This window comes from Manis javanica, chromosome 2 (genome assembly GCF_040802235.1).
Source record: "Manis javanica isolate MJ-LG chromosome 2, MJ_LKY, whole genome shotgun sequence".
Taxonomy (NCBI): domain Eukaryota; kingdom Metazoa; phylum Chordata; class Mammalia; order Pholidota; family Manidae; genus Manis; species Manis javanica.
In genome coordinates, this window is record NC_133157.1 from 40,186,192 (window position 1) to 40,464,030 (window position 277,839).

At 36.7% G+C, this 277,839-nt stretch overlaps 1 protein-coding gene across 1 annotated transcript; it reads left to right on the forward strand.

Moving 5' to 3' along the window:
• The first annotated feature begins 98,043 nt into the window (after positions 1 to 98,043).
• LOC108394007 (14-3-3 protein zeta/delta) lies at positions 98,044 to 205,897 on the forward strand. The gene is given in 8 exon segments (XM_073219811.1): positions 98,044 to 98,116; positions 205,285 to 205,370; positions 205,373 to 205,543; positions 205,546 to 205,576; positions 205,579 to 205,674; positions 205,677 to 205,732; positions 205,734 to 205,857; positions 205,860 to 205,897. Coding segments are annotated over 8 exon segments (675 nt in total).
• The last annotated feature ends 71,942 nt before the right edge of the window (positions 205,898 to 277,839 follow it).

Sequence of the window (277,839 nt, forward strand, 5' to 3'; positions counted from 1 at the left end):
TATGGAGTTTTTCATCTACAATACTTCAACTTCACTGCTTTCCTTAACTTTCTCATATGGTACATAGACTCTGCAGAATATACTTTCTTCTTTTCAAATTTTTGTGTCTCCTTTGCATGTCATGCCTTCAGAGAGAGAAAGAATGGAAAATTTTCATTCATTGGACAAACTCTAGATGTCAGGTGGTATACACAGCATCTCATTTACATATTATTTAAACTATTCAAAGCCTAGTTTTCCTATTATAAACTGTAGACAATAAACTTGATTTAATTTGTGATATTATTGTGATGATCATCTGAGATAACATGTATAAAGTGATTAAATCAGTGTCTGGTTCCTTATACCTTAACTATATGAATTTTTAATGAAAAGGCATTTAATATTATTCATTGTAGGGCACATTTTGGAAACTAGTTGCCCAGGTTCAAATCCCTGCTCTGTCACTATTCTGGGTGATCTTGGGCACATTACAAAATCTCTGTGACTCAGTCATCTCAAAGAAAGTAGAAATAAAATTAGCGTAGACTTCATAAGACTATAGAGACTATTTTTTGAGTGGTTATATGTAGAGCACTTATACCAATGTTTGTCACATATTAAGTGCCAAATAAGTGTCAACTCTTATTATTAGAGTACTGTGAAAGAAGTAATGGTGATTGTAGACAGAAGCAATAATTCTTAATTTTTTACATGTTACAGAACCTTCTGCTACATTGATGAATTTTAGGAATTCTTGCCCAGGAAAAAGAAAAATAATAGAAATTATATTTGTAAACACATGCATACAAAACTCTTGCATAACTTAAGCATTCATGCACATTTGAGGCCCACCTGTGGATTGCAGGTTATGAACGCCAAGTTTGAATATTTTGCAAAAACTACTTAATAAATGATAGGATAAAAAGGAAAAACACATGTTTTCTTTATACTATATATTATGGAATATTGTGGAAAATATTTCACTTGCTTATTAAGATTTATTTTATGGGAAAAATAAATAAGTAGCATAATCTAGAAAGGTTCACAATTGGTGTCATTTACAAAAAATATCTCTCAAAAGATTTCAGTTGCTAAATTCCTGGAACTTAATTTTACTGAGGAAAAGAACAGCATGGGTCAGCATGACAAAAATAATACACAAACTCTACTCCTCAAAACATCCAACATCTGCCAAAGTAAGCAACATGAATATTGGGATTTTGCCGGCATTTAAATTATTTATAATAGTTCATAAGTCACTATAAGAGTTCCCAAATATTTAAGTAGAAACTTAACATCAATATTACATTGAAGAATATTCTTCATCTCCTTTTTCTAAGAGATGAGAATTAAATTTATTTTCAATATTGTTATGATATGAGCAAGTAATAGCTATTTATTCCATTATTTAAAACCTCAAGATATTATGACTTGGTTAGAATTCAAAATACACATTACAATTTGCACCTTGAATTGAACTGTGTTTTTGAAAATTGTGTGACCTCTGGAGAGGACAGTGAAATTTTTAATTAATTTTAATGTTAACACTTCCTTATGTTACTTACATAGTAAACAGAAAAACTAGTTTTCCTTTGATAAATGAGTAACCAAAATATGTTCCCTCAGAGAAATACTTCATAGCACCTGACAGAATGATCTATGAAATCAAGGCAGAAGCTGACTTTGGATTTGTTGAAGTCCACATCTTAGACACACTAGGACTTGAATTTAATTTTCTAATTAAAATTAAACTGTTGGGGCAGTTGAAATGCCCCTCAACTCATGAAGCAATTAAAGTTTATTTTCTCCTGTTACTCATCTCTCATTTCTGCTTCCCTCATCCCCCATTTGGAAGTCCCCCTGTATCAGAGACAGAATTCGGTTCCCTGCTCATAGCAGCACTGCTCCCCAGGCTTGCCTTGGACAGCCAGTTACCCACATCCCAAATCATTCCTTAATTGGCAAAATACCATTCTTCAATACTCAGTAAAATTAATTCTCATCACTAGTAGATGACAGCAGTTTTAATTACCTCTCCCAAAAGTTTGCTAAAAAGAAATAATAATGCTATATAGTAACATACAGTAAGAAAGTACTAAACTATCTCCTGGGTTTTGTTGCAAATGATTTACTATACTTAGAACACTTAAAACAGTGCCTGGCATGGAGGAGATGCTCAATAAGGTTTAGCATTATTATTATTGTATATAATAGACACTGTAGAAGAAGATAATGGAGGCCATAGTTTAAAAACTCATAGCAATTTAAGCATAACTTTAGTTATATTTCAAACTGATGATTGCTCTTGATATGCCCTTTATTGATCTTTATTATATTCTACATATAACCTTGTATATATCTGACCATAAGAAATGAAATATAACCAAGTCCTAATAATCTAATATATATACTCTTTGGGAAAGGCATATTTAAGATAAAAAATTTTGATCTAAAAACAATGACATTTTAACAATTGGTGCTATCCGAAAGTGAAATGGGCTCTTATGATGCAAAGGAACTCTCATCTGTAAAAGTCAGCAAGCAGAAGCTAGGTAACAGATCATGAAAGATACTTTATGGAGAAATAACAATATCTGATGACCTCTAATGTACTTCTAAACTATGTAAATACCAAGTATTTATATCTGAAAACGTACATCATCAATCAGATCAATAAATACTTATTGGAGGCCTCCTGTGTGCCAGACACGGGGCAGGGCAATGGGGGCAAAACAAAGAACCAAATGACCAAGCCCCTATCTTGTGTGGCACTATGTTATAAATAAACTTTTCATGTGGTTGTATAAATTTATTAAAGTATTATAAGACTGTAACACACTAAACCAACTTTTGAGGATGATATTCCAGAGAAAGCAGTCTATACAGTGGAAGGCATTAGCCTTTTCAAGAGGAAAAAATGTGGTTTTGGAAACAGTCTTCAGACACAGGAAAGTACCTGTGTAAAGCCTTAGAGTAAAACTAAACCATAGGTTTTAAGAACTGAGGGGATGGGGGAGGTTCCAGCAAAGCTGGAAAGGCAAAGGTTGGGGAGAGTAATCTGAAAATAGGCTGAAGAGGCAGGCAGTATGGTCTCATCACAGAGAACTGTAGGCCACGTTACCAATGTTAGATTTTGTTCTAGAATGAAGCCCTGAAGAATATCACAAGAGACTGATGTGATAAGATGTCCCTTTATGAAATATTCTTTATATGGGAATATTTTATGGATTTAAAGGGTATATATTATTCATTAATATTATTAATGTATAGGAAATATTTATGATTCATATCAACCAGCAGTACATTAAAAGTGGGAATAACTTTAATTAAAAGATCACTTAGCAAAAGGATTCAAGCTTTTCTGATTGGAGAGTGCTCCTTAGTTTTAGAATAGGTCTCTTAGCTAATAAAATATTAAAATATTCTATCAGGCCAACTCAGATGCACAAAAACCCCAAACTGTAGTATCACAAATTAGGAGGCAAGAAAACATTTGGAGGGGTAGAAAAGAAGGTGAATTCACAGAGGAAGGATGCACTATGTTAATGGAAAAACAGTTCAAAAATAAAAATGGTGATGGAGATGTCTCATGTAAGTCTCCAATAAATTTTTCTGACATCAAAAAAGCCACACCTACTTCCCATTGTGAGCCTTATCCCTGTACACTTTCTCTTTCTCTTACACACATACACACACCACACGCACAGCCAACATTTTGATAAACTTATCCCAAGGAACTAAAATCAAAGCCTGCAAGAGTCAAAATCTTAAGATGGCTTCTTACACATGATTGGCTATGAGGAAAACCCACAGAATGACAGGGAGGTAGCTCTACAGCAGCTGATGTACATAACTGAATTCCCAAATCTGTGTTGATGGCACATGATATTTTCATGTAGGAAATGAATTGAAGATAAGACTGATGTTTTCAGGAGTGACCTTTTTCTTCTTTGAAGCTTGTTCTGTTTGTCCCTAACCACACATAGATGGAAAATGTGGCCAAGCATTCTCAAACTGACTTCTAGTTTCTATCTACTGATTATTGGTTTCTGTAGTAATGCTCAATAAATTTTAAATAAAAATAGTCTAATTACAGTTTTATACATTTTGTAACATTAGTACCTTTTAATATGATTTCAAAGGACCTTTAAAAGAGTAAGCTTCAAATCAATGCAGTATTTGTACCACACACTTTCACAGGTGGTTAAGCCACGTCTCTGAGAATTAAACAATTTTTAGAAGGAGTCTATAATTGACAAAAGTAGAATATAAAAACCCTGAGGTGTATTTGTACTAACTCCTGGATATCTCACACTCTGACAAGTGGCTCTACAAGACAAAAAGAATTTGCTTTTCTTCTACTCCTTTATGAATAACTTAAGGTCTTTATTATGTTATGCTTGAGAGAGAACTTGGGGAATAAGGTTAATATCTCATCTAATGACCATAAAGTAAATGCAATAGAACAACCACTCTACAAATGAATATTAAAATCATACATGCTCAGTGACAACTGAAAATATTACAGAAAAATGACAATGCTTTATTGACCTTTTTGGTTCTAGTAGGGAGAAAATTATATTGGCTTCCCACAGCACTATAAAACTGGTAAAAATAGTAGTGTTTGATTTGTCAAGTAATGTCTAAAGATTAATGCAGGAAGGGCAATTTCATAGAATTGTATACTTTCATATATGGTGTGTTTTTTCATCTACAACAACAGTATACACAACATCGCACAATTGCTTTGGGTTCCCGGACCTGATTCCAACGCATGTGTATGTGGGGTAGGGGGGGGAATCTTCTCGCGCACAGCACCAAGCAGTTCTTCAACACCAGGAGGGTGTCTGAGAACTCAATTCCTATTCTGACACTGTGCCTGGAGACAGCACAGATTCCCCAGGTTAAGGGCTCCGTCCCACAAGACTGCCCTCTACCGCGATTCCAGACTCTGGTCTCAAGCTCCAGGCAGTTGCCTGTGCTTCTGACCCACTGGCTACAGACTGGAGGTTCCCATGGCCTCCAACTTAGGTTCACTGAATTTGCTAGAGCGGCTCACGGAACTCAGGAAAACACATGAAACACGTTTACCAGTTTAATAAAGGATACAAGTTAACACCCCAAAAAAGGAGCTTCTAGCCTCATGGAGCTTGTGGCCTGGCTTGGTGGCATGTGGAAGTTCTCTGGTTCCCTGAGTATGGAAGATCTCCCAGCAGAAAGGCAGAGTCCAAGAGACTGATGTGCCCTTCTCAGGGGTTTTTGTGAGGGCTTCATTGCATAGTCATGATTGAGTAAATCATTGGCCATTGGCTGATTGAATCTCTAGGTCTGCCCTTGGGTGGGGTCCAAAAGTCTCTCATTAACATGACAGGACACCCATTTCACCTTTAAGGTTCTGCAGTGTTTTCAGGAACTGTGGATGAAGACCAAATATGCCTGGGAAATATATATTTGATCATCTGAATGACTGAATATGTGTTTCTTATGACTCATTATAGTGCATATGGATATGTGGGATAATTTATATGTTCCTGATAGGACTATAAATTGGTACAGCTCTTGAGAAAAAGTTTTCAAGATATTTCATAAAATACTAGATTTTCCCAAATTTTGAGCCAGCATTTCTTTATCAAGAAATGTATCTGAAATAAATAATATGGGTTTATATAAGGAAAAGTCTGAAGGAATTTTATTGCACTCTATTTGCTATAGTAAAACTAGGAACTTAATTAAATGTCCAACAATGTTTTCTTTAGAAGTTGTAGTGTTTCCATACATTTCCCTTTTATATAAATATTTTAAATGATGTTGTAGAACAATCATATGATAAAACACTCACAATGTAGTATTTTTAAAGCATTTTACAAAATGATATTTATTACATGCATGAAGAGAAATATATATATATATAGAGAGAGAGATACTAGGATATTAACAGCAGTTATCCCTATGTGTGAAAATTAATCTTACTTTTTATATCTTTTGTAATTTATTTATTTTCCCAATTTTCTACAATGCCCTTGTGTTACTTTTAAAAATAAGCCATGTTTTTTATTTTTCTTTTATAGTGTTTTTCAGAATTGAAGTACATTCTCAAGAAACCCACGATTTTGTTCTTTTTTTTTCATATTTCAACTTTAAAAAATTATTATGGATTTATAGGAAGTTACAAATAAGTATACAGGAAGGTCCCCTCACTCATTCTCCCAGCCTTTCCTAATGTTAACGTCTTTCAGAATTATAGTATGATATCAAAAGCAGAAAAGTGGCATTGGTACAAGAGACAGAGGTTACTTAGATTTCACCAGCTATATATATGCACTCATGTGTGTGTGTATATGTGTGTGTGTGTGTCTGTAGCTCTATGCAATTTTGTCACATTTAGCTTTGCAGAACTACAACCACTATCAAAATACATGATTGTACCATTCACTATAATTCTACTTATGCTACCTTTTGTGACCATGCAACTTTCCAACCCCCATCACTTGGAAATAACTAATTATTATCCATCTCTATACTTATGTTATTTCACAAGTGTTATACAAATGGAACAATACAGTATATATTTTTTTGACATCAGCATTTTTCTCTCAACAAAACTTCCTTGATGTTCACCCAAGTTGTTTCATTTACCGATTGTTCATTCTCTTTTCTTGCTGAGTAGTATTGCATGGCTTGGACACACCACAATTTGTTGAAGTACTCACCACTTAAGGACCAGTAAGTAGCTTCCAGTTTAAGGCTGTCACAAATAAAACTGTTTTGAACATTTATGTATAAGTTTATGACAGTAAGTCTCACTTCTCTCGAATAAATGTCTAAGGGTGCAGTTGCTAGATCTTATACCAGACTCTTTGCTCTAGTGATTATGTCAACTAACCTACCTGCAAAGTGTGGCTGATATAGTTTCTCCAACTTAAAAAAAAATAGAGTTGAAAGACTTACAAGATCTGATTTCAAAACCTGCTATAAAGAGACAGTGATTAAGACAATATGGTAGTAGCATAAGAATAAGCATATAAATAATTGAAAGACAATTGAGACTTCAGAACTTAACCCTTAAATTTTTGGTCAATTAATGTTCAACAAAGATGCCAAGACATGCAATAGGTGATGGGTCATACTTTCAATAAATAGCTCTGAGACAACTGAACAGTCAAATCAAAAAAAAAGAAAAAAGAAAAAAAAACTCACCCTCTTTTCTCATACTATATACAAAAATTAACACAAAATAGATCTTAGACATAAAGGTAAGAATTAAAACTATAAAACTTTTGAACAAACATATAGGTGAAAATCTTCATGACCTTGAGTTAGGCAAAGAGTTCTCAGAACTCCTAAAGCAGTAGTCCTTTTAAAAATGAAAACTTGGACCTCCTTAGAATTATAAACCTTTTATTTTGAAATAAACCACTTAAAATGAAAAAGCAGTCCATGGGCTGGGGGAATATATCCACAGTATATTTTTTGTGCCCCAAATATTTAAAGAACACTTAGAACACAATAATAACTTAAAGAATGTACAAAAGACTTGAATAGATAGTTCACCAAAGACTAGGTATAAATAGCTGACAAGCACATAAAAAGGTGCTGTATATTATTTGTCAGTAGGGAGATGCAGATTAAGCCACAGTGAGATAATACCAAACAATGTTTGTAATCAAAAGACAGTCAATGCCAACTACTGGCAAGAATGTGAAGAAATTGGAGTCTTCATACCCTGCAAATGTAAAATTACACATTTACTTTGAAAAACATTTTGTCAGTTTCTTAAAACTTTAAACATAAAGCTACCATATGATGACCCAGCAATTCCATTCCCAGGATACTGTCCAAGAGAAGTGAAAACATCTGTCCAAAACTTGTATGTAAATATCCTTAGCAGCATCATTCATGATAACCCAAATATGGAAATAATCCAAAAGTGTCTACCAGCTGGTGAATGCATTAACAAAATGTTGTATAATATACAAGATACTCTTCAACAATAAAAAGGTTGAAAGACTGAGTAATACATGCTGTTAAATTTGTGAACATCAAAAACATTATGCTAGATGCAAAATATATACTATATGACTTCCCTTACAAGAAATGTCCAGAAAAGGCAGATTATTTATACTGTATTATTTATAAAGACTAGAAAGCAGTTCAGGGTTGCCTGGGGCTAGGGTAGTATTAGCAAACAATTATAGATGTACTCAAAACATGTTTTAGACTGATGGAAATATTCAGAAACTGGATTATGGTGATGATAGCACAACTTTACTGAAATTATCTAATTGGACAGTTACATTGAATGAATTTTATGGTATGTAAATTATACCTCACTAAAGATGGCTTTTTTTAATTTAAAAAAGTATGTTATATGCCATTTCATGGCAAGAATTATGACCCAGAAATTCCATTCCCAGGATTCTGTTCAAAAGAAGTGAAAACATGTGCCCACATCATAGGGAGGAAGTGAACACTGAAGTGGTTGGAGATGAGCTGGAGAAGCAGGCAAGAGACAGATCTACAATATCAAGGTGACTTTTATTTTTTTAATTCTGAATGCTATAGGAAATACATGAAAGTTAAAGGGTAGTGAATAGCACAATCAGTTTGTGTTGGAGAAAGCTCTTTCAGTGATAGGGAAGATGGATGAGGCCTGGTCTGTGAAACTCAGTGAGGAAATTATTGCAGGATCAAAATTACAGATGGTAAGAGTCTGACGTAAGAGGAGAATGTGGATACATTCAAGAGAAAGAAGCAACAACTGTCCTGGATGAGAAATTCAGTGCTAAAGGATGGAGGGTACCACCTAGGAAAATCACCGTGCACTCAGGAGACTCAGTGGGCAGTCCCAATATTAGGCAGCATGGAGGATAAAGTTACTACTCCGATGGGGATGTTTAAAGAAAATGGAGGGACCTGCATAGCCTTTTAATGGAAAAGTTCTCTAAGTAGTTGGATATATGCATGAGTCCAGAGTTTACCACACAGTTGACGACAAGAGATTAAGGTATCAGTTTATATATGGGAGCCAAGTTTCTCTAAGGAGACCCAAGAAAAAAAGTCAGAATAAGACGAACTGAGGGCCAAGAACAGAACCCTGGGCTAAAGAGAAATTTGAAAAGAAATGGCTAGAGAGGAAATGAGTGATATCGAACCAATGGCCTTCAGTACCACCAGATCTTGAGAAATTTATCAGAGAAGGATCTTCTGGATACAGGAGAATGTCAAGTAGTCATTTCCAAAGCAGTTTGCTATGAAACAATTTATCAGATCTGCAAAGGGGTTTATTGCTAATCTGGCATCTTGTCTCTAAAATAAAATGAAATCTGAGACCAGGAGATTTTACAGGCACCCAGAAGAATTTGTTTTGAAGCTATTTGGCTGAGATCTCTCTCTGCTTCAAATTGTTTCCTCAGAAAAATCAAGTGTTTCCCCTCTTTTAAAGGAAACACCATTTATTTGTACTTGCACAAGTAATATGAATATACTCTGGGCAATAAGAATAGAAACAAGAAAAATGTACAGATGAAACAAAAGATTCTCTTGACATGTCTTATTCTCTTTGCCTGGGGCTAAACACTACTGGAACACTCTTGTGTACTTTATATGCTTTTAAGCATATGGTAGAAAGATATGGATTACTTATGAGTTTTTTTTATGTATAGATGATACCATAAATTATCTAACACTCCACCACTGGCTTTTATGGGCTAAAGTGTATGCATTAAAAATTTTCCATGTCCATCCATTTAGAACTTCCCATTTTTTTCCCTGCTGCATAGATAGAATTCACAGTTAACTTACTATTTTTCAATACTGTGATTAAATATTGTATACATAGCTTAACTTTATTAGCTTTGTACTTTGCAACACTTGCTTCATTTGTTTTGACAAGTAAGACCTGTTTACTGCTGAGTCCACTTATATATCTCTTCTAGATCCTGTTTTCCTCACATAGGCACCCACTCTCCAAATTTGCTACTACAGTGTCAATGCATGCTTTTGTTCTATTTTATGTGTAGGTATTTAAAATAAATATGTATCTATTTAAATAGTAGGCTTATTTAGAGAGTTTTTACTGTTGTTAAATATTTCTCCTTGGAATTTATTCATGTTGATGCTGATGCTCTTGTATCTTCTATTCAATGCTAATAAAACATTTCATTGTATGGTGATGGCATCGCTTATTTTTCTATTGGCATATATTTATTTTGATTTCAATTTTCCACAACAAAAATACTGTTAGGAATCCTCTGGTAACATTCTGCTTAAGCATGTGTGTGAATTTTATATAATATAAAAAAGTGCTATTGCTGAAATAAAGAGTGAATTATGTAGTATTTGTTAAGTTAACAAACCACAATAATTGGGTTATTTGTTTTCTTGTTGTTGAGTTTTAAGAGTTCATTTTATATTTTGGATGTAAGTGATACATAGGATGTTTTACAATATTTTCTCCCTGTCTAGAGCTTGTTTTTATTCTTTTACCAGTGTCTATTGCAGAGACAACTTTCTGATTTTAATGAAGTTTAATTTTAATGAAGAAATAAGGCTTAATTTTAATTTTTTTCTTTCTTGGATTGTACTTTTGTTGATGTATCTAAAGAGTCACTAACAAACCCAAGGTCACTGAGATTTTCCCCTAAGCTATCTTCTGAAAGTTTGATAATTTTGCATTCTACTTTTGACTCTACAATCTATTTTAATATTTTGAGAAGTGAAAGTTCTGTGTCTGGTTTTGCTTATAAACATGTGGAGATCCAATTGTTTCTGCACCATCTGTGGAAAGACTATCTTTTTCCTCATAAGCCTTTGCTCCTTTGCAAAAATCAGTTGATTATGTGTTGGTCTGTTTCTGGGCTCTCTATTCTGTTCCACTGATTTGGTATTGCACCAATACTGTCTTGATTTAGCATAGTTTTATAGTACATCTCAAAGTCAGGTAGTGTTAGTCCTTCAACTTTGTTTTTCTCCTTCAATAGTGTATTCACTATTATGGGTCATTTGTTTTTCTTTATAAACATTAGAATTAGTTTTCTGATGTCCAAAAAAATTTGACTTAAACTGCATTCAATCTATAGAACAAATTGGGAAAAACTGGCATCTCCACAAAATTGAATCTTCCTATTCATGAACATGAACATGGGATATTTCCTAATTTATTTAGCTCATCTTTGCTCTGCTGCCCCTGCCACACAGTTTTTGTAGTATTCTTCATATAAATACTGTGCATGCTTTGTTAGATTTATACTGAAGCACTTTTTTTTTCTATCTTTGATGCTAATAGGAACTACAGGCCAATATTTATAATAGATGCAAAATCCTCAACAAAATATTGATAAAGGTAACAATGTACAAAAACGTCTATATACCACTACTAAGTGCAATCTATCCCATGTGGTTCAATGTTCAAAAACCAATAGATAAAATCCATGACATCAGTAAGCTGAAGAAGTAAAATGATATCAATAGATTCACAAAAAGTATTTGAAAAAATTTAATACCCATTAAGGTTAAAAAGTCTCATGACAGGCGGAGCCAGGATGGTGGTGTGAGTAGAGCAGTGGAAATCTCCTCCCAAAAACACATAGAGCTATGAAAATATAACAAAGAAAAATCTTCCTAAAATAGAGACCACAGGACACAGGACAACATCCAGACCACATCCACACCTGCAAGAACCCAGCGCCTTGCGAAGGGGGTAAAATACAAGCCCCGGAATGGCGGGACCCGAGCGCCCCTCCCCCCGGCTCCCAGCGGGTGGAGAGAAACCGGAGCGGTTTTTTTTTTTTTTTGGCGAGCGCTTTTTGGAAGCCTTAGAGGGACGGACCCCCGTTGCTGGGGAGGCAGGGTGGCGGGACCAGTGAGCAGGTGCCTGGGAACGGCGCCGGAGGACAAAGAATATGCTGCATTTCTCTCTGCGGGACCGGCGGGCGGGTGCCTGAGACCGGTGCCTGAGGACGGAGGAGGTTGTGCGTTTCCCCCCCTTTTTTTTTTCTCTTTTTGGCGAGCGCTTTTTGGAAGCCTTGAAGGGACGGGGACCCCAGTGCTAGGGAGGCAGGGTGGCGAGACTGGTGAGCGGGTGCCTGGGACCGGCGCCTGAGGACAAAAAATATCCTGCGTTTTTCCCTGTGGGACCGGTGGGTAGGTGCCTGAGACCGGCACCTGAGGATGGAAGAAATCACGCATTTTTCCCCTTTTTTTCTCTCTTTTTGGCAAGTGCTTTTTGGAAGCCTTGAAGGGACAGGGACCCCGGTGCTAGGGAGGCAGGGCGGCAGGACTGGTGAGCGGGTGCTGGGACCAGTGCCTGAGGACAAAGAATATCGAGCCTTCCTTCCCTGCGGGACCGGTGGGTGGGTGCTTTTTGGAAGCCTTGAAAGGACAGGGACCCTGGTGCTAGGGAGACAGGGCAGCAGGACCAGTGAGCGGGTGCCTGGGAACGGCACCAGAGGACAAAAAAAAACAAAAAAAAACGCTTGTTTTTTCCTTTTTTTTTTTTTTTCTTTCTTTGTTCCCTCTCTCATTGTTGCTGTTGTTGTTTTGGTTTGGAGAGTGCTTTTTGGAAGTCTTAAAGGGGCAGGACAGGTCACTTAGACCAGAGGCAGGGAATCTGGGGATCTCTGGGCACTCTAACCCCCTGGGCAGCAGGGAGCACAGAGGCCCCTTACGGAGATAAATAGCCTCCTGGCCGCTCCCCCTCCAAACGGGGCTCCACCATTTTGGAGGAACAGCACCAGCCAGGCCAAGCCCACAGCAACAGCGAAGATAAACCCCAAAGCAACTGGGCAGGAAGCAGAAGCCCTGTCTACACACAGCTGCCCAGCAAAAGCAACTAGAGGTCGCTATTCTCCCAGGAAAAGGCTACAAACCAACAAGAAGGGAAGCTCTTCCAGCGGTCACCTGTACCAGCTCTGCAAACTATCTCTATCACCATGAAAAGGCAAAACTACAGGCAGACAAAGATCACAGAGACAACACCTGAGAAGGAGACAGACCTAACTAGTCCTCCTGAAAAAGAATTCAAAATAAAAATCATGAACATGCTGACAGAGATGCAGAGAAAAATGCAAGAGCAATGGGATGAGGTGCAGAGAAAAATGCAAGAGCAGTGGGATGAGATGCAGAGAAAAATGCAAGAGCAGTGGGATGAAGTCTGGAAGGAGATCACAGATGTCAGGAAAGAGATCACAGAAGTGAAACAATCCCTGGAAGGATTTATAAGCAGAATGGATAAGATGCAAGAGGCCATTGAAGGAATAGAAGCCAGAGAACAGTAATGTATAGAAGCTGACATAGAGAGAGATAAAAGGATCTCCAGGAAAGAAACAACACTAAGAGAAATATGTGACCAATACAAAAGGAATAACATTCGTATTATAGGGATACCAGAAGAGGAAGAAAGAGGAAAAGGGATAGAAAGTCTCTTTGAAGAAATAATTGCTGAAAACTTCCCCAAACTGGGGGAGGAAATAATCGAACAGACCATGGAATTACACAGAACCCCCAACAGAAAGGATCCAAGGAGGACAACACCAAGACACATAGTAATTAAAATGGCAAGGATCAAGGACAAGGAAAGAGTTTTAAAGGCAGCTAGAGAGAAAAAGATCACCTATAAAGGAAAACCAATCAGGCTAACATCAGACTTCTCAACAGAAACCCTACAGGCCAGAAGAGAATGGCATGATATACTTAATGCAATGAAACAGAAGGGCCTTGAACCAAGGATACTATATCCAGCACGACTATCATTTAAATATGATGGTGGGATTAAACAATTCCCAGACAAGCAATAGCTGAGGGAATTTGCTTCCCACAAACCACCTCTACAGGGCATCCTACAGGGACTGCTCTAGATGGGAGCACCCCTAAAAAGAGCACAGAACAAAACACACAACATATGAAGAATGGAGGAGGAGGAATAAGAAGGGAGAGAAGAAAAGAATCTCCAGACAGTGTATATAACAGCTCAATAAGCGAGCTAAGTTAGGCAGTAAGATACTAAAGAAGCTAGCCTTGAACCTTTGGTAACCACGAATCTAAAGCCTGAAATGGCAATAAGTACATATCTCTCAATAGTCACCCTAAATGTAAATGGACTTAATGCACCAATCAAAAGACACAGAGTAATAGAATGGATAAAAAAGCAAGACCCATCTATATGCTGCTTACAAGAAACTCACCTTAAACCCAAAGATAAGCATAGACTAAAAGTCAAGGGATGGAAAAACATATTTCAGGCAAGCAACAGTGAGAAGAAAGCAGGGGTTGCAGTACTAATATCAGACAAAATAGACTTCAAAACAAAGAAAGTAACAAGAGATAAAGAAGGCCACTACATAATGATAAAGGGCTCAGTCCAACAAGAGGATATAACCATTCTAAATATAAATGCACCCAATACAGGAGCACCAGCATATGTGAAGCAAATACTAACAGAACTAAAGAGGGAAATAGACTGCAATGCATTCATTGTAGGAGACTTCAACACACCACTCACCCCAAAGGATAGATCCACCGGGCAGAAAATAAGTAAAGACACACAGGCACTGAACAACACACTAGAACAGATGGACCTAATAGACATCTATAGAACTCTACATCCAAAAGCAACAGGATATACATTCTTCTCAAGTGCACATGGAACATTCTCCAGAATAGACCACATACTAGCTCACAAAAAGAGCCTCAGTAAATTCCAAAATATTGAAATTCTACCAACCAATTTTTCAGACCACAAAGGTATGAAAGTAGAAATAAATTCTACAAAGAAAACAAAAAGGCTCACAAACACATGGAGGCTTAACAACATGCTTCTAAATAATCAATGGATCAATGAACAAATCAAAATAGAGATCAAGGAATATATAGAAACAAATGACAACAACAACACTAAGCCCCAACTTCTGTGGGATGCAGCGAAAGCAGTCTTAAGAGGAAAGTATATTGCAATCCAGGCACACTTGAGGAAGGAAGAACAATCCCAAATGAATAGTCAAACATCACAATTATTAAAACTGGAAAAAGAAGAACAAATGAGGCCTAAAGTCAGCAGAAGGAGGGACATAATAAAGATCAGAGAAGAAATAAACAAAATTGAGAAGAATAAAACAATAGCAAAAATCAACAAAACCAAGAGCTGGTTCTTTGAGAAAATAAACAAAATAGATAAGCCTCTAGCCCAACTTATTAAGAGAAAAAGAGAGTCAACACAAATCAACATAATCAGAAATGAGAATGGAAAAATCACGACAGACTCCACAGAAATACAAACAATTATTAAAGACTACTATGAAAACCTATATGCCAACAAGCTGGAAAACCTAGAAGAAATGGACAACTTCCTAGAAAAATACAACCTCCCAAGACTGACCAAGGAAGAAACACAAAAGTTAAACAAACCAATTACAAGCAAAGAAATTGAAACAGTAATCAAAAAACTACCCAAGAACAAAACCCCGGGGCCGGACGGATTTACCTCGGAATTTTATCAGACATACAGAGAAGACATAATACCCATTCTCCTTAAAGTGTTCCACAAAATAGAAGAAGAGGGAATACTCCCAAACTCATTCTATGAAACCAACATCACCCTAATACCAAAACCAGGAAAAGATCCCACCAAAAAAGAAAATTACAGACCAATCTCCCTGATGAATGTAGATGCAAAAATACTCAATAAAATATTAGCAAACAGAATTCAACAGTATATCAAAAGGATCATACACCATGACCAAGTGGGGTTCATCCCAGGGATGCAAGGATGGTACAACATTCGAAAATCCATCAACATCATCCACCACATCAACAAAAAGAAAGACAAAAACCACATGATCATCTCCATAGATGCTGAAAAAGCATTTGACAAAATTCAACATCCATTCATGATAAAAACTCTCAGCAAAATGGGAATAGAGGGCAAGTACCTCAACATAATAAAGGCCATATATGATAAACCCGCAGCCAGCATTATACTGAACAGCGAGAAGCTGAAAGCATTTCCACTGAGATCGGGAACCAGACAGGGATGCCCACTCTCCCCACTGTTATTTAACATAGTACTGGAGGTCCTAGCCACGGCAATCAGACAAAACAAAGAAATACAAGGAATCCAGATTGGTAAAGAAGAAATTAAACTGTCACTACTTGCAGATGATATGACACTGTACATAAAAAACCCTAAAGACTCCACTCCAAAACTACTAGAACTGATATCGGAATACAGCAAAGTTGCAGGATACAAAATTAACACACAGAAATCTGTAGCTTTCCTATACACTAACAACGAATCAATAGAAAGAGAAATCAGGAAAACAATTCCATTCACCATTGCATCAAAAAGAATAAAATACTTAGGAATAAACCTACCCAAAGAAGTGAAAGACTTATACTCTGAAAACTACAAGTCACTCTTAAGAGAAATTAAAGGGGACACTAATAAATGGAAACTCATCCCATGCTCATGACTAGGAAGAATTAATATCGTCAAAATGGCCATCCTGCCCAAAGCAATATACAGATTTGATGCAATCCCTATCAAATTACCAGCAACATTCTTCAATGAATTGGAACAAATAATTCAAAAATTCATATGGAAACACCAAAGACCCCGAATAGCTAAAGCAATCCTGAAAAAGAAGAATAAAGTAGGGGGGATCTCACTCCCCAACTTCAAGCTCTACTATAAAGCCATAGTAATCAAGACAATTTGGTACTGGCACAAGAACAGAGCCACAGACCAGTGGAACAGATTAGAGACCCCAGAAATTAACCCAAACATATATGGTCAATTAATATTTGATAAAGGAGCCATGGACATACAATGGCAAAATGACAGTCTCTTCAACAGATGGTGCTGGCAAAACTGGACAGCTACATGTAGGAGAATGAAACTGGACCTTTGTCTAACCCCATATACAAAGGTAAACTCAAAATGGATCAAAGACCTGAATGTAAGTCATGAAACCATTAAACTCTTGGAAAAAATCATAGGGAAAAACCTCTTAGACATAAACATGAGTGATCTCTTCTTGAACATATCTCCCCGGGCAAGGAAAACAACAGCAAAAATGAGCAAGTGGGACTACATTAAGCTGAAAAGCTTCTGTACAGCGAAAGACACCATCAATAGAACAAAAAGGAACCCTACAGTATGGGAGAATATATTTGAAAATGACAGATCCGATAAAGGCTTGACGTCCAGAATATATAAAGAGCTCACACGCCTCAACAAACAAAAAACAAATAACTCAATTAAAAAATGGGCAGAGGAACTGAACAGACAGTTCTCCTAAAAAGAAATACAGATGGCCAAGAGACACATGAAAAGATGCTCCACATCGCTAATTATCAGAGAAATGCAAATTAAAACTACAATGAGGTATCACCTCACACCAGTAAGGATAGCTGCCATCCAAAAGACAAACAAGAACAAATGTTGGCGAGGCTGTGGAGAAAGGGGAACCCTCCTACACTGCTGGTGGGAATGTAAATTAGTTCAACCATTGTGGAAAGCAGTATGGAGGTGCATCAAAATGCTCAAAACAGACCTACCATTTGACCCAGGAATTCCACTCCTAGGAATTTACCCTAAGAACGCAGCAATCAAGTTTGAGAAAGACAGATGCACCCCTATGTTTATCGCAGCACTATTTACAATAGCCAAGAATTGGAAGCAACCTAAATGTCCATCGGTAGATGAATGGATAAAGAAGATGTGGTACATATACACAATGGAATACTACTCAGCCATAAGAAGTGGAAAAATCCAACCATTTGCAGCAACATGGATGGAGCTGGAGAGTATTATGCTCAGTGAAATAAGCCAAGCGGAGAAGGAGAAATACCAAATGATTTCACTCATCTGAGGAGTATAGGAACAAAGGAAAAACTGAAGGAACAAAACAGCAGCAGAATTACAGAACCCAAAAATGGACTAACAGGTACCAAAGGGAAAGGAACTGGGGAGGATGGGTGGGCAGGGAGGGATAAGGGGGGGGAAGAAGAAGGGGGGTAGTAAGATTAGCATGCATGGGGGGGAGGGAGCAAGAGGAGTGTGGGCTGCACAACACAGAGAGGACAAGTAGTGACTCTACAACATTTTGCTAAGCTGATGGACAGTAACCGTAATGTGGTTGTTAGGGGGCACCTAATATAGGGGAGAGCATAGTAAACATAGTATTCTTCATGTAAGTGTAGATTAAAAATTTAAAAAAAGAAAGAAAGAAAGAAAGAAAGAAAAGGGGGATTACTTCTTAACAGGATAAAACTATTGGTAAATCAAAGATCAACGCATGCTTTAAATATCCTTAATGTTGATCACTTAAAGGGTGTCAGATGATCAGCTATGGAGGTACTCTTTTCTGATAATATTCCTTTCTCTTAATTAAAAAAAAAAAAAGCAGTTACTGTGTGCTGACCTCCAATGAGTTCTGCACAGTGGTATAGAGGGCATGTCAAAGTGTGGGCAAAGGGTCTGTTTGTTTCTATGCAGAAGATCAAGGCCTAGTTTGGATACCCAGAAAATGAACTAAGATACAATATGAGGAGGAGCTTCCGGCATCAGCACTCTCTGGAGGACTTGTGCCGGGGGATGATCAAAAAGCCTCCACAGGGATCCAGACGATGCTGCGGTTGTGGCTGCATCCAGCCCACCATCTCCTGGACTTGCCATATGAAGGAGGAGGGAGATGTCTAGGCTGGCATGTGCATACAGTGAGACAATGAATTTGACCGGATCTGTACTGTTGGAACCCAACCAGGAGTTGGGAGGGGTGCAAGTTGTAGCACTCCAAAATCTCATGACTATAGACTATCTATGGTTAAAAGAACATATGGGATGTGAACAGATCCCAGAAATGGGCTGCTTTAATTTGTCTGATGGTTCAAGTACAGTTGGACAATATCCATCATATCATAGATAAATTTTCACAAATGCCTAGGGTGCCTAAATGGTTTTCTTGGCTTCACTGGAGATGGATGGTAATTATAGATTTGCTTTGTTTATGTCACCGTATTCCTATTATGTTAATATGTGTGTGCAAATTAGTTAGTAGTTTAAAACCTATACATACTTAAGGTACTATACAAGAAGATATGTCAAAGAAATAATCAATCCTCCCATGTTTCCTTCATATGCTACATCTATAGCTTTTCTTCTTCCTTCCTAATTACAACCCTTAAATAGAATTCGTGCCTCAGATCGAATTTACCGAGTATCATAATTCCTCCAGGTGGTAAAGATACCTCGAGAAAAGTGCTGGGCATAGAAGCCACAGGGCATAAATCTGCAAAGAAGTAAAAAGCTAACCTTTGCAAACAATATGGCTTCTCTCTCACTTACCAACTTTACATTTCCCTGTATGGCCCCGGAAGATGACTGGTTAGCCAGAGACGGGTAAGATTCCTCAAGGGAGGAACAACCTAAGACAGGCACAGTCGCAGGGGGGCCATCAGGTGAGAATTTGGGGATCAACAGAGGTGAGGCTCAGAACCTCACCCCTCCTGCTTTGAGAGAAATCTTCTGCATCCGTGGATGTCTTGCTGCCCTTGTCTAGCCTGGATTAATACTTAGTCCATAGGCACACACCTGATCATCTGATCATCTACATTTGCCTTCTTAACAGCACTAAACTATGTTTTCTACCTTTATCTTGCATCTACCTACCACTTCAGCATTTTATTAAAAATAATAATAATAATAATAATAATAATAATAGGAGAAATGTGGGATCAACATATAAATCAAGTACAAAAATCAAACGAATATTCATATTTGACCTGATTGTTTATAGGTCATATTGCATGATCAAAACCGAAAGTTTCTGTGATGACTGCCCTTGTACTGTTCACCATGTAAGAATTTATTCACTATGTAAGAATTCGTTCACCATGTAAGAACTTGTTCGTTATGCTTCAGAAGATTGGAGACTGACGAGAATTAGGCTTGAGATGGATTAATGATTGTACATTGAGCGTTGACCCCCCTATACTGAATTTTATTGTTGTTAACAACCATTTGATCAATAAATATGAGAGATGCCCTCTCAAAAAAAAAAAAAAATTAAGCCTAAAAAAAAAATAATAATAATAATAATAATAATAATACAGTATAAGGAATATAGTAAAAAATATTATAATAACTTTGTATACTGAGAGAAGGTAACTATGCTTACAATGGCGAGCATTTAATAGGGTAATTGTTGAATCACTATGTTGTACACCTGAAACTATTACAATATTGTATGTCAACTATGTAAACTACACTTCAATAAAAAATTTTTAAATTAAAAAAAAAAAGTCTCATGAACTTAGAATAGAGAGGAACTTTCTCAACATAATAATTGTTGGATTTGATTTGTGAATATTTTATTGAAGATTGTACATTCACCTGTAGTTTTCTTTCTTGTAGGGTCTTTGTCTGGTTTTGGTATTAGCAGAATGTTGACCTCATAGAATGAATGAAATATTCTCTTTTTTTATTTTCTGGAAGAGATTATGAAGCATTTGCATCACATCTTCCTTAAATAATTGGTATAATTCATTAGTAATGCCATTATGGTTTGTTGCTTTGTTTTTCGGAAGATGATTATTGATTAAATTTCCTTAGTAGATATAGGCCTATTCTGGTTAACTGTGTCTCCTTATGTGAGATTGGGCAGATTGTATCTTTCAAGAAATTGGTCTAGTTCATCTAAGTTATCAAATTTATGGACATAGAGTTTGTATAATATTCATTATTGTTTAATGTTCATAGGAGCAGTAGTGATAGGCCCATTTCTGACTTAAGTACTTTATTCTTTTTTTTTTCTGGTTGATTTTAAAAAACAATCTATTTAATATTGTGCACTTATTTCTAAGTCCCATTTAGCTTTATTTGCAAATTTTCAATATAGAACATCAGTTCTAAATATATTTTGCAGATTTTAATTCTCAGCTGTATTTTGTTTTCCATTTTTTAAATTGTGGAGCAGAAAATATTACATAAGAATATACAAAACATAAGTGGAGCTGAAGTAATTATCACAACATGGAAATATTACACCACAAAATATATAATTAATAATTCATAATCTATAATTTATTTATAGTTGAAATACTTTGGTTTCAGGTTTGGACTACTGGGAATAATGCTGTTCTAAGCATTATTTAAAATTAATTAATTAATTAATTTTTAAATTTTGTTATTATTAATCTACAATTACATGAAGAACATTATGTATACTAGGCTCTCCCCTACCCCAAGCTCCCCGACAAACCCCATTACAGTCACTGTTCATCAGCATAGTAAGATGTTGTAGAATCACTACTTGTCTTCTCTTTGTTGCAAAGCCCTCCCCTTTCCCACACCCCCCACATTATACATGCTAATCATTATACCCTCTTTTTTTTCCCCGCCCTTATCCCTCCCTACCCTACCATTCTCCCCAGTCTCTTTCCCTTTGGTAACTGTTAGTCCATTCTTGGGTTCCGTGATTCTGCTGCTGTTTTGTTCCTTAAGTTTTTCTTTTGTTCTTATACTCCACAGATGAGTGAAATCATTCGATATTTGTCTTTCTCCACTTGGCTTATTTCACTGAGCATAGTACCCTCTAGCTCCATCCATGTTGTGGCAAATTGTAGGATTTCTTTTCTTCTTATGGCTGAATAATATTCCATTGTGTATATGTACCACATCTTCTTTATCCATTCATCTACTGATGGACACTTAGGTTGCTTCCATTTCTTGGCTACTGTAAATAGTGCTGCAATAAACATAGGGGTGCATCTGTCTTTTCCCAACTGGAGTGCTGCGTTCTTAGGGTAAATTCCTAGAAGTGGAATTCCTGGGTCAAATGGTATGTCTATTTTGAGCATTTTGAGGAACCTACATACTGCTTTCTACAATGGTTGAACTAATTTACATTCCTACCAGCAATGTAGGAGGGTTCCCCTTTCTCCGCAACCTTGCCAACATTTGTTGTTGTTTGTCTTTTGGATGGTAGCCATCCTTACTGGTGTGAGGTGATATCTCATTGTGGTTTTAATTTGCATTCCTCTGATAACTAGCGATGTGGAGCATCTTTTCATTTGTCTGTTGGGTATCTGAATTTCTTCTTTGGAGAACTGTCTGTTCAGCTCCTCCGCCCATATTTTAATTGGATTATTTGCTTTTTGTTTGTTGACGTGCTTCAGCTCTTTATATATTTTGGATGTCAAGCCTTTATCAGATCTGTCATTTATGAAAATATTCTCCGATACTGTAGGGTACCTTTTTGTTCTGTTGATGGTGTCCTTTGCTGTACAGAAGCTTTTCAGCTTGATATAGTCCCACTTGTTCATTTTTATTTTTGTTTTCCTTGCCTGGGGAGATATATTCATGAAGAAGTCACTAATGTTCACATCCAAGAGATTTTTGCCTATGCTTTTTTCTAAGAGTTTTATGGTTTCATGACTTACTTTCAGGTCTTTGATCCATTTTGAATTTACTTTTGTGTATGGGGTTAGACAGTGATCCAGTTTCATTCTCTTACATGTAGCTGTCCAGTTCTGACACCACCATCTGTTGAAGAGACTGTCTTTTCCCCATTGTATATCCATGGCTCCTTTATCAAATATTAATTGACCATATATGTTTGGGTTAATGTCTGGAGTCTCTAATCTGTTCCACTGGTCTGTGGCTCTGTTCTTGTGCCAGTACCAAATTGTCTTGATTACTATGGCTTTATAGTAGAGCTTGAAGTTGGGGAATGAGATCCCCCCTACTTTATTCTTCTTTCTAAAGGTTTCTTTGGCTATTCGGGCTCTTTGGTGTTTCCATATGAATTTTTGAACTATTTGTTCCAGTTCGTTGAAGAATGTTGTTGGTAATTTGATAGGGATTGCATCAAATCTGTATATTGCTTTGGGCAGAATGGTCATTTTGATGATATTAATTCTTCCTATCCAAGAGCATGGGATGAGTTTCCATTTGTTAGTGTCCTCTTTTATTTCTCTTAAGAGTGTCTTACAGTTTTCAGGGTATAGGTCTTTCACTTGTTTGGTTAGGTTTATTCCTAGGTATTTTATTCTTTTTGATGCAATTGTGAATGGAATTGTTTTCCTGGTTTCTCTTTCTATTGGTTCATTGTTAGTGTATAGGAAAGCCACCAATTTCTGCGTGTTAATTTTGTATCCTACAAATTTGCTGTATTCCAATATCAATTCTAGTAGTGTTGGAGTGGAGTCTTTAGGGTTTTTATGTACAATATCATGTTATCTGCAAATAGTGACAGTTTAACTTCTTCTTCACCAATCTGGATTCTTTGTATTTCTTTGTTTTGTCTGATTGCCATGCCTAGGACCTCCAGTACTATGTTAAATAACAGTGGGGAGAGAGGGCATCCCTGTCTATTTCTCGATCTCAGAGGAAAAGCTTTCAGCTTCTCGCTGTTCAGTATGATGTTGGCTGTGGGTTTATCGTATATGGCCTTTAGTATGTTGAGGTACTTGCCCTCTATACCCATTTTGCTGAGAGTTTTTATCATGAATGGATGTTGAATTTTGTCGAATTGTTTTTCAGCATCTATGGAGATGATCATGTGTTTTTTGTCTTTCTTTTTGTTGATGTGGTGGACGATGTTGATGGATTTTCAAATGTTGTACCATCCTTGCATCCCTGGGAGGAATCCCACTTTGTCGTGGTGTATGATCCTTTTGATATATTTTTGAATTCGGTTTGCTAATATTTTGTTTTGTATTTTTGCATCTACATTCATAAGGGATATTGGTCTGTAATTTTCTTTTTTGGTGGGGTCTTTGCCTGGTTTTGGTATTAAGGTGATGTTGGCTTCATAGAATGAGTTTGGGAGTATTCCCTGCTCTTCTATTTTTTGGAAAACTTTAAGGAGAATGGGTATTATGTCTTCTCTGTATGTCTGATAAAATTCTGAGGTAAATTCATCTGGCCCAGGGGTTTTTTTCTTGGGTAGTTTTTTGATTACCACTTCAATTTCTTTGCTGGTAATTGGTTTGTTTAGATTTTGTGTTTCTTTCTTGATCAGTCTTGGAAGGTTGTATTTTTCTAGGAAGTTGTCCATTTCTTCTAGGTTTTCCAGCTTCTTAACATATAGGTTTTCAAAGTAGTCTCTAATAATTCTTTGTATTTCTGTTGGGTCCGTCATGATATTTTCTTTCTCATTTCTGATTCTGGTGATGTGTGTTGATTCTCTTTTCTCTTAATAAGTCTGGCTAGAGGCTTATCTATTTTGTTTATTTTCTCAAAGAACCAGCTCTTGGTTTCATTGATTTTTTCTATTGTTTTATTCTTCTCAATTTTGTTTATTTCTTCTCTGATCTTTATTATATCCCTCCTTCTGCTTACTTTAGGCCTTATTTGTTTTACTTTTTCCAATTTTGATAATTGTGAAGTTAGACTATTCATTTGGGTTTGTTCTTCCTTCTTTAAATATGCCTGGATTGCTATATACTTTCCTCTTAAGACTGCTTTTGCTGCATCCCACAGAAGTTGGGGCTTTGTGTTGTTGCTGTCATTTATTTCCGTATATTGCTGGATCTCCATTTTAATTTGGTCGTTGATCCATTGACTATTTAGAAGCATGTTATTAAACCTCCATGTGTTTGTGAGCCTTTTTGCTTTCTTTGTACATTTTATTTCTAGTTTTATACCTTTGTGGTCTGAAAAGTTGGTTGGTAGGATTTCAATCGTTTGGAATTTACTGAGGCTCTTTTTGTGGCCTAGTATGTGGTCTATTCTGGAGAATGTTCCATGTGCACTTGAGAAGAATGTGTATCCTGTTGCTTTTGGGTGTAGACTTCTATAGATGTCTATTAGGTCCATCTGTTCTAGTGTGTTGTTCAGTGCCTCTGTGTCCTTACTTATTTTCTGTCTGGTGGATTTGTCCTTTGGAGTGAATGGTGTGTTGAAGTCTACTAAAATGAATGCATTCCAGTCAATTTCCTCCTTTAGTTCTGTTAGTATTTGTTTCACATATGCTGGTGCTCCTGTGTTGGGTGCATATATATTTAGATTGGTTATATCCTCTTGTTGTATTGAGCCCTGTATCATTATGTAATGTCCTTCTTTATCTTTTGTTACTTTCTTTGTTTTGAAGTCTATTTTGTTTGATACTAGTACTGCAACACCTGCTTTTTTTTCTCCCTATTGTTCGCATGAAATATCTTTTTCCATCCCTTGACTTTTAGTCTGTGCATGTCTTTGGGTTTGAGGTGAGTCTCTTGTAAGCAGCATATAGATGGGTATTGTTTTTTTATCCATTCAGTGACTCTATGTCTTTTGATTGGTGCATTCAGTCCATTTACATTTAGGGTGATTATCGATAGGTATGTACTTATTGCCATTTCAGGCTTTAGATTTATGGTTACCAAAGGTTCCAGGTTACTTTCCTTACTATGTAAGTGTCTAACTTAACTCACTTAGTATGCTGTTGCAAACACAATCTAAAGGTTCTTTTCTATTTCTCCTCCTTTTTCTTCCTTCTTCATTCTGTATATATTAGGTATCAAATTCTATAATTTTTCTCTATCCCTTGATTGACTTTTGGGATAGTCAATTTAATATTGCATTTGCCTCACAATCAGCTGCTCCACCCTCCCTACCGTGATTTTACTACTTCTGGTGACAGCTATTCAACCCTAGGAAGACTTCCATCTATAGCAGTCCCTCCAAAATAGACTGCAGAGATGGTTTGTGGGAGGTAAACTCTCTCAGCTTTTGCTTATCTGGAAATTGTTTAATCCCTCCTTCAAATTTAAATGATAATCTCGCTGGATAAGGTAATCTTGGTTCCTGGACTTTCTGCTTCATTGCATTAAATACATCATGCCACTCCCTTCTGGCCTGTAAGGTTTCTGCTGAGAAGTCTGTTGTTAGTCTGATGGGCTTTCCTTTGTATGTGATCTTATTTCTGCCTCTGGCTGCTTTTAACAGTCTGTCCTTATCCTTGATCTTTCCCATTTTAATTACTGTGTGTCTTGGTGTTGTCTTCCTTGGGGCCCTTGCGTAGGGGGATCTGTGTATCTCCATGGCCTGAGAGACTATCTCCTTCCCCAGATTGGGGAAGTTTTCAGCAACTACTTCCTCAAGACACTTTCTATCCCTTTCTCTCTCTCTTCTTTTTCTGGTATCCCTATAATGCAAATATTGCTCCACTTGGATTGGTCACACAGTTCTCTCAATATTCTTTCATTTTTAGAGATCCTTTTTTCTCTCTGTGCCTCAGCTTCTTTGTATTCCTCTTCTCTAGTTTCTATTTCATTAATTGTCTCCTCCACTATATCCAACCTGCTTTTAATACCCTCCATCATGTCCTTTAACAATTGGATCTCTGACCTGAATTCATTCCTGAGTTCTTGGATGTCTTTCCATACCTCCATTAGGATGTTGATGATTTTTATTTTGAACTCCCTTTCAGGAAGAGTCATGAGGTCCATATCATTTAAATCTTTCTCGGGAGTTGCATTAACAATTTTACTCTGGACAAGGTTCTTTTGGCATTTCATGTTTGTATATGTCACCCTCTGGTGTCCAGAAGCTCTATTCTGGAGCTGCTGAGCCCCTGAAGCAATGTCAGGGGTTGCAGGGGAGCGGTACTGGTGCCTGGAGGTAGGAAAGAGCCGTTCTCTGCCTCCTGGCTCCTATGCCTGTCTCCAATGCCTGAGCCAGTGGGCCGGTCACACAGGTATATTTTTGTCCCTGAGCAGCCAGATATGGATCCCTGCTTTCCACAAGCAGCCAGAATCCCAGTCTCCCCAGGAACTCTGCCTGTATTGACTTTCCAACCCAGTAGTCTTGCGAGTCTCAAGAAAGCACCATGAAATGTAGGTTTGAGCTCCCAGAGCAGATATCCAGAGCTAGGTATTCTGCAGTCCCAAGCCTTCCACTCCCTCCCTGCTCCTTTTGTCTTCCTCCCACCAGTGAGCTGGGATGGTGGAGGGGCTCAGGTCCCATGGAGCCACTGCTCTGGTACGTTACCCCGTTCGCTGAGGTCTGCTCCCTTCTCCAGGTGTGTGCAATCTGATGCCATCCTCTTTCCTGTTGCTCTCTCAGGATTAGTTGTGCCAATTAAATTTTCTAATTGTATCCAGTTTTAGGAGGAAGCCTCTGTCTCTCCTCTCATGCCACCATCTTTTCAAGAGATTCCTAAGCATTCTTATACATGTCTCTTGATGCACATGTAGACCTATTTCTGTTTTATATACAATTAGGAGACAAATATAGATTTTTATGTAATGTGGGAGTCAAATTTCTACTATTAATATATAGACATCCAACTAGCCCAGTATCAAACTGAAAACATTATTGTTCCACTTTCTGAAGTAACACCTTTGTCACAATCTAAAGGAGGTATACGACACATTTTCCAGTCTATTATTTCCTTTGTTCTCTTTATCATTATATCAATACCATATTTTCCTAATTACTGCACCTGTAAAACACAGTGTTTTTGATAGTGTAGATATTTCCATCCTGTTATCTTCTAATGTTGTCTTATATATTCTCATCCCTCCGAATTTCCATATAAAATGTGAGATTAGCTTTTCAAATTCCACCAAAAACAAAACTTAGTATTCTTATTGAAATTACTTTGAGTCTCTAAATCAATTTGGGCCAAACAGACCTTATCAAAGTACCATACATTAGAACCCAGGAATATGGTTTATCCCTTCATTTTATTTAAGTCATTTTTAACCTCCTCCAATGGTGTTTTATATTGCACAGGTTTCTTGGGCTGTTTTTTTTAGATTTGTTCGTATTTTTAATATCTTTGAGGCTATTTTAAACTGTATTTTTAAAAAAGAGATTAAAACTTTGGCTGGTATTTAAAAATATAGCCAATTTTGTCTATTTACTCCAAATTTTAATTTATTGGCACTTTATATAATATTCTCTTGTGATTTTTAGTAGCTTCACATTATGTATGATAGTATTTTTTTTCTTTTTAAAAACTTGCACAGATGCTTATTAATTTTATGAGTCTTTTCAAAGCATAGTTTCTACACTGGTAATTTTCTATGTTGCATATTTCCTCTATTTTATTAACTTCTTTACTTGGGTGTTTATGATTTCATTTCTTCTACTTTCCTGAATTTTTTCTTTTTTTAAAAACTTCTTGAGCTAAATGTCTATTTTATTGATTATCAGGTCATTCTTTACTCATACACAGATGTACCTTTCCCCCTAAGCACAAATTTAGCTTTAATCCATGTGGCATTTTAGCTGTAATTCAGTCCAAAATATTCTTTAATTTACAATGTGATTGCTTACTGACTCATGAGTTATTGAAAATTATGCTTTCCAACTTTTACACATATAGGGACATTCTACTTATTGAAATGTAGTTACAGCTTCATTGAACTGTGGTCACAGGATATACTACTGGCATTCTATCCTCTGAAACTTCTTCAGATTTGCTTTATATCCAGGATATGGTTCATTTTTAGAAATGTTCTGGATACACTTAAAAATGTGAAAATACGTCCATGGATTTAAGTACAGTGTTGTATATGTCAAAAAGCTAAATTTAGGTACCATAATATTCCTTTTTTAAAAATATTTTAGACAAAAATAAAGCAAAATAAAACACTGTGACTCTCTACCTATATTTAACCTCTTGCTTTTCCCACCTCCTAAAATGCCTTTTACCCCACATTTTGTCAAATTCTCCTAGTCTCTTCAGGCTTACCTCTAGAAGGCTTTTTTCTTTCTCCAGGTGAAAGGACTTCATTGTCTAAAATCTGTAGTGCTTAATTACTATCTTTATCTAATATTGCATACATTTATATATATATTTTATTCTTCTATTAGGTTATAGCTTCCTGGAGGTCTGGAGTAAAAGGAATTCATGTTTAATTCCCAGAAATCTGTGCCTTGAGTTTGCCTCAAAAAGCTTTTTATGGTTGAGTGAATGAATAAAATAACAACGAATTGAGGTCTCAAATGGAGATCAATAATTCTAACAAGTTTTCATCCATTTTTTAAATCTGCTCTTTTCCTTCACATTTATCTTGAATAATTACTGTCTTTATCATTTAGAAACTGGACATATTCTTTGCATTTCTCTCTTGCCATAATAAAATCATAGTTGGTGTATAAATCAAACCCTGAAGCTACCAGATTCTTTCAAAACCACTGTATTTGAGTTGTGTGATAAAGAATTGCCTGCAAAATGAACTACAGAATATTGAAAAGGTCACACAGCTTTAGCACATAAACATCATGTATAAAAGCTCTCAATGCTCTAGTATTTTGTTAATGAATTTAAAGGCCTAATGAGAAAAGAAAATGAAAGAAATGAATGTATTACCATGATGAAGTTTATGAATGCAATAAGAATTCAGAGCAGAGAAAGAGAGCTTTAATACCTAATTATAGAAGTTCATACCTGAGTTTTTTAATCTAAGTTATATTTTAGATTGAAAAGCCTCACTAACTACAATTAAAGCCTATGCTTGAAAATAGGATAATTAGTAAAAATGCTAGCATTCAAATCTGCCCTTTTCAAATCTTGAATCATTAGGATATACTAAATGAAAATTGTTCTGCATGCAAGAGAAGTGCACAATACCCGAGTAATTCATTTCATAATTAACTTACTGAAATAGTTAGGAATGTTCAAAATCTTATTTTATTCCATTATTCTTTCACATCTCCTAGCACTTATATAGGTATAGCGAAATTTTGAATTCACACAACTTTTTGGCTAGATGTGTTATATGGGGTGTTTAGGATCCCAGTTATGCTATGGATTCTTTATAGTACTCCATGCTACATATTCTGTCAGTAATTCAGTGGTAAAAAGTACAACCCAGTGTGCTTTTTATCTGTAAAAAGTGTACAAGAACAGACAAAACTGTAGTCAACCCATATTTAAACTCACTTCACCAAAGCTCAACTCTGCTGGAGTTGAACAGAGGAAAACTTCAATCAGGTTTGAACTGTTAAAATTTCAGCATCCCAAGCCTGATAATCCAAATGAGAAAACTCGCAAAGTGAAGTCGATCAAAAAGCCTAACAATGAGAAATGAATAGCTTAAGAAAGAATAGCACTGTGTGTGGACAGACTGCTGCTCTGGAAACACTCGCTGAGTGCATACAAATAGGCACTGCCACTTCAGAAGGATCCGAACTAACCAGCAGAAAAGAGGGAAATGTCATAGAATTTGATGGACAGTACCAGCTGTTGAAAGGAGTAAATATAAAACCCAATGTTAGTGTGTGTGCATCTTGTGACCACGTGTATAAGATCACACTCTTAATATATGCAAATCAGAATTGAACTGTTTTCCCAGTCTAGCTTGTAAATTTTTTCATGTTCACAAAGTGTAAAATAAGAACACTAGATACCATGAGTAGTGACCAATGTGAAGTAAACGTTTGATTAATTTATTCAGCCAGGACATGAGAAAATACTTACTACATACCTGATACAGTCTTTGTTACTATAACAAAAGTTTAAAATACAGCCTGTCTTTCAGTGATACAAAGAAAGATATCTTAACAGAGAACTATAACACTCTACTGTGTACATTTTAAATTCTATGTTTTTTTAAAGAAAAATTGATCCTGTTTTTTCATACTTATCTATGTTTACATTTTTTTGTTGTTAAATTGCACACTAATGTCATGTTTTGGGGTTATTAAATACAGAATCAATGAGAAAGAATTATACAAAAATAACCATTATACTTTCTTGTGAAATATTTGCTTCTAATTATTGACATTCTCCTATCACTATCTGTATAACCAATACCACATGAGAAATCTATTTTATAATCAAGTGCTAGATAATTTCTTAATGATTGTATTCCCCTCTTTGCTTTATCTGAGGGTCAACTCTGAGCTTAATCAGAAACTTAACCATACAAATTACCTTTATGCTGGACTTTTCACCTTATCAGTGTTTTTTTTTCTTCCTTTAGTGATTTTCAACTTTTCTTTCTCTTCTTTGAATCTGTTAAAATTCACACCAATTATTTTTATGAAACAAGATAGGCAATTATTCAGAATATAAGAAGATAATGGAAATACTATGTAAATGCTATATATGAGATGTGAAGGGGGTACTATGAGATCTGGGGGAAATAGTGATGCCCTTTTGTCTCTGTGATCCAGAGGATCTGAGGATGCTGTGATGCATTTAGGTAAATGGAAAATTGGGCAAAAATTTGAGAAAGTAAGGGTAGAAGTGGGAAAGCTTCTCAGAATGAATGTTATGAATGCTAAGAAAATTATGTAAAAGCAATGGCCTGCTTTCAGATAAAAGGTAAAAGATGACTTGGTAAGAATTAATGCACAAGAGAGGACATTTCAAATGTAACAGTGCAGAATGTACTCTAGTTTCAGGACCAGATCCAAAAATGAAATAATGAATAATAAAAAATACTAAATATGCTTCATTTTAATAAACTGAGAATGTATTTTATTTATAAAAATGTTTACTTATAATGTTATAACATCATTAGTAATAATGAAGTTTTAACAATTTGTATTTCACCCCATACAAAAGAAGTCTTCCATCTATATTTGTATTCCCAGTTATGCCATTATGGAAACCTTATTTATCTAAGACAACCAAAGTTTGTGATAGTTATTGACTAATTAAAATGATGCAATGTAGCTAATCAACCAAGTAGAAATTGCATGCTTTAATGATGGTTAAATGCTATCTGCCTTGAATCAGAACCCAGCCAAAATCTGTTTGCCACAAATTTGAATTGGATGCAGTATTTACTATTCTTTCTTCCATATATGAGTTTGTACTATGTAATAAATAATGTGAATAAAGGCTCTTATCATTCAAAATCCATATGTCAGAAAACTCAAACCCTTTAAAATATTGGCATATATTGTGGACAGTGGTAGATCCATAAGACAATGTTAAAACCATATTTTAAAACCAATTTCTTGGAAAGTTTCTATTCTAATCTAAAGATGGACATATACTGACACACACCCAAAGTGATGACCAATGTTCAGATCAATAGACTTGATCTCCAAGATCCTCTGAATCATCGCAGCAGATTAGAATTATTTAGGATGCTGTAGTGAGAAGAATGAACATGAGCCTTCAGCTCAGAGTTTGAGTCAAGGCTGCATACCCGCCTATATATCCTGGAACAATTGCTTATCCTCATGAATCTCACTTTTTGATTTATAAAACCAGAACAACAAATTGAAGACAATTAATATGAAATATCTGGCACAGAACATTCTGTTATTATTTTTACTTCTATTGAATATTGTATATTCATTTTAATGGCTAAACCAAATATAGTGAAAACATATTAAAATATCCTAAAATATGTTCAAATATATTCTAAACATACTATTTAATTTAAGGTAGCGAATAGAACAGATAAACTTCCAAATCTCATGGCTTAACAAAATAGTTTATTTCTTGTTCAGGTATTTAGGTAAATGGATAATTGGGTAAAAACTTAAGTAAGGGTAGAAGTGGGAAAGGTTCTCAGAATGAATGTTATGAGGGCCTAAATTAAGTGGCAGACAGTAGAAGTAAAGTGAAACAGAGGATTCGAAATAACAGTATAGAGTTAAAAATCAACAGATTTAGTGATTTGAGGAAAGGATATTTAGAAAATTTCTCAGACATAACTTTCAGTTGACCAGACTAATTAACTTATCAAAAAAGCATGTTCCTGAACTAGTATGGACAAGGGAAAGGTTACTATTCATGTATTTAAATTTATATTTTTATGTTATTAACTCTTAATTTGATTATGAAATTTATAGGCTTCTTATAAACTGTTCATTAAATCTTAGATTTATAGTTAATGTAATTGTTTCCCTGAAAACATAAAGACAATTCTTTGTAAATATTTCATTTTTTTTGCCAAAAGTAAATTTTTCTGATAAATCAAACACTGAAATAAATCTGCCTTTTGAATCAAAATGTAAAGTTAATGAAATACTTTCTTAATAAATATTAGTTTCCTTGTAGGATTTTAAGTATTCATGTGTTTTATATCACTTCCCTACTAGCTAGCTGAATTTGCTATCTGACATGACATGAATAAATATATAGTTTCATTTTAAGGTTTCAGTCTGAAATTGCATTTTCTTTTTTGAATTTTTCTTGTTATGCTGATGAATATTTTATTTCCTTTCTTTTTGTAACAGTAAATCAGAGGCTAAGGAACAGTTAAATGCTGAGGACTTGGTTTCAAATAAGACTTCACCTGTACACAGTCAGTGTTTTAATTTATCTAAGATTCTAATGGCCTAACTCTGTAGCAGTTGAGCAAAAACTTAATAGATTGACCTGAAAGATAAAGAATACTTAAAAATCCAGAATACTGAATTACCCCAATCCACCATCACGTCATCATGTCCCCTATCTAAAGCGTGCCTCAGTCCTCAGGTGACTGCTGGCAGTTTTTTCCAAGTGGCTCCTGCTTAAAATGATTGAAAAATGCTAGCTATTATGATCACTTTATATTGGCAATACAGCCCATCTATCAGAACCTCTAAGGAGTCATTTAGCTTTATTTTACCCTCAAATTTCTAAACATAAATGGCCACACCACTTGTTTTAACCCACAACACATTAATCACTCTTTGGGAAACACTGACGTAGCTGCAAGTGTTTAGTTTATATGAGGAACTTGTTCTGATTCTTCTTTTCTCCTCTTGAACTCTACTCTGTGACATTTCAGTAGAAGAAAACTACTTCAAAATGTCTGAATTCACTACAACTCTTTCTTTTTCTCTCCTTCTCCCTTCTTTTCCCAACATGCATTGATTTAATAGTTTATAGTTAGGGCCTAAAGAGGAGATTGTCTTTTTCACTGCCCTCTGCTCTAAGTTTTCTACATTTATACATTGGTTAGTCGGAAAATGGGAAAGGAGAAGGAAAAAATGAAGACATGGAAGAGATAGAAGGAGAGAGGGAAAGGAAGAGAAGGGGAGGAGGAGAACCTCTAGTAACAAAATACTAGCAATTCAAATGCAGAAATATATAAAGGAATTATATAACATAACAAAACAGGATTTATTCCAGAAATACAAGGTTAGTTTAACAGCCAAAAATCAGTAAATGTAATACACCATGGTAAGAAAATAAAGGACAACCATGTAATTATTATCTCAATATAGCAAGACATTTGATGTAATTCAACACATCTTTTTGATTTAAAAAACAAAACACCAATAAACTAGGAATAGCAGGGAACTTCCTCAACCTCATATAGGACATTTGTGAAAACCCACATCTAATATTATCCTTAGTAGTGAAAGACTAAATATTTTTTCCTTAAAATTAAAAACAGGGCAAGTATGTCTGCTATTGCTACTTCTATACAACTTTTTACTGGAGGTTCTAGTCAAAGTGGTTGGCAAGAAAATTTAAAGGCATCTAGTTTTGAAATAAAGGAGTAAAACTCTTTCTATTGGTAAATTACATGATCTTGCCTATAGAAAAATCCTAAGGAATGCACACGCAAAAATTGGAACAGTTTCACCAAATGGTTTTACTAGACATCCTTGTATCTGGAATATATAAAGGGTTTTTCAAAACTCAACAGTAGAAAAACAATCCAATTAGAAAAAGGGCAAAGGTGTGAAAAGACAGTTCACTGAAAAGTGTATGTAGGTGACAAAAAGGGCTCATGGAAAGATAATCAAAACCAAATTGAGATACCACTTTACACTACTTAGTTACAGTAAAAAAGACAGATAATAACAAATTTTGGAGAGGATGTGGAGAAACTGGAACCCTCATGGCTGCCGGGAGTGTAGAGTGATGTAGCTGCTTTGGAAAATAGTCTGGCGGTTCCTTAAAATGTTAAACATAAGTTACCATATGATCCAGCAATTCCACTCATGTATGTGCCCAAGATAAATGAAAACATATATCCACACAGAATGTTCATAGCAGCAATATTCATAATAGCCAAAAGTGGAAACAACTCCAATGCCCATTGATGACCAAAGGATGAACAAAATGTGGTCTAGCCACACAATAGAACGTTATTTGTCCAGCCATACCTAAAAGTCATGAAGTACTGATATATGCAGCGCATAGCTGAACCATGAGAAGAAAGTGGAAGAAGACAGGCAGAGAAGAATGTATATTATGATTTCTCTTGTATGAAATAGCCACAATAGGAAAACCGAGAATCATAAAGCAAATTTGTAGGTGCCTAGAGCTGGGGTCCTGGGGGTTGGTTGTGAGGACATGGTGAATGCCCCCTGACAAGTATGGAGTTTCTTTTAGGGATGATGAAAATGTTCTGGAATTAGAGAATAATGATGGTGGAAACTTTTGACTATATTGAACACTCTTGTACACTGTAAATGCATGAATTCTATGGCACATGTTATATCACAATATAAAGCTGTTAAAACAAAGAAAATACAAATTCCAGTTGATTAAAGCAGGCTGTGATATGTATGACAAGAGAAGATGTGGAGAAAGCTTCTACCTGAAGGCATCAACCCCTGTTGTATTCCACTGAACATTAACCTGCCCATTTTTCTTTTCTGCAAATTCCACACATTCACACCAAGTGGTCATGGCCGTAGTCATGAGTAATTTGCTAGGGCAAACAGTCCACACCATGCTCCCTGTGAATTTGTCATACTGGCCTTGAAACTCTGCCAACTTCTGGTATAGAGGTTCTTGCAAACTTTAATTTTAAAACGTCTTTAGCAATGACCCACCTTTTCCCAAGTTTAATGTATTTTGGCCTTAATGAAACTACAGACCTGAAGTACAGCTTTTTTTCTTGTTTCTTCCTGATTTTCAATTGTCTACTTAGTGTCTACTCAGAATGCAGTAGTACATTCAGGGTTTTATTTTGCTGAATAATTCATTTGTTTTACCTCCATTTGAAACACTCCTAGTAACTTATATGTTGAACAAGTGTCTATAGGCCAATTGTCTTTTTCAGCTTACTCCTATGATGCCCTTGGGATTGTGTGCCCACAGGAAATCTTTCATAGACTCCTAGCTCAGACTAAAATTGGTGTTCACTAGAATGCCAGGCCTGTTTCTCATGGGCCAAGGCATTCTCTGGAGGGGTAGATTCCTGCCAGGCTTCTCAATATGCCAAAATGCACTAAGAATCTTCAAGAGGAGGGTGAAGAATGTGGCACAATGTTCAAGTACATAGGATTTAGAGTCAAAAAAAGGCCTGTGTTCAAATTCTAGCTCCAGTTAAAAACAGAACTACTATTATATGATGCAACAATTCCACTTTAGGGTATATCCCTGAAGGAAATGAAATCGTTATGTCATGAGGTATCTGCACCCCCATGTTCACTGGAGTATTATTTGCAATAGCCAAGACAGGGAAACAACATAAGTATCTGTTGACAGATGAATAGGTAAAGAAAATGAGATTATCTATCTATCTAACAATGGAATGCTATCCAGCCATAAAAAGAAGGAAATCTTGCCATGTATGACGACATGGATGAATCTTAAAGGCACCATGATAAGTGAAATAAATAAAAGAGAGATACTGTATATGATCTCACCTATATCTGGAATCTAAAAAAACCCCTAAAATCTTAGGAAAAAAGATCAGATTTGTGGTGATCAGAGGAGAGGGATTAGGGGGTGGGGGAATTGGATGAAGGAGGTCAAAAAGTACAAACTTCCAGTTTTAAGATACTTAGATACTGGGAATGTAACATAGCATGATAACTCTAGTTAACACTGCTTTATATTTGCAAGTTACCAAGAGAGTAAATCCTAAAAGTTCTCATCACAAGGAAAAAAATTACCAACATATAAGTAAATGAATGAATAAATGATCATTGCTATATAGGAGATGGTCTTTCTTTCTTCATCAATAGAGCCAAGTACCAATTACCTTGGTGACAATACACATTAAATAAGATCAAGAATCTGGAGTCAGCCAGACCTGGGTTACAAACTTAGCTCCAACATTATTTGGGTAAGATAAACACACTGAGCTTCAGATTCTTCATCTATCATAATGGAAATAATGATTACCCCTTGTTCATAGGGTTATCGAAGGGACTAATAAATTACATAAAGTGCTAAGAAAAATGCCTGACAAACAGCTCTCAATGTTCATAGCCATTTTTGTCACAGATACAGCTATGGCGAATTCATACACAGAGACCTTATAGACCCACATCTAGGTTTATGACAATGAAACCATGTCTGTTCCAAATTGGAGAATATGAAGAATTTGGTACTAGGTAGGGCATATATCTAACTCAATCAGGAACATCAGTGCATTCTTTTTTTTTTAATGAGAAGTACAAAACACACCCTAGCTTTTTGTTATCTGATGACCACTTTTCCTGAATCTGACTCAAACTGATTTTAGCATGCCAATTAAGTGACACACCGTTTGCCTATGAGAGTTTACAACCTATTCTGATCAAAAAGCTACTATGGAAGTCTCGTTCTCCTGGAGGCCAGGGTTGTAACTCCTCTCATACTAAAAGGTACTTTCCACAGCTTCTCATAGCAGAAAGCAGTGATGGCTAGGACTGATATGGCCATTTTGGGGAGCATATTTCTCTTCTTGTCTTCCAGATAGTGTACTATCTGTTGGAATACATGTGGTTTTCACATGCCTTTTTTTTTTTTTTACCCAGTGCTAAAAGCTTTTACCTCTCTCTACCAAATATAAGCCAGTCGGGAAGCCTAATAAATGAATCGACTCTATTTAGATCTCTCTGCCAACTACATACATCAACAGGATTGTATCAAATCAAGTGTACCATCAAAAATACTATTTCTTTTTCTGATTCAACTATACCCTAGATGTTCCTAATGATCACCTCTAGGCTTAGTCCTGCCCAGCTATGGAGTGGATGATATTCAGTAGCATTCAGTAGTTTTTTCATCTGTAACTGCCCATTGTAAGTTTCTAATACATAATTTTAGATACATCAAGCCTAGGCATTATGCTTTTTTTGAACTTCAATAAAAATCTTTCAGATAAGGCCATAGCCAATGTCTCAGTCTTGATGGAGATCCTAGCTTTGCTAGTAGTCCCTGGCCTTAATACCCATCCACAACCACCTGTCCCTCCAGGAAGGAAGGCACTTGTAGCCCTAGCTCTAACCAGAGTCTGTTTGTCCTTGATCATTGGAAATATTTCAGATTTAAGATATGTGTTTTAGAATAAGACTTCTATTTCTGCTTGGTTGTTCTACAGATTTATTTTTATCAGTGACATCAATTCTCCCTCCCATCCCCTAGAATGCTTCACTATTAGTTTCATATTGAGTCAAATTAAATTCCTTTAAGTACTTAACAAATTTTGTCCATATTAGATTCAGAATTTTTCCTCCTATTAGTCTTTTTTTCTTGACATGCTGGAACTGTTCTGAATACCATTCAATAGCTCAGATAGAACTAAAAACAGCAGTTTCAGTAAGAACTTTTAACTATGGGGCTTGTTAATATTCAGAGACATGATGTTTCTTTTTCTTTGATTTCTGGGATATTTTAAAGAGTGTTAATTCTTTATAAGGGAATTATTACATTTTTTTCAAATTATAAGACCACTAAGATTCTCAGCATCTTAGAAAGATACTACAATCTGGGAATAAATAGGAGTTTAAAAAGAAGAATGCTTATTAATTACACTGTCATGTAACCACTGTGTAGTCATTAAACATTAGTTGATGCTCAAAAAATTAAGTGGAATGTAATTACTTTCTGCATAAGGAGACTGCAAAATAGAACTTTGGCTATGCTTGAAACTAAAACAGGAGATTTCAAAAATAAAAAATAAGGGCCTTCCTCATAAAATTTAAATTTGTACTGTGGCTGTCATAAAATACTACAAAGTATAATTATGATTGTGACACAATATCAAAATATTTCATATAGAAGCTAAGTATTTTGACAAATACAGGGCTTATTCAAAATTGGAAAACTTAAAAAAAATATATTCTGATTACTTTTATTTCATAATAATTACTTGGGTAGTATTCATGCCCTCATTTTCCCTTGGAAACATGGTAACTACCACAATACATATGAAGGACAATGAAATATACACTGTTGGTATTTATATAACTATCAGTCTAATATAATGTATACATACAGAGCACAGGAAACATTTTTGACATGTTATTCCCATTACTGAAAGGAAGACCTGGAAATGACTTTAAATATTACCTGTAATCTTTTCCTTTAGAAGAGGCTGCAACTCTGATCATAATATAAGTTGGTCACAGGGATGGTAGTACAGCATGGAGAATGTAGCCAATGATTCTGTAACATCTTTCTGTGTTGACAGATAGGAACTGCGCTAGTTAGGGTGAGGATTTCACAGTGTGGGTAACTGTTGAACCACTGTGTTGCATACTTGAAACTAATATACGATTGTGTATCAACTATATTTCAATAAAAAAAAAAGAAAAGGCTGCAGCTCTGGAAATGTTCTTTGTGATAAATGGGTATTTTCCCACTGCTTGGGTACAAGTTCTATATGTGCTCTTACATCACACTTGTTAAATGTGTTGTTCAAACATTTTATATCTTTCCTTATTTTAGTGTGTGTTCAGAGGAGATAGTGCTGTTGGTGGTACTCTGGACATTTATTTTCTTCATTGATCTATTATAAGTTTCTTCCCAGTTTCCAAGCTTTATTGTCCAGATATCCTCCCAGTTCTCTCTGTTGCTTGCAACTGAGATAATTTCTTTTGATTTCAAATGAGAACCTACCTGATTCAGCCTTTGCAACCAAGAATACATTGTAGACAGAAACTTGGAGTCAAATGGAAGAAATATGAGCTTGATTATCTGCTTTTACTGCTAGAGGCAATGAAAATACCATTATCATTAATGGATGGACAGCTGGTTGCCCATGACACCCAGTTATGCAAGAGCAAATTAATTATTCCCTATTATAACCATGATTAAAGGACTGATTGAAAACAATTTTGGGGAACCCTTGCTCTTCCTGTGATAGAATTGTGTGACAGGCAAAAGTAATTCAAGAAGTACCACATAGGGGGACTGTTTCTATAGAAATTAAATAATTTAAAAGAAAAGAAGGGCAAGGTCAAATGCATAAAATTTTTGTTTAGATAAACTGAAACAAGAGACCCTATATAACTTTAAAAATCTTTTATTTTTAGCTGCACCAGCAATAAGGTAGCTAATAATTAACTCGATATTATCCTGTAGGTTGCCAAATTGCAAAGACAATTGAATTCACTGACTCTCTAGATCCTTATGTGAGTCAGTACATTGATTCTAAATGTGTAGGCTCTATAAAGTGAAGTTCACTTACATGGGAAATTTAAAACTTTTGTCTCTCTCCAAACCTCAGCATTTATTTACTGAGCCTCCTCTGCCAACTTAAGCAGCTTCTTCCTTACCTGTCTCCTAAAAAATTTTTCTCCCTCTCTTTGATGCTCCATAGAACACTTAAATGAGGCATTTAACTTTCAAAGTAAAGCCAATTCTTATAGACCCAACTCTCCTCAGTAATGGAATTATAATAAGAGGAACCACAGATAAATTATAAAGTAAAGCTGGAAAGACTTAAATACAAAAAAAAAAAAGCACAACTTTGAAAGTCAGATCAACATCATAAGCATAAATACATGGAAGATATAAGGAAATGAGTCTTCAAAGTGATTTTCTGAAGAAGGGAAACAGAATTTTAGATCAGGCTGAATATGCCAATAGTCAACACATTAATGCATACCCACATATTTTGGATATAATTTGCCACCTTGAACAGCTAGGGTCAGTTCTAATGTTTTACTTGTATAGTTTATTTAAAAAAATAAACCACTAGATTTACCAGTAGGTCTTCTCTTTGCAATTGAAATGTCAAAATTCTCACACAAATACTTTAAATATTTCAAGAGATGGAAATTCAGACATGGCTGTAAGGACCACAGACCACTGATACTTGCCTTCCACCAAGTCTTTGAGACATACAGAGATGAGAGACGCATCAGCATCTCTGAAACGTGCTCCTAGGCCTGTTTACTTTAGGGTAAGCATGTTAACGTGAGATACTGTGGATGAAATCAGTGTTTATTAGGTGTATATTAGGTGGCCCCAAACAAGTGACATTTCTTAAATCACAGAAATACGAACAAGGCAGGCTTAGATAACATATCAGGTTATAGGGACAATACCTTATGCAAAATGATTCTATCCATGAGCAATAACCTCTGTATTGGACATTATTTGATCCTGGCTACCCAGGATAAATACAAATGCATCCCTTGATATTGTACCCCACTTTTCCCAAACACAAATGAATTCTTAGTTCCATAGCTCCTTGAACAAAGCAGAAATTGGGTGTACTTAAGGAAAAACACTACAGCATCCATATATTCTGTGTATTTTTATCCTAGTATTTACCAAAGATACTGACAGCCGTTTATATTATTTATTTAGATTATTGGATGTTTGCCAAGGTTAATTCTATAACCTGGAGACCTACATTCTCTATTATTTACCAGTATGTATAGGAGTTTATGGAGATCAGGTGATCAACAGAGCCCTAACATGAATCACCATACTTTCAGTGAATCATCTCAATTACCCACTGTTTATTGAGTTTCTGAGTATGCACTATAAGAACAATCACTCACACCTGGGCACATCACCACATTTGTTCTCTGACACTTGGAATAAAGGTCACTATGGTTGGAAGGGCCATGTAGAAATCTTTGGCACTTTTCTTCCTTCACATATCAAAAGCTAAAACATGACTAGGAGGGAATTTAAGAAATCAGTACAACCATCAAAGACCTGAAATGCACATAGGAAAGTAATGTTACCTATCATTTCCCATTTTACTCACCAATTTAGCTGAAACATTTGGCATGTAACTGTTAGCCCAGGGAACATTTTTTCCCCTATCCGAATAAATAGAAAACACCAGAAGCTGCTTTGTTTATCTAAGCAGGAATTACAAGAAATTTACTATCTTGCTTCTAGGGTATGTGAGCTCTCTTTGTGCCATATTGTAGATTGCAGGAGCTTTGACTGTCTTACCATCCAGGAAACTGCTGGTCTTCTATATTAATAACTTAGCACTGAAAGGATCTACTGTATAGCAGGTTTAGTTACAATATCTAAATACTGTAACTATCAGGTTGTGTTACAATAGCTAAATACTGTAGAAGCCTTGGTAAGACATATGTGTATGAAAGATAGGGTGATAAGGCCTTCAAAAATCAATAAGACATTTAAGCAATAAAAGAAATAATGAGAAGAATATATTATAAACCATAGAACGAAATAAGAATCCTTGAGTCCAAATAGATACAAATGGTGGTAAGAGAATACTCTTCCTTACACTGGATTCCAAACTAATACATAGAGAGGAAATAATGGGATTAGAAAATTACTGTTTGCCATTCATCTTATTAATTGTTTGAGATAAAAATCACTATAACCTAAAAATAGTGGGCAAAAATATGAGAAATGAAATACTTGTAAGATATCTCCATAGGATACTTATTAATTAGCATGGGAAATAGAGAAGCCTGGTCAACACTTTAATCAAGTGATCAAATTAATATCACAATAAATGGGAAATATTGACATCAAGTGCCTCCAGTGATGATTTTTACTAAAAATGCATGCCTAAATTCTAATAATGATGAAAATCAAGCAAAGTTAAATTAAAGAATAGTCTAGAAAATGAGTACCCAGAACTTTTCAAAAATATGTTGAAGTCATGAAAAATAAAGAGATTAGACAGCTAAATGCATCATGTGGCCCTGGGATTGCATCTGATAAAGAAAAATATGGATTTTTTGGCTTAAAAGGACAATTAAATGGGATGGTTGGAAAAATTTGTACAATGTCCATACTTTTGATAATAATTATCAACATTAATTCTCTAATTTTGATAGTCTTACTCTGATAATGTGAGAAAATACCCTTGTTTTTAAGCAATACACACTGAAGTATTTAGAGGCAAAGGGCATATCTACAAATTTCCTTCAAACTTTTGAAATAAAACACACACACACACATATATATGCATATATATCTGCACGTGCAGATATATATTATATATATAATGAGTACTTATATGGTCTCATAATGTATGTGTGTATGTATGTATATATTTAGATAGTATAAAATATTGTATGTAAAAAATGTTAACATTTAGGGAATTTGGATAAAAGTTTAGGGAATTTAATACAACTTTTTATGTCTCAAATCATTTCAAAATACCATTAAAAACAAAAGCCAGTTGGATTTCAATCTTGTGAAAAGTTGAGGAATTCAATGGTTCATCCTAACGAGTTCACTCACTGACAATTTGCTGAACATTATCACTAACAAAGAAGTAAATTTGTTTCTGATTGCTTGAAATTAAGAACACCAACTGATACAGAAATCTAGAGATAATAGCTAAAGACAGATGAGACTAGAAGAAGAGAAGCAAAGAAGAAAACTAGCCAGCCATATCAAAAAAGCAAAATAGTGTGTCCTGTATTTTTTATGTCCTCTTTTTACAGTTTAGAAAATGGCCATAAATGGCCATTGGTTATATACCAGTACAATCTTAAACTGTTTATTTCCCTTCACAAGAATCTGAAATCCCTCATTCATCTGGTATTTATTATACCCTAATATGTACCAATCATTGGATCAAGTCTTAACATACCCACAAATAGAAGAGACACACTTCCCACTATAAATATGTGGTCTCATGGGGAGCAAAAACCATAAAATGCTTTTATAAATAGTTACTTAATGTTGTTATAAGTTCTATGAAGTAAATAAAAAGATAAAGGACAGAGACAGTTTAGTAGCGGAAACAGTTTTTCAGAAGACACAGAAAACTTTAGTGAGAAAGTGACTTTAACTTGAGATTTGATAAATAAAAGCTTGTCTATTTATAGACTCTATTCTGAAGCCTTATGCTATTTGATTACACTTTCTCTAATATCATACTCACTTGATTACTAGAACTTTAGAATAAGTCTCCAAATTAAGTAATATAAATCCTTCAACTTTGCTGTTCCCTAAGAATGCTTTAGTGATTTTTGGATTTTGCAATTCTATATATATTTTAGAATCAGATTTTCAATTCTTACCACAGAGTCTTTTGAAATTTGGATTGGGATTACATTTAGATCACTTTTAGTAGTGGAAATTTTACAAATACTGAGCCTTCCAAAAATAAAGTTGTTATACCTTTCAGTTTGCTTATATGTTCTTTAATTTCTCTCAATAATGTTTTATTATTTTCAGTATAAAATTCTTACACATGTAAAAAAATATATCCCTCTCTAGGTCATATTTTGAGTTAGTATTAACAGTGGTGCTTTTTGATTTTCATTGTCCAATGACTGGCTACTATTATTTAGAAACACAATTAATTAGACTTCCACTTCTTCTAAGATGTAGACAATTTCAGAAACATCAATTTCTACCATAACAATAAGAACAAACCATATAGATTACAAAATCATAATTTTTTAGACTATCGAAGAGTTGTGGTTCCAAGGTAACCTAGCAAACTGAAATCCAAAGGGTTCACAACCTCTTCTAAAAGACAGAGGAATGAATATAGGTTATTTTACTTATTGCAAAATAGTAGAAAAAAGAGAGTGTCACTAAAAGCAAGTAAGAAGAAAACAATGGAAATTTAAACAAATTCTTAAAGGTCAAATATGGATTGCTATGACAGTTCAGAATCCTAGGAAGTCCCAGATACAATGAGAGTCTGCTCCATTTATCAATTTTTTCCCCTGAATCTCTGCTGATTATTGATAAGAGAGATTTAAGGAGTGAAGCACACTTGAAAGAGAGCCCCTCTGTGTTTCAGGCATGTAAGACTTGCCTAAAAATGTGGGTGGTGTAGCCTCTCTCCACTTTATAAACCATGAAGAGACAAAGTATAGGTTGGCTTCTGATGGGGAATGAGTATAAAATCTGGTTTTGGTGGCCATGGAACAAGAAACCCATCTGTCCCAAACCCTGCATGGATGTGAAGCAGACGTTACATGCCACTGAAGGAACAGTAAATCCACCCATCCTAGACCCCACACAGATATGTGGCAAGGTTCTGCCACTCCAGGGAAGGAGAGGAAACTCACTCATGCCAAGGACCTGCACGAGGGGGAGGTCTCTTGCCACTGCCCCTGGGGGGGAACAAGAAACCTGCCTGTGTTCCAAACCCTGAACCGAGTAGAATTGTTTGGCAGAGGAAGAACAGGGATGCTGAGAGAGCCCCCCTCCTGAGGATTGGTGTGTACAGCCTGAGGCAGGAGAAGTAAGGAGTCTCCCTCTCATCTAAGCCTCATGAATATAGAGTCGTAACAACAGCAAAACCTATCATGGGGTCAGGAGAGATCCCTCTGTAATGTAGAAATTGTAGGGCAAGCCAAAATCCAATGGAGGGGCAGAATATTGAAAAAAGTTCTTTGGCATTATAGTCCCCACACTAAACAGAAGGCAGGAGGAGAACAATCACTTTACAAATAATTGAAACATATGATGCAACAAAGCTAAATAAAACAAGGAACTCACATGCAGATTAGATTGACTCAATCCTTTATAATAACACCTCAACCCTTTACAATCAGAAGGTAAGGATTTCACATTTCTAGTCATAAATATCACTTACTTTAGTCTCTGCAGTTTTGTTGCAAAAAAAAAATCTGGCACTCAATAAAAATTAGAAAGTACAAAAGACATCAAATATCACTGTGGGAAAAACTGCAATATTTCCAGAATCTCTTGCCTGGCCTTGGTACATCTCTGTATCAATAGGTGTTTCCAAGGGGTGGAGAGAAGTAGTCCATCTCCATATCAATAGGTGGTTACAAGAGGGAGCGAGGGCATATCTGGCCTGGAGATCCTGGGTGGGGTCCCTTTTTGCAGCTGGGTAGTGAAAAACATGGGTGAGCAGAAGTGGATGACTGCTTGTAAGCAATAAATGGATTTCTCCCACTTTATTTCTCCCTTCAGCTGATTTTAGCTTCAAAGTAAAATTTCCCCAGGCTGAGAATATATTTTTCCCCTGGAGTTACAATCATACATTGCCAAAAGGTACAATAGTCATCAGGAAAACACTGAGATGTTGCACAGATATTGGAATTATCAGTTGGGAACTTTAAATGACCAAATAGGGACATTGTATGGCTACAGTGTTAGGTATGGGTACCATGATCAACAGATGCAGAATTTCAGCAGATAGATAAAAACTATAAAGAAGCTAAAGGAAATGATAGAAATAAAAAATGTGATATGAGATAAATAATTCCATTAAAAGACTTAGCAGAACAGACTCAATAGAGGAAGGGATCACCTGAATAGAATACAGTCCGATAGAAATTCACCAAACTAAAATGCAAAGAGTAAAAATAGTGAAAAAATTTGTTAAACATCTGAGATCTATGGAACAATACAGAACAATCCAATATGCATGCAAATTGAATTTCTAATGGAGAAGGGAGAGAGAGTGGTTAACAAGTATATTTGATTTGGTAATGGCCAGAATTAAAAAAAATTATTGACCAACAAAACCCCACATATCCCAGAAGCTCAGAGAATCCCAAAAAGAATAAATCAAAAGAAGAACACAGCAAGGTACATTAGTCAACGTGCTAAAAATCAAAGATTAAGAGAAAATACTGGAGGCAACCAGCAAATTAAGAAAGATAATATAAAGATGAACAATAATAAGTACATCTTCTCTTGGAAAAGAATGGAAATCAAAAGAAATTGAATGGCATATTTTAAAGTGTTGAGAGATCATGTACATGTGGCCAAGCAGCCTTTAAAAATAAAAAATGAGGTGCTTTCTATTTAGGATGGTAGCTGGAAAGAGCATTACTTCCTCACACATAACAAAAAAAAATATCTCACTGTATGATCTAAAAAGTCACAACTTTTCTTGCATCCATCAAAGATTCAGACAACCAACTGATGCAAAATCTAAGGCGAGCACAGCTAAGAAGAGCCAGAACGCGGATGGTGGCTCCCTTGCGTCAGGTGCCAGACTCCTTACCGACTGCTAATAAGAATTCAGGCAAATATATAACAATTGCTAAATGCTGAGTGTGGGCTAGTGTGAAAATAATAGAAGCCCTGTGAACCTCAGACACAGGGACACTCTTAACTACCCACTGAATCTTCTTCAGAGACCTCACCCGGCCCTCAGCAGAAAGATCAGGGCCGGGGTAGAGACCTGAGAAAGCGCCCCTGCGGCGAGGCCGGGGGAAGGGGAACGGCAACTATTGGAAGAGCTCAAAACTTCACCTGCGTCCGACCCTCCTAGCTCTCCAGAGAGTAAACGCCTATGCTCCTAGGGGAAGATGAAGACACAACAACAAAACAACAAACCAAAGCTCTCTCTCCCTTAGTGTACAAACAAAAAGCCACAAAAATTGAAAACAAAAATGTCCCTCAACTGAGTAATGGACCAAGTGTGATACAGGCATACAATGGCATACTTCTCAGTAATAAAAAGGAACAAAGTATTGATTTAGCAAGATGAATACATTTAAAACACATTATGCTAAATCAAAAAAAAACACACTTAAGCCACATACTGTGTGATTCAATTTATATGACATTCTTAAAAAGGAAAGCCATAAATAGAAAATAAATCAGTGATTGCCAGGCACCTTAGGTGGGACAGGTGACTATAATTGAGCACAGAGTAGTTTTGGGTTATGACTGAATTGTTCTGTTCCTTGAATGTGGTAATGGTTATAGGACAGTAAGCATTTGTCAAAACTCATAGAACTGTATAATAAATAGGGTGAATTTTATTGTATATAAATTATTGTATATAAAACACTAAAAAAATAAAATACTAAGTTTTTTGAAGATGAAGTAAATATATTTTGAGATAGGCAAAAAAATAAAAGAATTTATCTCATTCATATGCACTAAAAATGATAAAACAAGTGCTGTAGATTAAAGGAATATATAACCTTTTTTAGCATATTGAACAGAAATCCTATAACATAGTGAGATTCACTTATTAATTCTAAAATTTTATTTTTGTAGATTGCTTTGGGTTTCCTATATGAACAGCCATATCATAAGTTAATATGAACAGAACCTTTAAATTTTTTTAGGGATATTAAATGGACACTTCTACTAGGCTTTAGAAAAAAATCACTGTGAAGAATTAAGAGAAATAAAAATCATTATTGCAAAGGGAACACACTCACACTTCTCAAGTTGTAGTAATACCTTGTATTACAAATTAGCAAGATAGTTGCTGGTAGAAAAACACATTGTAAAATTCTAGTAAACAACCAAGAAAATGGCTACTTCTTTCTCATATTTTTGCTGTATCATTTAAAATGTGCCCGGCCCAGAGTATATTTTCAAATTATTTTGTCGGCACTAGGAAATTATCCATACAATCAAATAATACATCTCCTCCTTTGACATTTTCAGTATCCCCCAGTCTCACCTAACTTGGAAATGCTTCAACAGCAATTGTATTATTAGGATTTATCAGTTTTCTTCTGAGACATTAAAAAAGATCCATAAATAAATCCCATTTAAAAATATACAAGGAAAAATAATTTTGGAACTCTACCTACACTTTAAAGGTTAAAGTTTCCAGTTGGATTACAAACACCAGGAAGAATTAGAAATGTCTGCTATGAAGGTGTCTCAAGGCTGGCAGTTTGTGTTAATCTAATTCTCAACTGAAAGCTCACATCATTGACATAAAATATATAAACCTATCCAGTGATAATTCAGTGAAGTACTTCCAAATCAACCAATGAAGCATTCTACTTTTGAGAATTTTGGGCATTCCAGCTCCAGTTTTTAAGTAAAACTTCATAATACTTAAGACAATTGAGTTTGTAAAAGGCATTCTCCTATTTGTTCTATTTTTGTCCATAAGGCGCCTTCAGAACATGACTCTTTCTTAGTTCTACCATGAAATATGACCATGACCATATATACAATTGTAGCTTTTACTTAAATACGAGTGAGAAAAGTATGTAAGTGTGAACTTTGAAATATATGGAAAAGGGGGAAGATGAACATTAAAATAACCTGTCATTATGCCCATCAGTCACATGTACTCATATCTCAGTGCATTTAAATGTGTCATATCTACTCATATCTTAGTGCATAGTCACATCTTAATGCATTTAAAAATATTTCTTTACAGACTTGACTTACATACATATATCTTTATGGAATTTGAATCACACTGTATATTCTTACTTGCATCCTCCATGGAACAATGTGATCATTTTCCACATCATTTAATATTACATAAATGGTACACACATACATATGTGTGTGTGACATCTTTCATTTTAACCTTTCATATTATTGAATATTTAATTTATATTTTTGTGATCATAAATAATCTCAATCATTCCAGGATTATTTTTCCAATCAGTCTGTTTACTACAGACTTCACACATGTGCACTCTCAATTTACTTTCTCTTCCATTTAGTGCCTAGAACATTGCTGGCTATATAGTAAGAAATAAAGTAATATATGACATACGATTAAATATTTATGTAGCCCAAGTCTTAATTCATTTAACTCAGTTCTCTCATATGTTCTATGTTTCTAAATAAGTATACTTCTTGTTTCTAAAATAAATATTTTAACAATACTGTACTTCAGCCCTATAGATGGAAACCAGTCAACCAATGATCAGCAGTGATAAGGTTACATGGCCCTGTCCACAGAACAAAAGTGTTCTTCTCTCTAAGGTACATTAAAGAACAGCAAATTGACTTCCTTAAAAAAATAATAATAATAACACACTGCTTCTGCCATCACTCCAACATGATGAAGTGGCCTTCCTGACAAATGCTCTTTGTGACATGTCTCACCAATGAAGTAAAATAGATGGAGGGAAATCTAACAAAGCCCCTTTAAAAGCATACGAGAAGGTAAACATAGGGAAAGGGAGAAATAACCCAGAACTACAACCACAGATGACCCCCAGTAACAGAGGAGGAGGAAGAAGATAATGACCAGTCTTAACAAAACAGCAGAATCACAAGCCTCTGCCCAGTGTATTTTTCTATTTCATAAAACAATGACCTTAAAATGCTAGCAGTCTCATTCCGAGAATGTTCACTCATCAGCCACTTTCCTCTCTGTGTCTTCTTTCCAAAAGCTCTTTCCTCCTTAACTCCTCTTTTACAGGAAACATCCAGAGAAAGGCAATGAAGTTTAATTTTCCACTCTCCAGATGTTTCTGGCCAACCATACAGGTTTCAAATATTTTTGCCAACCTCTGCCTATCTGGTGAACCCTACAAGAGTCTCTTCACATTGTGTCGACCACTTTCTTGACACTCGCTGATCACCTACAGTTCACAAACAAGGCCTCAGAACCCTGATGTAACTTGTTAAAAAAAATCCTGATTTTGCATTATCTACAAAATAACCCCCTCTGCCCAAGCCAAAACACCCTTAGCTCCTTAAACACAATCACAATGTTTTAATTATTCTTCCTTCAAACTTGTTCTTCATCCATATTCCATTGTTTAAAAACTGTAATGGTATTCCCATGTATGAAACTTCCAAATATTTAAAGACAGAGAAGACACATGAAACATGATGATACTAAAGCTGGGAAACATGGGCACTCTAGATAAACTAGCATATGAAGGTCAGCCAGAAGGGGCAACTGAGGCTGCATAGCCCTCCTCTCTTCTCCTTTCCCAACCTCCAAAGGTGGCTGCAACAATACATTCTATCCCACATGCCTTCAATGTAACCTTGAAAATTTTCTCAGGTAGTTATAAGGCCCAGGTCCCCTCCCCTTGAAGTGGGGCAGGGAGACCTGCTTAATTAAGTATGGGGAAGTGGCATTTTTATCACTTCTGAGAATAAAGCATAAAAAGGTCACACATTTCTACCTTGCTCTGCTGAACTGCTGCTCTAAAAACCATGCTGTCATATTGTCAGGAAACCCAAACGGGCCCACACAGAGAGACCACAGGCAGATCAAAACTGAGGCATTCTGACCAAAAGATAATCTGATGTCCCAGGAACAATCAGTGCCTGGGCCAGACATGTGAGGGACTATGCTTCCAGATGATTCCCACACAGACACTGGATCACCCGCAGCTTTTAGGTCTTCCCTGCCACGGTCCCAGAGATGGAGGAACAGAAAAGGCTGTCCCACTGTGCCCACATTCCTGACCCATGGAAACACTACCACTAAGCATAAAAACATGATGCTTTTAGAATACTACATTTTGGAGTGATTTGTTAAGGAGCAATAAATAGCTAAAGGCATTTTTGCATCAGCATCTGTCTTCTGCATGTTCCTTCTCTTCTTTACATCTAGCATCACAGCAGAGAGAACAGGACCTGAGATGATGGCGACAACGATGAGTCGAACAGCAGAAATAACAGCTGCCTTTTAGTAAATGCTTCTTGAGTTTCAATCACTTTGATAAATGCTTCCCATGTTTTATCTCATTTAATTTTGACAACATATCTTGGAGCTATGTCTTATAATCTCCAATTCATACTTAAGGAAAATGAAGCTTAGAGATGTTACCTAACTTGCCATGTTTTGTCATCTAAACTAGACAGCCCTTTTCATTGTGGAAACTTTGTTCTAGAAAAGGAAATGCATCGTAAGGTAAAAAAATAAGCAAAATGGTATCTGACTTTGACAAATGCTCTGAAGAAACTATGAGCGTGATGTGATAGAAAATAACAAGGGACTTCCTGGCAATGGTTGGTCGTGTGAAGCTGTTCTGAGAAAGTGATATTTGAACTGAGAGCAAGAAGAATTCAGCCAGGTGGGGTGGGGAAGTGTGAGAGCCCAAAGTCACTGAGGCAAGCAAAGAACCCTGCACCATCCGGCTGGAGAGATGAGGCTTTGAGATTAGAGTTTAGGAAACTGGAGAGAGTATGATACTAGACACGGGGGAAAAGGTGGGCAGGAAAAGATCTTGTACAGAGGATTTTGGATTGTATTCCAACCAAATTGGGAAGTCTTCAGATTATTTTTTGCAAGGGTGTGATGGTTAATTTTATGTGTTAACTTGACTGGGCTTAGCATGTTCAGACAGCTGGTAAAACATTATTTCTCAGTGTGTCTGTGAGGGTGTTTCTGGAAGAGATTAGCATTTGAATTGGTGAATTGAGTAAAGCACATGGCCACCCACAAAGTGGATGGGCACTATCTAATCCATTAAAAAGACAAACAGAACAGAAGTGGGGAGGAAGGGCGAATTTGCTGTACCTTTCTCTGCCTGAGCTGAGACACGCAGCTTCTCCTGCCCTGAGACATAGTCACTCCTGCTCTAGGGCTTTTGGACTCTGATTGGGATTTACACGGTCAGCACCCCCCGCCATGCACACACCTGCAGCCCGCCTGATTCTGAAGCCTTCGAACTCATCACACAACTACCCCACTGACTCCCCTGGTCCTCCAGCTTGCAGATGGCAGATCCTGGGACTTCCTGGCCTCCAAAGCTGTGTGAACCCGTTCCTATAGCAAATCTCTTCTGACACTTATGTATATCTGTCCTGTTGGTTCTGTGTCTCTGGAGAACCCTGACTAATACAGGGGGCATCCTTATTATAAAAATAAGATTTTACTTTAATTGCTCATTGGCTGCTGTGGAAAAAGATTGCAGGTTCATTTCCTAAATAAGCACAAGGCTTATTCTCTTATCTGGCCTTTCTTCTGGCATTTCTCATTCCTTGTCTCTTTCACTATAAGGTAACTTCTAAAGATTATTCCTGCTGGGCTACAGCCCACACACTTAAGTTTCCAATATTAAAGAGTTATCTTCAAAAACTTCTTATGATCCCCTTTCTGCTTTTCTGAGCAGTAATATAGCCATTTCCCATCAGTAATGTTGCCATGACAGAGAATAATAAACTAAGCACAGATTCCCCGTCACTTTAGGGAATGCCATTCCAGTCACAGTTCTGTCTTCCATTCACTCTGGTAATATTTACTGAGTATCCAACATGTGCCAGGACTTTTATAAGGTAGGCAGTGGAGAATAAAAAGACATGGATGCCACCACATGAAGTTCACAGTCTGCTCAGGGAGAGAAAACAGTTCGAAGCCACACATGAAAATCTAAAATTTGACGAAAAGAACAGTGCAATTGAGAGAATAACAAAAATAAACAAATTTAATTGGTGGGGGAGAGTAAGAAAATTCATCCCTGAGAAATCATATTTAAGCTGAAAGTTAAGAAGATGCAGAATTTGGAGAAAGAGCATTCTAGTTAAAAGGAATAGGGCAGTGTATATACGAGATCCCAATGCGTTTGAGGAACTCAGAGAAGACTCATAATTTTAGCACATAACAAACAACAGTGGTACAACATGCTATCGGGGAGGAAGGCAGAAGTCATATCATCTTGGACCTTCTAAGCCTTCTAAGCCATGTTGAGGATTTGTAAATTGCTTTTTAAAAAAACATTTGATTCTAAATGCAATGGTATTTTAAAAGCAGCAGCAAGACACTGAAGGATAGAAGAAACAGCATTCTCCAACTTTAGTGCAAGCCACATTCACATAAAGTGCATGCGAGTTTTAGTGATCTGCTTCCCTAGCAGCCACATGCAAATTAATTTTAAATGTGCAATCATTATACTGAAAATTTTGAATCAACATCAAAATTTTAATAAATAGAGGAAAAGAAAGGGCAAAAGAAGAAGAAAGTTTAATAACAAAGAGCAAAAGAAAGTTTACATTTATTTTTGTTTTCCCTAGAGACTCTGATAGTCTCCATTCTAATTGTAATACGTTAATATGAATAGTGGCCATTTAAAAAGTCCCTATTTTTTATCTTCTCTACACCCATATAAGGAATATAATGTTAGCCCACTTCTATGTAGAAGAACACTAAGGATTATTCGAGGTGGCAAAGGCAGACGTGATGGAGCCAAGCTTTAAAGTGCCAGGCCAGTTCATGAATACTTCCTCTGTCTTATCTTTTCCAACTTTGGAGTAATTTAGAACTTCCATCCTATTTCAGGTATAGTCCTAAAGCCCTGGCTTTCCTCACATCTACGAGATTTCCTTTAATTCCTCTTCTCTCAGAAATGTTAGGAGTTTGAGGACGTGCACCTCCATGCTTCTCCCCTACTCTTGTAGCGGGGTTTCCTAGAATTGGTTATTTTTCAACCCCACACATTTTCATAGGAATAGAACCTCAATGTTAGAATAAACAGAACTATTTGGAAGACTCTGGGAGTGATCCCATTAGAGGAATGGGGACAGAGCCTGTTGATGACGAGGGACTAGTCTCCGGCGTCCGGACCCACTAAGGATCACTACTCTGTTCACTTAGACACACCTCCCGCTCCCCTCCCCAGACGCTTCTCTCTGGCAGATGCGGCTGTCACCATGGTTTCCGGGTTCACCTTGAACGTGCAGCCTGTCAGCGAACATATTAACGGAAGCATTGACTGAGCAAACAAAGGCTGTCGCTGACAGGGTCTGTGGCTTTTTCATTTCATTATTTAACCAAAGCCACAGTATTTCCCATTGAGAATCATGTTTGCAGAGATAGGAAATTCTTAGTGTCAACTTCTGCCTTTCTCTGACCCCCTCTCTCTCCCACAAAGGAGTCCCTGGTTGTTATTTATCGTTACTTAGTAAATGTTGGTTTTAAGGACAGATTCACATTTGTCACCCTCAGTAGCTTGGTTCCAAAGCTAGTCATTCACCTTAAATGTGTCACTTCAGCTTTATATGTCTTATTGCTCACAGAAGAAAATGTTAGATTTAGTAAGTAAAAAGGACATCTTACCTGGATGGAGAAATGGTAAGATTAAAAGCAGGTCTGAGATGGGAGACACGGACCTCTCACCAACCCACACAGATTTCTGTAACTGTGGCCATCAAAAATACCAAATAGGACCCAGACACCTTCTTCATCCTGACCTCACTCTACTTGCAGACTGGGCTTCATGACTGAGCACTGATAAAGCCCTCATATACCGTAAGTTACCGTGAACACAGAACTTTCTAAATTAAACCTCCACACACACTAACGTCAATGTGAACAATCAACAGAGAAACAATATAAGGGGGAGGAAGGGAGAGATGACAAAGCAGAATTAATTCTCTCTTAGAGTCATTTGGATGAATGCCTACTAGGATGGTTCCAATAATAGCCCCCCAGAGCCCCTTATTCCTAAATGGTTTTGCTTTCTGCCACAGTGACTTCAGAGAAACTCTGGAGAGAAAATCTAAGCACTGTTGCCATTATTCTTGCTTTAACTTCCCATTAAAAGTTTTGTCTAGCTGACAAATTCCAAATAGTTTCAATGTTCCCAGAGTATCTTACTATTACTTTATGACTTGCATTCTCTCCCAGAGGACATGCAAAGATACCACAGGGTAAGGTTCTTAATATTTCATAGCCCACAAGAAATTTAAGGCTTAACTCTCCATCGAGGCATCTATTATACCAGGACATCTGTTGTCAGATAAGAAAGTCATCTTGAGGGCATTCTATAGACTTTTACCAAGGCCTTTTCATTTCTTTTTCTGAAACATAGTAACACCAACAACAAAAAGAACAGCTACCTTTTATGCAACAGTTGCACCTCTCCTCAGAGGGCACATAAAACAGGCTGAGCTGCTTCCTCCACCCTCTTCTCATACTCAGGACTGGCTGGAAATTTCTAATCCCCAAATTAAGTGTTTATCTATATAAGGGGTCAGATGTGTTATTAGCAGTCAGATCAAACTTTCCATCTCTTTTTACTCTGAAAGAAAAGGTCCGGGAATTGAATCTAGACAATCGTCCATTCCAGATCTCTTCTGTAACACCTGCTTTCCTCCACAGCAGAGGTGACAAGCTCTGGTTGGCTGGCCAAATCCAGCTGTCACCCTGTCTGAAAAATGGCATTTGAATGGAACACTACCTCACTATTCATGTATATACTCTCTGTGGCTGCTTTCTCAATACAAGGAGAGTTTGAGTAGTTGTGACAATGACTATATGGTCTACAAATCTTTTAACTATTTACACCTAGCCCTTTACAGAAAAAGTGTATTGATCCCTGCTCTGAAGACTTTCTGAAGAGTTTAAATCCATTTTCTCATCACATTGAGTCCCTAACAACCTGGCACTCTTCACTGCCCAAGCCAACGAGGGATTCTCAGCTCAGCAGATCTTCTAGAGCTCAAACCAAACTGTGTTTTTTGACCTCTGGAATCCAACTGGTGCTACGAGGAGGTACTTCCCATGTTCAAATAAGGCATCCTTATTAAAGGAATCACAAATTATAACCTCAGTTAGTCTATGGCATATTATTCAAATCGCCGAGATCTCTGCTTTCCTCATATTCCATAACTGTTTGAGAAATACCAGTATTTATCTTCATTCAGATTTTTCTAGAATACTTTGAGTGTTATGCTTTTATTTCCAGATTTGTACAACCATAATTGCAACCTAATTTTAGAATACTTTCATCATTCCAAAAAGAAACTCTACACCTATTAGCACTTGCTTCCAAGCATTTCATACTATCCTAAGCTCCAGGCAAACATTAGTCTACTATCTGTCTATAGATTGCCTATTCTGGATCTTTCATGCAAATGCCCTCAATTTAAGGTCTCCCAAATCAATTCCAGGGCATAGGAAAGTTACATGAATTAGTCTGTAACTAATTTGTTCCCCTACAAAGCCTAAATTCAAATCTTTTTTTTTTTTTACTGCACTCTTTCAATATGGTTGACACATGCAGTACTGGAGTCCTCCTTAATGATATGCTTTTTAAATCTGTCACCCCTCTGGTTTAAGCCAGGAAGTGGATGGGAATATTTATAAATTTGTCTGCATGAACACACTCCTCTCATTGTTTTTTTGAATGAGATTTGAGTGTTTATTACTTCATCATCTTCTACTCAACTCATTTGTATTGTATTGCATGAAACTTTGACAGAATGATATCCAGATTCAGATATCTTAGCCTTATGACACCCATTAGATCTTTAAAAATGTCAGGTTCCAGGAGGCTGAGCCAAGATGGCGGCATGAGTAGAGCAGCTGAAATCTCCTCCCAAAACCACATATATCTATGAAAATATAGCAAAGACAACTCTTCCTAGAACAGAGACCAGAGGACACAGGACAACATCCAGACCACATCCACACCTGCGAGAACCCAGCGCCTCGCGAAGGGGGTAAGATACAAGCCCCAGCTCTGTGGGACCCGAGTGCTCCTCCCCCCAACTCCTGGTGGGAGGAGAGGAGTTGGAGCAGAGAGCAAGAAGGAGCCCAGGACAGGTGAACACCCAGCCCCAGCCATCCGGACTAGAGCGCAGACACAGTGCATGCGTGGGGTCCTGGATACTAGGGAAACAGGGCAGCAAGACCGGTGAGCGGGTGCCTGAGGCTGGAGCATGAGGACAAAGAAAATCATGCATTTTTCTTTTTTTAAAATTATTTATTTAATTTTTGTTGTTGTAGTTGTTTAGGTTTGGCAAGTGCTTTTTGGAAGTCTTAAAGGGGCAGGGCGGGACACTTAGTCCAGAGGCAGGGAATCTGGGGATCTCTGGGCACTCTAACCCCCTGGGCATCAGGGAACACGGAGGCCCCTTATGGAGATAAATAACCTCCTGGCCACTCCCCCTCCAACGGAGCTCCACCATTTTGGAGTAGCAGCCTGAGCCAGGCCACACCCACAGGTACAGCAGAGATAAACTCCATTGCAGCCGGGCAGGAAGCAGAAGCCCTGTCTGCGCGCAGCTGCCCAGCACAAGCCACTAGAGGTCACTATTCTCCCAAGAGAGGAAGGCCACAAACCAACAAGAAGGAAAGCTCTTCCAGCCGTCACTAGTACCAGCTCTGCAAACTATCTCTATCACCATGAAAAGGCAAAACTACAGCCAAAGATCACAGAGTCAACACCTGAGAAGGAGACAGACCTAACCAGTTTTCCTGAAAAAGAATTCAAAATAAAAATCATGAACATGCTGATGGAGATGCAGAGACAAATGCAAGAGCAATGGGATGAGGTCCGGAGGGAGATGCCAGGAAGGAGATCACAGAAGTGAAACAAACCCTGGAAGGATTTATAAGCAGAATGGATAAGATGCAAGAGGCCATTGAAGGAATAGAAATCAGAGAACAGGAAGGCATAGAAGCTGACATAGAGAGAGATAGAAGGATTTCCAGGAACGAAACAATACTAAGAGAACTGTGTGACCAATCCAAAAGGAACAATATCTGAATTATAGGGGTACCAGAAGAAGAAGAGAGAGGAAAAGGGATAGAAAGTGTCTTTGAAGAAATAATTACTAAAAACTTCCCCAAACTGGGGGAGGAAATAATTGAACAGAACACGGAAATACACAGAACCCCCAAGAGAAAGGATCCAAGGACTACAACACCAAGACAAATAATAATTAAAATGGCAAGGATCAAGGACAAGGAAAGAGTATTAAAGGAAGCTAGAGAGAAAAAGTTCACCTATAAAGGAAAACCCATCCGGCAATCATCAGACTTCTCAACAGAAACCCTACAGGCCAGAAGAGAATGGCATGATATATTTAATACAATGAAACACAGGGCCTTGAACCAAGGATACTGTATCCAGCACGACTATAATTTAAACATGATGGCAGGAATAAACAATTCCCAGACAAGCAAAAGCTGAGGGAATTTCCTACCCACAAACCACATCTACAGGGCATCTAACAGGGACTGCTTTAGATGGGAGCACTCCTAAAAAGAGCACAGAACAAAATATCCAACATATGAAGAAAGGAGGATGAGGAATAAGAAGGGAGAGAAGAAAAGAATCTCCAGACAGTGTATATAAGAGCTCAGTAAGTGAGCTAAGTTAGGCAGTAAGATACTAAAGAGGCTAACCTTGAACTTTTAGTAATGACGAATTTAAAGCCTGCAATGGCAATAAGTACATATCTTTCAATAGTCACCCTAAATTTAAATGGAATTAATGCACCAATCAAAAGACACAGTGTAATAGAATGGATAAAAAAAACAAGACCCATCTATTTGCTGCTTACAAGAAACTCACCTCAAACCCAAAGACATGCACAGACTAAAATTCAAGGGAAGGAAAAACATATTTCAGGCAAACAACAGCGAGAAGAAAGCAGGGGTTGCAGTACTAATATCAGACAAAATAGACTTCAAAACAAAGAAAGTAACAAGAGATAAAGAAGGACATTACATAATGATAAAGGGCTCAGTCCAACAAGAGGATATAACCATTCTAAATATATATGCACCCAACACAGGAGCACCAGCACATGTGAAACAAATACTAACAGAACTAAAGGGGGAAATAGACTGCAATGCATTCATTTTAAGAGACTTCAACACACCACTCACCCCAAAGGATAGATCCACTGGGCAGAAAATAAGTAAGGACACAGAGGCGCTGAACAACACACTAGAACAGATGGACCTAATAGACATCTATAGAACTCTACATCCAAAAGCAACAGGATATACATTCTTCTCAAGTGCACATGGAACATTCTCCAGAATAGACCACATACTAGCCCACAAAAAGAGCCTCAGTAAATTCCAAAATATTGAAATTCTACCAACCAATTTTTCAGACCACAAAGGTATAAAACTAGAAATAAATTCTACAGAGAAAACAAAAAGGCTCACAAACACATGGAGGCTTAACAACATGCTTCTAAATAATCAATGGATCAATGAACAAATCAAAATAGAGATCAAGGAATATATAGAAACAAATGACAACAACAACACAAAGCCCCAACTTCTGTGGGACGCAGCAAAAGCAGTCTTAAGAGGAAAGTATATAGTGATCCAGGCACACCTGAAGAAGGAAGAACAATCCCAAATGAATAGTCTAACATCACAACTACCGAAACTGGAAAAAGAAGAACAAATGAGGCCTAAATTCAGCAGAAGGAGGGACATAATAAAGATCAGAGAAGAAATAAACAAAATTGAGAAGAATAAAACAATACAAAAGTCAATGAAACCAAGAGCTGGTTCTTTGAGAAAATAAACAAAATAGATAAGCCTCTAGCCAGACTTATTAACAGAAAAGAGAATCAACACACATCACCAGAATCAGAAATGAGAACGGAAAAATCACGACAGACTCCACAAAAATACAAAGAATTATTAACGACTACTATGAAAACCTATACGCCAACAAGCTGGAAAACCTAGAGGAAATGGACAACTTCCTAGAAAAATACAACCTTCCAGGACTGACCAAGGAAGAAACACAAAAGTTAAACAAACCAATTACGAGCAAAGAAATTGAAATGGTAATCAAAAAACTACCCAAGAACAAAACCTCCAGGCTGGACGGATTTATTAGGGAATTTTATCAGACACACAGAGAAGACATAATACCCATTCTCCTTAAAGTTTTCCAAAAAATAGGAGGGAATACTCCCAAACTCATTCTATGAAGCCAACATCACCCTAATAACAAAACCAGGCAAAGATCCAACAAAAAAAGAAAAATACAGACCAATATCCCTGATGAATGTAGATGCAAAAATACTCAATAAAATATTAGCAAACAGAATTCAACAGTATAGCAAAAGGATCATACACCATGACCAAGTGGGATTCATCCCAGGGATGCAAGGATGGTACAACATTCGAAAATCCATCAACATCATCCACCACATCAACCAAAAGAAAGACAAAAACCACATGATCATCTCCATAGATGCTGAAAAGCATTCAACAAAATTCAACATCCATTCATGATAAAAACTCTCAACAAAATGGGTATAGAGGGCAGGTATCTCAACATAATAAAGGCCATATATGATAAACCCACAGCCAACATCATACTGAACAGTGAAAAGCTGAAGCTTTTCCTCTGAGATCGGGAATAAGACAGAGATGCCCACTCTCCCTTTTGTTATTCAACATAGTACTGGAGGTCCTAGCTATGGCAATTAGACAAAACAAAGAAATACTAGGAATCCAGTTTGGTAAAGAAAAAGTCAAACTGTCACTATTTGCAGATGATATGATATTGTACATAAAAAACCCTAAAGACTCCACTCCAAAACTACTAGAACTGATATCGGAATACAGCAAAGTTGCACGATAAAAAATTAACACACAGAAATCTGTAGCTTTCCTATATGCTAACAATGAACCAAAAGAAAGAGAAATCAGGAAAACAATTCCATTCACAATCACATCAAAAAGAATAAAATACCTAGGAATAAACCTAACCAAAGAAATGAGAAACCTATCCCCTGAAAACTACAAGGCACTCTTAAGAGAAATTAAAGGGGACACTAACAAATGGAAACTCATCCCATGCTCATGGCTAGGAAGAATTAATATCATCAAAATGGCCATCCTGCCCAAAGTAATATACAGATTTCATGCAATCCCTGTCAAATTACCAGCAACATTCTTCAATGAACTGGAACAAATAATTCAAAAATTCATATGGAAACACCAAAGACCCCAAATAGCCAAAGCAATCCTCAGAAAGAAGAATAAAGTAGGGGGTTCTCACTCCCCAACTTCAAGCTCTACTACAAAGCCACAGTAATCAAGACAATTTGGTACTGGCACAAGAACAGAGCCACAGACCAGTGGAACAGATTAACCCAGACATTAACCCAAACATATATGGCCAATTAATATTTGATGAAGGAGCCATGGAGATACAATGGAGAAATGACAGTCTCTTCAACAGATGGTGCTGGCAAAACTGGACAGCTACATGTAGGAGAATGAAACTGGACCATTGTCTAACCCCACACACAAAAGTAAATTCAAAATGGATCAAAGACCTGAATGTAAGTCATGAAACCATAAAAGTCTTAGAAAAAAACATAGGCAAAAACCTTTTAGACATAAACATGAGTGACCTCTTCTTGAACATATCTCCCCAGGCAAGGAAAACAACAGCAAAAATCAACACATGGGACTATAGTAAGCTAAAAAGCTTCTGTACAGCAAAAGATACCATCAATAGAACAAAAAGGTACCCTACAGTATGGGAGAATATATTTCTAAATGACAGATCCAGTAAAGGCTTGACATCCAAAATATATAAAGAGCTTGCACACCTCAATGAACAAAAAACAAATAATCCAATTGAAAAATGGGCAGACGATCTGAACAGACAGTTCTCCAAAAGAGAAATACAGATGGTCAACAGACACATGAAAAGATGCTCCACACTGCTAATTATCAGAGAAATGCAAATTAAATCTACTATGAGGTATCACCACACACCAGTAAGGATGGTTGCCATCCAAAAGACAAACAACAACAAATGTTGGCAAGGCTGTGGAGAAAGAGGAACCCTCCTACACTGCTGGTGGGAATGTAAATTAGTTCAACCATTGTGGAAAGCAGTATGGAGGTTCATCAAAATGCTCAAAATAGACTTACCATTTGATCCAGGAATTCCACTCCTAGGAATTTACCCTAAGAACACAGCAATCAAGTTTGAGAAAGACAGATGCACCCCCATGTTTATTGCAGCACTATTTACAATATCCAAGAATTGGAAGCAACCTAAGTGTCCATCGGTAGATGAATGGATAAAGTAGATGTGGTACATACACACAATGGAATACTACTCAGCCATTAGAAGAGGGCAAATCCTACCATTTGCAGCAACATGGATGGAGCTGGAGGGTATTATGCTCAGTGAAATAAGCCAAGCGGAGAAAGAGAAATACCAAATGAATTCACTCATCTGTGGAGTATAAGAACAAAGGAAAAACTGAAGAAACAAAACAGCAGCAGAATCACAGAACCCAAAAATGGACTAACAGGTACCAAAGGGAAAGGGACTGGGGAGGATGGGTGGGTAGGGAGGGATAAGGGGCGAGAAGAAGAGGGGGGGTATTAAGATTAGCATGCATGGGGGGGAGGGACAAAGGGGAGGGCTGTACAACACAGAGAAGACAAGTAGTGATTCTACAACATTTTGCTATGCTGATGGACAGTGACTGTAAAGGGGTTTATAGGGGGGGACTTGGTATAGGGGAGAGCCTAGTAAACATAATATTCTTCATGTAAGTGTAGATTAAAGATAACAAAAAAAAAAGAAAGAAAAGGGGGATTACTCCCTGATAGGATAAAACTAACTGTAAATCAACAATTAATGCATGCTTTAAATATCCTTAATTTTGATCACTTAAAGGGTGTCAGATGATCAGCTATGGAGGTACATTTTTCTGATAATATTCCTTTCTCTTAAAAAAAAAAAGCAGTTCCTGTGTGGTGACCTCCAATGAGTTCTACACAATGGTATAAAGGGCATATCAAAGGGTGGGCAAAGGGTCTGTTTGTGTTTATACAGAGGATCAAAACCTAATTTGGCTACCCAGAAAATGAACTAAGATACGATATGAAGAAGAACTTCCAACATCAGCACTCTCTGGAACAGTCATACCAGAAGATGATCATCAAAAAACCTCCACAAAGATCCAGGCGATGCTGCAGTTGTAGCTGCATTCATCCCACCAATTTCTAAACTTGCCATTGGAATGAAGAAGGAGATATCTAAACTGACCTGTGCATACATTAAAACAACAAATTTGACTGGATCTATACTGTTGGAACTCAACCAAGAATTAGGAGAAGTGCACATTGTAGCACTCCAAAATCTTATGACTACAGACTATTTACTGTTAAAAGAACATATGGGATGTGAACAGTCCCCAGCAATGGGTTGTTTTAATTTGTCTTATTTCTCTCAGACTGTTCAAGTTCAGTTGGACAATATCCACCATATCATAGATAAATTTTCACAAATGCCTAGGGTGCCTAACTGGTTTTCTTGGTTTCACTGGAGATAGCTGATAATTATAGGTCTGCTTTGGTTATGTAACTGTATTCCTATTATGCTAATGTGTGTGCACAATTTAATTAGTAGTTTAAAACCTATACATGCTTAAGTTACTCTACAAGAAGATATGTCAAAGAAATAATAAATCTTCCCATGTTATCTTCCATCTGCTACTCCTATAGCTTTTCTTCTTCCTTCTTAATTAAAACCCTTAAATAGAATTCGTGCCTCATATCGAATTTACCGAGTATCATAATTCTTCCAAGTGGTAAAGATACCTCAAGACAAATACTGGGCATAAAAGCCACAGGGCATAAATCTGCAAAGAAGTAAAAAGATAACCTTTTCAAACAATATGGCTTCCCTCTCACTTACCAACTTTACATTTCCCTGTATGCCCCGGAAGATGACTGGTTAGCCAGAGACGGGTAAGATTCCTTAAGGGAGGAACAACCTAAGACAGGCACAGTCGCAGGGGGGCCATCAGGTGAGAAACTGGGGATCAACAGAGGTGAGGCTTAGAACCTCACCCCCCCTGTTTTGAGTGAAATCTTCTGCATCCGTGGATGTTTTATTGTTTTCATCTAGCTTGGATTAACACTTAGTCTACAGGTACACACCTGATCATCTAAATTTGCTCTCTTACAGCACTTACCTATGTTTTCTACCTTTATCTTGCATCTACCTACCACTTCAGCATTTTATTTAAAAAATAAATAATAATAATAATAATAATAATAATAATAATCAGCTAGAAATGTGGGATTCACATATAAATCAAGTATAAAAATCAAACAAATATTCATATTTGACCTGATTGTTTATAGTTCATAATGTGTGATCAAAACCGAAAGTTTCTGTGATGACTGCCCTTGTACTGTTCACCATGTAAGAATTTATTCACTATGTAAGAACTTGTTCACCATGTAAGAACTTGTTCGTTATGCTTCAGAAGATTGGAGACTGATGAGAATTAGGCTTGGGGTGGATTAATGATTGTACATTGAGCATTGAGTCCCCTGTACAGAATTTTATTGTTGTTAACAACCATTTGATCAATAAATATGAGAGATGCCCTCTCAAAAATAAATAAATAAATAAATAAATAAATAAATAAATAAATAAATAAATGAATGAATAAATAAATAATATCAGGTTCCATGCCTTAAATAATGTTTTTTCTGTTCGAATTATTCTAGGTGCCCCAGCTTCTGCTTTGGGATCATTTCTTGTGTGAAGAAGAAGTCTCTCAAGTTGCATGATTCTAATACTAAAGAAGACTTCCATCCCATTTTCTGAAGTTCTATTTCTCGATCATCAGTATGTTCTAAAAGATTATTGTGTCTGCTATGCGTGGGATGTTTGCTGCAAGTGTCCAGCTCTCACAAAAGATGAAGTACTCAGCTATCCCTCACAGTTTATCAAGACCTACTACCTATGTCTCAGGACTACTGATTCCTCTTATACTCCATCTGGTCCCAAATATATCCCACATATTTCTGGTCTTCTGCAAATCAGTAAGTGTTTCCCTTTTGTGTAATTATTTAGAAATATTAGAATTCAAGAACTTACCAGTTCACTTGTACTCTATCAGACCTGGATTCTTAAACTGTATTTGAAATAATATAATAGGATAGTTGTAAGTCTTAAGGAGGAAGTGAGGAGATATACTTTCCACTACTATAAAGGAGCCCCAGTCTTGCCACTCATCAGTCATTGAATTTCTATCCTCCTTCCCGCTTCATGGAATTTTCTTCCAATGGAAGTTACAAGTAAGCACCCCATGTAAGCTCAACTCAGATATGAAGCTAGTGGAGTGACATTTTCATAGGCAGAAAGATAACATTCACAACTCAAAATGAAAGAGGAAGAGATTTTTTGGCTACAGTATCAATAGTGATGCTCTGTTATTATGAATGTTTTAAAATAGAACTGTTTGTCTCAGTCCAAAATTGTATCTCAATAGAAACCTTAAGATAATTTTCAGTTACCAGACTTAGTCCTTGACTGATTGTTTTCTTTCTTCAAACGCCAATCTTGACAGGTAGTATTTGTAATTTTGTTCATAGTAGATTCTAAAATTTCCACTAAGACACAGCCTGCTAATGGAAATTTTTAACTGAGGAGATATTTTTACCACAGGTTGTGTACTTTTTGCTCATTCTCTTACATGTCCTGCAAGACCACGTGGACTGTCCCAATCATTTGCCCCTGCAATGCAGCTCCTTCCGTATCAGCCTGGTCCTTTCAGGTGCCCTCATGGTAAAGGCTCAGGAATATTCCCTGGTCGCCAGCATGTGCACTTCTCTTCACAGACCTTGTGTAGACTTTATTAAATTATCCTTGACACACTGTCTGGCATAACAATTTTCTTATTTACAAAATCCTCCGGATAGAGCTGAACCAAAAGCATGAAATCATTTAAAAAAATAGGTAGTAACAGATTTATCAGGAACAGAGGAAGAAAGTGGGAAAGGGAGAGAGAGGACGTGCTGAGAGGAAAAAGGACACTTAGAGACACTAACAGAAATTCACACTGACAAAGACCTGCATGGCCAGATGGTAAATGACCACACCCTGACACACAGATGCCCTCCTCCAAGGCTCCACAGACAGTGGGTGACACATCACAGCGCTCCAGCCCAGGAGTCTCAGGCTGGTGATGGTGCACATGCAACTTGACTTCTGGAGTACCGCACGCTCTTCCTATCAATACCCATGTTTGTGTGTGTGTGTGCTTGTGTGTGTGTGTGTGTTTGTGTGTGTGTGTGTGTGTGTGTGTGTGTGTGTGTGTGTGTGTGTGTGTGTGTGTCTTGGGTGTGAAGGAGAAGAGTATCACCTCAGTGTTCCCAGAATTAGCTACATTTCTCTTTGAGAAGTTTTGCCCTTTTCCACAGGCATCAAATACACTATGATTTCTACTTGACTAAATGGCTCAAGTTCAACAGCGTGGTATTTATTGTATTTTTTATAACATATTATTTTAGGAATCACATGTACCAAATATGGGGCAGTGCAATTTTCTTAGCATTTCTGACAAGAGAGCATAATTTTCAATGGAAGATATCTTATTCTTACAAGTAGTTTATGAGTTTCATATTTGAATCACTCATAAGGAACTCTTTCATAATGTCCCCAGGGTCTCTGTTCTCTTTATGAAGTATAATAAACCATTACTATAACTGTATCTATAAGCCCATGCTGAGTGCAAGGCATACTAAGCCATTTATAAGCATCATCTCATTCAATCTCCAAAGTAACTTTATGAAGGAGATAATATTCACTCTATTTTATGGATTGCAAAACTGAGGCCCAGAGGTTTAAAAACCTGTTATAAAGCTGTAACTTTTTAGAGTTTGAAACTTTTTCCTGTGTTTTTCCTCATTATTAACATTCTTTAATATATACACTTACTCCTAGGAAGTATTTCCCTAAGGTTGTCTTTCCTTTCTTTAGAAGACTTCAAAAAGTTCTTCTAACCTTAAATATATTTCCCAAATCTCTAGTCCACCTCACATCTATTAGGCTACTATTGTTCATATGTTAGCTAAGAAATTCTCAAGTTTAGTGAAATGCGTATGTACATTTATCATGCCCAGATCATGAGGATTTCACATGAAATCTTGTTCCCTAGATGAATGTCCTCATCTTCAGACCTCAAAACCACTCATAGCCACAACACACAGCACCAAGGATTAGTATAGACAATGGACAGGACCATCTGCCCAGTGTGGAAATTGAGTAGGTCAGAGGTCAAAGAGGAGTCTTGTTATATCAAGGAACTCTCTGGTCACCCAGACCACAGAGGAACTGCATTCTGGCTGTTCCCCATCCCATTCCTTTCTATTCTTACTCCACCTCAATCCCTGACATTCCTGAATAACCACACTTAATAACATCACACACACTTTTATAATGATTATACAGTCAGTTGGAGCTACCATGTACTATTATTAACTGAACAAGGAAAATCACAAATCTGGGGAAGTTTAAAAGCAAAAAAAGAAATAGATATATGAACAATAGAGATACTGAGGACAGTTTTTGTTCTAAAAGAAAAGAAAATCCACACACACACCAGAAGTGTAATCTCATTTCCAAAATGTACGCTTCCCCTGTGCCTTGCACAAGAAACACATAGGGGTGGGGAACATAGCTCAGTCACACAGAGATAAGAACCTTCTGTCTACTATCAGGAAATAGATTCTTATTGGAAACTTCCTCCAACCCTTGGCACCCTCCCCTAGGCTTCTATACATCTCAGGCCCTCCTACAACATCTTGCTATTTCTTATTGGGTACATCTTCTCTTTGAGGATTTCTATTATGAAAACCCATTACTGTAAGTGTGTTAATTTTTTATAACACAATGGAAAAGTTTAAATTCATCACTCAATATAATGTTACACAGGCTGTCCTCTCTGTGCCCCTCTTTCTTTGGCTTGCATTGCAAGTATATTGTCTGCCAAGTCTGAGAGGTACAGCTCTAGCTGAGGCTCAGCTGCATTCCTCTGTCTTGTTAAATGCATCAACATAAGTATAATGAGGCGGTGGGTGGGGTTTCTGGTTCCCACACTTACATGTCTTTGTCCTATTTCCACCATGTCCTTTAAATTCATAGAGTTCAAACTGGTATGAATATTTGCTTAAAAGAGTCTGAAGTTTGAATGCTTGGAAATTTATTTTTCTCTCCAACAAATGAACAAATTTATTTGGAGTTTTCCTCTGTAATAAGGCTCCTTAATAAAATGACTCTTAATGTTACAACATACTGTTCACAATGTAGAACTTAAGATCAAAATATAGGTTCTACAGAAAACAGTGGGAGTGAAGAAAACATCTTAAAAGAGCAATGGAGAGGCTATCTGTGTATCACAGAAAGTTCCCGCACACGAGTTTCTAGGAAACACCACTCTATTAACCCCTCAGGAACCAGCTCCTTTTTCTGAATAATTACTGATGACTACTGGAAAATCTGAGCAGGAAGCCAATGAAACACACTATTTTCAAAATCAACATAATTAGAAAATGATAATAGATTAATGGAGAGTAGGTAAATTAGCTTTGTTCTGAGGCATGTTGCTACTATAGCCTCTCCTTGGGGTTCCTTGTTTTGAAGAGTAGGCTCCACAAATTTTTCCTATTGGAACATAACCCATTTCTACATATTTAGTGAGGATTTCATACCTTTTTGAAAGAACATTTACTCTTTTCTGGCATTTCATGCTACTTCCCCAGATCTAATATTTCTGGGACTTATTTAACAGAGTCACTACAGTCGACTAAAATGCATGAATAAACTGGATCTTCTGTATGCTATTATGTTAAAACACATTCAGGTTAGCTGGGGGGTTGAAGATTTCCTAGTTACTGTACCCATTAATGTTCTCCAGAGAGAGAGAGAGTGAGTGTGTATGTGTGTGTGTGTCCATGTGTGGTGGGTGGGAGGGGTAGTGAGAGACAGGGAGGGGATGGAGGGAGAGGGAGTGGGATTATGTTGGATGAGCTTCAACTTAAGTTTTTTCTGCTCAGTTCATACACACTTAGCATGGAGGCTTCTTCCTCAACTGTTTTCTAAGATCACTCTCTCCACATCTTTTAATTTGATCTTTATTTTCTAGAGTCTTTGAATGGAAATTTAGATCACTGATTTTGAAATCTGTCTTTTTTTCCTAATATATATATTTTAGATCGTGCATTTTTCTCTAAGGAATTCCTTAGCAGAATCCCTGAAACATCATATTTTTTAAAATTTATCATTTAATTTGAAATACTAAATTGCCTTCTCATGTCTTTGGCATAGTGGTTATTTAGAAGTATGCTGTCTCCTTTCCAAATATTTGAGGATTTTTTAGAGTATCTTGTTAATGATTTTTAATTTCACTGTGGTCAGACAATGTATTCAGTTGGATTTCAGTCCTTTGCCATTTTGAAACATTTTATAGCCCAGAATATTATTTATCTTAAAGAACATCTATTTGCATTTGAAAGAATTTGTATTCTGACTTTGTCATGTTTAGAGTACTAAAATGTCTAATGTCTAATAGACCATGTTAGCTGACGGTGTTATTCAAACTTCTCATAGTCTTTTTTCCCTATTCTTTCAGTAATTAGAAAGGAATGATAAAATCTCCACATATAATTGTAATTGTGTCTATTTCTTCTTGTTATATCAGTTAAATTTTGCTTCATGTACTTAGAATTTATTATATTATATACTTCAAGATTTCTATGTCTTTTTAATGAAATACCCCTTTAATCATTATGGAATGTATTTTTGTTCAGTAATATTCCATTACTTGAAGTCTTCTGTGTCTAATATTAGTATAGTCCTCTTACAAGAGTATTATTTTCGTGGTTTATATTTCTTCATCTTTCAACTTTTAACCTATTTGTCCTTTTACATTTAAAAAGCATCCCCTCCCCCACCAGTGGAATTCAGTAGTGTGTTGTGTTATATTCCACCTAACAATTTCTGTCTTTTTAACAAGACTGACTAGATCATTGTCACATAATTAAATTACTGATATTGTCAGGCTTAAGTCAGCCATCTTCCTAATTAGTTTCTATTTCCCTATCTGTGCTTTGTTCCTTTTTCCCTCTTTGCTTTCTTTTGCTCTATTTTAAAAAAACAACTCATTTTATCTTTTATTATCTCTTGAGCAGTATCTGTTTGTAAATGTGTAGTGGTCACCAAAGGAATTAAAACATTCCTTTTGAATGTGCAACAATCTACTCTGAAATAATGATATACCACTTGACATAAATGTAATAAAACCTTACAACAGTGTCTTTGCTATGCTTTGTGCTATTGCTCTCCTATTCTTTACTTCTACATATTTTATAAACCTTACAATATATTGTTGCTACTTTTGCTTTGACAGTTATATTTTTTAAAGTATTAAGAGAAAAGTGATTTTTCTTATATTTGCACAAATGTTATAATTAATTTCCCACTCTATATTCCTGCTATTAAGATCCTAGTTTCTGTTACTTTTGTTTTAGAAGAATTTAGCATTTCACATAGTGCAAGTTGGCTAGATACAAATTCTCTTAGATTTCATTGATCTAAAATATATTTACTTTCATGTGTGAAATATATTTTCATTGGATAAAGACTTTTAACTTGACATATTTTTCCCTTCCAGCATTTTAAGAATTTCTTCTATTGTTTTGTTTCTAACAAGGAGTCACTTGTATTTCCTTTTGTTGTTCACTTGTATGTCTCTTACTGTCACTTATTTGTTTTCTGTTTTTGTATCTTTACTCTGGGTTTCAAACAGTTTAATGGGTATTTAGGCTAATTGGTATGTACCATGTTCTTGAAGTAGTGGCTTGGTGATTTCCTCAAAATTGAGGAAGAAAATCTTTTCTTAAGAAAAAAACCCTGTGATCCTGTGATTTATTCTCTCTCATATCTCTAATTCTGAGACTCCCATTGCATGTATGTTAGGCTGCACACTATTACTGTGCAAATCATGGATACTTTGTTGAATTTTTTCAAATATTTTTCTCTCTGTATTGTAGTCTTGATAATTTCTGTTGATCTGCCTTTAAATACAGTGATTTTTTCTTTAGTTTCCAAATTGTCCTGAAACCCAACCAATGCATTTTTAACATCAGGTATTGTTTCATTTAATTACAGAATCTATACTTCGTTCTTAGTTTTTCTGTACATGATATTCCTCAGTTTTTACTTAAGCCTTTCGTTACAATTTTTTTTTAACATAGTTAAATATTTGTTTTAAGGTCCTTGTATGCTAGCTCCAGAGACTGTGTAGCCTGATAATTTTTTGTGTGTGACGTAAGGTCAGAGTTTCCTACTTATTTTTATGTTTTGTAATTATTCTAGACATTGTTATATAATTGTAGAGACAGAAGTATAATAGTATTTTGTTAGTCTGTTACAAGACAATCATGTCCCTTCCTTTGTATGATAAGGTGACAGGCTGATCATTCAGATTCTTCCTCCCATCAAGGCGAGTGATGTTTGGACCAGCTTTAATTAGGATGAGTTCCCCCATGACTAGTCTAACCAAAAACTTCCAGTGGCTGTGCTTTTTTGTTGATCTTGTGATTATTTGAACAGAGGATTGCGGCTGAAATTTCATGTAATTTTAACACTGATTTAACTCTGCCAGAATCCAAGTACCAGGAGAAAGATTAAGAACACACTGCTTTTCCCCATTCTGTAGTCTGTTCTCCACTGCTGGTCTCCATGCACAAGTCAGAAGTGAAATGTCATGAGAATTAGGCCTAGTGACCTACTTTTGCATTTGAGACTCTTCAGGTTACGTACCATCTATCCATCCAACTCATAAGTCATTCAGTGCTTAGCTCATACCATCTTGTCCTAAGTTCTTGCCTTCTGTGGCAAACCTGTCCCTCCCTTGCTCATTTCCAGAAACAGTACTAACTCTTTGCTGTCCCAGGAAGGGTTTTGTTTTTCATGGAATGTATTTCACCACAGCTTCCTTGGAGTTAAGTGTTCTTCATATAAATATCTTCATTGTATTCCAGTTTTTTCTTGCTTTTACCAAGGGAATTAGAATATTGTGAGCCCTTTGGCAACCTAGCCTAAAGAAGTTCTCTGTCCACATCCTTTCAAAATTTATTTTAAGCATTCTCACTTTTCTGTAGTCTTTACATCAATTTTAACTTCCTCATAATTTTACCACCCCTTTATGATGTTCAAAAATACCTGCCATAGAACTAATATAGAATCCCAAATAACAGATTTAATGGTAATGTTTCAAGCTCTGAATGAGAATTTCTTACATTTTATCATCAGTAATTTAGAACATTATATCATATACTCCAACCAGTTTCAGGCATATCTCCAGTTCTCTGGGTTTTATTGAGTTAATAAAGCCCTCAACTTCTATTCACAGGTACTTAGAAATTATAAAATTTAATGGATACTCTCTCAGTCAAATTTTGATAATTTGGGGGAGGTATTCTTTGTCTGTGGTTTTTCAGAAAATAGCCTCTCTATAGCCTAAGTATTCCGTACACAGGACAAAGATATAAGCTTGAATAAGACCTATGGTATGGAAAATCCTACTTGGGAATGTTTTTCTGGTAAGGGTATTCACATGACCCCTGTCCACCAAAGACAAGAATCCAGTCATTAAATAAGGCCACAAGGAAAATCTTTGTAACCATTCCACAGATGCCATCTTCTGCCCTCACCCTTACTCTGTGAATGCTCTTTCTGATCAAATCTTACTGGTGATATCCACACTCAGATTCAGCTCATATATGCTAACAGTGATCAAAAATGTGTCTGAATTATACATGACTGTGTGATAAAAGCAAACAATGGGAAGAATAAGATAGGAAAAAAATACCAGAGAAATACAGTTTTAAGTTAAATCTTGATAATCCTCATTTTATGAAGCTATCACCAGTCTGCTGAACAAACATTACAGGCAACAGACACTTTGTGGGCATTTATAGACCACAAACTTTTTATCCTGACGTGACAGTTTTCCTGCTCTGAGTATTTCATTCAGTAATCTAAGACTGCTTTGTGGGTTTTTCATTAGCAGAGAAGATTTAGAAAATAATTCCAGCTGGGATGTTGATCATATCCAAATCTAAAGAGTACTTTTAACTCGTTTCTCATGTCTCTTGTCCTGCTGTCACGCATCTCATCATATTCAGCACAACTGGCCCTCATCAGCAGTAAGGCTTCCATTCGTGCAACTCACTTCTCCAAGATACCAAGAGTCTTACTCATTTGTGTGCAAGGTTGTTGAATACACAACAACTTGTCAAGGTTTTGGTTTGAAGATTTCTTGATCACCAGTGTTCATCAAAGTCTTACACTGAAGAGGAACTATTATTCCATTATTATTAAGCACTCAGACAAGTAAGTTTTGATACTCTGTGAACCCCCTAGCTACCTGATGTACTTGCTTTCATTCTTACTTCAGGAACTTCTTGGGCTATCCTACATTATACACCAAACACATGAGCAGCAAAGTAGAGAGAAAAAGACTATGAAATCTGGCGTAGGAAGAGAGGCAACAATGGGAACAAAAAAGTTAACTAGACTTGTCAGTACAGGATAGTGTATTTCTAATAGAGCTCCTATCCATATTCATATGCTCAAACACAGATAGTCTACAAATCTGACTGCCAATTCCTGGCCATATTCTCTTCACATCAATTGAGAAATTCCAGGAAATTGTGCTAGATCGTTAGAGGAAAAAATACTCCAAACACACAAATAGCAACTTTCAAATAATAAACAGACAAGAAATGATCAAGAGAAATATACTCTTGAACAGAGGTAGAATGAGACAGAGAATAATTTAATAGAAATGTACCAATATTTCAATAGAAATATACCTCTTGAACAGAGGTAGAATGAGACAGAGAATAATTCGATAGTACTAAAGTCAAAACTGTTGTTCATGCTATTTTAAATTTTTTACAAAAGTAATTTCTGTTATCCAGTATTTTTTACTCTTGTGACACATCAAGGTTATTCACAAACATGAGATTTATGACATTGACTGGTAATTTGTCTCTTTTGAGTCTTCCTAAATGCTGTGTGGCTTGGCACATATTTCCAGTGCTGAAGAGGTTTTATTTCATTACTATTGACCTCTGTCTTGTTCTTTGGTGTTCAAAGCCATTTAAAAAGTGTGCAGCAAAGAAAAGCCAAAGCAATAGGTAAGCTGTATCCTCCCAGTCCTATTGTCGGGAAGTCTCCACAACCTAAGGCTGGAAGGCCAACCACATTCACACCTAGGTATGATGGGCAGCCTCTCCTCCAATACTTCCCTAAAAGGTAATAGCTGCAGCTGTGTTAGGAATCTGAGGGGCAATTAAAGACTCCATTTCCTTCAATTAATTTCCTTAATGACATCACATGTCAACGTTACAAGATTCTGTGGTTTGGAGGTTTTGTTTTGTTTTTGGTGTTGGGGCATGGGTGGGGTAGAGTCAGTCTAATCCCTAATACTTTTAATTCCATCCAGTAGTAACCTTGATTCATGTAATGTTTCAAAGTTCATCTGTTTGCAGAATCAGCCATCACATCAGTAGTAATAATAAAAATACTGAGAGAGAGAAACAAAGCACTAGAGACAGGCAGGCGCCAGAGAGAGTCCAGAGCCCCAGAATGGGAAAGGCCAGCGGTCACCAGGGAACACTTCTTTTTGCTTTCTGATTCAGTGTCACAGTGCCGACTAGCACACAGATGAACTCTTCTTCACTGTACCCTGCATGTAACCCTCAGAGAAGGGCCTCAGCTCATGGTACCCAGGTAGCCACAGAGGATAGCCTGTGAAGATTTCCTTTATCATGCAGGCTTCAAAAATACCCACTTTTTCTTCTACATTTTGTCGTAACTTCTATACAACATATTGTCTTTTATTGAACATATGTTCTGAATACTACTTTGCACAGCTCTTCATATATCACATGCAACATAAAGACTTAGGCTTAACTTTCACTGGGGGCATTTAAGTTCTTGGAAGTATTTTTGAGCACCAACTAGGGTGGCCTTCTGTGCTCTCCCTTGCATCTCTATTTTTTTAGTGAAACGTACAGCCTTTCTCAACTGACATACAATTGATACATTTACTGTGCTCACTGTGTGCCAGAAGCCTTTCTCAACTGACCTATAATGTCCCCCGGAAGCCCCCCAACATAATATCTGGGAGCTATGTTTCACTGCTTTATATAGATGTGGAAACTAAGATGCAGGAGTTAACTATTTTTCAAAAAACTCAGTGATTAAGTGTTAAGAGCTATGATTTGACTGACTTCAAAATCAGGGTTCTTAAGCATGACACACTACTGACAGGCGCAGAGCAGGTGAGCAATTGTCTGTTGATTGAATGAATGGCCCTCTCAAACAATCAAACAATGAAAGTCTCCCAGAAAGAATGACCTCAGGATCCTCTCCAGTCATACCAATGGATCTATAACAAATAAGTCTCTCTCAACCAGCTTGGTTGTGTGAAAATCGCGCAGCAGAAAGCTGTATGCAAATAGTTTTATTTTTCCCCTGGAAATAGATGCACAAATATTCCAGCTGTGCCATGATACACTGGTAACTATTTCCAATTTTATAAAGCTCTTATTTCATTACTAATAGCCTGTCCTCATCACCTAGCACATCCTGCAACTTCTCCCCTTGTCAATCAATCCTTGGCATACTTGCCAAAAAGCAACCTCTTCCCTCATAACAGCCTGGTTATCAATAAGCCTGTTAATGTAAGTTCTGGGCTATTAATCACAAACTTGTCAAGCCACAGACTGTATGTTTCCTGTTTACCATACCAAACAGTGCTGAAATTTGGATATATTTTAAGTGTTAATTCAAACCAGCTGACCTACTAGCCGAAGTAAAAAGCTCAGTCTTCACCAAAGCCCTCTGCCATGTTATCTTCAGTATTTTTCTTCATTTCAAAATCTTTCTGCACATTCATCTGTGCTGGATTATTAGTTACTAACTATTCAGGCATACATAGTTCAAACTTCTCTGGATAGTCTAGAATTTTGAGGGGCATCCCCAGCTACCAAGCTCAGCCACATTCCCTGGGTATCCAGAAGGAAAAAGTCCATGGATTTCCTCTACATTCTTCCCATGTCCATTTCTTATTCATTGTGTCTATGACCCTCTAAGTGCTCTCTAAAATCCTCTCAAAGATTTCTTGCCATCACAATGTAATTTTTCATTCATTGACAAATGTTTATTGAGTACCTGTTTTTGCCAAGTATTCTTTAGTTGTGGGGTATGTAGCCTTAAGCAATATAGAAAGATATCCCTACACTAATGGAATTGATGTTCAAGTAGGAGGAGAGAATAATAATATATTAATTAAAATAATAAAGTAAAACATGCTTTATATTACATGGTGTTCAGTGATACAGAAAAATAAAGCAGAGAAATGGGCAGGAGTGTATAGGTGCAGGGATAGATTACAATTTTAAACCATATGCTTGGGGAAGACCCTTATTAAAAAGGAAACATTTTATCAAATTGCTGAAGGAGATGAGGGAGTGAGCCATGAGGCTATCTCAAGAAAACCAACAAACATGGTCACTGGGGAGATTAAATGGACTTCTTCAGAATGATTTAAATGCCTGTCTCAGACCTTTAGGTTGATGCCTATACTTCTTATCTTAAGATTAAATAACTTTGTTTTTGAAATGAAAGAATATGTTGAATATTCTGTAATACATAATAAAATGAGAAATGACTGTCACTGGAATAACAATAAATGTATTCACCTGAGTATTTTATCTATTGCACTTTGAAAAATATGGTAATCCAAAGTGTTCCCCTTACATTTAAAACAATATTTCTCAACCTCTGCACTACTGACATTTGGGGCCCAGGGAAGGAGCCTATGTATATGCAGTATAGCAATACTACTGTAGTTTAACAGCATCCCTGAACTCTCTTCAGTAGATGCCAGTAGCACCCACATACACACACATTTATGACAACAGAAAATATCTCTAGAAATTGCCAGATGTTCTCTGGGGAGCAAAGGCACTTCCATGAAGAACTACTAGTTTACAAGAGCCAGTAAGCTCTACAACTTCTATATTTGAGAATTCATTATATTCCAATAAGGGACGAGTTGTACCCATAAATAACTAAGTATAAACAGGCATAATCAGTAAGCTCTATGGTTTAGAGGGGCTTCCAAAGTCATTAAGGGAAGCTTCCACCAAATCAGTGGCACTGCTTGCACATTATCCTCCATCACCAGGAGGGTTTTACAACCCAGGCAATGCAGTATTATAAGATTTGGGATAGGAAGGCAGGGTGGGGGCTGTACCTTTATGGTTTCAAGTACAAAAAGGGCTAGTGTGAATGCAGGCAAGTTCCAGGGGAGTTTTCTAAAACAGGATAGTGAATGTGGAGAACTTGGAAATGGAATCCCTTAAAACTATCCATATCGCATATCCCACTTTTCTTCTCTATTTCCCAATAGCTTTATTTTCCTCCACAGGCATTTCTTCCATCATTTCAAAGCTCTCCGTCCTATTACAATGTCATCCAGACAAGTTAACACTTGGCTCAGACCAGACCATACAAGCTTTTTATGGATAGGATTCATTATACCCTACAGAGATCTTACACATGTTCACTGGACTCTAAACTGTCCCCAACTGCATGCTGGCCTCAGCCCCTGAGCTACAATTTCTCTAGAGCATTCCTTCTTAAATTTGGAGTTAATTTAAAAAATATTGTCCTTCCAGTCTGTATCAAACATTTCTCAAGTCTCCGATCCTTCTCAATTTCATAAGAACTCACAAATTAGTTTTCCTTCCATTGGATCTTAGAATTAAATTTTACGTACCCATTTCAATTCAGTATCCTCAGCAACCTTTTAACCTCACAAAAAAGTATTCAGCATAGAGCAGATAAATAATCCGGTCAAATACTCCATTGTGCAGAACACACTAGCAGTGGAGAAGAGATTTTGGACAGGACATAACCCCCCAGGTGACTGAGGAACTGGTTCCAGCTCTTCCAGTCCCACTTTCACTTCTTCACCAATAGGACCTATCTGGGCAGTGACCAACATCTGTGATTTCATTAAATGCATATCTTGTAAAGAAAGTATTAAACAGAAAATCAGAGGTAGGAAGGAGGTGGGAAGAGAGGAAGGAGGAGGAGAGAGGGAAGCTGAACCTACTGAACATCACATAAAGAATGATCAAAGTGGGTCACAGGATGAACCGAAGACCTCCCTTTGTAGTGCCAAGTATCCTGCTTGGTTTATTATCGTTCCACTGGGCACTGTGTGAAATGTTACATGTTCTTGGAAGTCCTTGTCTGCTTCTAACCACTAGGTGCATCTCTGGAAGTGGGGCTAAGCGAGCTCCCTCTGACCCTTCATCCTCTGCCACATCCCCCAGGGTTCTTCCTGTGTCACAGGTCAGAGAAAGTCCCATGTCGGCATCTTCCTTTCTCACAAGCACATTCTTCCCAGAGTCGTCTTCTACCTCTTACCTATATCAAAACTTGCAGTTTCCAATATTCTTCAGATTACTCAATTTAGTTACTTCAAAGATTTGAAGAAGTCCATTTTATCTCTCCAGTGCCCACATTTGTTGGTTTCTTATGGAATCTTGTCTTATCCTTTACCTGCTTCTGTAAGGATCTACATTCTGAGCCGTTTGTCTCCCTCCATCTCATACCCTGCTTCTTGACTGCTCTTCTCGTGTTCTACAGCCTCTCACTTTTTATCTAAGGGCCGTATTCCTATGTATTTGAGTCTGCCCCAGGAAATGACACGATTTGGCCTGTCTGGTACTCACTTGAAGCTCCTGCTGTAGATCTCACTCATTTCGATGACACTCTTTCTGCCCATCCCCAGAAAAATCACGACCCTGCCCAAACTCCTGGACAGAGAAGCACAGGCTTTCTAATTACATCTTCTTATTTAGCTCCACTCTCTAACACTAGAATACAGAATTTTACATGTTATCATCCAATATTTTATTTTGTTAATTACGTTTTAGCTCATCAGGTGAACTAGAGGAGTTACCAGTTTCTCTGTTGGCATCTATGCTATCTTGCTATACTTGGCTTTATTAAACCATCAAAGCCTAAAATATTGCCCTAAAAGGCTGCAGCCCTGCCTTGCTTCCATTCATAGTCGTTGGACTCTTTCACTGATTTATGACTGATCTATCCTGAGTCTCTCCCCTCCCATATACATTTCATTTATTTCCCTAAGGAGTAAATTCTAAACATTCTGAAAGGAACTACTGTCCCTTTACAAATGTTTTCAACTCAAAAATAAGTCTTGATTATTTAAAGTCTGTTTTGTTTTGTTTTTCAGCAAGTTCTACATGAACACCAGCTATGCAACACCTGGGACACAGACATCAGGGACAGTAAGTCCTCTCATCAGCAGCAGAGTGAGTTGCTTTCCAATGTCCTATCAAGACTGATCATCTTTGTAAAAATCTGGCTGTTCATAGAGACAGGCATTCAAATCGACTGTCGTTTCAGTGAAATTTTTGTGAGTTACTCATGTGTTTTCTATGGAATCCTAGTTTTTGAGGACTGATGCCTGCTTCTCCTCTTCTCAGACCACAGAGATCCCAGTGTAAACACTGGATCTCTTCATTTTTCACTGCCTTTCCTTCTAAATATACCCTTCCCACAGCAGAATAAGTGGACTAAATAATTGATGGGGTCAATGAGTAAGTGTAAAAGATCGGTTTCAGAGAACGGATCCAGGAGGGAGGAGAGGTTAGTCCTGACACAGCAGACAGGTCCCTAGTGATCCAGCCCATAGGAAAATGCATCTCCTTGGGTGCTTCCTCCTGCCTGCCTCATATGGTCTGAAGCACTGCCACTGATGACTGCGCTTAAACTTGCAGCCAAGCATTACATTTCAAATGCATTTATAGTGAAATTAACAGAATGAGTAAAGCAAAAGACAGTAAAGAAAATGAAAAGAACAGAGGTTATAGAACCTAGAGAGAGGACGGTTGTTCCTAACATTGTCCAAGAACCTCCCTAATGCTCCTGACAATAGACCACAATTATGGACCCCAAGAGCCAGAAGGTGATGTTATTTGTGAAAATGCTTTTCCTCTGGCCCTCCCTGGTACTAAACTGATCAGGAGGTGTGAGGTGGAGTGTGTGCTGAAAAGATGCTCAACTGTCACTTTTTGCCTCCTCCCTGGAAACTTCCAATTCCCACTAATGCTTCCGTCTATATTAAAGGTCTTGAGTATGCTTGGCAGCCTTCCAACATTCTATTATATCTTTGCTTGCTAAGCCTCTCTCAATGATCCCACAGCAGGGTCATTCTGAATATTTCATAGATAGCATGTAAGAGAATTTAGGCTAAACTTTACTTAAAGGCATCTATTACTTAAGGATAATCTAGTATGTGCCCAAGGAATAATCACTGCTGAAGAGCTTCTCTATGCTTTTCTTGTGGCCCTTATAGAACAACAAATATTTAGAGCTGGTTACATGCTCTAAGCAAGTGCCTTTTACTCACCTGTCCATCTATTCACTTGATTATACCAACACAAATAGGCTTTTCTTTCATTTACATTCCTGTCTGGGAAAACCAATAATAAGTGGCTGGTTGTATAAGTTATTGAACAATATAAAATGGAATAACATGCAGTCATTTAAATTTTTTTTATTTTTATGGAGATATAATTGACATAACACTGTGTAAGCTTAAGGTGTACAACTTGTTAACTGCATATATCTATTTTGAAATATGATTACCACTACAACATTAGCTAACACCTCCATCATGTCACATAATTTTTATTTCTTTTTACTGGTCAGAATATCTAGTCTCTTAGCAACACTGAAGTATATAATAAAGTATTATTGACTATAATCATAGTGCTGTGCATTAGCTCTCTGGAACTTATTCATCTTCTAGCTGCAAGTTTGTACCCTTTAACCAACATCTCCCAGTTCCCCCACCCTTCAACCCCCTGGTGACCACTGTTCTGTTTCCATAACTTCCAGCTTTTTTAGGTTCCACATGTAAGTGATATCATACAGTATTAGTCTTCCCTTGCCTGACATCTCATTTAGCATAAAGCCTTCAAGGTTTACCCATGTTGTTGCAAATGAAAGGATTTCCTTCCTTCTCATGATTGAATATCCCATTGTGTACATATATATATACATCTTTATCCACTCATCTGCTGACACACTGTTTCCATATCTTGACCATTGTGAATAATATCATAATAAACATGAGGTGGAGTTATCTTTTCATTATCCTGTTTTTATTTTCTTTGACTGTATAGCCAGAAGTGGAATTGCTGCATCAAGTGGTAATTCTATTTTTAATTTTTTGAAGAGCCTCCATACTGTTTTCTGAGGGAGCTATACCAATTTATATTCCCATCAAGAGTGCATAAAGGTTCCCTTTCTTCCACATTCTAGCCAAAATTGTTATCTGTTGATTTTTTTATTGCAGCCATTTCTAACATATGACATGATAGTTCATTGTGATTTTGATTCATTTTCCTGATGATTAGTGATGCTGAGAACCTTTCCGTGTACCTGTTGGCCATCTCTATGTCTTCTTTAGATAAATGTCTATTCAGGTCCTCTCCCCAATTTCTAATCAGATTGTTTGTTTTTGTTATTGAGTTATATGAGTTCTTTGTATATTTTGGATAGTAATCCCTTGTCAGATATATGTTTTGTAAATATTTTCTCCAATTCCAAAGGTTGCCTTTACATTTTGTTGATTGGTTCTTTTGCTATAGAGAAGCTTTTTAGTTTCAAATAGTCCCATTTTTGTTGGTATTTACTTTTGTTGTTTGTGATTTTTGGTGTCATATCCAAAAAGATTGTTGTCAAGATCCGTTTAAAAGCTTTTCCCATTTTCTTCTAAGAGTTTATGGTTTCAGGTCTTCTGTTTATGTCTTTAATTCACTTTGAATTAATTTTTTTTTTGAGAGGGCATCTCTCATATTTATTGATCAAATGGTTGTTAACAACAATAAAATTCTGTATAGGGGACTCAATGCACAGTCATTAATCAACCCCAAGCCTAATTCTCAACAGTCTCCAATCTTCTGAAGCATAACGAACAAGTTCTTACATGGTGAACAAGGTCTTACATAGTGAATAAGTTCTTACATGGTGAACAGTGCAAGGGCAGTCATATCACAGAAACTTTTATATATCATGAACTATAAACAATTAAGTCAGATATGTTATTCATTTGATTTTTATACTTGATTTGTATGTGAATCCCACATTTCTCCATTATTATTATTTTATTTTTATTTTTATTTTTATAAAATGCTGAAGTGGTAGGTAGATGCAAGATAAAGGTAGAAAACATAATTTAGTGCTGTAAGAGAGCAAATGTAGATGATCAGGTCTGTGCCTATAGACTAAGTATTAATCCAAGCTAGACAAGGGCAACAAAACATCCACGGATGCAGATTTCTCTCAAAACAGGGGGGTGAGGTTCTAAGCCTCCCCTCTGTTGGTCCCCAATTTCACTTTGAGTTAATTTTTGTGACTGGTGTAAGATAGACATCCAATTTCATTTTTTGCATGTGGTTTTCCAGTTTTCCCAATACCATTTATTCAAGAGACTACAAACATACCTCATTTATTATGTCTCACTTTATTTTGTTTTTTATAGTGCAGATACTTCACTTTTTATAAATTGAAGGTCATTGGAAATCCCATCTATTGGTGGCTTTTTTCCAGCATTTGCTGATGTTATCCCTGTGCCACATGTTGGTACTTCTCACATTATTACATGTTATGGGAATCTGTGATCAGTGATTGTGACTTGCTGAAAGCTCACATGATGGTTGGCATTTTTTAGAAATAAAATATTTTAGATTAAGGTATGTACTTTTTTATAGACATAATGCTATTGCACACTTAATAGACTACAGTACAGGGTAATGTAACTTCTATATGTACCGAGAAACCAGAAAATTCATTTGACCCCCTTTATTGCAATATTTGCTTTATTGCAGTGGTCTGGAACCAAATTACAGTATCTCCAAGGTATGCCTGTATCCTTTCCCCATTGAATTTGTTTGCCTCCCTTGTCAAATTTTAGTTGACCATATATGCAGGAGTTTATTTCTGGGCTCTTTATTCTATTCCATTGGCTTGTGCATCATTTTAAAAATCACTACAGGATAAAATTAGAGTCATATCAATATGTGCTAATTTACAATTGTATCAGATATTTTATCAAGTCAAAAAGCAAGGTGCAGAAAATTGTGTCTCTTTTTGTCTCAGTTCACATATGTGTTTGTACATATACTGAGAATACGTATTACAGATTAAACTAGTATGAGTTGAGAAAGTTGACAGAAACAAGACTATAAAGACCTTTGTGTGTGACCCCAAGGAGATTGTACTTGACCTTACAGGTATATATTGGGTAAGAGAATTAAATAGCAGTGGGAAGAATATATAATTTTATTGCTGTGATTTGTTCATTCAATTCTCTTTCAATTTATGTAAGGCTTGCTACAAAGAAATTAAATTCAAAAGTACTATGTTATACTTGGGTTTACACTCGGGTTTCTAAAAGTATTTTTTACAGACCCATATGTGCTAAAAGTCTGTGGAATTAACGGGCGTTTATTATACAAGTAGGTAATTAAATCAAGGCTAGCACCCTTAATATAGGCATAATATTCCTACTGTTCATTGCTTTTGTTGTATGCACAAAATAATCTGCTTAAAATTGACTAAAAGGAACACAGTATATATTAACATATCCTTTAATTCTAATCTTTTGTATAATATTTATTTTTAGAGTCAGGAAGAGTCTCAAAGCTTCTGGACAAACTCTTAATTCTAGGTTTTTCATTTTATTTTAAAGTTAGACACAGATAAAACATTCTCATTATCCTTATACCCACATGTAGATAATGGTCCCTTTTGAATGCCTATAGATTCTTCTGATAATGTTTTTTCCTGTTCTGTATCTTCTGGGATGGAAAAAGAAAACTAACTATTACCTTCATAAAACCCTTCAAATAAATGTAGTGAGTTAGTAATCTTCTTGTCTCTAAGCTGATCTATACAAACACATTTTATCATTTTTCATAAGAATCTAGTTGTTAGCCGCTTAAGTAGTTTTTTCATGCTTTGCAGGGCCCTTTCGGATTAATTCAAATCTTTCATAAAAATCAATTACCATAATTGCAAAGCTGGGTTTACTGTTATTCAAGGCTCAGGTCCAATTCTGTTGATGCTACCAATGTCAATATGACTTCAAATTATTTTGCATTAGGACCATATTATATAATCCCAACTCTGTGATGGGATCAGTCAATGCATTTTTTTATCCAATAAACATCTATTCAAAGTCTATTGTGTGTTAAACAATACAAAGTTTCATTAAGGAGTGTTAAGAGACACTGAAATAAAAGGTTATACATAATGTGAGAAGAGTTTCAATACAGGAGTATACATGAGATGCAATAAGCAGAGAAAGTACAAAACAGCTCATTCTGTCATAGGTCAGAGAGTAGAAGACATTCTTAGAGAAAATAGCTCTTTGGTCAAATCTTGAAAAACAAAGAAAATGTAAGCTAGGTAGATGAGAAAGAAAGCCATTCAGAACAAAGGATATGTAAAACATGAAATGAAGAATTTGAGTAACTACAAATAAAACCAGTGTGTATGGGGCTAGATAAATGCAGGAATATTTGGTTGGAAAGGAAACAAGAGACTAAATTATGAATTCCTGAAGGAAACAAGTATAGACAGAAATGTGCAACAGATCATGAAATTATGTAGTTAGATTCAACAGGATTAGCTAATTGTTTCTGACAGAGTGATTATTTTCTTATATATCACTGAGCCCAGATTGGCTAGATAATTTGTGTGTTTTTAAAAAATCTTTATTGAGGTATTACTAACATACAAAAACTATACATATTTAATATACACAACTTTCTGAATATGAAAATAAGTATACACCATAAAACCATCACCACAAACGATATCGTAAACATATCTATCACCTCTTACAGTATCCTCCCACCTTTACTTTTTCTGTGATTAGAGCACTTAACATAAGATCTACCCTCTTAGCAAATTTTTAAGTGTACAATACAGTATTGTTAACTGCGGGTACCGTGTCACACAGTATATCTCTAGGACTTTATTCATCTTGTGTAACTGAAACTTTATGCTTTTTGATTAATACCTTCCCGTATCCTACTTCCCCCAGCATCTGGCAACCACCATTCTACTCTCTGCTCTATGAGTTTGACTACTTTAGATTCTTCATAGAAGTAGTATCATTGGTACAGCTACTATGGAAAACAGTATGGAGGTTCCTCAAAACAATTAAAAATAGAACTATCATATGCTCCAGCAATCCTTCTTCTGAGTATAAATCCAAAGTAATTGAAATTAGGATCTCTAAAAGACACCTGCACTCTCATGTTTATTGCAGCATTAATCACAAGAGTCAAGATGTGTAAACAACCCAAATGTCCAATACATAAAGAAAATGTAGTACATACACACATGGAATATTACTGAGCCTTTAAAATGAAGGAAATCCTTTCATTTGTGACAGTATGGATGGGCCTGGAGGACATTATTCTGAATGAAATAACCCAGACACAGAAGGACAAATTCGCATTATGGTTTTAAAAGTAGTAAATACCAGAGTTGAAATTTTAAATGTGAATGTATATCTAATTTAAAGCATGTTTTATTGCTTGTAAGAGGCTGCCTCTGTTCCTCATGGGATATGAGGTAAAGTGTCCCTCCCACTTTATTATACACATTATGTTCAGATTTATTTTGCCTTAAGACTGTTTTAAACATGCTGTATCTTTGCTACATTATGTTCGATCATTCTCTATTATTTAAAGAATAAGGTGTACTGCAGAATAAATTCATAACCTGATATCCATGAATCTGTCCAAAAAGTTGCTCTACTCATATTCCTATTTCATTGTGCACATAATCAAATGTGTCTTTCTAACTAACCTACTCTAAAAGTTATTTCCCATTTTCACGCCTTTTTATTAATGCATCGCTTTCTACTTTGAATCTACTGACTCTTATATATGCCTATTAGAAATCCCTCCCAGTCCCTAAAGACTTAATCCCAATACACCTACTTTCATAAAACTTCTTTGATTAATCTACTTTAAAGTGATCTACTATACCTGTGTGTGTGTACACATGTCCATTACATGACAGATACAAATACATTGTTTCTTGGATGAATTAGTGAGCTATATTTTACAACTAAATTATCTAATGTCCAGGACTTTGAATTCCATTGCCTTATTTTTTTCCAATTTCAGGAAACTATACTGTAATTAATGAATACCTCTTTAGTTTGTGTTTTTTTGCTTTTACATTGGTAATAAAAAAGAAACATTGAAAAAAAATGCACTCTCTAAACAACCAACTATTAGAAAGTGATTTAGAAATGACAGAGAAGGTATTATTTTTGCATTTTTGGTAGATCAAAATAAAACTGCTTCTTAACATTCCAGAAATGTACAATAGTAACTTAAGAAACTCTATATTTGCAGATAGGCTTTAGAAATAGTCTAATACATTAGATAAATTAAAAGGACATTGAAAAATGCAGTTCTTTTGTTTTATTAATTGGCAACTAATAGTTGCCATGACTTGTACTGTTCATGTGAAAAACTATAGTATGAATGATAAATTGAGGAATCTCTTTATATTTATTAATAAAGAGTACCTTTGCATGTGTGAATGTAGCTGTAGTAGATACAATTGGGTACTAATCTTTAAATGTTTATGAAATTTCCTAGTTTTTCTGGATCTCTCCTGTAAAATTACTTGGGTATTTTACCGATTAGCTCTGGCCAAACATGCAATTCTCTTTCCCAGAGATTGATCACAGAAAACCATGTGACCTTCTGGAAGGCTCCAGGATAGGTCTCTGCATGCTTAAAAAGACAAATTCCCCCCAAAATGATCTTTCCATTCTTTCTCTGGACTTTGGTATAGGAGGATATATTTAGGGACGCCATCTCATGATTATGAAGTTAGGCAATATACTAAAGACAGCGGAAAAAAGTATGGAAACACAATTCTTGATGACTTGTTGACAATTAAATGCCTAATCTAAGATCCATCTATCTTCAGGTTAGTTATAAGAAATCAATTCCCTTTGTTTTAAGCCATTTTCAGTCGGACTTCCCATTCTTTATAGCAGAAGCTTCCTCAACAATAGAACTTATTTAACATGTATACAACCCCTTTTGATTCTACACACTTCTGCTTTCTCAAAAGAAAAACAAAAGACAGAGATAAAGATGGGGTGTGAAATAATTTAAATAGAGCAAGGAATTCAACCTGCCATTTCCTGCCATAAGCTCCAGCCTGGAAGGACTGTAAGATGGGAGAAGTGAACCCATTTTTCTTTTCACCTGGTTTCAGTGTCCCCGTGCCAATGCTATTGTGGATAGCTAGCTCCTAAATGTGATTTTAATGTTTGGTACCTATTTTTCATACTTCATAGCTCTTAAGTGCAAGCCAACCACTTCATGTGTGCTTCTGAAATAAAACAGGAATTTTCTCCAATGCTGGAGGACAACCTGGCTGCCCTGGACTTACTGAAAAATGGCAAGAATTCTCATTGATGTGAGTCAGACTTGGTAATAGAAACATGTGTGTTAGCTTACCTGCTAATCTTTTCACTGTCTTCAGAAACTGATGACAGTAGTAGGGCAATCATTTCTTCTAAGTTCTCTGAGTACCATGATAGGACACCCATGGTGCTAAATGCTTTACTTAGATTATTCCCATTTACATTTCACAGCCATCCTAGGAGGTACAGTTATTACTCAGTATTACACATGGAGTTGCTAGCTAAATTAAATAAACTTGAGGTTCAGAGAGATTACCCAACTTGTTCAGATTTGTACAGTTTCTAAGTAGTCAGCTCCAAGCAAGCTTATAATTACTTTTCTCCAATAGTTTGGAATAAAAGTTGAAGAAAATCACCCTTTGTCTGGATTTCAGATGAAGACAGACTTCAGATTATGTTCTGCTATTGCAACTTTGTTGTATCTAGGTTTACAGGAATTAGGAAGATACTAATTCATTTTATGTCATCGTGAAACTAGGGCACCAAAGGGAGAAATACATCTTCAAGTTGTGGTGTTATTGCCTTAAACCTACTAGTGTCTTACCATTACCTTAAACCTACTATTTCTTAGACCATTACACAATATTTAACCTGCCCATCATTACAAATATAAGATTTTCAGTAGGAACAAAATTAAATGTGCAAAACAGGCATTAGAAAGACAAATGGCAAATTGTGTGTCTCTCTACATATGTAAGATTTAACTGTGTTAACATTTGATGTTCAACATAAAAAAGGACATTTTGCTTTTCCTAGGTTGTATGTGCAAGCAACCAACATATATTGACTGCTTTTTGGCAGGGTTTTTTTTTTGGCATCTCAAATGGCACAATCAATCAAATTGACTATACAATGATCCAGAATAGCCATGAAGAAGCAACCTGGAGGTGAAATGCTTTAACCTTTATAAAACTTCAAAGATTTGCTCCCCAAGGATCAATTCCTGACCCTATACTTTACCTTTGGAAGTTGACACCCTGAGGCACTCTATCAATGTAAAATTTCATTCAAGTCTTTCATTTCATGAGTTGTGTGCAACTCCATTCATCATTTTCTTTCAGTGGAAAAATACCTCACTCCAAGTACCCTCAAAATCTATGAGAATTAATTCTACTAGAGCTCCATTTTCTTTTTAATTTTGGATAAAAATGTATGCATTTATAGATTTTTTAAAAGTAATTAACTACACGGCAGGTCTCCCTTAGCTAATATATTTCATATATATAACTCTTATTTCAGGTAAAAAAGAAATTACATTTGAATTGAAGAGTAATGTTAGACCATAAACAAAAGCATAATATCCATATATAATTGGGCCAAACTGGTTACTCAGTCTTCTTTGGAAATATAATACATACATATGTTTGCTATATAAAGGGCACTATTCTCCCTGGCTACAAAGAAGAGAAATTGATTTTGAACAGCCTCAGCAGAAATTTATTGGAAAAGACTTTGGTAGAATACAGAATTCAGAGAAGAATCTACAAAATCAGCCTGTGTCAGCCCCCAAATAGAGCTAGTCACAATTAGTCCACCGGCAAGGAGTAATCTCTCTGTGCTATTACTGTCAGCACATTACCTCCACTTGACAGCTCTGACACAGTGTTAGAACCTATATAATCTCAGGACCTTGAATTGCATAAGGGGACTCACCTACAGACATAGTTAAATCACCATCTGACCCTAGATCTTTTTTTCATCTCCTCAGGAATTAATATATAGAACATAAGTATCTCATTCAACATGTTTGGATCATGTACCAGTTGCCAGACAAAAGGGAGAAGACCCCGAGTCTTATAGTGGAATGGGCTACTAAGATTATTCAGGTTAATGAAAGCTAAAATTGAGATTAGTTAGTAGTAAAGATACACCCTACACTGATATTTCCAAAATAAAGTAAAGTAAGTGGAGTAACCTAAGTTAAAAACAGACATTTTCCACAGAGTCCCAGAGACAGACTCTATTTGAGACAGGGGATGATGAAGGGATATAGTAGGTAGTATTAGATATAAACTTTGAAGTAGTTTAATTCAAGCATTAAGTTAAAAAAAATACAGTCTTAAATATTTTCGGGAAACAGGAGAGAATACCTTTCAACTTATTTTAATGAGGCATATATAAGGCTAGTTACCAAAATGTTATGAATATATTAGGAGAAAAAATTAGACTAGTATCCCTGGTGAGCATAACCACAAAAAAATCATTGGTAAATAATTAACCAATTGAACTCAACAATATATAAAAAGTATTACATCATGATACATTGGATCTCACTTTAGGAATACAAGGTTAGTTTAAAATTTAAACTGTGACCAAAGCTATACACAGCATTTTTTAACCTTCCATCTCAACAGCTACATAAAAAATATTTGATAAATTCAATGTTCATTCATGGTTTTAAGGAAAATATTCTCAAACTAAAATAAGTTGATCTCCTGAATTTGATGTTAGCAACAAAACATCAACAGCTAACATATCTTTAATGGTGAAACATTCAACAGTTTCCTAAAGGTCAAAAATATGTCAGTGGTATCAGCTACTATTTAACATTTTACAAGAAGATAATTAAATGAAAGGCATACAGATTAAAAAAGAAAAAGTAAAACTATGCATAATAGCAGATGACATTGTATAAAAAAATGTTATTCAAAGTTCAAGAAATATCCTAGAAATAATTACAGCAATTTACAAAAATTCAATTATTTTTCTATATATATTGACAGACTAGTGGAAATGAAATGGCATATCATTTATAAAATTATCAAATAATATCAAATACCCAGGAATAAATCAAACAAAAATTACTACAAAACACAAAACCTTAAGAAAAATTAAAGAAGACAAGGAAAAGATCAAATATGTCCATGTGTTGGAAGGTTAAAAATTATTAAGATACCTATTTCCCAGAAATTGATCTATATTAGATACAACATACTTTGATCAATATCACAACACCATACTTTACAGAAATTGACAAGATTATATATAATATATCATTAATACATATTAAAATTTATATGGGAAATACAAAAATCTGAAGTATTGATAAGCCAAAGCAATCTTGATAAGCAAGAGCAATGCTAGAGAACTTAAACTACCTAATTTCAAGACATACTATAAAGCCACAGTAATCAAGACAGTGTGATAGTAGTCTAAAAATAGATAAATTCAACAGATGAGTGACCAGAAATAAACTTGCACATGTATGTTTAACTGATTTTAAATTAAGGTGGCAAGTTAACTCAACAAATAAAGTATTGTGGTACTACAAAAATAGATATTCAAATGGGTAGGAAAAAGAACCTCTACCACTCACACCATATACAAATAATAAGTTGGAATATATCGCAGACCTAAACATTAAATCTTGAACCATAACATTTCTAGAAGAAGACATATGTCAATATAGTTACAATATTGAGGTCAATTCATCCTCACTGAGTTAAGAATTTATGACCTTCAGTAAGAATTTGAAAGATATGTATTCATAAGATATATAGAAATGATACAATATTTACCAATTTTGTAAACAAACATTGTTAAATGCCTAGTTATGTGCTAGAGCAGCGAAGATTGCAGACATGACCCCTGCTCTCACTGAGCTGGAAGGAAGGAGGAGAAGGAAAGGCGGCACCAAGAAAGGACAGAGGGAAATTAGGAAGTATTGCAGATAAAATGAAATTACCTATTACAATTGATGCCTCTTAAAGTTTTCATGATTCTCCCTAAAAATAATAAAGGAACTGGAATGAAAAACAAAAGTAGATACTGCTAAGAGAATGATATCACCAAAGTGATAGTATAGAAGACCCCATTTGGAAGAAGGTTGAGGCTCTTCTTTCAAAGGATGTTACACCATAAAAAAAAAAAAGACTCCAGTCCCTGTTTCCCAGCAAACAAAAATAGCTCTGGCATAGCTTTCAAATACACTTAAAAAACTTCAGCAAAACAGTAGAACAAAAAACCCAAGAATAACTGCATAAAAAGGAAGACCACTTCATTTTGCTTATATCATCCTGTTTCCCAAGCTAGCAATGCTCAGGGCCAAGGGGGAGTTCCCCAACCAGAAAGAGTTCCCCTTGCTGGGAAAGGAAAAGCATGGTGAGCAGCCACCTTTCCCAGCTTTCTACCATCACAAGAGAGTCCTACTTCAGTTTCATCTCACCCAAACCAGCAAGGCTGAGACCTACAGAGATGACTGAAAAAAAGGGAGAAAAACAGGGGCTACCAATAGTAGCCACACAACAAGAGCAATTGCAGTTCACAGTGACCTGGTCTGCAAACACAAAAGCTACTGAATGAATGGAAAGCCAGCATTGCGTTCTGCAGATCCTGTAGATTTCACCAACTTTCACCTCACAGGTATTCATATTTCCTGATACCAGCTGCCTGAGTCTTTCCAGCAACTTTTCCCACACCACCCACCAGAGCCCCTAAATTAACCCTGGTAGCCAGCCCAGGCCTCTGCAGCTGCACAGTGCAAGATTATAGACTTGACCCCTATGGCTGATCCCCAACAGCATGCATACATGTCGCGCGCCCCGTCCTCGCCAGCAAGAACAGCACGCAACAACAGCAGGATTCTTCTGCAGAAAGCTTTATTCTTCAGCTCTTTGTGAAACAAATGAGTTGGGCAGGACCCAGAGGGGAAGGAGAGGCTTGCTTATATAGTTCTCATGCTCTGACCTGGTTGGTGCGGCTCCATATGCCTTATTAGCATAACAATTTGGTGGGTCTCATTGGTCCTTATGCCAAGGCGCAATTAGCATGTAGTTTAGTGGTATGGGATGATTTGTCATTAGGAAGTTCAGGGCCTTCCGGCTGCCCTGCATTGGGCGCTATTTTCTGAGCACGGCTGCCAACAATAAAGGCCATAGATGACAAGTCCACCGCTAACATCATACTCAATGGCAAAAGGTTGAAAACTTTTCCCTAGGATCAGGAACAATAAAAGGGTGCCCACTCTTACCAGTTCAGTTCATCATAATGCTGGATGTCAAAGCTATAGCAATCAAGCAATAAAAATAAAAGGCACGACTTTGAAAGGAAGAAGTAAAATTGTCTTTTTCCAGATTATATGATATTTTATACATAGAAAATGTCAAAGAATCTACCCAAAAAAATGTTTAGAATAAACAAATTCAGTAAAGCTGTGGCACACTATCAACATACAGAATTAGTTGTGTTTCTATGACAAACAATGGAATGTCTGAAAAAGAAATAAAGGAAATCCATTCACAATTGCATCAAAAATACTTCAATACTTAGGAATAAATTTAACCAAGAAGATGAAAGATCAATACACTGAAAACTACAAAGCTCTGATGAAAGAAATTCAAGACATAAACAAGTTGAAAGATTTCTTTTGTTTGTGGATCAGAATTAATACTGTTAAAATGCCCATACAATGCAAAGCAATCTAGAGATTCAATACAATCCCTATCAAAATCCAGTGGCATTTTTCACAAAATTAAAAAAACAACCCTAAAATTGGTATGGAACCACAAAGAGCCAAAGAAATCCTGAGAAGGAAGAACAAAGCTTGAGGTATCATACTTCCTAATCTCACACTATACTACAAAGTTATCATAATCAAAACAGTATGGTCATGGCATAAAAACAGACACGGGCAAATAGAAGAATCAACAGCCCAAAGATAAACTCACATATACGGTCAACTGATACTTGACTAGGGAGTCAAGAAAATTCAATGGGAAAAGGAGAGTCTCTTCAATAAATGGTCTCTTGAAAACTGGATAATCACATACTGTAAAATGATATTAGACCCTTATCTTACAACACTCACAAAAATTAACTTGAACTGCATTAAAAACTTAAACATTAGAACTGAAACCATAAAACTCCCAGAAGAAAACAAAGGGAAAAGCTCCCTTACATTGTTCTCAGCAATGATTTTTTTGGATATGACACCAAAAGCACAAGCAAAAAAAGCACAAGTCAACAAGTGGGACTACATCAAACTGTAAAGATTCTATACAGGGAAATAAATAACAAAATGAAAAAGTGGGGTTCTATGGTGTTGGAGAACATATTTGTGAAGTATATTTTATAAGGGATTAATACAAAATACTTAAAGAATTCATAGAACTCAATAACAAAAGCAACCAGTTTAAAAAGGTGGGCTGAGGAAATGAGTATTTTTCCAAAGAAGATGTACAAATGGCCAACAGGTATATGAAATGTGCTCAACATCACTAATCAAGGCAAATCATAACCCCAAAGAGATAATCAACTCACACCTGTTAGAATGGGTATGATCAGAAAAGAGAACAATGTTGACGAGGATGTGGAGAAAAAGGGAACCCTGTGTCCTGTTGGTGCAGGACCTGATCTGAGCCCACAAGCAGCTGCAGGGACCCTGGATGTCAGTGAAGTCAGTGTACTCTCTCATGGCTGTATGGTCTTCCCCTAAACATGCAATAGTAGTAAAGGCAAGTGAAGGGTGTTAAGTCATGCAAATATACAGCTGGAGGGAATACCCTAAAGTGTATGTGTCGCGCGCCCCGTCCTCGCCGGCAAGAACAGCACGCAACAACAGCAGGATTCTTCTACAGAAAGCTTTATTCTTCAGCTCTTTGTGAAACAAATGAGTTGGGCAGGACCCAGAGGGGAAGGAGAGGCTTGCTTATATAGTTCTCATGCTCTGACCTGGTTGGTGCGGCTCCATATGCCTTATTAGCATAACAATTTGGTGGGTCTCATTGGTCCTTATGCCAAGGCGCAATTAGCATGTAGTTTAGTGGTATGGGATGATTTGTCATTAGGAAGTTCGGGGCCTTCTGGCTGCCCTGCATTGGGCGCTATTTTCTGAGCGCGGCTGCCAACATCTCCCCCTTTTTTGTCTAACAGAAGCTCAAGGCGGAACTTGCCAGCAGAGGCGGAGACAGAGGCCTGACCTCCATCATACTTCCTGATGCCCCCTTTTTGGAGAGGGGTTCTGGGCATCTACCCCTATGCAGTCAGGCATGCCTCTCAGAGGGGTCCAATACCTCTTGCAGTGCTTTGCCTCGCATCCTCTGGCTGGCGTTGGGACCGCTTGGTACAAAGGGTTTGGACCTTTTTTCTCAACCCTCTTGCACCATGAGCTTCTTAAAGAAAGCTGTGATTAAGCATTGAGGTACTCGGGCCTGGTGCAGTGCCACATGGGCTCAGGGTGCAAGAGCTACCTCAAGCTAAAGCTGAGCTTCCTTCTTAAGCATATTGAGCCACACTTGGGGAGAGGCGCCAACGTCTATCGCCATTAGGGCTTGAGCAAGGATCACCTTGTCCTGCTTATGTTGGTTGCGGAGTCTGCATAACAACCAGAGTAAGAGCATGAGACTTCCAAGCAGGAACACACCCATCCCAGCTATGCCCGCCCACTCCTTGACGTGGGAGAGAGCTCTGAGGAACCAGGAAGAGAGTCCTTCCGCTAAGGAGATATCTAGACGGGTGGAGTTGATGTGGATAATTTCTCGCCGCAGCTCTTCTAGTGTCCCATCGAAGTCTTGGGACCAGTTTCCTGAAAGATACTGGGACAGGCCTCGTGACAGATTAGTGAAAGCATTTAATACTTCTGTTAGTGATCCTGGCTTGTTTGTGGCTCTGTAATATGGCTGCGGCTAGGCCCGCGTTGGTGAGTGGTCCTCCTATTTCTCTACAGGCTTTCAACCAAGCGTGTATCCCTTTCTGTTTCCAGGGTGTTATCGCCTGTCTGCATTCCTTGGTACATTGTTCAAACACTAATTGCTCCACTAGGGGCATTGCTTGTTCCTGATCTCCAAATATTCTGCCTGCGGCCTCCATCATACGAGCGACAAAGTCAGAAAATGGCTCGCTCGGCCCCTGAATAATTTTTGTCAAATTGCCTGATACTTCTCCTTTGTTGGTGAGGGCTTTCCATGCCTTGGCGGCGCACGTGTTTATTTGTGCATATACCTGTAAGGGGAAGGCGGTCTGGTTGGCTACCCACTGTCCTTGGCCCGTCAGCATATCATATGACCACGCAGGCTGTCCTTCGGCCGCGTTTGCGCGTGCCTGGGTCATACTGATATCATGCCACAATGCCTTCCATTCTATGTATTGCCCCATACTAGAAAGGCATGCCTTAGTTACATATTGCCAGTCTACGGGTGTCATGGCTGTCTCTGTTAATCTCTCAACTTGTGCTATGGTATAGTTAGCACTGACTCCATAAGCCCGAACGGATTCTGCTAACTCCTTAACTTGTTTATGGCTCAGGGGCTGGTGAGAACGTACGCCATTATCCTCAAATACAGGAAACATTTGTCTAATTGCCTGAAGAGTATCTGGGTGGCAAAAGGAGAGTGCGCCACTCACGTAAGGTGGCGGGGCAACGGGCGTCGGGGGACACCCTGCTTTCATTTTTTCCTTGATCCGCTTTTCAACTTTGCTGGTTCCCTTACTTCTGCACTCTGCGGTTTTATTTTTTTCCCCTTCCTCTGCGGACGTTAATTCCTCCTCAGATTCCCTATTGGAGAGTTGGAGGTCCCTCAACTCTTTCCAGGGGTATTTACTATTTTCTCCGAGGCGATCGTCACTCGCTTCTCGGGGCTCTTTCGCTTTTGCCCTAGGCGGGCTTTCTCCCTCACTCTGGGGTTTCTTTACTTTCGTTTTTGTGGCCTTTTTTCGGCCGTGCGCGCTCTCTGTTTCCCGTTCCGTTTCTGACATGCTCTCTTGGATATCTGTCAATGCTCTCTGACCTTCTTTTATTACCTTTTCACATCTCTCATCTTGCAGACAAGCTCTAATCAGTTTCCAGAGGGGCCTGGTGCCTCCCCTCAGGCTACCCTCCTCCTCCTCTCTATCAAGATCTTTCCCCAGTTTGTCCTAGCTCGGGATTGAGAGGGACCCTGAACAAATGAACCAGGGGGCCACACAGTCTATCTCCTTCACAAAAGATCCTAAGATTTTGCTGGAGACCTTCAAGTTTCGCTCTTTGAGAGCTGTCTGCAGCGCCGTGACTAATGACGGTGCATTCCCCATGGTGCCTCCTTATTTACAGAGAACTATCAACCATTATCCTAAAAAGCAGGGGCCTCTCGGAACTTACCCCTCCGGGCTTTCTTCTGACCTGCAGTTCTGAATCCTCTCCAGATGTCTGAAGGGTCCTCCCTGTGCCGGTGATGTTCTGGTTCCCGGGTTTTGGCACCACTTGTCGCGCGCCCCGTCCTCCCCGGCAAGAACAGCACGCAACAACAGCAGGATTCTTCTGCAGAAAGCTTTATTCTTCGGCTCTTTGTGAAACAAATGAGTTGGGCAGGACCCAGAGGGGAAGGAGAGGCTTGCTTATATAGTTCTCATGCTCTGACCTGGTTGGTGCGGCTCCATATGCCTTATTAGCATAACAATTTGGTGGGTCTCATTGGTCCTTATGCCAAGGCGCAATTAGCATGTAGTTTAGTGGTATGGGATGATTTGTCATTAGGAAGTTCGGGGCCTTCCGGCTGCCCTGCATTGGGCGCTATTTTCTGAGCGCAGCTGCCAACACTTTATTATGTTGATGTTCATTCCTCTTATATCTAATTTCATTAGAATTTTTTATCAGGTAAGGATAGCGAATTTTGTCAAATGCTTTTTCAACATTTATTCAGTTTATCATATGATGTTTGTCTTTCATTCTATTAATCACATTTATGGATCTCTATATCAACAACATCCTTATATCCCAGGAATAAATCTTGCTTGATTATATGATTCCTTAATCTATTGATTGAATTTAGTTTGCTAATCAGAATTTTTGCATCTGCATTCATAAGGGATTTGATCCATAATTTTATTTTATTGTAGTATCTAGCAGGGAAGGGGACCACGTGTGGGTGTGTAGTGGCACCCAGTTCAGGAGAGCAGTATTTCTCTTTGGCTCAGGCCACTGGGGTCCAAAGCAATGAAAACTGTGTGGTCCTTGGACAGCACCGTGGGGATCCACATTGGCTGCAAGTACTATTGGCTTTCTCAGTAGCACGTCCAGGTCTACTGGCTAGGGACCAGGATAGGAAACTTAATGGTGGCCAGAGTCGCTGGTATACATACATTCAGCTGTAGTGCCTGTGTAGTGGCAGAGGCTGGTTGTAGACTCACAAAGTGGTGGAGTCAGGGAAGTTAGTAAGTGCCAGAGCTCACTGCAGGCACATTGGCAGCTGTGGTGGTCCTGGCTGTCAGTGTGAAAATATGTGTTTTGGGGTCTGAATACAAGTGCATGGCGATAGAGGCTAGTGATGGAGATCCTGCCAGCAGCTATGCATGTGCACAGCTGAAGGGGCTAGGCGCAAGTGAGTGAGGTGGTGCAGAGCCTGATCACTGGTGTACAGCCACTGTGGAAAACAGTAGGGAGGTTCCTCAAAAAATTAAAAACAGAACAACCATTTGATTCAATGATTCCACTTCTGGGTACATATCTAAAGGAAAGGAAAACAGGCTATTGAAAAGTAACTGCACTCTTTGTTTGTTGTAGCATTATTCACAATGACTAAGGTATGGAAACAATATATCAAGAGATAAGTGGATAAAGATATGGTATGTATATATATAATGGGCTATTATTCAATCATGAGAACGATGGAAATCCTGCCACTTGCAACAGCATGGACAGACTTTGAGGGGTTTTTGCTTTCACTTAGAGGTATAAGAAGAAGTATCATCATACTGTGTGATATAACTTATATGTGGAATCTAAAAACTGGAGTTGTAGAAACAGAGTAGAATGGTGATTACTAGGGGCTTAGAAGTTGGAGAAATTGGGGAGATGGTCAAAAGGTACAAATTTCCATTTGTAAGGTGAATAAGTTCTGGGGATCTAATGTGCAGCACTGTGATTATAGTCAATAATATTGTTATATACTTGAAATTCATAAGAAAATAGATCTAAAATATTCTCACCAATGAAAAGAAATGGTAGATATGTGATGTGAGAGAGGGTGTTAGATAACACTATGGTGGTAGTCATTTTGCCATATATAATTGTATATCATCAACACACTGGACAAGTTAACTTACATACCGTTATATGTCTATTACATCTCAATAAGGCTGAAAAAAATCAGATAAAGATGCATTAACTTGGAAAATTTCACTTTATTCTAATCATTTGAGACCAAAGTTTCTACATTTGTATAATGTTTTTGGTTTTAAAACCACAACTAGTAGGGAAAGCAGCTATAATTCCATAAAATTTACTCTTTTGATTGTCTCTCTGGATCTGTTTTCTGTTATATATTTCTATTATTGAAAACCTACTCAAATTATAAAAATTTTTAAAGGCAAACTGGAAACTGATGCAGATTTGTTAGAGTTGTTCTTTCTTTCAAATACCTAAAAATTAATCATATCTTTGGCAATACATGTTTTCTAGACTGTCCTAGAAACCCTATTTGTGCACCAGATTATCAAATATTTTTAAATCATGAAATGTTCATTTTGTTAATTAATGCACATGTATAATTTTTTAAACATACATTTTATAGATGTGTGAGTGAATAATTGGTCCTCAGAATGATTATGGAAGAACTCAAATGAACTCCATTTGTTACTCTGCAAAAGGCTAGATTACAATTTCACACTTTTTAAAAATCACATTTTCACAATCTCTGAGATATCAGTGCTCCCTGAAGTTATCTGTCTTTCCCAAAGTAGAGATTCAGTGTATATTTTGTAGTCAATGTCACCTTTATTAAATAGGAAAAAAACATTCCAGCCAGCTCTTTCATCTCTGACATTTTCCAAAGAATCATCTGTCACTAAGGAAAGGTACATTGTCTCCTGCAAGTTGAATTCCATGTCACTTAAGAAGAAAGTTTATTATCTGTGTTTCAAGTCAAAATATAATATTTAAAACTGTCACAGTTTATTTATATAACAGTCTTACTGTTTGTGGTATTTTTCTCTAAATCCAGGCTTGGTAGCTCAGAATCATGCCTGTGAACAATGGGCAATAAGAAACCTCTGCATTCTAAGAGCTTTCAGTTGTTGGGGCCAGCCATTTTTTTTCACAGGGCTTGTAGGTAGATACTTTGTAGAGTCTGGAATGCTTTACTCATGAACACACTTCACTGGAATAGGTGTGACTGCTTTTCATTCCTATAGACAAGCCAGGGGTATTTTGAAGGAATCAATAAGAAAATGTCCTTCAGCATAGAATATATAATACAAAGATTATATAATGGAATATATATATATATATGTGGAATGTTATTCAGCTCTAAAAAAAGAAAGAACAACATTTTGCAACAACATGGATGAAGCTAGAGGACATTATACCTAGGAGAACAAGTGAGACACAGTAAGGGAAATAGCACATGATCTCCCTTACATGTGGAATCTAAAATAGTCAAACTGATAGAATCAGAGAGTAGAATGGCAGTTGCCAGGGTTTAGGGGGTGTAAGAAATGGGGTGATATTGTGCAAGGGATACAAATTTTCAGTTATGCAAGATTAGAAAGAGATTTTATAATCAACAAAATGATGAGAGTTGACAATACTGTATATCATATATTTGAAATTTGTGTAGATTTTCTCAATGCACATACAAAATGTAGAAGTAATGGATATGTTATTAAGCTTGATTATGGTAATCCTTTCACAATGTATAAATTATCATAACATCAAGTTGTACACCTTAAATATAAACATTTGTATGTCAAAGATATCACAATAAAGCTATTTTTTAAGTTCATAATTCTGAACTACTGTATTTCTGCTAGATTGGAAACTAATGAACATCTTTTCTGTAAATTTTCTGAAACTCTTGAACAACATACCAAATGATTGTGCTGGGACATGTTGGGCAATGAAGTGAATCGCCCTGTACTTTTATCATTTATCCTGGTTGAAAAGAAAACAACCTGGCAAGTGTCCACCAAGGGGCTGCAGGACCTTAGAAGCTCATCTCTGGCATAATGGAACCTCTCTGATAGGAACTAAGGAAAATGAACAAGGTAACATAGTCACACTATAGTTCCCATTCCTGGAAAATGCATCAAGAAAGAAATAGGACAATCAGGGTCCTCAGAACATACCAATGTGCTCCATGAAAGAGGGACATTTTGCTACCTTGTAAACAGAGGGAGAGGGAATGACCAGAGAGGTAGCAACATCACTTTGCAGGAGAAGACAGTTACAGACGTCTCTTTTATCCCCCCTCCCATTCTGTTTTTACAACACCAGAGAAGATTCCTTTCACAGAGCTAAAATTAAGTCAAGGAGTACTAGGAAGATGGGAGGAGAAAAACTTTAAATCAAAATAAGATACTAACTTTTCAAAATGAACAGGGCTGATTCACAGTAAAAACTATAATAATATTCTCTGAATAGTCAAACATTAATGAAAAATGGGATCAAGCAGAGGTATTATTAAACATCTGTTTATTCAGTGGAAAAGAGGAATTCAAAGAGCTTGGTTAGGAACAGTTATTTTAAAAAACTTATACTATAAACAAGCTGAAATTCACGAATAATTAAACTGTATTTCCTACAGGCTAGCATATTTTGAAACAACAATGTAGCATATTTGAATGAGTACAGGATTTGAAATTCAACTCCTAGCTCTGCCACTAATTATGCATCACTGAGTAGCTCAGTTAATCTCCCCAGATATGTTTGTTTATAAAAAGATACTACAAAGTCTTACTTTTCTAACTCACAGGATTATTTTGAAGGTTAAATTAAGATAATTGAACTAAAGAACATCTTATTAACTACGGTACAATTCAGTAGAACCCATAATAATGGAGGAGAGATTTAGAAGCCATGTAATGTGTGTCTGATTCCATCTGATAAATGTTTTTCTCATTGCTTTCACACCGTTCACTTGTTTTCACATTTATACACTTCCAGAAACATATAGAGCTTTGTTATCAGTGTACTTTACAAAGGAGACACAATTTATGGGATAATTTGGAGGAAAAGGGAAGAGAAGACTGTATTATGAAAGCAAGATTGTCCTTTCTGCTACTCACGTTTATTCATATGTTTTACCCATATTTAAGTCAATGTCCATTATGTATGCATCACTAATCTAGCTGCTTTTGTTGTAGAATTGTTGAGGAGATGATATGGTCAGAGTTGGAGAGAAAAAAAGCACATGTAAATACAAATGTATTTGTGTAATGTGTATATAAAAAATACATAAATGAATATGTAATGTGTGTATATATAAACATGTGATGTTCATATTTCCAAAAGTTTGGGAAATTTTTCATTTTATGAAGAAAAACTAGTAAGAAACAATGTAGAGAATAGCAGGCAGTAAGGGTAAATCTGGGTCTTTTCAATAAGCTGACCACACATGTAAATTCATATTTAAGCACACACCTAACTGAGGCAAAAATGCCTGCAACTCACTGATAGAAAAGCTTCCCAGTCAGAAGGTTAGGAGAGCAAAGGAACTATTCTTTGAATAATCTGGGAGTGTTTGAGGAATGGTCAAATGACTCAGAAGTGAGAAAAAAAAAAAAAAAAACGTCCAACAGGCAAATAGGGGCCAAACTGTGAAGGCCTAATGTGAGCTTGGAAGGGAAAAGACGATTCTGAGATGGAGTTTCATTATTCAAAGACAACTCTAATGGGTTTATGAAGAAAGTGATTCTGTAGTATATTTTAAGCTCATATTGTGCTAGCCTTGAAAGTTAATTGTGGCGTTCACTGGAGTGGTAGACCTGTGATGAGAATTATAGTCAGGATTCATTTTATATGCAGACAGCACAAGACATGGATGCGGGCAGGAAACAGCAAGATAAATTAAGGGTAGCCCCAAAATTGTTGTTTTTAATGATAGAGAAGAAAAAGCAGAGATATGTCCACTATGTAACTCAAGATTCAAAAAGTATGTGTGAACATCCTATTCGTACCTTATCCTAAATTTGTTAGTTTATCCCAAATCTTTCTTTTGGTTCTCACAGTATACTTATATTAGTTTAATAAATCCAATATTTAAAGCATTTTCATTTGGTCTTTGAACATTTCTATTCTATTTATTTGCTGTTAGCAATGATTCATCAATGGGAGGTAATTATGAAGCAAGTTAGAGAAATTTTTGTTCACACAAAAACCCATTTACACATATTTATGGTGGCTTTATTCACAGTAACCCCAAACTAGAAACAGCCTAATGCTTTTCAATTATTGAATAGTGAAACAAACTGCCACACCCATAACTTGGAATCTTATTCAACAAAATAAATATGTAAGAGAAAAGATGATTAATACATCTAACAACTTGTATCAAGGGAATTATGTTCACTGAATAAAGCAAAAATGCCAAAAAGTAATATCCTGTATGATTCCATTTATATAAATTATATGAGGGGAAAATACTGTTTTTCAGGGATTAGGGAAGGAGCAAAGAAGGTAGCTGTTTCCATAAAAGGGTGGCATGAGAGATGATAGAACTATTGTGTGCTTTCACTGTACTTGTGGCCACATGAATCTACACATGTGATAAAATTGCATAGAACACACACATGCACAAGTGAGTGCATGTAAAACTGATGAAATCTGAGTAAGATTGGCATATTGAGTGTATCAATAGAAATTTCTTGGTTGTAATATTGTAATACAGTTATACACAATATTATCATTGGGGGAAATTGAGTGAAGGATTTAATGAATCTTTATTATTCCTCACAATCTCTTATGAGTCTGTATGTATCTATAATATGAATAATTTTAAAACATATATACTAAAACTCAATCAAAAGGAAATGGAAAACATGAACAGAGTCCTATGTCTATTGGAAAATATTTAATCAGTAAATAAAAACTTTTCCTCAAAGAAAGCTCAAAACCCAGATGACTTCAGAGGATTTTTCCAACCGCATAAAAAGTAAATAACCAATCTTATATCCTTTCCTTCAGAGAATAAGAAGGGAAAACTCTGATGACATGCATGCTAAAGTATTAACTGGGAACTACACTGATGACAGTAATGTAATTCAAAATGCCTCAAATATAAGACAAGTTCAGAATTTAACAGAAAGACATGTAGTAAGGCAAACATAATCAAAAACTAATTGTAGAATTGACATATTGAGTACACAAAATTTCACTATACAATTCTTTCAAATTCTTTTGTACTTGAGTATTTTCTTAAGAAAATGTTGAAAATAGAAAGAAAAATTTAGAAACCACAAATAAAAACATCACCTATATGGAATTTTGCCAAAAAGAGGTCTTGAGTAAATGAGAGGACAGTTTCAGAGATTGTCTTTAAATGATAATATGGACAGTTTATATATGATTCTAGGTGCAAAAACAGCATAAAAAGCAGTCAATGAAATAAACATTACAAAACAATATCATAATTATCTTATTAAATATAGAAAAATAATTTGATAAGATTGAACAATCTTTCATGATAAAAACTCAGCAAACTAAGACTAGAAGGGTATTACCTCAACTACCTCAATTTTATCAAAAAGATCTGATCTGCAAATATTGATTGCCAACAACCTACTTAATGATGAAATACTGCATGTTCTTCCCAGAGATTGGGAGCAAGATACGGATGATCCAGTATTATTTTTTCTATTCATCATTGTACTGGAAGGCCTAGATAGTATATTAGGGCATATATATTTTTCTTTAATTATGATTGAATCACTTCTCTTTTAATAAAAGGAAAATAATATCTCTAGTTTATTATAGATGTAATCATATGCAAGTGTATCAACTTAAGCTGTATACTTTTCAAAATTAAAACCATACTTAATGTCATTAAGTAATTTAAAGCAGATCAAAAATAAAAACACTTTTTTTTCAATCTTTATCCACATTTACAACATGGTAAGGCCTTATGATCACTTTGCTAGATACATGGATATGGATATATATCATTCATTTGGTAAGAAACTGAAAGGCAGCACCAAGAAAATGCTGAAATTAGCTATCATCCTCATGATTAGAAAGCTAAGAGCAATCCCCCTAAACTGTCTTTCTTGGCAAACTAAACGGTAAAAAGCCAATCAGAAAAGGCAGCTTAACCTCCATGAGGCTTCACAGATTAAGACCAAGTTAACACAGACTCCAACTCTTATTCATGATGGTAATAGCTAACCTTGCCACGGTTATGAATTCTGGAACTTTGACATAGAGCAATTATAAATGATCCTCCAGGAATGTAGCCAGGTGTGCCACAGCCTGGAAGTGATATTTATTATATATATCTGTGGACAATTTCAAGGTCTCGTTGTCAATAGGTGATCCTAGCAACTGGTGATTAGTGGTCCAGATCCCAACCAATGGAAGAAGACATCATTTTGACATGTAAGTTGGTCCTGGGGATGGTAGCACAGTATGCAGAATATAGTCAATGATTCTGTAACATCTTTCTGTGTTAACAGGTGGTAACTGTACTAGTGAGGTGGAGGACTTAATAATATGGGTAGCTGTTGAATCACTGTGTTACATACTTGAAGCCAATATAAGATGTATATCAACTATACTTCAATTTAAAAAAATAAAGACATACTGGAAACCAGTAGGATGACTTTATGGAATCACTGACTTTTAGAGGTTGAAAAGACTCCAGAAATCAGATCCTTTTTCTTGTTAATTGAATGTATGAAATCTAGATGAAACATATTTCCTGTTTAAGGTCAGAGACCTAACAGACAGCTGAGGCAAAAAGCAGGTGTCTCATGCCAAGTTCAAAGTTCTGCCCTCAACAGCGTAGTGCCGATAACCACCATACAGAAATCCATATGTAGGATTATGGATATCTAATCATCTCAGGAAGTATTTGGCACCTACTAGTGATAGTTACTGTGTCTTTATTCATGAGTTTTCTGTTCCATAAAATATTGATGAGGGACCAGGTGCTGCATTCAGATGAAAGATTTGAGTGATACACTGCAGCAGAATATCATCACAGATGATCCAACCTGGAATGCAGTAAAATGGTGAACTAGTGTTGTCTTTTAATGAGTAACTGGCTGATGAAGCAGTCATGTGGGATGGCAATTTTCTCTTGAATGCAGAAAAAAGTTTTAGCTTCCAACTGAAAAATGCTGGAACATATTCACACTATAACTATTACTTCAGCTTGAAGGAAATTAGAATACATTAAATGAATGATTGATTAACTGGCTGAAATTTATTGGAATGTCCAGATTCTAAAGAGCCTACTATCATACCATTACACAAAATTCTTATCCCCTTTCTCTTTGATTATGATTATAGGTCAAATTGAGCAGGGATACATTATTACTTTTATGGGCCCTAAGCATTCTTGCCTTTATAGATCCCTTGTCCCATAAAAATACTACATTACATTTTAAAGTACATTGGCATAAAACAAATGTATTAATTCATGCTAAAACATTTTCTTTCACCTAAATTTTTTTCTAACAATTTAAAAAAATTCAAACATTTAATAAGCCTCTAAAATTATCATGAGGCCAAGGTACTGTCTGTTGGTTTAATTGGTAAGTTTGCCATTAAAAGACAAATATCTTTCTTTAGGAGCTGCTGAAATCCTCTTACTTCACAAACTAGCAGCCAGGAATGCCAACACTTGTTTAGATGTCTTCAGTTTGTCATCAGCAGGGTATTTTACTTACTTTTAAAGGCCATTTTTTCATACAAAAATGGGTTCTTAATCACCTCACCATATTCAGAACTTAGAAATGACTAAAGATAAACAGAGGCATCCTTTTTGTAGATAGATCATCCTCAGTAATAAGTGAAATTCGTGTGCATTACCTCTTGGCATGAGTCTTTCACTCTTATTCTCAGCAAAGTTACACCTTATTTTGAATATGAAAGAACAGTTGAAATTGGAAAATTAGATTTAACAATAACAAAATCCATAGTCCTTAGAAATGACATTAAAAAATATACTAGCATAAAGTTTATTTTTCTTATAACAGGGTCATATTATTGTATATTGCCTGGTACTCAAGGAGGTAGGAGAGAAAAATGTTCTACATGAAAGGACTTAGAAAGAAGAGTTAAACTAATTTTATATCACTAGGCCATTCATCAACCATATACTTTCAGTAATTAATTCTTTTGGTCATGTCAAGATTAACTGAACCAGAAATACGATCTCACTACAACAAACTAGAAAAGAAAGAATGGTGATTTGATTTATTGGTAGTCTATAATTATTGGTGTTTGATATTAATAATCAAAGGTTCCATTACATTCCATTTATGTGACTTTATCGGTTTTTTTAAATAACCACAACAGCAACAAAACTTTTCTCTAAAAACATTAAAAATAAAAATTTCTCCTTGAAATCTATTAGATCTTAACAGGTATGCACATAAGAGTATAGATAATATACCCAAGCTATTTTTCTTTTTCCTGTAGATTTATATGTATCCAAATACTTTCATACAGCTAAAAGAGAATATGCTAGTCTACTATGATTTTTTTATATTTTATATTATTATTTCCTTCACAGTCCTTGATAACATTTTCAGTTGCACAGGGTCACACGGTCCTGTATAAGATAATCTCTGGAGATATTTGGCTTCTACTCTTATGGTAGCAGCTTCAAATTTCCCCAGTTGTCTGTCTCATAAAAAATTTAAATGGAATCAGGTGCAGCAATAAGTAGAACTTCTGGTTGAATGACACATAGTGATACAATCCAGAACCTCATCATATTCACTTCATTAAACTGAAGAATGCTTTTCAATCTTTCAAATAAAGTCCATGATATAAATCTAAAGAATATGTACTCTAAATTCTGCTGTTTTTTTGAATTCAGCTTTTTTCATGTTTTAAGACTCAGTCTGGATTGGGTCAAATGTGATAATCTCCTATTTTAACATTATACTTAGGGAAGATAAATCAATGAGGAAAGATGAAATTGAAATAGGGAAGGAACTATGAATGAAATAAATAAAAATTCCATACTTCATTAATATCCCAATTCAAGAAGTTCCATTTTGCTTTGTTTCCCACCCTTAGTACTAATGTTGCCAATATCATTACTATGTAGCTCTTACTAAGAAGTCTTATCACTATCTATGTACTTCCTTGAATTCCTAAAGGAATTAGGACATTTATTAGAGTACTGCCATTATGTACATTTCACTAGAATTCAAGGACCAAGCAAAACTATCAGAGAGGACCTCCTAAGGATGGTGTCTATGGAGCAAATTCAGGACAGTATCCCAGAACAAAAGCAAAATACATGGCTAGACTGTTTCCATTATTATTTTGAGTTAGCTACCAGTTACCAAAATATATCTAAAAAACCTGAAGACCAAGATTCTTAAAGAATTGATATACTGTTCATAGAGGAGGAAGATCTCGAGTATACATTACAAAAAAAAGAGCAACATAAAGAGTTGTATTAATGGCTAGAATGTATATTTGAGATATTTGTATTCAAACAGAGAATAAAATGCCATGAATAATTAGGGCTAGTCTTAGATTTTCATTGACTACAACTAAATTTGTCTGGTGTAAATCTTGATAGGCTTCCAACCTGGGGCATCGGACTATTATACCCTAGGTATTTGGATACCTTAGCATCTCCTCTTTAATACTGTGCAATCACAGAAATATAGAGAAGAACAGGATCATGTTCCTGTCATCTACTCTTGTGAATATTGCAGACAATTCTTTCAACAACATATTGGAAAAATGGCAATCCAGCTTTCACTTTAAACACTTCAGTCATGCAGCCACATAGGCTATCACTGGATATTTCTAATTTTCTGTCTTGATGTTGGACTGAAACATACTTCCATGTTAATTCCATATGTTTGTACTTCAGGAGCTAGACATGATAACCATTCAGATGTCTAAAGGCAGCTATCAGCTTTCCATGTATGTTTTCTTTCCCAATTCTTTTAGTAGTTCTAGGTGCTATAGCTTCTGGTATCTCTTTGCTATGTTTTATATTCTACCTTAGATAATTTCTAATTAGTAACAAAATGTGCCCTCTTGCAAGTATAGAAACATTTCACAATCTAGTAGTGGGAAAATCATTTTAGCACTGTTCAAAAGAGAGCATACATATCAGTGCAGATATTTGGTTTCTGGAAACAAAGAAGTAAATTCATACTGCACTTTAGGGAAACTCTGCATTATCCCAAGGATGCTAGGGAATTATTAAATTTATGATAGGGTGTTATATTAAAGCTCTTTGACATTCAGGGATAAACTGTGTCAAAGCAATGGATGTAAGGTAATGATTTCTATTTAGCTTCAAAAGGAGAATTTAAAATGGTGTCAATAAGTTGGTGTCAGTGCACCTTTCAAGTACTACAGAAACTTGTTTAAGATCCTGGCATATATTGAGATACTGAATGATACTTTCATTGATTGCTGCTTTAAATGTTAATTTCACTAGCTTTGCATTTCACATTTCTACCTCTTTTTGCTACTGCATGGCAAGTAATAACACTGAACTCATTTACAATTTATTGCTGACTTTATTAAAATTTCATGAAATGACAGTATAGTTGGTTAAACCATGGAGACAACTTAGTTTGATGGAGTTTCACATTTTCTGATCAGGTGAAACATCTCTGTGGAAATTCTTTATTCTAAACAAAGACCTAACAAAATAGAAAGTAAATCTAAGGCATGTTGCATCACTTTAACTAATATTTGTGCTGTTAAGCAATATCCAAGTTCTAATCTTACTAAAATAAGAAAATACTAAGAAAAGCCACTAAAGATTAATATGTTATTCCTACTCCAAAAATCACATATTCTTCACGTTGCAGTTGGAATGATATTTCTAAATTACAAATCTGGCTAAGTCTGTTGTAAAAGCCTCAGAAGAACAATGTTTAGAGGCATATCTGTGGATATTTCACCTTCAAAGATGAAAAATAAGAATATATGACAGCGTGTAAATGGAAAATCTCAGCAAGATTATTTTTCCTGGCTAAAGACAAAAGGAAAGTAAAAGTTATGCTGAATTGTTTTCCCACTTGTATAACTTAATCATAGTAAATTTTGTGCTGCACAAGAATTTTTTCAACTTTGTTATTAACATCTACCCCACACAAGATAGAATGTGAATCCATTGGAATTGGCATCTACTTCTCTAAATGAAGCTTTAGAGTTAAAAAAAAAAACCAATGAGATTTAAGGAACCCCAACCTTTTCAATACAAAGTCTCCTAGGAGACAGACCATTGCAGCATGATCTTGCCTGTTAAAAGAGGAGCAGGGAGAATTAGATACTTAAATATATGGATGCACACATATAGCAGGTTTTGAATCTTCGAAATAATTCCCATTCTGAAGCAGCAACAAATACCAGGACGGCAAAATGTAAGACAAGGCCCACAGGAGTCACTAAAAGAATATCCATGATCTGCCATGTTAATCCTGAACAACTATAGTTTGATCATATTTTTCTACTTTGGGTCTAACATTGGGCCCAGGGTTGGAAGACATAGGCAAATTGTTTACACAAATAAGCAAATATACTATACAGAATTGCAAGACATATTTTACTTAAATGCCTAATGTTGAGTGTACTCATTTTCAACCTTCAATTCTTTCAGCTGTCTTAGAAGTCATCTGCAATAAAAGCCTAAGAGTAATGCCCCTATACAAGATATCCATGTCCTAATTCCCAGAACCTGTATATATGTCAAAAGGGCTTTTGCAGGTGTGATTAACAATCTTACTATGCAGTTATCCTGGTCCTGACAAAAAAAAAAAGGCAGGAGGGTCAGAGTCACACACACCTGAAGATGCTACGATCTTGGCTTTGAAAAAGGGAAGGAAGGATGATTTGCCAAGGAAGGCAGGCAGCCTCTAGAAGTTGGAAAAAGTGAGAGGGCAAATCTTTCCTTATGGCTACCAGAAAAAATACACACAAGAACCCTGCAGACATCTTAATTTTAGTTCAGTAAAACTCTTTTCAGACTTCTTTCCAGAACTGTAAAATAATAAATTTGTATTATTTTAAGCCATTAAATTTCTGATAATCTGTGACAGCAGCAATATAAAGCTCATATAATGGCATAATATTACTGGCAAGATAAAAATCCAAATTTTATACCATACAATTCAAGTCCCTCCAGCTCTCCATACTACCAATTTCTTTATTCACATCTCCCAATACCCTCCAATGAGGTCACAGGGCAAACCATTACCCCCCATACTGGAGGAAGCAATAGATAAATACAGAGAATAACTTTCCAGAGCATAAACCCACAAGCTGAAACCTCTGCAGGAGCCAGTGCCAGGGCGGAGGAGCACAAGTGTAACTGACAAATTGCAGGCTTAGAGTGACGACTCTGAGACTAAAAAATCCAGAGGACTCATTCATGGCTAATGTCAGGGGAACCCACACTTTTGTGGGTCTTACCTTCTGAACTTGCACCAGGTTCTTACAAGGAATTGGAGAAAAATCCCCTTCTGACGACTGCAAAAGGAAGGGAAAAGGACCCTTCCAAATACACCAGAGCAGTTTGTTCTGAATAAAGTGGGCCCTGAGGAGAAACTATTTAACCAGAGATTAACCCATGGGTGTTACATCAGAGCTTCGCTGATCTAAGGGAAGGGAAATCCCCAATCCCAGCTGACTGTAGTCTTTCCTGAGGAGAAAAGGAGATTCTGCACTCCAGACCCATCTAGCTTTCCACCTGCGAGAAGGAAATCATGCCACTCCAGTCTGCTCTAGCCATCCTGTCCCAACCAAGGTGCTGGTCCGGGGAACTGAAGGCCATAGGTAGGTTCACAGTCCATGGGACTGGCTCACTGAAAGACTGAGTCCTACTCATAGAACCAAAGAAAGCTTCCCCTCTCCCAACATCTTATCATCATGTTATCAAAGGCCTATTTACAACAGTTTCTTTTACTCAGTATCTCATGTCCAACTATCAAGAAAAAAATTATAAGACAAACTAGAAGGCAAAAGACACAATTTGAAGAGACAGAGCAACCATCAGAACCAAATTCAGATATAACAGAAGAGATGTTAGAATTAGCAGACTAGGAATTTAAAATAACTATGACTAACATGCTGTGGGGAAGTTGGGGTTCCTATGGCCAGGATCCTCACTGAACTTAAACCACTTGATGATGTACCTGGCCTGTTGCTAGGCTACTGTTTCCACACCCATAGGCAATAAGCTATTATTGCACTCTATAGAGAGCTGGCCCAGTGCTCTGAGCAGAGGCAGAAATGCTAGTGCTCGACCTACCACTGGGAGAACAAGCCAGGTGATAAACCCTTTCAGCCCAAGAACGTTTTACTGGCATTTCTTTGGTCACACTGAATCCATAGAGAACTTGCCCAGGGCTGAAAACCATTGGCAACACATATGCTAAGAGCTCTAAAGATAAAGTTGACTGTGTGCAGGGACAGACAGGCAGCAGAAGGGTCGAAATTCTAAGAACAGAAAAGAAATGCTGGAGGCCAGCAATACTGTTACAAACATGAAGAATGCCTCCATTGGGCTTATTAGATGGGATACAGCTGAAGAAAGAGTTGCTGAGTTGATAAATATCTCAGTAGAAATCTCCAAAAGTGAAAAACAAACAGAAAAAAGGACTGGGGGAAAAGAACAGAATCAGTTCCCAAAGAACTGTGGGACTACAAAAAGTGTAACATATGCATAATGAGAATGCAGAAGAAGAATGAGAAGGCTGAAGAAGAAAAAGAGAAAGGCCTGAACAATTAACTGAGAATTTTTCCCAAATTAATGTCAGACACCAAACCACAGATTGAGAAAACGCAGAGAACTCCAAGCAGGATTAATGCAAAAAAGAAAAACAAAAACAAAAACAAAACACAAACCCTAGGCATATCATTTTCAGACAAGAGAACATCAAAGATAAAAAATCCTAAAAGCAGAGGGGAAGCAGAAACACCTTATCTAAAGAGGAGCAAAACCCAAAATTAGATCTACTCAGAAAACATTCAAGCAAGAGACAGTGGAGTGAAAATTTAGTGTTGAGAGGGAAAATCATGACCTAAAAATCTGTATTCTGAAAAATTAGCCTTCAGAAGTGAAGAACAAATAAAAACTTTCTCAAACAAAAAGTGAGGAAATTTATTGCCTATAGACCTGCCTTGCAAGAAATATTAAATGTTCTTGAGAGATGAGAGTAATTATATAGCTCAGAAGTCCAGTTCTACATAAAGGAAGAACATCAGAAAGGGAGTAAATGAAGATAAAATAAGACTTTTTTTTTCTTTTTCTTAATTGATCAGATAATAGTTTGTTCAAAATAATAGCAATGATATATTTGATCATGTAAATTTATTCAGTGCTCACTATTGAACAGAACTGAGTAGTTTTCTTAGGTTGTAAACATATCAAGTTTGCTATTTCTTTTTTTTTTTTTTTTTTTTTGAGAGGGCATCTCTCATATTTATTGATCAAATGGTTGTTAACAACAATAAAATTCAGTATAGGGGGGTCAATGCTCAATGTACAATCATTAATCCATCTCAAGCCTAATTCTTGTCAGTCTCCAATCTTCTGAAGCATAACGAACAAGTTCTTACATGGTGAACGAATTTTTACAGAGTGAATAAATTCTTACATGGTGAACAGTACAAGGGCAGTCATCACAGAAACTTTCGGTTTTGATCATGCAATATGACCTATAAACCATCAGGTCAAATATGAATATTCATTTGATTTTTGTACTTGATTTATATGTTGATCCCACATTTCTCCTATTATTATTATTATTTTTATTTTTAATAAAATGCTGAAGTGGTAGGTAGATGCAAGATAAAGGTAGAAAACATAGTTTAGTGCTGTAAGAAGGCAAATATAGATGATCAGATGATCAGGTGTGTGCCTATGGACTAAGTATTAATCCAGGCTAGACAAGGGCAGCAAGACATCCACGGATGCAGAAGATTTCTCTCAAAGCAGGGGGGGTGAGGTTCTGAGCCTCACCTCTGTTGATCCCCAAATTCTCACCTGATGGCCCCCCTGCGACTGTGCCTGTCTTAGGTTGTTCCTCCCTTGAGGAATCTTACCCGTCTCTGGCTAACCAGTCATCTTCCGGGGCCATACAGGGAAATGTAAAGTTGGTAAGTGAGAGAGAAGCCATATTGTTTGCAAAGGTTAGCTTTTTACTTCTTTGCAGATTTATGCCCTGTGGCTTCTATGCCCAGCACTTGTCTCGAGGTATCTTTACCACCTGGAGGAATTATGATACTCGGTAAATTCGATATGAGGCACGAATTCTATTTAAGGTTTGTAATTAGGAAGGAAGAAGAAAAGCTATAGATGTAGCATATGAAGGAAACTTGGGAGGATTGATTATTTCTTTGACATATCTTCTTGTATAGTACCTTAAGTATGTATAGGTTTTAAACTACTAACTAATTTGCACACACATATTAACATAATAGGAATACGGTGACATAAACAAAGCAAATCTATAATTACCAGCCATCTCCAGTGAAGCCAAGAAAGCCATTTAGGCACCCTAGGCATTTGTGAAAATTTATCTATGATATGATGGATATTGTCCAACTGTACTTGAACCATCAGACAAATTAAAGCAGCCCATTTCTGGGATCTGTTCACATCCCATATGTTCTTTTAACCATAGATAGTCTATAGTCATGAGATTTTGGGGTGCTACAACTTGCACCCCTCCCAACTCCTGGTTGAGTTCCAACAGTACAGATCCAGTCAAATTCGTTGTCTCACTGTATGCACATGCCAGCCTAGACATCTCCCTCCTCCTTCTTATGGCAAGTCCAGGAGACGGTGGGCTGGATGCAGCCACAACCGCAGCATCGTCCGGATCCCTGTGGAGGCTTTTTGATGATCATCCCCCGGCACGAGTCCTCCAGAGAGTGCTGATGCCGGAAGCTCCTCCTCATATCGTATCTTAGTTCATTTTCTGGGTATCCAAGCTAGGCCTTGATCTTCTGCGTAGAAACAAACAGACCCTTTGCCCACACTTTGACATGCCCTCTATACCACTGTGCAGAACTCATTGGAGGTCAGCACACAGTAACTGCCTTTTTTTTTTTTTTTTTTAATTAAGAGAAAGGAATATTATCAGAAAAGAGTACCTCCATAGCTGATCATCTGACACCCTTTAAGTGATCAACATTAAGGATATTTAAAGCATGCGTTGATCTTTGATTTACCAATAGTTTTATCCTGTTAAGGAGTAATCCCCCTTTTCTTTCTTTCTTTCTTTTTTTTTTTTAAATTTTTAATCTACACTTACCTGAAGAATACTATGTTTACTATGCTCTCCCCTATATCAGGTCCCCCCTAACAACCACATTACGGTTACTGTCCATCAGCTTAGCAAAATGTGGTAGAGTCACTACTTGTCCTCTCTGTGTTGTGCAGCCCACCCTCCCCTTTCTCCCTCCCCCCCATGCATGCTAATCTTAATACCCCCCTTCTTCTTCCCCCCCCTTATCCCTCCCTGCCCACCCATCCTCCCCAGTTCCTTTCCCTTTGGTACCTGTTAGTCCATTTTTGGGTTCTGTAATTCTGCTGCTGTTTTGTTCCTTCAGTTTTTCCTTTGTTCCTATACTCCTCAGATGAGTGAAATCATTTGGTATTTCTCTTTCTCCGCTTGGCTTATTTCACTGAGCATAATACTCTCCAGCTCCATCCATGTTGCTGCAAATGGTTGGATTTTTCCACTTCTTATGGCTGAGTAGTATTCCATTGTGTATATGTACCACATCTTCTTTATCCATTCATCTACAGATGGACATTTAGGTTGCTTCCAATTCTTGGCTATTGTAAATAGTGCTGCGATAAACATAGGAGTGCATCTGTCTTTCTCAAACTTGATTGCTGCGTTCTTAGGGTAAATTCCTAGGAGTGGAATTCCTGGGTCAAATGATAGGTCTGTTTTGAGCATTTTGATGCACCTCCATACTGCTTTCCACAATGGTTGAACTAATTTACATTCCCACCAGCAGTGTAGGAGGGTTCCCCTTTCTCCACAGCCTCGCCAACATTTGTTGTTGTTTGTCTTTTGGATGGCAGCTATCCTTACTGGTGTGAGGTGATACCTCATTGTAGTTTTAATTTGCATTTCTCTGATAATTAGCGATGTGGAGCATCTTTTCATGTGTCTCTTGGCCATCTGTATTTCTTTTTTGGAGAACTGTCTGTTCAGTTCCTCTGCCCATTTTTTAATTGGGTTATTTGTTTTTTGTTTGTTGAGGCGTGTGAGCTCTTTATATATTCTGGACGTCAAGCCTTTATCAGATCTGTCATTTTCAAATATATTCTCCCATACTGTAGGGTTCCTTTTTGTTCTATTGATGGTGTCTTTTGCTGTACAGAAGCTTTTCAGCTTAATGTAGTCCCACTTGCTCATTTTTGCTGTTGTTTTCCTTGCCCGGGGAGATATGTTCAAGAAGAGATCACTCATGTTTATGTCTAAGAGGTTTTTGCCTATGTTTTTTTCCAAGAGTTTAATGGTTTCGTGACTTACATTCAGGTCTTTGATCCATTTTGAGTTTACCTTTGTATATGGGGTTAGACAATGGTCCAGTTTCATTCTCCTACATGTAGCTGTCCAGTTTTGCCAGCACCATCTGTTGAAGAGACTGTCATTTTGCCATTGTATGTCCATGGCTCCTTTATCAAATATTAATTGACCATATATGTTTGGGTTAATTTCTGGGGTCTCTAATCTGTTCCACTGGTCTGTGGCTCTGTTCTTGTGCCAGTACCAAATTGTCTTGATTACTATGGCTTTGTAGTAGAGCTTGAAGTTGGGGAGTGAGATCCCCCCTACTTTATTCTTCTTTTTTAGGATTGCTTTGGCTATTCGGGGTCTTTGGTGTTTCCATATGAATTTTTGAATTATTTGTTCCAATTCATTGAAGAATGTTGCTGGTAATTTGAGAGGGATTGCATCAAATTTGTATATTGCTTTCGGCAGGATGGCCATTTTGACGATATTAATTCTTCCTAGCCATGAGCATGGGATGAGTTTCCATTTATTAGTGTCCCCTTTAATTTCTCTTAAGAGTGACTTGTAGTTTTCAGAGTATAAGTCTTTCACTTCTTGGTTAGGTTTATTCCTAGGTATTTTATTCTTTTTGATGCAATGGTGAATGGAATTGTTTTCCTGATTTCTCTTTCTATTGATTCGTTGTTAGTGTATAGGAAAGCTACAGATTTCTGTGTGTTGATTTTGTATCCTGCAACTTTGCTGTATTCCGATATCAGTTCTAGTAGTTTTGGAGTGGAGTCTTTAGGGTTTTTTATGTACAGTATCATATCATCTGCAAATAGTGACAGTTTAACTTCTTCTTTACCAATCTGGATTCCTTGTATTTCTTTGTTTTGTCTGATTGCCGTGGCTAGGACCTCCAGTACTATGTTAAATAACAGTGGGGAGAGTGGGCATCCCTGTCTGGTTCCCGATCTCAGTGGAAATGCTTTCAGCTTCTCGCTGTTCAGTATAATGCTGGCTGTGGGTTTATCATTTATGGCCTTTATTATGTTGAGGTACTTGCCCTCTATTCCCATTTTGCTGAGAGTTTTTATCATGAATGGATGTTGAATTTTGTCAAATGCTTTTTCAGCATCTATGGAGATGATCATGTGGTTTTTGTCTTTCTTTTTGTTGATGTGGTGGATGATGTTGATGGATTTTCGAATGTTGTACCATCCTTGCATCCCTGGGATGAACCCCACTTGGTCATGGTGTATGATCCTTTTGATATACTGTTGAATTCTGTTTGCTAATATTTTATTGAGTATTTTTGCATCTACATTCATCAGGGAGATTGGTCTGTAATTTTCTTTTTTGGTGGGGTCTTTTCCTGGTTTTGGTATTAGGGTGATGTTGGCTTCATAGAATGAGTTTGGGAGTATTCCCTCTTCTTCTATTTTGTGGAACACTTTAAGGAGAATGGGTATTATGTCTTCTCTGTGTGTCTGATAAAATTCCGAGGTAAATCTGTCCGGCCCCGGGGTTTTGTTCTTGGGTATTTTTTTGATTACTGTTTCAATTTCTTTGCTTGTAATTGGTTTGTTTAACTTTTGTGTTTCTTCCTTGGTCAGTCTTGGGAGGTTGTATTTTTCTAGGAAGTTGTCCATTTCTTCTAGGTTTTCCAGCTTGTTGGCATATAGGTTTTCATAGTAGTCTTTAATAATTCTTTGTATTTCTGTGGAGTCTGTCGTGATTTTTCCATTCTCATTACTGATTATGTTGATTTGTGTTGACTCTCTTTTTCTCTTAATAAGTTGGGCTAGAGGCTTATCTATTTTGTTTATTTTCTCAAAGAACCAGCTCTTGGTTTCGTTGATTTTTGCTATTGTTTTATTCTTCTCAATTTTGTTTATTTCTTCTCTGATCTTTATTATGTCCCTCCTTCTGCTGACTTTAGGCCTCATTTGTTCTTCTTTTTCCAGTTTTAATAGTTGTGATGTTAGACTATTCATTTGGGATTGTTCTTCCTTCTTCAAGTGTGCCTGGATTGCTATATACTTTCCTCTTAAGACTGCTTTCGCTGCATCCCACAGAAGTTGAGGCTTAGTGTTGTTGTTGTCATTTGTTTCTATATATTCCTTGATCTCTATTTTGATTTGTTCATTGATCCATTGATTATTTAGTAGCATGTTGTTAAGCCTCCATGTGTTTGTGAGCCTTTTTGTTTTCTTTGTAGAATTTATTTCTACTTTCATACCTTTGTGGTCTGAAAAATTGGTTGGTAGAATTTCAATATTGTGGAATTTACTGAGGCTCTTTTTGTGAGCTAGTATGTGGTCTATTCTGGAGAATGTTCCATGTGCACTTGAGAAGAATGTATATCCTGTTGCTTTTGGATGTAAAGTTCTATAGATGTCTATTAGGTCCATCTGTTCTAATGTGTTGTTCAGTGCCTGTGTGTCTTTACTTATTTTCTGTCCGGTGGATCTATCCTTTGGGGTGAGTGGTGTGTTGAAGTCTCCTACAATGAATGCATTGCAGTCTATTTCCCTCTTTAGTTCTGTTAGTATTTGCTTCACATATGCTGGTGCTCCTGTATTGGGTGCATATATATTTAGAATGGTTATATCCTCTTGTTGGACTAAGCCCTTTATCATTATGTAGTGGCCTTCTTTATCTCTTGTTACTTTCTTTGTTTTGAAGTCTATTTTGTCTGATATTAGTACTGCAACCCCTGCTTTCTTCTCACTGTTGTTTGCCTGAAATATGTTTTTCCATCCCTTGACTTTTAGTCTATGCTTATCTTTGGGTTTAAGGTGAGTTTCTTGTAAGCAGAATATAGATGGGTCTTGCTTTTGTATCCATTCTATTACTCTATGTCTTTTGATTGGTGCATTAAGTCCATTTACATTTAGGGTGACTATTGAAAGATATGTACTTATTGCCATTGCAGGCTTTAGATTCGTGGTTACCAAAGGTTCAAGGTTAGCTTCTTTAGTATCTTACTGCCTAACTTAGCTCGCTTATTGAGCTGTTATATACACTGTCTGGAGAGTCTTTTCTTCTCTCCCTTCTTATTCCTCCTCCTCCATTCTTCATATGTTGTGTGTTTTGTTCTGTGCTCTTTTTAGGGGTGCTCCCATCTAGAGCAGTCCCTGTAGGATGCCCTGTAGAGGTGGTTTGTGGGAAGCAAATTCCCTCAGCTTTTGCTTGTCTGGGAATTGTTTGATCCCACCATCATATTTAAATGATAGTCGTGCTGGATACAGTATCCTTGGTTCAAGGCCCTTCTGTTTCATTGCATTAAGTATATCATGCCATTCTCTTCTGGCCTGTAGGGTTTCTGTTGAGAAGTCTGATGTTAGCCTGATTGGTTTTCCTTTATAGGTGACCTTTTTCTCTCTAGCTGCCTTTAAAACTCTTTCCTTGTCCTTGATCCTTGCCATTTTAATTATTATGTGTCTTGGTGTTGTCCTCCTTGGATCCTTTCTGTTCGGGGTTCTGTATAATTCCATGGTCTGTTCGATTATTTCCTCCCCCAGTTTGGGGAAGTTTTCAGCAATTATTTCTTCAAAGACACTTTCTATCCCTTTTCCTCTTTCTTCCTCTTCTGGTATCCCTATAATACGAATGTTTTTCCTTTTGTATTGGTCACATATTTCTCTTAGTGTTGTTTCATTCCTGGAGATCCTTTTATCTCTCTCTATGTCAGCTTCTATACGTTCCTGTTCTCTGGCTTCTATTCCTTCAATGGCCTCTTGCATCTTATCCATTCTGCTTATAAATCCTTCCAGGGATTGTTTCACTTCTGTGATCTCTTTCCTGACATCTGTGATCTCCTTCCGGACTTCATCCCACTGCTCTTGCATTTTTCTCTGCATCTCATCCCATTGCTCTTGCATTTTTTTCTGCATCTCTGTCAGCATGTTCATGATTTTTATTTTGAATTCTTTTTCAGGAAGACTAGTTAGGTCTGTCTCCTTCTCAGGTGTTGTCTCTGTGATCTTTGTCTGCCTGTAGTTTTGCCTTTTCATGGTGATAGAGATAGTTTGCAGAGCTGGTACAAGTGACCGCTGGAAGAGCTTCCCTTCTTGTTGGTTTGTAGCCTTTTCCTGGGAGAATAGCGACCTCTAGTGGCTTGTGCTGGGCAGCTGTGCGCAGACAGGGCTTCTGCTTCCTGCCCAGTTGCTTTGGGGTTTGTCTCCGCTGTTGCTGTGGGCTTGGCCTGGCTGGGGCTGTTCCTCCAAAATGGTGGAGCCCCGTTGGAGGGGGAGCAGCCAGGAGACTATTTATCTCCGTAAGGGGCCTCTGTGCTCCCTGCTGCCCAGGGGGTTAGAGTGCCCAGAGATCCCCAGATTCCCTGCTTCTGGTCTAAGTGACCTGTCCTGCCCCTTTAAGATTTCCAAAAAGCACTCTCCAAACCAAAACAACAGCAGCAACAATGAGAGAGGGAACAGAAACAAAGAGAGAAAAAAAAAAAGGAAAAAAAAGGAAAAAACAAGCGATTTTTTTTTTTTTTTTTTTGTCCTCAGGTGCCGGTCCCAGGTACCCGCTCACTGGTCCTGCTGCCCTGTCTCCCTAGCACCAGGGTCCCTGTCCTTTCAAGGCTTCCAAAAAGCACCCACCCACCGGTCCTGCAGGGAAGGAACGCTCAATATTCTTTGTCCTCAGGCACTGGTCCCACGCACCCGCTCACCAGTCCCGCCGCCCTGCCTCCCTAGCACCGGGGTCCCTGTCCCTTCAAGGCTTCCAAAAAGCACTCGGCAAAAAGAGAGAAAAAAAAGGGGAAAAACGCGCGATTTCTTCCGTCCTCAGGTGCTGGTCTCAGGCACCCACCCACCGGTCCCACAGGGAAAAATGCGGGATATTCTTTGTCCTCAGGTGCCGGTCCCAGGCACCTGCTCACCAGTCCTGCCGCCCTGCCTCCCTAGCACCGGGGTCCCTGTCACTTTTAGGCTTCCAAAAAGCACTCGCAGAAAAGAGAAAAAAAAAAGGGGAAAAACGCGCGATTTCCTCTGTCCTCAAGTGCCGGTCTCAGGCACCCGCCCACCGGTCCCGCAGGGAAAAACGGGGGATATTCTTTGTCCTCAGGCGCCGGTCCCAGCCACCCGCTCACCAGTCCCGCCACCGTGCCTCCCTAGCACTGGGGTCCCCGTCCCTTCAAGGCTTCCAAAAAGCGCTCGCCAAAAAGAGAAAAAAAAAAAAAAAAGGGGAAAAACGCGCGACCTCCTCCGTCCTCAGGCACCGGTCTCAGGCACCCGCCCCCAGGTCTCGCAGGGAGAAACGCGGGATATTCTTTGTCCTCCGGCGCCGTTCCCAGGCACCTCCTCACCGGTCCCGCCACCCTGCCTCCCCAGCAACGGGGGCCCGTCCCTCTAAGGCTTCCAAAAAGCGCTCGCCAAAAAAAAAAAAAACCGCTCCGGTTTCTCTCCACCCGCCGGGAGCCGGGGGGAGGGGCGCTCGGGTCCCGCCGGGCTGGGGCTTGTATCTTACCCCCTTCACAAGGCGCTGGGTTCTTGCAGGTGTGGATGTGGTCTGGATGTTGTCCTGTGTCCTGTGGTCTCTATTTTAGGAAGATTTTTCTTTGTTATATTTTCATAGCTCTATGTGTTTTTGGGAGGAGATTTCCACTGCTCTACTCACGCCGCCATCTTGGCCCCTCCTTTCAAGCTGCTATTTCTTTTTATAGTCGTAGTTAAATAGCCATAGTGTTAGGCAGAAAGACAGAAATGAGTTAGATGAAAAGGAGACACCCCCCCCCACCTACCAAATGACTCAGGGAGTTGATCAGATAGAGCCAGAGAGCCAGAAATGACTCAGAGAGTTAATCAGATGAAACCACAGGGTCCAAGAGTGACTCAAGAAATGTCCAGGATCCCCCCAGATAGGAAACGTCAGAAGCACAGGCACAGCACAGTCCCTGTCCCCATTTCACCAATCAGAAAAAGCCTAGAGAGCTGACAGCTGTCAATCAAGGACTTCTCTGCCCCGCCGAAACCACATAAAGAAAAGCCTCAGAATGAATATCCGGGCCTGTCTTACCTAGGCAGGCCCACTCTGTTACTCTGTGCAGAGTGCATTCAAACTTACTTTGCTTTCTTGACTTTGGTTTCTCGTCTCATTATATCTGACTTCCCTGCGACACTGAGCCAAGTTCCTTCTTTCCTAACAATAGATTTATGTAAATTAGAAAAACTAAGATGTGGGGTAAAAATAGGTGGTTTTAATGTAACCAATTCTCATTAGTTTATCCCTGAGTATGGCTCAGTAATTACCAGGTAAGAAGATTTTTGCTTGTCCCTTTCTCAGAAGAAGAGGTGATAAACCCAATCTGGAGCAAGTTGTAAGCATTATTTTAGGGAATATTTGAGAGGAAAAGAGGGAAGTGATGGGATAACAAAAATTGAAGGAGGTCTATTTTTTTAGTTGTTGTCTCCAGGAATGGAAAATTAAACATAATTTTATTATGAGTTCTTTTATAAAAAATAATTTATGCAGTTAAATTGTTATATTACTCCTAAAATTCACTACTTTCAAACTATTTTATTTCTAACAAAGAAAAACAAAATGTCTTATGTGAGTAAAAGAATCTGATGTCAACCCCATCGACAAAGTCAGATCATTACAATTCTTTTATACCAAGGAATTCATTGCTGCTGCTAGGCTCTCGGATCCGAGATTCAAAGGCAGAAATGTAAAATTGCTGCTGCATTTGACTGGATTACAAAATAAGCAGCACAGTTAGCCTGGATGTCAGAAGGCAACTTTGAAGTGCTGGAGCTAAAAAAAAGGCATTCCTTCAGGGGTTGCTCCAGGAATTTAGTCTGGGATCTAACAAGCAGCTCAACAAAAAGAATCTGTGCTTTACAGTTAGAGGGGAATTACAGGGCAAGTCTCAATCTGACCCCACTGTTCACTGCAGATCATGTTATATTAAATTCCCAGCCTTAGTGTCCTCTTCTATCAATGAAATAAATACAAATTTATCAGGGTTATTTAGAAGCTAAAGTGAAATAATTTAACTAGATGCTTCGTCCCAAATTAAGCAAGTGGAAAAGTCCCAAGAATATTATTAGCATATAGGAAAGACAGTTAATTAATCCCAAGAAAATTAGTTAATGTCCTCTTCCCATAACTTTACCAAGAACTACACAAAAGGGAATATCAGATTCATGATCTGAAAATGGAAGCAAAACAAAGGATAAGAATGTAGAAATCCCATCTCTCTGAGAAATAAACTAAATAATTTAAAAACTAAGAAAAGACTATGTAAAAACCTTCCATTTTGTGAAACTTACGCTGAGATCAAAATGAGATAACTGCAAACCAGAAGCCCCTGGTAAAAATCATTCGTATAGTGCAGGTAATTAACAGTATGACAAGAGGTATTTTCATTGAGAATATTAGAGCTTGGAAAATGGGGATATCAAAACTTGCATGATTCCTTTAAAGTATCCTTTGAACTTTTGAAGATGATACAGCTGAAACCACAGCCAACGGAGCAGCAACATGTCCAGTGGAAATCTGAGAGCCAGTTATATGTTCTCTTTTTGCTCTGAGTGCCGTAGATGCTTCTATTCTATGATGTCAGTCATAGTCAGTAGTCAGCTATGACTACTACTCACAATCTGCACACCTAACCACTCTATTCCAAGCCACTGCTGCCTCTCCAAAACCTAAGTCATAGGCTCCTACTCAGTTTGCCTGTTCGGACTTTTGTCCCATTCTTCACAAAGCAGCAAAAGCGGTGCTTTGTTTAAGTCGGCTCCTGACACTCCCTACTCAAAATCCAAAAGTTCACATCACATAAAATAAAATACAAGAATCTTATCACAGGCTTGGAGACTTAAACAAACCAGCTGCTTCCTGTGTCTCTAACTTGATCTTCAGACCTATCTGACGTCCTCATTCTGACCACACTGTTCTCCTAGCAACCCTCAAACACAGCACTCCTGCCTCATGGCACTAGCAGGGTGGCTGCCCAGAACACTGTTGTCCCAGGTCCTCTGTTCCTTACTTCATTGGTATGTCTGGTCAGATACCTGCTTTTCAGAGAGCCCTTCCTGGCCACTTTATTTAAAATGGCCATTTTCTACCCCATCATATTTTGTCCACTTTGACAGAATTTTCTTCAAAGCACTTATAACTAGATGCCATTTATGTCATATATTTATTTTTATCTTTGTTTCTCATTGTCTGTTTTTCATTGTCTGCTGGATGGTACGGTCCAAGAAAATAAGACTTTGCCTCTCTAATTTATTGATCTAAACACAAAGCCTATACGTGTGCCTGGTATATGGAATGGCGTAGTAGAATAGCTACCTCTCCACATCTTGGTTTGGTATAGTTTTGCTTCTTGGCTTCCTTTTCTGGAAAAAATCTTGGTATTGGCTTAGCTGATGGAAAGGGCTTCATTTTAATCCACATACATTTCTCTGTTAATTCTAGACAGGCCACTTACTAACTTGTGAACTTGAGCCATCAAATTAAACTTCCTAAGCTTCCAGTCTCTTACAGGGAAGTGAAGGAAAATAACGCTCACCTCAAAGAGTTGTTGCAGACATTAAAGTAACTTACCTTTAAGCTGTCTAGCCTAGTGCTGGACTTATGGCGTTAATTCAGTAAAGCTGCATCACCTTCCCCATCACCTTTTACCTCTACACCGAACTGCTCCCATCTCTTAGCTGGACTCTGCCTTTCCTGCCTCCAGCATTTGAGTATACTTACCTCTCACTTACCTCATGCTCATATTACAACTCTGTTTCATTAATTCTTCTGGCCAGACTCAATGAGTTAATTATAATATTGATGGTTTCCTATTTTCTTGGTTGTTTACTGCTTCAGATAAATAGGTAAGAAAAAAAGACATTCAATTTCTTAACCTTAGCAGCTTACGGTGCCATCTGTAACAACTACATCTAAAAGTAAATCTCAATAGTAAATTTAAAATCGATTTAAATAAACTATCCCTTTAAATTTTTAAAAATTTTTTTATCCCTTTAAATTTAATATGCCAACCCATTTTAATTTCATGAAGAAATCAAGCATACTAGATAAAATTTTTATATTTTGAATCTAACAAAATGCTAGATCTATGAAGGAAATTAGAATATATTACTTAAAAAAGTTCTACACAGTTTTTTAAAAATCTAATTTCTCCACAAATTCAGAATTTCCAGAAATATTGCATCCTTTTCCTGGAATATCAAGCACTGGGGGTTAAAATCTTAAGTGACCCTTGTATTTGGAGACACTAACTAACCAAGGTGTTTCCATGTTGTGTTGGTCATTGTGGGGCCCTGGGCTTCAGGGGCAGACACAGCTTTGGGTGGTTACTCTGCCACTTTGCTGACTGTCTAGGCCTACAGTTAGTATCCACAGTGCAAGACTTAAACATTGTTTAATCAAATTATTTGTGTTCACTTATGCATCACACATTATGTGATGTAGTGCTATTAATGTATATTTATTTTATGGGTTTGGTTTGTGTGAGTGGTATAGTCCATAGAAATTATGAAGAAATAGGTTGATAAATAGATATTTTTAGCCCTTCTCTTAAGAGCAGTCCTGTAAATGAGTATAGAAATGCCTATATAAAACTTGAGGTAGTTAACCCAGCACAAGCAACTAGAGGTCGCTATTCTCCCAGGAGAGGAAGGCCACAAACCAACAAGAAGGGAACTTCTTCCAGCCATCACTCATCCCAGTTCTGCAAACTATTCCTATCACCATGAAAAGACAAAATTACAGGCAAACCAAGATCACAGAGACAACAGCAGAGAAGGATACAGACCTAACCAGTCTTCATGACAAAGAATTCAAAATAAAAATCATAAACATGCTGACAGAGATGCAGAGAAATATGCAAGAGAAATGGGATGAAGTCCAGAGGGAGATCACAGATGCCAGAAAGGAGATCACAGAAATGAAACAAACTCTGGAAGGATTTATAAGCAGAATGGATCAGATGCAAGAGGCCATTGATGGAATTGAAACCAGAGAACAGGAATGCATAGAAGCTGACATAGAGAGAGATAAAAGGATCTCCAGGAATGAAACAATATTAAGAGAACTGTGTGACCAATCCAAAAGGAACAATATCCGTATTATAGGGGTACGAGAAGAAGAAGAGACAGGAAAAGGAATGGAAAGTATCTTAGAAGAAATAATTGCTGAAAACTTCCCAAAACGGAGGGAGGAAATAATTGAGTAGACCATTGAAATACACAGAACCCCCAACAGAAAGGATCCAAGGAGGACAACACCAAGACACATAATAATTAAAATGGCAAAGATCAAGGACAAGGAAAGAGTTTTAAAGGCAGCTAGAGAGAAAAAGGTCACCTATGAAGGAAAACCCATCAGGCTAACATCAGACTTCTCGACAGAAACCCTACAGGCCAGAAGAGAATGGCATGATATACTTAATGCAATGAAACAGAAGGGCCTTGAACCAAGGATACTGTATCCAGCACGATTATCATTTAAATATGATGGCAAGATTAAACAATTCCCAGACAAGCAAAAGATGAGAGAATTTGCTTCCCACGAACCACCTCTACAGGGCGTCTTATAGGGACTGCTCTAGATGGGAGCACTCCTAGAATGAGCACAGGACAAAACACCCAACATATGAAGAATGGAGGAGGAGGAATAAGAAGAGAGAGAAGAAAAGAATCTCCAGACAGTGTATATAACAGCTCAATAAGTGAGCTAAGTTAGGCGGTAAGATACTAAAGAGGCTAACCTTGAACCTTTGGTAACCACGAATTTAAAGTCTGCAATGGCAATAAGTACATATCTTTCAATAGTCACCCTAAATTTAAATGCACTGAATGCACCAATCAAAAGACACAGAGTAATGGAATGATAAAAAAGCAAGATCCATCTATATGCTGCTTACAAGAAACTCACCTCAAACCCAAAGACATGTACAGACTAAAAGTCAAGGGATGGAAAAACATATTTCAGGCAAACAACAGCGAGAAGAAAACAGGGGTTGCAGTACTAATATCAGACAAAATAGACTTCAAAACAAAGAAAGTAACAAGAGATAAAGAGGGATACTATATAATGATAAAGGGCTCAGTCCAATAAGAGGACATAACCATTCTAAATATATATGCACCCAACACAGGATCACCCGCATATGTGAGACAAATACTAACAGAACTAAAGGAGGAAATAGAATGCAATGCATTCATTTTGGGAGACTTTAACACACCACTCACCCCAAAGGACAGATCCACTGGACAGAAAATAAGTAAGGACACAGAGGCACTGAACAACACGCTAGAACAGATGGACCTAATAGACATCTATAGAACTCTACATCTAAAAGCAACAGGATATACATTCTTTTCAAGTGCACATGGGACATTCTCCAGAATAGACCACATACTAGCTGACCAAAAGACCCTCAGTAAAATCCAAAATACTGAAATTCTACCAACTAATTTTTCAAACCACAAAGGTATAAAAGTAGAAATAAATTCTACAAAGAAAACAAAAAGGCTCACAAACACATGGAGGCTTAACAACATGCTCCTAAATAATCAATGGATCAACAAACAAATTAAAATAGAGATCAAGGAATATATGGAAACAAATGACAACAACAACACAAAGCCCCAACTTCTGTGGGAGGCAGCAAAAGCAGTCGTAAGAGGAAAGTATATAGCGATCCAGGCACACCTGAAGAAGGAAAAAAAATCCCAAATGAATAGTCTAACATCACGATTATCAAAATTGGAAAAAGAAGAACAAATGAAGCCTAAAGTCCACAGAAGGAGGGACATAATAAAGAACAGAAAAGAAATAAACAAAATTGAGAAGAATAAAACAATAGCAAAAATCAATGAAACCAAGAGCTGGTTCTTTCAGAAAATAAACAAAATGGATAAGCCTCTAGCCAAACTTATTAAGAGAAAAAGAGAATCAACACAAATCAACAGAATCAGAAATGAGAACGGAAAAATCACGACAGACTCCACAAAAATACAAAGAATTATTAAAGACTACTATGAAAACCTATACGCCAACAAGCTGGAAAACCTAGAGGAAATGGACAACTTCCTAGAAAAATACAACCTTCCAGGACTGACCAAGGAAGAAACACAAAAGTTAAACAAACCAATTACGAGCAAAGAAATTGAAATGGTAATCAAAAAACTACCCAAGAAGAAAGCACCCGAACCAGATGGATTTACCTCGGAATTCTATCAGACACACAGAGAAGACATAATACCCATTCTCCTTAAAGTTTTCCAAAAAATAGAAGAGCAGGGAATACTTCCAAACTCATTCTATGAAGCCAACATCACCCTAATACCAAAACCAGGCAAAGACCCCACCAAAAAAGAAAATTACACACTAATATCCCTGATGAATGTAGATGCAAAAATACTTAATAAAATATTAGCAAACTGAATTCAAAATTATATCAAAAGGATCATACACCATGACCAAGTAGGATTCATCCCAGGGATGCAAGGATGGTACAACATTCGAAAATCCATCAACATCATCCACCACATCAACAAAAAGAAAGACAAAAACCACATGAACATCTCCATAGATGCTGAAAAAGCATCTGACAAAATTCGACATCCATGCATGATAAAAACTCTCAGCAAATCAGGTATAGAGGGCAAGTACCTCAGCATAATAAAGGCCATATATGATAAACATGCAGCCAACACTATACTGAACAGAAAGAAACTGAAAGCTTTTCCTCTGAGATTGGGAACAAGACAGGGATGCCCACACTCCCCACTGTTATTTAATATAGTACTGGAGGTCCTAGCCACGGCAATCAGACAAAACAAAGAAATACAAGGAATCCAGATTGGTAAAGAAGAAGTTAAACTGTCACTTTTGCAGATGACATGATATTCTACATAAAAATCCCCAAAAACTCCTCTCCAAAACTACTTGAACTGATATTGGAATACAGCAAAGTTGCAGGATACAAAATTAACACATAGAAATCTGTGGCTTTCTTACATAATAACAATGAACCAATAGAAAGAGAAATCAGGAAAACAGTTCCATTCACAATTGCATCAAAAAGAATAAAATACCTAGGAATAAACCTAACCAAAGAAGTGAAAGACCTATACCCTGAAAACTACAAGTCACTCTTAAGAGAAATTAAAGGGGACACTAACAAATGGAAACTCATCCCATGCTCATGGCTAGGAAGAATTAATATCGTCAAAATGGCCATCCTGCCCAAAGCAATAAAGAGATTTGATGCAGTCCCTATCAAATTACCAGCAGCATTCTTCAACGAACTGGAACAAATAGTTCAAAAATTCATATGGAAACACCAAAGACCCAGAATAGCCAAAGCAATCCTGAGAAAGAAGAATAAAGTAGGGGGGATCTCGCTTCCCAACTTCAAGCTCTACTACAAAGCCATAGTAATCAAGACAATTTGGCACTGGCACAAGAACAGAGCCACAGACCAGTGGAAAAGCCTAGAGACTCCAGACATTAACCCAAACATATATGGTCAATTAATATTTGATAAAGGAGCCATGGGCATACAATGGTGAAATGACAGTCTCTTCAACAGATGGTGCTCGCAAAACTGGACAGCTACATGTAGGAGAATGAAACTGGACCATTGTCTGACCCCATATACAAAAGTAAATTCAAAATGGATCAAAGATCTCAATGTAAGTCATGAAACCATAAAACTCTTCAAAAAAAACATAGGCAAAAACCTCTTAGACATAAACATGAGTGACCTCCTCTTGAACATATCTCCCCGGGCAAGGAAAACAACAGCAAAAATGAACAAGAGGTACTATATTAAGCTGAAAAGCTTCTGTACAGCAAAAGACACCATCAATAGAACAAAAAGGAACCCTACAGTATGGGACAATATATTTGTAAATGACAGTTCCGATAAAGGCCTGACATCCAAAATATATAAAGAGTTCACACACCTTAACAAACAAAAATCAAATAATCCAATTAAAAAATGGGCAGAGGAACTGAACAGACAGTTCTCCAAAAAAGAAATACAGATGGCCAACAGACACATGAAAAGATGCTCCACATCGCTAATTATCAGAGAAATGCAAATTAAAACTACAATGAGGTATCACCTCACACCAGTAAGGATGGCTACCATCCAAAAGACAAACAACAACAAATGTTGGCGAGGTTGCGGAGAAAGGGCAACCCTCCTACACTGATGGTGGGAATGTATATTAGTTCAACCACTGTGGAAAGCGGTATGGAGGTTCATTAAAATGCTCAAAATAGACTTACCATTTGACCCAGGAATTCCACTCCTAGGAATTTACCCTAAGAATGCAGCAATCAAGTTTGAGAAAGACAGATGTACCCCCATGTTTATCACAGCACTATTTACAATAGCCAAGAATTGGAAGCAACCTAAGTGTCCATCGGTAGATGAATGGATAAAGAAGATGTGGTACATATACACAATGGAATACTACTCAGCCATAAGAAGAGGGAAAATCCTACCATTTGCAGCAACATGGATGGACCTGGAGGGTATTATGCTCAGTGAAATAAGCCAAGCAGAGAAAGAGAAATACCAAATGATTTCACTCATCTGTGGAGTATAAGAACAAAGGAAAAACTGAAGGAACAAAACAGCAGCGGAATCACAGAACCCAAGAAAGGACTAACAGGTACCAAAGGGAAAGGGACTGGGGAGGGTGGGTGGGTAGGGAGGGATGACAGGGGGAGAAGAAGAGGGGTATTAAGATTAGCATGCATGGGGGGGTGGGAGAAAGGGGAGGGCTGTACAACACAGAGAAGACAAGTAGTGATTCTACAACATTTTGCTATGCTGATGGACAGTGACTATAAAGGGGTTTATAGTAGGGACTTGGTATAGGGGAGAGCCTAGTAAACATAATATTCTTCATTTAAGTGTAGATTAAAGATAACAAAAAAAAATGAAAGAGAAGTGGGATTACTCCCTGATAGGTTAAAACTAACTGTAAATCAATGATTAATGCATGCTTTAAATATCCTTAATTTTGATCACTGAAAGGGTGTCAGATGATCAGCTATGGAGGTACACTTTTCTGATAATATTCCTTTCTCTTAAAAAAAAAAGCAGTTCCTTTGTGGTGACCTCCAATGAGTTCTACACAATGGTATAAAGGGCATATCAAAGTGTGGGCAAAGGGTCTGTTTGTGTTTATACAGAAGATCAAAGCCTAATTTAGCTACCCAGAAAATGAACTAAGATACGATATGAAGAAGAACTTTCAACATCAGCACTCTCTGGAAGAGACATACCTGAAGATGATCATCAAAAAACCTCAATAAAGATCCAGGCGATACTGCAGTCATAGCTGAATTCATCCCACCGGTTCCTGGACTTGACATTGGAATGAAGAAGGAGATATCTAAGCTGGCTTGTGCATACAGTAAAACAACAAATTTGACTGGATCTATACTTCTGGAACTCAACCAAGAATTAGGAGAAGTGCAAGTTGTAGCACTCCAAAATCTTACAACTACAGACTATCTACTGTTAAAAGAACATATAAGATGTGAGCAGTTCCCAGGAATGGGTTGTTTTAATTTGTCTGATTTCTCTCAGACTGTTCAAATACAGTTGGACAATATCCATTATATCATAGACATATTTTCACAAATGCCTAGAGTGCCTAACTGGTTTTCTTGGCTTCACTGGAGATGGCTGATAATTATAGGTCTGCTGTGATTATGTAACTGTATTCCTATTATGTTAATGTGTGTGCACAACTTAATTAGTAGTTTATAACCTATACATGCTTAAGTTACTCTACAAAAGGATATGTCAAAGAAATAATCAATCTTCCCATGTTTTCTTCCATCTGCTACCTCTATAGCTTTTCTTTCTCCTTCCTAATTACAACCCTTAAATAGAATTCGTGCCTCATATTGAATTCACCGAGTATCATAATTCCTCCAAGTGGTAAAGATACCTCAAGACAAATGCTGGGCATAGAAGCCACAGGGCATAAATCTGCAAAGAAGTAAAAAGCTAACCTTTTCAAACAATATAGCTTCTCTCTTACTTACCAACTTTACATTTCCCTGTATGGCCCCGGAAGATGACTGGTTAGCCAGAGACGGGTAAGATTCCTCAAGGGATTAACAACCTAAGACAGGCACAGTTGCAGGGGGCCCATCAGGTGAGAAATTGGGGATCAACAGAGGTGAGGCTTACAACCTCACCCCCCCCCTTTTTTTTTAGAGAAATCTTCTGCATCCGTGGATGTTTTATTGCCCTTGTCTAGCTTGGATTAACACATAGTCTACAGGCACACACCTGATCATCTACATTTGCTCTCTTACAACACTAAACTATGTTTTCTACCTTTATCTTGCATCTACCTACCACTTCAGCATTTTATTAAAAATAATAATAACAATAATAATAAAGGGAGAAATGTGGGATTCACATGTAAATCAAGTATAAAAATCAAATGAATATTCATTTTTGACCTGATTGTTTATAATTCATAATGAGTAATCAAAACCAAAAGTTTTTGTGATTACTGCCCTTGTACTGTTCACCATGTAAGAACTTATTCACTATGTAAGAATTTGTTCACCATGTAAGAACTTGTTCGTTGTGCTTCAGAAGATTGGAGACTGATGGGAATTAGGCTGGGGGTGGATTAATGATTGTGCATTGAGCATTGACTCCCCTATACAGAACTTTATTGTTGTTAACAATCATTTGATCAATAAATATAAGAGATGCCCTCTCAAAAAAAAAAACTTGAGGTAGTTAAATGATAACTGAGGGTAGAATAATAGAAAATAATGAAGTGTGGTTAGACATCTTGTCATGATTTGGGAAAGGTCTTTGTAGTTTAAAATTTCACCTGAGACCCATAGGAAAAAGTTCTTTTTGAGATGGAAGTAAAACTATCAGCCAAGATACTGAGGTGAGAAAGGAACTGATAAATATAAGAGCTGAAAGGCTGAGGTGGCTAGAACATATGTGGAAGAGTAGACAGAAATGAATTTGAAAGTTATATAGAGGCCAGATTATGTACAGCCTGATAGGCTGTGGTAAGGAATTTGTCTTTGCGCTTGGGTGACATCATGCAATCAGAAGGTAGTGAGGATTTTTTGTTTGTTTTAAGGAGAATAACATTGTCCAATTCATAATCTAAAAAGATAGTTTGACTGCTATGTTTAAAAATAATTTAAATGAGGGTGATACGAAAGATGAGACTTATCAGGAGGAAAGCTCTATCACTTAAATAGTTTGAATTTACATGTAGAGTAGGGAGAAAAAATGAGTGAACATGGGGTATATTCATACAGGGCGAACCTAAGACGGGAACAGCAGGAGCTGCAGACCGATGCACTCAGGGGGACGAAGAAGACATTAAGTTTCCAGTTTGAAATGAGGGAATTCCGGAAGATCAGGTTTGTTGGGTGAAATTAGGAGTTCCTTTTGGAAAATAGTGTTTGATGTAGTTATGAAGTATCTGTTTGGAAATATCAAGTAGTCCAGTGACTATGTGAGTCTAAAGGTCAAGGGAGAATTGTACAGAAACAAAGATATTATGAGTTATTACCATGAACAGAAACTACAACCTCTGTTCTGACCATTTCTTGTAGATAAACCTTCAAAAGTAAAATCTAAAATGTGTCAATTATTCATGTGGTGATTGAGGAAAAGTCAGAAGGAATTATGAGTATCATTCCCCAAGGTAGTCCTGGTAGATTCCCCTCTGGTATTACGCTCTCAATAAATTCTTAGGTTAGAAGTCTGGTCCTAATAACTCAATGCTCTCTGAAGTAACACTTAACTCCATGGAATGAAATAACTAATAGCAAATCCGAAGAAGGTAGGGCAACTCTGGTAGACACTTCTATTTATTAGCTATATTGACTTTAGAATATACAAATTTGAAGGCACATGTAATATTTAATTTAATATATGCCTAATTCTTGGGTCAATATATGTAACTACTCAATTTACTTACCAACAATCTGACTGGTAATACATATATACAGAAAGGACATCCTTTGAAGCTGGTTTGCACATGACTAAGAGTGAGATCCTGCTTCACATGAAACAATTATATGTTTGAAACATCTGATTTAGTAGTATCATTGTTTTGATAATTCTCACATCAATTATCATTCTACTTTCAGCAACTTCTACAGTGACTGATACATAGCAGTGCCTCACTGTTGAATGAAGGAATGAGGTATCCTAAATTCCCAAGTAGCAAAATTCACAAGACCTAAAACTAGCAAGTTAAGTCTAGGAACTTTGTATTGTGCAAATACTCTTCTGTTGTGTTTCCCTTTTGTTCTCTCTAACTGTCAATGAAAACTACTACTCTCATTGAGTTTTACTTTTTTATTTTTTTGCAACAGCTTACTGCCTTCTGTAGAAATAATAGAAAAATGACCATGTGTCAGACATTGTTTGAATTACTTTAATTGTATTAACTCATATAACTTCTTCTACACTCCTTTGATGTAGTTGTCAAAGATTATCTGCATCTTACCTAGAATAAGTCACATAGAAAATAAATCTGTAGAGTTCAGATAGTAATATATCCTGTTTTTTGTTTTCTACAGGATTTTACAGGGTTTTTTATTTGTAATTTAAGCCTTGTTTCTTCATGGCCACTCCTCTGTCTCTATGGCTTAATGACAAGCAAAATGATTTTGGCAGCTGTTGTGTTAAAAGAATCTTGAACTTCCTCTCTTTGATGATCAATCTCTATGTGAGTTGGTGAGGGTATTCAAAGATCAGCCAATTCTCAAATCTTCTTTTATATTCTTTTGCCATTAATCTCTCTCATGCACATAGTGTCCTAGACAGTCGGATGCATATGGTTGATATAATCACTCTATGATATTTTATTTTCAGAATCTCCTGATAAAGTTCTAGTTGGCCCACCATTCAGGCCAACCAGAATCACAGTCTCAGGCTATCAAAGTTTTGGTTTTCTTCCATGTATTTCCTCACCATTTTCATCTGCAAAGTATGTGCTTTCACATTCTACACAAAATTGAGTCCACACACTCTGGCTGACCAGCTTCAAGTCTATGCAGGCAGCCCTAAGAATAAATTACCAATTCTCATCAGCTGAGGGTGGGAGGAGGTAAGGAATAGAGCAACACCAGACAAAAAGCCTAAAGGCGCCCATTATGTTCACATGAAGCTACAGATGTTTTTCAAGAATTAATGACTCTCAGTTTCTTTTCTACTTTGATCATTTTCCCAGAGTCCAGAAATTTTTTTAGAATTCTGTCTAGTGTTATATTTGCATGTGTGTGTGTGTGCGTGTGTGTGTGTGTTGTGTAAGGATCACCAACCTATTCATTTTGCACAGATGGAAATTTTTGTTATTTTAAAAATGCACCTGAAAGAGCCACATAGTACCTTGGTATAAAGTACTCAGTGCATTTTCTTTCAAAGTGGAAAGTCCTGTATTAACATTAAAAAAAAAAATCTCATTTCAAGTGAGTGAAAATTCTCCCAAGGGAAAAACTCTGTATGTTTTGATCAATTTAACAAAAAACAAAACAGATTTGTCATGTTTAAAACATATTTTTAGTTGATCTTTCTAGTCGGTGCTAGTAAATATAACTACTAAGTTATTACCTATCAGAGCAGTTTTCCATAATTGTACAGTATTATTCATTCTCTCAGATAATAAGATTTGAATGGGATAAATCTATTCTTATGAAAAAAGTCATCATTTGGTGATTTTGAATTGCATTAAAATATTATTAATTCTAATTGCACTAATTATGTATTTATGACTAAGTTAAGGCTATCTAGCTATAAAAATGGATAATCAACAAAGAATATTTTTAATCAGAAGGGAAATATTTTACTCCATAAAAGAACAAATTATTTGAGCCCCATGAATATCTTTAAAGTATCTAATAGGCATCTTAATGGGCCACACTTTGTTGCCCCAACATATTATTCTTTGAAGCTCAACAAAAGAAGCTAGTTTATTATAGACTATATTAAAAAAAGGATTTAGGAGATTCACTGCGAATATTTTTTTAATGTTTATAATAAAGACAATGACTAAGTTGTCAGAACACTATGTCAACTCTTAGCCAACTGGCGTTCAGAATTAACTCTCTAACGTTTGAGGCTAGGTTTGGTACACATTCTCTATGATCCTGGCATACTTACTCATGCAACTCATAATTTATTATATCCAATACTTACTGGTGGCAGACACCTAGAATGCATTCAATGATTCTTGAATGAATAAATAAAATATCTAAACTTTTTCCCTTCATCTTCAAAATGGACATAACATCAGTCTGAATACTCAGTTTAGTCACTCTGAGTATCTTGGTTTTGGAAGTAAGAAATGTAATGTGTCATGTACACACTGTGGGTTAGGCCCTAGACTGGATGCTTTTTACAAATTTTCATTAAATTTTAGTAATAACCTTTTGAAACATCTATTATTACCCTTTTTATATATTGGGAAGTTAAACATTTACCTTGGACACAGAGCTAGTGCATACCAAAGCCAAATATTTTAATCAATTTGCTAGACTTCAATGTCTGGGAACTATGTATAAAGTTTCCACTCTGGAAAACTGCATGACAAATCTCTTAGAAAACTCAAGAACTGTCTAAATATGATTTACTGTTACTGAAAAAGGATCATTAAATCCTAAGAAATCCATGAATATTCACTCAAAATGAGTTGTCTATACAATCATTATTTCCTCCTTTGATAATTTTCCACTACCTTAAAAAACATTTGAATACCTGAATAAAATGTCCATATATGTTAATAAGGTGTTACTGAAATATGAATTGGACAATATTGTTAGATGAATTCACAAATGCCTTAGTTATCATGCATAGTGTTGAATAAGACATTGATTTCAACCTTAAGACAAACCTCAACCTCCAGTGAAACACTACAAAATGGCCTTTCCCTCACCTATCTATCATTTTTATCCCACACATTAGATGAGAACATAAAAGGATACTTATATTTTCAGGAGAGAACAAAGTAGGTAGAGAGTGAACAATGTAGTGACAAAATCAAGATTCAGTTTGACAGTGTGGAACTAAATTCCCATGCTAATATGAAGACAAGAAAATGTACACTTATGCTTCTAAGCTCAAGAATAAGAAACATAAGTGTATTAGGAAAAAAAACTTGGTATGATTTAATATGAAAATTATCTGTGACTGCAAGTTTTCTAATAAGCTAGAGGTGTGAGATAGTTGCTTACAATAGCTACCCAATTTTAGGAGTTTAAATAAAGGGATAATATCCCCACAGTGAAACAGGTGAACCAATTTTACACTGCGCTATATAGAGTTTTGTGTACAATTCAACATTATTTAAATATATTGATAAACCAGAGTAAATTAAGAGGAAGAGGAAATGAGAGTTATAGTAAGAGACCTGAAAATATCGTGAATAGGAGTTAAGTGTAGAAACTTCCATGTAACTTGGAAAAGAGTTGAATAAAAAATAGGCATACAAGTTGTTTTTCAAATATCTAAAAGATTTTCTTATGAAAGATAGATTAGTCTTACTCTATGTGGCTCCTAAGAGCAGAGCTAGCACCAGAAGTGGAAATATGAGAAGCAGATTTTGAATTAACATAAGAATGAGAGGCAAGTTAGAGCTGCATAAGCAGAAAAGGTGCTGCCTATAAAGACAGGCACCTACCTGTCTGTCAGTAAAGGTATTACAGCAGAAAGAATGACAGTAGGTAAGTGGGAGTTTGAGTTGCCAAATATAATTTCTTGAATTTTAAGAAATGGTGAATAGTGGGTTACCCCTTACTATATTTAGAACTATTATGATTCTTAATTTTTTAAATCAATGCAAAATATTTCTGTAAATATATAATCAGAGGTATGTGAATAGCATGCTCAAGTCTCCTCAATGTAATATAAACCCCCTCTCCTAGATCTTGTGTCCAGTTCTTAATATGCCTCTATCATTTTCCTTCTCTTTTGGGCCAACCTCCTTGAAAGTTGAATCTTACTGACCCAGACACTTTCCATTTACTCCTCATTCCCTGGGATTCTGACTTTTCTCTCCATCACTGCATTGAAACTATTCGAGCAGAATTCACTACAATTTCTATATTAATGCATTTCAGTTCTTGTCTTATTAAACCAATCTATTGACTTTGCAACTGTTAATGGGTCACTGACTAAAATTCCCTATCACCTCGATTTTCTGAGATTGAAGATGCCCCTTACAATCCAAACTCCTGCTGGCTGAACACAGGAACCAAATAGATTCAGATGGTGAAGGATACTTTTTTCAGGTTTTATCTATATTCCTCTGACTCCTTGTTCTTCATTTTTTTCAGGTGTTTGTCCGCCTCTTCTTATGTTTCTCATTCCTCATTTCCAGGATTTTCCCTTGCTCCACTGGTACTTTCAAGACTTCACCTATTTTCATAGTTTCAAATATCACTCATATAATAATAATTCCCCAAACTATATTTCTAGTATCAGCCTTTTCCACTGAGATTCTGTCTTATATTTACAACTCACTGCTCATCTGACCCCAGGGTATTCCCAGGGACTCCAAACTCAGCTTGTTCAAAATTGAAAACATCTACTTCTCCTTTAAATTTGCTCTTGTGTTTCCTATCTTAGCCATTGTTCTCATCAACAACACAGTCATCCAATCCATAAAACTGATTGTCATCCTAGACTCCTCTCCCTCACATCCAAAAAAGACTAAAATTTGCTAAATATAAGAAAGTTCTAGTTAAGCCTCACATTGATGATTATAACCCTCTAAACATTCTGCCTGTTCCTTGCTCCCCTTCTGTCCTTTCTGCAAATCCAGACTTCATCTTCCTCAGGTAAACATGTCCCAGCACAGATTAAAATACCTTAATAGCCCTCTCTTGTGTAGATAACCAATGTCCACAGTAGAAGTAGCAAAGTCAAATGTCTAGTTGGGTCAGATAAAAGTAAAACTAGATTGGTGTAAATGCATATTTAAACCCTGTGTTAGGGGTGGCCGCATTGGCACAACAGAGAATGCATGCCCGCCCTGATGAGAAGCCTTTTCATCTATGGGGCATTACTGCCCTGGGGAAATGAAGATTGGTGCTGCCGTAACAGCACTGGCAAGACAAGTCAAATATATGACTTTAATATGAAGTCTACTTTTCAATATTGATTCCATGTGGATCAAAAAGACTATCTGTAGAATTTGTTTTTTTGACACATGATCCAAAGACTCTCCTTTCTGTCTAATCTCCTTATCTTTGCATATAAGGTCTTCTATATCCTAATGTCTATCAACTTTAATCCCTACCTTCCAATTCAGACTCTAGCAATGGCCAACTTTAATTTTTTTATATATACTATGATGATTCATATCTTTGCAACTTTGCTTATGGTACCACTGTTGCATAGAAACCTTTACCAATGTTCTATACTTGGCTAAATCCATGGATTCTATCAAAACAAAACCTAATTTTATTTCCCTAGGAAAGTTTCCCAAAGTCCTCAGATCTCCTCTCCTCTGCTTCCTGAGTCACACTGTTCCTACTTCTAATACAGAACATAATGTGATTTTCAATGTTGGATTACCTGAATGTCTGTGCCACGAGAGTGGTGATCTCCTTGAAGACAAGAATCGGTTCTTAGTCATGTTACATTCCCGTCACCTGAAATTTAAAATAATAATACTAATAATGTAAAGGGTAGGGACACCACAAATATTTGTCAAATTCTGGAACTGACTCTCAGATCCTTTGATCTGCCTAAATTTCAACTGGTTTTCATCATTTCTGTAGAAAGAACATTCTGATATCTCATACTTGTCTTTTCTTTGATTTAGGAAAACTCCATAAGGATTCGAAGGTTGTGCATGCTTAAGTTGGTTTCAAAAAGCCAAGGTAAATTCATTGAGGTTGTCAGCTCTAAGCAAGCAGTAAGCTCCTTAGTAGGTCTTTTCATTCATGTCTTCCTTCCCTCTTTCTAACTTTTTTTTTCATTTTTTAGTTTTTGGTTCCTGGCTATGTTTTCTCATGTGGAATACTTTTCCCCTTGCTTCTGAAGAGTTATGTGCTTCTCCATCTTCAGATGACTCCCCAAGGGTCAGTTTATACAGAGACCTTTCTTTGAGTCATCCCCACATTCCTCCAAAAACAAATGCTAGACTTTCTCAGGGCTTCTGTTCTATGTGCTTGTCTGCAATACCAAATTTAACTTATATGATAATGAGAAGACTAAGCCAGACCCATTAGTAATAGCATGAAAGTGTATCACTAGCCTAAAATGAATGCTAAAAACTTTATTATTTACTTGCACTTTCTAGAAAGAAGGAAAACATACATACTGTGGATTTGTGAGGCCCAATCAGACTTCAATTGTTATTGTAGCTTTTTGTTGTTTTAACTTCCCTACATGTTGAAAAACTATTAATATTGTTTACTGACCTCCTAGAGAGTTTGATCTTTACTATATTATACAATAATACTCCTAGGGTAAAACTGAATGGAATCATCCTCTAAAAATAGGCCTAGTTCTCCTGATATATTAATTTTTGAGGGCATATTCACATATATTTAAGTTACAATATTTAAGAAATGCTTGTCCCTTATTTTACCAATTTCCTGCTTTAACAGAGTTTTTGATTAACCTATCACTTATTGGTCCAGATTACATCAAATAAGAAGGCTATAATTAGCCACCACAAGAGATACATATAGTCAAAATAGATAGCTTTCTATGTGGTACTGCAAAGTACCTACTTTTTCATGTTTTAAAAATAACTTTATGTTTTTAACAGACATGAAAAAAAATTCATACAAGAACACCAAAGAGAGTTACAATAGACCTAAAGATCCTGAGTTAATGTCTGTCATCAACTTCTTACATTTGACTGTATATAATATATATATTTGGCTACAGGAAGTGAGGGTCTCTTTCAGTGGTGCCAGAGTACTTCTGGTTTCTCTCCACATCCTGAGTTAGGAATTGGATAACATGAGCCACACATTTTCTTACTTTGGCTCACTGAGGACACTTGACCAAAACCAATCAATTTTACAGGCCTTGTAGTTTTTTTCAATAACACTCAAATGCTAGAAATACACCATAAATTAATGTATCCTTCTATACCTGCATCCCAGTTCAGTTCACTGCAAGGGAAAAATCTTAGTAATTGTGATGCAAAACATGCCAGAGGTCATCATCACCCAGAACCAGCAATGGAATTCTTACCATCATTTGACCAGCAAGTTGTCCAGTTACAGAAAACCATTCTGAGGGGCTGTTTTCTAGGAAAACTTCTGCTTTTGTGCAGGTTTCCAAATAAGCTGACACTGAGAAATGTACTCAAGTGCAATTAGTTAATTTGGAGTATAACTCCAGGAAACACAGGTAGGAGATTGGGGAAATGAGACAGGGAGGGGAACATAGCCAAAAAAGTATGTGTATAAATGGAATTACCACTTAGGGAAACAACAGCTTAATCCCACTGACATTGCTTTACCTTCTGGCCACTGTTTGTGGAGGGCAAGGAGAGACTGAGAAAAGAGGCAGAGCCTCCAAATTGGTAGGTGGCAAGCTTAATAAGCAAAGGAACTTATAACATGTGTCTTTGGCAGCGGCAAAGTGGGTAGATCTCTGCACAACCTGCCTGAATCTTAGAAGTTCATATAGAGGTTTTAACTGCCTTCAGTCACATACTGTCCATATGGCCCCAACACTTTACTCTCAAATTTATGCCTTCCAACAGCTCCCACTGTGAGAAGGGTGGGGAGAGTGTACATTCTAAGGAGTGGGGGTGAGGAGCCTCTGGTTGCTCAGGGCCAGCTCACAGGTCACCTGGTACTCATGTCCTTTGGATGACCTCCTCCGACAACTGGGGAATTCTGGGAACCACTATACAACGTTCACTTCAGTTATCCCATCAGGGAGGAGAGAGAAGTGGAATATTTATATGCAACTACCATTAGCTGAGGATTCCAGGAAGGAGAGGAGGCATTAATCTCCTGACACTGCCAGCATACCAGGTGGGCTAAGAAGGCTTCAATCACCAGAGGAGGCCTTTAGGAAATAAGAAAGCAGGTGCCAGCAGCTGGAAATCAGACCTCTGTGCACTGATGTGGGAAGGGCACCAGGACAATCTGTTTAGTGTGCTGTATCTTCCAGGTTATCTCCCGGAGGAGGAGAACTAGGCAGTTTTTCCCTTCAGCTGCTTCAATTTATAGATCTTCCTAGTCGAAGTTACATATTCTAAGCTCTCTAATCTTCCTGTTAAGTATTAGTGTTGCTTAATATCATGAACCTTTCAGCAGCAGCAAAATGAGCATCCAGCTCACTAATTTTATACATGTTTTGTAGGAAGTATGTTTTCATTTCTAATTATGTTCTTCTATGAAGTGTTTCATGTAATCTAGTATGAATTTTGATTGCATGATGTCTAATGGGAGAGACAAAAAGAAATACATATGAAGAGACACACATTACAATTAGAACACTTCCTTAGAAAGTTAAATGTGAAGAAATATGAAATGCAGGAAGTTCATTCAGTACCAAGAAAAAAAACAAGTGTGTATATGAGTCAAACATTGACTCTGGACTCTATCTCACATTTAAAACAAATATACCATGTATTAAGAAGTAATAGGTAAGTTGAATGGTTTGACTACTAAAGTAATTGATAAATAATTAACATCTTCTTATAAACAAATGCCAAAAACAGATTTACCTATGAATTCTAAGAACAAATAAATCCAACCTTATGTAACATTTTCCAGAATATAGAAAAGAAGGAAAAAAACTCCAGTATATGTTATGATGCTGCTATCCTAATCTTAAACAAAGCAGAAGGAAATAGAAGTCCACTATATTATCAAAATGTATATTTAAGACTGCAGATGAAAAAAACTCCAAACAAGATTTTAGAAAACAAAATATATCATAAAATTATCCCATTGAATGCCAATAGTATGTATCTAAATATAACATTAAAGCATCATTCTTAGCAAACTAGCAACAGAAGGGAATATTTTAATCTGAAAAAGGGAATTGATATAAAACCCGCAGTAATCTTTATAGTTGGTGTGAAAAGTTAGTATTCACTTTAAGAACAGAAGTAAGACGAAGATATTTGCTTTAACTGCTACTTTTCCACATTGTTCTGGAAGTCCTGGCAAGGGAAGAAAGATGAGGAAAGAAAATGAAAGGTCTAAGGACTAGAAATAGAGAAAAAATAATCAGTATTTGAAGAGAAAATTACTGCCTACATAGAAAATATAGAAAAGGATTAGGACTCAAGTTAATTCATCAGGTTTCTATTTTCCAAAAATATTTTAAATGAGTTGCATTTCTATGCACTGCAGTGAATATATAGTACAGGTAATAAAAATGTAAGAGGCCATCTATAATTACAATGAAATTGTAAGTATCCAGGAAAAAACATGATGAAAGAAATGCATAACATTTGAGGGAAAGTAACTGTATTAAAAAGCATTTAAAAACTTGAATAAGTGGAAAATCTACTATGTTCATGGAAGTATTAATATTGTTTAGATGCCAATACTCTCTATATTTTTCAATAAATTCAATAAAATTCACATCAAAATGCCAGCAGTCATATTTGCTTTACACTGAGACTGGTTTGTGGCCTAACATAATGTAATCTAGATAATGTCCCATGTGCACCTAAGAAGAATGAATATTCCACCGCTTTGGTTGGAATGTTCTGTATAAGTGTTAGGTCGATCTGATCTAATGTATCATTTAAGTCCAATGCTTCCATATTGATTTTCTGTCTAAAAGGTCTATCCATTGTTGAAAATGGAACATTGAAAAACCCTACACATAAGTCATGAATTAAGATAAAATATTTTCAAAACATTAACTGAGTATAAAATAATACACAGAACATAAAAATTCTCTTAAGAAATCAATAAGAAAAAGAATAATAACCAAGTTGGGAAAATATAGACAAGTCCATATAAACACAAATATGCAAATATCATCAAGGGATCACATTACTAATTAGGGAACTACAAATTAAAATGACAATGCATACTGTTTTACATCTACCGACTACCAACTGGTATAGATTTGACTACTACATAGATAATCTGACAGGATATGGAACTATTCTGTATTGCTGATGAAAGTGTAAGTCATTTAATACCACTTGGGCGAACAGTTCTGCACTTTCTAGTAAGGCTGAAAATACACTTGTCCCAATCATTCCATATCTGAGCATATGTCCTGAGGAAGCTACTGTATGTATATATCAAATGTATAGCTAGATAAATAAACTGTCACACATGTAAATCAAGAATGCTCACAAAAATATTTACAAGAGAAACTAGAAACATCAAATTTCTACTGGCAAAACAGTGGATAAGTAAAATGGAGTACATTTATAAATAGAATACTTTATGACATGGCAATGAATCAACTTTAGCATATTTTGTCAAAAAGGTGAATCTTAGAAACAATATTTGAAAAAGAAATCACAGAAGTATATATACAATGAAATTCTATTAATATATATTTAAAAACCTGAAGAACTAAACAACATTGATGAGAGCCTATCAGATTAAACAAACAAATAAAAAAGTCAATAAATGCAGATTCAGAATAGTGGTTACCTCTGCAAGGGTAGAGAAAGTGATAGGCTTAGGCACAGATTACCAGGGGGCTTCAAAGGAACTGGTAACATTCAATCTTAAATTAGTAGATAGATGTTTCTTATTTTCTTTTGCTTTACATGCACATATTATTTTTTATTTCAATATTTATAAAGCTTTTCTTTAAAAAGCCAAAGAAATTAAAATATTTCTTCCTTAAGAAATATGTAAGAAATAAATAAAATTTATCCTGCTTTGAAAAATATACAGTTTAGAATAAAGCTGTGAAATCAAATGACATGGCCATATACAGCATTGAGGTAATTAATTATTTATTTTCAATTCTGCAACAGGTTTGCCACATTAAAAAGCAAAAGTGACTACCAAATAGTATTGTGAGTTCAGTAACTCTCCTTATTAATATCTGGAGCTAGAATGATGTAAGATTTTTGTTCTACTACAATAATATTGATCTCTAGCCATTAGAGGATAGAAAGGTAATATATTCATTGACCTAAAATGGGTCTTAAGTCTATTTATCTCTAGAGCAGTGATAGAGTGAAAATAGACACACTAAAAACAGTCACCATAATAAAATGTTCCTTGGCACTAAAATCTTGTAAAGCATTGTAGAACAGGAAACAAATATAATGTTGCTTTCTAAAGAAATTAAGTACTGCCAAGAATAGAAAGAACTTTGAGAGCTCATGCAAACATATAGTCTAAAATAGTCTAATGTTAACAAACACTGAGCTTTAATTTTCTTCAGAATTATTAGATATTAACAATATCTTCTGTAATTTGATGTTCTAGCATTTTATACTTTGTAACCAGAAGGTCTTTTAAAAGTTTTATTATAGACTATTTCAAATTTACACAATAGCAAAGAAAATAGTATTTTTGAGCCCCATGTACCCAACACCTAGCTTCCACAATTAGAAAGTATGAACCATCTTAATTCTCCATAACCTCACATACTCACCCACCATCCAATTATTTTGAAACAAATCTCAGACATTATTTCATCTATAAACAGTTTATGTGTGTAAAACAAAATATCTACCTTTCAAAACATAACTGAAATATCTTCATCACACCCTCCCCCAAAATAAAAAATAATTTCTAATATTACCAAATGTGTAGATAATATACATATTTTATTGATCATGCTACAGTGCTCTTTTAATTTTTACAGGGTATTTGATGAATTTGAGATGCAAACAAGAGTTATGCATTTTGATTAAATTCAAAGTCTTCTTGTAATTTACAGTTATTTTTGTTTTTTTCCTTATTGAAATTTATTTTGAAGAAATTAGGATTTTGTTTTAATTTGGTTTGTTATTTTACCCAAGGTGTTTCCCCTAGTATGGATTTGCTACTTGCATTCCAGTGCTGTCATTTAACTTGTCCATCTTTCCTACAGTACAAATTGATAGTTAGATCTAGCATTTGCAAGGCAGCACATTGTGCTTCCTTTAGAAGGCACCCAATATCAACCTTTTTTGTGTGACATTGATATCCATTAGCAGTTTAGGTTCCTATTTCATTAAGGGTTGCAACATGTTTATACTTTAGAGTATTCCTTTTTCATGTATAAGCTGGGATATTTTTATAAGTATCCACCTCTCCTCATCACTATTTTGTTTCTTGGAGGTATTGATTTTATAGGAAAGGCAGAGTAAATGCTAGTTTCTTTTTTTAACAAATTTTCAAAATGAGTTCATTACTAATAGTAATCAATTAAGTGGTGGGGAGAGAGGAGGTTCTCTTTTTTTTTTTTTAGTATTGTAATGAATTAACAGATTTAAACACATTAGATGTGTTTTGGTTACTGTAGCTATTATTTCTCAAACGCTCAAATTGCCCCGTCTTTTACCAGTAGGAGCCTCTTTAACTTGGTAGCTTAAAATTGGTTATAATGAGAGTTTTCACACCACAGAAATCAGCAAACACATATCAGAGCTTTTTCCTTCCAGAAAACCAGGTATCAGTATATATCACCTAACTACTGATATCACATTCCATACTCTCTTTATCACCATCAATAAATTTTATTTCTGTGGGTAAATATGTATTTAATGCCCACTTTTAGTCCTTATTTCAATACTTTTTTAAAAAGTGATTTTTATTATCTCAAGGGCATTCTTTATTAAATCCAAATGGTAAACTTTAATAGAAAAAGTAATACTTGATGTCTTTTCTGCTCATCATAGTTTGTCTGTTGCCCTTATATTTGCAAATTAGATTTGTTGGATATAAAATCCTTGAATGATATTTTATTTCTTTCAACATCTTAAATAAGAGTTACTGTTTTCTTGTGTCCCCAGGTTGTCCACGTGGTTTCCACTGTTATCAGGGCTGAGGGGGTACTTCCCTACTACTGAGAGGGATGAAATCCTGGCTCTGTAATTGGCCCTCTCTGACACCAACTAGTAGGTTTGGGTGGGAGGTTGAGGTTCCTAGTTCAGCATGACAAGGGTTAAAATCTGCACTTCACACCAGTCTTGTCTGGTGGGGATGTGTGGGGGTGGGGTCACATTTATTTCAGTGGTGTTTGGCCGGAGCAGAGTAATTGTTCTTTAAAAGTTTTCGGTCTTGCTGTCTCCTTCTTAATCTGTTTGCTAAGGAAAGCAGACATTTGTTGGGGCTTTTCTTGTATGCCTCTGTTGGCATTTCTAAGTTGCTGGTTTCTTCAATTTCAAGTCAGGGATATCTGAGGTAAAAAGAAAACCCTAAAAACTCACCATCATGTTGCTCTTTGGATCCTGAGGTCCCAGCTAGGTGCTTGTTCTCTCTGCCTTTCAAAGGTTCTCATGCTTGTTTTATATAATATCCAGGGGTTTTAGTGTATTTAGCAGAAGGAATATGGAGAAGTACATTTTTATTTTCCTGAAAGTAGAATCATGAATTTAATTTTAATGTAATTACTCTTCAAAAGAACTTATGTTCTATGTTTGAGAATGTTTACCTATGCCCTTGACCTTTGAATGAAAATTATATCATATTTTCAGAATTTTGAATATATTTGACAGAGTATATTCATCAGGAAAACCACTTATCCCTATGTTGGCTTCTCCTTGCCTTGTTTATCTCTTAATCTGTTTAAACTTTTGGTCTTTTCTTATATTTATTGATTATCTGTCACCTCCCATTCTTTTTTAGTAAATCACCTTTCAGCAACATTCATTTCCTTGAATTTTTGTTTAATTTGGTACAAATTATTTCCTTTTTAAAAGTTTTATTTGAATTTAAGTTAGAAATGATACTTGTTATTTCTTTTGGAGTGAGATGAACTTTTTTCATAAAATTACAGACATTCATAACCTGAGATTCTAAAAGGTATGTGTTCCAATCATGTTTGAGTTTGTAGAATACTCTATAGAATTTTTGCCAAATGGTCACGCGAATGTGGTTTAGATACCTCATCACTTCCTGAGACAGCCCATACTGTCTTTTGTCTAGTTTTTCTACAAGTCTCATATATGTACCCATGCTTTGTAATTCCTCCACTAGACACTTGCTACATGATGACACCGTTAATATTTGACAGAAACATTCATATCTTGTATTCCTCAAAGTGTAATCCTGGATATTAATTCACATTAAAAGGTCTTGAGTACCCTCTCTATTCTAATGTCTGACTGGAACACATCTGGTGGGAATAAACCCTATTAAAGTGGAGTCTTAAAATGATCATAATATTTAAATTATGCCTTCACTTAAAAATAATATCCACAGTCTCACCTTAATAAAAGTGTGGGGGTCTTTCCCCTTAATATATCTTTGTAGGATCAGGGTTTTTAGCATATTAGTGGTCATTGAATATTGTTGACTAAGATTATAGTCACTGCTTACTAAAATGCTACCTCTGAGAACCTTTACTCTGTTCCTAAGTTTCATGCAGTTGACTTCACAGGCCAGTTTCTTTTTCATGCCCATTACTGTTGAATTTAATTTTTAAAAATATAATCCACCAGGATAGATTTGGAGCTCTATTTTGTCATCCAGTGCATTTATTATTCCCCCAAAGTTTATGTTATACTAGATTTGAAGCAGCATTAATGATGTATCAGTCAAGCTCTTTATAACAAGAAAAGAAATAAAGAAGGAGGAAAAGAAACAGTAAGAAAGGGCAAAGGAAAGTAAGGGAAAAGGTAAGGAGAAAAATAGAGAAAGAAAAGGAAGTAAATAGCATGCTAAGCATAAAGGAGCTGTATACATCTTTCTCTTTTTATGCAACACAATTCACAGAGACCTAAAAAAATTCTAAAACTATGAAAGGTGAAGCCTAATTAAAATGATTGTAATTCTGCCTCCTCATATTCATTTTGGAAGAAACTATAAAGCACAAATAAACAAATACTTATATAAGTTGTTGTCTCTGTATTTACTTTGCATATTTCCTCAAATTGCTTAAGGTGCATATCACACACCGTTTTCATTATCCTCACACATACATGTGTATTTGAAGGAAGAAACAATTTCTATAGAGGTTTTTAAAAAAATCATATTAGGCTAGATTCTAGAATTCTGTTTTATTAAAGGGGGCAATAATGCAATAGTGGAAAAATGATGAGAGTTATAATTAAAGATAATTAAAATGCTATGAAACTATGTTGACCATAGGGCAGAGTTAAACTGAAGAGTCAGTGAGAAAAATGTAACTTTAATATGAACAAGAAGGATAATAGGAAGGTGGTTGTGACCTAAATGCAGTACTTGATCCTTTTGAAATTCCTTCAGAAACATAATTAATGTGAGAAGGTAATTCAAGAACTCCAAAATATGCTGCTTCAGGGTTCATACTGGAACTAGTAGAAAAGTCCTGGAGAACTAGTGCACAGCAATGTGATTATAGTCAACAATACTGTATGTAAACTTCATAGTTGCTGAAAGATTAAATCTTAATTGTTCCCACTCAAAAAAATAATTTTGTAACTTGATAGACGTGTTAACTAATGCTATGGTGGTGATCATATTGCAATATATAAATGTATCAAATCAACATGTTTTACAACTTAAACTTACACAATGTTATATGGCAATTATATTGCATTCAATAAAAAAGAGTAAAAGTAAGTGAAGGCAAACTAAAAACAATAAAACTGTCTCAACAAAACACTGTACTAAAAAAAGTAAAGAAAAATTCAAGGACCTCGTGAAAACCCAAAACCATTATCATGTACACACTGGAAGCTTCTCAGTCCATCCCAAAAAATAGCAGCAAAAGCTGGAAGGGCACATGGTAACTACCAATTTGGGTGAGAGTTTAAGGAACCTTGGGAGTGTCCGGAAGTGGTAAAGTTATCTGGGAATGTGTGGTCCATGAAATCTGGAAACCAATAAGCTAAAGCACCTTTTCGGGTCCAAGTTCTGTACTGCAGAGATATTGCTAGGATAGAATACAGATTGAGCAGTCAGGGTGAGTGGAGGCAAAGACAGAAGGTTCAGATAAGGGGTAGGGATGGCTGAGGTGGGTGGAGAATTGTGGAGGAAGTTCTTGGAAAGTTGAGTCCATATTGTTGATCAATCAATAATGAAACAACAGAGGAGGCAGCCCTCAGGTGGTAAAACTGCAATAAATAGCCTTCTCACTCCTTCCTTCCTAAAAGTACAATATGGCATTCCACATTGTAAATGTGTAACAGAAAAGTTTTGCAGCAGAATCTCCTACAAAGTTATGATCAAAACAGAAAATAAAGAGCTGAATAACATCCCTATATATAACAAAAGCATGCTGTTAATATCCAAATAGCAGATAAAAATCATAACATAGGAGGGTGGAGCCAAAATGGTGGCATGAGTAGAGCAGCGGAAATCTCCTCCCAAAACCACATATATTTATGAAAATAAAACAAAGACAACTCTTCCTAGAATGGAGACCAGAGGACACAGGACAGCATCCAGACCACATCCACACCTACGAGAACCCAGCGCCTCACGAAGGGGGTAAGATACAAGCCCCAGCCTGGTGAGACCCAAGCGCCCCTCCCCTCAGCTCCCGGCAGGAGGAGAGAAGTCAGAGCTGGAGGGAGAGGGAGCACAGGACAGCTGAACACCCAGCCCCAGCCATCCAGACAAGAGCGCAGACACAGTGCATGCATGGGGACCTGGATACTAGGGAGACCGGTGAGGGGGTCCCTGAGACCAGCGCCATAGGACAAAGAAAAGTGAGCGACTTTTTTTTTTAAATTATTTATTTAATTTTTTTTTCTCTTTCTTTTTTTTTTTTGGCGAGGGCTTTTGGGAAGTCTTAAAGGAATAGGGACCCCAAAACCAGATGGAAGCATCCTGGGAAACTTACTCCAGAGGCAGGGACTCTGGGGATCTCTGGGCACTCTAACCCCATAGGCAGCAGAGAGCACAGAGGCCCCTCACAGAAATAAATAGCCTCCCGGCCACTCCCCCTACAACCTGGCTCCACCATTTTGGAGTGCAGCTCGAGCCAGGCCATGCCCACAGCAACAGCAGAGATAAACTCCATAGCACCCGGGCAGGAAGCAGAAGCCCTGTCTGCAAGGCAGGAATTAGAAGCCCTGTCTGCACACAGCTGCCCACCACAAGCCACTAGAGGCCACTGTTCTACCAGAAGAGGAAGGCCACAAACCAACAAGAAGGGAAGTTCTTATAGCCGTCACTCGTCCCAGCTCTGCAAATTAATTCTATCAACATGAAAAGGCAAAATTACAGGCAAACCAAGATCAGCGAGACAAGAGCAGAGAAGGATACAGACCTAAGCAGTCTTCCTGAAAAAGAATTCAAAATAAAAATCATAAACATGCTGATGGAGATGCAGAGAAATATGCAAGAGCTAAGGGATGAAGTCTGGAGGGAGATCATAAATGCCAGGAAGGAGATTACAGAAGTGAAACAAACTCTGGAAGGATTTATAAGCAGAATGGATAAGATGCAAGAGGACATTGATGGAATTGAAACCAGAGAACAGGAAGGCATAGAAACTGACATACAGAGAGATAAAAGGATCTCCAGGAATGAAACAATATTAAGAGAAATGTGTGACCAATCCAAAAGGAAAAATATCCATATTATAGGGATACCAGAAGAAGAAAAGAGAGATAAAAGGGATAGAAAGTTTCTTTGAAGAAATAATTGCTGAAAACTTCCCCAAACTGAGGGAGGAAATAATCGAACAGACCACGGAAATACACAGAACCCCAAACAGAAAGGACCCAAGGAGGACAACACCAAGACACATAATAATTACAATGGCAAAGATCAAGGACAAGGAAAGAGTTTTAAAGGCACCTAGAGAGAAAAAGGTCACCTATAAAGGAGAACCCATCAGGCTAACATCAGACTTCTCGACAGAAACCTTACAGGCCAGAAGAGAATGGCATGATATATTTAATGCAATGTAACAGAAGGGCCTTGAACCAAGGATACTGTATCCAGCACGATTATCATTAAAATATGATGGCAGGATTAAACAATTCCCAGACAAGCAAAAGTTGAGGGAATTTGCTTCCCATAAAGCACCTCTACAGGGCATCTTACAGGGACTGCTCTAGATGGGAGCACTCCTAAAAAGAGCACAGAACAAAACACCAAACATATGAAGAATGGAGGAGGAGGAATAAGAAAGGAGAGAAGAAAAGAATCTCCTGACAGTGTATATAACAGCTCAATAAGCGAGCTAACTTAGGCAGTAAGATACTAAAGAGGCTAACCTTGAGCTTTTGGTAATGACGAATTTAAAGCCTGCAATGGCAATAAATACATATCTTTCAATAGCCACCCTAAATGTAAATGGTGTTAATGCACAAATCAAAAGACACAGAGTAATAGAATGGATAAAAAAGCAAGACCCATCTATATGCTGCTTACAAGAGACTCACCTCAAACCCAAAGACAGACACAGACTAAAAGTCAAGGGATAGAAAAACACATTTCAGGCAAACAACAGTGAGAAGAAAGCAGGGGTTGCAGTACTAATATCAGACAAAATAGACTTCAAAACAAAGAAAGTAACAAGAGATAAAGAAGGATACTATATAATGATAAAGGGCTCAGCCCAACAAGAGGATAGAATCATTCTAAATATATATGCACCCAACACAGGAGCACCAGCATATGTGAAACAAATACTAACAGAACTAAAGGGGGAAATAGACTGCAATGCATTCATTTTAGGAGACTTCAACACGCCACTCACCCCAAAGGATAGATCTAGTGGGCAGAAAATAAGTAAGGACACGGAGGCACTGAACAACACAGTAGAATAGATGGACCTAATAGACATCTATAGAACTCTACATCCAAAAGCAACAGGATATACATTCTTTTCAAGTGCACATGGAACATTCTCCAGAATAGACCACATACTAGGCCACAAAGAGAGCCTCAGTAAAATCCAAAATATTGAAATTCTACCAACCAACTTTTGAGACCACAAAAGTATAAGACTAGAAATAAATTCTACAAAGAAAACAAAAAGGCTCACAAACACATGGAGGCTTAACAACATGCTCCTACATAATCAATGGATCAATGAACAAATTAAAATAGAGATCAAGGAATATATGGAAACAAATGAAAACAACAACACAAAGCCCCAACTTCTGGAACTGCTTCTGGAAGCAGTGAAAGCAGTCTTAAGAGGAAAGTATTTAGCGATCCAGGCACACTTGAAGAAGGAAGAACAATCCCAAATAAATCGTCTAACATCACAATTATTGAAATGGGAAAAAGAAGAAAAAATGAGGCCTACAGTCAGCAGAAGGAGGGACATAATAAAGAACAGAAAAGAAATAAACAAAATTGAGAAGAATAAAACAATAGCAAAAATCAACAAAACCAAGAGCTGTTTCTTTGAGAAAATAGACAAAATACATAAGCCTCTAGCCAAACTTATTAAGAGAGAGAAAAAGAATCAACACAAATCAACAGAATCAGAAATGAGAATGGAAAAATCACAACAGACTCCACAGAAATACAAAGAATTATTAAAGACTACTATGAAAACCTATATGCCAACAAGCAGGAAAACATAGAAGAATGGACAACTTCCTAGAAAAATACAACCTTCCAAGACTGACCAAGGAAGAAACACAACAGTTAAACAAACCAATTACGAGCAAAGAAATTGAAACAGTAATTAAAAAACTACTCAAGAAGTAAGCACCCGAACCAGACGGATTTACCTCGGAATTCTATCAGACACACAGACAAGACATAATACCCATTCTCCTTAAAGTTTTCCAAAAAACAGAAGAGGAGGGAATACTCCCAAACTCATTCTATGAAGGCAACATCACCCTAATACCAAAACCAGGCAAAGACCCCACCAAAAAAGAAAAATACAGACCAATATCCCTGATGAATGTAGATGCAAAAACACTCAATAAAATATTAGCACACTAAATTCAAAAATATATCAAAAGGATCATACACCATGACCAAGTGGGAATCATTCCAGGGATGTAAGGATGGTACAACATTCAAAAATCCATCAACATCATCCACCACGTCAACAAAAAGAAAGACAAAAACCACATGATCATCTCCATAGATGCTGAAAAAGCATTTGACAAAATTCAACATCCATGCATGATAAAAACTCTCAGCAAATCGGGTATAGAGGGCAACTACCTCAACATAATAAAGGCCATATATGATAAACTCACAGCCAACACTATACTGAACAGCAAGAAACTAAAAGCTTTTCCTCTGAGATGAGGAATAAGACAGGGATGCCCACACTCCCCACTGTTATTTAATATAGTACTGGAGGTCCTAGCCACGCAATCAGACAAAACAAGGAAATACAAGGAATCCAGATTGGTAAAGAATAAGTTAAACTGTCACTTTTGCAGATGACATGATATTCTACATAAAAAACCCCAGAGACTCCACTCCAAAACTACTTGAACTTATATCAGAATACAGAAAACTTGCAGGATACAAAATTAATACACAGAAATCTGTGGCTTTCTTATATACTAACAATGAACCAATAGAAAGAGAAATCAGGAAAACAGTTCCATTCACAACTGCATCAAAAAGAATAAAATATGTAGGAAAAAACCTAACCAAAGAAGTGAAAGACCTATACTCTGAAAAGTACAAGTCATTCTTAAGAGAAATTAAAGGGGACACTAACAAATGGAAACTCATCCCATGCTCATGGCTAGGAAGAATTAATATCGTCAAAATGGCCATCCTGCCCAAAGCAATATACAGATTTGATGCAATCCCTATCAAATTACCAGCAGCATTCTTCAACAAACTGGAACAAATAGTTCAAAAATTCATATGGAAACACCAAAGACCCAGAATAGCCAAAGCAACCCTGAGAAAGAAGAATAAAGTAGGGGGGATCTCGCTTCCCAACTTCAAGCTCTACTACAAAGCCATAGTAATCAAGACAATTTGGCACTGGCACAAGAACAGAGCCACAGACCAGTGGAAAAGCCTAGAGACTCCAGACATTAACCCAAACATATATGGTCAATTAATATTTGATAAAGGAGCCATGGACATACAATGGTGAAATGACAGTCTCTTCAACAGATGGTGCTGGCAAAACTGGACAGCTACATGTAGGAGAATGAAACGACCATTGTTTGACCCCATATACAAAAGTAAATTCAAAATGGATCAAAGATCTCAATGTAAGTCATGAAACCATAAAACTCTTCAAAAAAACATAGGCAAAAACCTCTTAGACATAAACATGAGTGACCTCTTCTTGAACATATCTCCCCGGGCAAGGAAAACAACAGCAAAAATGAACAAGTGGGACTATATTAAGGTGAAAAGCTTCTGTACAGCAAAAGACACCATCAATAGAACAAAAATGTACCCTACAGTATGGGAGAATATATTTGCAAATGACGGATCCGATAAAGGGCTCACATCCAAAATATATAAAGAGCTCATATGCCTCAACAAACAAAAATCAAATAATCCAATTAAAAAATGGGCAGAGGAACTGAACAGACAGTTCTCCAAAAAAGAAATACAGTTGGGCAACAGACACATGAAAAGATGCTCCACATCGCTAATTATCAGAGAAATGCAAATTAAAACCACAATGAGGTATTACCTCACACCAGTAAGGATGGCTACCATCCAAAAGACAAACAACAACAAATGTTGGTGAGGTTGTGGAGAAAGGGGAACCCTCCTAGACTGTTGGTGGGAATGTGAATTAGTTCAACCATTGTGGAAAGCAGTATGGAGGTTCATCAAAATGCTCAAAATAGACTTACCATTTGACCCAGGAATTCCACTCCTAGGAATTTACCCTAAGAACACAGCACTCAAGTTTGAAAAAGACAGATGCACTCCTATGTTTATTGCAGCACTATTTACAATAGCCAAGAACTGGAAGCAACCTAAGTGTCCATCAGTAGGTGAATGGATAAAGAAGATGTGGTACATATACACAATGGAATATTATTCAGCCATAAGAAGAAAACAAATCCTACCATTTGCAGCAACATGGATGGAGCTAGAGGGTATTATGCTCAGTGAAATAAGAGAAGCAGAGAAAGAGAAATACCAAATGATTTGACTCATCTGTGGAGTATCAGAACAATGGAAAAACTGAAAGAACAAAACAGCAGCAGAATCACAGAACCCAAGAATGGACTAACAGGTACCAAAGGGAAAGGGACTGGGGAGGATGGGTGGGTAGGGAGCGATAAGGGGAGGGTAGAAGAAAGGGGGTATTATGGTTAGCATGCATAATCAGGGGGTGGGAGAAAGGGGAGGGCTGTACAACACAGAGAAGACAAGTAGTGATTCTACAACATTTTGCTATGCTGATGGACAGTGACTGTAAAGGGGTTTGTCGGGGGGACGTGGTATAGGGGAGAGCCTAGTAAACATAATATTCTTTATGTAATTGTAGATTAATGATAACAAAAAACAAAAAAAAAGTAAAGGGGGATTATTCCCTGATCGGATAAAACTAACTGTAAATGAACGATTAATGCACGCTTTAAATATCCTTAATTTTTGATCATTTAAAGGGTGTCAGATGATCAGCTATGGAAATACATTTTTCTGATAATATTCCTTTCTCTTAATAAAAAATAAAAATAAAAATAAAAAGCAGTTCCAGTGTGGTTATCTCCAATAAGTTCTTCACAATGGTATAAAGGGCATATCAAAGTGTGGGCAAAGGGTTTGTTTGTGTTTATACAGAGGATCAAAGCCTAATTTGGCTACCCAGAAAATGAATTAAGATACGATATGAAGAAGAACTTCCAATATCAACATCCTCTGGAAGACTCATACCAGAAGATGATCATCAAAAAACTGCAGCAAAGATTCTGGCGCTGTTGCAGTTGTAGCTGCATTCATCCCACCGGTTCCTGGACTTGCCATTGGAATGAAGAAGGAGATATCTAAGCTGGCCTGTGCATACATTAAAACAATAAATTTTGACTAGATCTATACTGTTGAAACACAACGAAGAATTAGGAGAAGTGCAAGTTGCAGCGCTCCAAAATCTTGCAACTATAGACTATCTACTGTTAAAAGAACATATTGGATGTGAACAGTTCCCAGGAATGTGTTGTTTTAATTTGTCTGATTTGTCTCAAACTACTCAAATTCAGTTAGACAATATCCATCATATCATTGATAAGTTTTCACAAATGCCTAGGGTGCCTAACTGGTTTTTTTTGGTTTCACTGGAGATTGCTAGTAATTGTAGGTCTGCTTTGGTTATGTAGCTGTATTCCTATTATGTTAATGTGTGTGCGCAAGTTAGTTAGCAGTTTAAAACTTATACATGCTTATGTTACTCTACAAGAAGATATGGCAAAGAAATAATCAATCTTCCCATGTTTTCTTTCATCTGCTACTTCTATAGCTTTTCCTCTTCCTTCCTAATTACCACTCTTAAGTAGAATTCATGCCTCATATCGAAATTACCTAGTATCATAATTCTTCCAAGTGGTACAGATACCTCAATACAAATGCTGGGCATAGAAGCCACAGGGCATAAATCTGCAAAGAAATAAAAAGCTAACCTTTTCAAAGAATATTGCTTCTCTCTCACTTACCAACTTTACATTTCCCTGTATGGCCCCAGAAGATGACTGGCTAGCCAGAGACGGGTAAGATTCCTCAAGGAAGGAACAACCTAAGACAGGCACAGTTGCAGGGGAGCCATCAGGTGAGAAATTGGGGATCAATAGAGGTGAGGCTTAGAACCTCACCACCCCCTGTTTTGAGAGAAATCTTCTGCATCCGTGGGTGTTTTGTTGCCCTTGTCTAGCCTGGATTAATACTTAGTCTATAGGCACACACCTGATCATCTACATTTGCCCTCTTACAGCACTAAACTATGTTTCCTACCTTTATCTTGCATCTACCTACCACTTCAGCATTTTATTAAAAATAATAATAATAATAATAATAATAATAAGGTCAAGATGTAAGAACTTGTTCGTTATGCTTCAGAAGATTGGAGACTGTTGAGAATTAGGCTTGGGGTTGATTAATGATTGTGTATTGAGTCCCCTATACAAAATTTTATTGTTGTTAACAACCATTTGATCAATAAATATGAGAGATGCCCTCTGGAAAAAAAAATCATAACTTAGGGCTTCAAAAATAAGCTAAGAGAAATTAAGAAAAGTTATAAAAGTTTAAAAAAATAAATCAGTAAGTAAACTGAAAAATTATAAATAATAAAATTTAAAATAATAAATCAGAAATATAAAATTAATAAAAATGAAATAATTGGTAATGAACAATATTGAAGCTATAATAAATGCTTTTATAACCTAAAGTATGAACTAAATATTCTTGAGTCCATGCTGATATGAATGAGTTATTTAATAAATAAATAAATGAGGCAAACAGACAAATATCCTAAGCAAAATTCCTAATAACTTCTGCAGATAATCTGGTCTAAAGGAGGTTAAGCATAACTCTCCATTCCCTAAGTGTGAGCTGTGCATAGTGACTTCCTTCCAAGAGTACAGTAAGGAAATGGTGGAGGAGTAGCAGGAAGAGTAAGTAATATTACCTGAGAAAACCTGCGAACACTACTACCCCAGCCAGGTGATTGCGGTGAACATCCACAGTGATGACATGCTTAGTGCATGTACTCACAGTTTGCTGAGTACTTAACTCAGTAATGGCATTTAACCTTTGCAGTCTTCGCCTCCCCGAAAACTTAAAACCCTGTCTAATAATTTACAAAAAAATAAGACAAATCTCAAAAGAGGGATGTGTTATAAAATACCTGACATTACTTCTCAAAACTGTCAAGGTCATCCAAAAAACATTAATCTGAGACACTCTCACAGCCAAGAAGAACCTGAAATGGGATGATTAAATATAATCCTGGAGGGAATCCTGAAACAAAGAGGGCACTAGAACTAAGTATGGACTTGGGTTAATAATAATAATGTATCAATGTTGGTCCATTAACTGTAACAAATATACCATACTAATGTAAGATGCTAGTAATAGGGAAAACTAAGTGTGGGACATATGGAAACTCTCTTTACTACCTTCACAATTTTTTGTAAGTCTAAAACTGTTCTCCAGTAAAAAGTTTATTTTACTTTTTTAAGAAAAGTAAAAATCATATCAGCATGAGTACTGAACCAAACAGAACACAAGAGCAAATACAGTGAATTTGTTATATGTCAATTATATTTCACTGTATATATTTCAGACTCTAAAGGAAATAGAAGATGGAAATAAGAAAATTTAAAAAGCTAAAAAGCAGTGAAGACAATGACATACCTCTACACACCTATTAGAATGGCCAAATTTAGAACACTGACACTGGAGAGGATATGGAACTACAGGAACTTTTATTTATTGATGGTAGGAATACAAAATGAGAAGAAAGTTTGGGAGTTTCTTTCAAAACAAAACACACTCTTGCCACATGATCCAGCAATCTCTTCCTTGGAATTTACACAAAGGAGTTGAAAGTTTACATACACATAAAAACTCACACATGGATATTAATTGCAATGTACTCATAATTGCTAAAACTTGGGGAACCAAGATATCCTTTGGTAGGTGAATAGATAAATTAAATGTGGCTAAATAAAACATCTACACAATGGAATATTATTCAGTGCTAAAAAATAGAAATGAGCTATCACGGCATGAGAAAACATGGAGGAACCTTAAATGCATATTGGTAAATAAAAGAAGCCAATGTGAATATGTTACATACTATATGCTTCCAACTATATGACATTCTGGACAAGGCAACACATGGAGACAATAAAAATGTTGGTTGCTGGGGATCACAGGGGGCAGATGGAATAGGATGAGTACAGTGGCTTTTTAGGGCAGTAAAACTGTGTATGATAACATAATGATGGATTTGTGTCATTATATATGTGTCCAAACACATAGAATGCACCAAGAGTGAATCCTAATGTAAACTATGGACTTGGGGTGATTAGGATGTCACTGTAGTTTTATCAGTTGCAACAAATGTACTGCTCTAGGATTGGGGTTGTTGATAAGGGGAGGCTATGTATATGTGGAGCAGGGATATATGGGAAATCTCTGTACCTTCCTCTCAATTTTGCTGTGAATCTAAAACTGCACTAAAAAATTGTCTTAAAAAATTAAGTGAGGAAATAGATCCAAAGGATATTAGAAAAAGTGACAATATAGAAGATAGACATACATATGAAAGTGGTACCATTAAGTACGAGTAAGGGGAAAATTAACAATAAACAGAACAAATATTAAAAATCACAGCATTCCAGTCTCCTCCAAAACATACCTGGAAATTAAAAATTGGAATTTTACATTATCTACCTGGGGGAAATCTCTCAGAATGAGTATCTCAGAGATTTGTTCCTGTAAAATTCTAGGATTGAAAAAACAATATATTTTGGGCATTAACACTTCACAGTAGAAAACAATGAGAAGACAGTAACAGGGGTCCCATTCCCCTCTACACAGTGACAGTGTCAGAGGAGGCCTGGTGGAGATACAGGAATTTCATCAGCATTCAGCAGTAAAGACACCCTGGCCCCACCGTGTCCACAGGGAATATGGGGACAGTAGTAACTAGAGAGCCATGGAGGTATTAGTGGAGGCTTAGTGGGAAGTCAGAACTCCTGCCTACACCAAACAGCAAGGAACAACATCCTTGTACATCAGTGCAAGCTTAATGGGAGATCTGGATTTCTACAAATCCCTGGGAGTGAGAGCCCACCCTTCCCCTGCAAGGGCAATTTCAAAGGAAGCCAGCCAGAATACAAGGTTGAAATAAGACACAGTTTCATAATATACCACCCCAGATGCTCATGTTTTGATTTAAAAAAATGAGCTATTGTACCATGATCTGGAAAAAAATCTTAAACTGAATGAATTAAAAAAACAATAGATACTACCATTAAGATGACAGAGATGTTAAAATTATCTGACAAACATTTTAAAGCAGCCATCATAAAGTGCTTCAGCAAGCAGTTACAAACATGCTTGAAACAAATAAAAAACTAGACATTCTTAGAGAAACAGTAAGTTCCAGGAAGTATACACGAGGCCTACATAAGAATCAAATGGGAGTTTTAGACCTTAAAATAGAATAACTGGAAAAAAATGTTATAGATGGACTAAATACCAGAATGGAAAGAATAAATCAATTAACTAGAATAAGAACAATAAAAATTTCCCAATTTAAACAACTGACAGAAAACAGGCCAACAAGAAATAGCAGGCTAAGGGAACAGTGGGACAATGACAGAAGATTTACGGTTCATGTTATCAGAGTCTTAGCAGGTGGAGAAATATAACAGAGGCTAAAAAGTATTCAAAGAAGTAATTGCTGAAAATTTCCCAAACTTGCAAAAGACACACCTACTTATTCAAAAACTGAACAAGCCTCTAGCATTGGGGTGATATTGTATAGAACTTAATACACACACCCATACAAATATGTGTGAACAGGAAAAATTGGGGGAATCTGAATAATATTGGTGGCTTGTATCAACGTGAATATTCTGGTTATGATGTTATACTATAATTCTATAAAATGTGACCTTTAATGGGAACTAAGCAAAGTGTACAAGAGATTTCTCTGTATTATTTTTACAACTGTATGTCAGACTACAAATATCTCAATAAAACCTTCAAATAAGAATGCTTTTTGCAATTCAACTAAGAATGTTATTTTGCAGTCCATTCCCAATTGAGCTCTGCCTTTCCCTCTCATTATCTTGTAATCTGAAGAAGCTATAAGGAAGTTAGGAAGAGGAATATTTGATGTTTCTTGTATTCTTTAAAAAATATCATTATAGAAATGGAGAGTATATTATGGTTGCCAAAGAAGTTAAGGAGAGGGTGGGGTTGTGGCTATAAAAGGGCAACATGAGTCATGCTTGTGACGGGAATTGTTTGATCTTGACTCTTACCAACGTCAGTACCTTGGTTGTGATATTAGACTGCAGCCTGTTGCATGTCACCATTGGGAGAATTGGGTAAAGGGTACATGGGATCACTCTTTATTATTCCTTAAAACTGCATGTGAATCTATAATTATCTCAAAATTTAAAGTTGAATTGAAAAATGGAATTCAGCCATTTAAAATGAATGTTCAGAAATTACCTAAATGACCAGTGATGAGCACTGAATCTATTAAAAGCAGAACTAATTTCATTACTAAATAACTATAAGAATTACAATTTCAGAATACTATGAAGTGAGAGAATGTAAAAATATGAAACAAATTTGGAAGTAATAGGGAGGCAATTAGAGGGGTTTAAAAATAGTTTTTATTATATTTTAACATTACAGGCACCTCTGAGGAAGAGCATTCCTTTTTGAGAAAAATTATTTGAATTTCAAGAATTTCACTTTATATTGAGCTCATTACATTTAAATACAATTAAATGTAGCACTGTCTACAAATCCAGTAGAACACCTGATATATTACTAACATCTCTAGACCTATGGAGGAAAGGCAAGGAGGTTATATGTCCTAAGGAAGAGTTAGTATAATCTTTGGAACTGTAGAGTTGAATTTGCATTTTTGACTTTGTATTCTCTATATTGGCTGAGTGTCCTAGATCAAGCATTCATCTGAAACTCAGTTTCGTTTTCTCTTGACTGGGCTAATACTGCTCATCCTACAAGATTTCTATAAGGAATGAATGAGTTAATAAGGGAACTGCTTGGAACACAGTGCCTGGTGCATACTGCATTCTCTGCCTTGAAGTTAAAAATATTAATTTCTTTATAAGTGTCAATTATAATTAATTCCTTCTCTCCATTATTATGTTCTATTATATTCAACATATTTTTATTAAGGTCACAGGAAATTGCACCATATATTTTAGAGGAACTTCTATTTAAAGTGGTTAAGTGTTAAGAAAATAATTATGTTCCATCATCATCCATTATTTAGAAATGTCTCAGAGACCCTCAGTCATACAGTCTTGACTGATGATAAATTGCCTTTTTGTTTTTTACTTGGAATTTTGTGAAACTGCTTGGATTTACCAATGACAATTTTTTTCTTATTGAAGAATATATTGAAAATCCCTGAGATGGGTAAACAAAAGTAAAAGTTGAAAATGAAAAGTGTCAGTACTGACACAATGTACCAATTTGCTTTTCACTAGTGGACATTAGGTTCTTGGCAGTGATTACCCAAACAATTTATATATTTCTTACTTCCAGTCAGGCAGCATCTGGTTTGCAATGGAAGACTGAACATTTGTCTGCATTTCTCTACCACCAACTGTCCTCCCCATATGTACTCACAGAAGTAAAGGAAACTTCTAAATCAGATTGATAAAGTGATAGACCATTAGGCAAAATATGGTACATTTTTTCTCATTAATCAGGGGTTACAGAATAAATAAAATCTGCTTCCAGTCCAAGTGATGATGCAGGCAAGACAGCAGTCGTACAGGTCTGCTGACTGGCTCCAACCCTCATATAACTGTGCTTCACTGTTCTACTTTGCCACTCCCTGAGTGCAAACTAGGAACTTGCTCTGCATCCAGTGACTTACACTCTCAGCAGGGCATCCTCCAGACACAATCTTCTGAGGCCATTATGAAGAGCCTCTGACCCAGGAAACATTAAAGGATAAACAGTTATTCACAGCATGTCCAAGCACACAGGGTAGGAACAACCTGCCTTCTTAGGGAAAGAAACCTGGACAGTCAGGACACCCCTCTTAGCAACTAGATCTACAAAAATTGGCCAGCAACTAATCTATACAACAGTTGGCTAGCTGGCACCACAGGTGGTACATCAGCTACTAGGCACAATTCAGGTGTGCGTTTGAAAGAGTCTATTAACCACACTCTTGAAATTGTAAACAAAAGTTAACCTATTACTTAACATAGGATTTTTAAAAATCACAGAGTATTTAGACAATTTAAACACTACCAATTGTCTTGATCTAATTACTGTTTATAAAATTCTCTACCCAACAATTGCCTAAGACACACTCTTTTCAAGGGTACATAGGAGTTTTACAGAGTGGACTATAATGAGGGGGTCACAAAATAATTCTCAAAAACCTTCAGGTTATTAAATCTACTCCCAAGATACATCCTGGAGATGTTTTCATGCATGTGCAAACATAACTTTCAATGCATGGAGTAAAATCCTAAAGCCAGTTTTTCATTATGTTTGTCTTCGTGCCCCTTCCATCTGGTCTTTTAGGCTAGCTCATATCCTGCCCTACCATGAACACTCAGGCAAACCGCACAAATTTCTATCACTTTTAGACAATAGAACATGCTATGAGGGCATTTCAAATTGCATAGTTCAGTCTCAATTCAGTCATTAAAATATTGTGTCCTATGTCGTAGTCAAAACTTTAACTTTGGCTTAAAAAGAAAATTTTCTCCTTCCCCTCGTTGGGAGAGTTTACAATTGGTCTTTTCTCTTTACCAAGGGAAAAAAAAAGGAAAAAGAAGAGTAGAGTATAATGAGTTAAGAACTTTTCACTGATGGGTAGTGTGAATATTCGGCTTCAGTTTTTTCTGAAACTGGCATGTTTAAAATTGTCTCTTTCACTTATGGAGACCTTGACTAGTTTGGGGGGATCATCAGTGCCCCTGCTTCTTTTCCCATTCCATCTGCCAGCTGGATGGATAGCTCTTTGTCAGTACACCTTCTGCTGAAGATGAGATCTCTTCTCTCCAGAAGGACTTATGTGTGCCCCAAGAGTTGTAATACAATCAATTCTATATCTATCCCAGCCTTCTGGGCCAATGGGAAAAAGAAATAAAAAATAAGGACATTTAATTTAGCTACATTATATTTGATTATATTTTTAGGAGACAAGGAGTGGGAAAGGAAAGTAGTGTGGCCGATGTGTGCAGAAAGATAAGACCATAAATACACAGAACAGAGTTATAATTAGAAAAGAGAGAGAGGTTCATCAGATCCTGTAGTAGATGTTAATTAGTTTTGAAGTCACCCTCTGCTAGGTCTTTAGCAGTGGGCCAGGGGTATTTTAACACTTCAAAACACTGCTCTTTGAAATTGCTAATCAATCAACCGCTGTTCACAACTCTTTAGCTGCTAGTTACCTGTTGTTAGTATTTCCCAGAACTTCTACCCTTCTTTTGTTTGTCATTGTGTCCTGTGCCAACTACAATGTCTGGCATATGGTAGGCAGATATTTAAAACAACTGATTTGAAATGATAAATGAATAAATGAACTCTTCAACCTGCAGGGAAGGAAGGAAGGAAGTTACACTCCGCTCTCTATGACGGAGAGACAATAATATCACCAGAGGAAACAAGTTAAAATAGTACCTTACCCACAGGCTAAAAATATCTTCATTGCTTTAATTCCTCAAATGTGTATTGTACACACAATAAATAAACCTGAATTTCAAAATCCACCTTTTCCTTGAAGGAAAACCCAGTTTCACAATAGTACTTCCACAAAGTACAGGAATTCTAGTGGGTTTGAAAAACACAAGTCTAAAAAATATAGAGTCAAACTGCCTGGTTTGTAATCCCAGCTGTGTCACATGACCTTTTCCAAGGTACTAAATATCATTCTCATTGGTAAAATGGGAAAATGATCTTGGAACCTACTTCATAGGTTTCTGAAAGATTAAATGCTAAGAACTTAGTCTAGTGCCTAGTACATATTAGTCATTGCACATATATTATTTATAAATATTATTTCTCTTTACCCTCTGCAGAATTCCTAGGGATTATTTCATCTATTCACAAAAACATGATCCTCACAAAGACAAAATGAACCCTACCATTTCCTCCCTTCCTTCTGCATACCTGTATTAAATTACAGTTTAGGTTTTCACTGCTTCCAAAATGCCCTTGATGGTATCTACCAGAAATATCACCATTGCCTGCTAATGTGTGCACCAAGACTGCCAATGTCCAATGTCTTCTCATCTCAATATTAAGAGTACTGTTGACCTTTATTTATGAAACCCAAACATTCTTCTAATTATCAGCAAAGGTCTAGCACAGTTCCCTTTCAGAAAAGAAGCCATAGGCATCAATGCTGTTGATTTCTCCCAAGGAAATACAAATATAGGACATTTGATGTTCCTGTTGTCTTTCTACACTCCTTCATCCTACAGTTTAAACATAAATTCATGATCCATGATCAGAGGCTATTTAAGAAAGAGATTTTATTCTATTCTCATGGTTACCCCACTGGTGGGATTTCATCCATTAGTCTTGAATCAAACTTCTGTTTCAATTCTTTCTTCCCTCTGCCCACACCTTCCAGAATTCTGCTCAATAGATCATATGAATAACTACTTTTAAATCCCTACAACCATCACCAGTTTTCCAGGTATAGTAAAATGTGCCAAAACTGTAGCTTAGTCTCAATAATGGGTCAAAACCGGATGGGTCACTACCAAAGAATAGCTGAGAAGGGTTGGGGGTTGAAGATAGAGTTTAGCAAAGAGGAAGCAGCCTGAAAGAGCTAAAAATTGCATATTAGAAGCTTTTAGGGATCATATTAATATCTATACATCAGGAGAAGTGAGAAAAAAATAATAATAAGGATCTGTTTCCCACAGATGGCTGGTGCTACTTACTGCTATGTCCTGAGAGTAGACCCAAAGTTCATAACATACAAACCACTCACATTTCAGTGAAAAGAGTGGTTACCAACCAGGCAGTGAGGTGGAGTTGAAGTCTCAGAAAGGCTATGTTTTAAGCAGCATACTGTCTAATAAATTCCCTATAGAAACTGTTAAGCAGGCAAATGTGTTGATTTCTAAAAGATATACTTCAAAAAAAGGATGGCTTTGTGCCAGTAACCTAGACTGCCCTCTATTAACTTTTTCCAACTACCCTATAAAGGTCATTTATGGGTAGGCAAGTTTTCTACAAAGAAATAAAGTTTGAAAAATCTTTCCCTACTACTACATTCTCAAAGAAAAGGTTCATTCCCTGAGAAAGTAACTAGAACACAAATGCAATTTTTAGAAACTTACCTTGGAGTAGATAAGGATATGAATTTATTCTCCTGAGTGATATTTATCTGCTCTCATCTTTCAAACTGGTCATGATGCTGAATGTCAATACTCTAAACTATAAAGCAATTAAAAGGCATTAATATTTATTCCTCATGACACAGGGGAATTTTATAATAATCTTTTTGAGACTGCATACCTGGAGTTTATTTGCTTGATTCATACATGGATACACTTATATAGCCTCAGGCTTTACAACATTTACATCATTGGATAAAAACCCACAGAAAAATGCAGCATCCATGGTACATTTTTGGATTTTAAGACAATCTATCAATTAAGAGGTATTCATTATAAGCTGAAGAAAACCCAGCTGAAAATGGCTTTTTAAAAATAGGATTGCCTTTAATAAGTAGAAGCAAAAAGAGACCAACGTTTGGAGTTGATTTGATTCAGGATCAACACAATGTCACAGTTTTTCTCCATCCTTCTCCTTTACCTTCAGTAGTGTTTAAAACTGCTATTTCTTTTAGTTACAGTTTCAAGGGTTATACACTTCTTCCTTCACTTAGTGGAAGGGGAGAGACTCACAGAAAATCCTGATAATAGTGAAGAAGCTTATTTCTTACTAGACCATAACAAACATTTTATCCAGTCTTGTTGGACCTAGTTGAGTCAGGGATGACAAAATTTTCCCATTTCAGATTATTGCTATACTGAAAATATTTTATAAACTGTCATGGTATATTTTCATTTTAACATCTTCACATAAGAATTTCACACTGCTTGGAAATAATTATCTTTAAATATGAAGACAGTATTTTGATTATAGAGTAGAACATTTTTGCTATACCTTCCTTTAAAATGTCACCACATTCATTAACTTCTCAGGTTATAAAAATCACATAGAATCCGTTTATTTTTTAATACATATTTATATTCACAATTCATTAATCAGGTTTTGATTAACATAATAACTTGTGGAGAATATAAACATTAAAACGTTTCAGGTAGCACAGTGATTTAAAATCAAACAGGAGGAAGTTCCCTCAAAATACTGTTTTATGTAATTTTATGTCCTTAACCATGATATCAAAGGAAAAATATTTAAACTTCATAAAGAAACTAAAAGAAATGACTTCACTTTTTCTGCCCCTTTGAAAACACCATTATTAGTGCTCAAATAAAGAGAGCACAACTTTCAATGGGGGTGTGTTGGAATCCTTTAAAAGTTGTTAACCTTAAAAATAAAACTATCAGTTATTTTACCAGCAAAATGGGTTTATTCAGGACCAGCACAGAATTGCAGTGCAGGACAGTTTACAGCAAAAGCACAGTCTATCTGGAAAATAAAGGAGAGACATTCTCTTTTACAAGAGAAAGTAGGAGAATTGGGGGACTGTTCTAAGCAAGAAGTCTATTGGAGGAAACAGAATCCCAGGCAGAAACTCTCACCTCCTCCCACTGGGTGGCAAAGTAGCGAAAATAGTGTGAGTTGCAAGGTATCCTCTTCCTTCCTTTGGAGTCTGCAATTGAGGAGTGCTGGGAATGAGAGCTCCCCCTGCAGGCCTGCGGATGCTATGTCAGTGATATTTCCCTTTATCAATGTCCATCAACCTAAGTTCAGTTTTACAATTGCTTATTTAGGAAAGAAAGAAATTACTTTGATTCAAATGAAGTATTATTGTTTCATTATTGCAGGAAAAGTGAAATTTGAAGTTAAAAAACATTAGCGAATTGAACATAAATTCTCTTTAATAAATCCATAATTTATGAAAAAATAAGTTAGGAAAGTTCCTTTTCCCAAAATGTTGTTCAAATCAGTTTTGAATCACTAGGCAAAGCAACCAACTCTCTTGAGCCTTCACGTTTTCATTTATAAAATGAGGAACTAGATTACATGCCCTTTAACATCCCTTCCAACCTACGAATTTATATGGCACTGTTAATTTAACTAATCCTTTAAAAAATGAGGGCTTAACCTCAAAATATTTTCTAGGTATAAAAGTTCCCCTCTAATTTGCAAAGTTTTACTTTAAGCCTTTAGAGTAAATGCATTGTATAGTTCCCTGTCACCTTAAAAAATATGAGATACCACTGATAATACAATCTCCTAATTTAGTTCTGCCTCTTAAATTTGGCAGTTGATGGATTAGCTCAACAGGGATTTCTGTGCCTTGGCTCCAATTCTCTGCAACCTTGGGAGGAATGCTGAGTCTCAAAATGAGGATACCCAAACCTTTCCTGTCTGTCTCTCACCATCTTGAAGACTAAAAGAAACACCATGTATCAAAGTATATAGAAACAGCAAATCACCACATGCACAGAATTATTATTATGACGAACAACTTTGTATTTTACTCATAAAAAAATAGTTGAACATTATATAAAATATGTCTTCTTTTAGAGGGCTTGTACATTGAAGGTTCAAATTCTTCAATTAACTGACTATTCTGTAATTATTGTCTTTCATTTCTAATTCACTGCTTTAACTTCTCATTGTGTCAGGCCTGATATTCAGTTGAAGCCTAGAAGTTTAGCCTTTTAACAGGTGAAAATTAAAACCTTATAGATCTCTTTGCTATTTTGGTAAATTTGATTATCACCATTCACTTTAAAACAATGGGTCTCTAAATAGGGAGGGATTTTTTATTTGTATTTGATTTTGGTTTTTGAGTTTCCTATGCTGTAGGCCTAGAGATTCTGATTCAACATGTCTGGGGCATGATACAGAAAAGCTTGTTTCTGAAAGTTCCCCTCAGGTAATTCTGAAATCTGTGAGTTTGGGAACTGCCACTTTGCCCTCAATTTTAATAGCTGCTGCTTATATTTTACAATAAATATACAATTTCTCTCTGAAATTAATCATAAGCACATTCAGAGCAAATTTATAGATATCTATAGAAAGCTACTTATAGTTATCTTTTGCAAGAAAATTTAAAAATATTATATTAATGGCAGAGCTAAGACAATGCTGGTAGATGCTGAAAAGTGAGTAGCTATCCCCCTATGAGGCAACTGTTTTCTGCTTTATTTGTAGTCATTTACTGATAGAGACTGTCTTAGAGCAGTGTCATTACAAATAACATGGAAGCTCTCCAAATAACAAAAAGGTTGCTAAGTAGTTAATTAGCTTTACTGAGAAAATCTTCCTAGCAGGCCTAAATGAAAAGTATAAAATAAGTTTCACAGTTTCCAGTAAAAATTGAAAGATTTCCTTGCCTTTGGACTTTACCATAAACAGAACAAAAAAAGTTACACGAAACTACTATTGCTTGAAAAGTAAGTTAAACTAACTTCAAAAATACAAAACAGATACAATTTCATCTTTTAGGAGGTTTAAAGCCTATATAAATTTTACATTCTATTTTTTTTCTTCCCAGAACAGTTCATAATGAAAAGAAGATGAAAGTTTGGATACAAGAATGAGTACTACCCCTTCCAAACTTAAAACAACCGCTACCTTTGGTTTCCCCAGATGTCCTAGATGTCTGTGGCCACTGCAGAATGTTTTTTATGTGTTTTGGTTGTCTTCCTGGCATACACCTATCAGGAGTCTCACAGTTGGTGTTGTCATGCTTCCAGGCAGCTGTTATACACTGGGAAATCTTACATAGGTAAAAATAATTGCCCCATTACATTCTAAGAGATAGAGTTTTAGTTCTTGAAATATTGCACACAATTTTATATGCACAATCTATAACCCGGATCAGCCAGAGCCCTACTCTACTGCCACAGGAAGCTGGGTTGGAGTTAAATGCATGTAGTTGATGAGCCTACCACGGGGGAACACCATTTTCCACAATCACTCATATCCGTCAAACCCTAATTACTTAATGTGACATGAACTTGACAAGAGGGGTAGATTACCTGTGTCAGTCAGGAGTTTCACGGTTGCTTGCATGCCATTCTTTAACAGTTTAAAGCCCATGTGAGACTGATGGGTGAGTGATACAGAAACCACTTGGATTGACTGTTCTGGTAATTTTACATTTGGTTCAAATTCTGCTTCAGGAGAGGTAATATAATATAAAGGATGTAGATTCTAATAGCTTCATAGCCACCTTTAATACAATTTAATCTACCCTGTAATTTGGATTGAAGCTTCCATTTCCAAGAAGTGAAATTACTTTGTTTTTACCACCAAAGAGGAGAAAATTGAGTAACATTCTAACTGAAATGCTACTTATGTAGAACTATCCAAAAAAGTACTGGACATTATGGGTGGTGACAGGGATCTTCCTGAAGCTCTCCTTGTATTTAAACTTGTGCTGAGCCATGCCTAATTCATGGTATCTCTTTTAGATCCTCATCACCTTGACTGTAAAAGATAAGTAGTGTTTGTATCTTTAGCTTATTCATCCTTTAAAATCAAGCAATTTCAGAAGACTCAAGTTACTAGTTCTGTAACAGTAGAGGTGATGGTGTTCTGAGTTGATGTGAAAGGAGACATTTCTGTAATTACATCCACCAGTTTTTCCTGCCTTATCCTGCCCAGCCAGTCTTCTACCTTCAAAATTATATGGGCAGGAGATAGCACCAACTTTTTTGTTAGTTTGAAACTCAAATTCCTGGGGCTTAAGAACTCTCTTGTGGAATCATAGTGCACTGCTGGTTGAGAATGTAAGTTGGGTCAGCCATTATGGGAAACAATATAGTTTCCTCAAAAAATTAAAAATAGAATCACCATACCACTTAATAATTCCACTTATGAGAATTTATACAAAGAAAACAAAATTACTAATTTGAAAAGATAAATGTTCCCCTATGTTTATTACAACATTATTTATAATAGCCAAGATATGGAAGCAACCTAATTTGTCCATTGAAAGATAAATGGATAAATGAATAAATAAGACAAGTGGATAAAGAATATTCCATATACCATGGACTATTACTCAGCCATAAAAAAGAATAAAATTATGCCATTTGCAATAACATGGATAAACCTGGAACGTGTTAGGCTAGGTGAAATATGTCAGACAGAGAAAGATAAGTACCATATGATATCACTTACATGTGGAATCTAAACAAATAAAGCAAATGAACAAACAAACAAGACAGAAATAGATTCATAAATACAGAGAACAAACTAGTGGTTGCCAGAGGGGAGGGGGTTTGAGGGACAATTGAATTAAGTGAAGAGGACAAAGAGGTACAAGCTTCCAATTATAAAATAAATAAGTCAAAGAGATTAAATGTACATCATAGGAAATATAGACAATAATATTGTAATATCTTTGTATGGTGACAGATGGTAACTACACTTGCTATGGTGATCATTTTGTAATGTATATAACTGTTGAATCACTACGTTGTATACCTGAAACCAGTATAATATTGTATATCAACGGCACTTCAAAAAAGAGAACTCCCGAACAACCTAAGACAGGCACAGTCACAGGGGGGCCATCAGGTGAGAATTTGGGGATCAACAGAGGTGAGGCTCAGAACCTTACCCCCCCTGCTTTGAGAGAAATCTTCTGCATCCATGGATGTTTTGCTGCCCTTGTCTAGCTTGGATTAATACTTAGTCCATAGGCACACACCTGATCATCTACATTTGCCCTCTTACAGACTGAACTATGTTTTCTACCTTTATCTTGCATCTACCTACCACTTCAGCATTTTATTAAAAATAAAAATAATAATAATAATAAAGGGAGAAATGTGGGATCAACATATAAATCAAGTACAAAAATCAAACAAATATTCATATTTGACCTGATTGTTTATAGGTCATAATGCATGATCAAAACCGAAAGTTTCTGTGATGAATGCCCTTGTACTGTTCACCATGTAAGAATTTATTCACTATGTAAGAATTTGTTCACCATGTAAGAACTTGTTCGTTGTGCTTCAGAAGATTGAGACTGACGAGAATTAGGCATGAGATGGATTAATGATTGTACATTGAGCATTGACCCCCCTATACTGAATTTTATTGTTGTTAACAACCATTTGATCAATAAATATGAGAGATGCCCTCTCAAAAAAAAAAAGAGAACTCCCTTGCATTAATATCCAGTAGCATCATGGTAAGAACTAGAATTTGCAGCTCAACAGCATTCAGTCCAGAAGTAGAATGCCGTTCCCCCTTCTTGTAGGCAGCCCCAGTTTTTGGAATGATCCCTTGGGATTTCTTCACTCAGCTCTAGTTGGGGGGAGGTGAGAGAGAAAGGAGCCTTCCCCTCCCCCACTTGGAAGAAGGGAAAATCCTACAACCTCTGACTCCTGTGAGTTTTTTTCGAAGAAGGTTTTCTCAGTGAATCTCCAGTCTACTCTAAGTATGGTTTGGAAATAAGGAGTGGAAGGGTCTGCACTGGTTGCAGCAAACTTTAGAATGCAGAGGTTAATGCTATACATGCCCAGTTTAAGAGTTTCAGGCAAAAGTCTGAGACAACAGGAGTTTAAAGAAAAGTAGGCTTAAGGACAAATTTTCTGATTCATTCTTCCACCCACTCAGTAGTACAGCATCCAAGCCAGATAACTTAATTTCTTTTTCCTACTATGCTCATTTTTCTATTGGTAGAGAAAAAAAATATGGACAGAGAGTAGGGAAGACTAAAAAGAATGAAGAGTATGAAATATATAACTGCTTCTATTATCCTACCTCCTGAGATCCAAGACTCTTGGTTCATGAAAGGTTAACCACATTCTGTGATAGCACTATAGAGCACGCATAATTCCCTTTTATCTAAAAATAGTTTTCTTAAGAATGTAGAAAAGCTATATTATTACTTTAATATTTAAGCCTGTGCTCAGTGAGATTCTAAAATCCTGAAAATTTTCTTGTCACAGAAAACATAAATCAAGGGCCTATACTTAGTATCACACAGGCAGAAATAATCTTATACACACACAGGAAAAAAAAGAAAAGAAAAAAAAGGAGAAAAAGCATTCTTAAAGATATAGTACTTTAAGCTGATATGCATGGCATTTATCCTCAATGAGAACCATTGAACAGGTAGGAAACATGATTTAATAAACTTTGTTTTACATCAACATGAGATAGAAGACACCAAAAGCAAATGTGCAATCTTATCAAATACAGCAACTGAATTTGAGCTTATCTATTCAATACTAGAGGCACTGAAACTCATAGAATGTAATTCCATTTTGATTATGTGCACAGATAAAACCCATGCAAAATTGTTTTCAATTTATACAGATAAAATAGATTTTCTTCTAAGTGGAACTCATTCTAATGTTAAAATAGTTTTTTTAAAAAGGAGAAAGATTTAAATTACTACTATGTCTGAATAGAGGAACTAAATGTATTTAAATAATTCATTTACTAAGAAATGGATAATTAAAATTAAAATTAAAATTTCTTCTAAAATTTTTCAAACCAGACATGATTTTTTAGGTATTAGCTACTTTTAAAATAAGATGTGTCCTGAGAATGTTGCATTCAGAGATTTTTAATATTCAATTTTTTTAAAGATGATTGACTATTATGACAAGAAAAACAGTATGATTAACACTACAGTGTATATGAAAATTAAAAACATAACAATTATTGGAAAAGATGCTCTGTTTCAATGGAGAAATTCATTATTCCCCAAAGCATCTGAAATGCAAAAAAAAAAAAAAAATCAACAAAGCTTTTTATTTTTAGTTAATTAAATTGAAGGTTGGAATTACTTTTCTTTGCTCAGTTTGTAGAGGTGGGATAAGGCTTTTAAATTAAATGTCCCCAGAAATAGAAAAAGAGTTGAATTATCAGATAATCATAAAAACAAGCTCCAAAAAGGGATTGTACAGTTAATAGCCTAATCATTTTGACAAAGAGTGCTCTTAATTCTTAACCACCTTTCTATAGTGATGACAACTAATAGAACAGCTATTACAGTGTTAGAATTATTCTAACACCTGCTGAGTCTGCCCCTTTATGTTTCCATAGGGAATCCAATAGGGTTTGTGATGAATTGAGGTGGGATATTACACTAACTTCCTTTGAAGCTAATTGTGTTGTCACATTTACCAGCATCCAGCACAATAATTATCTGACCAAGCATTCTTTATTATGAGCAATATGTACAAACTGTGGGCAATCAATTATAACAAGAAAATTGGGCTGACAAAAAGAAATCATTATACATGAGTTTGAATAATACTTTATAATAAAGGATTCCCTTATAAGAAGACTTGGTTAGCACTGAATTCTATATAAAATAAAAAGTTGTACCTGAGTGATAATATTTCAGAAAATTAGAGAAAAATGGAAGAAAAATATCATTCTTGGTTAATGTTAAATAGTAAAACCATCCTTCACATGTAACAATATGAACCTTCAAACACATGTGGACCAATTTCTCCTTAATATTGTATAGAACATTTCTTGAATAGTAACTGTTCCTGAAGATGTCCTCATAAGATAGAAGGTAAAAAATCAAATGACATATATATATGGGAGAAAAAAGCCACACTTGCTTGCAGTCTCCTTTTTATGAATTTCTGAGGATTTTGAGTGGAGTTGAAGGTATCCTTCTATGAAACTTGAAAATGAAGAGGGTGTTTTCTATAATCCAGGCCTACTTCATATTAGAGTAATGGATAGGAACTTCTGTAATACATTAAAAGTAGAAATAAAGTGATAGTTTGTTAGCATAAGAACACAAACAATCATGCCAACCAACATCATTGGGCAGTATGAAAGTCTCATTTATGGGGGACATTTGACCCTAAAGATAAAATTAGTCTTTTATCATCTCCCTCTATTCATAGAGATTCTAAACTCTCCTGAGAAACATCCAAAAATAAGAAATAAAACAAAACAACCACTTAACAGAACAAAAATGATCAATATTCTCAGAAGCCTGGAGGTCAGGAGGCAGATTCCAGACCAAGATACCCGAGACAGCCTGGAGAGACAGACGTGATTGGGAAGAGGGTGATTTGGGGGGGGGGGGCAGCCCCAACAAGAGTGAATGCAAATCTGCCACACCCACTGGGGAACAACTGTGGTGAGAAAGACCACATATTCTTCATATTTTCTACCCAAAGTGGATCTTTTTAAACTGCACAAAGCATTTGAAACTGAAATAATGAACAGTGAATGACTACTGAATAACAAAATAGATTCATGTAATTTTCTAGGGTCTGTGTGACAGATATATTAAGAACTCTCACATTAAACAATTGCCTGTGATTGGAAGCATAATTTATTCTTTCTCTCTGTCCCTCCAAAAGCAGCTCAAGGTTGCTTTTGCTGGGACCCTTAGGATTAGCGTGTATGTGTGTGTGTGTGTGTGTGTGTGTGTGTGTGAGAGAGAGGATGGGATACCATCAACTATTATAAATTCATTTCACCTGAATTATTTTCAGGCCATCCATCTTCTCCCAATCCACTAACTTGAGACTATGCACAGCTTTTACTTTCACCATTAGAGATGCGTTGGAAGTCATATTGAATATTCTTCAGGAAAGTTTCCCTTCAGGATCTGAACCAAAACCTAGTGAAGCATCTGGGATTTGAGACTTTGAATAAATTTGTAATTTTCTAGTTCAGACCATTTTCTGTGCTTCCATTTGGCCAGCTCCAAATGGCCCATCAAATACTGTACCTTTGTTGTTACTTTACCTTAGAAACCACTTTTCATCCATTACTAGTCCATCAGCTCTTCGTGAAATTGTTAGATTAAGTTTCTGATTACGTATAAATCATTAACTTTTTGTGAATGGAGAAGGGAAAAAAATTCAACTCAACAAAGGTTTATATTGCTGTTTCTAGTGACTCGCTTTCACATTGTAGAAGTTAACTAGCATCATTTTTCAGTTAAACCAAAAAAAGGGTGGGGTGGTGTATTTGTTTTGGAATATTGTTCTTTCATAAAGATTTTAAAAATTTTCAGCATTCATTGTAATGCATGTGCATCTATTATTAGTGAGTACTGGAACGATCTCAGGGTATAAGACACAAATAGGCAGCTAGCTCTGTCCACTGAAGACTCAGTTACATGTGATTAATACAAGTACTTTAGAGTCAAGTAAACCTGAATTCAAACGGAAGCTTCCCCCTTAACCTGAAGTATAATGTTGAATAAGTTCTACAACTCTATTCTTTTTCAGTTCTAAAATGAGAATACGCTGTTCATCTCATAAGGATGTTGTAAAGATAAAGTATTTTAATTAATTACTCTGATAAAATTTGCAAGGGCAACTGCTGTCATTCCTGCCTACTCTCAGCTCAAGCACTGAAAGCAGTAAATGCTCTCTGAGATAGTATCTGTGTAGGGAAAGAAATTTAGTGTCAGAAACTGAGAAGTTGATACTTGAATTTTTACATCTATATTATCAATTGTTTACATTGTCTTTCTTCATTAAAACAGTTTCATTTATATTATGTCTTAAATAACTTCCCTTAAATTTCTAAACCACTCTTGGTACTCTTTGCTAGTATCTAACACGTTTATGGATTTATGTATTTTTGCCTTCATTTTCTTCATGTTTTGTGGAAATTAGGGATGAAAGAGGGAGATAATTGGGTGATATTATTCTGTCATGTCGAGCTAGAAGTCCCAATTTATTTTCCAATTTAAGTGACATGTATCTGTTTTCTTGGATTTTGCATATAGCTCTAATTTTAATTATCCACTGGCCCTGAAAGAGGAGGCTATGAGAGTTGGCAAACAAGAAGACAGTGCTTCACAGAGAGGCGCCTCTGTGCTTGGCTCCTAAATTTTGTGAAATGTATCATTCTGCAAGAAGTAAATTGTAGAATTTAAACAAAAATTGGAATGCACATATAAGGCTAAACATTAGGAGTTAAACCTCCCAAAGATGAATTATGGATATTTGATCACTTAGAGTTGAATGGTGGGCATGCACTCTGAGAGAGGATTTACCAGGAAATGAGCAAGTCTTTAATAATAATAATAATAATAAAATAACATAATATAATAATACCTGTATATTATAATTACCATTATGTAGTATTGTTAGTTATGATTATTATCAGTAGCCTTAATAATTCCTTCTTTTAGTACTAAAATGTTATTTCAAATTCTAATAAGTAAGCAAAATAATGACAATCCAAATCATATCTAATTTACATAAGTTTATTTAATGTCTCATATGGCCAGCTATTGTATTAGGCAATGTGAAGAATATAAAGAGAAAAAGATGTAACTGTGGTGTATATAGAGTTTACAGTCAAAGTGAGAGAGCTAGGTATACAAATACATATTTTTAAAGGAAGAATTAATAAATACTAAATGCCTATTTATTTCCAAAGCCAATACCTTCTCTCTTTCACTGGAGTGAATTAGGGGAAGACATGAGCCAAGAGTTTCTGAAAAATGGTCTAAACACAATAAGTAGAGATGCAAGACGCTGAAGTGGGTAGAGAAATAGATCGAATAAAGGCATCAAGTCAGGAATCTGAAGAACATTATAGAATGAGAGGGATACCTGCCCACTGTAGGACAATCAGGCTTGTCTTCGGCTGTTTCTAATTCTAACTTCCTCCTACACTCTTCAGAAGATTAAATGTTACACCTTGAGTATACATATATGTAGCATTTGAGCACTAGGAATAAGACCCTAGTGTGCCATTTTATGCTGTAAAAGCAATAAATGTTTTGAACTTGACTCAAAGATGAAAAGACTCTCCAGAGAATCTGTTAAATGCTTGAAGGTCAGGACATAGTTTTTCAATCTCTAAAAGTGAACAGAATCCCAAAGGAGAGGAAACCTAAAATAAATCCATAGGAAGGTGGGAAAAATAGTAGGGCAGCTAGTAAGATGGTGTTACGCATTTAGCAATTTGATAAGTTCAATTTACTGAGCAGTTGCAATACAGAAGGGGAACAAATGGAGCCGGTCAAGGAGAACTTTAAGAGCTGTTATACAAAGGATAAAAGCAGAGGTCTGTTTATTATAAAGCTAATGGAGCTTAATTTTAAAGATTCTTCATTTCTACTTTCTCCTTCCAGGGCCCTGGAAGGGCCTCTAGCAATGTGTTCATATGAACAATTTGCAAAAGTAAGTTATTTTAACCAAAGTTAATTAAGATCACTGACTCTTCCCCTCCAATTTGCTCTCTGTCACAGGTGCCTTCCTGTCAAGTCAGATACCTTTGAAGAGGTCTTATTATTGGGATCTAGCTCGAGGGGGTTTGAGTTGCAGACTTCTAAGTTCAGAAAGATGGAATCCATTATCTCAGTTCTGTGTAACTAGTAATAGTGACTAATTAGTTAGTTGACTAATTAGTAATTAGTTTACTAACGAGTAATTAGTTAATTTATAGCAGTTATGTCCAATATATTCAGCCACCTATTGTAGCAACTTAATTTTGTATCCAATTTTGTATTTATAATTTTATCTTGCAAAGAGCATCCCCAGAATTGTATAGACTTCATGGCCCACACAACCCTGGATAAACGTAATTTCTGGATGGAGATGTTGATAACTGACTTGAAAGCAAGGAACAGATCCCAAGAAATCAATATGGTATAAAAACTGATATAACATGAGAATATTAATAACTCCACTTGGGAATGAGGAGATCTCATTTCTTGTCCCAGAACTGTATAATAAGCATAATAATTTAATTTAATTTAATTTAATTTAATTTAATTTAATAGGTATATCAATTTCATCTCTTTGGATTTCAGTTGTATTATCTATAAAAATGAAAAGGTTAATCCAACCTGTGGTTCCCAAAGATCAGTCTTGGATTGGTATTCATTCATAATAAAGTTTAAAGGACATCATTCATTCACATGTGGCTAAAATGTTTATTGAACCTCTATTATAAGTGAGAAACAGCTAGGCACCAAAAATAAGTGAAGTCTGCTTTCTTGCAGCTGCAAGCCTGGGGTTTTCTTTTTCCTTCTTTCTTTCTTTCCTTTTTTTTTGGAGGGGTTGGAGACATTGAACAAATAATCACCTAAATGCATACAAAATTACATATTATGCTTAAGTTCTATGAAGATAAAGTAGAAAGCCACAGGAGAGTTTAATAATTAACTTCTGAAGGAGATCAGATTAGGCTTCTGTAAGAAAGTGTCATTTAAGCGGAGATATGGATGAGCAGGAGGTAAGTAATGATAATGAGAGATTAAAAGAGGAGGCTGAGAGCCTTTCAAGCAAGTGGCAAAGCATGAACCACTTCCTCAAGTGGGAGGGAACACAGTTCAGAAGAGCAGTGGTCTCTGAATTTTATTTTGGTCATGTACAATAATCAGTTTAAAAAATTTGATCACTCTACAATTTTTGCTTATTTATTTCTTCATAAACAGTATACATAAACTGTTCTATTAATAAGTACAAAAATAACAAAAAACAAATGTTTAAATATTACATGAATTGTACATAAACTTTTCCACTCACACATACACAAAAAACCCAGCACACTGATAATTTTGAATGGATTATGCATCTTTATTTTTCTTTTCTTGGTAAAAAGTTACATTTATTATTGATTTTCTGTATTCTGAATGTTGTTTTAAGCATTTTACATGCAATAATTCAGTTCATTCTCCTAAGAACCATATGAGATGGGTACTATTATTTTTTTTATTAAGGCATCATTGATATACAATTTTGTGAAGGTTTCACATGAGCAACATAGTGGTTACTACATTCACCCATGTTATCATGTCCCCATCACATACCCCATTGCATTCTATGCATCTTTATTTTTTTAAATCTTGATTAGCACTTTATGACATGGTGACTAAAAGTCCTTGTTCTATGGCCAGTTTCTTTGATGACTAACTTTGATTGCTATGATAGCTTTAAAACATAATAGTCCACAAAAAGAACAAATCAAAATAAGAAAATTTCATGTTTAGCTAAATTTACCAAATTAAGACTTTGATTTTTCAACCTATCTACCCAGTAAGCAAATGTTTCTTATTAAAAATTTCCTAGGAAATTATGATTTCCTGGCATCAGTAGTCTGACAAACTAATAAGAGTGTGTTATTTCTGTAAATTGTTAACAGATGAACCTAAAATCCACAGATGTTCTTTAAAAAATTCTAAAAGATCAGAAAACTTTGTTTCTGTGTACATGAACTGTGTATTCTCATTGATGTTTATATCTGATGCAATCACGTACCTTTCAGCATCTATATCACAATGATGGAAACACTTCCAAATATCTGTCTTCTGAACACCTCTCCTTATAAGAAGAGCTTCTTTAAAAGACAATATTATTAGCAGTTTCACTTATTAAAAACATCACAGGCAATTGCAGTTTAAAAAAAGAACTAGGTTTGACATTGAAGAGAGCCATTTGACAGAAAGGGTCAGCGTATATTTGAAAAGGAAAACTAAGGAATTCATCTGTAAGCACAATTCTAAGAATTTTGCAATGTGTTAATTAACAAAATGTGGACATTACAGAAGATTTTGAAAGTCATATCTTATTTCCAAAGGATTATAACTTTCTATTATACAAAGCATTGTTTTTATAAAGCAACCAGAGTAAAACCATAGTCAAAGAGTAAACCTATTTTTAAAAGAAAACCTGTGTTGCATGAACTATAGTGCTTTAAAATACTCTGAAAGTTGACAGAAGAGTACGGGTGAACCCATCTGTAGTCCAGGTTTGTAAGTACATACTCTTTACCACTGGGCATAATGATTATTTTGAATTAAAGTTACAAAAAGCAGCCATTGCAAGGGTCTTGACCCTTCATCTCCCTGAATGCAGGAAATAAATGTCTCACCTGAAGGGTGCCCTCCCCTCCTCCTTCACCTGGAGACAGACGGATCCTTATCACCAAAGATAGGGGATTTAGGGCCAAGGAAGTCTTTATAAACCTTGTTACTTTTACTAGTTTACTACCCTAGTCCAAATTCTTTTTAGAATTCCTTAATAATTGGACCTCCCAGACCTAAGTTTTCTTTGTCTTGTCAGTTCCTCACAGATTAATTGTTTTTTGTCTGAAAGGTAAAAAAGCTGCCTGCTTTGGTCATTTCTCTGAGATTCACACTTCAATGAGCTCCTATATGTATGAATTAAATTTGTTTTCCTCCTATTAATCTGTCTCATGTCAATTAGATTCTTAGAACAGCCGAAAGAACCCTGAAGGGTAGAGGAAAATTTTTCCTGCCCGTCACTAATGAGCTCTTCTCTCTATGACGGCTCGCCCTCTGACAGAGGTATACCAAGGGAGTAAACTTATTAAAAATATCAGTGAAGTCAACTTTTATAATTTTGTAGATGAATGTAAAAATAAATCCTAATATTTTCTCTGTCACCTCAATGTGATATTGTCTTGTGACCCCAATCATCTTTCTTTACCTCACTTTGTAAGAGTGAAACTAAAAGAAAGTCATATAGAAACCAAAGTAAATTTTGGTTTCATTTAGAGAAACCTAAAGAAAGGCAGGGGGCTTGGAGGGCAAAAAGTGAGCTGAGTCCATGTTGGAAAAGAAGGCAGAAGCCAGATACGAAGGACCTTGTAGGGCATGTTAAACATTGCCTCATGAACAATAGGAGTGGCAATCAATCAACCACATGGTGAAATGCTTTAGGAAATGTATTTTAACGTGTATTCATCAGATTGCCCTTTATTCTGTGCTTATATTACTAGTGCTAGTACTTGGTGTTAAATTTTTCAAATAAGTTATAATGATGGCATTTTCTTTTTAATTTTATTTTACTGTAAGAACACTTAACATGAGATCTACCCTCTTAACAGGTTTTTGATGTATGATACCTTATTGTTGACTGTAGGGATAAAGTTGCACAGTGGATCTTTAGAGCTTATTCATCACGCTGCCTGGAAATTATGCCCATTGATTAATAACTCCTCTCTCCCAGTAGCCACCATGCTACTCTTTGATTCTATGAACTTGACTGTTTTTAGATACCTCATGTAAGTGGGATCATGCAGTATTCGCCTTTCTGTGGCTGACTTATTTCACTTGGCATATCTTCAGGTTCATCCATATTAGTGCATAGTGTAGTTTTTTTTAAGGCTAAGTAATATTCCATGGCATGTATGCACCACATTTTCTTTATCCATCCATTCATCTCTTTTTAATGTGTTAAATTCCATGGAAAGCTGACTAGCCTTTGCTTTCTTCCACCTCAATTGTCTTTGTTATTGTTTTAAATTTTAACAGTTTGTATAATCCAACTATCTGATAACCCCTAGTTTATATAAAAATCTATGGTCCCTTTTAGTCTCTAAAACTTTGGGATTATATACTTGAAAAAAAAGTTTGGCGTCCACTCTGGAAACAAGCCAGCATATTCTTGCTCTTGTTAAAGAATAGAAATAAATTGTCCTTCAATAAAATGGTTTCCTATAATTAAGGATGCCACATAAAGTCATCTGTCTGTATGTCCAAGCCCACAGACTATTTAAATTCTTTCCGGTCAGTTTCCTATCAGCTATTTTACTGCATATACTAAACATCCTTTGCCAAGTGTACTGATAGTAAGTACTTGAAGGTTTTAGAAAAGGATAGAGTAATGATATAAAATACCCTACAAAAAAAGATGGAAACATTTTATACATTTTTCAGGTTTCCAAAATTTTTATTCTAAAACTGAGAAATCCTGGGAATTGAGTGAAAGCCAAACTTTATTTCTTGCATGTTTATTACCATATAGACACATTCTACCTGGTAATGATTCTGTAAAATATAATACATTTTATAGAGCTTATTCTATTGGTATTATCCATGAAAAAAAATCCTAAACTTGCATGAAATTTGTTTTTGTAGTACCTGGTAATTGTTAAATTGTCAACAAAAGCAAAACAAATTATGTTTGAATGATTTTTATTTTAATAAATCCCTAAGTATGATACTTAGAATAAACTTAGATATTTCCTTCCATCAGGAAAGATTTCATTTACACATAACTAGAATGAGGTCTCATTCTATGAAGACCCCATTATTTTTATAAAGTTATCTGTGACATGTATTTCTCTAAATGATATCATAGATAATTAAAAGTAAACTTCACTTGTCAGAAAAGATATTCAGGGTATAGTGTACCCTAATGTTATTTTTATTTTATAGAAATAAATATGTTAACTGATATGAATTGTTCTTATTTTTCACAAATGCTTATATCCATGTTAAACTGACTTTCACAAAGCTTTTCTCAGTTCCCATCAAAGATTTTTCACAAACTGTGTCAAGACCAAAATAGAAACCATCAAATTTTTAGAAGGAGCACAAATCTGTGGTGCAAGAAATTTTTAGAAGGATGAAGGTGTGATCCATTGCAAGGGTCTTATGATCAGGTAGGGTAATAAAGATATGACAGATTATATCTGGACAAATAGAGAAAAACCCAGAGTAAGTTGTGAGCCTTCTTAATATATTCCATTCCAACTTTCACTTTTAAAAAAGCTATAAAAGAGAAAAAAACCTTTTCTCTTCTAATTATGGACTCAAAATACATTGTTTATTAACTTATAGCAATGCAATATCCTAAACACATTAAATAAAAATTCCTTTAAAATACTTAGCATTTTAGATATAGGAATATGTGTTTGATTTGCATAGTCAGTTTTTCAAAGCATACAGCTGGAAATCTTACATTCTATTATGAAAAAGCCTTTGAATGCTCTACTTTTTCCAATGGAGAGTAAACATAATAGAATATAAGATCAGTTTTTAGGGAAAAATGGACAAATTTTACTCACATCACTGATACAACTGAATTTAAATTGCCCGGTTCATGGACTATCCTCAGTATTAAATGTTCCATTTCACAAGAAGATGAACTGTTAATCTACACCTTAGAGAACTCGGTAGTTTTCCTTTACCTAAATTTCCCCTTTAAATTGAATATTTCAACATATTATAAATATATGGGTAAGTATGTGAATATAAATAAGCACATCTATGAAAAATTACCTTGCAAGCAAAGATCAAATTCTATAGCATTTGAGATGTTACACTTTTTAAAATTCAGATCCCCAATGTCAAAGCCTGACAGTTATATGAGGTTGGGACTGGCACTAATGAGAAGTTATAGAAATTAAGGAAAAGAAATAACCTCTACCAAGGAGAACAGACATTTAAATGTTGAGTTTTGAAATGATTGTCATACTCTTAATATGAAATTGACCTTACTCTCTGTGGTGGAACAAAATTTGCCACCCAGACTGTGTCTCTTTGCCATGTGGATTATGTTAGGCTAATTATTTTTAAGAAACAGATTCAGGAAGAACTTTTGACCTTCCCTGTAACTGCCTAAAAAGCATTTAGACAGAGGCCCTCTTTTGGGAAGGGAGCTATCACCACAGACAACTATAGTAAGATACGATATAGTTATGGTAGACAGGGAGGAATTTAGCAAAATCTGTTTGTTAAAATTCCTATGTCCCTTTGTTTCCACATGGCCCAGCAAATATTTGTTTGCCAAACATTTACGTTTTTTCATCTTGCTATGAATTGCTTTCCTTCTCTTTGAGGCTCCTTCTCCTTAATTCAGGATGACACATACACTTCATTTTGTCTGTCTTTGGAATCTCATGTTTACATACATTCTCCTTACTTACGTAATTAAATTTGATTTTCTCCTGTTAATCTGTCTCATGTCAATTTAATTCTTAGATCCGCCAGAAGATCCTTGAAGGTAGAGGAAGTTTATTTTTCCTCAATATCTGGTATCATCATATTTTTCTCGAATTTTTAAATCCATTCTCCATCTAGTTCTAAACAATATTAAAATTGTCCTTACATTTGGTCATACTGATCTTCATCACTTGTGAGTACAATACTTTGAAGTATAATTGAGGACACAATGTTCCTTGAGGACTAGAAGATTCTCTAGTGTAAATTAAATCTATTCCAAAGCCAGGGAAACTTCAGCCATAAATAGCTTAAATTTTCATTCTTGATGATGCAGGCATCCAACCTATTTGATGTCTGTAAATATTGCATAGTACCATTAATTGCTGAGATGGACATATCAGCTGTGTAATTTATAATACTTTGTAATATAATATAATTCAATCTCCACAGGGAAGTACTGATGACACTTAATACCAGATATATGATACCCTTCTGGTTCTGAGAATATAAAAGCCCATTAAGTGTTGTCCTTATTTAAAAAGTAAATCTCACCTCTCAAATATAACTGCCCTCTCAAAATTGAGAACATTTTAATTGCTAAATCTAGTGACATCAATTTCCCCCTTCCTTAGTCTCTGTAACATCTGGCCCTGTTGATCACTTCCTCTTTCTGGAAACTCTTGGCTTCCAGGATGTTACTGTGTTCTATTCCTTCTCCTCTTTGATCATTCTTTCTCATTTTTCCTTTCCCTTCTAGATATTTTGGTGCTTCCCACTTCCAGTCTCCACTGTACCTACATTATTCTACTTCTAAAAATGGCTTGATCTTTCATGCATCACGCCTTTGCCCTTGAAATTTTCTCTTATCTGTGTGTCCTTTTATTCTTTGTCCATCTCATAGTATTTTACTCATTCTTCAAAATAAATGAAATTGTAACATCTCTATTCAATTTCTAAATAATTTCTCCTATTTAATTTCCAATGCAGTATTTGCTAAACTGCTTGTTAATTGACAGCAATTATTTAATGTTATATTAATTAATTAGAGAGGCTAATACATAATATTACAATAATGCATTGTACTATGTATTATAGGAATTAAAAGAAGGTCTTGGAGTTAGTAAAATTTATTCTGAAGTCTTGACTCTGTCATTTATTATCTGTGTTACTCATGCTAGGAAAATTATTTAGCTTTTCTGGGCTTTTCCTTCTCAGTGTATAAAAAAGGCTGAATAGATCAAATTATATTTTGATCTAGTTACCCGAATCTATGTCTCCATCTCTGCAAACCCATTTACTTCTCTCATATGTCTTTAATCAATGCATCCTATTTAAGGACAGGAATTCCAGTATGTAGATAATGTATATACAGTTGATTCTATGTATTTTATATAATGTATAACAATACCCATTCATGATTATACCCATATCTCTGACTTCAACATTGTCCACTTTTGTTTATTAAGGTGCAGACAGAAATTTTGAGTTTAATAACTGGCAATGTTTATAATTATATAGAATGGTGCTTATGTAACACTTTAAATAATAACTATGCGACATTCGGCAAGTGATTTAGCTATTCTGAACTTCAGTGACCCAATTTATAAAATGAGAGAGTATCAGTATAGTCCTTTCCAGTTCTAAATTCTCATCCTGATTTTTAATTCTATAATCTTTAGAAATCTAGTTACGAAAGTAGTTCTATAATAATACTAACAGAAACTCTAACAGTGACTCATTGATTTAAAATTTTTTTAAGCTTCTTTTCTTTTTTTCTAACAGTTTTGTGAGATGAGCAAGTTGTTACTATTATCTTTTAAGATGAGAAAACTATTGATAATGCTTAAATGACACTAACATGTAAGATGCTACTTTAAATTACTTCTGTTTTCCAGTCTAGTGTTCCCTGTACTGTGCTAGTAGTTTCCAGACAATGGGCTCAGGAACCCTTGGAGGTCTTGGGCCCTAACTTTTAGATTTCATAAGCATTAACAGAGCATTCACTCAAATTGCCATGCTTATGCAAGGACCCAGGATTTTTTTTTAACACCTTGGTTTTTATTAATCATCAAAAAAAATCTCTATCTCTCTACCACTGACATTTGCTTTATAGTTTCATGACAACTGGCACAATGCAGTTGGATATAAAAGCAACAGACCAACCATCCAAGCACATGAATTCCCACCTATATTCTTTTTCCTACTTAATCTGCCTTTTATCTACATCAAATTCCTCATGTGTAGAATAGAAAATGACTGCTATTCAGTCAATTCTCTGTGATGAGACATACATATATAAAAGGAAATAAGAAATCCCAAAGTACTATTTGGCCGTTAGTTTCAATCCTCTAATTTTTTTCCCCAGCCTTTTTTAAAGCTGCTTAAAGCAGTAAAGCTGCTACTTCATTATGTAAAGTAAGGTTCTTAGAGATTCTGAAAGTGCCACAACCAGAAAGACAGAAGCTGTGGCAGAAAACAGAGCAGCCATGGATTATTAGTTCAACTACAGAATGTGGCTATGCCACTAACATGCCTTGGAGAAACATGGATGTCATTGTAAATAAGGGATTTCTGAGCTGTCATTCCATTGGACTGTAATTTCCTTGAGTAGAACTTTACTTTTAATTCATCTTTATGTCTATAATACTACATTATAGGACACACAGCGGGTACTGAGTAAATATTTTGAAGAAAGAAAGAATAGGGAATTCCAACTCTGCTGTTTATATGCATGATTTGGGGCAACTGTATCCATTGTAACATGGTAGTAATGACAATTATTTCACAAGACTATTTTAACTTTTCAGTGTGCTTAGCATTTATTTAAAGCTCAGTAAATGATAATTTCCCTTCCATTAAATCTTGAATGAATTAATGAATAATTGCTATTTTAGGCAGGAACTTTTTCTGAGCAAAGGCCTTAATAGTGTGCACAGAATATTTTGGAAATAGCAAAAATGTTTGTGATTATAGTGCAAAATAGTTTAGAAGGATCACCAATGCAGAGAAATAGGCTGAGGATGAGATTTCAGGAATAGCATGAGATCATGCTATTAAAGAACTCTAATTTCATACTCAATAATATCCACTTCTTCTCCTGAGAAATGGGAAAGTATTGTAGTTGACCAGCACCTTACTTAGATTTATTATTTAGCAATAGTCATTGAGCAGCAATTCAAAGTTGACTTCAAGGTTGCCTATCCTCATACAGGTCCAGACAACAGATGTTAAGGGTTCTGGATGATGGATGAGTGCACTGGCATTGGGGATGGAAGAGAATGAGTAGATCTGAAGGAATTTAGGTGCTATCCTAATAAGACCTGACAACAGATGAGATGTACAGAATGCTACAGAAGAAGGATGTAAGAATGGCTCCATATTTCTAGTTTGAAGAACTAGATAAATAACTGCTGGTGATATTCACTAAGACTGGACTAATTTATATGATTATATAACTTGATGAAGGTTCATTGGAGGACAATGATAATAATTAAGCCTAAAAATATAGCTATTATTTATTAAGCACCTAAACTGCCAATGCTTTATCTCACTTAACCTTCATACTGCTCTTTTAGGATGGATATTAATATTTCCATTCTACATGTAAGAATAATGGGGCTCTGAGATACTAAGTGACTTGCCCAAATTTACTGAGCCGGAATTTGAGCACATGTCTGATTCTAAAGATTATGTTCTTAAATGACACATTATGTGTCATTAAAGATTTGAAAAATTAGCCTAATGAGGAAAAGAGCAAAGGACTTAGCATTATTTAACCCAAAAAGTAAAGCAATGATGTATAAAAACATAAAAAGTGTCCTACTAGATTCACAGTCTAAGAAAAGTACTCTGTGGAAAAAATATAGAGAAATATGTATGGCTATCTTTGTTTTAGAAATTGTTTAACGCTATATACATTTTGTTTAGAAACATGCAAGAGTTTCTTGTCCTATTTGACAGGAAAGAAGCAGCTCTTGTGCAGATTAGTAAGTAAACAAAGAACTAAAGCAGCAAAATAAGCCAAAAGTACTATGACCAACCCAGGAAGAAAGCAAAAAACACAAATGGCCAATATACATATATAAACATCCTACCTATTATTAATCAAAGAAAGGAAAATTAAAACAATAAGGTAACATTATTAAATTAACAAGTATGTTTGTGATAATATCATCTAGGGTGACGGAAAACAGCTTTTGATGGGAATGTTAATTGGAAATAATAATAAAAATTTCTAAATCTCCTCTCTGGCAGGTACTATGACGTATGATTATTTTGCACATTTTATCTAGTTAATCTTCACAGTGATCATAGGAAGCAGTTTTATTAACCCCATTGTACGGATGAGGAAACTCAGCCTCATAGAATCAGCCTGTGTTCATATAGACAGATTGACTACAGAAATTGTATTCTACTCTCTCCCCAGAAGGGTACATTCTATCTAGCGGGTACTTAATTCACTAATTGTGCAAACCCTTTGCCTCAGCAATTCAAGAATTTCTCTTAAAGAAGTGATAAAAGTTATTGCAAAAATTGTGCAAAGATAGTGTAACACAATATATAATAGTAAGAAATAAAAAACAACTCAGTGTCCAGCAACTGATAATTAATAGCTACATATCAATATTGTGGATGCAGTCTGTATTTTAATACCTAGAAGCTAAATTATATGGGGGATGAGTAAAGCATGTTTAATTAGTAAGCAAGTGCAAGAGTCTATACAGTATAAACATAACCTTCATAAACACAAATCCATATAAACACAAACACATCTGTGAAATATTGGGAAGTTCATAGTAAATGTTAACATGTTTATTCCTGTGGTTAGGATGTTGGTGGTATTTAATTGCATATCCATAATTCTAATTTTTCCATAGTGAATATGTTAAAACAAACAGTCTCTTTGACATAATCACACACTCAGCACATGTGACTCTATGATGTATGAGAGATGTTGAGCAAATCCAGCAGAAACATTGTGTGGCAGACGAAAGGAGCATAACTCAAGTCAACTGGGTGGCAAACTGAAACTTCTAACAAACATCTGAAATGTTCAAGGGCAAAGAAAATGTCCTCCTTGTTGTATTGGGAAGAGTAAGCAATAGAAAGGCTACTCTCTTCATTTCTCATTAATGTACCTGCTGATACTTGTTTTGAGTGGTTCTGAGAATCCTAAACAATGGCAGTTTCACAGCTTCCTGTGGTAGACAGATTATTCTAGAAGCTCACAGTTTAATAGTCAGAGGATTCTTTCCTGAGAATCCATTTTAAAGGTTTTCCCTCAATTTCCTCCTAGTCAGTCTCCCTTGCATCTTGGTAATTATTGATTGTTTCCAACTTCTGCAGACTGACTCATTCCTTCAGGTTTTTATGGCAGCAATCTATATTCTCAGCCATTTTCTCTGTAGTTTATCTCATTCATAATCCTCATCCCCTTAGTTTGACTTTTCTGTATTTTCCACAACTGGTTTAAATTTATGTGGTTTTTCCATGGTGCTTAAAGCTCCCAATCCTGGTTAAAATAATTAAAATATCTGTTTAGACAACATGATAGCTGGTCAGACCATGATTTACATACTAGTAATATTTTGGGCCTGGGAAAATTTACACCAAATTTGGACATAATAAGTTAGCCTTCACTTCGTTTAGTAAGCAGAAATATTAGCAATTTATTTTCCATGGATGATTAGAATACTTTACTGTGAAGCTTATTGACCTTTTAAGCTGATGTTCTGCCAAACAATGTGACATTCTGACCAGTCTCTGATCCATGAGCTTTCCCCGCAGGTTGTTGGGAGGAGAAGGAGGAGGGACAGTACTGATGGCACTCAGCGATCGTTTGGCCTGTTTTTGCCAGACTATGTGAAAACTGCCTTACTAGGAAAAACAGCACAGACTGTGGAACCAGACAACCCTGGGTAAAAGGCCAAATATGCCGCTTTAACAGTGGTATGACCATACGCATATTGCTTAAAGGCTTTAAACCTTTGTTTCTTTAATTGCATGGAGAGAATACTAATAGCTACTGTACAGTATTTGTATGGAGATTAAATAAAATAATAAGGTATTTTTATTCAGAAGATGCTCCATGAAAACTTACTAAATGAATTAAGTAATTAATTTTTACTCTTCATACTTTTCTCAAAGGTATAATGACAGCCCCTAGACACTGATTCAGACATTGTTGATAAGTGTTCCAATGATGTTCAGTTTTGTCTTACACTTTCCATGGTTTTAAATGTTCGTTTTAATCCAAATCACAGTACTTATCAACCAGAAATAATATTAACTTATTTCATTTATTAGTAGCAGTAGTCATGACAATAATCACCACCTAATAATCCTTACTGAGAGAATGATCTCTCATAAACAAAAATAGAAGTATAATTAAAGACTCAGTTATCCATCTTAATTGGTAGACACATGTCACTGTGCATAGTCCTGCCACAGTAGTCTCCTACTGCCCTTTAAACAGAAGAATTTGTTTGCTTTATTAATGCTGTCATTAATAGTGTCAAATTGTGCAAATGTATCTATCTTAAAAGTATTCCTCCACTTTCTCTAGACTTTATTTAAGATCATAGTTGGCCATTTGGTGACTTTTTGTCATATTATCTACTAGTTACATCCATGGACTCTATATGTCAAACAGACCTGCAATCTATTTCTAGAGTTATCATATATGCTGTGTCCTCGGGTGACTTACTTACTCTGCCTCGATTTACATTCTTTACATAGTGTCTACTTTGAGTGCTTATTTTAAGCATTGGCTTAGATAATGTTGATAAAGCATTTAGCACAAACTTTGCCACACTCCAAGTATTCAATTTAACTATTTAACCCATTTAATTATTATCATTAAAATTAAATTTAACATTTAATTTTATATCATTAAAATTAAAATGTAAAAGCCTTAGTATTTTTTATCTAACTTTTGGATATGACACTACAAGCCCAGGAAATCCTGCCTTATGTGATGACATGGATAGATCTTGAGGACATGTACTTATTGAAATAAACCAGACACAGGAAGACAAATATTATATGATCTCACTTTCATACCTAGAATCTAAAATAGTCAAGCTCATAAAAACAGAGAATAAAATGGTGGCCTACATAGGTTTAAGGGAGGGGCAAACGGGAGATGATGATCAAAGCTTACAAAATTTCAGTTGTGCAAGATAAATACATTTTGGAGGCCCTTTACACAGCAGAGTGCCTATACCTAATAGTGCAGTATTCTATACTTCGAAGTTATTTTATTCATTGACCTCCCTTAACAAAGCCTTAGCAGTGCCAGTCTAGTACGCTATTCATTCCAGGGTTTTTACCAATTCTATGGCAGTGGCATTTTCAAGGGAACCTTAGACTTCCATATTACATATTTCTTTCTTCTTTGATACCAATTCCCAGTCTGGTAGCATTTCCTCTTCCACTTTCCCTCTAACTTCTCTGATTTTAAAAAGTTTCAACTGCAGAATTGTCTTTTTTCCTAAAAAACAAAAAACAAAAGCAAAACAAAAAAATTCCTTCTCAATGCTGTATTCTAAATTTTCTCAGATTGACAGCTGTTCATTCAAATGTTAGACAATCTCATCCTAGGCTCTCTTTTTGTCTCTTATTAACTGTTTGTCACAAATATCAGCACCTTCTCTTTGGTTGTGTTTTTAGTTTTCTCTTAGTAAATAATTCTATATTACAAAAATAAGAGTAGTTAGCTGATCCAAGAAGCAACTTTTTTAAACCTTTAGGACTCTGAATGTTGAGGACACTGTGTGTATCCACTTATTAAAAAATATTATTCCTGTCATACGTGTATGTATATATGTACATATATATGTCCGTCCATTCTCTGGGGGATGCTTCCTATCACTATCTTGGGATCATTTCACTCAGTTCTAATGGATTCCTTATCTTTCCTCATGGAGCACTGAGCTCAGTTTTTCCTTCTCTTCAAGCCTTCTGTCTTCTCAAGTCTTCTCTTTCTTACTGATTCACCCAGAATAAGGCTATTTAATATGATATTGTAATTCAATTTATACTAGTTTCTACACATAATTACATAAAGTTTTCAGGGCTTTCTCTATCCTCATAGGAAATTTAATTTCTTTAAACTTATGCCCATCCTCCTATGAATAAGTTCTTAGCCTTAAGAATAAAAAACATGATTGAAAAGAGAAATTGAGAATTAACAAGTTGTTTACTTTTTTTGCTCCCTTCAGAAAAGGGTTTGAAGTCAAATAAGTACGTTTAATATATGGCTCCTCTATCGACTTCTAATGTCCCCCAAATAAAGTATATTATTTAATTAACTAAGTAATTATTTTATTCAAGATTGATGTCAAAATACCATTATGACCACATATGCATGTTATTATTCAAGGTGGTAGCTAGGTATACTATAGAAAAAAAGATGATTTTAATACAGGCACTTTCTCAAGCAGGTTTGAAGATAATTAACAAAGGGTATGGTAAAATAGGTAGCACATTTTACATCATCAAAAATAGAGAGAGGGGGTGAGAGGCAAAGAAATATTTTTGGAAGTAATTATACCTAAGAATAATCTTCATGGAATAGCAAAATTCAGCCAAGTTGTCTTAGTTTTAGATCTACCAAAAGCAGGGCCTGAGACTATGGCTTATGTGCAGGTAGTTTGTTTGGGACTTGACCCTAAGCAGCATGGGTAAGCGACAGGGAGCACAAAAGGAAAGGAGGGAAAGCATAGTACTTGTCATAGGTTTGGTTACCAGGAAGAGTGACTGGTGCTTGATTATACGGAACATTCTCAAGAAGCTTATACAACATTCTGAGCACTATCTGCCCAGAGGATAAAGGGGGAAATACTTCCTTATGTCCCCTGTTGGTCAAGAATGGCCCCACAGGCACCAATTTCCCCATCCTCAGTCATGACTACCAGGCAAATTTCCACAAGCATCTCACATCAATCACCACATCAGAGAGACCCATGGTGGGATATGCAGTTTGAGCACACAGGCCCACCTCTACATGAACTCCTTGAAGCCCCCACAAATCTACTCACACACACAGTCTAAAGTCAGAAGTGCAGCCAAGAGGATTTGAAGTGACACGTAGGAAACATTTCATTCACAGGTCAAAGGAAGAAAGGTAGCAGAGACAAGGTGAAAAACAATACAGTGTGGTGTAGGCCTAAAGTGATAAAAAATAATGTTGCAAAAATACTCTTCTGAAACAAGTTGCTGGAGAGACAAGAGACTGGGGAAGTAGATGGAGTTTTAAATGCTATGTTGAGGAATTTGAAATTAATTCTATAAATAATGAGAAATAAATAAATGATTTAAGGGGATGTAATCATTGTAAATGTTTTAATCTGTACTTAAACTTTTGGCAAGAATCAAGATAAAAGGGAATGTTTGAAAGCAATAAATGAAATGGGAGGAAGAAAATAATTATTTGAAAGGTTGGATTTTTTGCTTCAGGAAATGATGTATTAGGTCAGTGCTTCTAAGCTGGGGGCAATTTTGCTTCACAAAGGACATTTGGCATTGACTAGACACCTTTCATTTGTCACAATTGGGAGGATGTTACTATGCAGGAACACACAGAACAGCCTTCAATAACAGAGAATAATCTAGTTTGTTAAGTGTCAATAGTACCAAAGTGGAGAAACTACAGATTAGGTACTTTGGCTCAGCTAAAAGATATATGTATACATTTAGATAGGTACACATATACACATACACATACATATATATAAACATAGCTTGTAGGCATTGAAGAAATCAAAATAGTAAGACATTATCCCAGCAATATCCAACAGCAGAAGGAAATCTAGAGAGGATAGGTTCCTATTGTGATGATGTTGAAGTAAATTCAGTAAGAACAACATGTTAATAATAGCTTTTCAGCCCATGAATGTGATACAGCTCTAAATTGTTTATACCTTTTAAAAATCTCTGTTCAAAATTATTTTGAGTTTTCAGTATTGAAGTCTTTCATGTCTTTTAAAAAATATCTTCCTCAGTATTTTAGGGGTTATGATGCTTTTATAAATATTTTTTTTGTTTCATCTTCCAACTGTTGCTATTAGCATATAAATAAAATTGACTTTCTGTACTGCCCTTATTAAATTCACTTATTAACTCTAGAATTAAAAAACCTTTTAAATTTTATTTTCTCCAGTGGATTTTTAAAGTGACCCTATATTTGGATAACTGAAAGCACCTAGTTGCAACCTAAAATTATTCACTCTGACTGCCTGGTTCCTTTCATTTTTACAGGTAAAAACTTGTATTCAACTGAGACTTTCACTGGTAGCTCAACAAATGTATCAGATAAACCAGTTTCCTTACTGAAGCTTGTGTGAGGAGTTTGTGTGGGAGGGGTAAGGAAAACCTTGCCTGCTCAGCCCAGCGCTCCCCAATGTGGATTATGTGGAAGTTGGCAGAGGCCCCAAGGGGCTCCGTGGAACAAAGCTAGCAAACTGATGCAGGTTCTGGGGCCCTGCATTCATGCTGAACATTTGAACTTCAGGGAATTGTGAAATTTCTATATTTCTTGAATAAAACATTTTTATTGGAAGATAATGTGATGTAAGCAGAGCAAGAGAAGTAGAGCTGCATGTGGGACTGCTGGTTTTGGAAAATCTAAGTGAACTCTTGTAAGGAAAGTAGGGTAACTGAGTATAGGCAAAACTCAAAATGGGGATCAGAGAAAATTTATGATCCAAGGAAAATCCAAATGCCAAAGTAAAGGCAAGAAAAAGAAAGGAAATAAGAAGGGAACACACACACACACACACAAACGCACACACACACACAATTCTATCCCTATCCCTGGACAACCAGAGTAGCAGAAGCATTTGAGTTAAATGGTAACAATTTCAATCCTTTCTCAAATTGATACTGTGTGACCTTGGCCAACTTCCTTAAACTCTCTAAACTTTAATTGGTTTGTTTATGAAATAAGTTTTTTTGAAGTTATGTAAGTAAATCATTTGCCATTGTGCCTGAAGTAAGTAAGAGCTTGATTACTGGGTTCTTAAAAAGATAAGACTTTACCTTCCACACCCCCCAATTCAGCAGCATTTTACATCAGGCACTTTTCCCAAAACTGTAGATGTATAAACTAAATGACAATGGTGACCTTGAGTACAGTTGATTTTTAAAAATTATAGCATAATAGTAAGGGCATACAAGCCATATAAAAAATCAATTTCAGGTAGATTAAAAACCTAAATGTGAAAGGCAAAAACCATAAAGCTTTTAGAAGATAATTTGGAAGAAGATATTAATATCCTTGGTAGAAAAGGATTCCTTAAAGAAAACAAAAAGCAATAGCCAAGAGTAATAAATTCAACCTTGTTAATATTATGACCATAATTTTGCCTTCTTCAAAAGACACCGTTTAAAAAAAAAGGCAGAGTCATAAAATGAAAGAAGGTATTTGCAACACATGATAATGGATTTTTATCCAGAATATTTATGATAAGGAAGAAAACTCCTAAAAAGTAGACAATCCAATAGAAAATAGGTAAAAGGCTAAAAACAAAATTTAATGAAAGAGGAACACAAGTCTCTAGTAAACATATACTAAAGACCACTAAACATCACATCAGGAAGATACTAAATAATAGCATTTTTCTCAATATTAAAATGTGTTAGCAAGCTATAAGGATTTTCTTATGTGGTTGGAGAGATTAAATTGGTACTTCTTTGGTAAACAATATTCCATAACTTAGAAATGTTGAAGATATATTTCCTTTGATTTAGAATTTTCACTACTATGCACAGATAGTCCATAGAGGTAAAAATATTTATTTGCAATAGGTACAAGAATGTTTAGAGCAAAACTATTCATAATTGTCAGATATTGGAAACAACCCAAATGACCAACATTCGAATGGGAAATACATTGTGAGTATATAAATAAAGCAGACCACAGATACAGCAACATTAGTGTATCTAAAAAACATCCTTTTAAAAAAGAGAGCAAGTAACAAAAGATTATAAACAATGTCTTTATATAAAGCTCTTAAAAAAGCAAAATGAAGCTGTTTAAAAATGTAATGAAACCCAACACCCAGTCCTCCCACCAAGAGAAAAGAAACTCCTCACCCCAGCAGGCTACAGCTAAGTGTCTACAGATGTCAAAATTTTGAGCTTTACACTAAGATTTGAACATTTTATTGTATGTACCTTAATAAAAAGAAACTTTAGAAAAGTGTATTAGGATCCTCCAGAGGATCAGAACCAATAGACTATATACATAGATACATACATACATACCCACATACATACATATATATATATTTAATTGGCTAACATGATTGTGGAGGCTGAGGATTCCCACAATCTGCAAACTGGTTGCCCAGGAAACCCAGTGGTACAATTCCAGGCTACATGTGAAGGCCTAAAAACCAGGATAATCAATGATGTAAATTCCAGTCCAAGGAGAAGACTAATGTCCTAGCTCAACAGCCAGACACAGAACAAATACTCCCATTCCCCACCTCTCTGTTCTATTCAGGTCCTCAGCAGATTGGATGTCCACCTGCATTAGTGAAGACAATCTGCTTTATCCAGTTCACAAATTCAGATGCTGATCACTTCCAGAAATACCTTCACAGACACACCCAGAAATGTTTATCCAAATAGCTGAGCACCCCATGGTTCAGTCAAGCTGACACATAAAATTAACTATTACAAAAAAACACATATTTATTTTAAAAGTGATTACTAACAAAACATACCAAGAGCTAAAATGTCTACTGTTATTCTTCTACTAATTGAGAATCAAGAGCATGTTCATAAACTCAAAAAGTAAATGTTTCTTCTCTTATTATTTGAAGTGTATTTTTTTCCAGGCTGAAACTGACTTAGAAATTATTTAGTCCAATCCTTAATTAAGGATCAATATGGAAATATTGACACCAAAAATATTAATGGTTTTTGGTTAGTGAATTCCAGTGAGAAAAATGAATCCAACTTTATGATATATGATTCATGTTCACCTGGAATACTGCATTTAGGATCTTAACAAACCCCCTAGGGTTGCAGAAAATCTATGAGTATGAATGGAAGCAGCAGCTATGGTCTACTTCCTTTGTAACTCATTTGATTTCTCCTCTTTTGAGTGGGTTTGAAGCAGAGATTTATTACCAGCTGGTAGCCTCTGGCAATGTGAGTGGTAGATGGGCCTGCCATAGTGGAATAAAAAATGGAAGTGTGATAAGATGTAATGAAGTGAAATAAAATATCCACTCAATGCCCAAATAAGACTGTCAGACTTTGGATGCCACAACCTGTTGGGCTGTGGTTAGATGGGAGCAAGAGGGATTAGTGCAGTGTTGTGAACATGTTGTTGTTTAAGTTTCTGAAGTCATATATGTCTATGAGTTGATGTAAAGAATGAATAGCAGTACTATGTGCACCTTATTATGATATTTAATCTTTGTTATAATCCTGTTCAAACCAAATATTTGAAGCAATATTTGGGTCTGTCTTATGATTACATATTTAAATAAGTTCTGAACTAATTGTACCACAGAGTTCATTAATGGGTTAATGTAGTCCGAGACAATGATTATTATATTCTCATTGAAAATTGAATGTAGGCTACTTGAGGAACTTGGGCAGAAAAGTCTTTCTTACCTAAAATGAGAAACTCTGAGTCTCTTTTAAATTTTGACTTGTTTAACAGTTGAAATAGTTCTGACATCCTCCATTACCTGTGGAATGTAAAATGCAGCCATTCAGCAACTGGATGACAGTGATAAAGTGCAAACTAATGGTGTTCACCCTTTGACTAACCCTGATGTAACTGGCCTTTTCAAAACAGGGAGGCTAATGTCTAACAAATCATGTAAAAGTCAGAGTGAATGAACCTTAAAGTAAATGCAACATAACATCCCTTTGCATTTTAGTTTTCCTTGAAATATCATCACTTTAAGTTCAGTGTCAAAGCCAAAAGGCAACGATTCTGGGTGAGTTTTGAAATGTGTGTTAACTTAACCAGAAAACAATCCAGTAGAGAGAAGGTTGAATCACTTGCTGTCAACTGATAATTTTAACACCCAGTTTTTGCTTTCATAATTAAGATGCTGGAATTGGGTTCCAGATACTTACTCTGAAATTAAAATTAATCATTTTCAGTCAAAATCTAAAAGAATGGTTTATGAAAAAATATATTTGTTTCATCATAGAAAATACTGGAAATGGGAGACTTACTTTTTGAATACTTACTACGTACAGATATTTTTGCATATATTATGTGCAAAATGAGTAATATTGCTAAGAAGGTAAATTTTTTTCTCATTTTATCAACATGGCAAATGAAGTTCTAAGAAGTAAAAGGATTTTTTAAAGTCATAATTCAATTAAGTGATGGGTCATAATAAATGCCAAATTTGATCATGATTTTTTGTTTGTCTTAAATATATAACACAACTCCTGGTGAAAAATGAGATATTCTGTAAATCATTATATTAAGAACAGTAAAAAAAAGCATAGTATATATGTCTGGTTGGTTAGTCTAACCTGTAAGCATCTCCTTCTGCGATAGAATATTTGTCTACATCACACTTCTGAGACTGGAACACTGGGTAGGGAGTGAGGAAATCAGAGATATACTAAACAAGAAAGAGTTGTTAGGAAGGAAAGGACTCAGCTCGGTGTGGCAGGGAAGTCAGATACAGTGAGACAAGAGACAGAAGTCAAGAAAGCAAAGTAAGTTTTAACACTCTGCACAGAGTAAGAGAGCAGGCCTGCCTAAGATCAGACAGGCCCAGATGCTTATTCTGAGGCTTCTCTTACGTGGTTTTGGCAGGGCAGAGAGGTCCTTGATTGACAGCTGTCAGTTCTCTAGGCTTTTTCTGATTGGAGAAATGAGGACAGGGGCTGTGCTGCGCCTGTGCTTCTGATGTTTCTTATCTGGGGAGACCCTGGGCATTTCCTGAGTCACTCTTGGACCCTGTGGCTTCATCTGATTAACTCTCTGAGTCATTTCTGGCTCTCTGGCTCTATCTGAGCTGCTCCCTGAGTCATCTTTGGGGGGCCCTTTCTCCTTTTCATCCTCCTCATTTCTGTCTTTCTGCCGAAAAGGGTGATAGAAGAAAAGGTATGTAAGATGAGTAAGCCAGAATTTAGGTGTTCTGAAGTCCAAGGCACATGACCCTAAGAAAATAAAATTAGGGGGAAATATTAGGACTTCAGAGAGGAAATAAAATACTTCCCCAGCTCTGACTTAATCAGCCTAAGTGTTTTATTGTTGTGATTTGTGTCTCTCTATTTCCTTCTTTTAGAGATGCCTTAAATATTTAAAGACCTCATGCAGTCTCCTTTAAACAGAAACATCAGTAGAGAAAAGGCTAGGACTTGATCTCTCCATAGTTGTAAGTTATAGTTTATAGCCCATATTTTTTACCACCTTCATTATATGATTGATAAATAAAAATAATAGATATTTAAGTTGTACAATGTGATGTTTTGATATATACATGTATATATACATATACATTGTGAGATGATTACCACAATCAAGCTAATTAACGTATCTATCATCTCACCTAGTTACTTTCATTGTATGTGACAGAACACTTAAGATCTAATAATCTTTTAGCAAATTTCAAGCATATGATGCAATATTAACTATAAACACCATTCTGTACATTAGATCTCCAGAAGACACTGTTCTCACTGAAAAGCCCATCACTGAATTGCCTAGAGCTCAGTTTGACTTAAATAAGGGTGAACCTTGAGGCTCCTAGTCCTGACTGACAATGAGATTCAAGTAAACAAACATGTCAAACTGGGAGTAAGAACTAAGAATGTAATTGTGTAACCTATAGGTATGCATCAGCAGTGATCAACTAATGCTAATAAAGATCATATAGATTCAGAATATAGTCTCAATTTATTCAGAATGAGAACTTAACTGGCTTCCTTTTGCTCCTTCTTTAATATGAAAAGGAAAAAGGAAAATTATTTTCTCATTACAAGTATTCTGTACAATAAAATAAGTAGTCTGAATGTATGAAATATATCCTTTCCCCTCAATAAAGTAAAATAGAATGTATGTCTTCTTGGTACCTGTTAAATGACACTTCTCTGGGTGTTGGTGGCATTTTGTTCTATTATAGTGTATAAACATTCTTAAATGACCATTTATCATTTTTTAAAAGATACATTTTAGAAACTACTTTTATTGTTGTCACTTTAAGTATCTTTATTTTCCATAAACTGGTTCTCATGCAAAAAAAAATGCTGATTAAGAGTAAAAATAGCTATGAGTCATAAGACTCAGTAGTTCTTTCTTAAGTGGACTGTCTAGGATAGTAGGACACTCCAGATCTGCAAAATAAACTTATCCAGTGTAGTGGTGGTAATAAATTAGCCTTTCCTGAAAAATCCGAACATTTTCATGATATATTTGTAATGTTTCCTAGTTTTGATCAATGCCAATTTTCTTCAGAGTTACAGATACCAGTGTGGAGGAAAAGTTTCTGGTTATATCATGACACATACGTACACAATGTACTTTTTTTTTGTTTTGGTGGGGAGTGTTTGCATTGTTCTGCTTACTCTAGTTTAGTTTAGTTTTGTTTGTTTTCAAGTAAAGATATGTAAAAAACGTAGATGCTGTGGGTAAAATTGCAATATTTCCAGAATCTCTTGCCTGGCCTTAGTGCATCTGCATAGCAATAGGTGATTACAGGGTGGGGAGTGAAGACATATCTGGCCTAGAGAGGTATGGTGGGGTTCTTTTGTAGCTGAGTTGCGAGAGATGGGCGAGCAGAAGTAGATGAGTGCTTGTAAGCAATAAAGAGTTGCTCCTACTTTATTTCTCCCTTTAACTGATTTCGGCTTCAAAGGCTATTCGCCTCAGTCTGGGAACATATTTTTCCCATGGAGTTACAGATGACATTCAAAATTGCACAGGGGAAAAAATACAGAGATAATAGGAAGTGTCTGTGAAATGGAGGTTTGAAGGATCTGAGTGAATCACTAGCCACAGCCTAGCACATTTTCTTCTGCCTTGACAGGAATAGAGTATTAATGAAAAGGATCATGTACTTATACTCCGGGTTTTTGGTAACTCTTCAAGAAAAAAAAATAAACTTGTTCTTTCTTTCTTCACTTAATTATTTGCAGTTTGATGTATAGGTTTCCAAACACATACATGTCCACTGATAATCTTTTTCTATGTTATCTGGAGCCCAGTCTTGCTTAGGTAGAAAATTAGTCTTTCAAAGTTCAGTATAAACCTGTAACATTTTCTTGGAACAAAATTACTTCTGAGTATGTTCTTTATAATTGTCATATGTTTAGTTCTTATTCTTTATAAGTGCCCTGCATATATATCTTCATTTACTACTATATGCATATAAAAACTTATCAAATACTACTGTTTTTACTATTATTATCTTGATATTACAGATGAAGAAGCCAGGGATAGAAAGTCACTTGCTCAACACTAAATAGCTACTAAGTGGCAGAGTTAGAAGATGAACCCAGGTCTACCTGACTCCTAACTTTCACACTCAGTGTTTGCATTCCACTACCTCTCAAGCAAGAAGCATGGCCATGTATGTCAGTACAAGAAAATAATCTCGATGACATATGAAAGCTAATTAATGGGTTGGAATGACAGTATAGTTATCTCTATTAGTCAGTAGTGTCAGAGAAAGTATAGGGGTAACTATGTGAAATTCTTAGGAAATGATATCTCAAAGGAAATAATTGTATAAAATCATTTTCAAAGAAGCAAGCAATTTCAAGTTCAAACCATGTTTTCTATTCTTTGTGTATTCAAGTAACTTTTAATTATTATAAAAAACTATACATTAAGCTGGGATCAAGGATCATGCATCCTAAGTTTTAGAGAAATAAAGCAATCTAACCAGTGAAAGATGATTACATCAGTTGAACTCACTTTCTTCTGCTTTGGCCCTTTGATACATCAGCTTCTGCTCCTACCCTGGATTCCAGCCAAGAGAGTATCTGCCCCTACCCTGTATTTGGCTCTTCCTCCATCCGTGTTCAGTCTTAGAACTCCAGGGAACTAGTATCAGACATTGCCCCCATTTTTAACTTTAGTAAGGAGGATGTTGTGCTATATCTAATAGTTTTGTGTATTTTTCCACTAAATAATATGGCACTAAGGTTTCTATACAGTGTTGCTATAATTTGTTCAATTTGATTATTGTTCCATATTTCATCACTTAAGTACATAATTTATCAACTCTCCTTTCTATGAGCATTTGAGTTGTTTCTAGAATTTTGCTATTAACATTATTGCTATGAACATTCTTGTACATGTTTTCTGAAAATGTTCATAGCAATAATGTTAATAGCAAAATTCTAGAACTTTATATAAAGTATTAGAATTGCTAATTCATAAGGTATGCCAATGTCTAAACTTATAAGATAATATCACGGTGTTTTTTTTTAGCATTTCACACTCCCACCAGCAATGTTTAAGAGATATCTAGTATATGTCAGCTTCAACACTGAGTACAGGTAAGCCTGTAATTTTTTGCCAGTTTCACTTTACATTGCCCTGACAATGAATGAGGTCAAACATGTTCTAATATATTTACTAGCTGTATGTATTTCCTCTGCTGTGAAATGCCTTTTTGGGTGCTTTGCTTTTTTGTTTTCTTTTGGTTGTTGGTGCTTTACCTGCTAATTTGTAGGAGTTCTTCAGCCGGTCTTAATAAAATTTCTTTTTTGGCTGCATTTATTGTTGATAACTATTTCCCATTTATAACTTAAGTTTTTACTTGGGAGTATTTTTTGATGAACCAAGTTTCTTAATTTTAATATTGTCAAATATTGTCAATTTTTTGTGCATTAAATATGTTCACCAATATGTTCTACTAAAATATTCACTGTTTTGCTCTTAATATCAAAATCCTCAATCTATCTGGAAATGATGTAATTTTTGTGGATAGCCAGTTATCCAGTTTCATTTGTTGAATACTTCCTACCGTCTCCTACTGATGAAACAGGATACCTCTGATGTACCTAGATTTCTATGGCTATATGAGACTCTTCTTGGTTCTCTGTTCTATTCTGTTGGCCAGTTTTCTATCCCTGTGTCAGTTTCATACTATCTTCATTATTACAGTTTATAAAAAGTCCCAAAAGCAGATAAGAATAAATATAAAATGAAGTGTTTATTTATACAATAAAATATAAAACAGTCCAAATGACTGAATTACAGCTACATGCAATAATGTGTATGAGCCTTAACAATATAATATTAGTAAAAAAGTCCTCAAGTATTACATATAGTGTGATGTAACAATTAAAAGAATTTATGTAAAAAAATGTATAAAACTGCTCTTCCTAAAGCTTATGATTGGAAAATCCATAAATACAATTCACCACATTAAGATACTAAAAGAGAAAACCAATACAGTTATTTCAAATAGGCATTGGGAAAGCATTTAATAAAATTCAACCTAAATACATGATAAAAATAAATTTTTCACTAATTCAGGAATAAAATTATCTGACTGTTAATCTCATAAAATATCTTTGAAAACAAAAAGGCAGAGCTCCACTACCGAGCCCATGTCCATCATCCACCAAGCGTTCCAGACCCAAAATGAATAAAAGTCAGGTGGAGGAGCAAAACTGAGCAGGCCATGCAACATGATGACATGGCAGTTGGCATGTCTGTAACTGAGCAAGAAGAGGCATTAGCTCCCATGAGGGGAGTAATCTTTTCTCAGTTACTTAAAAAAAAGTTTTAAGAAGCCATAGGTCATTTTGGAGGGTCATCCCAAGTACCGAGTTAAAGACAGAAGAGGCTGAGAAAAAAAAGATTACTTATGATAACAGAGAGAAAATTGATACCAAACTCAGAAGTATATCTACAGTGATGTACTATCTCTTTCAGAGAAGTTCTTGATCCCAATGCTTCACAAGCAAAGAGCAAAGTTCAATTTGAAAATGAAGGGGTCTATTACTGTTAATGGGCTGAGGCTACTGCTGGTGATGACAAGAAAGAATTGTGGATCAGTCACAACATGCTTTGAAAATCAGCAAAAAGGAAATGCTAATGTACTCATACTATCAGATTGGGTATTTAAATTTCCTGTGTCCTATTATGAGATCTGAGCTCTTCTGAGAAAGCCTGCTGTCTTGCAAGGACAACTTTTGATGACTCCATCGCTAAACTTACTACATTAAGGAAAAGTCATACCAAGACAGCACACTGATAATATAATGGCTGAAAGGCAGCCAGACATTGTGGACACCGGATATCCAAGGACACTAAGCTGAAACAGGACAAGTGGGTAAAATTAACCGGCCCTGTAACTGTTGTCTCCCTTATTCTAAAATTTACACAATATGCCACAGGTCATCCAAGCAGTCCCATGGATAGGTTTTTATCTATGATTTGTCACAGGTTTATATTACTTATATTTGAATTTCTATCTTTCTTATATGGTTTTTATGTTTAATATTAGAGGTGTAGAATCAGTTAACATTTAGAGAGTTATCTGTTTTCATTCTGAGGTGCTCAATATGGGTATGTGGAATTTTTGTTTCAGCTAATAATGTCTGGCATAGTATTTCTGCTATATGGTGACTTCACAAGGGCCCGAGTTAAAACTGCTTCTATGTCTGAGCAAAGAAAACTGCCTAATAGCTTGTCCTGCTGGTGGATAAAAAGGATAGTTGGTTTTAGTCAGAGGTATTGTTACTGTGGGTTCTTTAAGGTTTTGAGCCTAAGGCTGTAGTAGCATAGATATCCCAATGAATATTACAAGTTGAACCATGTATACCTCAATCTCAATATGCAAGGAAGACTACAGGTACGGAAGTGTTCCTTTAGAAAAAGTTGTGACCCAGTTTGCTCAGGGCAGGGCAGAAATAGTTCCTGTTTAATACTTTGTAAAGTTACTTGCTTCTACTTTTATTATTTTTGCTACACTTACTTGTATCAAAATGTTTCAGTCAACCTAAGGATAAATGTACAACTTCAGACGCAGTAAAATTATATTTCCTGAAAACTATTACTTCATATATATTTATCACAGCAGATGAGACAAACAAAACTTGTTAAACTTTCTTTAGTCTGTTTCATTTTTTTATCGCATATTGTAACATTTATGTTGCACATACATGGCTGTAAAAATAGTTAACAGAAAAATAATGTGAGATGGTGGGTAGGTTTGTTTAATCTCTCATGAAATTTTCAAAACCAATTCAAGCGTAATTAAGAATGTATATTAAGTTGATGTAAATGGAATAAAAGTTTTATGAATGGACTTTAAAAAAGTAAATTAAAAGTGCTGATTAACATCCGTTTATTCATTTTTACTTAACATTATAGTCAGTGCAATAAGATGAACAATTAGAGACATGGAGATTAGAAAGGAGGAATAGCACTCTTTCTACAGGTGATGTTACTATTTGCACAGAAAACTCAAAATAATCTACAAACTATTAGAAAGTAGGGAAGTTTTTTCAAGATAGCTGGATAATGGTTAGTATATAAAACCCAATTGTACTTCTGTATTCCTTTAACAGATAAGTGGGATGTGTAATTTTTAAGCAATAATATTGGAAAATATCTAATACCTTAGAGATAATTTTAGTAAAGCCAAGCAGACCTTTCACTGTGAAAATATACAACTTTATTAAGAAATATCAAAGAGGAGCCTACAAAAATGGAGAGATACACCATATTCATTGATAGGAAAACAAATTGACCTGTGGTTTCAATGCAATTCCAGTAAATATCTGAAAATGTTTTCATAGAACTTGATATATTTATTCCAATAATTAGTTGGAAATCTAACATGCCAAGAATAACCTGAGCACTCATATTCCCCTGGGGATAGGTACTACTTTGTCAGGTGAGAATAGTATGGTTATAGGCCAGATCCTGGTTGGTTTCAAGCCCTGTGAGTTCAGGGATAGTAGAGACAAATGCACCTTAGGGGGAAGAATTTCAAACTCCAGAAGCCCCACCAAAGAGTTTTCAGGTCAAGGCTTTAACCTCAACGATCAGGGAAAAGCAGCCTTAGGAAGTAACCTTACTGAGGTGGTAATTCAGCAGCCATGCAGATTTAGAAAGGAAGTTGGGAAGGGGCTTCTTGAGGCTAGTTAATCTCTGCCTTTTTTTCTCAGCTCTTTATTTAATCCTGCATATTGGATTAAATCATCTAACCAAACATATTGGATCCAAACATCTAAACCAGCATATGTTTCACCAGGTGCGGCAGTATCTGAATGATAGTCTCAAGACAACGGATGGAGAGAAGCACCAGAACTCTAAGGACCCCATCCTTATTCCATCTTGCCACAGCGGTCCTGTCCTTCCTTCCCTGCCCAGTTTCAAGGACCAATAGGCTAAGGTTGGGGGGGATGGGCCTTTAGAAATTCCTAATGCAAAAGGTACCAACATTTCCCACTATGTTTCTAATGGCAAATGATGCTGAGCACCACAAAGGACATTATGGGGGCTTGCTTGAGGTAGGAACAATTCCCAGTAAGTTGTTTGTAACTCTACTACTTCCTTTCAATTAAGAGGGTTTATTACAACACAAGAGTGAAGACATTTTAGGGATAATCATGTCTCCACTGTGTTTTTTTTAAATAAATCACACATAAACTCATGTGTTTTATTTTTAGAGTAATAGGGTCAAAATTTATACATAAAAACTCAGATCTGAGATGAAACTAATTTGTTTTCAATAACTGCTCTCATCTTTATTCTGGAGATCCCATTCCCATTTGGTGGTGAAAAAGAAAACTTAAATTTCCATTTGAAGTAACTTAATCTCTTCCAGTTTAAAACACATCACAGTTGTGTTTAAATATATTTTCACTTCCAGCCACAGTAAGAAATACTTCTTTTCTCATAGTGACCTAGTACAACAGAAGAATGAATACATAAGTGTATGTGTATATAGATATTGATATAAATATGGAGAGATTTAGTAACTGATAAAAAACTGAAACTCAAATTTCACCAAACAGCACTTATGACTATGTGGAATACACTTACATTTTCCTATGTTATTATGTTTGACACTCAAATTGATTTCAAGATGCACCAATACATTATGGTCATCAGTTTAAAAGACACTGATACAAAGCCATTGATCTACAAAAATTTATTTTAATCTAAGTAAACTCTGGGTTTTCTATTTTCCTTTTTTTAAATATTTTTTTCCTGAATTAAATTAAAACTATGAAGGCATAAGAACAGCTAAAAGTGAGTGTTGAGCCTCATTATAGTATTACCAGGCTGCTCCTGAAAAGCAAGTTATCACCTCCAAACTTATCAGGTTGTTTCTAGACCCCATTCCCCAAAATTAAACCCCTAGGAGGGTAGAGGATCAATTAGCCAGGATATGGGTCTAACCACCTGGCCCTCTCTCTTATCCCTCTTCATCAATTTCTTCCCCCAGCACAAAAAAACTTTATTTCCTTCCTTTCCAGTAGAAGTTGCCCGTAGCCTTATCCTTTATCCTGTCTTGGTAGCATTTGTTCTTCCCACTGCTAAGGCAACAAGTCCTGCCTCAAGAGCTAGTCATCACGGCAGAAGAAAAATATCAAATAAGCGATAAATCTTGTAATGTTTCACATTTTCCCACTACTTACGGAACACATTTCTTGTGATACATTACATAACTGCATATGATATGCTACTATACAGAAACCTTATATTGGAAAATCACTGAAGTACAATATCTTCATTTTCTGAGTTAATTGGTACCTTCAGACAGAGAATGATTTGCCCAAGACACCTCCCTGATTCTGTATTGTCTCTTTTCCCCTCAGTTGCATTCCAATTTCCCAAGAGATGTGTCCAGATATGTGTCTTTTGGGCCAATTAGAGGCAAAATAATATTAAAGATAAAAGTAAATGTGAATATGACTAGTCCTCCCCCTTCATGCTCTCTCTCAGCCCTTTCTTCTGTTTTTCTATCTCTTCCAGGGACCTAGGCCCTCAGTCCCCAAAATTTTGCTTCCCATCAGATAGCCTTCAAAATGTTATACTGCAGTTAATTCAGCCTTATCATATGATATGCTACTTCCTCAAACTAGAATATTTTTGTCAATACCCTACATCCTGAAGATTCAAGTTAAATATCCAGGCCCCACTCAAAATTGAAGGCAGTGCTAAAAATTCACCAAAAGCACCAAGAATTTTGCATCGGTTTACCAGTTGTGCTCTCTTTTCTGACATGATATACTAGCACTGCAGATTCAGCATAGCCAAGTCTAAATAAAATAAGAAGTGTCATTATATATTTCATTAAAATATTAATTAAATTGATACTATCACAAATGAAATAATCATTTTCTTGAAATATGAGAAAAGTTCATTTAGATAGCAAATATATCTGATTTTTAGACAACTGAAAATACTCTAAATGTTCACAAATTATTTTTTAAAATTAATATAATGTCTATAAGCAAGAAATTAAGTGTATCTGATTTCATAATAATTATACTAATGAACAAAGCACCTCTACCCTCTTAAACATCCACATGCTTAGGAAATAATTATTTTCTGAAGGGCTGTGTGTTAATTAGAAAATTAGAGCATGTTAAACATAGTGCTTTATAAATATGTTTTAATTTCTCCTTTTCTCACTTTGTAACAATAACCAGTAGTCACATAAAAAGCTGAATCTAATAGCCAAAGTCAAATTAGACTAAGCCAATCAAATATACCTTTCATTTTAAAATATCTGATTTATACTGCCTTATATTTTAAAATATGAGCTAAAAACACTTGTTTTACACTTTTTCACCTATCTCCCTTCTGTCTCCATCATTAGAAATCAGGGCCAGTCACTGTGATTTTGTGATTACTCTTCTGAAAGTTGCAGGGAATAAAAGCACTTGACCTACATTTTCCTTTAGGCTCTTCCTTCTGTAACCTGAAAAAAAAAAATCAGAGTTCACAGTGAGAACAGTAATCTTTCCTTGCAGCACCTATGCATTTATTCTCAGAGTTCTGTAATCAACTTTGAGAGGATTTGAAGATGCTAATCAGTCAAAATCTGAGATTACTGATCTCTCAAAACAGTGTATGAATGATTTCCTTTCCATTTCTTCATTTCTGTGGGTAGCTCCAAATAGAAAACTCAATAACACAAATGACTCAAAAGCCTACAAATCAATGTGTTAAGTCATAATACATAAAAAAGTAAAAGGCATAATGGAATTTGTGTGACACTGTTAACATTTAGGTTTGGTTTTGACAGAGGTTCTCGTTCAAGGCATGCTATGCACAACTGTTCTTTCCTATGAAGGACTAAGAAGATGAAGGCTGGAGTAAGTTTGGCTACAAACGCTCCCATGGTTCTCTTCTCCCATAGTTAAACCCTTTGATATGTCACAGGTTGAGACCTGTGAGAAAGACCTATAGCTCTACAGAGACAACAGGGATTCATGTTTGATCTTGTATACAGGGATAATGTACACAGATCAGTATAAGATACAGAGAATCCAGATAATGAGGACTTGTTACTCCTTCCATAGAGTTCTTACAAGGAGAGAGCCTCAGGGCATCACTTACACGCTGTTGCATGCTGAAAGCCCAGGTTAAGTTCGAATATCCCATCCCATGAACAGCTAATAATGTGTTATCCACATATCTTGTCTATCTATCTATTCCCAGCCCCTAATACAATGCCTACTACTTAGAAATGGCATTAAAATTGGGGCTTAATGGAACAAAATAGAAGCACTCTCACATGCTATTGAATAAAAATCACAAATATTTCTGTATTATAAAGTGCCATCCAATCAAAGAAATTACATTTGTAAAAATTCTTGACTCTAGTGTCTTCTGTGAGAGAGGGTGGGTTTTGATCTTTGATATGTTTAGAAGTAAATATCAAGTATGAAACAATAATATACACTATCTGAGGCTGAAGTCTAAAATAGAAAGGTCAGAAACTACATGGAATTCATAAAGTCCACCATTTTATGTTGATTTATTTTTGGTTCTTTGACACTTCCTCTGCACAAAATCTGTTTTCCATTTAGTGGGGCTGTTACCTATCTTTATAGTAGGAACTTGATGGCATCTTTAAAAGAAAGATTATCTACCTACTGCTTGGCTTGCCAAGATGGTTGACCTAACAAGTCTGTTGAATTACATTCATAGTGTATTCAGCCATATAAGTCCCTGCGTTATCAGGGAGGAAAAATAAACATTTTCAGAATGGCTTTCAAAAAGTTGCCTCCTTCAACCTAACATAGTTTTAGCCAGCAGAATTTTGAAATAAAATGTTGTAACAAGGCTTTAGAACTTCCTTACTAAAGTCCTTTAGAGTTAATGTAGTTTCTCATCTGTTCGGGGCTTCACGTTAAGATAAAGAGGAAAGTTGGCATTTCCTTTAGAGAATTCTTCCTACCCCTGTGGTGGAAATGAAGCTGCACCACCCAGAACCCCCTTCAAGGTAACATTGCCAGATACAGAGAGTGCATCTGGCAGATGGCTTCCAGCTGTCAGCTCCTTCAGGCTCTGCTTCAGCAGCTGCAGAGCCATTTCAGTTTGATGCGGAACAACTCAGACAACACGACTCACTTGAAAGCTCCCCACTTGGGTCAGCCAGGGCTTGTGTACTCCCTCCCCACCCCACCACAATTCCTCCTTCTATCCAATACAGTCCCTTCCTCCTTCCTTCCACAGGTGTGGATCAGCAATAAACTTGTACCCTATGTTGTCTTAGCATCTACATTAGAGGAATCCAAACTGAGGCAGTAGAGACAAAGGATCATCCAAAAATGTAGGCAGTAAGATGGAGATGTGGATTATTCATTGTTCTGTTAGATGAGGACCCCATCACTGGTGGTGGCAGCATGGAATCCCACGGCATCTCATGTGATCAGGGGAACATGTTACAGCCAGTATGGTTTGGGAATGGGCTCATGACCACAGGATCCACTGGATGTATCATCTACTCCACCACCCAGAAGCTGCTGGACTGACAGAGGACTGGCATGGTTGTGAAGGTACAGAAGAAGTACCAACTCAGAGGCATTATTCTGTAAGGATGGAGTACCTTCCTCAAGAATGCACTGAAAGAATTTTATGTGACAGTGTCACCAAACAGGATGAATACAGAAATCAAGTGGTAGAAATAGGAATGGTCTGGTTTATCTTCACTCCTGATGACCCACTGAAGGGCTTGGTGCTTTCTGTAATAACAATTTGTGCTCTGAAGGGCTAAAGGTTCTGCTCAAAGGGGGTGCACTTTTACCAGCAAATACAGTGAGAGCCCCACTGAATTACAAACCATAGCTGCTTTGATTTAACCAATCCATTTGTTTCTATCCCAGTCTGAAAAGGAGCACACATTTTTAGCTCTCTGTTTCCAAGGACCACCAATTTCTCCTTGGGAAGAGAAGCTCACAGAAATTCTGGAGGAGCTGCTCTCTTTATGTTTATGGAGAAGCGGAGCTTGGCACTAGCGAGGTAGTAGACAGAGATGAACTACTCAAAGTCCTTTTCCAGGAAGGATCTGCTGCTCAGCTGTGGGGAGTGCAGTCAGTGGACAGCCTCCAGCTGTCATCTCCTTCAGGGTCTGCCTCATCTACAGAGAGCCATCTGAGGCCATATCATTTTCATGAACAGATATCTGGTATCTGAGCAAGGTGGACATAAAAAGGCCCAGCAGTTCTAACTCAGTGTGGGACAATTCTGACAACATTTCTCTTGGTTCTTTACAGTTTGGCCCAGACTTTATCAGGCTTAGTTTATAGTTCAACTACTCCCTTTGCCCATTCCTGCTTCCTCCCTTCTCTGTCACAGACATTGGTAACCTAATAAATACCTAGCTCCCCAAACTCTTGTCTCAGCTTCTGCTTACCAAGATTCAACCTTCAAAGCTTGCCAGCCCAAGTTCTCAATTTCTGATTATTAGTATTTTCATTTCCCCATTTCCCAGCTCAGCATTTCCCAAAGTATCCTCCTAGTAAATAAGATCCATTGAGATATCAATTTTTATTCTATCATAGTCAAAATCCAGATCAAATAATTTCATAAATGTTAATACTTGGTTAGACTAAGTTAATTGTTTTCTTCTTTATAACCAGACTGTTTGATCTGCAAAGGAACTTATCACACAAAAAATTTTCATCTTGTGAATCCTTATGACATAAATCCTTCACCCATTGCCAGTGATAATCTCTGTGGAAAATAAGTAGTCATGTGGTGATTGTCTCCAGAAGCAGAAATAAGACTTAATAAGTACTGTAAATCATCAAACTGCAAATTAAAACCACCATTTGTAACAAAACTCATAAGACTACTTTATGGCAGCTATGAGTTTTACACTTTGGAAACTGAGAGGAAAGGCTCCGTAAGCATAAAGGAATCTTGAAGGAAACTTAAATGTTTAGTTTTTCATAATTTTTTATCTCATCTATCTTCATTAGTATTATTAGATAATTTATTTTAAAAGATGTGATTAGATATCCAAACAAATCTAATCAATCAAAGCTTTTAAAATTACATCTTGTTTTAGAATATGAGTAACAGGAAATTTTCAGTAGAAAATTAAGTACTTTGCATATGCTCTTTAAAATTATGGGGATTAGATAGCCCATGTATATTATTGTTTTTGCCCAAATGAAATCCATCTTACTTTTAGATCTGAAAGAACTTAGAGATGGAAAATTTCAACTTTTTTCAAAGACATATAGCTCTCTCTATATATTTTGCTACCAAAATAGTGTATAGTTGACGGAGTGATTAGTCTAAGGCAATTGCATTCTCTTTGCCATTCTACACTTAGAAAGACAGGTGACCAAATGCAGGACAGTGAGATACAAGAAAAGTGTTCTGTGAAATTTCTGGGAAATGGGTTCTTTCTGCTTAAAAGGAGAAAAGGTAGACACCCCTGCCAATGGACACTGCAAACTACATATATAGTGCCTGAAAGTTCTAGAATTATCTTTCTACTAACCTGGTGTGAAATCAAGACATGGAGAGTAAAGCCAAGAGTTCCCTCAGCCTCCATATTCCATCTTGCACCTAAACCTCCACTTACATGAGATAAGACTTATTAAGACTGTTTGTACTGTTTTCAGTGAGGTGTAAAGCATCCTTACTTACAGTAGGTTCCCAAGTCTTCTAGAAAAAAATCTTGATAACCAGAGTCCACTGAATTTCCCACTATAAAAACTGGTATATTACATTATAAAGAATAGAATTACCGAGTTGTGAGATAAAGATAAATTAAGGATTAAGAAATACAACTTCAATAAGAAGTACCAAATTTGAATAAGTGATCATTGTTGTTTTTCTTCCTGCAAAGGAAGAAAAAAATGTATATTGACAAAGAGAACGAGTTTAAGATATTTATGTTTTTAAGAATTCCCTCATGAGGTCTTAATATATGCTATCGTTTTGTGTTATTTGTTTATTTTTAGGTATTAACATATGATTGACCCAGTTTCTGAGCTAGTCTTATGACAAATTGTGAATGATTGGAAACTGATGATTGTTCATTGAAGATAATGGCAGAGTAGGAATTTCATGTTGGTCAGCAATGCTACCCCTACTTGAAGGTGACATTCTAACACAATCCTGCGTCCAATTCCTGAACCCTAGGTCTTAATTCTAATTCAAGAATATTTTCAAGAAAATCCATGTTAAAAGAAAGAGAGAAAAAAAAGTCATATATAAAATGTACTTTTCCAAATGGAATAATGTGATTAAATGTTCTACAATACATTTAACTTAGCCTCTTTATAGTGGATCTGAACAAGGAGTGTAGATGATAAAATCTTCAAATTACTAGAGGGCTACACCTTCTTTGAGTAGTGAAATGTCACATTGACTGGTGAAAGTTCTCAAGAGACTATATGGATAGCCAGAGGCATAGTTAGTGAATTGTACTTCAGTAATAGCTCAAGCATTAAAATAAAAGTAATCCAATATTTGCTTAGGAGAAAATGGCCTTGATTTATCTATTAAAAACATGGGAAATAGGTTCTTCGGCTTTAGTTTGGCAAAGCTCCTTGAAAAGGAGACTATGGAACCACAGCAATTACAGAAGCTGACATGAATCTAAAAGTCTGCAGCCTCAATTAAAAAAAAAACAAAACTGCTGGAATCAATCTGGAAGTCAGACACCTGCAATTAGATTTGCAAGGGAGTCAATGAGACCTTCAAAATAGACATCTTCTAAATCATCGTAATGGCCAAAGATACCTTGAAGATAGTTCTACACAGCCAGGTGCTGTATGAAGACAAGAATGTTGCTTATGAGTTTGTATGCTCCAAACAGGCTCTGAATGGGCCTGTAGCACCTCTAGGATGATCAGAGCCTGCTTTGTGACCATCAAAGAAGTCTTTGCAGCTGATTCAACAGATCCATTCCATCGGCAACTCATTGAGAGGCTCTGGGTCTAAACCTGTGGTCTTCACTAAGTTCTTCCAGTTGATCTTCTTCCCCCTGGAGGTGTGTGTGTATGTACATGTGTCTGTAATCTTCGGATTGGCATATTAGTATGTTCAGCTAATTGCCATTGTTAGAAACAGCAGTACGGAATTCCAGTTTCTTGGTTTTTTCTTTTAAGTTTTGCTTTTCTCACCATCCTCTTTGAAAATGAGTGGAGTATGCTGGCCACATTCAGAGTCAGGAAAGAGCCCAGAGAAAGTGTGCACTGCACAGCCATGAAACAGAAATTCTCCATGCTTTCATAAGCCAACACTTATTGACCACCTGTATACAGCAGTAGATTGTGCATAAGTACAAGAGGGTACATAGAAGTACATTGAATTTATTAGCCTGTGTACCCCACTTAAGATGTGAGTCCCTTAAAAGTAAATACCTTCCTGAAAAGCTTCTGTACAGCAAAGGACACCATCAGTAGAACCAAAAAAGGTTCCCTACAGTATGGGAGAATATATTCGTAAATGACAGATCTAATAAAGGCTTGACATCCAAAATATATAAAGAGCTCACACACCTCAACAAACAAAAAGCAAATAATCCAATTAAAAAATGGGCAGAGGAGCTGAACAGACAGTTCTCCAAAGAAGAAATTCAGATGGCCAACAGACACATGAAAAGATGCTCCACATTGCTAGTTATCAGAGAAATGCAAATTAAAACCACAATGAGATATCACCTCACACCAGTAAGCATGGCCACCATCCAAAAGACAAACAACAACAAATGTTGGCGAGGTTGCGGAGAAAGGGGGAACCCTTCTACACTGCTGGTGGGAATGTAAATTAGTTCAACCATTGTTGAAAGCAATATGGAGGTTCCTCAAAAAGCTCAAAATAGACTTACCATTTGACCCAGGAATTCGACTTCTAGGAATTTACCCTAAAGATGCAGCACTTCAGTTTGAAAAAGACAGATGCACCCCTATGTTTATCGCAGCACTATTTACAATAGACAAAAAATGGAAGCAACCTAAGTGTCCCTCAGTAGATGAATGGATAAAGAAGATGTGGTACATACACACAATGGAATATTATTCAGCCATAAGAAGAAAACAAATCCTACCATTTGCAACAACATGGATGGAGCTAAAGGGTATTATGCTCAGTGAAATAAGCCAAGCGGAGAAAGACAAATATCAAATGATTTCACTCATCTGTGAAGTATAAGAACAAAAGAAAAACTGAAGGAACAAAACAGCAGCAGAATCACAGAACCCAAGAATAGATGAACAGTTACCAAAGGGAAAGAGACTGGGGAGAATGGGAGGGTAGGGAAGGATAAGGACGGGAAAGAAGAAAGGCGGTATTATGATTAGCATGTATAATGTTGGGGGTGGGGGAAAGGGGAGGGCTTTGCAACACAGAGAAGACAAGTAGTGATTCTACAGCGTTTTGCTATGCTGATGGACAGTGACTGTAATGGGGTTTGTGGGGGGGACTTGGGGTATGGGAGAGCCTAGTAAACATAATGTTCTTCAAAAAAAATAATAAAAAATAAAAAAATAAAAAATAAAGTTAAAAAAAAAGTAAATACCTTTAACTTTGTATCCCTTGTCCATAGCACACAGAGGTATTATACAGATGCATAAATTTATGAGGGGTTTCCTTTGCTGTCTACAGAGTATTTGAGGAGGAAGTGTGTGTTCTGTAAGGTTATCATATCATAATATCATATGATATGTCCATGTACATATCATAATATGTCCAGGTATCCAGTTACTAGTGAATATCCTTACTATATTCCTATGCGGATATAATTTCACATTCTTTCCACACTCTATTTCTGAGATGGTGGCAGGCACACAGAAAAAAGTGTGCTGCATAGTTTCAGATGGGAACTGGGCTAGTGGGACCCAGAAATAGTTGACCTAGGCCCTGAAGGAAGGATGGGATCTGGACAGGAGATGTGGGGACAAAGACCTTTTAGTCTCTGTGAGGGTGTCAACTGATGCTGGATTGGAGTATTCTGGGAAATTCATGGAGAGCCTTCTGGAAACCTTAGCAGACATTGTTAAATCTGGAAAAGTGTCTTCTGATGAGTATTTTCTTCAGTGGATATTTTGCACTGAGAACTTCAACCATTCCTGCACTAAGCATCATTCACTTTTGTGAATATCCTAATAAAATATAGCATTCCTATTCCAATTTAAATGAGTATGGTAAATTAAAATTCATATCCTATTTTACCAAATTAGGTTCACTTGTACTTAGAATACCATTAATTTAAAATACCATTAAAAATTAAATTCAGATAATGAATCTCTAAAGTGACTAACACTTTATGAGAATATTTTTCTTCATACTGTTATAAATTTTGTCTACCAATAACTGTGAGCCACTAGTTTTTGTTTTGTCCTCTGAATGTACATTGAAAAAAACATGACAATGCCTCAACTTTTTGAAAATATTTACCACATTTATCCTTGATCTCTTCTTTAGGCTAATACACAATTATTATACTATTTTACTTGCTTTCTTTATGCAAATTTTGGTTTCATGAGATTCTTCTTAAACTCTAAACAGAATTAAGGTAATATGTAAACTTTTCCTAAAATGGTATGTATGTTAAAGAGATTATCTTTCAGAATTAGGACAATAGTTTTTTATTTTAATTTTTTCTAATTTTGTACATTGCTGATTGTATAATTATATGGTACTTATTTAAATGTGACAGTATAATTATTTTAATTACTTTCAAGTAATTTAAATAAATTAATGATTAAAAGATTTGTAATATAATATTTTAGACAAGGATTGTTGGGGATATTTTATTTTGAAGAAAAAAATCCTTAGTCATTTCACATCACCTGTTTTTGCATCTTTTTTTGTTACTATTTAGAGAACCCAGTAAAGTGCATCTTAAATACTTAAAATGTTATGACCTAAAATACATATGTGGTTAGAACAGAAATGTACAAATTCACTTAAAACACTTAAATCTGCAAGACTAATTTGAAATATGGTGAAATATATTTGCAGACAATGTGATGATCACAGAGGATTAGACACCCATACAATGAAAGTGTACCTCTATGAAAGAGAAAGGTAAGAAAGATTAGTAGAAATCCTTCAATGGTGATGTTTTGGCTAGGCCAGTGGAATCTTTCATCTGTGGGACTTGCCCTAGTATCCTCCATACTGATTCAGTTACTCCTTAAAGTGGCCAGCTGTGAACAAGGTAGTAGAATCAGACTGCAGTAGCTCAGGTCATCAATTATGGTCCCTTATCTAGGAGACCTGAAAAGCACATTTTCATTTCCACCATGCCAAGTCATGTGGAGTATGAATATATATGCAATGTTTCCTTTTCAACTTAAATGGACACATTGGCATTATTAATACATAGGAAGAGAATGAGTTGGCCATGCATTGTTCAGTAATCTGGTTCTTCTTATATGTACCAACGTTAGTTAATTAATCTAATTTTTGCATGTCATTTAAATCTGTTAAATGTGAGTGTATTTAAAAGATCATCCTAGCTGTACTGACAAAATATATTATCTTTGTGTGAATAGCTAAGGTATAGATTGTAGGTGGTTATTTATCAAGAACTACCAAGATGATTATTACTGCCCTTGGAGGCCTCCAGGAAGAGATGTGGATGACCTTTTCATGGTACAGAACTTGGCTGTGATGTTGGCCAAACGTGAGGATTGCTTCCTTTTCTTGTTAGAATTTCTATACCCCAGAGACTGAACATAGCGCATTGTCAGAAACAGCCAAAAATACTACTATTGAGGCTGTATTCCTAGTTATTGGTGAAAGACCTAGAGAGGGTCACTTATTTCACCATACAATGAGTTAGGAACAGAAATGTCACTAAAACTTATAATTCCTATTTCCTGGTCTAATACTCTTTCTGATACAGACCTAATGGGAATTTCTTTATGACTCTAATTATTATTCTCAAGTTTATGAATTTTAAATTCTGTAACCTCATAATTCTTATGCTTTCATTTTTAATTGCTGCATTCATTCAATAAGATTTTCAATAAGCATTTTTTTTGTGATAGGCCTTCATTGCCCAATATGGCAGCCACTAGCCACTGTGACTATTATGCTCTTGAAATGTGACTAGTCCAAATTAAGATGTGCTCTCAGTATAAAATGTTAAGCATGAAGGCTTAGCACCCCAAATTGTAAAATATCTCACTAAAATTTTTATATTGATTATTGAAGTGATAATATTTTGGACATATTGGATTAAACTAAATATTTTACTAAAGTTAAGTTCACTTGCTTGTTTTTATGTTTCATGTGACTACAGAAAATAAAAAAATATATATGTGACTCACATTATATTTTTATTGGACAGAGATATTATAGAAAATTGCTGTGGGTCACCAATTTAATGAATATTTATTAGAGGCCTACACATTTTAAAGCACTTTATCTATGCAAAATGTCTTGTTTTCTCTACACGTGTTTTGTTGTGTGGTTTTTTGTTTTTTAGGTAAGATGATTTAAAGTATTCCAAAATGGAAAACAATTTATTTGCATTACACTAGTTACACAGAGGTTAGATAAGGTTGGAAACTGAAGGCATGCTCTTACACCTCCTGAAGGTGAAGTTATCTGCGGAATACAATCAGGTTTTCATAATACCACTGAACTTCTTTTCTTAAGTAATGTATGGGTCAGTTAGGGTTACAAAAGCCTGATCTTTTATTTTTTTTATTTAATTTTTTTTAGAAGAGCAAGGTACAGGCTTTTATTTAGAAATAAAGTGAGAGAATAGAGTTCCTGGCTCATGTCAGGAGGGGAAAAGAGAGCCCTTATCTTTTATTTTTGAACTAAAAACGTCATGGTTTCTCTGATACCAAGTCAAGCTACTACTGCTCATTCGATTATCATCTTGTTTATGTCTGCTATGTAGCTTGTTCTTATTCTTTTTTTCCTGAAATCAGTTAAGGTTTCCCCCTTCAAGAAGCATTCACTTTTAGGAAGGAGAACCAGGGCTGGAGAAAGGGCAACTATGTTTTCTAAATGGATGAGATATTAGAAAACTGTTACTTGACTATCTTTTTATCATCTGAATACTTCCACAACATTTTTTTTTATAATGGGGTATATGAAACCATAGGCATATAGTTACCCATAGAAGGATATTAAACTAAACTTTAAGAGATTCATTGTAGTAACTCCAGGGGGGAAATCCCAAGTATCTTTGAAACCAAAATCAGTCAAAGGGAGAAATAAAGTGGAAGAAACCCGTTTATGTCTTACAAGTAGTTGTCCTGCATCTCTTGAGACCTGGCTGCAGAAGAACAGAGCTCCACCCAACCTCTCAAGTCCAAATATGCCCTTGCTGGCCCACGTAATTACCTACTAATATGGAGATGGACTACTCTCCACCCTTAGGAAACACCTATTGATATGGAGATGCACTAAAGCCAGGTGAGAGATTTTGGAAATACTACAATTTTATCTACAGTCCACCCCTCCAGAAATCTCACCTCACAATCAACACATTCTCCATATTCCACAATGGCATGGCCCCTGTGCAAGAAAACTGGAGCACTGTAACCAGACTAGTGACATAAAATCATGATAATCCTCAAGCTGGAGGCTTATGCTAGATTCAAAGTCCTGTGCAGATTAAGCCCATACCTCACTCATTCCACAGGCAGTCAGTAGCTGAACAGGTAAGGAGTTCAGAACAATCATCATACTGCAGCTGCAGCCAGGGGATGGGTCCAGTCCACAGGGACTGTAGAAGAAAATAACCTTAAGGGCAATAAGATACATGTTTTAATGATACCAGCATAGGCTTATCTTGTCCATCAGGTAAGATACATGCAAGAAAGTGGTCCTGTGATAGGACAGTGGCAGGAATGGGATCTTGTCCTGGTCTTGTATACCAGGTGTTCACCCCCTCTCTGTGGGAGGTACAGATGTATCAATATATAGGGTTACAGGAGGTACATGCACTGGCCATAAAGATAAAACAAAACTTCCCTGTAAGATGGTCTTACCTCCTGGATGTTTTGGGTACACTACCATGACCTTTGGCAGTTACTCTGCTATTTCTCCAGGGACACACAGGAGGCAGCTTCCAGGCCTTTTCCCCAAGTTGCCAAAAGGTCCAGCCATCGCTGGTCCATGTGTCAAAATCTCCAGTGCCAAATCCATTCAGTAGGGTTTAATGCAGTAGGGGCTGGCAGCAGGATGTTACTCTGCTGGCCCTATCCTGGCTTCAGTAACTCCTCTTTGGTTGGCACATAGAGTTGTATAGGAGAGGCAGGAATGTGCATTAGCGTATCCACAGGGCTCAAAGCTCCATTTTGGGACTTCTCATTCAAGCACTGTAGCACTGTCCATAAGGAAACTGACCAGCCCTGTAGACGATTGGTGTCCAACTACAGGCCAGATTTTAACAAACCATTGTATCTGTCTATCATGCCTGTCCCAGTAGGATTATATGATACATGAAATTTTCACTTTATTCCTAATTGCTGCACTCATTCTCGTAACACATGTCCAGTGAAGTGAGTGCCTTGATCACTCTGAATCACCTGTGGCCAGCCATAAACTGCAAAGAGATGCTTTAGGCCCCTCTTGGGCCTAAAATGGTCCAAAATTGTCCAAAATGGTCCTCCTGGTTTGCTGATCTTCACAACGTGCAGGAAAAACAACCAGTTGGCCAGTAGTCATGTCCACACAAAACATGGCATACCAGTATCCTTCTGATATGGGCAGATGCCCAATATAGTCTATCTGCCACCCAACAAGGGGTATAGGTCCCCTTACTATTGTCCCCTGTTGCTGTGGGACTCAGTGTACGTCCCTCTTAGAGCACACAAGGCACTCTTTACGGGCTCTGCTGATTTCTTCAAAGGTCAATGGCAAGCCCCACCGATGGGCTAAAGCCCACATTTTCTTTTGCCTCACATGCAACAAATGTTGATGTAACCATTGGGCTACATCAGAGGCAGGCTTTCCTTCTAGCCAATGTACCAGGGCCAATGTGTCTACTTCACCATTCCCTGGGGATGCCAAAGGCAAATGGCCAGTCACATGATATACAGAAACAGTCTTAGTCTGACCAGAGGCCCATAGGTCTTGCCACACTGCTGCCCCCAAAGGGGCCAGTAACCAACCATCCAGTTGGCATAGTACCATGCACAGTGTCAAGCCACAATAATGGCCCAACTGTCAGTGTAGATAACTATAGAGGAGGGCTCCTGGGTGATCACAAGCCATACTGCCCACATCTCAGCTCACTGACTACTCTCCCCCTCTCCATCCTCCATCCATATTGTCTCAGTCTTAGGATGGAAAGCCTCAGCCCTCCACTTCAGGGGCTGCCCACAACGGAGCAATCTGTGTAACAAGCATCTTCAGGTGTAGGGGCTTTTCCCTCCTGATAAGGACTCTCAGCTACCAATGGCTCAAAAGCAAGTTCTTCCTGCTTTCCACTTATATATGTCACTGGCTCCAATAAGCATTGGAGTTTTACACTTAAGGGGCTAGTAGAGAGGGCACTACATTGCTGTAAATATGCACCCCATTTGGCCAGTGTAGGCATCTGTGGCACAGCAGTCTGTAGCCTTGGGTCCAGCCCTGCACCCACCCCGTGATGATATAGGTGGTTATTACCTTGGTCAGAGCTGTTCCAGTGATGGGCATCATAGCCAGCAAGGCATGGTACACAGCAGCCAGTTGCTTCTCTATCAAGGTGTACCAGACCTCTGTTCCTTTCCATAGCTGTGAACAGAATTCAACAGGTTGGTGTGTCTGTTCAAGCCATTGTCAAAGACCCCATCCATAACCATCTTCGGTTACATGAAGATCTAGTTCACAGGGCCTTGATGAGTCTATTGCACTCAAGGCCTGTACAACCTTGACTGCCCACTTGGCAGCAGTGAAAGCAGCTGCACATGTTTCCTCCCAGTCCCACCTGATGCCCTTTTGTACCAACCGGTATAAGAGCTTCAGAATTTGTGCCAAGTGTGGGATAAACACTCTCCAGTATCCCCAAAGATCCAAAAACTCTTGTAATACTGCCACAGTGGTAGGGGTAGAGAAATCCTGGACCTTGTCTATGACTGCTTCAGGAATAACTTTAGTTTTACCCTAACAGACAACCCCCAAGGTCCCTGAACCTTGGTGCTGTTCACAGCCCATCCTTTATCCTGTAGATGTTACAGCAGTCTAGGAACTGTCCCTTCTAAATCTGTCAAACCACAGTCAAACCACAAAGCCCAATCGTTGTCCTGTGGATGTGAGGGCCCAGGCAGAGTGTGAGTATTGTTCCCCATGAAGTCTTGCAGGGACAAAGGCCAGACATAGGGCTTTGATTCTTACTTCCATGCCCTGGACCTCAACAGCTGGAACTGCTGATCTGGCTTTAAGTGGTGCCACAGTTCTAACAAGATCCTATTGGGCTGGCCATCAAGTTTTTCTTTCACTACTCTGGCTTATATCAAATCAGCCCACATCTGGGTCCTTGAGACCTCCATGGGGCCCTTTGCGCCTCTTTTCAGCTGTAGCCCATACTTCCTTCTGGGCAGCTTTTATTGTTTCAACCTCCCCCAAATCTGCTAAAGTACAAGTAGCCTCACTTGTGGGTTGCCCTATGTGGGGGCCAAGAATAGTCACTAGGGACCCAAAGAGAGATGGGGGAGCTGTACTGAGCACCAGGGTTATCATTCCTATGGTGAACAACTCATAAGGGCCCTGGGGTCCATATTATAGATGATATTTTTCATGCCCAATTCCTGCAACACCTGTTGGAACTCTGCATATGTTTTCCAGCTAGTGGGTAAGCATGGTAAATCACCCTATTAAGTCAAATTGTCCTGGTGGCTACTGTCAGCCAATCCAGAAACACTTGATTTCCTGAGGTGTGATGGGCACTTTGCAACTACTGCCAGAGAGAAGGGTGAGTCATCGGGGAAGGTGGTCTACCCATTTCAGAACTCAACAGAGCAATATTATCCACCCCATATCCCAGAGATGCAAAAGCCATGTAGGCAGAGATTCCAATGGCTTCTGTTGATACTGGACGCTCATGTCCCCCAGCTTATCCTGGGTATAGGGGCAGAACATGGAGTGTTCCACAACCTGGAGAGGGGGTGGCTCCTGCCCCTGAGGAGCTGGAAGTTTGTTGCGTTTTTACTTTCTTAATTACAATCGGCAGGCCTTTAGTACAGGAGAGGGTGGTGCCTTGGGTGGTGGCCTCTGCAACAGATCAGCCCTTGGCCACAGCCTCTCATCCTCTCCTGGCATCTACTCTACCATCTCTGGGCTGAAGACTCCACTCTTTCTTTCCCATCCCCATGGCCTTCTGTAATGCGGATTCTCCAGCTACCTCCTCCCTTACTGATAACTTATCTTCAGGAGCATGAGCCATCTTCTCAATAACTGTCTCTCTTTCTAAGGGCATCCCTCAGGTCATTGCCCAGCTCCTCCAAGTGATGCCGAAGTGTGTCTTTCTCCTGCTGAAGCTTCTCTCCTTCACAATAACCCTCTCTTTCTCCTCAATAACACTTTCCACTATCTCGATGAAAAGAAATCCTACAATTCCAGCTGCTACATGGCCCTTAAGGGCCTCTGAGCAGTCTTCTATCCGATGGAGGACTAATTCTGCAGTTTCCAGTGTCTCCACCCTTCCCCAATTCTGGGGAAGGCCCCACCCCTCTAGGAGGTGCTTTATCCTAGACCAATTCCCCACTAGGGGCTCCCCAACTGGAAGCCCCACAGATAGGGGGTCCTCAAGTGAAGCTGTACCTTCTACTGCTGCAGCCACTGGGGCCTCCCCACCATCACTAGAGGGTTGCACCCATGTAGACAGATTTTTGGTTCAAAGGTCCTGCCAACTACCGCCAGATATAACTCCAGGGGATAAAATCCTTGGGCAAAATACCTTCAAAACCAAAATCAGTCAAAGGGAGAAATAATGTGCAAGAAACCCATTTATTTCTTACAAGCAGTAATCCCACATCTCTCTTGACCCAGCTGCAGAAGAAGAGAGAGATCCATCCATCCTCCCCAGTCCAGATAAGCTCTTGCTTGCCCATGTAGTTACCTACTGATATGGAGATGGCTACTTCTCTCCACCCTTTGAAAACACTTATTGATATGGGGAGGCACTAAAGCCAGGTGAGAGATTCTGGAAATATTGCAATTTTACCCACACCTATTAAATTTTGAAACTGAATTAAAGAAATTGCCATTTCGAGTGAAAGGACATTATGTAGCAACTCCTCTTATCATATTGAATGTATGACAACAAGCTTATAAATAGCTAACAGATGACATGACAAAGTACTTATTTGTTTCTTACAGAAATGGCTTTGGAAGAATTCAGAAACTTTGTGCTCATAAATATGATAAATTGGAAGACAAAATAACCTTGACTCCAAAAAATGAGTATTAAAGAAGTGACAGAATACCTTACTTGGCTACTTAGTGAATTGATAGTTTTAGGACTCACCTTTATGGTGCTGAAGAGTTAATATTATTTTTGTAACAATGGGTTAACTGAGTTTATTCTGTATATGAGCTTTATAACTTACGTAGTTCACAGTGACAGAGAAAACCAAAAGTTGTAAGTCTCTTAAGATAAGTTCCATGGCTGTTCTATTTATTATGTACCTTAAGGGTTTAGAAATATTTCTCCATGATAGCTTTACATTTTGCAATTTCAAAAAAAGGAAAAAATAATGGAAAGGTGTGCTGCTAGTTTTGTGATCATAGTGATATAAATCATACAAAGTTTTTTTTCCTTTCCTTTAGAAAGTTATTCGCAGTGTTGCTTTGTGAGCTAGTCTGCCTCATGCTAGAAGCTTGTCTTGCAAAAGTGAAAACACAATAGTTCATTACTGCATATATGTTATTGAAGCTATGTTGTTAAGTCTATGATAATTAATACAGTCTCACCAACACTGTTAAGAGTTACCTAAACATTTGAATGATCACTATTATCAGAGATGTTGCCACCTCACGCATGCAGTCTGAACTTAAGAGGGTACCATTTATTCAGCAAATGGAGATGGAAAAATGGGACAGATATGCAAAAAACAAAAAAAAGACTCTAGGTAAAGACCCTATACCTTTCACAAAAATTAACTTGATATAGATCAAAGAAATAACTGTAAAATGCAAAACTATAAAACTACTGGAAGATAATGAAGGGGAAAGGAATATGCCACCCCAAAATATGCCACTTGAGCATTTATTTTTAATTAAAGTTGCTTAAGAAACAGCTTATGTAAGGTGTCACACCCTGACCCTCTTTTGTCCCCCTGAAAGCAAGAAATAAATATCCCCTGTGAAGGTATCCTTCTTATACCAGGAGGGTAGAAGGCATTCTTATCACCAGAGATAGGAAATTTAAGGCTGAGAAGGTTGTATGAATAAACCTTTTTTTACTTCTTCATTAATTTGCTATTCTCAGACCAAACCTCTTCGTTTTGTCAATTCTTCACAAATGTATTGTTTCTTTATCTAAAAGACATAAAAGTTGCCTGCTTTGGTCACTTCTTTGAACCTTCTATCTTTGGGATTCCATTCACGTGAAATTAAGTTTGTTTTCTTCCTGTCTTATGTCACTTAATTATTGGACAAACCAAAGAGCCTAGAGGGAAAGGGGAAAAGTTTTCTTCCCACAATAACATAGGAGAAAATCTAAATGACTTTGGGTATGGTGATAGCTTTTAGATACAATACCAAAGACATGATCCATGAAAGAATAATCAACAAACTGGTCTTCATTAAAATTAAAAAGTTCTGCTCTGCAAAGACAGTATCAGGAGAATTAGAAGACAAGCCACAGATTGGGAAAAAACATTTATGAAAGACACATCTATTAAAGTACTGTTCTTCCAAATATACAAAGAAATCTTAAAACTCAACAATGAGAAAATAAACAACCCAACTAAAAAAATGGGCCAAAGATGGAAACAGACACCTCATCAAAGAAGATAATTTTCATATGAAAAGATGCTTTATAACATAACAAGATATCCCTATACACCTAATTAGATGGCCAAAATCTGGAGCACTGGCAACACCAAACACTGACTAGGATGTAGAGCAACAGGAATTCTCATACATTGCTGGTGGAAATGCAAAATGGTAACAGCCACTTTGGAAGACAGTTTGGCCATTTCTTTTCAAAATTAAAGAAACTCTTACCTAGGATCCAGCCATCACAGTCCTTAGTATTTGCCCAAAAGGTTTGAAAACTTAGATCCACACAAAAACTTGCCTATGGTTGTTGATAGCAGCTTTATTCATAATTCCCCAAACTTGGAAGTATTCAAGATGTCCCTGAGTAGATGAAATGGATAAATAAATAAATTTCAGGCAATGGAAGAGTATTCAGCCCTAAAAAAGAACTCTCAAGTCATGAAAAGAAACTTCAGTGCATATTACTAAATGAAAGAAGCCAATCTGAAAAGGCTACATAGTCTATTATTCCAGTAATATGGCATTCTGCAAAGGGCAAAAACTTGGAGACAATAAAAGCAGTGGTCGTCACAGGTAAAGGGAAAGCAGGGGAGATGAATAGGTAGAACACAGACAATTTTTAGAGCAACGAAAATACTCTTTATGGTAGTATAATGATGGACACATGTTATTTTACATTTGTCCAAGTCCATAAAACATACAAAACCATGAGTGAACCTTAAGGAGGACTATGAACTCTGGGTGAGCTAGATGTATCAATGTAGGTCCATCATTGGTTAAAACAAAACATACCATTCAAGGGAATGATGTTGGTAATAGGGGAGGTTATGCATGTGTGGAGACAGAGAGCATATGGGAAATCTCTGTATCTCCATCTCAATTTTGTTGTAAACCTTAAACTTCTTTAAAAAAGATAGTCTTTAAAAATAGTAAAAATAAATGATTAAATAAATAAAAAGAAGGTACCATTAAAAGCCTAAAGCCCAATTCTCAAAGTTAAGCCATTACAGAAACTAATAGTGAAAATACACCAAATACTGATGAGGATGTGGAACAAAAGGAATTCTCATTCATTGCTATTGGGAATGCGAAATGTAACAGACTCTTTGGAAGTTCCTTACAAAACTAAATAAATATACTCTTAACGTACTCTTACTTGTCAACTTTCCCTTCAAGTTCCAGTAAAGTCTTTCTTAGTCCTGTGGGGAGGTCATGTTGAGAAAATCATAAAGAAATGTCTTTTAAAGTGACATAATTAATACAAATGGACCTTGTTGCAAATTAATGTGGCCCACCTTTGTACACAAAATATTAGGTCCCCTCATTTATGCTTATTAATGACAGTTTATCAAATTCCTGGCTAGGAGAGAGACAAGGAAATCAAAAGTTTATTATTTCCCCAGTACTAGCGATTGATTCCTTCAAAGGCCTGAATTGTTGCCCCAGAAGGAACCCTGTTACAGATGCTGTCTGTACCTTGTCCAGGTTTCAGCTGTTACTTGGAATATGTTATTCCACTGCTAGCATTATGGCAGTAAAGGGTGAGTGAGAGAGTTTGAAGGGGAGTGTTAAATCCTGTTTAGCCCATAAATACAGAACATAATGTTTGACTCTTCTAGTTAACCTGATTAAAACAGTAGTTTGGCCATATGATTGGTAGCATTTTGTGCCCTATGCTTCCAACAATATGAAATCTAACCAATAAGCTAATGAGGGAGCTTTTGGAAATTTTACTTATTTGTAAACTGGGGCCCATCTGTAATGTCCGTGTAGAGATGCACACTGCTGGTATTGACATTGCTGAGATGTGAACCCTTGTGTTACACGGAGCTGGTTTAACATTTCAGCACTGCCACTTCAGATTTGTAAACTTTCCAGTTTTACATAACTTGTAAACATGAGTTTGCTCATCTGAAAACTAGTCATAAGAATAGCACTCAACTGAGTGAGTTACTGTGAGGACTAAATCAGATAAGCTACTAATTATGAAAGTCCCTCTATAAAAACTAGTTTTCCTTAATGGAAAAGACTGTTGATTTTTATTATTATTTGTATTGACTAGAGCTGTATTCTGCTTACATTAGATGTACAATGAACATTTTATTTGCTCTCACTTACTCTTTAATCCATATATCCACAGAGGCAGTCACAGTGGCCAAACCATAATTCAGACTCGGAGGAGTCTATTTTTAAGGCAATAGGTAGCATGGGTTTCTTCAGAGGAATGAAAATAAATTACCTGACAACAACAGAAAGCTCATTAATGATGAATTTAACATGGCCATAGTATCACTATGAGTTGCAAGTTGAAGTATTTAATTTTTAGCTTGTTATCAAAAGAGGTAGTAATGTAAATATTGAATAGTTAAAATGTATAACTCTATTCTTCTAATAGAAGGCAGCACAAATCAAATCTTATTGCTCATCAAATTTCTTAAACAATTTAGGTGGAGAGGGGCATAGAATTAATGCTCTGGGATTGCAGATGTCATTAATTCAGGCTGGATGTTGGTCATATTGCTTCTTTGTGTGCTGATACTGTGACTCTAAAGGCAACTTGATAATTAGAAATGGAAATGGGGGAGGGTATTTTTTTAAAGTTTCCAATTACCTGCCACACTTTAAAAATGCTGTAAGCCTGCTCATGGAGTCTACAAGCAATTTACTCTGCTGACTTCTCCCACACATAACTTTGCAAAGCATTTAATGTGAAAACAAAGTAAGAATTATTTCAATTATTTGTTTTAATTGAAAGAGCACAGAAAAATATTTGATATTTTTTCATTGTATTCTTAAAGATGAAATGACCGTATTTTTATCTTGCTTTTCTAGGTACACAATTCATGTCTCCACCAATGGAAAGAATGGGAATTTTCTTTCCATATTCTTGGTTGAAGTACAAAGTATTTTATTGAAGTGACTCCAGGATAAATCATGATCTTAAACCTTATTTAAGTAATCAGTTTGCATATGTAACCATAGACAAAAATATCTGTCAGTGGATATAATCCACAGACTACCAGTCCCTGTGGGAACATGAAAATGAAATGCCTAAATGTATAGCTCGGTAGTATGGCAAGCTTTATGGATCTGCTTTAATTGTTTTAGCCTAGAGAAATTTCAATGCTGCTTCATCTGGAAAGAAAAGATATAATAAAACCTCATACTTTAGAGTGCTCTCTTCAAGGTTTGATGACATGCCACAAATATGACATGGCTTTGCTTCACAGAGTCATTGAGCTTTAAGTACCAAATACTTTATTCTCATATTACAGATGGTGAAAAACCATGAAGTTAATAAACCTTCCTAAAGGGACACAATAAGTTGATGGAAAAACCTAAAACTAAACTCGGATGAGACCAGACACTCTGATTTCTCCTCTGTGTGTCATAAAAATGTCTTAATGTATATTTCAGAATTCAGCTTTAAATACTTAGCATTATTGATCCCCTTGCTTTATTTTTAAACTAAAAGAAAAAGAATCATAGTGTCACAAGAAATTAAGTCCAATATTACATACATGTTTCACATTCCACATTGTAGGCTCTATTTACTTAAGCTTTCAATTATGAGAACTGAGTTACCTTGGCTACAAATGCCTCATCCCAAGGGGTTTTTTAGTGTGAGTGTATGTGTAGGAGTGGAGGAGAAATACATTCAATTAAACATAACTGTTTTAAAGTTTTGTTTGAATTGTGCCTGCATCAATATTTCATTTATTGTAATAAACTTTTGAAATCTACAAAAATCACCTAATATATGGGAATTTCCATTAAATTAGCTTATTTATGTTAATGTACTAAACATAATTACAACGATGGTCTGAGAGAGAAAATAATACGTATTAGTGGATTTAACATATTTATTATTATGTTTTATGTATATAGCATACTCAATTCACATTTTGCTTAAATACGTTTGTTTTCATCAGCTTGGTCAAATTCTGTGTATACCAAATAGTTCTGATTTCTGACTCTGGAAAGAAGGCAGGTGTAAGGGAAGTAGCACAAAGCTCTGTGACTCACAGTGGGTCTTGGAGTTCTTTTCTGGGGAGGGACTATGATTAGTTTTTTTAATTCAATGGAGAATGGATCATATAGCCCCAAGGGTTTGAGAGAATAACTGGTCCAGAAAAGCTCAAGACTAAGGATTGCCAATTAATTTTTATTTTGTTTGATATTTTAAACACATTTCCTTAATTATATAACAGTGTAGAAAAATAGTCCCTGTATTGTATTTTATTCATAATATATTGATAAGTTTTAAATACCTGTATTTTAAAACATTATTTTGAATGCAAACACAAAGTTTCTGGTGCAGCATAGATAATTATTTACTGACAGCAAATATTTGCTCCAGTTCCCCCTGCACCAATTTCCTCCTTTTAGGAAAATACAATGAGACCCAGATGAGATGTCACCTTACCTGCAACAGAGTTTGTATTGTAAGCAAGGAACTACAGAAATTAAAGTTTGAATAGTTACACAAGAAAAGGACAAACACAACTTTCCCTCTCCCTTCCTACATTCAATATTTAACTTTCAAAGATAAGAGATGAAATACAACCACTAAAACGAGGACTTGAAAACCAGCATTTATTTGATTAATTCTAGGTATAAAAAAGAATTGTATGTATATTTTTTATTAAAGTGTTGTTAATATACAGTCTTATGTTGGTTTCAGATGTACTTCACAGTGGTTCAAGAGTCCCTGAGATCAACTTACATTGTGATTGAGAGTTATTGTACCCCTTTATCCCCCTTGCCCTCCCCCCTGCACCTGTCTCTCCTCCTCATCCTTGGTAACTGGTATTGGAAAATCTGGACAGCTACAGATAAGAGAATGAAACTGGATTATTGTCTAACCCCATACACAAAAGTAAACTCAAAATGGATCAAAGACCTGAATGTAAGTCATGAAACCATAAAACTCTTAGAAGAAAATATAGGTAAAAATCTCTTGAATATAAGCATTAGCAATTTTTTTCTTGGGCATATGTCCTCGGACAAGGGAAACATATAAAAAATGAACAAGTGGGACTACATCAAACTGAAATGCTCTGTACAGCAAAAGACACCACCAACAGAACAAAAAGGCACCCTACTGTATGGGAGAATATATTTGTAAATGACTCATCTGATAAGGGGTTAACATCCAAAACATATAAAGAATTAATATGCCTCAACATCCAAAACACAAATAACCTGATTAAGAAATGGGTGGTAGACCTAAACAGATACTTCTCCAAAGAAGAAATGCAAATGGCCAACAGGCACATGCAAAGATGCTCCACATCACTAATCATCAGGGAGATGCAAATCAAAACCACGATGACATATCACCTCATACCAGGTAGAATGGCCTCTATCAAAAAGCTAAGAAACAAAGCATTATATTTTTCCTCCCTCTCTCCCTCCTTCCCTCCCTCCCTCCCTCCCTTCCTTCCTTCCTTCCTTCCTTCCTTCCTTCCTCCCTTCCTCCCTTCCTTCCTTCCTTCCTTCCTTCCTTCCTTCCTTCCTTCCTTCTTCCTTCTTTCCATCCTCCCTCTCTCCCTCCCTATTTCCTTCTTTTTCTTTCTTATTTCTCTCTCTCTCTCTCTTTAATTTTAGAAGGTATCTTTGGTAAAATGCTCAAATAATTTGATATATAACTTTTATAGAAGTAAATATGTGTTTACTTCAACTTACATGCTCCAGGATGAAAATTCACTTATGCAGCTAATGATATGGATAAGGGTTTCTAAAGGTGAAGATCATGTTTCATATCAACTTAAGATGCTACAAAGTACCCTCAAAGATAGCTTAGCAGAGCTGTAGAAGATACAAATGATATTATTCTTCCCTATCATCACTGCAAAAGACGAGGTCATAGACAAGAGACCAAGCCTTATGCATTAATATCTGTGTCCTGTGGAAAACTGGACCTTCTTTGTGATTTTGACTTTGATCAAAGTTTTTCTGTGGAAGCATAACTCCCTCCAGGGTTTTATTTCATTTTATTTCATTCACTAGAAAGGCCCTGCTGCTTCTCCTGTAGGAATAATTCTCTAAACCAACCAATGAAGTGTTCAAAGTATACTCTCAATTCTTAGGCTCTTAAAATAGAAAGCAATTTATTTAGGGTACAGCCATCAAATAGGGCAACATAGTCACTCCTCACTAGATCTTTCCAAAGTAGGACATTTTCAACCAACTGAACAGCATGGGACTTTGGGTTCTCGGCAGCAAAAACAACAAATGTGGAGGCATGTGCTCTTTGCCAGACACCTCCGGGATTTCTGGACTTCCCAAGTCAGCAGTTGCTGTCTCAATGACCTGATAACCTTTCCACAGTTTAGAGATGGTCATGGCAACAACTCTATCAGCTGATGTGGCACTTTAAATGTGTACTTCTAAATACTAGACACTGAGAAAGTTCAGCAGCCCGTCAACTCCCAGCATGATATAACTATATGGAGTAGTTTAGCAATGACAGCTGGGAAGTTCCTTTCTTACTTCTTTATTAGAAATCGTCTTTTGTAGATCGATTCAATTAGGAGCCTATCAAAGAAGCAGAACCATCATGAACTATATGAAATAAGAGACTTATGATAGGAATTAGCCATTAAAGAGTTCATGGGAAGTGCTTGCTTCTGTATATGGTAATGGGTTTGAAGTAGTTTTTGAGGGACGCAAAGAGGAAAAAAAAGATGAACACGAGGTGGCAGAAAGTAGCAGCAAACTGACACCCACAGGACAAGCTGACAAACCTGTGATCTCAGTGACACAAGTGACCTCTAGAGAAAGCTGGAGGCCTCACTGTGAAGCTGCATAGATACCTGGACCAGAGTTAGGGGATGCTCAGGGAGATCTGGTGGAAGCAGAGGGGGTTGGCAGCTGTCTCACCCAAAAAAGGTGAGTCAGTAGCTAAATGACAATTTGTGTGACTCTCAGCAGTGGCTGGTTCCTTACACCAACCTTCAGTATGTAACGGGAAATGCTTTACATCACCTTTCAAACTCATGCAAACTTTTCTTTTGGCCAACACTGACCTGAGACCATAAAGAGAAGGAGATTTTGAAAAGTTTTCACTTAGCCAGGAGGACATAATCTAAAACAACTGGAGTCTGACCTTGTCAAATCAATGTCCATGCAAACATCTTTTATGTATGTGTAACTTCCAAATAAAGATAATAAATTTTACTTCTGCTTAGCTTGATGCAACCATCCTCCTATGACTAAAAGTATGACTCTCTAAAATGAGAAATTGAATTCCTTATGTCATTTTAACAAATCCTTGAGGTTGTTCATTCCTTTTCTAGCTAAGTCACATACACCGCTTTCTTGGTGAAACTCCTTTCCACTCAGTACCTAATTCTAATGTAAGAGAAGCTGGGAGGCTGTGAATTCAATTTGATTGAATCAAATCCATGTACCCATAAACTTTGAATTTAGTCTTCCTTTCATTTCAAATATTGGCCCAGAAGCTGCAAGAGGTAAGAGGGTCTTTTTTGTTTTTGACAACTAAGTTTTTTTTAAGTGAATGATCATTTATGTACAATCTTTTATTGGTTTTAAACATACAGAACACTTGTTCAAGTTACCCATATTATTAAATTCTCACTCCCTCTAGTGCAGTTACTGTCATCATAAAAATGTTGCAGAATCATTGACTATGTTCTTCATGCTGTACTATTATCCCCATGACCAGCTTATATTATGATTGGATTTTTGTGCCCCTTTATCCCCCTCACCCTCCCCACCCATCCACTCCAACCCCTTCTCTATGGTAAACACTAGTCACTTCTCAGTATCTCTGGGTCTACTGCTGTTTTGTTCCTTCTGTTTTGTTTTGTTTTTATATTCCACAAATACGGTATTTGTCTTTCTCCACCTGGCTTATTTCACTGAGTATAATACCTTCTAGATCCATCCATGTTGTTTCAAAGGGCAGGATTTCTTTATTTTTATGGCTGAATAATATTCCATTGTGTATATGTACCACTTCTTCTTTATCCATTCATCTATTGACAGACATTTTTGTTGCTTCCATATCTTGGCTATTGTAAAAAATGTGGTGATAAGAGGGGTCTTTTTTTTTCAAGTAGTCATAGGAGATTTCTGCTTCTTTACCTAGATCTTGTGCTGGGAATTGGAAGCCTTTAGCTGGCCATTTTCTTTCCCAAGTGCTCCAGCACATTTAGAAGTGACCAACCAATACCATCATTCTTCTTTTTTTTTACCAAAATGGTCTGTGATAGCAAATAATTGGCCACCCAAAGATTTTTTCCTTCTATAAGCTTTTGATTAAAAGTAACTTTCTGTGACTGCATGCCATAAACTCAGTGTCCTCTTTATCAGTGGCTAATATATCACTAATATCTTTAAATCTAATCAGATCTAAAAGCCAGTTACAGATAACCCAGAATTAATTCACATCACCCATTCATATGTTTTCTTTCTCCTGAAACAAGTTTGTTTACCAATTTTTGTACCAAATCAGGGAATCACAACCAGTAGAATGGTATAGAATAAGTGACTTATTATAGAGAGTGGGCTTTACAAAGTTGTGGGAATTGGTGAAGAAGTCTACAGAGTGCTGCTTTCTCTGTGTCTGGTTGTGGGCTGGAAATCTCCAAAGATATGCGGGGCCATCCCTCAGGAAGAAAACAGGGGCAGAAAGCAGGAAGGAGAGAAAGGACAAGAGTGGAAGCCACGGAGACAAGCTGAAGCCCATGTGTGTCTTTCACCAGCTCCAACCTCAACAGAGGTGATTTGCAAAAACAGACTGGAATGTTTTGCCACAGAACTACACTCAGGTCTGGTCCAGGACTCAGAGAAGCTGAAAGAAGGAATCCAAGTTAAGAGCTGAACTGTATTCTCCTTCCTTCCTTCCCTTCTATTCCCTTTGTCTTTTCTCTAGAGAACTGTTCTGAGAAGATGATGACATAGATTGTTAAGAGTCTGAGCCCATAAACTACCTTCTTTTCACTGAAGTTTTCTGTCTTTGTTTCAAACCCAAAATCAAATAGCCTCTCCAGCTTTTCCAACATTTGCTAAGAAAACAAATGTTGAATTGATTTGGATGGTTATGATTCTGAGATTCTAGTATTTACATGCTGAAATGCCAAAGGAATATGAACTGAAACATGTTTGTAGAGAAATGCTGTTTACTTCAGTATAAAAAAATAACAATAATTTTATCTCTTTTTCACTAGTTATAGAGCACAGGTATTAGCTTGAAAGAAGAAGGGGTTAATAAGATATTTACATAAGTTAGTTAACTTATCTTCATTTGAAGTAATTTGATGATCTGTAAGGGTTCTGAAAGTAAAATTTTTTAAATTTCTACTGCATAAAATTGATCACAGGAGACTTGGCACAAGCTGAATGCTAGATTTATCATCAAATGGAATTGTAAGTATGATGTAAAACATAAAAAAATACTATGATTAAAGTCACTTTTTTTAGACATCTACCCACTAAGGGGGAAAATAAAGCAAGAAATTAGCAATCAAATTCAAACCGATATGGTCAATTAATAAATCAACAACTAAAGTATGAATTTAGCATTGAAATTATTATAAGGCATTGTATAATAATTTACAAAAGTCCTAAAGACAGTTCTTGCCTGCAAGCTGACTCCAATCCACATAGAGGTATAACCTGTATGTAGTAATAAAATATACTGTGTAATGTGTTCCTCTTTTGAACATCCCAGTTTGCTAGCTGGATAATTCCCTTGTCTGCTTTTGAATTGATTTAATTTTCACTCAAGAGAAGATGTCTCTCTTATGATATGTCAGAACAAAGTCTTAGTTCCATTTGCTCTTTGCAATAAAGAAGTGAGGAATCAACTGTGAAAACACCACAGACTGAATTTGTATTTAAAAAAGGAGATGGAAGGACCTCAAGATAAAAAGAAGTGGTTTCTGTGTAAGTAGTGGTGTCTCAGAGCAGCATATCAAGACTTGGCTTCTTTGATCTCAGTGCTAACAAAGTGACACCACTGGTCTTTGATGATTTGTGACAGTCATTGCATTTCAATTGTCTGAAACCTGCACTCCCTCCAGCATCCTCCTTTTAAACATGAGAAGCCGTTTATCAGCTCTGCCTGATGAGGCCTGAGATGACTCAAAGCTTCAGCTGGCTTGTAGACATCTTGGTGCTTGGAACTGTTGTCAGTGCTTCTATTGAGCAAATTTTTAACACAATTTAGTGTCAGATACACTCTCATTTTTGGGGTAGTTCAGATAATAATTTTTAGTGTGTTTGTGTTTATGTATACCTGAACCAAACCAATGTTGAATGCAAACTTCTAGCATAACAATTTCTGTATGGCTCATGAATTTCTTAAGTGTTGTACAATACAGCAGCAATGGGAAACTGAGAAGGAAAATTGCATTGTATTAAAATATAAGGATGGTGTCAGAGATAAGAGACCCAAAGACTCACATAAGTATTAAAACATTGCTTTTGTGTGTGCTTAGAAAATAGCAGGTAGTAATCTTCAGATTTTTACTATTTGTGCTGGTTGGAGTTGATTTATATTTATATGTTACTTTAGTATGGTTATTTTTATTTTAAGCAGAAAAGTGGAAAAACTCTTGATAGAATCAAAGGATTCAATTTAGCAAGTTTTTTTTTTTAGAGTATATACTATTTTGTCACCACTGTGATGGATTCCAAAGGTAATATAAACACAGTATATATGTAGGAAAACTCTTGGCCTTTAAAGACCTGCAAACTTGGTAGACATCAAGGTTCATAAACATCAAAATGCAGAGTTAACAATAATCAAGGACCAAAATGTATGGTTCTGAGAAGATACATGCTTTTTTCAGGGGAAATTTTCATTAGGACCTGGGTCCTAAAGCTTATACTGACATAGCAGCTGCAAGGCCAAATCAAGGATGGCTGAGGTCTACATGCTAAGCTCCCTTTTGGAATTATCATGCCATGGGCATCAAGAGTGAGCACAACCAGAAGCATGCAGGAGAATGCCCCAGCAACAGGACAGAGCACAAGGTCGGGGTGGAGGTCTCTTTCATTGCAATGGCTTTCTTTTTTCATGTTACCTCCCACTTGGGGAATATGCTGGATCCATGTGCTATTAGGTCACTAGTCTTGTGGCTTCAGATTTAGGACCAGTTCTTAGATATTCTTCTTCCAGCAGTGTGATTCCTCAGAAGCACTTACCCAGGTTTCAGGTAACAACTGCTTGCTTCCCTGGAGAATGGCCTGTAGTAGCCATGTCCCCTAGAAATGTCTCTCAGCAGAGGTCTGTAACCAGTAACTGGCTGACAGGAGAGCAAACAGTGTCCTACTGCCTCAAGGAGGGCCAAGTCTGCAGCACCATCCATGCTCTTGGATTCTCTGCAAGATCAGGCTGAGGCTACACTTCAGCTGAATAGCAATTCTCAAATTTTAGTGGATAGCAGTCACCTGCAGGGCTCATTAAAACAGATTTCCCAGACCACACACCCAGAGTTTCTGACAGAATGGATCTGGGACTGATAATTTGAACTTTAACAGGTTCTCCTGTGATGCTGATGCCATTGATCTGTAGACCACGTTTTAAAAACTGCAGGGCTGGACCCACACGTTTATATACCTCCTTCCCTTTTGCTTACCTGCTTCACTCACTGTCTTCCTGTTTTCTCCTGAGAGCCATCCATCTCACAGTGCTTCATTAGTATGAGAATCCCCAAACAATAGTCTAAAACAATAGTCCATGCTGAATTAGATCTACAGTACTTTAAAAAAATGTACTTTCATATATATATATATATATATATATATATGTATGTGTGTATGTATACATGATAAAAAGCAAGATCAGTACCTAGAAAAATGCATGCCACTTAAATTTACTAAGGGCTGCATGGGCTCCTTGAACACGTAAAGTCACGTTAGCAATGATAATCAAGGTTTCTCTAGCCCAAGAGTTCTTCCAAGAATTGCTTCCATAGCCCCTTCTCAGGGCATTGGTGCCAGTGCACTGAAGCATCCATAGTTGCTCAGGGACATGAAGCTTAAAGCAAAGTATGAGAAGGGGAGATAGGAGCCAAAGCTTCTCTCCCATTTGTGTTAGCCCTGCTAGGAGGATCACAAGCATGGTTACAGGTGACTCCACATTTCAGAGCTTACTAAAACTGTTTTTGCAGAAAGGAATGTCAGCTCCCTGTTCCTTGAAGCTGGTGATCAGTCAATGCAAGAACATGGAAAATTCACTACCATGTTCCTTCTCTCAATAGAACCTTCCCTGCAGGGGGTCATGCTTATCTGATTTTCCTTTTAATTTCAAGTGGACTTTGCATAGGAGTCCTCCCTTTATTATGGAAATGTATTTCTTAAGGACTTACCCTTGTGATTTTTCTAAGCCTCCATGAGACTCAGACTGGACATCATTATGTACAATTTATTTGTTTGCTCAAGAAACTGGACTTAATAGCTTTTTCTCTGTAAACTATTGCCTCATGCTGATGTCCCTGATTTTGATATACTCCAATATAAAATAATAACAGGTAAAAATTGTGTTAAATATATATATATATAATCTATATCCATAACTATACAGACATAGGTATATTTCCCAGAATACCAAACCTAGCAGAACTACTTTCCATCATCCTCTTGTCAGTACCATGTTAAGTGAGTGGAACATAAGTTTTCTTTTTTTTTGGTATCGTTAATGTACAATCACATGAGCAACATTATGGTTACTAGAATCTCCCTGTTATCAAGTCCCCACCATATACCCCATTACAGTCCATCAGCGTAGTAAGATGCTATAGAATCACTACTTGTCTTCTCTGTGTCATACATAATGCCTTTCCCATGCTCTGGCCCTACATTATGCATGATAATCCTAATGCCCCTTTTCTCCTTAACCCTCCCTTCCCACCCATCATCCCCAGTCCCTTTCCCTTTGGTAACTGTTAGTTCATTCTTGGGTTCTGTGAGTCTGCTGCTGTTTTGCTCCTTTAGTTTTGTCTTTGTTCTTATACTCCACAGATGAGTGAAATCATCTGATACTTGTCTTTCTCCACTTGGTTTATTTCACTGAGCATAATAGCCTCTAGCTCCATCCATGTTGTTGCAAATGGTAGGATTTGTTTCTTTCTTATGGCTGAATAATATTCCATTGTGTATATGTACCACTTCTTCTTTATCCATTCATCTACTGATGGACACTTAGGTTGCTTCCATTTCTTAGTTATTGTAAATAGTGCTGTGAAAAACATAGGGGTGCATATGTCTTTTTCAAACTGGGCTGCTGCATTCTTAGGGTAAATTCCTGGGGGTGGAATTCCTGGGTCAAATGGTATTTCCATTTTGAGTTTTTTGAGGAACCTCCATATTGCTTTCCACAATGGTTGAACTGATTTACATTCCCACCAGCAGTATAGGAGGGTTCCCCTTTCTCCACATCCTCGCCAACATTTGTTGTTGTTTGTCTTTCGGATGTTGGCCATCCTAACTGGTGTTAGGTGATATCTCATTGTGGTTTTAATTTGCACTTCTCTGGTGATTAGCATCATTTCATGTGTCTGTTGGCCATCTGAATTGCTTCTTTGGAGAAGTGTCTGTTCAGCTCCTCTGCCCATTTTTAATTGGCTCATTTGCTTTTTGTTTTTTGTGGTGCATGGGTTCTTTATATGATTTGGATGTCAACCCTAATCGGATATGTCATCTATGAATATATTCTACCATACTGTAGAGTATCTTTTTGTTCTACTGATGGTGCTCTTTGCTATACAGAAGCTTTTTTGTTTGATATAGCCCCATTTGTTCATTTCTGCTTTTGTTTCCCTTGCCTGTGGAGATATGTTCATGACGTGGTTGCTCATGTTTATGTTCAAGAGATTTTTGCCTATGTTTTTTTTATAAGAATCTTATGGTTTCATGACTTACATTCAGGTCTTTGATCCATTTTGAGTTTACTTTTGTGTATGGGGTTAGACAATGATCCAGTTTCATTCTCTTACATGTAGCTGTCCAGTTCTGCCAACAACAGCTATTCAATAGGCTGTCATTTCCCCATTGTATATCCATGGCTCCTTTATATATGGGCTCTGCAGTCTGTTCCATTGGCCTATAGGTCTGTTCTTGTGCCATTACCAAATTGTCTTGAATACTGTGGCTTTGTAGTACAGCTTGAAGTTGGGGAACATAATTCCCCCCACTTTATTCTTCCTTCTCAGGATTGCTTTGGCTATTTGGGGTCTTTTGTGTTCCCATATGAATTTTAGAACTATTTTCTTTAGTTTGTTGAAGAATGCTGTTTGTATTTCGATAGGGATTGCATTAAATCTGTAGATTGCTTTAGGCAGGATGGCCATTTGACAATATTAATTCTTTCTATTCATGAGTACTGGATGTGTTTCCATTTATTGATATCTTCTTTAATTTCTCTACTGAATGTCTTGTAGTTTTCAGAGTATAGGTCTTTCACTTCCTTGGTTAGGTTTATTCCTAGGTATTTTATTCTTTTTGATGCAATTGTGAATGGAATTGTTTTCCTGATTTCTCTTTCTACTAGTTCATCATTAGTGTATAGGAATGCCTCAGATTTCTGTGTATTAATTTTGTATCCTGCAACTTTGCTGGATTCAGATATTAGATCTAGTAGTTTGGAATGGATTCTTTAGGGATTTTTATGTAAAATATCATGTCATCTGCAAATAGTGACAGTTTGACTTCTTTCTTTTGAATCTGGATGCCTTTTATTTCTTTGTGTTGTCCTATTGCCATGGCTAGGACCTCCAGAACTCTGTTGAATAAAAGTGGGGAGAGTGGGCATCCTTGTCTTGTTCCCAATCTTAGAGGAAAAGCTTTCAGCTTCTTGCTGTTAAGTATAATGTTGGCTGTGGGTTTGCCATATATGCCTTTTATTATGTTGAAGTACTTTCTCTCTATACCCATTTTGTTGAGAGTTTTTATCATGATGGATGTTGAATTTTGTTGAATGCTTTTTCACCATCAATGGAGATGATCATGTCTTTTTTTTTTTTTTTATTGATGTGGTGGATGATGTTGATGGATTTTCGAATGTTTTCCATCCTTATTTCCCTGGGATGAATTCCACTTGATCATGATGGGCGATCTTTTTAATGTATTTTTGAATTCAGTTTGCTAATATTTTGTTGAGTATTTTTGCATCTATGCTCATGAGGGATATTGTTCTGTAATTTTTTTTGTGATGTCTTTGTCTGATTTTAGTATTAGAGTGATGTTGGCCTCATAGAATGAGTTTGGGAGTATTCCCTCCTCTTTTACTTTTTGGAAATCTTTAAGGAGGATGGGTATTAGGTCTTCACTAAATGTTTGATAAAATTCAGCAGTGAATCCATCTAGTCCATGGGTTTTGTTCTTACATAGGTTTTTTATTACCAGTTCAATTTCCTTGCTGGTAATTGGTCTATTCAGATTTTCTGTTTCTTCCTGGGTCAAGCCTTGGAAGGTTGTATTTTTCTATAAGGTTGTCCATTTCTTCTAGGTTATCCAGTCTGTTGGCATATAATTTTTCATAATATTCTCTAATAATTCTTTGTATTTCTGTGGTGTTTGTAGTGATTTTTCTTTCTCATTTCTGATTCTATTTATGTGTGTAGACCCTTTTTTTTCTTGATAAGTCTGTCTAGGGGTTTATCTATTTTGTTTATTTTCTTGAAAAACCAGATCCTGTTTTCAATGATTCTTTCTATTGTTTCATTCTTCTCAATTTTATGGAACATAAGTTTTCAAACCTCCAAAAGATAGTTCACTCTCATTTTTTTTCCTTCTTCATATGACAACATCAAGGCCCTGTATCCTCACTGAGAATATAGTAGCTAAGACAGCAAATCTCCCACTCCTCACATGGCAACAGCTCTTGGAAATTAGTGCCCTATGTTAAAGAGAGACACAAAGCAGTAGATATGTGTCCTTGGCTCATATAGAGTATGGAGGAGTGATTCAGATCTTAAAAAAGAGGGTAGAATCCCCATTACATTCATGTGTTTTTGCTTAGTTGACTGTTTTGGACTTTTACTTCACTTTTTGCAACTTACTATAAACTTTCCTCAGAGCAAACCATACGGGTACTGACATGGCATCAGTTAAGCTCCAAATGAATTCACATATATTTAGTTACAGAACTTGCAAACCCTCATCCCACTTGAAGAAATTAACTAAAATCACAAAGGTATCCTTGCTAACCGACAAAAGGGACCTTGGAATTGACATTGTGGTGTAATTCATATCTTGATTGTACATAATTTTGTTTCCATCATCCTTAAGCCTTAGCCAGAATTGGGAGACCCAGGCCTTCTATGACATTTGCATGTTGCCTCTAATCAGGTAACAAATAGATGAACCCTCCTGAGCAACCTGCTACATAATAAACAAGAACATTTAGTGGTTTTCATGTATTCACCAATAGCATTTTTGCCCATATTGTTTACATGTACTTTGTGATCCTCTACTCCATTTGTATAGTGAATCTTACAACTGATAATAGTTGAACATTCTCTCACACAGATTATAAATCTCCACAATTGAGGATTTGGGAGAGTGATGTTAGGGGGTCATGATATACTTTACAAGATAAAAGTAAATATTTAATAACATATTATATTGAGCAATACATCTTTATATTTATGGATATTGACAAGTAAGTCGGTGAAAATCTCAGTCTCCCAACGATATGCATGAACACAAAGGTGTGACTTCAGTCTTCACAATCTCAGACTCTCCAGGTGTTAAGCACAGTCCAAACCAGGCTGCCTTGCTTTTGTTTTTTGTCTTTCAGAGGCTGGCTTATGAGGACCCTGCTTTGTTGACTTGAATTAAATTCTAAATCTCATTTCTGTGTAACCTTCTGACAGCCTGTGATTACTGTATGGACTATACTTGGGAAGAAATAGGAATAAATTATGAAAAGTATAAGGTACTAACAAAGTGTAAACTTAGTTCTAGTTGGTTTGGGAAATATTTTGATTTTTCAGTTGCCCAGTTGGAAGAAAATTTATTTGGTGTTCATCATGACTATTCATATGGACACGTGCAGGAAAACATGAATTTTCTCTTTTACAGAATGTGATCAAGGAACAAGATCTCTGGGTTGGGCAGGTAGTAGTGACACATTATTACTATACGGCATGCAACCAGTCTAGTCTGAATTTCACCAAGTGTGTTGTAAACTATTCCTTATGCTATTTGTAATTTTACTGAATTTAACATTGTGTAGCTACATAAGTACATGTGACAAAGACTCTTATTATCTCTTCTCCAATGGATGCATCCATGAGTGGATTTAGGAAATCTGGCAAGTGTAGGAAAGGCCTTCCAAACATTTTACTTTTCTTAGATTTTCAGTATAAAAAGCAGGATCCTCACTACAAACTTGAAAACACAATTGCTTTTTAGATAAGATTCTATAAAGATTAGTGAACAACTATTTATATCAAAGAAAGAAGGGGTCTGACTGAGTCAAGCCAGACTTTGAACTCTTACTTTTTGAACTACTACTGTGAAGCACATTGTTAACATTGTTATTCTTTCAGTAAAATGAATTATACTTCAATATGATGATGGTCCTTTACATAATGGATGTAATTCATGTAGAGAAATTTTAATATATCATATTGAATATGACTATTATCTATCAATATTACTCAATAGTATCTATCTTTTAGACTCATAGTTAATAAAATGAAACATAAGGAACTTGTTTGAAGAAAGCAACCTGCTACATAATTTTAATTGTCTAAAACTCTAAACTACTATTAGAATGTTAATTTTCAAGCCATATGTAATGCCAAAAATAACTAATTGTGAATCTGATGACTTTATAACGCAGCTCATAACTTTGTTATTTCAAGAGATTTTTGAATATTTTCAAGATAACAAGTATGTCACTCTTTTGAAAAGATTCTCATTTTATAAACAGAAGTACTTATATATTCTGTTTAATTCTAAGGATAGGTTACAATGTATAAAAAACAAATTATATATTGGAATATATTATTCTTTGTCATTGTACTACTTTATTTCCTTGGAAATTATAAAACCAAATAGTTAAAGATGATTAATAAATCATATAATGGCTTCAAGGATTGTGATTCAAATTTTTTTCTAAGACAAATATAAAATATTGTAATATCTCTACAAATCTTATTTAACAGTCATGTATATTAAATATTGACCATCTACCAAGCACTGACAAAGAGATAAAATGGTGAAAATTCACAGTCTCTAAATCCTAGAAGTTTTCTGTTTAGTAAAGGAGGATAAAATAGATTAAAAAATGGAACACATTAATTAATAAATAGAGTAGTATACAGTGATATAGAAGGAAAACCCATTAGATTTTCTAGTATATTCAGAGAGGACTTCACAGAAGAAATATATAGCATCTGTACTTAGAGAGGCAATATACTTAGTGGTTATAATCTTGGTTTCTGGCTCTTGACAGCCTAGGTTGGACTTCAAGCTCTGCAATGTATTAGCTGTGTGATGAGTCAGCCAACTTAAACCTTCTGTTACTCAGAAATTTCAATGATAGGAATCGTACCTTCCTCATGGGTTTTGTAGAAGTACACCTATCTATACACATAAAATACTTAGGATAGTGGTTGACACATAGTGTTTTTTAAAGCGTTTTATAATAATATTTGAAGGATGGAAATAGTTTGTGTGAAAATGAGTAAAGGAAACGTCACTTAAAATCGAGAAGCCCTGAAGGAGAAGCTCTCAGACACATACTATTCTTTCTTTGCATCCTGCACAACCAGCTGAAAGAAGGAAGATAATTCTTATCTTGACAAGGGAGGACACTTTTCACATAGGAATTTTATCTCATATTTTTAAGGAAAAGAAGGAAGATCCCTTCCTGCCAGGGCAATAATGCACTAACCATCACCTGCAGCCAAAGAGAAACCTCCAGGACCTTAAACTCTATTCTTCTGCAGGGAAGTTATTTTCAAAACAACCCTCCTCAAATTTCCTCCTAAAATCTAACAACACCTGAACCTCCTTTCGTCTCCTGCGACTTGCCTATGGCTTGCCACAGTTTGCTTGTCCCAAATTGCAATTCCTATGCTATTTCCAAATAAATTCATTTTACTGGTAAAATAACTGGCTGTTTTATTTTTTTAAGGTTGACATTTGTTTTGTGGGAAGAGTACGCCAAATAAAGGCAACAGATTTTAGCCTGAGAGGCCAATTAGGAAATGGTTGTGAAAATTTAATTATTAACATAATGATGAGAAAGGATGTAACTGTGACTTCATAATGCTTCAAATGAAAATATTTAAAGGAAGGCATATTAGACAACCTGGGTTGCCATAACAAGATGCCATAGTCTGGGTGGCTTAACAACAAGAATTTATTTCTTCAGAATTCTGGAGACTAGAAAGTCCAAGTTCAAAATTTTGAGTTATTTGGTTTCTGCTGATAGCTCTCTTTCTGGCTTGCAAACAGCTAGCTGCCTTCTTCTGTATCTCATTTGGAGAGAGAGAGAGAGAGCTCTGGGGTCTCTTCCTTTTCTTATAAGGACACTAGCTCTGTAAGATTAAAGGCTGCACCTTTATGCTCTCATTTAACCTTTATCAATTCTTCACAGGCCCTTTTCTTAAAAACAGTAATATTGGAGGTAGGGCTTCAATATAGGAATTTTGGGGAGATGCAATCCAGCGCATAGCAGAAGGTTTTTCTGAATTAATCTTTTTAAAATTAGGGCTCTTTTCTCAGCAGTTAGGATTTAGGAAAAGAGAGTGCATTGAGGTAAACTGTCCTGGAACCAAATATGAGTTATATAATTCAATAGTTTGTCCAAATAGTTATTCGTTTGCGTGAGTTCAATCATGAAAATTGAAAAATTGTACAATTTATCACATTGTACAGCTGTGATATTGCAGAAATGGTAGTTTAAAATGTTTGCTTATAAATTCAAAAAACTTTAAGCTAGTTATAAAGATAGTAAACACTCTGATTCATAAATCTGGGGTGTTTTAAATTGGAAATGGCAATTGAATGTGTTAATTTAAATTTACTCCCTACTGCTTTACAACTGGGGAAACAGAGTCACAGAGGTTAGGCCACGATCTAATCACATAGTTAATTGATGGAAGCATTAGAACAACCTCTAGAATCAGAATCCTTTTTCTCCTACTCCAGTGTTTCAGCCAGCTCATGTCATGAAGCTTTAGCTGTATAATGGGTATTTTGCTATGAAATTTATTTTTCATGCTAATGAAGCATTTTAAGTACTACTTAAAATATTTGTTCTAAATACTCTTTCAACCTCAATTCACCTGTTGTTTGAGTATTTATAAACCAAATACAATCATTATAATATTGATTTAACTATTTTAACATCATTGTCAGAGGGTTCTGTTTCTCTTATAAAGGGAGATTTAAGACTCTCTCCACTGGTAATATTAATATGACTAGTGACATTGATATGGGTCATTTTCATAGGCTTTGGGAAGTAACAGGATATGCCACTTCATGTTGTTTTCATCTATCATGGGAATAAAATCAAGCTTAAGCTACAGGTAGTCCCTACAGCTGCCAAAACTCCCCAGTAAAGAGCTCACAGTGAAAACTGAATCAGTCTTCCATCATTCAGTGTCCTCTTCCTGGAGCAGTCTTAGAGATAGAATTACAGTCAAATCATTTTTTGGTATTTCTTTGGGGACTGAGGAAAGAAGAAAAGGTAATTATGGTTTGAACTCAAATCCATTTTAACTTGGCAGTATTGAATTTTTCTTTCTTTCATGTCAAATGTAGTGAAAAAAATAAGTCAAGTTCTTTATTGAGATCAATTATTATACAGGCCTGTGGAAATGAAGACAGAGAATACTCATTTCTAAGATTTTTTTTTTTTTTTGCAATTTGTTTAAACTTATCAGATACCAGAGCAAATGTTAGCAGCCCCTAATAGGGGGTTTGCTGGAGCCAGTAGATTACACCGGCTAGGAGTTGACTGTTTATCATCTCTTTCCAACCTGTCTCTTCCCAATATCCTTATGTGGACTGTGTCTCTTTTAAATCAAAATCAAAGAGGAAAATATTAATATCTAAGCAAAAAAGAAAGAAAGAAAGAAAGAGAATCAAATTAGATTATCGAAATTTGAGAAAAAAATTCTCACAACAGAAATATCTACCTATGGTGTCCATAATAGAAAACAATTCATGCTACTCTACAGTTATGCAAAATAATTATAACCAGGTATTATAACCCTGGAAACTCTGAGGATATGAGAGGGATAGAGTCTTTGGGAAAATAAAAACCTCCAGTGTTCAGAAAATTTTTAGCATACATACTTAACATTAAAAGACATTCAGACATAAAAATGTATACTATCCCCAATTATCTATTATGATGGTTTACACCATAATTTAAATTAATGACTTTGGAGATCACTTGATCCTACCTCCACATTTGACAGGTGAAAATATGGAGTCCATGAGTAGCTGAAAGTTGCAAAGGTCAGTTGCTGAAGTGGGTATCTATTCCTCCTTAGTCCAGTGCCCTCCTTCATTACCAAATGTACATATTCATGATGTATTTGATATAAGAAATACAGATAAAGTGATTACTCACCTTTTACTTAACTCAGACAACTTCTCTAGCCTAGCAGAGACTGCTCAACTGAATAGATATTTTTGGAGCTATGATGAAATTCTAGATACACATATGCCTGCCAATCAGAAAATCTGAATTCAGTCTTGGCCTTTCTCGTCATAAGCTAGGTTCTATGTCTGTTTTCTTCTGGTACAAATGTCAGTTGAAAAGACTAGCTGGGAAGATTGTGAAAATCCAGTGAGAAAATGGATGTTACATTGGAAAATTAAGTGTTATCTAGACAAAGGATTATTGTTAATATGATTATTTGAAAATGTTAGATACTGGATAAACATTAACACATACAAAAATGATTGCCAAGAGTGGGCTCCAGAAGCTTTTCACTTGAGTGGGAAGCCGAAATTTACTTTCCTTTTAGATTTTAGACAAGCAATGAATTATTATTGGCAAATCAAATATCAATACAAATGAGCTGACAAGTAGGAGACTAACCAATAATCACTTTTGGAACTTTTGTCCCTTTTTTATACAGATATCTAAACATCACATTTGTCTAAATTCTGTATTTAGTTACCATTTATAAGATAAATGCTGCCACTGCTGCATTGTTTTAATAACTTTGAAAGGAAATTGTAAAGAAAGATGTATAAGATAGGTCCCTAGTTTTAGCTTTCAAGGTGATTGTTCCTAGTCTATTTAGGATTTGAATAACCCAAATCAGGAGCTGGGAATTATTGATCAGAGCATTTATGCAGCACTATTTTCTTTTCTCTCAAGTTTGATGGTATGAGACCTGTTGTGGACATGTGTTTTCTGTACTTCCATCTGAGTGAGCCTGGGCATCACTGGTATGTGGAGTTTGAGTTGCTGGACCAGTCAACTGCCGTCTGTCAAATCAACCGGCAAAGGCAAGGGGAGCCTGATCCTGGGCCACGCAAATGTCATGTCTTCCAATGTACGCTGATGTCATTGAAAGGCCTTTTGCCATACCTTTCAAGTTCCTATGACCTCTCCCATTACTCTTTTATATATATGTGACTTATTGTATTGAATACATATATACAGTAAAGTTCTGGCATATGTAGCAATGAACATTCTAATGAAAATGCAGTTTGTATCTTGCATGTCTAGTAAATAAGCCACTTAAAGAAGAGATAGGATAACATAGTGGTTAAAATCATGACCTGGGATTAAGAACCCTTAAGTTTTGTTACTCCATTTAAAGGTAGCCGGGGATTTCTGAGAAAAATACTGATTTAATCTCTGAGCATGGCCTTGGTTTTCTCATGTTTAAACTACAGTTAATAATAGTTCCCACCACATTAGATAATAATGTATGCGAAACTCCTTTTTCTAAATAAGAACATCTAAACAGTCCTCTACAATGTCATTTTGAAGTCTTTTAGATGTGACATAGTGTCTGAGGTGAAATTCTAGATCTGATTTCCAATTTGTACATTATTCGATTTGAACAACTGGGGAGACAAGGTTTGGAAAATAACTATACTATGAGTGGCATATTTATTAATATTTAGGCATATTTAGCCTTTCATTCTTATGAGGTAATGTCCTTGAAAAGCATCTCCTGCAAATACGTGCTAGGAAGCTTGGTTCCTAGACTAAAGTAATTTACACAATGATGCATCTTATTTAATGTCTTGTATGCTGCTTACTGAAAGTCTATACAATTATTAAAGTGATGAAATGCTTTACCCATACTGTAGTTACCTTAGCAACTTGTTGCAGTGTGGATTGTAAATAGCTGCCTCTTTTGTATTCTGAACTAATTAAAAAAATGATTGTGCCATATAGACTACTTTAAAATGACTTGAAGAACCCATATTTTAGTATTTTTGCTTTGTAACAGACATTCATTTAGCTGTAACATACTGTCATTATGGTAATTTTATATTTATCTTATTTAAAAATGTTTCTGACTCAATTACTTTTTTAAAAAGAAGCTCTTCTTTTATATATCTGTTGACAAATATAGTATTTATCATTCTGCTCTAAAAAGACACTGTTCTAAGAGAAATGAATGAAGTGGTGACAAAGCAAAGTCACTGTCCTTTTGAGGTTAGATTCCACAAGGGGAAATAGACCAAAAATCACCAAACACCTATTTTAAAAATAAGGCAACATAAAATCACAGAAAATGGCCTGAGTTTGGAAGCAGGGAATGTAGGTAGGGTTACAAGAGGGTGAGTTTACTACTTAGAGAGTGGGTCTGAAAGAACTGTCTATAGAGGTGACATCTGAGCATAGGTAAGAGTGAAGTAAATAATTCATGAGAACATCCTGGGAAAATCATTCCAGGCAGAAGAATAAAAACCAAACAAGATCTGGAACAAAATGAAGCCCACAAAAGCTAGAGGTTAGTATAAGCTAAAAAGATATGGCACAATCTGGTTTAGAGTTTTCAAAATTGACTCGTTACTGTTTGCAGAAAGGATGGAGTGAGGCAGGGGGCAGTGAGGGGAGAAGAGGCAAGAGTGGGAATTTGAGACCATTTAAAAAGAAGCTGCTAGAACTGAAAGAGAAATGATGGTAACATAGTCCAGAGCCATAGTAAAGGTAATAATTAGCCTTTTTCAAGGTATATTTTGAAAGAAGAATTTATAGGTCTTGAGGATTTCTTTCATCTAGGGAGCCCTGGAGCTTTGGAGGTCTCCTTTGCAAATGACTGTGGGTAGTGCTTCCTGGAGCAAACTATTAATGTGAAAGTGTTGATATTGACTTCAAAGGTCATCCAATATCTCTGTTGCATATGGACTCTCTTTACATCCTACATGTAGGTGATTATTTTTAATACAACTGTTAAGGTTATCTTCTGCCCTTCTTATATTGAATGTAAAACTAGTTCAACCATTGTGGAAAGCAGTATGGAGTTTCCTTAAAAAACTAAAAATAGAAATACCATTTGACTCAGGAATTCCACTTCTGGGAATTTACCCTAAGAATGCAGCAGCCCAGTTTGAAAAAGACATATACAATCCTATGTTTATCGCAGCACTATTTATAATAGCTAAGAAATGGAAGCAACCTAAGTGTCCATCAGTAGATGAATGGATAAAGAAGATATGGTACATATACACAATGGAATATTATTCAGCCATAAGAAGAAAACAAATCCTACCATTTGCAACAACATGGATGGAGCTAGAGGGTATTATGCTCAGTGAAATAAGCCAGGCAGAGAACGACAAGTATCAAATGATTTCACTTATCTGTGAAGTATAAGAACAAAGAAAAAACTGAAGGAACAAAATGGCAGCAGACTCACAGAACCCATGAATGGACTAACAGTTACCAAGGTGAAAGGGACTGGGGAGGGTGGGTGGGAAGGATAAGGGGGAAAATGGGACATTATGATTATAGCACACATAATGTAGAGGGGGGGGGACACAGGAAAGGCAGTATATACAGAGAAGACAAGTAATGATTCTATAGCATCTTACTACACTGATGGACAGTGACTGTAATGGGGTATGTTGGAGGGACTTGATAATGGGGGTAGTAACACTAATGTTGTTCAAGTAATTGTACATTAATGATATAAAAAAAATTAGCTACCTGTTCTTCCCTTTGAAATAGGGAATAGAGTACCACTTGCTACATATCTATATAATTTCTTCTTACAGTACATATTTTTTTTCATCTGGGGTTTTAAAGGGTGTTCTGTGTAACTCTATGATCAAGTAACTTGGGAAAATGCTACATTTAATAAACTCTTAAAAAGTCACCAGCACCTAAGCAAAGATTTGAGATGTCCTCCGGTTAAGAAATGTTTATCTATTTTGATTAACACTGTGTTCCTAAACTTTTTTTCCCATGAAACACTTATATTCTTTTGTTTTTTTAATGTAAGACATTCACATTTCATAAAATTAGTGTGTGTCATATTCTTTGTAATTGACAATATATATCCAAAAATATGGCAGATAATTTAACAACGCAATTCTGATATGATCTGAGTATCAGCATATTCTCTGTGGCTATTGAAGAGTCCTGACCAAAGAGTCTGGGCATAAGCTACTCCATTTTTTTAATGACTTCGTTTTGTGAGAAACAGGTTACGCCCGCTCTGCGCACGGCCCAGTCTGTGAATGGCCCGCTTTACACATGGCCTGCTTTGTGCACGGCCCGCTCTGCACACAGCCTGCTCTGCACACAGCCTCATTCCTGTGTATAAAAGAATGAACTTGTACTTTGGGGTCTCCACCTGAGCGTGCGAGACCCCAGCATGCTGGCTACCCAATAAACGTTCTTGCTTTTGCATCCACACGTCTCCCAGTTATTTGGAGGTCAATTACACGGACCCAACAGCTATTAGTTCATGTAAATCTGAATCCATGACCTTTTTGAAGCAATTTAAAACTTTATTAATTGTTTATAACCATAACACATCATCAGTGGGGATAAACACAGATGTCCCTTCCAGTGGAAGAATTGATAAAGCATTTCTTCCCTATGTAGCTGATATTTTTAGAACACAGGCTGTACCCAGAATTCCTGTTGGAATTCAACAGGAATGAAAAGATTACCAAATCTTTCTCATTCTTGATTCTATCCTTGTTTTTATTGGCAGTGTCTTTGTGCCATGTACATCTATCAGTCAGGGGAAAGGAAATCCCGGAGCAAAATACCCCTAAAAATCAAAATCAGTCAAAGGGAGATATAAAGTTTAAAACCCCTTTATTGCTCACAAACTGCAGTCCAAGGCCATCTTCTCTGCTCTGGCAGTAACCACACCTGCCCTCCCCCTCACCTCTCAGGTACAGATAAGCCCTCTGTTGCCCAGGTAATCACCCATTGATATGGAGATGAACTTCTCCACTCCTGAGGAAAGAAGCAAATGAACTAAAGCCATACTTCTTTCCATCTCTGAACGCCTATTGATAAGCAGATATACCAAAGCCAGGCAAGATATTCTGGAAATGTTCCAGTTTTACCCACAACATCCTTTATATGCTTTATGCCATCTACATGCCTTCTTTGTTTTGATCCCAGCAAATGATGGGTGTGAAAAAAAAAAGCCAAAGACATAAACTCAAGTCAATTCATTGGAGCTCTCTATCAGTTTGATATACTAACTGTAGTATAGCAGATAAACATTGATATTAATTAGGTTGTTAACAAAAACAGAGTGTAGCTACACCAACAGTTTTGAATCCAGAGAAAATTTAACAATGTTATCCCAAAGGAGGTAATAGAGATTGCTTTTATTTCAAAGTAAAATACAGGTTGATTATGTTTTCATCTGATGTATCAGCCTCTCTTCAATTTAAAAAGTGTACGTTCACACATGCTTAGACAATATATGTAGATTATTGGTCCTCTCTGTATTTTTCTCAATTTTCTTAAAAAACATTAGGTTAAAAAATATCTATTATTTCTATGATTTGGACCTCTCTTAACCAGCTTGTATTTTTCAGGATTCACTCTTGCTTCCTTTTAGCAAAGCAAAACATTTGCTAATTTTCCTTTTTAATCTCTCTTAAATCCTGTGTGATATCTCAGAGTTTTCCAAGGGTAGCCTTGAAGTCACATTTACAAGTGCTTTGATAATGTAATTCAATGAATTTACAAATTTAAATCCCTTTACAATGGAATCTGATATTCTTCATGTTGCTATATTGGAGATAGAGGGGACCTATACAGCTAAACAGAATTGGAATAGCAATTACAAGTGGGTCATAATTGAATGAAATAAAGTATCTATTAAGTAGATACTTTAAGAGAAAGGAAAAACTGATCAACTCTATTTTGACAGGGTCAGATATAAGCAAATTAGGCATATCTCATACAAATTCTATTAAGGTTTAGAAAAACTCTGCCTAAAAAACATCATTCTGTCTCATCGAAAGGGGTAAGATCACTAGCAATACATTTAAATATATTATTTTTAGGGCCTGACATTTTCTTGATCTAGCATATAGACAGTAAAAAATGAAAAAGAAATTATAGAGTATGGCAATAGAAGGGAGATCTTTCCAGTCAGAATGGTATTACAAACCATTAGAAGATATACAAATTATTAAATTTCTAAATACAAATAAACATTAGCTATCCAAATTAAGGCACATAAAGTTTTTTCAATCATGTGTGGCTGATACTTCCTGTTGGTGATGTGACTAGATACAATAGAGGAAGGTATAATCATTAGAAAGTATTTATATTAATATGAATAAATAAAAACATCAGACCTTTACATATTAGAATGCTGAAAACAAATCTAACTGTAGTGTAGCAGATACATTTATTTGATAAGTCAGGGTGTTATTTAAATATTCACTAAGCACCTATTAAGTGCCAAGAATTTTTCTGGTTACTGGATAAACAAACATAAATGAATTATTATGCCTGACCTCATATAGTTCAGAAGACAGTTTTGTCTGGGAGTCAGACATCTAAGTGTTGTGTCCAAAGTCATGAATCGCAGAAGACCACCAAGGAGCCAACACCGATGCAAAAGCGAAGAGCGTTTATTCGAGCTAGCTCAATCTCAATCTCTCATCTACACCAACGCAGTGGCAAGATACCAGAGAAAAAGAGTGCGTTTTACCCAGAACAAAGGTTTTATGGGTTTCCAGGGCGGTTTAGGGGGGTGATGGCTGTGGCCTTGGCTGATTGGCTGGGCCTGGGGGTAGTTGAGGGGTGATGAGTCGTGGCTTTGGTCAGTTGGCAGGGTCCAGGGGTGGTGGGTGTTCTTGCTGACTGGTGGGAGAGAGGGACTAAGCTCCGATTGGGTGAAATAGGATTCAGGTCCCAATTGGCTGAAATAGAATCTAGGAGCTTGCCCTTTCATTCCTCCCTTTCTCTGGATCCTAAGAAGGGACCCAATCATGGGTCTAATAAGGTTTTGCAGTTGTAAGGAGATAATGGCTGATACTGCTGTCTTAGCACCATTAGCCGGACTGTATTAATTCTATCTTTAATAAAAGTTATCAGTTTATTGAGGATACATGGTCTAAGGGTAAGCAGGAGTAACAAGATTACTAGGGGCTTGTATTGAGCATGGAGGACTATCAGTTGGACAGCCCCCACGTGGTCTCTAACAATCTGGACCAGCCTGTTGATGATACAGGGCTCAAGGGTTAGTAAAAGGAGTAGGATGGCAAGGGGTCTTTGAATATTAAAGATAATTTCCTGCCTTGATTTCTCTCTGGGACACTGGTGCCTTGATTCAGGCGCACATCAAAAGACTGCGTGCCCAGCCTCTAAGGTGGGGTGAGATATTGTCTGTTTGCTAAAGAATCCTGCCTTTTACTATGCCATCTACAGCTGGGTCTGCATGCTAAGTCAGTTGCTCAGCTTGCAAAATTACCTAGTCAGATAAGAAGGAGGAAAGACAGCACATAGGCCTGGGCCTTTTAGTATGCTAAAGTGAATCTTATACACGATTACAAATGATTAGCATAATAAAACATGTGCTACTCTTCTTTATATGGGGAACATTAACTGATCTCACTGAAGAATGATTCTAGAGGTTAATGTTCAACACAGTTTTAGTAGGGGGGGGTTCTAGCATGAAGTTACATTGCTCTGATTGTAAATATCCTGCCTTGCTTTCTCCAGAGGCTCTCACTTTATTCTGTCTAAGCCTGTCTAAGCCTGTCTCATTCTCCTCTCTACAGATAGAGACTCTAGCTGCTGCTAGGGAAAAGGGGCAATGACTGCTCTGGCTGCTTCATGCTGAGAAGGGGGCGCAGTAAAGGGTGCAGCTAGGTCTCCATCACTGTTCAGTTGAGAGGGCCTCTGAAGGTTGGTGCTTCTATTCTGGGTTTCATTTCTATTACTATTTGCAGTTTTGTGGCTTCTAGGCAAGATAAAACAAATTGTGTTATTAGGTTATGTAGCAACATATGGAGTTGGATTTTCCAATGGAAGGACAAACTTGATGAGATTAAGAATGCATGGTTGAATATGAGAACTAGAAATAGTAAAACTTTAATTGCAATGATAGGAGAAAACTAAAACATCTGGAAAATCATAGCTAGATATTTTGAAGAAGCTGGAATTCTGGATCTAGTTTATGTCTCAATGACTAGTATTAGGATTTAGTATAGATAAGGCTGCGTTATTGAAACAATACTTTTCTCTAAAATCACTCTCATTTTTATTAGAAGTAACCAGGTTAAGAAAATAATTAACAGCTGGCTTGATTATTTGCGTAAGTGCAGCAAGAAGAGCAATTGATTACACAGGCTCTTTTAAATATGCTTTGCTGGAACTTTCTGTAAGAAATTATCGGGTCGCGTCCCGCCCAGGGCTCTGGTCGGTGGCGACAGCGATAAAGACACAGACCTGGTTCGTTCTCCAATCTTTATTCTTGAGTCTTCAGTACATGCCAAGCTAATGGTGGGGGAGAGCTCTCTCTTTATTCTTCAGTACATCACTTATATAGGGTAGCTAAGCCTATTGGGTGAGCGATCACGCGTGACCTTTAAGCTGATAGGTAACATGTGCTATACTAACCGGAGAGCACGAGCTTAGCACGAGCATGGAACTACTTATATGGTCTGGGAGGGGGATTTTCCTACTTGGCAGGGCAGATGCATGGGATGTTCCACTGCTGGATGTGAGCGCCATCTTAGAAGGGCTGGGGTCCGACCTTGGCCACGGTTTGGACCTCCACAAGGAATTTCAGATTGAACTTTTAAAGGCCTCTTGAGGCCAGACAGCCAAGCCAGACTTGCCATCAGGCTTTGCCTGCAGTACCTGTAGATTTGGATGAATTCTTCTCTTCTCGAGGTCTCTGAGACATCCTGAGATTCCTGCACCTGCCAGGAAGTGACTTTCCTTACTCACTTGGTAAAGCTGCTGGGAACTTCGTAAGTAAGGTACCAGGCCAATTCTTCCAAGGGGCTTCATTGGGGCTTTGTTGGCTTTATAAAGTCAACCTTAGTTCCTTAAAGCTGATCATACCTGAGTTTATGCATGTGTCTCTCAGGTATGACATTCCAGTTAAAGCCTTGGTGGTATAACCTGTGTTTTTAATTGGTTCTCTTATAAGGAAAGCAGGTTCTTATTGAACTTATGCAAATAAACATACTGCCATGAAATATAAAAATAGTCACTGAGAGTTTTTAAATTCTGGAGGGATCAGGTAGAAAGATAAAGTTTCAATTCTGCTTATAAAGATAGTTATTTAATAAATTGTTGTCAGCTTTAGAGAAAAAGCTTAAAGCACTTTTTTAGCAATATCTGAAACAAAAAGCCACAAAATCATCTTCTTTAGTTTACTTAACCCTATGTGACTAATACTTGTTCTGCTGAAATTTAGTTCTTTACTAGTTTAGGAGTAATAAAACAGTGACTATAAATGACAAAAGACTTACAAATGACAATGGCTAAAGATAAGATGAGAGCTTACTGCAAGACAGTTGACATAAGGAAATTCGGATACTTCAGTAACAAAAAAACATTCAGTAACAAAGTTTAGCATCATTCCCTTTGACAGTGCTTTCAGGTAATTAAGCAGGTAAGTATGTATCAGACAAATAAGACAAATTAGTCAAATACTTTCTCCAATGAGAAAAAAATTCCTCTGACATGTTCCAGGGGCCCTCTGGAAAATATCAGAGTTAACTAGAGGTAAAAGTACCTTTTTGAATTTGATTTTGGGAAGTTGTCAGAAGAAAGTTTATTTGGCATTTGCTTAAATAGTATTATAGGTTGCTATGAAGCAATACTTACCCATTTAACCAGAATGACAACAAAATACCTCAAAGGCAAATAAAGAAGGTTACACAGTTGTTAGCATAGTTTAGCTTTTAGTCCTTTTAATATTAAGATCTCATTTTCTTAAATACTCAGACAACTCATTGAGACTTTAAGCATGAGAAACTGCTTTGATAAAACAATTAGAGAACGCTTTGTAATCTTTCAACAGAAAGAGCAGATTAACAGTTAAGAAAACCTAGTCTTTTTAACTGAAAACAAAATTCTAATTTTGCTGTGTACTTGATACTGAGACTCATTTGCTTTAATTTTATATAGCATGACCATATCAATTCTTTCACAAACTTTCTACAACTTCCTTTTACATTCAGTTCTCCCTCTTGAAATAAACAGCTGTACTTCAGAACAAAGTTACTTTCTTTTATCAAAAGACACATTCTTTAGCATGTAGAACGAATTTCCATTCCTTATACTTTCTCTTATTAAAACATACATCTTTTAGCATACCGAATGTTTTCTTCATTACTTTAAGTAGTTTTAATTAGAACTTAAAACCATTAGAAACTTTAATTTTCAGTGAACACTGAGAAGTAGGCTATTGTAAATGGTTACACTAGCATTCTTTAGATTGACAAATTTATGAACATTTTATAATTTCTGTAACTATGAGCTTTACAGCACAATCTCTTACTAAATATAAAGTATATCTTCTTAACTTAGCAAAACTTTAAGGTTTTAGGTTACCACAAAGATTCTCAGGCTGTAGGTAGGTATATACACTGTAACACACAATTAAAAAGGTGTTCACTTGCCACACTCATTTAGTTCACTCATTGGTAACAACTATGCTAGATTACTTACAAGACCTTTACTGAATATTAGACAAAGCCAAGTCTTTAAGCATTTTATTCTTAAAAGATTTAGCAGATAACATTGACTTAAATGACCTTAGATAAACTTAGGCAGCTGATAACTACAAGAACATGCGGGCCTCAGCCAAACTCAAATTAGCATTAATGTTTAACATTTTTTTATAAGATTTTCTGGAAGTTTTAGAATGTCTAATTTTCACAAGCTTGTCTTTAAATCAATTTCATTAATACCATCCAGAGGTAGAAAGATATTTTCATTTACACACTTAGACACACAAACATACAGACTGAGACATAATGATAAGGTTCCCTCTGGCAGCCAGCCGACATTGAAAACTGACTACTCACTAGGACAAAAAGTCTGCCACCAACTCTTCTGGAGTTCCACACTGAGGTTGTTAGCTTTCCCCCTAATATCTTTAACCTGTAAAAGAGTGGTTGGATTAAATGTTTCCTCCAGCAGCCAGCCAACGTTAAAGGATGGCCACTTGGAGGTGCAGAAAACACGAAATTTTCCTTTCCTGACGTCCATGCTCAAATTGTGAGCTCTCTCCCTAACGTCTGAGAAAAATGGTCTGTCATGAGAGACAAGGGGGTTGTCTGAGTCTGTCCCATTTCTTCTGTCAATAAGACTAAGACAAACACGACAAACAACAGGCGCCTACAGAGAAGAATCTGCCGCGGCTGTGGAGGCAAAACTGAAAGTAAGTTGAGGGCCTGTTGGACTGCAGCGCCAGCTGACTTTCCTCACAGATGAGGACCTCGTCCTCCAGACGGGGGCAAGGGCATTTCCCAAGACCCCTGGTCGGTGGCCCGCCAGCGCGTCTGCCTAAGTCAATGCCAACCCAGATACAGATTGGAGCTCCTACAGGCTTATACAGGCTTGTTTGCAAACAAAAAACAGTGAGATACAGATAAAGACAGAGTGAGACACAGGTAGACAAGGACAGATAACTGAGTGCACTCACCAGCCAGCACAGGGCCCTCTGGCTTGGGAGTCCTGGGGGTCTCTGGGATCCTGGACGAGCCCCCAAATGTTGTGCCCAAAGTCACGAATCCCAGAAGACCACCAAGGAGCCAACACCAATGCAAAAGCAAAGAGCCTTTATTTGAGCTAGCTCGAGCTCAATCTCTCATCTACACCAACGCAGTGGCGAGATGCCAGAGAAAAAGAGTGTGTTTTCCCCAGAACAAAGGTTTTATGGGTTTCCGGGGCAGTTTAGGGGAGTGATGGCCATGGCCCTGGCTGATTGGCTGGGCCTGGGGGTAGTTGAGGGGTGATGAGTCATGGCTTTGGTCAGTTGGCAGGGTCCAGGGGTGGTGGGTGTTCTTGCTGACTGGAGGGGAGAGAGGGACTAAGCTCTGATTGGGTGAAATAGGATCCAGGTCCCGATTGGCTGAAATAGGATGCAGGTCCCAATTGGCTGAAATAGAATCTGGGAGCTTGCCCTTTCACTAAGTAAGTAGATGATAATAGTAAACATCAGGAATAACAATAGATGCATGCTTAAGAATAAGAAGTAGCATTGATGAACATTAGCAACTCTTTCAGGAAAGGCAGGAATACTTTATGAAAGAATATTCTGTATTTGCCTTCCTATAGGGAAGCAAATTATTTTCAAACAGAACAAAGCAAGAATTGATTTTTCACTGAATAGTTTTTCAAATGGAGAATAGATCATATAGGTTAAGTTAAAATCAAAGAATGGGAAAATTAATTCTTTTCTTCCCTACTTACATTTTTTAACATTTACTTATGTTGATATCAATTATAAATTATTTCTGAAATATTTTAAGATATTGAATAAAGAAAATTAAGACAAATCCTAGAGTCTGTATAAGGAAGCCAGAAATTTTATGAGAAGTTGGGATTTCTGACTATCTCACTAAGTATGTGTCTCGATAATGGGTTTCAACCTGGGCAAGTTCGCTATGGATTCAGTGTGACCAAAGAAATTGACCACAAAATGCTCTTTGGGGTGAAAGGGTCTTACAAAAGTGCTGTGGGGCCCATCTCTCTCTCCTGCTCAAGCAGCAATCTCCAGCCCTCTTTCTCACCTCTCCAGTACAGATAAGCCCTCTGTTGCCCAGGTAATTACCCACTGATATGGAGATGAAAGTGCAAATGCACTAAACCCTACTTCTTTACACCTCTGAATGCCTGTTGATATGCAGATGTACCAAAGCCAGGCGAGATATTGTGGAAATATTACAATTTTACTCACACTCCACCTCTCCAGGATTCTCACCTTACAATCTACATGCTTTCAATCTTCCGCAATGGTCCCTGTGCGAGAAAGCTGGAGCACTGTAACCAGATTCTACAATAGCAATGAAGATAACAACAACTTAGAGATATTAAAAATTAAGATACAGCAAGATTTTGATACAAAAATTATAATAATCCTCAAGCCAGAGGAGGTTCCAATCCACAAAGACTTTAGGGGTGATAAGACACATGTTTCAATGTCACCAACATAGGTAAATCTTGTCCATCAGGTAGGATGCATGCAAGAGAGTGGTCCTGTGATAGGACTGTAGCAGGAAGGGGGTCCCTTCCAGGTCTAGTATACCATACTTTTACTCCTTTCCCCATGGGGGTTACTGAAGGGTCTATATATAATGCTACTGGAGGTGCATGCACTGGCCACAACGATAAAACAAAACTCCTCAGTAAGATGCTCTTACCTTCTGGCCGTTCAGGATATACTACTGTAACCTTTGGCGGCCACTCTGCTGTTATTCCAGGAATACACAGGAGGCCAGCTTCCAGGCCTTGTCCCTAAGGTGCCAGGAGAGCCAGCCATTGTTGGTCCATATGTCAAAAGGTCCAAGGCCACATTCACTCAATGGAGTCTCCGGGGTTCAGTGCAGTTGGTGCTGGCAGCAAGATGTTATTCTGGTGGCCAAACCTCAGCTTCAGTGATTCTTCCTTGGTTTGTACTTGCAGTTGTATAGGGGAGGCAGCCATGTGTGTTAACATGCTTATGGGGCTCAGAGCTCCCTTTTGGGGTCTGTCATTCAAACACCGTAGCATGGTCCATAAGTGGATTGACCATCCCCACAGACTATTGGTATCTGACTTTAGTCCAGATTTTAACAGGCCATTGTGCCTCTCTATCATGCCTGCTGCGGTAGGATTGCATGGCACATGAAACTTCCACTTGATTCCCAGCTGTCGTATCCATTCTTACAATGTATGTCCAGTAAAATGGGTGCCCTGATCACTCTCAATCACCTGTGGTTGGCCATAGGCAGCAAAGAGATGCTCCAGACCTCTTTTGGTCACCTCCTGGTCTGCACAACTGGTAGGAAAAGCAACCAGAAGTCCAGTAGCTCTGTCCACACAAGTCATTGTGTACAGATATCCTTCTGACACAGGTAGAGCCCCAATATAGTCTATCTGCCACCTGATGAGGGGTATAGGCCCCTTAGCTATTGTCCCATGTTGCTGTGGAACTTGGTGTAAGTCCCTTTTGGAGCACACAACACACTGCTGCCAGGCTCTACTAACTCCTTTGAAGGTCAAAGGCAAGTCCCACTGACAGGCTACAGCCCACATTGTCTTTTGCCCTGCATGCAACAAATGCTGATGTAGCCACTGGGCTACATCAAAGGCAGGCTTTCCTTCTAACCAACATAACTGGGCCAATTTATCTGCCTCACCATTTCCTGGGGATGCCAGTAGCAAATGACCTGTCACATGGTATACTGTTATTATTTTAGTCTGACCACAGGTCCATAAGTCTTGCCATAATTCTTGCCCCCAAAGGGGTCAGTGACCAACCAGCCAGTTGGCATGGTACCAGGTTGGTAGCCACAGGGTCAAGCCCCAATAGACAGTTCAGCTGTTGGTGCAGACAACTATAGGGGAGGGCTCCAGGCTGATCACAAGCCAAACAGACCACAACTCTGCCCACTGGCTGCTGTTCCCCTCACCATCTTCTGTCCATATTGTCTCAGTCTTAGGATGGAAGGCTATGGCCCTCCATTTTGGGGGCTGCCCGTGGCTGGAGCCATCTGTGTACCATGCATCTTAGGGTATAGGGGCTTTTCCCTCCTGAAAGGGACTCTCTGCTGCTAATGATTCGAAAGCAAGTTCTTCCTGCTTTTCACTAGTATATGTCACCAGCCCCAACAAGCATTGCAGTTCTTCACTCAAGGGGCTACTAGAGAGGGCACTACGCTGCTGTAGGTAAGCACCCCACTTGGCTAGTGTGGGTGTTTGTGCCACACCACTCCTTGGCTTTTGGGTCCAGTCTCATACCCACTCCAAGATGGGATAGGTGGTTATTACCTTTTTGGGGGCTATTCCAGTGATGGATTCTGTAGCCAGCAAGGTGTGATACATGGCAGCCAGTTGTTTTTCTATCAAAGTGTATCGTACCTCTGCCCCTTTCCATTGTGGCCAGAATCCAACGGGTTGGCAAGTTCGTTCAAGCAGCTGCCAGAGACCCCAGCCGTAACCATCTTCAGTGACATGAACATCCAGCTCGCAGGGCCTTGATGGGTCTATCACACTCAAGGCCTGTACAGCCTTGACTGCCCGTTTTCCTGTAGTTAAGGCAAATGCACGTGTCTCATCCCAGTCCCACCTGACACCCTATTGTACCAACTGGTATAAGGGCTTCAGAATTTGTGCCAAGTGTGGTATAAACACTCTCCAGTAGCCTAGAAGACCCAAAAACTCCTCTATCAATGCTACAGTTGTAGGGGTAGGAAAGGCCTGGACTTTGTCTATAACTGCTTCTGGTATAACTTTGGTGTTACCCAACCAGAGGACCCCCAAGAATTTAGCAGACAAGCCAGGTCCCTGAACCTTGGTGCTGTTCACAGCCCCTCTTTTCTCCTGTAGATGTTGCAGCAGTCTAGGTGCAGCACCTTCTAGATTTGAAAGAGAATCGAACGTGAGCATGACATCATCAATATAATGGTACAGCTGCACTGTTGGTGGTTTCTCCCATGTAGCCAAGTCATGGGCTACAAGTCCATGACAGATGGTAGGGCTGTGGAGGTATCCCTGTGGGAGAACAGTGAAAGTCCATTGCCGTCCTTTCCATGTGAAGGCAAACTGTTTCTGACTTTCCTGCTCTATGTCAATGGAAAAGAAGGCATTAGCAAGATCTACCATGTAATGGTATGTTCCTAGTTCATGGCTGAGGGTATCCATCAGGGCTGCAATAGAGGGGACAGCAGCATGCATAGTGGGTATGACTTTATTCAGTTCTCTGTAATCCACAGTCATATGCCAGGAGCCATCTGGCTTTTTTACAGGCCACACTGGGGTATTGAAAGGACTATAGGTGGGCTTTATAATACCCACCTTTTCCAGCTCCTGGAGAGTTTCTCCAATCTCTTTATGCCCTCCAGGCAGTTTATATTGTTTGGTATTAGTCACCCACAGAGGCACAGGCAAAGCTATGGGTGGGTGCCTAGCATGTCCCCTCAGAACTGCCTTCACCACATGTACTCTCAGTCTGAACTCACCTGCAGTGGTCTGCAACCATAGACCCTGCAGGATATCAATCCCCAAAATATACTCAGGAATAGGAGATATATACACAATATACTCCTTTGGGGGTAGATGCCCTATTCCCAAAGGGATTTGGGCTTTTTTTACTCTGATAGCCTTCCCCCGTATCCATCTATGATAGTGAGGGTCCTAGGGAACCATTCAGGGTTACCATGAATCAATGAACGTTCAGCCACTATGTCCACTAGAGCCAGGACACATTGTATGTTCACTGCGGATCAATGGATAGCTATTTCAACATGTGGCCTCCGGTCACCCCCTGGTCCCTCAGGGCAGATACCTTAACCTTTCCCTCAGTCAAACCGTGTTCCCCAATCGCCTTCCTGTGTGGGCTCAAGTGAGGTTGGCTTGTTTTTCAGCAGGAATTCTTGCAAATACACAGACCAGACTTGTGGCTCTGTCTGTGACCTCTGCCTCTTTGGTCTTAATGGCTGGAACTGCTGCTCTGGTTTCAGCTGTTGCTCTAGTAAGATCCTATTGGACGTTCCATCTAATTTCTTTCCATCTGCTCCTGCCCGTATTAAATCAACCCACATCTGGGTCCTCATAACCTTCATAGGGCCCTGTAAATCCTTCTTGTGAGTAACAGGTCTTATTTCTTTCCGGATTCTCATTGCTTCTGCCTCTCCTAAGTCTGCTACTATATGTGTCACCTCGCTTATGGGATGCCCTAAGTGAGGGGAAAGAATGGCCACTAGAGACCCAAAGAGGGGTGTGGGAGCCATTTGAAGTATAATATTTCTCATTCCAGTAGTGAAAACCTCTTCATTTGGGCCATAACTGTCTGGACTATAGATGGCATTTCTTATGCCTAGCTCCTGTAGCACCTGTTGGAGCTCAGCATATGTCTGCCATCTAACAGGAGAGGATGGCAAATCACCCAGATTGGGCCACACAGCACGAAGTGTAGCCATAAGCCAATCAAGGAGGGGGTGACTCTCTGGGGTCTGATGTACATTTTGTAATCGCTGCCTCAAGGAAGGCTGCACTGTCAGGGAAGACAGCTTTCCCATCTCTGATCCTGACATAACAATTCCATCCACCCCTAAGTCCCACAGACACAGGAGCCAAGCTGATATTAACTCTGAGGGCTTCTGCCTAAACCAGGAGCCCAAGTCCACCAGCTCAGCCTGAGTATAGGGACGGACCATAGAGTGCTCCATGACCTGGGGAGGGGGCTGCTCCTCTCCTGGGGAACTTTCAGCTCCTGGGTCTTTATTTTCTTTACAACCACTGGGCATGCTTTCAATACAGGAGGCACCAGTGCCTCTGGCACTACCCCTTCATCCTTCCCCAGCTCCTCCATTTCTGGGGCTGATGGCAAATTTCTTTATCCCCCCCACCCCAAGTGCCTCCTCTGCTGCAACCTTTACCTTTTCTTCTGGCCTCACAGCAATGCTACCTCAGTCTTCAGAAGCTCTCTTACCTTCAGCTCAATGCTGTGCAGCTGATGTTCTCGTACCACCTCTGCCTGTGCTTCCCTCAGGACCTCGTCTTTTTCCTTAATGGCCCCTTCCTCCTTCAGAACACCTGGCAGCGATGCCATTTCATCTCCAATGGCTCCTTGCTGCCCGTGCACTCATACTGCCTCCTCCTGTATCCAGGACATCTCCTTCCTCAGGGAATCTACTGAAGTTTGCAGCTTGCGTTCTCACGCCGCCATTTCTTGGCTCTCCTCTGTAGACCTTCTTAAGACTGTGAGAAGCAGCCAACCCACAGTCCCCACTCTCTGCTTCTCAAAGGATCTGCTTACTATACCAAGGGCCACCCCTACTCCGCCAGGTGTCACCTCCACTTGCCTCCAGTCCTGGGTGGGGCCCAGTCCTCGAGGAGGCAAGCCACCTCAGACCACATACCTACTGGGGGACAATCCACTGTTTCCCCATTCACAAGAGCAGCCCGCTGAAGTACCCCTCCCCTAAGGGCAGCCTGCCTTTTCCCTTGGTCAACAGTGAACCATGACAACTTTCGCAAATTGTCTTGATAATGGGTTTCAGCCTGGGCAAGTTCACTATGGATTCAGTATGACCAAAGAAATTGACCACAAATTGCTCTTTGGGGTGAAAGGGTCTTACAAAACTGCTCTGGGGCCCATCTCTCTCTCCTGCTCAAGCAGCAATCCCAGGCCCTCTCTCTCACTTCTCCGGTACAGATAAGCCCTCTGTTGGGCCATGTGTAATTCCCCAATGTAATTACCCAATGATATGGAGATGAAAGATGCAAATGAACTAAAGCCTACTTCTTTACACCTCTGAACGCCTGTTGATATGCAGATGTACCAAAGCCAGGCGAGATTTTCTGGAAATTTTACAATTGTACCCACAGTATGAAACCAATAATAAACTTGAAGATGGTGAAAACATTAACAGGGATGGGAGGAAGTGGAAATAAAGGTAAACAGGTGTGACATTTCCTTGAAATGTTTGTACAGCTGAAAGATTTGATAGTAGAATTTAGTACACTGTCTTTCAAATTAGCTTTCAAAATATCAAAAGATTTAATGGGATGGGAGAAATATTTGAAAATAGCATAGGTCACATTTCTAAATCCAAATCTAAGCCCTAAAGATTCCCTCTATAATGCCATGATTTAGGTAAATGGAACAAAATCATCAACGGTGTTTTAAAATATTGCTTTATGTGGTTGGTATACTCAAGGGATATAATTAACCATAACAAGAAGTAGTGGGAGCAATGTTCTGTTAAGTTATAGAAGCAATAAATATACCCTCTCCCAAATATGTTTTATTTGCGGCAAGATCGTCATTGTGTGAGTTAGTGTAACTGTAGTGACATTCTTTAACTATGGAACCAATCATAGAAATTTTTAGCATTTATACATGTTTTCTGCTTGAATTGGCAGCTGTCAATTATTGACTTCTATTTATTTTAGCATTAGTCTTCCTTTGATAAAGTCTCAGGTAAATAAAATATACAATGCCACAATATTTGATGTGGCATTCTTTAAAGACTGATAAACGCATTAGGAGAAGTCCTAAGATGTAGGATGAATTTAGTGAATTTAGTGGTGTAGTTCCTTTTTAATAAAGCTTTCATCATTTTATCAAGAACATTTCAGGGTAACAGAAGATTAAACAGGAAGAAAATTAAAGTAAGAGATGAGACCAATTACAAAGGAGGAGATCTTGCTTTTGTGTTACAAAACAAACAAACCAAAAAGAAAAAAAAAGATTTAAGAACATATAAATAACTACAAATCAATAAGAAGAATACAACAATCCACTAAAATGAGCAAGAACTTTGAGTAGGCATTTCATAGAAGAGGAAATATGAATGCTAACAAACATATATAGAGATGACAATCATAGTTGATCACAGAAATGCGAATAAATTCCACACAAAGATTCCATAATAAATCATTTTGATTGACAACAATGAAAGTCTAACAATATTTCATATTGAAGATGCTGTATGTCCATATTATATTTTAAACATTGCTGTTAGAAATTAAACTTTCACAAAAATTTGGGAAAGGAATTTGATATTCCCTTCTATTGTTGAGCAAGCATATCCCCTATGATTCAACAATTCCACTTATGTAAGTACAGCAGGAGACATACATAAAAAATGTTCATAGTGGAATTTTTCACAATAGCAAAACTGTAGAAATCAATAAATTCCCATTATGGGAGAGTAGATAAATTGTGGTATATTCATATAAAAGAGCAGTCAAATGAAATGAACTGCTGCCAGACTGCAACATATATACACTATAACAATACATAGAAAATATAAGCCCCTCCTCAAATTAAACATAGCTTAATTTTTTTCATAAATTAAACAAATAGATTATCTTTAGAATAGATTCAGATATAGGAAAACAATATAAAAAAGAAAAATGAATGATGAACATAAGATTTAAAATGATGCTTGGGGGAGGTAGGAGGACCCTTTAGTTAAAGAGTGGGAAGACAAGTGCTAGATGTAAATTATTTTCATGATATCAATTTTTGTTAAGGCAATAAATTTATGGTTGCATATTATATTCTTTGAAAAAAATATGCAGTTGCATTTTTAAATAGTAGGCAATGCATAGAACAATGATGAGGTGTGTCATGAACCAAGGATTAAATTCTGCAAATTTAAATTCTGTGAAACTGTGGCCTTGTGTATGTACAAATATAAATAATGAAAATGCATGAGACTGGGCTGAATATCTTAGACGAGCCAAATAAATTTATCTCTATGCCTGTTAAATTTCTGTTTTATGCCTGATTATCCTCTTTCTTGATATTCCTGTTGGAGAGGCAGAGTACAGTATAATCTTGGTTAAGAATACGGTTAATTCATTTCTGGACAATTTAGGTTCTGTATTTCCCATACTCAGCCATTACCCTCTCTTCCACATCCTATAATCAGTTCTTGATGGAAATTATCTGAACACTGTTAGAGGGACCAAGTTGTCTCATTATTACTATTTTCACGGAGAAAAGGAAAAAGCATATCATAATCTTTTTGTTAATAAGCTTACATACCATTTAAGATATTTTTTGGATCATTTTGTAATTCAACAATTTGAAGTGTGGTGAGAAACAAAGGAAAAGAAGCAGTCTGTAGGCTAATGTTGATCAATGTGGACATGAGGCTAAAACAAGTACTACTCACTCTGTACCTATTCATACAACAGAAACGTACTCAGCATTCATTTGAAATGCTTAAAATAAAGAACTTGTATTCCAGAAAAATAAATAAAATGCATTTACTCCAATTTTACCATGTGCAATCTTTTTATTCCAAAAAAAATCACTGTGTTGGGCAAGTGGGTCATTGCTTTGTTGATATTTGTCAACACAGTAAGCAACTAAGTCTATCAATATGTTGCTTTATCTCCCCACTAAGAACACTAGTGAGCTGGCACTCTTTCAAAAAGACTCACATTCATCTTACTGTCAGTACACTTCTTGGAATAGAAGCTATACTTTGTCTTCTTGATGTTTGCAAAGCTTCAGAAAACCCAGCATCACTGGCAGAGGGTTGAGGCATGTTATATAACATTCAATTTAAGGGTAAAATTATTCACTGATGCTTTATGGATATTACTGGTTTTAGGATAAAATTTTAGCAACAAAATTTCTTGTTCTGTTAAGAGACATAATTCTGTGGATGTAAGAATATGAAAAGGAAATTGGTTAGAATATTTTAGAAGTTACACATTTTCAAGGCGACAAAAGCTAACTTTTGTGCTATTTTATAATATTATCACTTATTCTTCATTATCAAATTTCATATCATTGAGAAACCAGCTCCAACTTTTAGGAATCTTTTTTGATGTTACAGTTTAGGGAATCTTACTTTCCCATATTTATAGCATCTATTTTTTTAAAAACAACATTTGTACTTAAGTGCATACTGCCTGAAGACGTCTCACCTTGTTTTCTTACATTGCTATTTAACATTTATTTCTAGACTGTTTTGTGTTCATTTGTATTTGTTACCCCAGCCATGCTTAAATCATCATCTGTAATTATCCATTAGCAAAAGAAAACATACAATTAAAAAAAAAACTTTTCTTCCTTGGTTTACTATCTTGGAAAAGAGTACTATCATTTGATTCTGTACTTCTCCCTCTCCACTGCTACACATCAGATTAAGTCCCAAATCCTCTTATTCCAACCTTCTTTATTGCTACATATTTTTCCATAACTATTTTCATTACCTTAGTTCAGGCCATGTCTTTAATTGCTAACTGGCCCAGCCTGCCTACCTTCATTCTTCTTCCTCTAAAATTATTTTATGAGGATGAGCTAATTAATCTTAGGTAAGCTTTTAAAAATTACTTATTAGAGTTCTCTGTTACATGTTGTTGTGGAGAAAGTAAAGGTTCCTATGGCCAGGATTCTCACCTGGTCCTGGTCTGCTTGCTCACTACATGTGTGAGCAATACATTTTTCTTGACTTTATGTAAAGACCTCTGCCCAGTGCTCTGGGCTGCAGGCTGCAGGAGATCAGAGCAGAGGAAGAGTCCATCCAGCTTGCTGCATGCAGACTAACTTTGAGTGGACGGGATTCTAGTGATTGACCTGCCCCTATGGGAATAAAGTTGGGTATAAACTGTTTCACCCCAAGCCCGGTTCCACTGTCATTTTTTTTTCCGTCTTATTGAATCCATAGTGAACCTGTTTGGGCCTGAAACCCATTGGCAAGACAGTTGTTTTTGCAGCTTAAGTATAGTTGGCAAGTCCCATCCATAGCTGGCTTTAAGCTGACTTTTTCGGTCCTGTCTTAATTGATCTTCCCTTCCGTGTTAGCTTGCTAGGGCTGCCATAACAAAATACCACAAACTGGGTGACTTAAACAACTGAAATGTATTTTCTCATTGCTATTGAGGCTAAAAATTGAAGATCAAGGTTTCTTCTGAGACCTCCTTCCTTGGCTTGCAGATGGCTGCAATCTTGCAATCATTCCTTTGTACGCATGTACCCCTGATGTCTCTCTGTGTCATAATCTCTTCTTATAAAAACACTAGTCAGATTATATTAGGGTCCACCCTAATACTTCATTTTAACTTAATTACTCTCACTTTCAAATATAGTCACAATCTGAAGTACTAGGGGATAGTTGTTGCTTAGACTTAAGTATAAACAACCATCCACAGTTACCCCAAAGGTAACAAACTCTTGATATCTCTCTCTTCTCTCCTTTCCCATCTTCTTCCCTCATCCAATTATTGAAACCCTTGCACTGCTTCTGCCTCTCTGTTTGTATTCAGGCTACTGGCAAATTGTCCTTTGGGGCTTTCCTTAGAATGCATTCCTTTGGGTAGGGTTCTCAGAATTTCCCATCCTGATCTTTTCTCCCTTTTCCTATGTCCCCTGAAATGGTTTACAGGACCCTAGGGAACTGTTGATTATTCTTGGAAAAGTTTGAACAACCAACAAGTGTCAGAGCCAGATTTCAAATGCAGGGGATCTAACCCTAGTGTCCAGATTAACTATTACACAGAGATACATGAATCTAGAGATACGTTGTCTGTACCATGACCATTATCATCAGGGTGAATTTCAATCTTCCTGTTCTGGTGTGTGAGCCCCATCAGCAGCTGTCCCCGAGATGATAACTCTGACTCATTTTTAAACTGTCATTCTAAGCAATGCCTTATGGCTAGGATTTTAGGAATAGGGAAATTTTTCAAGGTAAAATTGAAATTTTTCTTCTGGGTAGAAGTAAAAGCTTTCTATTGGTTGTTCCCTTTTCCATCGTGCAACAGAGAATACCATTTTGAAATTTATGTGATAGCTTGATGAATCCACTGACTGACAGACTGAGAGACAGTTTAAGAAAACAAGCACCTCTTCTGTGTAAGAAATGAAATGGGCCAAAATTGTAAAAATGAACATATATGTATTTTTTTCTGACCATATTACCTTGTCTGACTTCCTCCCTTGTCATAAAAATGTCAGAAATAGTCACAAGGGTACCCACTTATCTTGGAAGGATGACAAGTGGTAAATCACTGACTGTTATGTAGTTTCTTCTGAAAAGTACTCCAAATGCATAGAGAGACATTTATTCCAACTCCATGTTTAGTTTCTGTTTATGTTTTTATAGCATGTGTTTTTAATTGGTAAAACTAGAGTGGTTACTGAATTTTAAGCGAGTTAGTTGCAAACAAAACATTATAATTTAAAATAACAGTTTAATCTAAAGGCAGTGTGGGGTGATGGTTCTGGTTTAAGGCCTCTCTCTCTTGCCTTCCCTCCCTTTGTTCTTCCATCCCTCCTACCCCTCTCTTGTGTACACTCATGGAAGAAAGGCCATATGAGAGGTTACAGTGAAGGTGGCAGTGTGTACAAGTCATCAAGAAAGCTCTCACCAGGAACTGAATCAGCTGGCATTTGATCTTGGACTTCCCATATTTAGAACCATGAGAATTATATTTCTGCTGTTTAAGCCACCCAGTCTTGGTTTCTTGTTATGGAAACCTCAGCTGAAGCCATGTCCCTTTGCTTCTTTGTTCCAAGGTCTCTCCCTGATAAAGAAAGTGAATGGTAAATGTACCACAGGCCAGGTTCTTTAATACCTTCCACTCAATTTTCAATTTCTTTTTTTTTAATTAATGGGAGAGAGACATCTGTTTTATTCTTCTTTCCAAGCAATCTTTCAAGAACAATTTTTTTTCTTTTGATAGCTAAAACTTTCACATGGTTCCAAAATCAAAAGAACACATAAAGTCTCACTTCAACCCTTGACACCATCTTCCCACTTACCTGTCAAATCTAACCATTTTTATTAATTTCTGGTATTTTCTCAATGCACCTTGCTATTTTCACCTAAGAATATCTTGGAGGACTTTCCACATCACTATAAGAGAACTTTCTCATTCTCTTCAATAGAAGAATACTTCCCTGTGGTATGGATTCAATGTATCTGTACTATAATGATACAAGGTTTATAAACAATGCTTTGTAATGTGAGCCTCTCAAAAGGACAATACATCTTTGTGCCATGTGCCTATGCCACTTTATACTCAGGGTCTTCTGTATTCCCAGGACCTTATTTTAATTTTTTATTTGAGGTAAGAACACTTAACATGAATCTACTCTCAACAAGATTTTAAGTGTAATACAGTTATCTAGAGCTTATGCATCTTGCATAACTGAAGCTTTGTAATAGCATTCTCTTAGTTTTTGAACATAAGGCTGTCAACATGGAAATAAACAATAATTTTTCTATAACTTTAAATTCACAGTGACATGATCCTCCACCCCCTTCAAGGAAACTTACAACTTAGCTTCTGGTGTTTTCATGATCATAATGCCTAGAAGACAGTATCATATTTTAAAACAAGAGAACAACACTGGTCCAGTGTTCCTACACTTAAATTGATATTGATTACATTGCATAAGAGCTAAAGAACTTATTCTAAATCTGACATATTCCTTTATTCAGCATTAAATATATATAAATTCCCTTTAACCTTAAATAATTGAAAATGTGGTGCCTGGCTGTTTGGATAGAGCAAAGCAGTTAATAGTGCAGGCTTCAGAGTCAGGGAGGTACAGATTCTAATCCAAACTTCATTTGTGACAAAGTAACCCTGTGATCTTGGGTAAATTTGTGTAAGCATTAATTTCCTCATAACTTGAGGATATAGAATTTAGGTCATTGGATTGTGAAGAGGCTCAACTGAGAAACTGTACATAAATCACACCACATAGTGGTTATTCATTAAATGGTAGCTTTCAGTATTATTACCATCATTATTATGTACATTTATTCTGTAATAGGCTGTGTACTAGATGTTGGGGAACAATGTATATGACACCTTCCTTGCTTTCAAAGGTTGTCCGTGTAGTGGGAAAGGCATACCAGTAAACAAAGAATAACTTTAATACATAACAAAGCAACTACCAATAGACTAAATGCTACCTCCAGGAAAGAAAAACATGTTCTGAAAAGACTTTTTATCTTGAACAAGATAAAAGTGATTGAACCTTCAAGAGATAAAAGGTTCAATCAAGATCATCTCCATTGGAAGAGATACTATATATATCAACTTCAATTTTTACTTGTCAAATAATAGAGGGAAATATACAACAATACAACAATTCAGTAGTCATTTCAATTTGGTGGTAGATTTGGAAGGCTCTTGGATCCTAGAGTATCTTTGAGTCTCAGTAATTTCTTCATATACAGATTAGGGAATAATGTGAATCATCTGACCTTGAGATTTGCTTCTCTTGTTTATTATCAACTCCTTCTCTCCATAAAAGCAAAGTGTGAAAAGTGGGAGGGAGAAGGGTGATTCCTATATTCCTCTTTTAATTTTTAATTTTTTTTGGTGTAACATAACAAATGGGAGTTTGGTTTTGAAACAGTCAAAAATCATTGAGGAAACTACATTTTTTCAAGAGGAGTGAAAAGTGAATGCTTCTTGAAGAGGGTCTGTAAATCCAGAGCTTATTTACTTTGATGAAGGTGCTTAAATGTCAAGAATATTATACCCCTGATTATCACTGCTGACTACTCATCTTGTAAGCCAAAGACTCAAGGTAAGTGAAAAAGATTCCTCTGTGGCTGGTACACGACTTCCCACAACATTCCCAGAACTGTAAGACACCTTTCAGGTATTAAATGTATGAATGACCTATTTGCTTTAAAGAGAGCCATTAGTAGCAGAAAGTGGGCTGCATATCAACAGCACCAGGAAAGAAATTTCAAGCCAGAATCTTTTTTGGAGAGGAGTTACCTCTAAATTCTTAATTGTGCTTCACCAAACAAGTCTCTCGGTAACAATTCTTGCCTAACAGTATGCCGCAATTACGTTATTATTAATCCATAGGTTTATGCGATCAGAAATCGTAAGGTAGGTATCTGTTCGCTGGAAAGAGTTTATTATACCTCTTATTGCCGCTTCATTTCAGTACCAGGAACAGTCACTTATTACTTATTAATTAGGAATTAGAAGTAGAACTCAAAGAAGCATCAAACCCTACGACAAGCAATTTACAGATTTAAAGCAGGTTCAAAAACACTGAGAATATTTTCTATTTGAAACGTTGCAATAAGTCAGTATACGAGACATTCTGGGATATTAAATCTAAAAAGTCACTCCTTTTATACACACATAAATGAAATGCCTCTTTATCCTATAGCATCTCACCATCAAGTTTATTATTTTTCTCCTTCCTGCAGGCTCCCCGTGTTAGCTTTAAGTTCTTGCCTTAAGTGCATTAGAAGCAAAGTCGCGGTGTCCGACAGGCGCACTAGACTTTCTACGCGCGTCTCTGAGTAGCCTCGGACACCAAGGCAAGTTAACGGGAGGGTGATGCCGGCGGTCCCCTGGCTCCAAGGGGCAGCCTCGATGGATGCCTGACTTCCTAAAATAGACAGTTTCTCTCCATCTACGCGTGCTCCAGAGTGGGCTCACACTGAATCCGAAGCAGGTTAATCACTGAAATTGGTAGCTATTGGTCCGCAGAATCCTGGGCGCGGCAACTCTCACCTTTGAACGCTCTCGACCTGTTTCTGAGCTGTGAGTAGAGCTGCTAGAGCTGCTATCAACACAAGTCTCATCTTTTGCACCAACTTGTCCTTTTGTTCCACTCTTGCGCCCTCGGCAACCCCACGTTCAGAGTTATGTACGGTCTTCTGGGCAAAGTCTACCGCCTTTCAACTTGAAGTGGACTCCCAGAGCCAGTCAAGAGTCCCTGGTTACAGAAATCTGCCTGGATGGTGACTGTGGCGGAGCGATACTCCCAGCGCCGGCGCAAAGGAACCTGGCATTGTCCCCACGCTGCGCACCTTTGCGTTTTTTCTTCCTGCAGGTCCCAAGCTGTAGAGATTTGCGAGGTTCCCGAGTGATAAACCCGCAGCAATCCTCAGCCTATCCAGACCTTGAGAAGACAGAGTAATGCTCCGCTGGTGTAGTGACCTCGCAGAGTACAAACGCGAACCGTGATAAAAATTAAAAAACCCAGAGGGCAGAAGTTTACTTTCCGTGAGCGATTCCAGCAGCTCTGTGCGGCTAAGACGTAGTCCCGCTGGACGGCGCCTTTCTGCGGAGTTGTGAATGAGCCTGGGGCGATTCTGAGAGCGAAGTCTCTCAGGCGTGGGGCTCCCCAGATGTGCGGCTCCCAGTGGTCCCTCCTGGCTGTCGAGGGAAGAGAAAAGTTGGGACGGGAGATAGCAAGAGACCTGGACTGCTACTCCTGGTGCAAAATCTTGGAAATGGCTGCTAAGGGGGCTAGGTCTCCAGACTCCTTGTCCCTTCCCTTTCTCCAGCTGAGCAGTTCACCTGCTACCGTCCAGTTTACAATATAAGCGTAGAATTAAATTAACCCATTTTCAAAAGCTAGGCGTCACACTTCTCAGGCAGTTCCTCTGGAACAGAATATGCGAGCTTCAGGAGATCTTGCGGGAAATATTAAGAAAGGGATTAGGCGGGAAGGGGTGGGGATGAAAGGGGATTGTATCTAGGAAACGATGTACATATAGGCTCTTCTATTCGAAGGACCACGGGGAGCCCTCAGCTGCCTCGCCGGGTGCAGCAACCACTTAAACGCTCCGGGAGATTAGGTAGTGGCTGCCCTGGAGGGCGGAGATGGGAACCGGGTTTATCTGTAGTCTGGCGTCTTCACGCAGGGTGCCCGGAGAATGACTGGCCTCTAGGAAAGAGCCCGGGAGCCGAGATGCCTGAGAGG